Genomic DNA, 288,358 nt, shown 5'->3' on the forward strand with positions numbered 1-288,358 from the left:
ACCAAAAGAGGGCATCCGGAGTGGCAGAAGTCTTCATCCTATCCGGGCCGAAGAGGACATCCGGACCGGTATACATCTTCATCCAAGCGGCATCTTCCATCTTCAAGACCTCCGGCACGGAACATCCTTTTCCTACCAACGCGATGACTACCGACGAATGAAGGTTCCTTTAAGTGACATCATCCAAGATGGTGTTTCCATCGGAACAGCCAATCCGATTGAACTTGAATCTGATTGGCTGATTCAATTAGCCAATCAGATTTTTCCTAACTTAATTCCGATTGGCTGATAGAATCCTATCAGCCAATCGGAATTCGAGGGATGCCATCTTGGATGATGTCACTTAAAGGAACCTTCATTTGTCGGTAGTCGTCGCGTTGGTAGGAAAAGGATGTTCCGCGCCAGAGGTCTTGAAGATGGAGCCGCTCCTCATCGGATGGATGAAGATAGAAGATGCCGCTTGGATGAAGATGTCTGCCGGTCCGGATGTCCTCTTCTGCCCGGATAGGATGAAGACTTCTGCTGCTCCGGATGTCCTCTTTTGGTCCATCGGTGCTCGGCTGAGTGAAGACGACTCAAGGTAGGGAGATCTTCAGGGGGTAGTGTTAGGTTTATTTAAGGGGGGTTTGGGTTAGAGTAGGGGTATGTGGGTTGTAATGTTGGGGGGTGGTATTGTGTTTTTTTTACAGTCAAAATAGCTGATTTCTTTGGGGCATGCCCCGCAAAAAGCCCTTTTGAGGGCTGGTAAGGTAATAGAGCTGTTAACTATTTTAATTTAGATTAGGGTAGGGAATTTTTTTATTTTGGGGGGCTTTGTTATTTTATTAGGGGGCTTAGAGTAGGTGTAATTAGCTTAAAATTCTTGTAATCTATTTTTATTTTTTGTAATTTAGTGTTTTTTTTGTAATTTAGTTTAGTTTATTTAATTGTAGTTAATTGATTTAATTTATTTATTGATAGTGTAGTGTTAGGTTTAATTGTAACTTAGGTTAGGAATTATTTTACAGGTAATTTTGAAATTATTTTAACTAGGTAACTATTAAATAGTTAATAACTATTTAATAGCTATTGTACCTAGTTAAAATAAATACAAAGTTGCCTGTAAAATAAATATAAATCCTAAAATAGCTACAATATAATTATTTGTTATATTGTAGCTATATTAGGGTTTATTTTACAGGTAAGTATTTAGCTTTAAATAGGAAGACTTTATTTAATAAGAGTTCATTTATTTCATTAGAATAAAAGTATATTTAACTTAGGGGGGTGTTAGGGTTAGGGTTAGACTTAGCTTTAGGGGTTAATACATTTATTAGAGTAGCAGCGAGGTCCGGTCAGCAGATTAGGGGTTAATACTTGAAGTTAGGTGGTGGCGATGTTAGGGAGGGCAGATTAGGGGTTAATACTATTTATTATAGGGTTTTTGAGGCGTGAGTGAGGCAGTTTGGGGGTTAATACATTTATTAGAGAAGCGGCAAGCTCTGGTCGGCAGATTAGGTGTTTAATAAGTGTAGTTAGGTAGCGGCGACATTGGGGGTGGCAGATTAGGGGTTAATAAATATTATGTAGGTGTCGGCGATGTTAGGGGCAGCATATTAGGGGTACATAGGTATAATGTAGGTGGCGGCAGTGTGCGGTCGGCAGATTAGGGGTTAAAAAAATGTATTATAGTGGCGGTGATGTGGGGGGGCCTCGCTTTAGGGGTACATAGGTAGTTTATGGGTGTTAGTGTACTTTAGAGCACAGTAGTTAAGAGCTTTATGAACCGGCGTTAGCCCAGAAAGCTCTTAACTACTGACTTTTTTCTGCGGCTGGAGTCTTGTCGGTAGAGGGTCTAATGCTCACTTTAGCCAAGACTCTAAATACCGACGTTAGAAAGATCCATTGAAAAGATAGGATACGCAATTGGCGTAAGGGGATCTGCGGTATGGAAAAGTCGCAGCTTGGAAGTGAACGTTAGACCATTTCCTGGCTGACTCTAAATACCAGCGGGCGGTAAAAAGCAGCGTTATGACCCCTTAATGCTGCTTTTGACGGCTAACGCAGAACTCTAAATCTAGGCGTCAGCTTTTAAAGTTTCAATCTTATGCCTTCAAAATACACAGGTCTTAAAAGTTTGTCTTTGTCTTTCAATAGAGACGTAACGTCTGAATATCTGTGTATTTAGTTGGCTCAGAGAGGTTAAGTGATTAATCATTTGTTTATCAACATGCCTGTGTTACTAACCACATCCTCGAAATTCTGCTTGTGTTTCTCTACTAAAGTACAGAATTGTGTCTCTGTCACCCCAGGGGGCATAATGAACTAGGTAAGTATCAGGGCAATTATTTTAATTGAGCTATTGAGCTATACATCAAAGTGTAATCTGCATAGTGTAAATTAACTGCTTTCTCAAAGATTTTGCTTGCTAGCTTCAAAGGACTAATTACTGTAAAGTGTCTCTACCTGACTACAGGAGGTCTGTGTCATCCTTCTTGGTTATTTACAAATGCTGACAAGACATTTTTATATCATAGGATATATATGAATTAACTATTGATCTGCATATCTTACAAAAGTCACTGAACTTTTACATGACACTATTCAGTTTAAGGAAGTTTACTTTAAAGGGGTAAATTTATCATGGTGCGGACATACATGTTCCGCTATAGCGAATCATGTCCCCTGCACATCGATAAATGGCTGTCTGCATTTATCATTGCACCAGCAATTCTTGTGAACTGCTGGTGCAATACTGCCCCCTGCAGATTCGCGGATGAAAGCTCAATTCTATTGGCTGATTGCAACAGTCGATAGGATTTTTCCCCCTTTAATTCCGATTAGCTGATAGAATTCGATCAGCCAATTGGAATGTAAGGGACGCCATCTTGTATGCTGTCACTTAAAGGGAAACTTCATTTTCCAGTGGATTTCGTAAGAAGAGGATGCTCCGCGCTGGATGTCTTGAAGATGGACCTGCTCCATGCCGGATGGATGAAGATAGAAGATGCCGTCTGGATGAAGACTTCTGCCCGCTTGGATGAAGACTTAGTTATGGGGGCGGCAGATTAGGGGTTAATAAGTGTAATGTAGGTGGCGGCGATGTTAGGGGTGGCAGATTAGGGGTTAATAACATTATGTTGGTATAGGCGATGTCGGGGGCAGCAGATTAGGGGTTAATAACTGTAATGTAGGTGGTGGAGATGTTAGGTGCGGCAGATTAGGGATGTTTAGACGTGGTTTTTATGTTAGGGTGTTAGGTTTAAACATAACTATTTATTTCCCCATAGACATCAATGGGGCTGCGTTACAGAGTTTTTCATTCTGTGATCGCAGGTGTTAGACTTTTTTTTTGCTGACTCTCCCCATTGATGTCTGTGGGGAAATCATGCACGAGCACCTCAAAGCAGTGCATGTATTTCGGTGCAGTATGGAGCTCAATGCAACCATATCGCCCGCACAAGCCTGCTTTTTTAAATCCTGTAATTAGCAGCGCTATAGGGAGGTGAAATAACGATGCTTTTGTGGTGCTTGTTAATTTACCTATAGTGCTCAAAACTCGTAATCTAGCTGTGTGTTTGCTACCTAAGTGCTACAAAAACGAACTTGATTTTCATTATCTGTAAAGTCTAAATCTACTTTAAATAATTTGTTATAGGGTATATAAGAGTTAAGCAGCATGAAGAATTATTTTTTTTAAATATCTAAGTAAAGGTTTGAACAGATTAACATAATTAAAGCACAGAAAGAAACAACAAATATTTGTTATAGAGACTTGGTAATAAGCACTTTTTTCTCTGCTATCGGAAAGGATCGTCCTTAATTGATTGAGTGCTAAAAGAAAAGAACATTTTGGCCTGGAAGTTGCAAAGTTATTCAATAAGACATATTGCACTTAATACCTTTTCTCATTATCTGGGAACTTTTTTAAGTGATTTTGTTTTAGCAAGAAACTTGTCTTTGCAAAAAAACTCCAAAAAGGCTGTTGCAACATCATTAGAGCTGTTTAGTTGATAAAGAAGATGGTATTTAAAACAGGTTTAAGAACTACAGTTTAAATTAGTTACACCATGACCATACATATATAGAACGTGTGCGTATCGCTATTACTATCTGTCACCTAGATTACGAGTTTTGCGGTATGGCTATACCGATGAAACATTGGCCATTGCACGTGGAATGGCCAGGAATGCATATTATGAGTTACGGCGTTATAGCTAGACTGCAAGTATTCTAGCCTTTAACGCAATGTCCATTTCGCACTAAAAAAAAAAGACGTTTGAGTGCAGGATTTATATAGGGCCGGTATTACAGGTTGGGCTTTCCGGCTAAAATACTTGTGTTTTGCTCTATACTAACACAATCCATACCGCGACATGAGAGCAGTAGTTATGGATTTTGTGCAACAAAAATGTTTCACAAAACTCATAACTAAAATGTTACAAAGTACACTAACACCCATAAACTACCTATTAACCCCTAAAGCGCTGCCCTCCCGCATTGCAAACACTATTTAAAACTTATTTACCCCTAATCTTCCGCTCACCCACATCGCGACTATTAAATACATTTATTAACCCCTATTCTGCCGCCCACCCACATCACCAACACTATTTAAATATGTTAACCCCTTACCCGCCACTCCCTGACATCACCGCCACTATAATAAACCTATTAACCCCTAAACCTCCAGCCTCCCACATCGCCGCCACTAAATAAACCTATTAACCCCTAAACCTCTGGCCCCCCACATCGCAAAACACTAAAATAAACTATTAACCCCTAAATCTAACACCCCCTAACTTTAAATTAAAATTACAATATAACTATATTTAACTAAATAAAAACTTACCTGTGAAATTAAAATAAACCTAACATTAAACTATAAATTAACCTAACCTTACTATTCTAATTAAATAAAAAAAACTACCAATTAAAAATCCTAAATTACAAATTAAAAAAAACTAATCCTGCGAAAAAATTAAAAAAAATCTAACATTACAAAAAATAATAAACACTAAAGTTACGAAAAATAAAAAAACACTAAGATTACAAAAAATAATAAACGAAATTATCAAAAATAAAAACAATTACACCTAATCTAATATCCCTAAAAAAATAAAAACTCCCCCCAAAATAAAAACTCCCCCTAGCCTACAATAAACTAGCAATAGCCCTAAAAAGGGCATTTTGTAGGGCATTACCCTAAGTTACACAGCTCTATAACCTGGAAAAAAATGCAAAGTTCCCCCCAACAGTAAAACCTACCACTCAATCAACCCCCCCAAAAAAACTAACTCTAAAAAAAACTTAAGCTACCGATTGCCACTAAAGGGGCATTTGTATGGGCATTGTCCTTAAAAGGGCATTCAGATCTTTTACAATTCGCCCAAAGACCTAATCTGAAAAAAAGACCCCCCCAAAAAAAAATCTAACACTTACCGCAGAATATCTAATCATGGTTCCTGAAGTCTGGACTTCCATCTCCATCCAGGCGGCGAAAAGCCTTCATCCAGGTGGCGACATCAAGAAAACTGCTCCAAATAGATAGCCTATCCAGTGCTGTACGCATGACAGCAGAGGATCCAAGTGTGGAGTATATTGATGAACCAACAGGTGGAGGCTTAATAAAAAGTCGTATACTAACACTAAAACTTACTCCAAAAAATTGCTCTTAGAAAGGCATTTTGTAGGGCCTTGCCCTAAAGTGATATAGCCCTTTTGCTTTTCAAAAAAATATCCCTATTTGAAAATCAAATTAACCCCTATCCCCCCCAAAAACAGCTTATTTTAAAAAACATACACTAAAAATTGTCCTGAGAATGGCATTTTGTAGGGCATTGCCCTAAAGTGATTAATCCTATAAATGCTAAGCACTTTCCCACCTGGGTGCTAAGCTGTTTCAAGGGTTTTTATATTTTTTAGTTTTTTTAAATATTTTTTTTTAACTTTTTTTCAGATTCCCAAGACGTACACTGCTAGAGAGGTTAGGCAATTACCTTTCCAACGGTGAGCCTTGGGGGTCTGTAGCTGCTTAGATGCCTGAGATACAGGCTTCTAAGCAGTATGCCCCCTTCTCCTGTTCTTAACATTGTTATTTTTAAATAAAGTTGCATGGTGACATCATCACGTCATTGCGCGTGATGTCACTGCGCATAATGTGAAGCCCCGGTGATGCCTGTCACTATACAGGCCCGATCACTGGAGTAGGAGTGGGTGGGAGCTCCCAGATCTCCCTCAAGGTGGGAGAGTGCTAGCGACAGCTCTGAGCCGTCATTAGCACCTGAGTGGGAAACTCTGCGACGGCTCAGAGCCGCCGTTAGCACTGAAAGGGTTAAGCTCTTTTACAATAAAAAATCCCTATTCTTAAAAAACCATACCCTAAAAAAAAAGATTGCCCTGATAAGGCATCTGGTTTGGCATTGTCCTTATAAGGGCATGTGGTAGGGCATTGCCCTAATCCGATTGTAGCTCTTTCACCCAGAAAAAAAGCCCTATTCTAAAATACCTAGTTAAGAAAAACCTATCCTAAAAAAAGTTGCCCTGAGAAGGGCATTGCCCTAAAGTGATTAAGCTCTTTTCCATAAAAAAAATAAAAAACACTATCCTAAAAAAACACCAAACCAAAAAAAGCCCAACGCAAAACCCCAAAGATGGTACTCACCCAACTTGAATCTGGCTCAAAGGTGGGCAGCTGCTACTCCAAGGTAGTGCTCCTCTTCTACTGTAGGGAATACTATTCTCCATGCCAGCTCCTGTCACCCCCCACATCTTGTTCGTGCCATACCAAGGGGTCAGTTTATCAGAATATGACGTAATACTAATGATGACTTGGTCTATTAACAGCAGGTAGATTAATTAGTTAATAGATTGATACCTAGAGGATATAATCAAGCCAAATTAGAAGAGACTAAGTTGGAAGTTAGCACAATGGTCATTAAGAACAACAGAGAAAAACGATTTGACAATACTTACAGGGATAACATTGTATTCACTACTGAGTATACAACAAACTTTTTGCAAATAGTGAAGATTTTGAAAAGGAATTTATCGATTTTGGCAGGTGACAGTGTTTTTGCAGTCATATCGAAAAATGTAAAATTATCCCGAAAAAAACCTATGACCTTGGCATCAAAATTGGCACCTAGTTTGGTTCTTAATACATTAAGTAACAGGGGTGATTATTGGCTAAGAAGGAAAGGGAATTTCAGGTGTGGAGCAAGAACCTGCTTTACTTGTAGTATGATGGAAGTAACTAATGTATTCAGGTCATCTGTAGTTGAAATGACTTATGACATAAGCATCGCCATATACAGTACAATATGTTGGTAAGACGATGAGGGAGGTGAATGTGAGGATCAGACAGCATGTAAATTATGCATACAAAGAGAGAAGCGCTCTACCAGGAATGAACAACAGCTCAGTGGCTTGTTCTATGGCGATTTACCACCCGGAAGCAGCCTCTTTTAGACCAGTGTGCTTTTCACAGAAGAAAACTTTCCTGAAGTATATCAGTCTGATCCTGCCAAGTAAGGTCAGTCCAGCCCCGAAATACCAGGCAATTCTCCTCTGAACAAGGAACATGACAACCCCAGACGATCGTTTCGTAATTCTTTTATTAGAAAAATAATCATATATGCATATATACAAAATAAAATCATAATAACAAATGCAAACAAAATATCTCTTGTTACAAAACTGAAATATTGACCCAAATTTTTGTCATCAGAAAAACAAACAAAATGCAAACATTAAACTTAAATAATCACACAAAATAAAATTAAACATATTTCAAATACAGACAAAAACAAACTGGAGGGAAAAAAAAACAAAAAAAAAAACAACTAAATAATCCAATCCTTCCACTTCTTTGTCTTCCAGATGCCTTCAGAATCTAATTCCTCATATCGCCTCCTATCAAAAGAAAAATACAAAAACAACTTCCCACGGATCATACCCACACAATTACCTACAGTAACTACCTCTTTCTTAAAAATTAAAATATTACGGACATCCCACAAAACCTCCTTCACACAACATGCCAACAACCATATCAATCTTGCTTTCTCCTTTTCCACACCACTTCCACACAAACCATACATCATCATATTAAAAGTAAAAAACTGCACTCCAGTCAAACCCTTAATCATCCTTTTCAAACTTCTCCAAACATCCCTAGCATACTCACAATTCCAAAACAAATGAATAACACTCTCGCTTTGAAAACAACCATCTCTAGGACACACTTCTGAAGCCACTAAACGACGCATTCTCTGAAAATCCCTTGTTGGCAAACACTTATGCACACTCATCCAACTAATATCTTTCTGCCTATTCATCAAATACTTATTACACACATTTTTCCATACCAACACACATTCATTTTCATTCAAACCCCCAATCAACTCAAGACCTTCCTTCTTCTCCAACATTTTCAACACCATTCTGTTTGCACACCACATCTCCCTACTAACATTCTCCAAACCATATTTTTTAATCCAACATTCCACCCTTACATAAAACCACGGAACAGCAAAACATACCGGTTTCTTTCTATCAATCTCAAATAAACCATATCGTCTTAAAACATTTCCACAAGCATACTTTACCATACAACCAGCCATGCTATCCTTACCACTCAGAACCACACACCTACTAACATATTTCACAGCCAAAAATCTCTCCACATTTGGAAAACCCTTACCACCAACATTCTTACTCTTAACAACAACATCTCTTTTCAAACGCTCCATACCAGAACTCCAGAAAAAAGAAAACAACACTCTCAAAATTCTCCGAAAAATCCTCTCAGGTGGCGGAAAAACTAACGCCAAATATAACATAATAGGGATCAAAACCGATTTAATAACTAACATTTTTCCTTCCAAAGATAAAGTCCTTAAAGACCAAAACTGAAGTTTTCTACTCACTTTATCAAAAACATTCTCCCAACTTTCCAAGCCTTTCAAATCCACATCAAATTTCACACCCAACACCTCAATTGCACCTTCAGTCACAGGCCATCCACAGGAATCAATCTCCCTATCATTACCAAAAACTTTAACTTTACACTTATTCCAATTAACTCTGAAACCACTTGCCATACAAAAACATTCAACTAAAGTTTTCACCCTCCTCAAACCAGCCTGAGTCTCACATACCACACTCACATAATCCATATACCCAATCACTTTTAAACACCTTCCATTACTACCAGGAACACTCACACCTCTAACTAATTTATCCTTCCTCAAACTAGTTAATAATGGCTCAATGACACATACAAATAACACAGGAGACAAAGGACATCCTTGACGCACTCCAGATTTTACACAAAATTCCTCAGTCAAAAAACCATTAACCTGGACTTGACTCACAATATTACTATACAAACATTTAAACCATCCAATAATCTTACCAGAAAAACCTAAACGTTCTAAAACATGAAACATAAAATCATGCACTACCCTATCATACGCTTTTTCAAAATCCACAATAGCAACAGCAACAGACCTCATCCTCTCCCTCACATACCACAGTACATCACGTAGTAACAACAAACTTTCAGAAATCTGATGCCCAGGAACAGCACACACTTGCTCTTCACCCACAACCTTACCAATCACTCCACGCATTCTATTTGCCAACACCTTTGCAATAACCTTATAGTCAACATTCAACAACGTAATCGGCCTCCAATTCCTCAAATCTCTCTTATCACCCTTTTTAAATAACAAAACAATCAAACCTTTCCTCATTGAAACAGGCAAAACATTCAAACATCCGACATATCCATAAATAAAAAGAGAGAAGCGCTCAACCTGGGAACGAACAATAGCATAATAGCTTGTTCTATGGCTGGTTACCACCCTAGAAGCAGCCTCTTTTTGCTCAATATGTGCCTTTCACAGAAAAGAACTTTCCTGTAGCATATCAGTCTGATCCTGACTTCACAGTACAGTCCAGCCCCGAAAAACCAGGCAAACCCCTTCTGAACAAGAGAAACAGCATAACCCCAGACGTACGTTTCGGCCTATTGTGGGCCTCGTCAGTGAGGTGCAGCCATATCCCTCTAGGCACACTGAGCAACGGGTCCACGTCTGGATTCCCGCATCACACTTAGGGAGACTTCCCTAAGTGTCAAAATTTGCATAAATAAAAAGAGAGAAGCGCTCAACCTGGGAACGAACAATAGCATAATAGCTTGTTCTATGGCTGGTTACCACCCTAGAAGCAGCCTCTTTTTGCTCAATATGTGCCTTTCACAGAAAAGAACTTTCCTGTAGCATATCAGTCTGATCCTGACTTCACAGTACAGTCCAGCCCCGAAATACCAGGCAATCCCCTTCTGAACAAGAGAAACAGCATAACCCCAGACGTACGTTTCGGCCTATTGTGGGCCTCGTCAGTGAGGTGCAGCCATATCCCTCTAGGCACACTGAGCAACGGGTCCACGTCTGGATTCCCGCATCACACTTAGGGAGACTTCCCTAAGTGTCATAATTTGCATAAATAAAAAGAGAGAAGCGCTCAACCTGGGAACGAACAATAGCATAATAGCTTGTTCTATGGCTGGTTACCACCCTAGAAGCAGCCTCTTTTTGCTCAATATGTGCCTTTCACAGAAAAGAACTTTCCTGTAGCATATCAGTCTGATCCTGACTTCACAGTACAGTCCAGCCCCGAAAATACCAGGCAATCCCCTTCTGAACAAGAGAAACAGCATAACCCCAGACGTACGTTTCGGCCTATTGTGGGCCTCGTCAGTGAGGTGCAGCCATATCCCTCTAGGCACACTGAGCAACGGGTCCACGTCTGGATTCCCGCATCACACTTAGGGAGACTTCCCTAAGTGTCATAATTTGCATAAATAAAAAGAGAGAAGCGCTCAACCTGGGAACGAACAATAGCATAATAGCTTGTTCTATGGCTGGTTACCACCCTAGAAGCAGCCTCTTTTTGCTCAATATGTGCCTTTCACAGAAAAGAACTTTCCTGTAGCATATCAGTCTGATCCTGACTTCACAGTACAGTCCAGCCCCGAAATACCAGGCAATCCCCTTCTGAACAAGAGAAACAGCATAACCCCAGACGTACGTTTCGGCCTATTGTGGGCCTCGTCAGTGAGGTGCAGCCATATCCCTCTAGGCACACTGAGCAACGGGTCCACGTCTGGATTCCCGCATCACACTTAGGGAGACTTCCCTAAGTGTCAAAATTTGCATAAATAAAAAGAGAGAAGCGCTCAACCTGGGAACGAACAATAGCATAATAGCTTGTTCTATGGCTGGTTACCACCCTAGAAGCAGCCTCTTTTTGCTCAATATGTGCCTTTCACAGAAAAGAACTTTCCTGTAGCATATCAGTCTGATCCTGACTTCACAGTACAGTCCAGCCCCGAAATACCAGGCAAACCCCTTCTGAACAAGAGAAACAGCATAACCCCAGACGTACGTTTCGGCCTATTGTGGGCCTCGTCAGTGAGGTGCAGCCATATCCCTCTAGGCACACTGAGCAACGGGTCCACGTCTGGATTCCCGCATCACACTTAGGGAGACTTCCCTAAGTGTCAAAATTTGCATAAATAAAAAGAGAGAAGCGCTCAACCTGGGAACGAACAATAGCATAATAGCTTGTTCTATGGCTGGTTACCACCCTAGAAGCAGCCTCTTTTTGCTCAATATGTGCCTTTCACAGAAAAGAACTTTCCTGTAGCATATCAGTCTGATCCTGACTTCACAGTACAGTCCAGCCCCGAAATACCAGGCAATCCCCTTCTGAACAAGAGAAACAGCATAACCCCAGACGTACGTTTCGGCCTATTGTGGGCCTCGTCAGTGAGGTGCAGCCATATCCCTCTAGGCACACTGAGCAACGGGTCCACGTCTGGATTCCCGCATCACACTTAGGGAGACTTCCCTAAGTGTCATAATTTGCATAAATAAAAAGAGAGAAGCGCTCAACCTGGGAACGAACAATAGCATAATAGCTTGTTCTATGGCTGGTTACCACCCTAGAAGCAGCCTCTTTTTGCTCAATATGTGCCTTTCACAGAAAAGAACTTTCCTGTAGCATATCAGTCTGATCCTGACTTCACAGTACAGTCCAGCCCCGAAATACCAGGAATCCCCTTCTGAACAAGAGAAACAGCATAACCCCAGACGTACGTTTTGGCCTATTGTGGGCCTCGTCAGTGAGGTGCAGCCATATCCCTCTAGGCACACTGAGCAACGGGTCCACGTCTGGATTCCCGCATCACACTTAGGGAGACTTCCCTAAGTGTCATAATTTGCATAAATAAAAAGAGAGAAGCGCTCAACCTGGGAACGAACAATAGCATAATAGCTTGTTCTATGGCTGGTTACCACCCTAGAAGCAGCCTCTTTTTGCTCAATATGTGCCTTTCACAGAAAAGAACTTTCCTGTAGCATATCAGTCTGATCCTGACTTCACAGTACAGTCCAGCCCCGAAATACCAGGCAATCCCCTTCTGAACAAGAGAAACAGCATAACCCCAGACGTACGTTTCGGCCTATTGTGGGCCTCGTCAGTGAGGTGCAGCCATATCCCTCTAGGCACACTGAGCAACGGGTCCACGTCTGGATTCCCGCATCACACTTAGGGAGACTTCCCTAAGTGTCATAATTTGCATAAATAAAAAGAGAGAAGCGCTCAACCTGGGAACGAACAATAGCATAATAACTTGTTCTATGGCTGGTTACCACCCTAGAAGCAGCCTCTTTTTGCTCAATATGTGCCTTTCACAGAAAAGAACTTTCCTGTAGCATATCAGTCTGATCCTGACTTCACAGTACAGTCCAGCCCCGAAATACCAGGCAATCCCCTTCTGAACAAGAGAAACAGCATAACCCCAGACGTACGTTTCGGCCTATTGTGGGCCTCGTCAGTGAGGTGCAGCCATATCCCTCTAGGCACACTGAGCAACGGGTCCACGTCTGGATTCCCGCATCACACTTAGGGAGACTTCCCTAAGTGTCATAATTTGCATAAATAAAAAGAGAGAAGCGCTCAACCTGGGAACGAACAATAGCATAATAGCTTGTTCTATGGCTGGTTACCACCCTAGAAGCAGCCTCTTTTTGCTCAATATGTGCCTTTCACAGAAAAGAACTTTCCTGTAGCATATCAGTCTGATCCTGACTTCACTGTACAGTCCAGCCCCGAAATACCAGGCAATCCCCTTCTGAACAAGAGAAACAGCATAACCCCAGACGTACGTTTCGGCCTATTGTGGGCCTCGTCAGTGAGGTGCAGCCATATCCCTCTAGGCACACTGAGCAACGGGTCCACGTCTGGATTCCCGCATCACACTTAGGGAGACTTCCCTAAGTGTCATAATTTGCATAAATAAAAAGAGAGAAGCGCTCAACCTGGGAACGAACAATAGCATAATAGCTTGTTCTATGGCTGGTTACCACCCTCGAAGCAGCCTCTTTTTGCTCAATATGTGCCTTTCACAGAAAAGAACTTTCCTGTAGCATATCAGTCTGATCCTGACTTCACAGTACAGTCCAGCCCCGAAATACCAGGCAATCCCCTTCTGAACAAGAGAAACAGCATAACCCCAGACGTACGTTTCGGCCTATTGTGGGCCTCGTCAGTGAGGTGCAGCCATATCCCTCTAGGCACACTGAGCAACGGGTCCACGTCTGGATTCCCGCATCACACTTAGGGAGACTTCCCTAAGTGTCATAATTTGCATAAATAAAAAGAGAGAAGCGCTCAACCTGGGAACGAACAATAGCATAATAGCTTGTTCTATGGCTGGTTACCACCCTAGAAGCAGCCTCTTTTTGCTCAATATGTGCCTTTCACAGAAAAGAACTTTCATGTAGCATATCAGTCTGATCCTGACTTCACAGTACAGTCCAGCCCCGAAATACCAGGCAATCCCCTTCTGAACAAGAGAAACAGCATAACCCCAGACGTACGTTTCGGCCTATTGTGGGCCTCGTCAGTGAGGTGCAGCCATATCCCTCTAGGCACACTGAGCAACGGGTCCACGTCTGGATTCCCGCATCACACTTAGGGAGACTTCCCTAAGTGTCATAATTTGCATAAATAAAAAGAGAGAAGCGCTCAACCTGGGAACGAACAATAGCATAATAGCTTGTTCTATGGCTGGTTACCACCCTAGAAGCAGCCTCTTTTTGCTCAATATGTGCCTTTCACAGAAAAGAACTTTCCTGTAGCATATCAGTCTGATCCTGACTTCACAGTACAGTACAGTCCAGCCCCGAAATACCAGGCAATCCCCTTCTGAACAAGAGAAACAGCATAACCCCAGACGTACGTTTCGGCCTATTGTGGGCCTCGTCAGTGAGGTGCAGCCATATCCCTCTAGGTACACTGAGCAACGGGTCCACGTCTGGATTCACGCATCACACTTAGGGAGACTTCCCTAAGTGTCATAATTTGCATAAATAAAAAGAGAGAAGCGCTCAACCTGGGAACGAACAATAGCATAATAGCTTGTTCTATGGCTGGTTACCACCCTAGAAGCAGCCTCTTTTTGCTCAATATGTGCCTTTCACAGAAATGAACTTTCCTGTAGCATATCAGTCTGATCCTGACTTCACAGTACAGTCCAGCCCCGAAATACCAGGCAATCCCCTTCTGAACAAGAGAAACAGCATAACCCCAGACGTACGTTTCGGCCTATTGTGGGCCTCGTCAGTGAGGTGCAGCCATATCCCTCTAGGCACACTGAGCAACGGGTCCACGTCTGGATTCCCGCATCACACTTAGGGAGACTTCCCTAAGTGTCATAATTTGCATAAATAAAAAGAGAGAAGCGCTCAACCTGGGAACGAACAATAGCATAATAGCTTTTTCAATGGCTGGTTACCACCCTAGAAGCAGCCTCTTTTTGCTCAATATGTGCCTTTCACAGAAAAGAACTTTCCTGTAGCATATCAGTCTGATCCTGACTTCACAGTACAGTCCAGCCCCGAAATACCAGGCAATCCCCTTCTGAACAAGAGAAACAGCATAACCCCAGACGTACGTTTCGGCCTATTGTGGGCCTCGTCAGTGAGGTGCAGCCATATCCCTCTAGGCACACTGAGCAACGGGTCCACGTCTGGATTCACGCATCACACTTAGGGAGACTTCCCTAAGTGTCATAATTTGCATAAATAAAAAGAGAGAAGCGCTCAACCTGGGAACGAACAATAGCATAATAGCTTGTTCTATGGCTGGTTACCACCCTAGAAGCAGCCTCTTTTTGCTCAATATGTGCCTTTCACAGAAAAGAACTTTCCTGTAGCATATCAGTCTGATCCTGACTTCACAGTACAGTCCAGCCCCGAAATACCAGGCAATCCCCTTCTGAACAAGAGAAACAGCATAACCCCAGACGTACGTTTCGGCCTGTTCAGTTTCTCTTGTTCAGAGAATTGCCTGGTATTTCGGCGCTGGACTGTCATTGGGCAGGGTCAGACTGATATACTACAGGATATTTTTTCTCTGTGAAGGGGCATAGTGTGCTAAAAGAGTATGCACCCTGAGTGACACACTATAATAAAATGAACAGGCACGGAAGTTTTTCCAGCTTTTGTTCTGTCTCAGCTGAGTGCATCTCTCTCTCTCTTTTTATTTATGCGAATTGCTCTTGGGTCTCCCTAAGAGTAAAAGGGGAAACCAGACGTGGACTCCTTGCACACATGCCCTTAGAGAGATGCGACTGCACCTCACTGACGAGGCCCACAGAAGGCCGAAACGATCGTCTGGGGTTGTTGTTTCTCTTGTTCAGAGAAGAATTGCCTGGTATTTCGGCGCTGGACTGTCATTGGGCAGGGTCAGACTGATATACTACAGGATATTTTTTCTCTGTGAAGGGGCATAGTGTGCTAAAAGAGTATGCACCCTGAGTGACACACTATAATAAAATGAACAGGCACGGAAGTTTTTCCAGCTTTTGTTCTGTCTCAGCTGAGTGCATCTCTCTCTCTCTTTTTATTTATCCAACATATCCACCCCAATCAAATTCCAAAAACAAGTATAAAATTCAACAGGCAAACCATCACAACCAGGTACCTTCCCATTCTTAAAACTCCTAACAACCTCTGCAATCTCATCCAAACTTAGATCCCTTTCTAACAAATCATTATCATATTTTTCCAACTTAACCTCAATGTTTTCCAACAACTCATTTTCCAATAAAACATCTCTTGTTTTTTCTTTATACAGCTCACTGTAAAACTCATGAACTTCACGCAAAACACCATCTGTACCATTAACTTCACACTCAACCTTATCAAAAACACTAACAAAACCATTCTTTCCTTCAAAAGCTTTCTTAAAAAAATATTTACTACAGGACTCATCCTTTTCCATTTTCTCCAATCTTGCCATAAAAACAATTTTCTTTCCTTTTTCATGCATACACTTTTTAATTATCTTTCTTGCTTCAGCAATTTCCTCATGCACATCAATACCACAATTTCTCAATTCATACAAATACAACAACCTCAGATACCATTTATCATACAACTCCCTTTCTATTCTAGCTTTCTCACAGCCTTTCTTAATAAAAAACCTCTTTATTTCCACCTTCAACCATTCCCACCACATAAGCACATTACTAAAATCACATTTTCTTTCACGCCACCTTTCATACATCCAAACAAACTGACGCTTAAACTTCTCATCTTTTAACAAATCCACATTCAGTTTCCAAACACCCTTACCATACTTAATCTTCAAATCACAATTCACCTTACACATCAAAAGGGCATGATCCGTAAAGGGCATCCGCTTTAAAGAAAAATCATCGACACATAAAAATTTAGATAAAAAACAAAAATCAATTCGAGATTTTATCCCACCACTTTCACTAAAGAAAGTAAAACCCTCCCCTGAAAAAGAAACAGACCCGAAGGCATCCTTCAAACCGAAAGATTTAAGCAAATCAAGTAAAAACTTCCCTGAGCTATCCACCCTACAATCACTCCCACCCTCTCTGTCCCCATTCTTAATAATACAATTAAAATCCCCAACCAAAAAAGTTGGCTATTTACCTGGCAGAAAAAACTTTAAAGTTTCAAAATTAAGCAAACGTTCTACCCTATTTGGAGAAGCATATACATTAAACAAACGAAAAACAGTCCCACAAAAACTAAAACTAACCAAAAGTACCCGACCTGGGACAATATGAACTACATTAAGGATAGAAAAACTAAACCCCTTAAACAAAACTCCCACCCCCCCATTCCTATCAGAAGAACAAGACCATACTTTAGGACCATATTCCCAGTCAGCACATTTAGGATGTTCAGAGAGACCACATTCCTGCAAACAAAAAATATTAGCAGAACATACAGATAATAATTTAAAAATTTCAGCTCTCCTTGCTATAGTTGTCATACACCTGACATTAAGGGAAGAAATGGTCAGAAACATCACAAAAATAAATTAAAGAAAAACAAAAAAAGAAATAACATCAGGACTTCTTCTTTCCTTTCTTTTTCTTAGGACTCAAAGGAGATCCTTTAAATCTGCCTCTGTGACGTTCCGACCTCCTAGGCTCCCCCTTGCCAGCCTCATAACCAGTAACTTCAGCAAGTTGGTTCACATCTCTTTTATCTAGATAACCAACAGAAGAGGCATCAGAAAAGTCACCTATACACTGGCTTGAGTCAGAAGGAACGTCTTTAGTAGAGACAGAAGGAAACTCTGAAATTAAAGAGTCCGCATCACTTGTAGTATCTGGATCTGCACCCTTAACTACTGGAAGATTCAAATCAGGACTCTCCCATCCATCAGAATCCGGATCTATTTTTCGCTTGGAGGCAGATTTTTTCCCTTCAGTGTCCATATCCTCCTCAGAACTAGAGGACACAACAGCAGACCAATCAATGTTCTCCCCTTCACCAAGAACAGCATCAGTAGCAGCATCACAAGATGACTCAGTGAAGTAAACATTCTCTGTCCCAGGAACAGCAACAGTATCATCCACAGAATTGGGCAACAGGGCTTCAAGAACATCTGAAGCAGCTATCACATTAGATGTAGCAAGATCCACTTCCTGAAGATGAGATTGGGCTTCCTCCACCTTCTCAGCCACAGGAACCACCAGAGGAGCATCAGACACCTCTCCGACAGGGACCCCAAATGCAGATTTCTTGCACAAAAGAGGTAATATAGAGTTCAATGCCTCATCAGAGACCTCCTCCTCATTCACAGATGGCTCAACTGCAACTGAAGATGGTTTTTTTGCAACATCAGCATAGGAAGGCTTCACTCTATCAAGCCCCTGCAACATCATCAAAGGACACATCCTGCACAGATGACTTGAAGAATCACACAGGTCACAGGTCCGGCATTTACTACAGTGGGCAACAAGATGATCCTCCTCACCGCAATTTCGACATCTGGCACCTGGGCAATTTTCAGCAATGTGACCAAACAGGTTGCAACTACGGCAAAAAAGAGGCATGTCATCATAGTATAGGAAACCTCTATTTCCACCAATGGCGAAAGTCTGTGGAGGGTGTTTCTTTCCACCAATACCTAATTCATCAGGCACAAACCGCACCCAGAACCTGCGCTTTCCATTGAAAGTCCCAAACTGATTCTTCAGCTTGCTACCTCCTTGAACATCATCAAAGTAGCGACAAAGAAACAGACGAATTTCCACATCAGTGACCCAAGGGTTGTACATATGTACTGTCACCGGGATTCTTCTCCCCCTCTGCACACAGGCAACAAATTTCATGCCAACCAACTCTGGAGCAGCAGCCATATCAATAGTCCGTTGATATCAGGTCTGTAAATAATGCTCATCGGTGAAAGTCACATCAAAAATTCCTCTTGAAGGGAATGACTGAACACAATGCAAACTTGCTCTTGGCATCTTCAAAACACCCTCCAAAACCACCTGCTGGACATGAGCCAAACCAATCTTCTCTCGATAGTCCTCAGAAATCAACACCCGAAGTGTATGGGGAACATTTGGCACATTGGTAGCCATATTTGCCCTATTGCCTCTTTAGGCTGGATTTCAGAGCGCCTCCCCAAAAGCAGCATGTGGCTGAAGTCCAGGGACGATGCCACAAGGCCAAGGGGACGGCCCTACTACCCAGTTGCTCTATGCCTAAGGAGTAGCCACCCCCCCAATAGCAGCAGGAGCCCAAACCCCAAAGGGAAAGGACCCCAGGCCGAAGGAGCAGGTCTCCAGGCAGCAAAACAAGACCAAGACCAAGACCAAGACCAAGCACAGAAAACTGCACTTGATCCAAGCCAAAGGCCCGAGAAGCAACCTCAGCTGATCGTTTCGGCCTATTGTGGGCCTCGTCAATGAGGTGCAGCCACATTCCTCTAAGCACACTGGGCAAGGAGTCCACGTCTGGTTTCCCCCATCACCCATAGGGAGACTTCCCCAGGGTCATAATAATTTGCATACAAAGAGAGAAGCGCTCTACCAGGAACGAACAACAGCTCAGTGGCTTGTTCTATGGCGATTTACCACCCAGAAGCAGCCTCTTTTAGACCAGTGTGCTTTTCACAGAAGAAAACTTTCCTGAAGTATATCAGTCTGATCCTGCCAAGTAAGGTCAGTCCAGCCCCAAAATACCAGGCAATTCTCCTCTGAACAAGGAACATGACAACCCCAGATGATCGTTTCGGCCTCCTATGGGCCTGGTCAGTGAGGTGCAGACAGATTCCTCTAAGCACACTGGGCAAGGAATCCACGTCTGGTTTCCCCCATCACCCATAGGGAGACTTCCCCAGGGTCATAATAATTTGCTTACAAAGAGAGAAGCGCTCTACCAGGAACGAACAACAGCTCAGTGGCTTGTTCTATGGCGATTTACCACCCGGAAGCAGCCTCTTTTAGACCAGTGTGCTTTTCACAGAAGAAAACTTTCCTGAAGTATATCAGTCTGATCCTGCCAAGTAAGGTCAGTCAAGCCCCAAAATACCAGGCAATTCTCCTCTGAACAAGGAACATGACAACCCCAGACAATCGTTTCGGCCTCCTATGGGCCTCGTCAGTGAGGTGCAGCCACATTCCTCTAAGCACACTGGGCAAGGAGTCCACGTCTGGTTTCCCCCATAGGGAGACTTCACCAGGGTCATAATAATTTGCATACAAAGAGAGAAGCGCTCTACCAGGAACGAACAACAGCTCAGTGGCTTGTTCTATGGCGATTTACCACCCGGAAGCAGCCTCTTTTAGACCAGTGTGCTTTTCACAGAAGAAAACTTTCCTGAAGTATATCAGTCTGATCCTGCCACGTAAGGTCAGTCCAGCCCCGAAATAACAGGCAATTCTCCTCTGAACAAGGAACATGACAACCCCAGACGATCGTTTCGGCCTCCTATGGGCCTCGTCAGTGAGGTGCAGCCACATTCCTCTAAGCACACTGGGCAAGGAGTCCACGTCTGGTTTCCCCCATCACCCATAGGGAGACTTCCCCAGGGTCATAATAATTTGCATACAAAGAGAGAAGCGCTCTACCAGGAACGAACAACAGCTCAGTGGCTTGTTCTATGGTGATTTACCACCCGGAAGCAGCCTCTTTTAGACCAGTGTGCTTTTCACAGAAGAAAACTTTCCTGAAGTATATCAGTCTGATCCTGCCACGTAAGGTCAGTCCAGCCCCAAAATAACAGGCAATTCTCCTCTGAACAAGGAACATGACAACCCCAGACGATCGTTTCGGCCTCCTATGGGCCTTGTCAGTGAGGTGCAGCCACATTCCTCTAAGCACACTGGGCAAGGAGTCCACATCTGGTTTCCCCCATCACCCATAGGGAGACTTCCCCAGGGACATAATAATTTGCATACAAAGAGAGAAGCGCTCTACCAGGAACAAACAACAGCTCAGTGGCTTGTTCTATGGCGATTTACCACCCGGAAGCAGCCTCTTTTAGACCAGTGTGCTTTTCACAGAAGAAAACTTTCCTGAAGTATATCAGTCTGATCCTGCCAAGTAAGGTCAGTCCAGCCCCGAAATACCAGGCAATTCTCCTCTGAACAAGGAACATGACAACCCCAGATGATCGTTTCGGCCTCCTATGGGCCTCGTACAGCCACATTCCTCTAAGCACACTGGGCAAGGAATCCACATCTGGTTTCCCCCATCACCCATAGGGAGACTTCCCCAGGGTCATTATGTAAACATTTTTAATACGTACTCTACGATGGCCAGACACTTTAATCTCTTTCATTTTACAAATTGTGGGGATTTCACAGTGAGAATTATTGATGTGTCAAAGACTAAGGAGAGGAAGCAGATACAAGATACTCGATAAAAAGGAGCTATATTGGATATATAAGCTCAAGTCCAGGGTTCCTACTGGGTTGAACCTGGAATAGGACATTAGTTATTTTGTATAGGTTTCTTCCACTATGAGCTATCCCCAAACTTTTGATTTGATATGTTTATTAGTTCCTCATGTCTTCTAGTAGTAGTCTCTTCATATATCTAAGTAGTCAATCTTTGAGATGTACACAGTCTATTATTTGTTTATGACCATTATTGGTGATGAAGATTTTGGAGAAACATGGTTGTCTTATGATATAGGATTTCTTTTTTGTATTAATATATTCATCCCAATCTTGGTGAAAAACAAAGACAAAAAATAACAACAAAAATATAAATACAAATAACAACAATAGTATAAATAATAACATTAAATAACATTAAATAAAATAAAATAGACATAATAACAGTAACAAAGACAGGAATAGATATTGGCAAAAGTAAATATTGCAGCATATGTTTATGTTTGTTTTCATATTAATATGAATGGTGAGATACTGTTATGCATTATGACATTGGCAGGTATGGTTTAATTGGTGATAGCTGGGTCTATACTTGGATAGCTGGGTTAATACTTGGATAGTAACACACTCCATGTGTTTCCTATAAATAGGGACAGTTAACCAAAAATACACCTAGATTACGAGTTTTGTCGGTAATGGTGTGCGGTGCTAACGAGCAGTTTTCCCTCACCGCTCACCTACAGACAACGCTGGTATTACAGGATTTTTAAGAAACCCGGCGTTAGCCGCAGAAAAGTGGGCGGAGAACAAAATTTAGCTCCACATCTAAGCTCAATACCAGCACTGCTTACGGTAGCGGTGAGCTGGCAAAACATGCTTGTGCACAATTTCCCCATAGGAATCAATGGAGCAGAGCCTGCAAAAAAGCAGCGTAAAGCTCCTAACGCAGCCCCATTGATTCCTATGGGGAAATACTTTTAATTCATTTAATTATTATTAACCCCTAATCTGCCGCTCCGGACACCGCCGCCACCTACATTATACTTATTAACCCCTAATCTGCTGCCCCCAACATCGCCGACACCTACATTTTATTTATTAACCCCTAATCTGCTGCCCCCAATGTCGCCGCCACCTACCTACACTTATTGACCCCTAATCTGCCGCCCCCAACGTCGCCACCACTATAATAAAGTTATTAACCCCTAAACCCCCCCTAACTTGAATATAATTTAAATATATCTAAATAAATATTACTATCATTAACTCCTTAACGACCACAGCACTTTTCCATTTTCTGTCCGTTTGGGACCAAGGCTATTTTTACATTTTTGCGGTGTTTGTGTTTAGCTGTAATTTTCATCTTACTCATTTACTGTACCCACACATATTATATACCGTTTTTCTCGCCATTAAATGGACTTTCTAAAGATACCATTATTTTCATCATATCTTATAATTTACTATAAAAAAAATTATAAAATATGAGGAAAAAATTGAAAAAAACACACTTTTTCTAACTATGACCCCCAAAATCTGTTACACATCTACAACCACCAAAAAACACCCATGCTAAATAGTTTCTAAATTTTGTCCTGAGTTTAGAAATACCCAATGTTTACATGTTCCTTGCTTTTTTTGTAAGTTATAGGGCCATAAATACAAGTAGCACTTTGCTATTTCCAAACCATTATTTTTCAAAATTAGCGCTAGTTACATTAGAACACTAATATCTTTCAGGAATCTCTGAATATCCATTGACATTTTGGTATATTTCATGCCACCATTTCACCGCCAAATGCGATTAAATACAAAAAATCGTTCACTTTTTTACAAATTTTTTCACAAACTTTTGGTTTCTCACTGAAATTATTTACAAACAGCTTCTGCAATTATGGCTTAAATGGTTGTAAATTCTTCTCTGGGATCCCCTTTGTTCAGAAATAGCAGACATATATGGCTTTGGCGTTGCTTTTTAGTAATTAGAAGGCTGCTAAATGCCACTGCGCACTACACGTGTATTATGCCCAGCAGTGAAGGGGTTAATTATGGAGCATGTAGGGAGCTTTTAGGGATAATTTTAGCTTTAGTGTAGTGTAGTAGACAACCCCAAGTATTGATCTAGGCCAATTTTGGTATATTTCATGCCACCATTTCACCGCCAAATGCGATCAAATTAAAAAAAACGTTAAATTTTTCACAATTTTAGGTTTCTCACTGAAATCATTTACAAACAGCTTGTGCAATTATGGCACAAATGGTTTTAAATGCTTCTCTGGGATCCCCTTTGTTCAGAAATAGCAGACATATATGGCTTTGGCGTTGCTTTTTGGTAATTAGAAGGCCGCCAAATGCCGCTGCATTTCACACGTGTATTATGGCTAGCAGTGAAGGGGTTAATTATGTAGCTTGTAGGGAGCTTGCAGGGTTAATTTTAGCTTTAGTGTAGAGCTCAGCCTCCCACCTGAAACATGAGACCCCCTGATCCCTCCCAAACAGCTCTCTTCCCTCCCTCACCCCACAATTGTCCCCGCCATCTTAAGTACTGGCAGAAACTCTGCCAGTACTAAAATAAAAGCTATATTTGGGCTTTTTTTGTGTTTTTTTTTTTAGCATATTTACATATGCTGCTGTGTAGGATCCCCCCTTAGCCCCCAGCCTCACTGATCCCCCACCAAAGAGCTCTCTAACCCTCCCCCTCTGCCTTAATGGGCGCCATCTTGGGTACTGGCAGCTGTCTGCCAGTACCCAGTTTAGTGAAAAAATGTGACTTTTTTAAAAAAAAAACCCTTTTCTGTAGTGTAGCTTCCCCCCCCCCCCCAAGATCAACCCCCCACCCCTTCCAGATCTCTTAGCTGTTTATTTACAGCTTTCAAAAATCTTTTATTTTTTTACTTTTTCAAGTTTATTTTTCTGTAGTGTAGCGGTTCCCTCCCGCTCCCGCCCCGTGCACGCGCCCACCCGCCGCCCCCCGTGCACGCGCACGCTCCCGTGCGCACTCCCGCCCCCGATCCCGCCCCCCTCCAGTCCACTCGGCACATCGATGGCCGCCCACCCGCCTCCCAGACTTGCTCCCACCCACCAACGATACCGGCCACCGATGTCCGGTGCAGAGAGGGCCACAGAGTGGCTCTCTCTGCATCGGATGGCCAAGGGGGGTTATTGCAGGATGCCTCGATATCGAGGCATCACTGCAATAACCGGAAAGCAGCTGGAAGCGAGCAGGATCGCTTCCAGCTGCTTTCCAGACCAAGGACGTACGCCACACGTCCTCGGTCATTAACTGTCTTTTTTTTGAGGACGTGTGGCGTACGTCCTTGGTCGTTAAGGGGTTAAAGGGACACTGAACCCAAATTTTTTATTTCATGATTCAGATAGAGCATGCAATTTTAAGTAACTTTCTAATTTACTCCTATTATCAATTTTTCTTTGTTCTCTTGCTATCTTTATTTGAAAAAGAAGGCATCTAAGCTAAGGAGCCAGCAAATGTTTAGTTCAGTACCATGGACAGCACTTGTTTATTGGTGCTGTTCAATCAGCAAGGACAACCCAGGTTGTTCACCAAAAATGGGCCGGCATCTAAACTTACATTTTTGCTTTTCAAATAAAGATACCAAGAGAATAAAGAGCATTTGATAATAGGAGTAAATTAGAAAGTTGCTTAAAATTCCATGCTCTATCTGAATCACGAAATAAATTTTTTGAGTTCAGTGTCCCTTTAACTAAATAATTCCTATTTAAAACTAAATACTTACCTATAAAATAAACCCTAAGATAGCTACAATATAACTAATAGTTACATTGTAGCTAGCTTAGGTTTTATTTTTATTTTTCAGGCAACTTTGTATTTATTTTAACTAGGTACAATAGTTATTAAATAGTTATTAACTATTTAATAACTACCTAGTTAAAATAAAGACAAATTTACCTGTAAAATAAATCCTAACCTGTTACAATTACACTTTACACTACACTATAATTAAATTAATTACCTAAACTAAATACAATTAAATACAATTTAAATAAATTATCTAAAGTACGAGAAAACCCCCCACTAAATTACAGAAAATAATTAATGTAGAAAAAAACCTATTGGCTGATGCAATCAGCCAATAGAATTGAGCTGGCATTCTATTGGCTGATCCAATCAGCCAATAGAATGCCAGCTCAATCCTATTGGCTGATTGGATACTAAATTACACTAAATTACAGAAAATAATTACAAGTTTTTTAAACTAATTACACCTAATCTAATCCCCCTAATAAAATAAAAAAGCCCCCCAGAATAATAAAAAGCCCTACCCTATATTAAATTACAAATAGCCCTTAAAAGGGCCTTTTGCGGGGCATTGCCCCAAAGTAATCAGCTCTTTTACCTGTAAAAAAAAGTACAATATCCCCCCAACATTAAAACCCACCACCCACACACCCAACCCTACTCTAAAACCCACCCAATACCCCCTTAATAAAACCTAACACTAACCCCTTGAAGATCACCCTACCTTGAGAAGTCTTCACCCAACTGGGCCGAAGTCCTCAGCAAAGCCTCCAGACGGGCAGAAGTCTTCATCTAAGCCGGGAAGAAGAGGTCCTCCAGGCGGCATCTTCTATCTTCATTCATCCAAGGCAGAGCGGCTCCATCTTCAAGACATCCGACACGGAGCATCCTCTTCAAACGAAGTCCAACTGAAGAATGAAGGTTCCTTTAAATGATGTCATCCAAGATGGCGTCCCTTGAATTCCGATTGGCTGATAGAATTCTATCAGCCAATCGGAATTAAGGTAGAAAAAATCCTATTGGCTGATGCAATCAGCCAATAGGATTGAAGTTTAATCCTATTGGCTGATCCAATCAACCAATAGGATTGAGCTGGCATTCTATTGGCTGACTGGATCAGCCAATAGAATGCCAACTCAATTCTATTGTCTGATTGCATCAGCCAATAGGATTTTTTCTACCTTAATTATTTTCCGTAATTTAGTGGGGGGGTTCGTACTTTAGATAATTTATTTAAATTTTATATAATTGTATTTAGTTTAGGTAATTAATTTAATTATAGTGTAGTGTTAGGTGTAATTGTAACAGGTTAGGATTTATTTTACAGGTAAATTTGTCTTTATTTTAACTAGGTAGTTATTAAATAGTTAATAACTATTTAATAACTATTGTACCTAGTTAAAATAAATACAAAGTAAAATAAAAATAAACCCTAAGCTAGCTACAATATAACTATTAGTTATATTGTAGCTAGCTTATGGTTTATTTTATCGGTAAGTATTTCGTTTTAAATAGGAATAATTTAGTGAATTGTAGTAATTTTATTTAGATTGATTTAAATTATATTTAAATTAGGGGGGGTTAGGGTTAGGATTAGACTTAGATTAAGGGGTTAATACATTTAATATAGTTGTGGCGACATTGTGGGTGGTAGATTAGGGGTTAATAAATGTAGGTAGGTGTTGGCGATGTTAGGGACGGCAGATTAGGGGTTAATAAAATTTAACTAGTGTTTGCGATGCGGGAGGGCGGTGGTTTAGGGGTTAATATATTTATTATAGTGGCGGCGAAGTCCGGTTCAGCAGATTAGGGGTTAAAAAATGTATTTTAGTGTTTGCGATGTGGGGGGGCCTCGGTTTAGGGGTTAATAGGTAGTTTATGGGTGTTAGTGTACTTTTTAGTACTTTAGTTAAGAGTTTTATACTACGGTGTTAGCCCACAAAACTCTTAACTACTGACTTTTAAATGAGGTATCAGTCTTGACAGGAGAGGGTCTACCGCTCACTTTTTGGAAGACTCATAATACCGGGTTATGCAAGATTTGTGGTATTTTCGAGTCTGACCAAAAAAGTGAGTGGTACACCTGTACCTGCAAGACTCGTAATACCAGCGGTAGGAAAAAAGCAGCGTTGGGACCTCTCAACGCTGCTTTTTAAGACTAACGCACAACTCGTAATCTAGCCGATAGTTTGTCTTTAAATGCATTCATGCTATCATGCATATATGAAAATAAATATATAATTAATATTTTTGCCATAAATTTGTTTGCCACATTACTAGATATGAGATGGGCATGTAAAATATTGAGTTAATATATTGAGCACATATTTTCATGTTATTATTTAATATTTCATGCAAGTAGTGATTATGATATTGATTTGAAAAGTAATAATGGCATCTTTGGTAATTCTATGAAAATACCTATATATCTATGCACTTTAGGTGTATATACATAACCATATTATTGCCAGTGTTATTCCTGTATCTGAATACCATCTCAATGTTTTGAAGGGGGCATACAATTTAAATTTTAATTTAAATTAGATGGTTATTGTGCTATTATTTTTGTTGTTATAAACATCTGGGTGACACACTTGCATATATATATATATGTACATTTATTTTTCCCTTTAATTTTCTCTTAATTCAGCAAAAATAGGACTTGAATAATCTGTGACATTTACTGTTTTTAATGGTGTGTGAGTTATAATGATGTATCACATTATAGAGTTAATATGGTAATTAACTGTGACCATTATATAAGATAGTCACTGGTGTAATATCCTTAGTCTATGATGAAGCGCCACTAGGGGGCACGAAACGTGTCAGACGTTTATTCCATGTGCTGTACCTGTTTGATGTGAAGAAATAAACTTCTTGTTTAAATATTTGCTGCTGTGCTGCTGGAATTTATACTTAAGTGCTCCTCTTCTATCTTCATCCATGGATGCGATCCTTCTTCCTTCTTCAGCCATGATTAAGGGGTGAATCCCCGAAACGTTTTTGGGTTTTTGTGCTAATAAAACATTGTGACAATTTATGCTGCTGCTTCCTTTGGTTTTCCTTCTTCAGCCATGCCAGTGCTCCGCTGGGGATGCCCTCTTCCACACAACTGTTTTTCATCCATCTTCTTATCTTCTGATCTTCTCATCTTTAGATCTTCTGTCACCAATGTCCTCTTCATGTGGTTACCGCTGTACACTGAAGTTTGAATGCGAGGTAACCCCTTTTATAGGGGTGACCTTGCACTTCTATTAGCTGATTTTTAAAACCAAATCAAATCAGCCAATAGAATGAAAGCTTTATCTATTGGTTTATTTGAATTTAAAAATCACCCTTCAGGGACGCAAGGGAACTACTATATAAGGGGATACCTCACATTTAAGCTTCAGTGAGCAGCAGGGATCTTATGAAGAGGGTGACTAAGATCCGAAGATGAGTCGATTAGAAGATAAGAAGATCAGAAGATGGATGAAGACCAATTAGGTGGAAGAGGACATTCCCTGTGAAGCGTCACCTTGGCTGAAGAGGGAAGAAGGACCATCGCCATGGATGAAGATAGAAGAGGAGCACCTCCTTGTAGTAGTACAAGGAAACAACAAGAGGTCAAGAGGGGGTGCTCTTGCAAACATATACTGTATATGCTTCTATGTATTATTATGTATGTATATCCCAAATTAATAAATCCTTATCAATTTGCAAGATCAATTCAAAATAAATGGTAAAAAGTAGATAGTTTGTTAAGTATACAGATATACAGAAAATTGCTGGTACACAAACAATAATATAGTCCAAAGTGTGAGAGGAATCCTCTAAAGTGTGATTCTTTAGGTATGACTGCTCTCCTACTCCCAAACAGGAATGTTATGGTTCTGAAATGGCAAGCAAATAGAGGGGCGCCTCATGTGTGTATCAGTATGTTCTGAAAGCGGCACATGACAGATCTTGAAATGGTACTCGCATTTGCGTAGAGCACCCATGTGTGCTGGTTGTAGCAGGATGATAGATTAGAATTTATCAGCTCAACCTCTCTCAGAAACCGTCTGCAGGATGTTTGATTTAGTTCAAAACCTAGGAAAGTTAGGACAAGATGGGTTATCCAAAAACAAAAGGCTAGTAACACCAAGGTTACTGCTAGCTGTATATGAAGTAAGTTAACCGAACTGCTAAAAGTTAAAAAGGTATTTACTTAAAAAAACAAAAATCAGCAGGTGTATAAGGGGGTATTGTGCAGTCCCTAAACATATGCAATGCTTTTCTAAGCTCTCATACTTGGCCGTTTCATCAGGCATACTTGTTACAACTATAGTTAGGCAAACAGAGCCAAATATTTTGGCGCTTACGGTCCTGGAACTTCTGTGGGGATGAAAAAGCCGGTGTTTCTCCTTTGAGCTGGAGGAGAGATGATTCAGGCTGTTAGCTCAGCGTTGCGAGTTTCTCCTTCCGGGTTCAAGGGTAATCAGTTGCTGCCTGTGACAGGTAATGGATGTCCGTGGATCGCATCAAAGAGGAACTGAAAGTAGAAAGAATGGGACAGGCGCAGCGCCTGTCCCATTCGTTCTACTTTTTGTTACAACTATACATCTCTTATTTAAAAGACATATTGGGGCTCATGTGTGTGCAGACACATTGCCACTCGTCGACAAACTGACAGACTGCAAGCCTGGCAAACCCAAAATGTTCGGTCTGTTGATGTTTTGAATATCAGGGCCTGAGAGTGATTTTGTCACTACCCAATATTCCAATTACCCCTCTGTTCCAAACTGCAGCTCTCTAATGTAGAAAATGGGCCTCAAAATCAGTCTGAGGACCCCTCCTAATGGAGAATCTGAAGCACCTAAATCATTCACCTTCCTCCTGTGGAAGCTAAGATAAGAATGGTTTACCAGTGAGGTGGGAGGGTTTATCTGCTCTTGGAGTTTTGAGAATCTTTTCCTCCTCCTAGTAGCCAGGAGTGGAATTCCCAGGAGTAATGACATAGGGGGGCCGAATTATCAAAGGTCTTGCGGACCTGATCCGGCAGTGCGGATCAGGTCCGCAAGACCTCGCTGAATGTGGAGAGCAATACGCTCTCCGTATTCAGCATTGCACCAGCAGCTTACAAGAGCTGCTGGTGCAACGCCGCCCCCTGCTGACTCACAGCCACCAGCAGGGATGTGTCAATCAACCCGATCAGATTTGAATCCTGTCCGCCTCATCAGAGCAGGCAGACAAGGTTATGGAGCAGCGGTCTTTAGACAGCTGCTCCATAACTTGTGTTTCTGGTGAGTCTGAAAAATCACCAGAAACACAGCCCTTCAAGCTCCACGGCCCTTCAAGCATATACTTATATATTTACAGGGAACACACAGTTCCCATAGACCACTATGTAAGGTACTTTTCATTGCGTTTTTTGTTTCATAAAACCCCGCACACCCCAACTTTAACCCCTCATAACTGCTGCATTAATTTTTTAATAAAAAAAGAATATTATTTATTTTGGGACTAACTGGATGTTATTTTGAAAATGAACCAGAGGTCTAACCTCTGGTTAATTTTCTGAGCACTGATTGCTACCACAAGCTTGCAGTTATTAATCGCGTGCCTGTAAACGATAAATTAGCACTCCAGGCCTTAGTCAACTACTGAGGTGTATGTGAGATTAAGATTAGTTAGCTATTAGAAGAAATTCTAAACTCTAATGATAAAATTCAAGAACTAGATACACTAGATAGTTTAAAGAATAGTTAAATTGTTTTGTCAACCTAAGTTAAAAAGGTGTATGCAATTGTCTCCATATATCTGCATAAAATATATTTTCTCTGTTTCTATCAATTAAAAGGAGATTTCTATTACTTCCATAAGACCACAGTGTCATTTAGCAAATGTTACAATGTTTTCTTTGGCCATACTAGTCTGATAATGCAAATGCAAATGTAATAGTTGTTTTTTTAGTTGTACTATGACTGCATATTAAACACAAGTTCCAAGAAATGAAACTCTCCAGAAAAATAACTTCTTTTAATAAACGTCAGCATTTTTTTTTCTGGAGAGTATACACAATCTGTAGAGAAATATGAATGTACACATATTCTCAAATCCCACAGTTTTTGCCAACATATTGCCTAATCAATTTGAACATTTCTATTTTCCAGAGATGATGGGGGATGTGGGAACATTGCAAATTGCTTAAGTTTGTCCTTGCAGTTTGTCTATATTTGTAAGGTATCTTTTTTTACTTACAATATCCTATTTTATCATTTATCATTACAAAAACAAAAACAAAAAACTGCCACTGTAGTAATGTAGAGAATGAAAGTGCAACTTGACAAAAAATAAATAAGTTAACATATTTCAAATAGGTCAACTTAATTTGTATTGTTTAAAAAGATGGATAATCCATTTATTACCCATTCCACAGTTTTGCCTAACCAACACTGTTATTTCAATATACTTTCTACTTCTGTGATTGCCTTGTATCTAAGCTGCTGCTGACTGCCCCCTTATCTCAATGCTTTTGACAAACTTACATTTCAGCTAATTAGTGCTGACTCATGCATAACTCCACGGAAGTAAGCAAAATCAATATGGCACACATGAACTAGTACTACATAGCTGTGAAAAGCTGATAAAATACGCTGAGATAAGAGGCGGCCTTCAAGGGCTTAGAAATTAGTCTACCTAGGTTTAGCCTTCAACAAAGAATACAAAGAGAACAAAGCAAATTTCATGATTAAAGTAAATAGGAAAGTTGTTTAAAATTGCATACCCTATCTAAATCATGAAAGCTTACATTTTTACTTTACTGCCACTTTAAGCATAAAGACATATCAAATTCAGTAGAGGAAGATTCCTCATCTGTTTGAAATAAAATCCTGTTTTTTCTAACATATTTGCTTATTAAGGGCTAGATTACGAGTGGAGCTGTTAGGTGTTATCTTAAGAGGGGGGTGTCAGCTAGCACTTAGCAGTATTCTACAACTTCACCTGGAACTGAATGGGTTACCTGATGAGATATCTCGGGAACAGAAATCAGACATGCAGCCAGTAAAAGTCTAATCACTGTTCTATTTATTAAAAAGCGCACCATACTTTTATCGACAATGGTTACAGCATATAGGGTTCAACAATGACGTACTCATAGTGACATCATCTTACACAGTATTGCTTAGAACAAAAGAACCTTATTAAAATTATTAAAATATAATTGAATAAAAAGGAGTATTAAGGAGCATTTTTAATAAGCTAAGAGTGTTAGCTAAAAATTATATCTGGGTGCATCGCCCAGCACATATCAAGGCAATTGGACCAATTATTGAGATAACGTGCTCAGCTTAGAACATTAACACATTATTTTCTAACAGCATAATAAGCTGTTATAATAATATTATAATAAACCAAAATGGATGACAAAATGGTGTCAGTATTGTTATATATATTCTAACATTCCACTCTTTTATTCTAACAGAATAACATACTATAAAAATTAAACAACCATATAAAAGGCACAGAAAATTAGTAAATCTATTAACAACAATATAAACCTAATACTTCGGTATAACATGAATCTATGTGAGAATACTGTAGAGAAATGTATTCACATTTCCTGCTATAATATATAGACAAAATTTAAAAACTGAATAGGCCAATAGGGCACAATTTGTCACTGCACATAGGTACAGTCTCTCCAATACTCTCTGTCTACCTCCCAGCATCCCCAAACTACTGGTCTATCTGCACAAAAAAGACCCAACCAGCCCCCTATCTACCCCCCCAAACAACGCTGCATCTTTATTTCTCAACCTGCATAGCTAGCATCCCCAAATAGCATTGACAGTTTCCTGCTTTGTACACTCTCCACAATGAAGCATGACATGGGAACAGCACAAGTATCTCTGGGTGGCCTCTGATCACTTTTAGAACAGTCTTTGTCCTCTTAGAGCTCCACCTCCCTCAGACACTCTGCTTCAATACCATAGTCCATTTGCAGTAGGGGTGCTCTGCCAGTGTTCATCTGCAGGTACATGCTGGATGTCCGAAGGTTTGTTCATGGGGTAGACAAGGAAAGCAGGTGTATCCTCATAGCAAGCAGACACTCGAGTCTAAGAAGGAAACAAAACAACACAAGATGAGCACACACCCTGATACAATCACAATTATGTGCAACAAAAACTTCTTTCACCTTTTTGTAAGCATCACCATTCCCTTAATAGCTTAACTTATCCTATGTCATTTAAAACCTGGAAGACATTGTGGATATATAATACAAATTAAATACATTGATTATACATTTACAGAGAATGACTCACAGCTTCTCTATACAATTTAAATGATACTTTAAATATGAATACTAAGCAAGTATTGCTAGAGTTCCTCAAGAGGCAGTATGGCTATGCTAAGTAACTTGTGCTAAGGCCTGCCCTGCAACAGAAATGAAAAATAAAACAGTCAATAAAATATTTTCTTTAAAATTAATTTCTTCATACTTTCTATTTGAACCACTAAAATAACCTAGTGTTGCTTTATTCTCCAAAGGAATATATGTAATGTTTATAATTCTCCAAATATGATCTTAATAGAATCAGCTGTCTCATCTGATATAAACACTACTAATTTTATAATTATTTTATGCAACCTAAATTCTCTCGCTCTCTTGTATGAGGAAAGAATACAATCATTATTAAAACTACAAAATCTTTTGAAAGGTAAACACTTCATAATGGTAAGATAATTCCTTTCACTGACAAACACCTGGAATTACAAAACTCAAATTGCAGATACCATACCAGTTAATAAAGGGAAAAACACATTTGCTTTCATAACACAGATCCAATAAGTGCCATTGTAGGTAGAAAATATACCATCAATACCATTATAATTATACTACTCCCAAAACTCATATTTCTCTGTATAATTGATATAAATTTCGAGCTGAGACGTGTCCTCACTCTCTTTATTCAAATTTTGAGTATTTTGATAATATACTAAGGAATGATTACAATGGGAAATTCCTACAAAAACTTCCTATTCTCATACCTTTCTCCACTGCAAGACACATATATGCCTTATTCGTTTAAATATTAAGGGCGTTATAGAAACATGGGTGAACCTTCTGTGTTCTACAATGGTGAAGGGTCTAGAATATTCTGAGATATTGCAGCATTTTCTTTAAACTATAAAGGTGCAAACATATTCTCTATACTTAGTTGGCCATTCAAAATGTTACAATATTGCAAGGTTTAGAGTTACACTTATCTAGAGGGTTACTTTGTTTAAGTACATAAACTATAATGTGTACTAATACAAATACGACATACTTTTCTGCAGACAAAGCTATATGACTTCTTAAAACTAATATCAATAGAAATAACACAATTACAAGAGAATACAAAACAAGCAATATAAGTAAACAAGTTAAAACAATACTCCCTTAATTTAGCTGTGGATGAATCTGTAACAGCGTAACAAGTCCTCAATTCCAACAGACAAGGCACAGTCAAGAAAAGGATAGTCTTTATGTTCTGAAGACATCATAGAAAACAGTAATAGATTACCCAGAGTCTAGTTCCGGGGCTGGTACCAGCTTGCAATGCAAAGAATGGATCCAAAAGATAGTTCAGCAACTTTTACTGCAGTATGGTGGTTAAAACAAACTTGACAAAAGATATTTTATCTTCTTTTTTTTATTTCCTTCACCTAGGCACCAGGCATGTCTTTATTTAAAAGGTTTACTTGCATTCAATCTTCAATCATTTGGAGAGTGCACTATGGAATTTTATCTGTACAGATTTTCCTAAATATGAAAAAAATCAAAAATAATTTAGTTAGTGTTTTTACTTTCTGGATACAGCTTCTTGATCTCATCCTGCAAATACAAATATTGTGTTAAAAACAAACAAAAAAACATATTAGGTTAATTTTCTTACTTAAAACAATCACCTATATCACATAAAGATACTCATCAATACTCCCCCTTTGTTCACGTGAAACACCCTATGTGTAATGCAAACACAATATGACAGCAAACTAAAAGACAATCCATGCACTCCTAAAAGAAGTAGTATCCTTAAAATCAGGCAAAATCAAATACACCTAAATATTCAATATTCCATTCATACAGCACCCTTCCACACACATTCATTAAAAATAAAAACATAGCATTCTCTTAGAAACCACTTAAAACCAACTGTCCATTCCACAAAACAAAACATTAACAGCCGGCACAAACTTTTAACAACCACAATCAAATTCAACACATACACTTACATTCACTGAAACACAGCACTGAAAAATACTACATTCTAGCAAAACACTACACATAATTAAAATCCTATAACAACCTTCTATTCCCTGGTTTTGCAAATTCTACCATGCACAATACTATGAGATCAAGCTAATAATGCAATCACTTCAGAAGATCAATAAACTCTAGTTGCACATTTACAAATGAAATGGTGCAGCCACTGTTCTATATGGCCCCTGCTTGCATGCACAGTGCAAACCCACTGTTAAATAAATCATGTTTGGCACAAATAATTTTTGAAAAGAAGCTTGGTCCTGGGAATGACAAAAGAGGGAAGAGGCGCTCTGGTGCAGATAAACCCAATAATGAGTGAGATTTCCAATAAAAGAGAAGTACTAATACTCACAAAGGTAATTGCACTTCCAGTGCAATAATCCACAAGCCGAAACTTCTGAGCCGTTCGGCTGACTCTTTCTCTCCCGGTATGCTCCCGGCAACAATCAGGCCCCGGTATGCTCCCGGCGACAATCTGGCCCCTAAGAGAAATGAAGCATAGAACACCTTTGGTGCAGATAACCCTGACCAATATGGAACTACTATCAGTGGGTAGGTGTAAATACTCACAAACGTGTGTGCACAATCAGTGCAATATCGAGCGGACCGAAACTTTATAAAGCCGTTCGGCTGACTTCCGAAAAATGTGGCTATTGCTCTCACAAGTCCAGTGGAAAAGAACAGTTCAAAGCAAGGTAGAACAATATAAAAACTTTTATTAAAATACTTAAAACTTCGCTACGCGTTTCTCGGCTGCTCGCCGTTTCATCAGGCTCATAAATTTAGTGAACTACCTTGCTGTCTTAAAAAGGCTGAGTTAACCAATGGGGATAGTTTACATATTACACACCCACCGTAACTCCCCCACCAATGGAGATGGTTTAAATATTGCACACCCACCATAACATGTGTATTGATTGATTAGGTGCTACACCTCTTGCAAAAACTTTATAACTAACAAAGTTATATCTCAGCTATCGATAACATACTATTACAGATATCAATATATACATATTCGTGACAACATCGAACAACATATTGCTGGTAAACATAAAGACTCAACTTATATCTGATACACGACATATGCGCAATGATCTAAATTTTATACATGATATGTACAAATAAATGTCCTATAAATTCTAAGTTTCAGGGGATTAACCCTGCCTTATATAAGTATATGATCTGTGTACATAATACCCTCGCTGTGTTATTGATATGACACTTACATACATGATGCCGTGCTTCATGCATCATACATGTATAGTTACTGCTTGTTAACATAATACATAATACATAAATCTCAATGTGTTTCTAAGTATTTTGGATATTGTCCAATTTGGTTTAGGGGATAATATCATTCTATTATTTGAATCTAAACATTCTATATAATCCCAAATTACGGTTTCATGCCCTTTGTGTTTTTAAATAAATTTATAATAGCATTAGTAACCTTATAATAAAAATTGAAATTCTGTGATACTGTAGTTCCTATAGTACCTATACCATATGTGTGTCCTCTACGTGATGATATGTCGAGGAGGATATATCCTAGATGTAGTGCTAATGTGAATCTAGGTTATAGGGATATTAGTGTATGTGCCCTTAATGTGGTGAATCTATAAGTAGCATTTATCTAAGGGGAATACTAATTAATTCTAAATATAAAAATGCTACTGGTGATAATTATGACTAGAAATGGGTAGTGTTAAGAAACTATAAATTGTAATGCAACAATTAATTAGTGTAGCTGTGCTTGTAAATGTCTAAAATTTTAGAGTGAAGGGTGAAATGTCTATATGGTCTAATGTTGTGTTAAATAGAAAAAATTGGTAGAACACGGTTTGTATAAACACCTATTCTAGAATGTGAGAAAGTGTGTGTACGAAGATTGTGAAATCTAAAGTGGAATCTTGTATATACCTTTATTTTATTACTGTTGTAGATAGATCCCATTATGATTGGGATAGTTCCTATTTCTATAACTTGAGTATTGGAATTCAAATTCCTTGGTCTTAACCCAAATCGTGTGTAGTGATGTTTTTATATCTATATTTATATTAACTCTTCTGAACCATATTGGCTTTGGAAAGGACTCCATATATTTGGTATATATATATGTTATTCTGAATATATATGTGTATTTGAGGATACCAATTCCGAGCATTCTAAACAAACATCTGGGATAGAAGACAGAGTATAATAGATATATGATAATACTACCTGCAGGATAAGGCAGAGAGAGACACACTCCTTGGATTATGGATAAATGGATCTTAAAAAGCTGCTAGATCCACATTAAGATTGAGACCCAGAGGATGCATGGTCTTCAGTTTATGAATCCAGTATGTCTCTCTCTGCCTTAGCCTCAGGAATCTGCTGTATAAGTTGGAGGGTTCAATCTCCTCTATCGGCACTATCGTGTAACAGTTGGGGTTTCCTCCATGTTTTTTATGGCAGTGTTTAATAACACTATGGGATTTCTTATTTCTAATGATACTACAGTAGTGTTCGGACCAGCGATGACTCAGACGTCTGATTGTGCGACCAATATATTGAACCCCACATTCACAGGATATTAAATATATAACATAATTGGAAGCACAGGTCATCCTACTTTTAATTCTATAAGTTTTAGTATCTACATGAGAACGAAAATAGAGTGTGCCATGACCGATGTGGTCACACATTTTACATCTAGGGATCCTACATTTGTAAGCACCCCTATTCATAATTGAACAACTATTGTTTTGGCTCTTGTTCCATTTGTGCGTGATTTTGCAAGCCTTATTGGTTTGATGTCTAACAACCTTACTAGGTGCTAAAATATTTTTCAGGGTAGGTGCCCTTTTATATACTATAGATGGGCTATCTCCAATCAAATCATTAAGAACGGGGTCTCTCTTTAAAATTCTCCAGTGCTTCTGGAATATGTTTTTAATCTCCTTATGATTACTATTAAATTGTGTAATGAATCTAATTTCCATTGGTTTGTCAGCTCCTAATTTTGTTTGTTTATTGTCTTTTACCTGGACAAAATAATTTTCCCTTCTTTCATTTCTTGCTCTTTGATAACTGGACTCAATAAGTTCCATCGGATAGTGTTTTTCCTTGAATCTCTCTTTAAGAATAAGGCTTTGTTTATCGTAATCTGTTAGTAAACTACAATTTCTCCTTATTCTTTTAAATTGCCCATATGGGACATTCCTTTTCCAAGGGTGGTAATGATTACTGGAATAATCTAAGTAACTGTTACTGTCCACAGTTTTGAAGTGGGTAGAACTATTGATTCCACCGTTGCCATTAAAACACAAACTCAAGTCCAAAAAGACTACACTCTCTGAATGTATGCAGCTTGTAAATCTAAGTCCCCTATCATTGTTATTTAGATGGTTAATAAATTCTACTGCTTTGTCTTTAGAGCCATTCCACAAAAATATAAGGTCGTCTATGAACCTACCATAGAACACCAGGTTCGCCCCGAATTCAGATTGGTAAATAAATTGATTCTCGAAACTACCCATATACAAATTTGCAAAACTAGGGGCGAACCTGGTGCCCATGGCGGTTCCTTTGATCTGTAAAAAATATTTATCTTGGAACAGAAAATAATTGTGTTGTAAAACAAATAAAATTAATTGTAAAATAAATTGTTTTTGCAATGGTGGAATATATAGATCTTCTTCCAAATAGCTGGAGATTGCTATTACACCTTGATTATGAGGGATGTTAGAATAGAGCGCTTCTACATCACAGGTTATCCATAATAGATCATCTGTGATGGAAATATGTGTAAGTTTCTCCAGAAGGTCAGATGAATCTCTAATGTATGATTCGAGGTTAGTGACATATTTCTGGAGGAAGAAGTCTATGTATGCTGAAACGTTTTCTGTGAGGCTGCCTATGCCCGCTATTATAGGTCTTCCCGGGGGGTTCGCCGTATCCTTATGGATTTTCGGCAAATGGTAATAGAATGCACAGGCAGGCTCCTTTGGGATCAAGAATTCCCTTTCTCTTTTGGATACAATACCCTCCTGATGGGCGAAATTAATTAGGCCCGTAAGGGTCTGTAAATACCTAGGTGTAGGGTCTTCTTTAAGGAGTGAATAGTAGGTCTTATCCTCCAAAATACGGTTGGCTTCTTTTATGTAATCACTACGATTCTGTAGGACTATACCGCCCCCTTTGTCGGCCTGGCGGATTATTAGTTCAGTATTATTTTTTAATGTATCTAAGGCTTTTAATTCATTTGGAAATAAATTTCGATTAGAAATATTTTTGGGAAGCTGTTCTAACTCTTCTAGGACCAGTTCTTTAAAAATTTCAATATAAGAGTCGTTAGAAATCTGTGGATTAAAGTTTGACTTGTTTCTAAAACCTGTCTGTATAAAACCCTCATTTAGTTGTTCCAGAAGAGTGTCAGGTTCATAAGTTGGAAAACCAGAAGTAATTCTGGCTTCCATAGTATCTGTCAGGATAGGTAAAGCATTAGATTCTTTCAGACTCTTCTCAGCAAAATACTTTTGCAATGTGAGTTTCTGTATGTATCTATTTAAGTCCACAAACAAATTAAAAGGGTTATGCAAATTTGAAGGACTGTAAGATAATCCCTTTCCCAATACTCGAATCTCATCGTCAGTCAAGTTATGAGTTGATAAATTGTATATACCCTTACTTAATTTTTGTAGTCTTGTTTTTTTGTGGGTGGTCCCACGCCCTCTGCACCCCCGTCTGTGTAAGGTCGCTTTCCTTTTTGGAATTGAGTCTGTGTAGTAATTGGCTCTAAATAGCTTGCAATTTTTCTCTGGGACCAAGATTGTGGTCTCTGTCTTTGTTCTAAAAAAACAGTATTCTCTACTTCAGTTTGGTGGGTCCTCTCATTAGAAATCTCATTATTCGCTGGTATAGTTTGTCTTCCCATATCAGCCCTTAAAGGGGCCATGGGCTCACTTAATATTTCAAATCTATTAGATATTGGAATATTAGGGCATGTGGGGTGGTCATATGATTCTCTTCTATTAAACTCTCGTCTGTTATCAGTGTCGCTCCTGAAATTTGAGTTGTGCCAGACAGGTCTATTATAACTATCATTATTTGTTCTCGTAGAATGCATAGAATGTTGTGGAGAGTAATAGGAAGATGTGTTTCCTTGATGGTGCAGATTTGTAGGGTTAGCATAAGAGTTGGAATATTGATGTGTCCGATTATGTTGTACTGTATGTTTGATCCTATTGTGATTGTTATTATTTCTATAATGGTTTCCTCTGTCTACAACAGTCCATTCACTGTTACCAAAGTTGTTACCACTATTAGGCTGAATATTCGGCTGAATATTCGACTGTTGTATATCAGACAGATTCACTAAGGGTTGGGTACTTACTCCAATTTCTTGATTAATTCTATTAGAAGATTGAGTATTATATCTGTTATGTTGTCTGTTTCTATTTCTAGATCTTCCATGATTGTAAGTGTGAATTTCGCCTCTATTATAATCGCCCTCATCTCGTAATAGTTTCCTATTTTTATTTTCTAGAAGTTCTTTTTGATAGTTATCTATTTTCTGTAGTGTTAATTTATTAAGTTCTTCATATTCAGTGGATGTTTTGAATTGTTCTAAGTGTAGTTGTAATTTCTCAATTTCTAATGTAACTTTGGCGACTAAGGATTCTCTATGTGATATTAAGATTTTCATTAGACGTATGGAGCAATCCCCTAGGGCCTCTTCCCATTTAGATAATAATTCAGTGTCATCTTTGAAGGAACAATTTTTAAAAATTCTCAACCCCCTAGGGATTTGTTTCTTTTCTATATATTTCCTCAGCATCTCGGCATCCCACCAATGTCTGCACTCAGTATTTATAAGTTCCTCAAGTTTGGAAAAGGATGAATGTATTGATAAATTATCAGTATCAGTATTTTCACAGAGTGCAGGATTGGTGGGAGACACTGACGAAACTAATGTAAGCCTTTTGTTAATACGTTCATTAACCGATAGCATGATGGCTGCCCTGAGACCTCTAACAACCGTGTGTGGTGATGGTAATAAAATATAGAAAAAACAACACTAGCAAAAGTGTGTTTTAGGAAAAAAGAGGTGCGCCTATTCAATGCTATTCCTAAGGTGAAAGTTATAATTATGATATTTTCTATTATTTTCTGTAAAGAATATATAATAAACAATAATACAACACTAAAATTATATATATATATATATAAATGATCAACAAATGAAATATAATAAATACTTATTGGATTCCTCGGTATTGATATACAGAAAAAGAAATGTCCATGTATATTCAGTATACTGAAAAGTCCCACAATTCTTGAGAAATTAAATAGTGTAGATAGCCCCAGGAATCAGCAGCTCTCTCCAAAATATACGTAGAAATGAAGCTTGGTCCTGGGAATGACAAAAGAGGGAAGAGGCGCTCTGGTGCAGATAAACCCAATAATGAGTGAGATTTCCAATAAAAGAGAAGTACTAATACTCACAAAGGTAATTGCACTTCCAGTGCAATAATCCACAAGCCGAAACTTCTGAGCCGTTCGGCTGACTCTTTCTCTCCCGGTATGCTCCCGGCAACAATCAGGCCCCGGTATGCTCCCGGCGACAATCTGGCCCCTAAGAGAAATGAAGCATAGAACACCTTTGGTGCAGATAACCCTGACCAATATGGAACTACTATCAGTGGGTAGGTGTAAATACTCACAAACGTGTGTGCACAATCAGTGCAATATCGAGCGGACCGAAACTTTATAAAGCCGTTCGGCTGACTTCCGAAAAATGTGGCTATTGCTCTCACAAGTCCAGTGGAAAAGAACAGTTCAAAGCAAGGTAGAACAATATAAAAACTTTTATTAAAATACTTAAAACTTCGCTACGCGTTTCTCGGCTGCTCGCCGTTTCATCAGGCTCATAAATTTAGTGAACTACCTTGCTGTCTTAAAAAGGCTGAGTTAACCAATGGGGATAGTTTACATATTACACACCCACCGTAACTCCCCCACCAATGGAGATGGTTTAAATGTTGCACACCCACCATAACATGTGTATTGATTGATTAGGTGCTACACCTCTTGCAAAAACTTTATAACTAACAAAGTTATATCTCAGCTATCGATAACATACTATTACAGATATCAATATATACATATTCGTGACAACATCGAACAACATATTGCTGGTAAACATAAAGACTCAACTTATATCTGATACACGACATATGCGCAATGATCTAAATTTTATACATGATATGTACAAATAAATGTCCTATAAATTCTAAGTTTCAGGGGATTAACCCTGCCTTATATAAGTATATGATCTGTGTACATAATACCCTCGCTGTGTTATTGATATGACACTTACATACATGATGCCGTGCTTCATGCATCATACATGTATAGTTACTGCTTGTTAACATAATACATAATACATAAATCTCAATGTGTTTCTAAGTATTTTGGATATTGTCCAATTTGGTTTAGGGGATAATATCATTCTATTATTTGAATCTAAACATTCTATATAATCCCAAATTACGGTTTCATGCCCTTTGTGTTTTTAAATAAATTTATAATAGCATTAGTAACCTTATAATAAAAATTGAAATTCTGTGATACTGTAGTTCCTATAGTACCTATACCATATGTGTGTCCTCTACGTGATGATATGTCGAGGAGGATATATCCTAGATGTAGTGCTAATGTGAATCTAGGTTATAGGGATATTAGTGTATGTGCCCTTAATGTGGTGAATCTATAAGTAGCATTTATCTAAGGGGAATACTAATTAATTCTAAATATAAAAATGCTACTGGTGATAATTATGACTAGAAATGGGTAGTGTTAAGAAACTATAAATTGTAATGCAACAATTAATTAGTGTAGCTGTGCTTGTAAATGTCTAAAATTTTAGAGTGAAGGGTGAAATGTCTATATGGTCTAATGTTGTGTTAAATAGAAAAAATTGGTAGAACACGGTTTGTATAAACACCTATTCTAGAATGTGAGAAAGTGTGTGTACGAAGATTGTGAAATCTAAAGTGGAATCTTGTATATACCTTTATTTTATTACTGTTGTAGATAGATCCCATTATGATTGGGATAGTTCCTATTTCTATAACTTGAGTATTGGAATTCAAATTCCTTGGTCTTAACCCAAATCGTGTGTAGTGATGTTTTTATATCTATATTTATATTAACTCTTCTGAACCATATTGGCTTTGGAAAGGACTCCATATATTTGGTATATATATATGTTATTCTGAATATATATGTGTATTTGAGGATACCAATTCCGAGCATTCTAAACAAACATCTGGGATAGAAGACAGAGTATAATAGATATATGATAATACTACCTGCAGGATAAGGCAGAGAGAGACACACTCCTTGGATTATGGATAAATGGATCTTAAAAAGCTGCTAGATCCACATTAAGATTGAGACCCAGAGGATGCATGGTCTTCAGTTTATGAATCCAGTATGTCTCTCTCTGCCTTAGCCTCAGGAATCTGCTGTATAAGTTGGAGGGTTCAATCTCCTCTATCGGCACTATCGTGTAACAGTTGGGGTTTCCTCCATGTTTTTTATGGCAGTGTTTAATAACACTATGGGATTTCTTATTTCTAATGATACTACAGTAGTGTTCGGACCAGCGATGACTCAGACGTCTGATTGTGCGACCAATATATTGAACCCCACATTCACAGGATATTAAATATATAACATAATTGGAAGCACAGGTCATCCTACTTTTAATTCTATAAGTTTTAGTATCTACATGAGAACGAAAATAGAGTGTGCCATGACCGATGTGGTCACACATTTTACATCTAGGGATCCTACATTTGTAAGCACCCCTATTCATAATTGAACAACTATTGTTTTGGCTCTTGTTCCATTTGTGCGTGATTTTGCAAGCCTTATTGGTTTGATGTCTAACAACCTTACTAGGTGCTAAAATATTTTTCAGGGTAGGTGCCCTTTTATATACTATAGATGGGCTATCTCCAATCAAATCATTAAGAACGGGGTCTCTCTTTAAAATTCTCCAGTGCTTCTGGAATATGTTTTTAATCTCCTTATGATTACTATTAAATTGTGTAATGAATCTAATTTCCATTGGTTTGTCAGCTCCTAATTTTGTTTGTTTATTGTCTTTTACCTGGACAAAATAATTTTCCCTTCTTTCATTTCTTGCTCTTTGATAACTGGACTCAATAAGTTCCATCGGATAGTGTTTTTCCTTGAATCTCTCTTTAAGAATAAGGCTTTGTTTATCGTAATCTGTTAGTAAACTACAATTTCTCCTTATTCTTTTAAATTGCCCATATGGGACATTCCTTTTCCAAGGGTGGTAATGATTACTGGAATAATCTAAGTAACTGTTACTGTCCACAGTTTTGAAGTGGGTAGAACTATTGATTCCACCGTTGCCATTAAAACACAAACTCAAGTCCAAAAAGACTACACTCTCTGAATGTATGCAGCTTGTAAATCTAAGTCCCCTATCATTGTTATTTAGATGGTTAATAAATTCTACTGCTTTGTCTTTAGAGCCATTCCACAAAAATATAAGGTCGTCTATGAACCTACCATAGAACACCAGGTTCGCCCCGAATTCAGATTGGTAAATAAATTGATTCTCGAAACTACCCATATACAAATTTGCAAAACTAGGGGCGAACCTGGTGCCCATGGCGGTTCCTTTGATCTGTAAAAAATATTTATCTTGGAACAGAAAATAATTGTGTTGTAAAACAAATAAAATTAATTGTAAAATAAATTGTTTTTGCAATGGTGGAATATATAGATCTTCTTCCAAATAGCTGGAGATTGCTATTACACCTTGATTATGAGGGATGTTAGAATAGAGCGCTTCTACATCACAGGTTATCCATAATAGATCATCTGTGATGGAAATATGTGTAAGTTTCTCCAGAAGGTCAGATGAATCTCTAATGTATGATTCGAGGTTAGTGACATATTTCTGGAGGAAGAAGTCTATGTATGCTGAAACGTTTTCTGTGAGGCTGCCTATGCCCGCTATTATAGGTCTTCCCGGGGGGTTCGCCGTATCCTTATGGATTTTCGGCAAATGGTAATAGAATGCACAGGCAGGCTCCTTTGGGATCAAGAATTCCCTTTCTCTTTTGGATACAATACCCTCCTGATGGGCGAAATTAATTAGGCCCGTAAGGGTCTGTAAATACCTAGGTGTAGGGTCTTCTTTAAGGAGTGAATAGTAGGTCTTATCCTCCAAAATACGGTTGGCTTCTTTTATGTAATCACTACGATTCTGTAGGACTATACCGCCCCCTTTGTCGGCCTGGCGGATTATTAGTTCAGTATTATTTTTTAATGTATCTAAGGCTTTTAATTCATTTGGAAATAAATTTCGATTAGAAATATTTTTGGGAAGCTGTTCTAACTCTTCTAGGACCAGTTCTTTAAAAATTTCAATATAAGAGTCGTTAGAAATCTGTGGATTAAAGTTTGACTTGTTTCTAAAACCTGTCTGTATAAAACCCTCATTTAGTTGTTCCAGAAGAGTGTCAGGTTCATAAGTTGGAAAACCAGAAGTAATTCTGGCTTCCATAGTATCTGTCAGGATAGGTAAAGCATTAGATTCTTTCAGACTCTTCTCAGCAAAATACTTTTGCAATGTGAGTTTCTGTATGTATCTATTTAAGTCCACAAACAAATTAAAAGGGTTATGCAAATTTGAAGGACTGTAAGATAATCCCTTTCCCAATACTCGAATCTCATCGTCAGTCAAGTTATGAGTTGATAAATTGTATATACCCTTACTTAATTTTTGTAGTCTTGTTTTTTTGTGGGTGGTCCCACGCCCTCTGCACCCCCGTCTGTGTAAGGTCGCTTTCCTTTTTGGAATTGAGTCTGTGTAGTAATTGGCTCTAAATAGCTTGCAATTTTTCTCTGGGACCAAGATTGTGGTCTCTGTCTTTGTTCTAAAAAAACAGTATTCTCTACTTCAGTTTGGTGGGTCCTCTCATTAGAAATCTCATTATTCGCTGGTATAGTTTGTCTTCCCATATCAGCCCTTAAAGGGGCCATGGGCTCACTTAATATTTCAAATCTATTAGATATTGGAATATTAGGGCATGTGGGGTGGTCATATGATTCTCTTCTATTAAACTCTCGTCTGTTATCAGTGTCGCTCCTGAAATTTGAGTTGTGCCAGACAGGTCTATTATAACTATCATTATTTGTTCTCGTAGAATGCATAGAATGTTGTGGAGAGTAATAGGAAGATGTGTTTCCTTGATGGTGCAGATTTGTAGGGTTAGCATAAGAGTTGGAATATTGATGTGTCCGATTATGTTGTACTGTATGTTTGATCCTATTGTGATTGTTATTATTTCTATAATGGTTTCCTCTGTCTACAACAGTCCATTCACTGTTACCAAAGTTGTTACCACTATTAGGCTGAATATTCGGCTGAATATTCGACTGTTGTATATCAGACAGATTCACTAAGGGTTGGGTACTTACTCCAATTTCTTGATTAATTCTATTAGAAGATTGAGTATTATATCTGTTATGTTGTCTGTTTCTATTTCTAGATCTTCCATGATTGTAAGTGTGAATTTCGCCTCTATTATAATCGCCCTCATCTCGTAATAGTTTCCTATTTTTATTTTCTAGAAGTTCTTTTTGATAGTTATCTATTTTCTGTAGTGTTAATTTATTAAGTTCTTCATATTCAGTGGATGTTTTGAATTGTTCTAAGTGTAGTTGTAATTTCTCAATTTCTAATGTAACTTTGGCGACTAAGGATTCTCTATGTGATATTAAGATTTTCATTAGACGTATGGAGCAATCCCCTAGGGCCTCTTCCCATTTAGATAATAATTCAGTGTCATCTTTGAAGGAACAATTTTTAAAAATTCTCAACCCCCTAGGGATTTGTTTCTTTTCTATATATTTCCTCAGCATCTCGGCATCCCACCAATGTCTGCACTCAGTATTTATAAGTTCCTCAAGTTTGGAAAAGGATGAATGTATTGATAAATTATCAGTATCAGTATTTTCACAGAGTGCAGGATTGGTGGGAGACACTGACGAAACTAATGTAAGCCTTTTGTTAATACGTTCATTAACCGATAGCATGATGGCTGCCCTGAGACCTCTAACAACCGTGTGTGGTGATGGTAATAAAATATAGAAAAAACAACACTAGCAAAAGTGTGTTTTAGGAAAAAAGAGGTGCGCCTATTCAATGCTATTCCTAAGGTGAAAGTTATAATTATGATATTTTCTATTATTTTCTGTAAAGAATATATAATAAACAATAATACAACACTAAAATTATATATATATATATATATAAATGATCAACAAATGAAATATAATAAATACTTATTGGATTCCTCGGTATTGATATACAGAAAAAGAAATGTCCATGTATATTCAGTATACTGAAAAGTCCCACAATTCTTGAGAAATTAAATAGTGTAGATAGCCCCAGGAATCAGCAGCTCTCTCCAAAATATACGTAGAAATGAAGCTTGGTCCTGGGAATGACAAAAGAGGGAAGAGGCGCTCTGGTGCAGATAAACCCAATAATGAGTGAGATTTCCAATAAAAGAGAAGTACTAATACTCACAAAGGTAATTGCACTTCCAGTGCAATAATCCACAAGCCGAAACTTCTGAGCCGTTCGGCTGACTCTTTCTCTCCCGGTATGCTCCCGGCAACAATCAGGCCCCGGTATGCTCCCGGCGACAATCTGGCCCCTAAGAGAAATGAAGCATAGAACACCTTTGGTGCAGATAACCCTGACCAATATGGAACTACTATCAGTGGGTAGGTGTAAATACTCACAAACGTGTGTGCACAATCAGTGCAATATCGAGCGGACCGAAACTTTATAAAGCCGTTCGGCTGACTTCCGAAAAATGTGGCTATTGCTCTCACAAGTCCAGTGGAAAAGAACAGTTCAAAGCAAGGTAGAACAATATAAAAACTTTTATTAAAATACTTAAAACTTCGCTACGCGTTTCTCGGCTGCTCGCCGTTTCATCAGGCTCATAAATTTAGTGAACTACCTTGCTGTCTTAAAAAGGCTGAGTTAACCAATGGGGATAGTTTACATATTACACACCCACCGTAACTCCCCCACCAATGGAGATGGTTTAAATGTGGGGTTCAATATATTGGTCGCACAATCAGACGTCTGAGTCATCGCTGGTCCGAACACTACTGTAGTATCATTAGAAATAAGAAATCCCATAGTGTTATTAAACACTGCCATAAAAAACATGGAGGAAACCCCAACTGTTACACGATAGTGCCGATAGAGGAGATTGAACCCTCCAACTTATACAGCAGATTCCTGAGGCTAAGGCAGAGAGAGACATACTGGATTCATAAACTGAAGACCATGCATCCTCTGGGTCTCAATCTTAATGTGGATCTAGCAGCTTTTTAAGATCCATTTATCCATAATCCAAGGAGTGTGTCTCTCTCTGCCTTATCCTGCAGGTAGTATTATCATATATCTATTATACTCTGTCTTCTATCCCAGATGTTTGTTTAGAATGCTCGGAATTGGTATCCTCAAATACACATATATATTCAGAATAACATATATATATACCAAATATATGGAGTCCTTTCCAAAGCCAATATGGTTCAGAAGAGTTAATATAAATATAGATATAAAAACATCACTACACACGATTTGGGTTAAGACCAAGGAATTTGAATTCCAATACTCAAGTTATAGAAATAGGAACTATCCCAATCATAATGGGATCTATCTACAACAGTAATAAAATAAAGGTATATACAAGATTCCACTTTAGATTTCACAATCTTCGTACACACACTTTCTCACATTCTAGAATAGGTGTTTATACAAACCGTGTTCTACCAATTTTTTCTATTTAACACAACATTAGACCATATAGACATTTCACCCTTCACTCTAAAATTTTAGACATTTACAAGCACAGCTACACTAATTAATTGTTGCATTACAATTTATAGTTTCTTAACACTACCCATTTCTAGTCATAATTATCACCAGTAGCATTTTTATATTTAGAATTAATTAGTATTCCCCTTAGATAAATGCTACTTATAGATTCACCACATTAAGGGCACATACACTAATATCCCTATAACCTAGATTCACATTAGCACTACATCTAGGATATATCCTCCTCGACATATCATCACGTAGAGGACACACATATGGTATAGGTACTATAGGAACTACAGTATCACAGAATTTCAATTTTTATTATAAGGTTACTAATGCTATTATAAATTTATTTAAAAACACAAAGGGCATGAAACCGTAATTTGGGATTATATAGAATGTTTAGATTCAAATAATAGAATGATATTATCCCCTAAACCAAATTGGACAATATCCAAAATACTTAGAAACACATTGAGATTTATGTATTATGTATTATGTTAACAAGCAGTAACTATACATGTATGATGCATGAAGCACGGCATCATGTATGTAAGTGTCATATCAATAACACAGCGAGGGTATTATGTACACAGATCATATACTTATATAAGGCAGGGTTAATCCCCTGAAACTTAGAATTTATAGGACATTTATTTGTACATATCATGTATAAAATTTAGATCATTGCGCATATGTCGTGTATCAGATATAAGTTGAGTCTTTATGTTTACCAGCAATATGTTGTTCGATGTTGTCACGAATATGTATATATTGATATCTGTAATAGTATGTTATCGATAGCTGAGATATAACTTTGTTAGTTATAAAGTTTTTGCAAGAGGTGTAGCACCTAATCAATCAATACACATGTTATGGTGGGTGTGCAACATTTAAACCATCTCCATTGGTGGGGGAGTTACGGTGGGTGTGTAATATGTAAACTATCCCCATTGGTTAACTCAGCCTTTTTAAGACAGCAAGGTAGTTCACTAAATTTATGAGCCTGATGAAACGGCGAGCAGCCGAGAAACGCGTAGCGAAGTTTTAAGTATTTTAATAAAAGTTTTTATATTGTTCTACCTTGCTTTGAACTGTTCTTTTCCACTGGACTTGTGAGAGCAATAGCCACATTTTTCGGAAGTCAGCCGAACGGCTTTATAAAGTTTCGGTCCGCTCGATATTGCACTGATTGTGCACACACGTTTGTGAGTATTTACACCTACCCACTGATAGTAGTTCCATATTGGTCAGGGTTATCTGCACCAAAGGTGTTCTATGCTTCATTTCTCTTAGGGGCCAGATTGTCGCCGGGAGCATACCGGGGCCTGATTGTTGCCGGGAGCATACCGGGAGAGAAAGAGTCAGCCGAACGGCTCAGAAGTTTCGGCTTGTGGATTATTGCACTGGAAGTGCAATTACCTTTGTGAGTATTAGTACTTCTCTTTTATTGGAAATCTCACTCATTATTGGGTTTATCTGCACCAGAGCGCCTCTTCCCTCTTTTGTCATTCCCAGGACCAAGCTTCATTTCTACGTATATTTTGGAGAGAGCTGCTGATTCCTGGGGCTATCTACACTATTTAATTTCTCAAGAATTGTGGGACTTTTCAGTATACTGAATATACATGGACATTTCTTTTTCTGTATATCAATACCGAGGAATCCAATAAGTATTTATTATATTTCATTTGTTGATCATTTATATATATATATATATATAATTTTAGTGTTGTATTATTGTTTATTATATATTCTTTACAGAAAATAATAGAAAATATCATAATTATAACTTTCACCTTAGGAATAGCATTGAATAGGCGCACCTCTTTTTTCCTAAAACACACTTTTGCTAGTGTTGTTTTTTCTATATTTTATTACCATCACCACACACGGTTGTTAGAGGTCTCAGGGCAGCCATCATGCTATCGGTTAATGAACGTATTAACAAAAGGCTTACATTAGTTTCGTCAGTGTCTCCCACCAATCCTGCACTCTGTGAAAATACTGATACTGATAATTTATCAATACATTCATCCTTTTCCAAACTTGAGGAACTTATAAATACTGAGTGCAGACATTGGTGGGATGCCGAGATGCTGAGGAAATATATAGAAAAGAAACAAATCCCTAGGGGGTTGAGAATTTTTAAAAATTGTTCCTTCAAAGATGACACTGAATTATTATCTAAATGGGAAGAGGCCCTAGGGGATTGCTCCATACGTCTAATGAAAATCTTAATATCACATAGAGAATCCTTAGTCGCCAAAGTTACATTAGAAATTGAGAAATTACAACTACACTTAGAACAATTCAAAACATCCACTGAATATGAAGAACTTAATAAATTAACACTACAGAAAATAGATAACTATCAAAAAGAACTTCTAGAAAATAAAAATAGGAAACTATTACGAGATGAGGGCGATTATAATAGAGGCGAAATTCACACTTACAATCATGGAAGATCTAGAAATAGAAACAGACAACATAACAGATATAATACTCAATCTTCTAATAGAATTAATCAAGAAATTGGAGTAAGTACCCAACCCTTAGTGAATCTGTCTGATATACAACAGTCGAATATTCAGCCGAATATTCAGCCTAATAGTGGTAACAACTTTGGTAACAGTGAATGGACTGTTGTAGACAGAGGAAACCATTATAGAAATAATAACAATCACAATAGGATCAAACATACAGTACAACATAATCGGACACATCAATATTCCAACTCTTATGCTAACCCTACAAATCTGCACCATCAAGGAAACACATCTTCCTATTACTCTCCACAACATTCTATGCATTCTACGAGAACAAATAATGATAGTTATAATAGACCTGTCTGGCACAACTCAAATTTCAGGAGCGACACTGATAACAGACGAGAGTTTAATAGAAGAGAATCATATGACCACCCCACATGCCCTAATATTCCAATATCTAATAGATTTGAAATATTAAGTGAGCCCATGGCCCCTTTAAGGGCTGATATGGGAAGACAAACTATACCAGCGAATAATGAGATTTCTAATGAGAGGACCCACCAAACTGAAGTAGAGAATACTGTTTTTTTAGAACAAAGACAGAGACCACAATCTTGGTCCCAGAGAAAAATTGCAAGCTATTTAGAGCCAATTACTACACAGACTCAATTCCAAAAAGGAAAGCGACCTTACACAGACGGGGGTGCAGAGGGCGTGGGACCACCCACAAAAAAACAAGACTACAAAAATTAAGTAAGGGTATATACAATTTATCAACTCATAACTTGACTGACGATGAGATTCGAGTATTGGGAAAGGGATTATCTTACAGTCCTTCAAATTTGCATAACCCTTTTAATTTGTTTGTGGACTTAAATAGATACATACAGAAACTCACATTGCAAAAGTATTTTGCTGAGAAGAGTCTGAAAGAATCTAATGCTTTACCTATCCTGACAGATACTATGGAAGCCAGAATTACTTCTGGTTTTCCAACTTATGAACCTGACACTCTTCTGGAACAACTAAATGAGGGTTTTATACAGACAGGTTTTAGAAACAAGTCAAACTTTAATCCACAGATTTCTAACGACTCTTATATTGAAATTTTTAAAGAACTGGTCCTAGAAGAGTTAGAACAGCTTCCCAAAAATATTTCTAATCGAAATTTATTTCCAAATGAATTAAAAGCCTTAGATACATTAAAAAATAATACTGAACTAATAATCCGCCAGGCCGACAAAGGGGGCGGTATAGTCCTACAGAATCGTAGTGATTACATAAAAGAAGCCAACCGTATTTTGGAGGATAAGACCTACTATTCACTCCTTAAAGAAGACCCTACACCTAGGTATTTACAGACCCTTACGGGCCTAATTAATTTCGCCCATCAGGAGGGTATTGTATCCAAAAGAGAAAGGGAATTCTTGATCCCAAAGGAGCCTGCCTGTGCATTCTATTACCATTTGCCGAAAATCCATAAGGATACGGCGAACCCCCCGGGAAGACCTATAATAGCGGGCATAGGCAGCCTCACAGAAAACGTTTCAGCATACATAGACTTCTTCCTCCAGAAATATGTCACTAACCTCGAATCATACATTAGAGATTCATCTGACCTTCTGGAGAAACTTACACATATTTCCATCACAGATGATCTATTATGGATAACCTGTGATGTAGAAGCGCTCTATTCTAACATCCCTCATAATCAAGGTGTAATAGCAATCTCCAGCTATTTGGAAGAAGATCTATATATTCCACCATTGCAAAAACAATTTATTTTACAATTAATTTTATTTGTTTTACAACACAATTATTTTCTGTTCCAAGATAAATATTTTTTACAGATCAAAGGAACCGCCATGGGCACCAGGTTCGCCCCTAGTTTTGCAAATTTGTATATGGGTAGTTTCGAGAATCAATTTATTTACCAATCTGAATTCGGGGCGAACCTGGTGTTCTATGGTAGGTTCATAGACGACCTTATATTTTTGTGGAATGGCTCTAAAGACAAAGCAGTAGAATTTATTAACCATCTAAATAACAATGATAGGGGACTTAGATTTACAAGCTGCATACATTCAGAGAGTGTAGTCTTTTTGGACTTGAGTTTGTGTTTTAATGGCAACGGTGGAATCAATAGTTCTACCCACTTCAAAACTGTGGACAGTAACAGTTACTTAGATTATTCCAGTAATCATTACCACCCTTGGAAAAGGAATGTCCCATATGGGCAATTTAAAAGAATAAGGAGAAATTGTAGTTTACTAACAGATTACGATAAACAAAGCCTTATTCTTAAAGAGAGATTCAAGGAAAAACACTATCCGATGGAACTTATTGAGTCCAGTTATCAAAGAGCAAGAAATGAAAGAAGGGAAAATTATTTTGTCCAGGTAAAAGACAATAAACAAACAAAATTAGGAGCTGACAAACCAATGGAAATTAGATTCATTACACAATTTAATAGTAATCATAAGGAGATTAAAAACATATTCCAGAAGCACTGGAGAATTTTAAAGAGAGACCCCGTTCTTAATGATTTGATTGGAGATAGCCCATCTATAGTATATAAAAGGGCACCTACCCTGAAAAATATTTTAGCACCTAGTAAGGTTGTTAGACATCAAACCAATAAGGCTTGCAAAATCACGCACAAATGGAACAAGAGCCAAAACAATAGTTGTTCAATTATGAATAGGGGTGCTTACAAATGTAGGATCCCTAGATGTAAAATGTGTGACCACATCGGTCATGGCACACTCTATTTTCGTTCTCATGTAGATACTAAAACTTATAGAATTAAAAGTAGGATGACCTGTGCTTCCAATTATGTTATATATTTAATATCCTGTGAATGTGGGGTTCAATATATTGGTCGCACAATCAGACGTCTGAGTCATCGCTGGTCCGAACACTACTGTAGTATCATTAGAAATAAGAAATCCCATAGTGTTATTAAACACTGCCATAAAAAACATGGAGGAAACCCCAACTGTTACACGATAGTGCCGATAGAGGAGATTGAACCCTCCAACTTATACAGCAGATTCCTGAGGCTAAGGCAGAGAGAGACATACTGGATTCATAAACTGAAGACCATGCATCCTCTGGGTCTCAATCTTAATGTGGATCTAGCAGCTTTTTAAGATCCATTTATCCATAATCCAAGGAGTGTGTCTCTCTCTGCCTTATCCTGCAGGTAGTATTATCATATATCTATTATACTCTGTCTTCTATCCCAGATGTTTGTTTAGAATGCTCGGAATTGGTATCCTCAAATACACATATATATTCAGAATAACATATATATATACCAAATATATGGAGTCCTTTCCAAAGCCAATATGGTTCAGAAGAGTTAATATAAATATAGATATAAAAACATCACTACACACGATTTGGGTTAAGACCAAGGAATTTGAATTCCAATACTCAAGTTATAGAAATAGGAACTATCCCAATCATAATGGGATCTATCTACAACAGTAATAAAATAAAGGTATATACAAGATTCCACTTTAGATTTCACAATCTTCGTACACACACTTTCTCACATTCTAGAATAGGTGTTTATACAAACCGTGTTCTACCAATTTTTTCTATTTAACACAACATTAGACCATATAGACATTTCACCCTTCACTCTAAAATTTTAGACATTTACAAGCACAGCTACACTAATTAATTGTTGCATTACAATTTATAGTTTCTTAACACTACCCATTTCTAGTCATAATTATCACCAGTAGCATTTTTATATTTAGAATTAATTAGTATTCCCCTTAGATAAATGCTACTTATAGATTCACCACATTAAGGGCACATACACTAATATCCCTATAACCTAGATTCACATTAGCACTACATCTAGGATATATCCTCCTCGACATATCATCACGTAGAGGACACACATATGGTATAGGTACTATAGGAACTACAGTATCACAGAATTTCAATTTTTATTATAAGGTTACTAATGCTATTATAAATTTATTTAAAAACACAAAGGGCATGAAACCGTAATTTGGGATTATATAGAATGTTTAGATTCAAATAATAGAATGATATTATCCCCTAAACCAAATTGGACAATATCCAAAATACTTAGAAACACATTGAGATTTATGTATTATGTATTATGTTAACAAGCAGTAACTATACATGTATGATGCATGAAGCACGGCATCATGTATGTAAGTGTCATATCAATAACACAGCGAGGGTATTATGTACACAGATCATATACTTATATAAGGCAGGGTTAATCCCCTGAAACTTAGAATTTATAGGACATTTATTTGTACATATCATGTATAAAATTTAGATCATTGCGCATATGTCGTGTATCAGATATAAGTTGAGTCTTTATGTTTACCAGCAATATGTTGTTCGATGTTGTCACGAATATGTATATATTGATATCTGTAATAGTATGTTATCGATAGCTGAGATATAACTTTGTTAGTTATAAAGTTTTTGCAAGAGGTGTAGCACCTAATCAATCAATACACATGTTATGGTGGGTGTGCAACATTTAAACCATCTCCATTGGTGGGGGAGTTACGGTGGGTGTGTAATATGTAAACTATCCCCATTGGTTAACTCAGCCTTTTTAAGACAGCAAGGTAGTTCACTAAATTTATGAGCCTGATGAAACGGCGAGCAGCCGAGAAACGCGTAGCGAAGTTTTAAGTATTTTAATAAAAGTTTTTATATTGTTCTACCTTGCTTTGAACTGTTCTTTTCCACTGGACTTGTGAGAGCAATAGCCACATTTTTCGGAAGTCAGCCGAACGGCTTTATAAAGTTTCGGTCCGCTCGATATTGCACTGATTGTGCACACACGTTTGTGAGTATTTACACCTACCCACTGATAGTAGTTCCATATTGGTCAGGGTTATCTGCACCAAAGGTGTTCTATGCTTCATTTCTCTTAGGGGCCAGATTGTCGCCGGGAGCATACCGGGGCCTGATTGTTGCCGGGAGCATACCGGGAGAGAAAGAGTCAGCCGAACGGCTCAGAAGTTTCGGCTTGTGGATTATTGCACTGGAAGTGCAATTACCTTTGTGAGTATTAGTACTTCTCTTTTATTGGAAATCTCACTCATTATTGGGTTTATCTGCACCAGAGCGCCTCTTCCCTCTTTTGTCATTCCCAGGACCAAGCTTCATTTCTACGTATATTTTGGAGAGAGCTGCTGATTCCTGGGGCTATCTACACTATTTAATTTCTCAAGAATTGTGGGACTTTTCAGTATACTGAATATACATGGACATTTCTTTTTCTGTATATCAATACCGAGGAATCCAATAAGTATTTATTATATTTCATTTGTTGATCATTTATATATATATATATATAATTTTAGTGTTGTATTATTGTTTATTATATATTCTTTACAGAAAATAATAGAAAATATCATAATTATAACTTTCACCTTAGGAATAGCATTGAATAGGCGCACCTCTTTTTTCCTAAAACACACTTTTGCTAGTGTTGTTTTTTCTATATTTAATTTTTGAAAAGCCTATGCTATACTTTTACATAACCATGATTTTAATAATTACACAATTATTTGATTTAATTTTTATATACAATTTGGTATTCAACATTTTGCAGCTCTCTGATTAAATATAACACTTGTATACTACAAAATGAGCTTTCTAAAAAGAATAATAATTTACACTTATAGATTAATAGGACAGTTTGTCCAAAAATGTCCCCCTTAAATGGTTCCCAATGATCCATCTCACCTGATGGAGTGCCTTTAATTGTTTACAAATAGCTCCTTCACCCTTATTTTGGCATTTGATTCAGCCTGTGGTATACCCACTTATAGTGAAAATGTTATATACTGGAGTCTCATCTATTGAATAGCCTAACACAGTCAGAAGAAGAAATCACACTCTCCATAGGACACAGGTGAGTAAAGTAATAACATGACATTTTCCATTGCTCTGTCTAAGCACTGAGCTCCGGTTTTCCAGACAAATATCAGATAAGGACAATGAGATATGATATTACCTGAAACTTAACCCATTGTAATAGGCTGTGATTTAAAAGCACAAAAGCAACTACTTCATATATACAAATAATCCTGAAAATACAAATTCTACTACTTTTTTATACTACACAGCTGGAATAACAAATCATTGAAAACACATCAACATAAAAACAATTTTACAGTGTACTGTCCCTTTAAGGACTTACCATTTATAACATGTATATTACATATATAACCTAGCCATGATTAGGAACTTGTATTATTTACCATTAAAATTCTGCTTATTTACTGTATCATAACCTGCATATTTAAATAAGAGCCATCACAGCATAAATAATATTACACAGTAATATGTTACCATTTTATATTGAAACTCTACTGAATTACTCTACTTGCAACAGAAACAGACCCAAATACTTTAGACACATTTAATAACATATAGCGTATAGTCTTTTCTTTTCTCCTTTTTTTTAAACTCCTTGCATGAATCTTACATTATGCACATAACATACTTAAATCAACCTATTAATCACTTGGCAGAAAAACTCTTTTATTTACCAGAACATGACCGAAAGTCACACACATCATTGCACTTACAAATTCCTTAATTAGTTAACTTGCAAAAACAATATATGTATATGCCTCAACAGGTGGAAACACATTAAATCTCTCTTCAGTCTTTATTTGTATGAAACAAATATCACTTAAAACTAAAATTGCAATTAATAACACACATAATTAAGAACATACACATGACTTTAAAATCAAGTTACAGCAACAACAAACAAGTCATTAAAGCGTCAGATTTCTTAGCTAAGACTGTAGCCTGAATAATTACCATTCAGAAAGAAAAAATGCACCAAGGTCAGCTTTTACAGTGATACACAAACAAGCTTATATCAACTTGCATACCGTAAATTCACTCCCAACATTGAGCAATTTTAACATAGCAAACTTTTTCTTAAGACACTGAAAACATATTTTATTAACGTTCTCTCTCTTTCAATAAAACATATATTTCAAACATACCAAAGACATAAATACTCCACCAAATTTAAAATGTATCTGAAAGTGAAGGAATGGCCATTTTCCCATGTGAGACATAAACAAATTATTATTTGTAGATAGGATAATACATCCTCAGATATTTAGTGTGGAGTAAACCTTTTACACGGAACACAGTGAAACATCTGACAGACAAACACTTATTACACAACACTGGCCCCCCTTCTCTGCCCGTAACTTTTCTGAATGCAGGAGAAAACTTTTTAGCTGAATTTACAGGGCTGTGATTACTGACAGCTTGGAATCCCCCGTCTCCCTCCCTTGCACAGCTCCTTCCTTGAAATTAAACTGTTAACCCATTCGTAGACATTAAAGATGCAATAACATTCTCCTCTTCTCTATGCCTTATTTAAAGCAGCTAGTGAAGGATACATTACAGGCGGAGGAGCTGATGGGGAATTTTAATATGGAGGGGGCAGGGTGTTACAATCACACAGAGAGCCTGCATAAAGGAACGGATTTGTTTCCTGAGGATATCTCTGTATCTCAGCATTATTATCAATATTTTTGCTGTGAGCAGACCCCATTTTAACAACACAATAAAAGCAGCAATAAAATAATAGCAGCAATTACTTTAATATTCTTAAGCACAGCTCAGCACAGCACAAATGAAAAAGTTTTGAAGCACAAGCAATTAAGCGATAAGCGTCAACAAGTACACATACCAGTTCCAGTGATATTTAAACTAAACTATACTATATGCTTATATAAGTAAATTTAACCCTTTAAGGTGAGGACTCAAACCTCTGCAAATGTACGCTCAAACCTCCCCACGCTTCCACCGCAGGACTCAAACCTGTTCATGGGAGATTAACCCCTTATAAAAGGACTTTAACCCTTTATATATCACTAACACCATCCAGACTTTGGGTTTAGACTCACAGAGGGAAAAGCAGAGTAAAAAAACACTTATCTACTTACCCAGTGCAAATCCCATGCTCTGACACCAGAATTGTTAGGCGTTATCTTAAAAGGGGGGTGTCAGTTAGCACTTAGCAGTATTCTACAACTTCACCTAGAACTGAATGGGTTACCTGACAAGATATCTTGGGAACAGAAATAAGACATGCAGCCAGTAAAAGTCTAATCACTGTTCTGTTTATTAAAAAGCTGCACCATACTTTTATAGACAATGGTTACAGCATATAGGGTTAAACAATGACATACTCATAGTTACATGTGATAGTGAAAGACAACACCTATTTACCTTCTGGGGCACAGGAAAAGGGTTAGCCAGACCCCAATATGTATCCAAAAGAAGTATTTTTCCAGCCACCAGTTAAACTTTAAAAAGACCTTTATTCATTTCTTACAGGGTCCATCATATCAACAACGTTTCAAACCTATGCCATTGCTTAGAACAAAGGAACCTTATTAAAATGTAATTTAGTAAAAAGGAGTATTAAGGAGCATTTTAAATTAGCTAAGAGTGTTAGATAAAAAGTATATCTGGGTGCATCACCCAGCACATAGCAAGGCAATTGGACCAATTACTGAGATAACGTGTTCAGCTTAGAACATCAACACATTATTTTCTCACAGCATAATAAGCTGTTATAATAATCTTATAATAAACCAAAATAGATGACTAAAGACAAAATTGCGTCAGTATTGCTATATATATTCTAACAGGAGCGATATTTATTGCTCCCACTCAAGCATTAACTTCACAAGATGGAGGCTTTTTGTGCTCATCGGGTAGCGCACGTAATACGATTTTAAAGTTAAAAGCTTTTGTGCGAGTGCTAACCAGACGCTCGCAAAAAGATGATGTCCGAATATCATGACTGCGTTAACAAATTTCTTCATAGACTCCAATGGGGCGCGAAAAGTGGAAAAAAAATAACACTCTTACTCACGCACAAACCTGATTGCATTTTCTCAAGTGCGCTAACCCGACATATCCTATATTTTAAAAAGCCAGGTATGTTTGTCTGCTGTAGTCATGCGCAGTAGAGACTGCAGCGTAAGACTAACATACCTGGCCGTAAAGGAAGGATTTGTCAGTGACCGCCAACTGGCACGAGACAATTGTGCAAGACTGTACGAGACAGGCCTCCTCTGCCGCAATCTCACTTAAAGTAGCGAGATCACGTTATTTCTGCATGCCCCACAAGTGGGGCAGTGCAGAAATAGTCTTGCAGAGCTACCAAAACAGAGAGGGACACTCTGTTTCCCTCTCTGCATCTGGCAGTGGTAGTGCCGATGGAGGGTTAGGAGGGAGGCAGGTGGGCGGCCCATCGTTGGAGGGGGCGGGAGCAGCTGGGACCGCTTCACTACAAAAAAAAAAGTTTAGAGCAACAGGGAAGGAGAAGGAGGGAGGGAGAGGGGATCCAAGTGGATGGGAATTTCGACCCGTGTACACAGGCTTTAGGACTAGTAATATAAATATTTTACATTACAATGTCCTTCACAAAGAAGAATATGTTCTATTTTTTCTTAAATACACTCACTGGGCTTTGGACATCAGTGTCAATCCTTTATTGTGATGTTTCGGGACCACAAACGTCCCTTCTTCTGACAACCATCTGTGCTGCCACTGGAGGCTATAATGGATGCTCCTGTGGCCTCAGTGCCTAGTTCAGCCATTGTTGTTCTCAATGGAGTGAGTGTAGGAAAAAGGGAGAATGTAGAACAGGCAAGGACAGCCTCTGTGTGGGTTCACTGCACTGTAAGGTAATAGATCCAGGAGGTATAGTATATGCACTTTTACCACCGCACTTCAATTGCCAGGGTGCTATAGCAAGGAGTATAAAAGAACAGTAGATAAGCACTCACTGGACTTTGGACATCAGTGTCAATCCTTTATTGTGACGTTTCGGGACCACCAACGTCCCTTCTTCTGACAACCATCAAGTTAAAAAATACAAACATTTAGAGGCCTGTGTGACCCTCCCCCTCAGGGCTACCAATCAGAGATAGCTGTGTGCAAAAGAAACGGCTGTGTGCAAAAATTGATACTATATAAGATATATGTGATACATTGAATAAAAACAGATGAAAAAAACAAAAATGTGAGCAATGTTGAACTTAAAAGGGTATATATCCCATCCGTTATGATGAACAGGGCCTGTATATACATATTCGCCATTACAGTATCAGCCAGCATGGCAATCAACACAATCAACACAATACCACTGATAGGTTCACTTGTAATCTGACCCTTAACTAAATATGAATATCACATAAATATAACTGCAAAGGGGTCCAATGCACTTATATATCTATATATGTATACTTACAGTATGTATTTATTTGGTTATATGTGTATTTTTGTCTGTAAATACATATATATATAATTACATCTGTACACATATAAATACATATAAATATACATACATATACATATTTAGACATGTATGTATTCCCAATGATTTCTGGTTAAATGATTGTGCAATGATGAATGCAGACAGCATATGCTGTCCACCTGCAGCGATATCTACAGCGAATCATGTCTGTGTGACATTTGATAAATGGAGCCCATAGTATTAAATTGAAATGGCATAACATCATGATATAATTAAGCATTAAAGGGAGATGAGACCCAGATTTTTTTCTTTCATGATTCATGTAGATCATATAATTTTAAACAACTTTCCAATTTTAAAAATTTGCATCATTTTCTTGGTACCCTTTGTTGAATAAGCAGCTTTGCAATACTGAGAGCTAGATGTAAATGGGGAGTCAATCAAAAGAAGCATATATAAGCAGCTCCCAATTAAAAGCTTACTCCCAGTAGTGCATTTCTGCTCCTGAGCCTACCTAGGTGTGCTTTCTAAAAAAGGATACCAAGAGTACAAACCAAATTAGATTATTTATAGAAAATTAGAAAGTTAATTAAAATTGCATGCTCTATCTAAATCATAAAAAGTTTTGGTTTTATGTCCATTTAAGACATATTTTCTGGTATGACTATTTACATGCTATAATACATATTTATCAAAATCTATTAAAGGGACAGTCAACACCCAAATTTTTGTTGTATAAAAAGATAAATAATCCCTTTATTACACATTCCCCAGTTTTGCATAACCAACACAGTTATAATAATACATGAATTACCTCTGTGAATACAATGTATCTAAACCTCTGCAATCTGCCCCCTTATTTCAGTTTTTTTGACAGTGTTTCATTTTAGTCAATCAGTGCTTACTCCTATGTAACTTCACGTGCGTGAACTCAATGTTATCTATATGGCACATATGAACTAATTCCCTCTAGTGGTGAAAACTGTCACAATGCATTCACATTATAGGCAGCCTTCAAGGTCTAAGAAATTAGCATATGAACCTACCTAGGTTTAGTTTTCAACTAAGAATACCAAAAGAACAAAGCAAACTTGGTGATAAAAGGAAATTGAAAAGTTGTTTGAAATAACATGCCCTATTTAAATCATCAAAGTTTATTTTAGACATGACTGCCCCTTTAATTAGGAAACAAACTCCTGTGAAAGCCAGTGATACTACTCTTGCTCACGATTTTACACATCAGCTGGGACATTCTGAGAATTACATTTAAACTTCTGTGTTTTCTCATGATTCCGAGCAGGGTCAAGAGGATGATTGAGAAGCGTGGGAAATGCCCAGATAATATACCTTATACAAACAACACCATAAAGCTTCTTGAAATCTTACAAAATTATTTTATCTTTATTTCTTTTATGCCAGCTTCTTTTCTTTTCTATTATTGCTTGTTTCTAATATATATATATATATATATATATATATATATATATATATATATATATATATATATATATATATAAATACCTATATACTGTATATATATATATATACAGTATATATAACACAAATAAGTGCACTCTCATCAGCAGGAATCCTAAGAACCAGAGTGCAGAAGTAGTCAACTATTCCTCAAAAAAGCACAGCAAGGGTTTATTCTTCACATTTTCCTCAACTTTGCTTTTCTTTTATATTATTGCAATATAGCAATAAAAACCAGGCAATTAAATGTTGAAAAATACTCTCCCAATCAAAAGTTAAAAGGCAAATGTTAAGGATTCCAAAATGAAATGCTTATATCCCCCAGAATTTACAGAATTTAGTGATATAATAATATAATAGGGATGGGAGCTAATCATAATTACAGGACTCTTCACATTGTAAAAAAGAAATATTATGATAAACATAATCCTAACAATAATAATATCATTAATAATGCTGTATAGCCTCACTATACATTTGATTTCCTTGCTCCTTTAACAATGAAAATTATTGAGTTGACCACTGCATGATCCTCTGAAACATTAGCTTGAAGGAGTGTTGCTCACATTTGTTTGTGTAGTGTGGTAAGTCAACCAGCCAAGAGGTTAACTCAACAACTCACTGCAAAGAAAGAAAATGGAAACAGAGACATTGGCCAGTAACTGTAAATAGTTTAATTATCTCCCAAAGTGATCTCTGAAAAACTCTGGCAGTGTTTTCTTGTGTGTTTAAGCTACTGGATACAGGTCTGACTCTGAACTAATTAAAAAATGTTTATATTATTAACAGTTTAAGAATGAGCCAAGATATGGGAGAGTTACAATTTCAACATTACCCAGTCCCAAGTAGATAGAAATAATATTATGATGTACCATACCCTTTAATAAACTATAACTGCTATTCAAAAAAGGTGGAAGGTGTGGAGACATATAATCTCTTCTCTTAATCTATAAAGAGAAGGGGAATTCCTTTTTTTCAATTTGAATACATATTTCCAATTCAAGTTCATGTATGACCATGGACGGACTGCGTATCTTACACAAATATTATTTGTTTAATTATATTAAACTCAAATTAGTCCATGGATTCTAGTATAACTAACACATAGCACACACCCTACAGCATATCATTAAAATCTGCACAATAGGCTTTTTTGGGGGCGACTTGAACGTCCTTAACTCCTTTATCGATTAACTATTGAGTGACCATGTGCAGTTTCTGTTTGTTTTTGTAAAATTATTACATTTTATTAAAAATGTTTACAGAGGAGCACACAATAAAAAACATAAGAAAGTTAATCATAGAACACATATGACCTGGCTTAAGATACTTTGATTTCTAATGAGTATGTAAAAACATATTTAAGTCCTATAGACATAGTTATTTACAAGTACCTACAACACCTCAACTACAATAATAAACCCCACAAGAATACAAGTGGGTAGTGTCGGAAGAATGATCTATGCAGTACTTCTCACAATTAGTGATATTGTGAACAGTTCTGCTGCGAATAGTTCACAGCGAACATAGCATGTTCGCGTTCGCAGCGGACGGCGAACATATGCGATGTTCGATCCTCCCCCGATTCGTCATCATTGAGTAAACTTTGACCCTGTAGCTCACAGTCACAAGACACATTCCAGCCAATCAGCAGCAGACACTCTCTCCCAGACCCTCCCACCTCCTGGACAGCATCCATTTTAGATTCATTCGGAGCCTGCATTCTTAGTGAGAGGAGGGACAGTGTAGCTGCTGCTGATTTAATAGGGAAATCGATAGCTAGGCTAGTGTATTCAGTGTCCACTACAGTCCTGAAGGACTCATCTGATCTCTGCTGTAAGGACAGAACCCCAAAAAGCCCTTTTTAGGGCTAGAACATCAGTCTGCTTTTTTTCCCCCTGTGTAATCTAATTGCAGCCTGCCTGCCAGCTCAGGCTCACAGCGTATACTGTGCCCACTTGCCCAGTGCCACCACTCATATCTGGTGTAACAGTAGTGTACATTTAAAAAAAAAAAAAAAAAACTTTTTTTAATTTGAAATAATAGCAGTCATTTTCCTTCACACGTTTGCGTTTGAGGTCCTGCCAGGGCACAGTGTGACACCAGTGCAAGTCATATCTGCTAAAAAAAAGTAGTGTACATTTAAAATAAAAATAACTTTTTTTTTAATTGAAATAATAGCAGTCATTTTCCTTCACACGTGTGCGTTTGAGGTCCTGCCAGGGCACAGTGTGACGCCAGTGCAAGTCATATCTGCTAAAACAGTAGTGTACATTTAAAAAAAACAAACAATCTTTTTTTAATTTGAAATAATAGCAGTCAGTTTCCTTCACACGTGTGCGTTTCAGGTCCTGCCAGGGCACAGTGTGACACCAGTGCAAGTCATATCTGCTAAAACAGTAGTGTACATTTAAAAAAAAAAAAAAACTTTTTTTTACTGTGAAATAATAGCAGTCAGTTTCCTTCACACGTGTGCGCTCCAGGTCCTGCCAGGGCACAGTGTCACACCAGTGCAAGTCATATCTGCTAAAACAGTAGTGTACATACATTTAAAAAAAAAAACAACAACCTTTTTTTAATGTGAAATAATAGCAGTCAGTTTCCCTCACACGTGTGCGTTCCAGGTCCTGCCAGGGCACAGTGTCACACCAGTGCAAGTCATATCTGCAAAAACAGTAGCGTACATTTAAAAAAAAAAAAAAACCCTTACACTACCTGAACGATACAACATCATACCTGATGTTTTAAAGCAAGTTATTCCAAACAATTTAGGAATGTTAGGTGATTTATGCCCTTTATGGATTAAAACCAGACTCTGCATCAACTATGTAATTTTCCATGGGAGTTTGCCATGGATCCCCCTCCGGCATACCACAGTCCAGGTGTTAGTCCCCTTGAAACAACTTTTCCATCACTTTTGTGGCCAGAAAGAGTCTCTGCGAGTTTTAAAATTCGCCTGCCTATTGAAGTCTATGGCGGTTCGCCCGGTTCGCCGGTTCGCAAACTTTTGCGTAAGTTCGCGAACGCAAAATTTTAGGTTCGCGACATCACTACTCACAATTAGCAAGTGCAGTTTTTGTATTCAGGCAAAGTACATTTATATTAAGAAAACAACTAGATACACTAATTGTATAAAGGATACAAAAAGGTTTGTAGCAAGGAACTCCACAATTTGTGCAGTGAATCTTAACTCAGAGAATATGGGGTAATTCTGATAATTCTTATAGTATTAAAAGTTCCATTTCAATCATACATTTTAATCTTTAATATAAAAACTAGGAACACATATTCATACCGTAGCGAAGGCTAGTGAATTAAAAACACTTAAACCTGGTTAATAGAAAATATAGGTTAGCTAAATATCCATAATAATAATTTCTAACAGCCCACTGTTGGTAGTATGCTAAAGTGAACTAAGCCCTTACAATCCGAGGGCTGAAAATCTTTTACCTAATTGTAAATAATACCATGGGCTGCATCAGAACATGCTGAGAAGTTTAATTAACCTGGTAAGCAAATTAAAAAAGGACAAGCAGGAGAGACACGGCTGCTCCTGTTGTACCCCTGACACGCGTTTCACAGAACGCTTCCTCAGAGGGGGTCTACAGTATGAATGTGTGTTCCTAGTTTTTTTTAATAAAGATTAAAATGTATGATTGAAATGGAACTTTTAATACTATAAGAATTATCAGAATTACCCCATATTCTCTGAATTAAGATTCACTGCACAAATTGTGGAGTTCTTTGCTACAAACCTTTTTGTATCCTTTATACAATTAGTGTATCTAGTTGTTTTGTTCTGTTCTAACTTAGATTCCACATCAGATGTTGGCTCTAGTGATCATTATTAATTAATGTAACATTTAAATCAGAATGTACATATATTAGGATACCTATATATGAGCAGCATCTGCTATTTACTTAACTCTGACATCCCCAAACCCTTTATGTTCTAACATTTATATTAAGATTAGACAGCTGGTGCTGAGAGGAAAATTTGCAGGTAGCCAGTTTGAGATTAACTCTGAGGCAGGAGAGACAACACTAAAAGCAGGCAGTCATTACAGGAGTCACCATTATAGATGGAACAAATACTACTATATGAACTTACTTGCCATTTGCTGGCACTTTAATAAGAAACTTGTAGGAGCTGGGGGATTGTGAGTATATTGTACACGTGTATGTAAAGGGTTATATGTATGTATTATACTGAAAAATAATATGTGGTGTATTTTAAGGGAGGGATGTCCCAGTTGTGTCTGAAGTTCACTTACATCTCTCATTATATTCTCTGAACATCTCACACCTGCAGGTGCAGGTAAAGATTGCTTAAAATTCAAAATACGCTTATTTGTCTGACATAAATAATGTGCAGTAAACTAGAATCAAATACAAGTTAAACTTTAGGGAAAACATTTAGGTTTAATTTGTATTTGCTTCAGTGGTAGGTGCTCCCTGTTAACTTCAATCTCCCCTGCAGGTTTCTATATTTGAGAGAATTTCATTACTTTCTATGTGAGACAGCGCTCATCTGTATTGAACTTCTAGGTCCTACAAAGGCTAAAACATTAAAATTGTATATGTTGTACAGTATAACTTCTTAACGACCATGTACATCGCCGGTCATTAAGGGTTTCCTTGCCAACAATAGGGTACATGTTGCTTTGAACAGCTAATAGGATTTCAATAGCGCTCATCCTGTTGGCTGGTTTAAAAATGTCAGCCAATAGGAATGCAAGGTACCCCATTTTAAAACAGGTACCTTGCATTTAAGCTTCAGTGTACAGCGGTGATCATATGAAGAGGACGATCTGCGCTGGATGTCATCGCTGGTCCTGGACAGCTCCGCTTCACCAGGGCCGGACTGGGAAATCAAAGCAGCCCTGGAAAATTTTGAAGACCAGCCCAGAACCCTCCCCCACCCCACCGCCCGCTGATCTGCCCCCACCAGCGGTCAGTTCCAGTTTTGGGGCTTCATAGGCCAGTAGCCGAAGATTTTAGTGGGTCTATTTTTGCAGAAACTCTGACAGACACACTGACACCCTAAACACACATACACAAACACTAAAACAAACACTAACACACACTAATATTCAGACAAACTAATACATTAATAAACACACACTAACACACCCAGAGACACTAACAAGCACAATGATTGAGGGACACACACAGACACTGACACTCTGACACACACAGACACACAGACACACTAACACACACAGATATACTAAACAAACCGCCACACACACTCACATACAGTATATACTGTGTGTATATATATATATATATATATATATATATATATACGCACACAAGCACACGCACAAATACACACACACCACACATGTATACACACATACAAATATACACACACACACACACCACACATGTATACACACATACAAATATAATTAGCAAGAGAAAGTTAGTAAAGTGCACTGTTTTAGAAAGCTCCCAGTGTGGGAATGAATATCAACTCTCACTTGCAAACTTGCAAACTTTGCCCAAATCTAGGGAATAGACAGTCTGTGGAAATAACTTAGCACAAAGTTCAAATGCATGCACACTCTTGCCCCGGACTCCATACCATGTGAGATTTAACTTTGCCACAATAGAATCGTTGGCTATACTCACTGCATCAGATGCGATGCTGCGTTGTCACTAACCGTCCTGCTCCGTGTGCTGCAAATAAATCTTCTTAGCTCACCGCTTATTGTAAAATCCTCTATGATGTGCCGATTCTGTGTGTTTCTCTGTTCACACTGTGAGCGTCCGATGACGTATACACAGCCGGTCACGTGATATGCGGTGTCCAATCAGAGTGTCCCTTGCCTTGTCATCTGGTAGTAATGTGTAGACGTAATCAGGGCTGAAGGGGCAGGCGAATCCAAAATCAGTCTGCTAAGTGAGAGGTTTTCGAGCCTAAGGACCCCAGATACTGGCGTAATGTAGCAATAAGTAGAAAGAAATCCAGGGTCAAAATGAAGTAAAATAAAATCCAAACTTTATTGTAGTCCACATGTGGATAAAAACCAAGGGGGTCAAAAAACAAACAACACTCAGCACTTGTTGCTTCCAGCTGACATGTTTCGGTGTGATACCGTAATCATAGCTGATGGAATGCACAAGTGCTGCTTCATTTAAAAGCAGAATGTGATTCTGATTGGTTAATAACAAAAACAAACCTACGTGTGAGTGTGCAGACTAGTAATTGTGTAAAGAATTAACCATTTACATACCTAAAGTGTTAAAACTTATATGTTATGAATGAAAGAGAACATTATGTCTATTAATTAAAGCATAAAGCTTGAAGCTTAAACTTGCTCTGGGATTTAACCTGCAATAGTGGAAAACACATATTGCATCCATTGCTTATATAATATATTACCAAGAAACAAGGGGTGTGTATCAAACTGTTTAGTGGGACAGACTGGCCTACCTCTAGGTTTGCAAAAAATCTCACAAATTTGCAACCTTGGATGCTAGACAGGACGACAAGAAGAGTTAGAGGTGGCGCCTACGGCTAGCTGTCTTAAAATAAGTTAGAAGGTGATAATTTTATACGATCAAATAATGTGAATCAACGTAATAATATTAAAAAAGTGTTTTGTGGAAATAATTTTACCATACACAAGTATTGGAAGAGTGAAAAAATGAAATATTTTATTGAAAATAAATATAAATATAAATATATTGAAACACAATAATGATAATATATAATGTGTTCAATATAATAAAAAATGTGTTGAAACCCAATAGTTACTGGATACGTGACTTAGTGGCTGGATTCTATAGTATGGATATATATTTACTGGATGCTGGTTGGAAATCCAGTGTGCAATATACTTCAGAAAAATATAATAATAATATCAATAGACACTTAAAAAGGCTCAAAAAAAAAGGAAAAAATCAAAATAGTTCAGAAAAAATGAACAAAAGAAAAAAGTAAGAAAAAATAGAAAAAATAAGAGAAAATATTTGAAAAATGTAAAAAATATATGAAAAAAATAAAAAATATATGCAAAAATAATATTCCTGTTTAAAATTTACGTTTTAAAATTGCTGCAGCAAAAAAAGGAGGGGTAATAAAAGCTGACACTTGAAGCTTTGTGTGCAATCAACTTCTTTGGATAAGACTGTGTTCCTGGATGTATATGTAAAGTCTCTAGGTTCCCACGTGGATCTTTTAATCTTCACAACAATCCTAGGAGTTTTATATCATTTCCTGGAAAAGTTTATAATGTTGCTATTGTTGCACTATAGCCATAAAAACTTGTAATCCGAAAATTCTGATAGTGTGTATCAATTTCAATATTAGTATTGAAAGTAAGGTATATATGAATCTTCTTCTGTAACAATGTTGCAAATTCTTATTAAGGTGCAATTCCTTTAGAAGCGGAGCAACCAATGTTGTTTCACAGGGGCTCACTTGCAGTTTTAAGGTAAATCTCTTGACATATATTTATATGTGTTGCGTGAAATCTTTTCATAAGGGGCAAGAATTCTTTCTACAATCTTGTGTATGTTATATTATCTTCATAGACATACAAATGAAAAGAATTTCTTACCCGATCCTACAGTAGTTCTGTTTGCAGCGACGCTGATAATAGTGTGTGGCGGCGTTTTTCTCTGGACCGGAAGTAGCTGTGTAACGAAGGGTCTGATCCTCACATACCTTCCTTAGTATCGGTAAAAAGGTGAAAGAAATCTTTTTCCGCGATCTGCCACGAAGCTCCTATCGTCCAGTGAGTTGAAGAATTTCCACTTTCAGATGGACGGTTTTGGGAGCAAAAGAAAACTATAACTGGCCAGTTATTTAAAGAGTAAATGCTGGAGCTGGTTATCTTCTACGCGTTTCGGCTTTTAGGACACAAGCCTTTATCAAGTATCACAAGTATTAACAAAGCTTCAAGTGTCAGCTTTTATTACCCCTCCTTTTTTGCTGCAGCAATTTTAAAACGTAAATTTTAAACAGGAATATTATTTTTGCATATATTTTTTATTTTTTTCATATATTTTTTACATTTTTTAAATATTTTCTCTTATTTTTTCTATTTTTTCTTACTTTTTTCTATTTTTTCTTACTTTTTTCTTTTGTTCATTTTTTTCTGAACTATTTTGATTTTTTCCTTTTTTTGAGCCTTTTTAAGTGTCTATTGATATTATTATTATATTTTTCTGAAGTATATTGCGCTCACTGGATTTCCAACCAGCATCCAGTAAATATATATCCATACTATAGAATCCAGCCACTAAGTCACGTATCCAGTAACTATTGGGTTTCAACACATTTTTTATTATATTGAACACATTATATATTATCATTATTGTGTTTCAATATATTTATATTTATATTTATTTTCAATAAAATATTTCATTTTTTCACTCTTCCAATACTTGTGTATGGTAAAATTATTTCCACAAAACACTTTTTTAATATTATTACGTTGATTCACATTATTTGATCGTATAAAATTATCACCTTCTAACTTATTTTAAGACAGCTAGCCGTAGGCGCCACCTCTAACTCTTCTTGTCGTCTTATATAATATATTAGCAGGTGCCTCTAATCCTGTATTACAAAATAAAGGATAAAAGGAGAACAAGAACATTAAAAAACTTTTATGCTTAACATTATTTGAGCAAAATAGCGCTTGATTTAAATAGTATTGGAAAACTATATGAGCAGTGTTAATATCATCAGATAGAGAATTTAGTAAAACATGTTTCACTGGTCAAAAAAACTGTTGCAACACATATAAATACAATAAACCATCTCTGGATGTAGTAAAAATTAGTGTGTAAAGCTAACAGAAGGGATCAATGTTTATGACCAATCTCATATAGAAAATGGCGCTATATAAATAATAAATAAGGTAAAAATTAGATACAACCTAACTAACTAAAGCCTTTTTTAACAGAAAAATGAAGTGCTCAATAGATAGCTGCAATGTATTAGATTCATTGAGATACTCCGTAACCTACTACTTCCAATAATTAATCAGATCATATTCTGAATTGAGTCCCTTAGGGACACGAGTCTGTAACTTAAAAATCCAGAACATCTCCCTTTTACCTAAGATGTGGGATCTGCCACCTCCACGCAAGGGAGTAGTAACCCTTTCAATAGCCTGCCACCTTAGTGTTGCACTGCTCTTGTTATGTACAAGTTTAAAGTGTTTGACTAGTGGGGTACTAGCTTCTCCGATTTTAATGGTAGAAAGGTGATTGCGAATCCTGGTATTGACCTCAGTACTAGTGAGCCCTACGTACTGTAAATGACATTCAATGCATGTGAGTAAGTATATAACATAGGAGGATGTACAGTTGAGGCATGCCTGGATTTTAAACTCTTCACCTGTGACTGTTGAATGAAACTTATCCGAAATAATGGCAAAATCACACGGTTTACACCTGGATTTGCCACATCTGTACATCCCCCTATGTTTCAACCATGATCCTTGTGGTTTCTCGGAGCAGGGTGGTAACTCTGATGGTGAGAGGATATTTCCTAGGGTCTTACTCCTTCTAAATGAACAGCGTAAGCCTTTCTCAACTGTACTCACAAGCTTATCATCGGCTGCCAACATTCTAAAGTGTTTATTGACTATATTGCAAATTTATTTATATTCCATGCTATAGTCAGTAACAAAGGTAACTTTATTGTCTGTCCTTGCAACCTGTGTCTTATTCTGAGTTCTAGATCCTTTGAGAAGGGTCTCCCTATCTACTCTGTCAACTTGTGCATGTGCCTGTTTAATGACATGTTTAGGGTATCCTCTTTCTCCAAGTCTCTTTTCAAGTTCCATTCTCTGTTTTTGAAATGTTAACTCTTCACTGCAATTACGTTTGAGCCTAATCATTTCCCCTTTAGCTACTGCTAATGGTACATGCTTGGGGTGACAACTCCTAGCATGGAGCAGGGTATTCCTTGTGATTGGCTTTCTAAACGTGCTGCTGTGAATTTTACCTGACCTATCAGCTTTCAAGGTGAGATCCAAAAAGTTGATCTCAGTATGATGGTGTTCAAATGTAAATTTTAGGCCTACATCATTGTTATTTAATCTGTTTACAAAGTCCAAAAGGTCTGTGGATGATCCACAGCACACAAAAAGGAGATCATCGATATACCGCCTGTAAAAGGATATCCGATCTCTGTAGGGGTTCAGCTCTCCAAAGATGTGGGACATCTCCCACCAACCCATAAGTAGGTTGGCATATGAGGGCACAAATTTGGCCCCCATAGCTGTCCCACACCTTTGGAGATAAAAAGATTCCCCAAACCGAAAATAATTGTGTGTTAACATAAAATGTGTGGCCCTTAGTATGTATTCAATGAAGGGCCCATCTAGTGATGAAAAATTTTACAGAAAATATCTGATGGCCTGCAAACCCTTTTCATGTGGGATTGAGGAGTATAGGGCGACTACATCCACGGTCAACCAAATGTGCACCCTAGAGTCCCACGAAAAATCTTCAAGTAAATTCAAAAGATCTTTGGTATCTCTCAAATAACTCTGCAAACTTTTTACAAAGGGAAAGAATAAAGCGTCTAGCCATTGAGATAGATATTCAAAGATAGACCCAATTCCACTTATAATTGGTCGACCCTTTACCTCTGTCAATGTTTTGTGGACTTTTGGAAGATGGTGGAAGATGGGCACTACTGGGCATTTGATATACAAATACTCAAAAGTGGCAAAATCAAAGTGCCCATCCTCCAAACCATCATCCAAGAGTCTTCTCAAATCCCTTTGGAAACTTATTGTTGGATCCCTATCTAATTCAAGGTAATTGTCTGTATCATGCAGCTGTCTGTGCACTTCATAGATATAGGCTTCCCTATCTAGAACAACTACCGCACCTCCCTTATCAGCTGTGCGTATCACTATGTTGTTATTCTTCTGTAAATCAGTGATGGCTTTTCTTTCAATGACTGTAAGGTTAGATTTGGTCCTAAATTCCCCACTAATCTCAGTTTTAGAGGCGAGTAGAGTAAGATCATTCTCTACTCTCTTGAAAAAAGTTTCAAGTGTGATACCTCTGGATTGTATCGGGTAAAACTCTGATAGTTTTTTAAAACCACTGAAGCTTGATATCGTATTAGAAGGATCTGAGACTTCTCCTTGTCTTCCCAATTGTTGTAGTGAAATAACATCACATGCCTCAGAAAAGTGAGCAAATTTTAAATTTTCTGAACCTTGTTGTATGTGAACATCAGGATGGTCCTGTGCCATTGTCCTTTCTCCCTGAAAATGTTTTTTAGGGTTAAATTTCTGATAAGCTTGTTCACATCCAACATTGTTCTGAAAAGATCAAAAGTACATGTTTGTGCAAAGGACATTCCATAACTTAAGACTCTAAGTTGTACATCAGAGAGTGGTATAGTGGATAAGTTGATAACATTATATTTATTAGTGTTAGCATTCATCATTGGTATTTGGTTTTCCTGTTGCCCCTTAGGGTGTACCTGTCCTGCTTGACCTGGCCTATCCCAGTTTTGTCCCTGGACTGGTAAAAAACCTGTTCAAAAACTCTCCTATCCTCACCTGAGTTTGAGATCGCTTGGTGGGAAGACTGATGTTCACTAGTCACATATTTAGTGTGTGAATTCTTACCATCTTTAGTGTTCTGGGGTGCAGGCTTAATAGGTTTATTGGGTATACTCTGGATAGTTTTATGTGTGGGTACCGGTGTTTGTATGTTAACTTGTTTACCTGGGGTCTTAAGTATACCTTTTGGTGTAGCCACTACATTCTCTCTTCCTGAAGTGCCTGCTTCTTACCCTGAATCTGGCTCACTATCAGTATACTGAAACTGTCCCACCTGAGAAGAGTCAGTGTTTTTTTGTTGTTGATTACCCCCTCTGCCTCTATTTCTGTTTCTACTTCTAGATCTGCCTCTTCTATTGCTAGACCTCCTGGGATTGGTGTTGGAGTGACTCCAAATATAAACTGATTGATTATCATAGTCTGACTGGTCACAAAGGTACTTAGAGTGCTTCGTATTAAAAATAAGGTTTTTGGACTCAATAAGTGTAGCCTTAAGAATACCATCAAACTTCAAATAATCTAAATCCTGTTTTTTGTCATTCAATACTTGTTGTAGTGTGTCAATTTCTGTTCTAATGTTAGTTAGTAATTTCATTTTATACAAAATCAACAGATTCATCAGCCTAAAGGAGCATTCTGTCAAAACAGCATTCCATGTGTCAATAAATTCACTGTCAGTGACTTCAAAGGTGGGAAATTTAGCAATCCTCAGTCCCCTTGGTACAATATTTAACTTGATATATTTCTCAAATGTCCACACATCGAATTGTAACCTGTGTTCTTTAACTAACAGAATCTCCATTTTATCAAAAAGTTCACTTAGTGAAAAGGTAGTGATATCTGTAGAAAAGATAGAGTCCAGTTCCTGATCTCCATATCCTCTTTCATCCACAGGAAGTAATGAGTAATAATTAACAACAGACCCCTCCATGGTAAAGAAAGCTCAAAAAATGCACTGAACTAATATGCTGCCAGGAAGCATAGAGAGTATTCAATTAGCAAGAGAAAGTTAGTAAAGTGCACTGTTTTAGAAAGCTCCCAGTGTGGGAATGATTATCAACTCTCACTTGCAAACTTGCAAACTTTATCCACATACAAATATACATACATATTTTATACAACACCCAGTGTAAGGACACATTATAATTTTATACAACACCCAATTCAGGGACACAGTATGTATTTTATAACTAATGCAGGGACACAGTATATTTTTTTATAACACACAATTCAGGGACACAGTATATTTTTTATAACTAATGCAGGGACACAGTATATTTTAGCGGTTGTTTTGTTTAGAATAGGAACAGCCACTAAAGTCACATTATAGTTTGTGTTAATCCAAATAAGTGTGACAATCTAACTTAATTACTCTGAATTAATATATATGAAATTAGTGGGGGGTGTTTTATGAAATGGCTGAGTAAACCCAAACTCATACAGCAACTTAGTAGTACTCTATATAGAATGCCAAAACATAATCATTACTTTTGACTTAGTTAATACTATTAATTATTTTTAAACAGGGAATACAATTAATTACATATTTATATGCAGCAGCAGTAGTGCACCGCACAATGAGCTGGTGGAGTACTGGTGGTGTTTAAATCTGACTTACTGTAACCCACAGTTTACCCACTTACTTCTTGAATCTTTGCTTCTGTGTTGCCGGCCAGCCACCTACTGTCCTGCCGTGACCATCATCGTCTTTGATCTGACCCCACATGGCCTCCATCCAATGCAACTGGCTAACTGATGCTCCCAGGCTGAGCAGGCTCCCTCCTCTATGTCATGTGTTGGAGTCAATGACATAACGATGTTCAAGCTGGGCCGGCCCGGTCCACCCCCGCAATATCATCCAGTGACAGTCAGACTTGAGCTGTGAGTAACTCAGACACAGACTCAGTCTGATTGGCTTGCGGAGCCTGAGATAGCCTAGGTTGCGTTATGGCCGGGGGTATTGGACTTAGACGTAAACAGTCAGAGTAACTCAGACACACACAATCTAGTAGCGCAGCACAAAGTGTGCCACTCTTAGCCTATAAACAATAAACAGTCAGACACACAGTCAAGTAGCGCTCTTAGCCCATACTTACACATTTGCAATGATATGTAACGATCACATAAAAAAAATTGGTTGCTAATTAATTGCTGGCACTGCTCTACTGCAGCAGCTGAGCCCAAGCTAGCCCAGCTGAGCTGCTGGCCGGCGGCCCACCGGGATTTTTCCCGGTATCCCGGCTGCCCAATCCGGCCCTGCGCTCCACGCCTCCACAGCTCCGCGCCACCGGGATGAAGATAGAAGATGGTCCTGCGAAGGAGGAAGATATCATCGCCTGGATGAAGACTTCTCACCGCCTGAATGAGGAGGGATGACCGGACTTCAGGAACCATGAGTAGATATTCTGGGGTTAGTGCTAGGATTTTTTTTTCTTCATTTTTTGGGGTGTTTTTTTTTTTTAGATTAGGAGCTTTGGGCAATAAAAGAGCTGAATGCCCTTTTAAGGGCAGTAAAAGAGCCGAGTGTCATTTTAAGGGCAATGCCCATACAAATGCCCCTTTAGGGGCAATGGGTAGCTTAGGATTTTTTTAGACTTAGGTTTTTTATTTTGGGGGGTTGGTTGGGTGGAGGATTTTACTTTTGGGGAGACTGTAATGTTTTGTAGGTAAAAGAGCTGTTTAACTTAGGGCAATGCCCTACAAAAGGCCATTTTAAGGGCTATTGGTAGTTTATTGGTAGGTTATGGCTTTTTTTGGTGGGGGGCTTTTTTATTTTTAAAGGGCTATTAGATCAGGTGTAATTGGTTTTATTTTTGATAATTTTATTATTTTTGTAATCATATTTTTTTATTTTTTATATTTTAGTGTCTATTATTTTTTGTGATGTTATGTTTTTAAAAAGTTTTCGTAGTATTAGGTTTATTTCAATTTGTAATTTAGGTTTTTTATTTTTACCAGTATATACAAATCACTCAAATGTGTGAGTGATTTGTATACACTGGTATAGTTTATTCACTGTTTCTTTCTGTCTTTTTTACCATAAAATTCACTCTTGTCTATTTTTTATTTGTACTAATTTGAAATGAGGGTACACTTGGTAGATATTTTTAAATGTCTCACTTTTTGTTTATTAGTGTGTATAACATTGGTTACCTGGCAACCAGGGTGTTGCCAGGGATACACTGTTTTGGCGCAATTTTCTGTAATTGTTTGATGGGTTTTGAGAGCCCCAAAACGTTACTGCAATAAATTATTAAGTTTTGTGTCTAAATCCAGTGAGTGCAGTCCTTGTTTGAAAAAGACTGTGATTACTAGACTGACTTTGCACCCTGGTTGATGTCCCAACTGAATTGTAAGTGCAGATACACATGGATATATATATATATATATATATATATATATACGTCATGCGGCACGATAAGAAAAGTACTGCACAACATATATATATATATATGTCACATGGGTTTAAGGGGTTAATATCTGTTAAACTGTATTTTTGAACCATGCAGCACTATAAAAAAGTGTTTCTCAAGTACATAGTTATTTATATGGAAAGAAAAAAAACTTTTTGTTAATGCATCAGAAATTATTCATTACAATTTCAAAATATCTACATCTTTTAAAAAAATGTGAAGCTTCCATTTTGTTAGAAAAATATACATTGTTTTGCATGCCCAAGACAAACAGGATTACCTAAGAGACCATCCTGGAGTCATTTAATAATTATTAAACTTTAGAAGTCATTTGCACATCATCAGACATCATCAGGCTTGTAAAGTCATTAGCTAAGGTAAAAATTGTGGGTGATGACTTTGGAATGATTAGCAGATTACCTGATGATTACTTCAAAAGCCTGAACAGCCAGTAAAGGAATCTAGAGTAATCTCATTTAAATATTTTGGCCTGTGGGCATACTTCAAGTTGGCTTCTGATGACTAGTCTAGAGTAATTGATTACTTCAGAATGACTCCAGGAAGATCATCCTTTTTGACAATGGTGCTCAGAACAGAGCCCCTGAAAAGTCTCTTAAATGTGGTTTATCTTTCTTCCTTTGTTGTAGCTAATTAGAAGATATAAACAAGCTCCTGCACATATTACCAATTTCTGTGCAGCATGTAGGATTGTCAGGACTATGCATTCCTCAAAATACACTACAATTAGATGGAAATACTACATTTTTTTTAAAAGTTAGATTACAGTAAAAACAGGCAAAATAAAAAATAAAAGTGCATTGAAAAACAATTTAACTATAGGCATAATTAAAGGTTTTGGGCTACATTGCAAGGCGAGTGGTTTCAATAGCGCAGGGTGCATTATTTTTGTGCAACCTTGGCAAAGAATAATGCGTAATCTGTTAATACAAGTGAGTAGTTAAATATTTTAAGCAAAGCATCTTAACATCACTGAAATGTTTTTTAGTATGCCCTGTACTTTTAATGGATAGCACGGGGAGCGCTATCAGCATGATCATTTTGCTTGTATTACAAATGGTGAGTTAAGTGCTGTGCTCAAAGACAATCTAAAATAGTGAATTAACCCCTTAATGACCAAGGACGTGCAGGGTACGTCCTCAAAAAAAAGGCAGTTAACGCCTGAGGACGTACCCTGCACGTCCTCGGTGTGGAAAGCAGCTGGAAGCGATCCTGCTCGCTTCCAGCTGCTTTCCGGTTATTGCAGTGATGCCTCGATATGGAGGCATCCTGCAATAACCGTTTTAAGCCATCCGGTGCAGAGAGAGCCACTCTGTGGCCCTCTCTGCACCGGAGATCGGTAGCTTACATCGTTGGTGGGTGGGAGCCGGACCGGGAGGCGGGTGGCGGCCATCGATGGCCCTAGTGGTGTGGAGGGGGGCGGGATCGTGGGCGGGGATGCCAGGGGGCGCGCACTGACGCGCGCACGTGCACGGGAGGGTGGGGGCGGGCACGTGCACGGGGAGGGAGCGGGTGGGAACCGCTACACACAGAAAAAAAGTGTAGCAAAATGGAACAAAATTGCATACAAAAATAAACAAATTAGATAAAAAAGAAATCCGTTAGGTGGTGGGGGTTGGTCTGTGGGGAGGGGGAAGCTACACTACAGAAAAAACGGGCAAAAAGTAAAAAAAAAACATATTTTTTTGCAAACTGGGTACTGGCAGACAGCTGCCAGTACCCAAGATGGCCCCCAATAAGGCAGAGGGGAGGGTTAGAGATCGGTTTTGGGGGGGGGATCAGGGAGGTTGGGGGCTAAGGGGGGGATCCTACACAGTAGCATATGTAAATATGCTGACAAAAAAGTTTATTATTTTTAAAAACCCTTTTATTTTAGTACTGGCATACTTTCTGCCAGTACTTAAGATGGCGGGGACAATTGTGGGGTGGGGGAGGGAAGGGAGCTGTTTGGGAGGGATCAGGGGGTGGGATGTGTCAGGTGGGAGGCTGATCTCTACACTAAAGCTAAAATTAACCCTGCAAGCTCCCTACAAACTCCCTAATTAACCCCTTCACTGCTAGCCATAATACACGTGTGAGGCGCAGCAGCATTTAGCGGCCTTCTAATTACCAGAAAGCAACGCCAAAGTCATATATGTCTGCTATTTCTGAACAAAGGGGATCCCAGAGAAGCATTTACAACCATTTGTGCCATAATTGCACAAGCTGTTTGTAAATGATTTCATTGAGAAACCTAAAATTGTGAAACTTTTTAAGTTTTTTTAAATTTGATCGCATTTGGCGGTGAAATGGCGGCATGAAATATACCAAAATGGGCCTAGATCAATACTTGGGGTCGTCTACTACACTACACTAAAGCTAAAATTAACCCTACAAGCTCCCTAAATGCTCCCTTATTAACCCCTTAACTTCTGGGCATAATACACGTGTGGTGCGCAGTGGCATTTAGCGGCCTTCTAATTACCAAAAAGCAACGCCAAAGCCATATATGCCTGCAATTTCTGAACAAAGGGGATCCCAGAGAAGAATTTACAACCATTTATGCCATAATTGCACAAGCTGTTTGTAAATAATTTCAGTGAGAAACTGAAAGTTTGTGAAAAAGTGAACGATTTTTTGTATTTGATCGCATTTGGCGGTGAAATGGTGGTATGAAATATACCAAAATTGACGTAGATCAATACTTTGGGATGTCTACTAAAAAAATATATATACATGTCAAGGGATATTCAGGGATTCCTGAAAGATATTAGTGTTCTAACGTAACTAGCGCTAATTTTGAAAAAAATGGTTTGGAAATAGCAAAGTGCTACTTGTATTTATGGCCCTATAACTTGCAAAAAAAGCAAAGAACATGTAAACATTGGGTATTTCTAAACTCAGGACAAAATTTAGAAACTATTTAGCATGGGTGTTTTTTGGTGGTTGTAGATATGTAACAGATTTTGGGGGTCAAAGTTAGAAAAAGTGTGTTTTTTTCCATTTTTTCCTCATATTTTATAATTTTTTTTATAGTAAATTATAAGATATGATGAAAATAATGGTATCTTTAGAAAGTGCATTTAATGGCGAGAAAAACGGTATACAATATGTGTGGGTACAGTAAATGAGCAAGAGGAAAATTACAGCTAAACACAAACACCGCAAAAATGTAAAAATAGCCTTGGTCCCAAACGGACAGAAAATGGAAAAGTGCTGTGGTCATTAAGGGGTTAAAATTTTACCTGAAGAAAACTTTTATTGCTTGCTAGTTTGCATAACAAAATCCATGCAAATGTTAAAGAAATTATGGTTTAAGTTATATTTAGACAACACTTTTGAAATTAAGATTTATTAATAAACAAAAAGTTTTGTGGCAGAATTAAAGAGTTATAGTATATGACCAGGGGCATTTCTGGGAAGGGATCAAAGCTGTGCATGTATGTGTGTGTATAAGCAGGTTTGTGTATATTTATGTGTATGTATAGGTGTGTATATATATGAGTGTGTACATGCAAGTGTGTGTATATGTGTGTACATGCATGTGTGTACATGTATTTTTGTGTATATGTATGTGTGTGTACATGAATGTGTGTGTGTGTATATGTATGTGTGATTCAAGAAAAGAAAGAGTCCAACTAGACACGGCAAATAACTGCCTGAAGTACTTTCTGGATGTACAAAAATCACAACCTCTGTAATGTTTTTATGCATCAACAATATGATTCTCCATTTGTGTTTAATTCAGATGATACTGACTACTACTGTCCAAGTATGAGCACAATGAGTCAAAAAATGTTTTTATTTTTTTATTTTTGGCTATATGTATGTGTGTACATGCATGTGTGTGTATATGTATGTGAATGCACGTGTTTAAATCTTTATGTGTGTACATGCATGTATGTGTATATATATGATTATGTACATGTGTGTATATCTATGTATGTGTACATCCAAGTTTGTGTATATGTATCTAAACATCGTAATCATGATTATGAAACGCGTAAGTCTAAGAACCAGAGGTTTTTATGTTTTTTGTTTGTTTGCTGGTTTTACTCAACAAGTTTTATACATTGCAAGCTGCTGCTCATTTTGTTGATTGATGGTTTCTTCTGCCTGAGGACAGCAGCTTATCCCAGCATGCCAGCCCCTACCTGAGGCTACAATGAGTAATACAATCCTAGAGTGATGTGACCATGAACAGAAAGCCAGGTGACTGCATCGCTGCACCGTGACAGAGAGTGATTTTCCACATACACCCCGAGTCAGAGAGAGAAGAACTTACCAGGGGTTTGGTCTGAGAAGGACGGCCCTAGGGTAATTAAGGCTTGTTACCCACAGTGTTTCCCATGTGAGATGTATTGGGGTGGATCTTATGTAGAAATTACATGGAAGGTTGCGGGTGCTCACGTTCAGCTCTTCAGTTCCTAAGCTTCAAATACAACTTTTTGAACAATATAACCTTGTTGTGCAAATAAGTGTGCATGTTACAACATACCACACATTGGTTGAGGCACGGGATAAAGTAAAGGATTGGTGCTTGACTTGGGATAAGTGAGCTTGGGCTGCTACGTATATTAAATACAATATTGAAGGGAACAGTTTGCACTTTCTTTGTTGATATATGTATGTACATATGTGTATATCTATGTGTGTGTGCATGCAAGTGTGTGTATATGTATGTCTATGTTTGTATATGTATGTGTGTGTACATGCATGTGTGTGAATGTACATGTTTGTATATCTATGTGTGTGTACATGCATGTATGTATATGTGGGTATATGTATGTGTGTACATGCATGTGCATGTATACAGGGAGTGCAGAATTATTAGGCAAATGAGTATTTTGACCACATCATCCTCTTTATGCATGTTGTCTTACTCCAAGCTGTATAGGCTCGAAAGCCTACTACCAATTAAGCATATTAGGTGATGTGCATCTCTGTAATGAGAAGGGGTGTGGTCTAATGACATCAACACCCTATATCAGGTGTGCATAATTATTAGGCAACTTCCTTTCCTTTGGCAAAATGGGTCAAAAGAAGGACTTGACAGGCTCAGAAAAGTCAAAAATAGTGAGATATCTTGCAGAGGGATGCAGCACTCTTAAAATTGCAAAGCTTCTGAAGCGTGATCATCGAACAATCAAGCGTTTCATTCAAAATAGTCAACAGGGTCGCAAGAAGCGTGTGGAAAAACCAAGGCGCAAAATAACTGCCCATGAACTGAGAAAAGTCAAGCGTGCAGCTGCCAAGATGCCACTTGCCACCAGTTTGGCCATATTTCAGAGCTGCAACATCACTGGAGTGCCCAAAAGCACAAGGTGTGCAATACTCAGAAATATGGCCAAGGTAAGAAAGGCTGAAAGACGACCACCACTGAACAAGACACACAAGCTGAAACGTCAAGACTGGGCCAAGAAATATCTCAAGACTGATTTTTCTAAGGTTTTATGGACTGATGAAATGAGAGTGAGTCTTGATGGGCCAGATGGATGGGCCCGTGGCTGGATTGGTAAAGGTAAGGGCAGAGAGCTCCAGTCCGACTCAGGCGCCAGCAAGGTGGAGGTGGAGTACTGGTTTGGGCTGGTATCATCAAAGATGAGCTTGTGGGGCCTTTTCGGGTTGAGGATGGAGTCAAGCTCAACTCCCAGTCCTACTGCCAATTTCTGGAAGACACCTTCTTCAAGCAGTGGTACAGGAAGGAGTCTGCATCCTTCAAGAAAAACATGATTTTCATGCAGGACAATGCTCCATCACATGCGTCCAAGTACTCCACAGCGTGGCTGGCAAGAAAGGGTATAAAAGAAGAAAATCTAATGACATGGCCTCCTTGTTCACCTGATCTGAACCCCATTGAGAACCTGTAGTCCATCATCAAATGTGAGATTTACAAGGAGGGAAAACAGTACACCTCTCTGAACAGTGTCTGGGAGGCTGTGGTTGCTGCTGCACGCAATGTTGATGGTGAACAGATCAAAACACTGACAGAATCCATGGATGGCAGGCTTTTGAGTGTCCTTGCAAAGAAAGGTGGCTATATTGGTCACTGATTTGTTTTTGTTTTGTTTTTGAATGTCAGAAATGTATATTTGTGACTGTTGAGATGTTATATTGGTTTCACTGGTAAAAATAAATAATTGAAATGGGTATATATTTGTTTTTTGTTAAGTTGCCTAATAATTATACACAGTAATAGTCACCTGCACACACAGATATCCCCCTAAAATAGCTATAACTAAAAACAAACTAAAAACTACTTCGAAAACTATTCAGCTTTGATATTAATGAGTTTTTTGGGTTCATTGAGAACATGGTTGTTGTTCAATAATAAAATTAATCCTCAAAAATACAACTTGCCTAATAATTCTGCACTCCCTGTATGTATATGTATGTGTGTGTGCATGCAGTTGTATGTATATCAGGGGTCATCAACCTGGCCCTCCAGAGGTTTTGGAACTACATTTCCATTACATTTTAAATTGAAATGCTGGATGAGCATCATGGGGTATGTAATTCCAAAATCTCTAGAGGGCCATTGCTGATCACCCATGATGTATATGTAATAATAATAACTAGTATTTATATAGCGCCTTTCTCCCAGTGGGACTCAAAGCGCTTTTTCAGCGCTCACTCTCGGAATTCACTAAATCGGCAGCTGAATAGTAATATTTGTTATTATTACCCAATTTAATGGTATGTGTATGTATCTATGTGTACGTATGTGTGTGTATGTGTGTCTGTATGAAGTGATTTAACCTTCATTAAAATAGTATAATACAGGGCCACATGAAGAATTGCACTGTTTGCGCACCATCAGCTTAGTGCTTGAGTGATCTCCAACATGAATCTTATTTCCTGCACCCAAAGGCGTCTATTATGTGAGGGACTTAGCGCACCCGCGTTGACATGCAGATATTAGTAAGCCCTATAGTTAAAAAACCCAACAACTTTGGACTTGTAAGATGAGTGCAAAAATAAAAGTGCTATCGGTTGCGCTTGAGCAATGATATTACACAATATTGCTAGTATGTTTTCATTCCACTTGCTATATAGCCATTTATGAGAATTTTATTTTGAGTTTACTGTCCCTTTTAAGGGAGAGATTGAAGCTGCTCTGTGTAGAACTTTTCATATGGTTACAGACAAAATCTTATGCCTTGTGACTGATGTTCTGGATGGCCTGATCAATACAAACTCTGACTGGCTTCATCCAGTAAAAAATAAAAATCATGATAGGCAACTCTTGTGCTAGACAAGAGGTACATTTAGATATGTTTTGCTTTGAAAAACACGTTATTCATATTTCTGATGAAATAAATTGATTCCTTAAATATGTCACTTCCATCTCCTGTTAAGGAAAATACAGAATTAATTTATTAATCCACAGTAACTTGATTAAGGGCATGTGGCAACCATTTCCAATAACCATTTAAGATCATTTTTTGAATGCTAACCACAATGTCATAGTTTTGTAGGTTACAAAAACTCTCTGGGAATAAACAACAGATATAAAAGTACAGAGTTAAATATATCACATTTGTACTGTGCTGTAAATCTTTAGCTAAACAGTACAGCTAAGTATTCCCATATGTCTTCTAAAAAAAATACAACTTTTTATGGTTTTAACAATCTTATGAGCTATGGAATACTTCAGTAATGATCCTGCATGGCTGAGGTTATAATTTGTATTTGTATCAAACCTCTCATTAGTTGCTAATTATGATATTCCTTTCAAATAAAAAGGAGAAAGTTATTTGAAAAATCAGGTAAAAAATCTGTGGTGTGAGGGTAGATCAGAAGCAAAGTTATATGAAAACAGAAATAGAGAGTGAATGAAGAAGAAAATGTTATAAAGAGAGACAAATAGAGTAAGCCACAAAGAATGCTAATGTGTGAACACGTAAGGTACAGGGGCAGAACTACCACTGGTGCAGCAGGTGCAGTGGCACCAGGGCCCAAGAGCTGAAAGGGGCCCATATGCAGAATGTGTACAATCCTAATGCAGGGAAGCCTTTTATTACTTCAAGTTGCAGGTCCATCTATCTATCCTCAAAATCATTATATTGAGCAGAATGTATTGTATTACTTTGCTTTTTATTGAGTTACCTTTGGGGGCCCCAAAAAAATCTTGCACCAGGCCCTCATTTGTGTAGGTCCGCTACTGGTAAGGTACATAATTTGTATAAAAGTTTTGTAAGAGGGAGTAAATCAGAAATGTGTAATATACATTTCAATTATTTCAACAACAACAACAAAATACATACAGAAATAAAACATATAAATCCATTAACATTGTGGTGGTGTTACTAAAACCTATTGTTAGTATTACAATCCTGCAAACACAAGTGGTCTCTCTCTCTCAATACTTATTAATTAACAATGACATGTTCAAGACCACTAGCTTTCACGTATTAATTAAAGAGACACTAAAGTAAATAATTGTATTTGTGCATAGCATATATTAATAGTTAAGTCTATGGGAGCCAAAGAATAATAATTTGCACAAGGTTAACATTGAGTTCATTAGCAACTTTCAGCTTAATTTTTACAGATATTAATGGGCACCGTTCTTTAATGGCCTTTGCTAAGTATAAAGGGTCAAAATGCCCTTAACAAGTGGTATTTCAGAATGTGAAACACATTTAAAACATATAAAACATACATCTATTCTATTAAATAGTATGACTAATTAAGAGTTATATTGATTCTAATATTTTATATATGAAATTTAAGTATAAATGTTTATGTTTAATATCTATTATATATTGCAGTACTAATTCATCATGATAAATGTATTGTCTAAAACCATGAAGAAAATATAATAACAAAACAGAGGAGTGTGAAATACATTATATTTAAAGGGCAGTTAAACACCACATGCTTTTGTGTAAACAATTGTGTTTGTACCACAAAAAAACATAGCTGGTTTAGAAAATATGCAGCATTTTGAATATAGAAGTCATAGAACTGAGAGAACTGAGGAATAAGACACCATCTTGAAAAAGCTTACTTACCATACTTGCATCAATTAATTATTATTTTAATTATACTGAAAAATGTAAAGATTTGTCAGAATACCCATAGTTCACTGTTACAATGTTTGCATAATTATTAGACCTCTCAAAAGAAAATGCCAAAGCATTTACAAATAAAATATATGGTAACATTGTCCAAAATAAAAACAATATTAAGTGAATATAATTATATTAACACCTCATGATGAAATAAAATCCTGGTTTAAAAAAACAAACAAACAAACCCCCTAAAGCATTCACTAACAGAATGCGATTTATAGCGACCGCAAGTACTTACTAATTTTTATAGTAGTCTGAAAAGGTCTTTATTGGCTGTATTACAAACCAATCATTATTATTTGTGAGGTATCAGTGAGCATCCATCATCTCTTCTTTCATTGCATTGGCAAAAAAGTTGTTGTATAGCAAATAACCCCAAGCACTACAATGTAAAATTAGTTTGAAAGGGAAATTACTAGCAATATATTGTAATAAGTACATAACATTTTAATTTAAGATTTTTTTGTTTTGTTTTGGCATAGTTGTTATACAGCTACATTTAGATATTCTTGCAATTAGGAAATTAAATATGTAAAAATGTAACTGTATTAAAGACAAAGAAACCTTTTCTTATGTTTATGTTTTACCTTATATTTCAACAACAAAAAATCACATAATTCAACAATCAACACATTTTTCATAAATTTCAAATAGAGAAATAATATGCCTACAATTTCTTCATCTCTATTTAAAGTTAAACAATTCCTTCTACTTTCTATTCTCCAAAATAAATATTTAATAACCACATTCTCTGTTAAGCATGGGATTTAGTGTATAATCTGATTTTCCAAAAGGCAGAAAAGCTTGATATTGTTCAGCACGGGATAAACACTCCCATTTCTGTATCCATAGTGACTGGCATGTCATATTGCTAAATTATTATTTGATTATGAATTTTATTTTTAAAATTCTAAATTAAAGGGAAATTAAACCCAAATAATTTCTTTCATGATTTAGAAAGAGAATGCAATTTTTTTTTTTTTAAATTGTTTATTTATATCCAACAATGCGTACAAACAAATAATTTCAACCTTCTTGTACCACGCAGGGCCAGGTATAACGTTATGTATCAACAATCGAGAAAAAAAAAAAAAAGAGAACATTTCAAAACAGCTTACAAATTCTTTCAAAATTACCCTTCTATAAAAGATTAGCACACAGAGTAGGATTTTTTATATTTTAAGCAACTTAAAACAACATTTAGACTTTTAGAGCCTAAAAATGAACATGAAAATAAAAAGGGGGAGAAAAAAAAAAAAAAGAAAAAAAAAAAAAATAGATTAATTCTCTCTCTCCTCCCCCCCCCCCCGTCTCTCCTCACCATGCTCCCAACAAGACTAAATCAGTATTACGTAGAGAATAAAACAGATATTCCCTTTCAGCTAGAGGAAATGATTTTATAAATGCTGACCACTTACAAAAGAATTTAATAATGTCATTTTCGTTATCAACATTAACATTGTATTGTTCAAGAATACATTGTTTTTTTATGTGATTTTTAATTTCTGGGATACTCGGAACAGTCTGCATTTTCCATTTTTTAAAAATAAGGTATCTAACCGCCAATATAGTTATATTAATAAATTTAGTATTAAGCTGTTTATCTTCTTGCTGAAATAATAGAAAGACTATATTTGAGTCTAGGAGATTTAGTGAAGGGAGATTTAGAACTTTACTTAACCAAAATTGAACTTTACACCAGGTATCTTTTATTTTTGGGCAGGTCCAAAGCATGTGCAGGAGGTCCGCCGAGGCATAGGAGCACTTAGGACAGGCATTGAAACTCGTGTTTCCACATCTTAAACCTTTTTCTGGTGTGAAGTATGTCCTATATAATAATTTCACATGAGATTCCCTCCACGTAGCCGAGAGAGTTGTTCGAGCAACCTCTTGGATTGAGAGATAAGGTGTGTCAGGGACTACTTCTTTCGTTAACAATCTAGCCCAATCAATAGCCATATTATCTAAGTTGATTATACCTCTAACAGAGGCCAGCAGCGAATAACATGGAGAAATTGACATGATTCCGTTCTTTGCCAATATGAGCCATTTCTCCAATTGCCCCAATGACCAATTCCACCCATAATCGTTCAAAAGCTTCATAACGTAGTGTCTGGCTTGAAGATACGCATAAAAGTTTCTCTGGGAAAGCTTGAATTCCAGTCTAAGCGCATCAAAAGATTTAATGCATCTATTTTGTAAATCCAGGAACTGCACAGCCCTAACAACCCCCAGGGTATTCCATTTCAAAAAGATTGAAGATGGTATTCCCGATTGGAACTGTGGGTTCCCCAGGAATGGTAAATAGCTCGATACACGATATTCCATACCTAATAAGTTACAAGTTTTTTTCCATGCCAACATTATATTATATATAGATCGACACCTTTTAATTTGAGGTGGGATGTACTTAGTCTCCATATGGATAAGCGCAGACGGTGAGAAAGGATACATAATGCTAACCTCAAGATTATTATTTGTAACATAGTTACGTTGAAATAGCCAATCCGCCACGACACGTGCCAAGAACACATAGTTATATGCTCTTAGGTCAGGTAGGGCCAGGCCTCCAAATTCTATCGGTAGGGAAAGTTTTACTAGAGAAATTCTAGGCTTCCTATCCTGCCACAGAAAGGAACGAAGTTGTGAGTTGAATGAAGCGATGTCATTCTTTTTTAAAAGTAGTGGAGTGTTCTGAAGAACATAGAGTATTTTAGGCAGTAAAATCATCTTGTATATTGCTACACGACCAGATAATGAAAGAGGCAAATTCTGCCAATTTTTGAACGCATCTTTAACTTTATTTAAAACAGGGAGAATGTTAAGAGAATACCACCGATCAGGCCTACTTGCGACAATAATACCCAGATATTTAAATGAATCAGTTACTATAGAAAAAGGTATATTTATAGGAGAATCTTTTGTCTGCCTAACCCAGAGAAATTCAGATTTATTTATATTCACCTTATATCCTGAGAAGGAACTAAATTGTTGTATAATTGACAATAGACTCGGTAAATTCCTAGATATATTGGAAAGGTAGAGAAGAATGTCATCAGCGTACAGCGCTATTTTCAACTCCTGCCCAGCAATCCCAATCCCCCCCAATTTTTGTCTTATCATTACAGCAAAGGGTTCAATAGAGATATTAAAAAGAAGCGGGGAAAGGGGGCACCCCTGTCTGGTTCCCCTATGCAACACAATCTCCGAAGATAAAAACCCATTAACTATCAATCTTGTAGAGGCCGTGTGATACATTTTTTCAATAAACTTAACAAAATTACCTTTCAACCCGAACTGTCGTGGTGAACCGAGTCAAAGGCTTTTTCGGCGTCTATAGCTAAGATTGCTAGATCTATATTATCATCTTGCGAGGATTGATCTGGGGCCATGTTATTTGAGAAGAAATCTAGCGTGAGCAGGAGTTCCCTTATTTTAGCCGCTGAGTTCCTATTTTTCATGAAGCCAGCCTGATCTGGGTTAATAATAGAGGGTAGGAGGGACTGAAGTCGCTGAGCAAGAATCGAGGCCAACAGTTTGTAGTCTGTATTCATGAGTGCAATGGGTCTATAAGATTCTATCATTTTTGCATCTTTTCCTTTCTTTAAGATCAGTGACGTATATGAGGCTGTAAAGTTAGATGTAGGTTCATTGCCCTGTATATACATATGATTAAACAATGATGTTAAATACGGTGTTATAGCAACTGGTGCTATTTTATAGAACTCGTTGGGTAAGGCATCCGGACCGGGTGCTTTGTTGCATGCCAAGTCCTTAATTGCCTTAGTCACTTCTAAGTCCGTAATGGGAGACCCAAGATCTTCAATAGAGGCCTATAATATCTTTGGAAAAGAGATCTCTGCCCAGAACTTCTGACGCTCCGCAATATTAGATGGTCTAGCAGAATATATATCTTTATAATAGTCGTAGCAGATTTGAACAATATCCTGAGGGGAACTAAATATTTGACCTTTACTGTCTAATGCATCTATTAGTTGGGAGCCTAGATCCTGCTTGACTAGCTTAGCTAAAAGTTTTCCCGTCTTGTTCCCGTATCTGTGCAGCTTCGCGGCAAACCGGATATCTTTTTGAGTAGCTCTATATAGCCAAAATGAATCTCTCGCTTCGAGCGCTTTAATATATTTGGCCCATTTCTGTGGATTTTTTTCCATCAGATATAAGTTGTATGCATTTGTAACTGCCCGAAGAAGTTCATTCTCTCGTTTTTTAAGTTTCTTAGTTTGCCTAATAGAATAAGCCAAGATATCCCCTCTTAATACTGCCTTGGCAGTCTCCCAAAACAAAGACGGACGGTTTTTGGCTTCAGCATTATACACTGCAAAGTCCGCTAGCTTGTTTTCCACATAGTTTTTAAACTTAGAGTCCGAAGCTAGATATTTAGGGAAAACAAAGCGAGAATTAGTATAAGGGGAAATGGACGATACTAACTCGAGACATATTGGCGCATGATCAGAGATCGCAATGGGCAGGATTTGAGTCAATACCTTATTCTTACATAGTTTCTCATCTATCAAAAATAAGTCAATCCGAGATAAGGATTTATGCGCTTTTGACAAACACGTAAACTCACGCTGATCCGGATTCTGGGATCGCCAAATATCTCTTACTTTTAGGTTAGAACATATCCTGGAGAACAATTTTGCCTCAAGATTATCTCTTTTTGTTTTTTTGGCTAACGGCTGTTGTCTCATTCTATCAATTGGGTATTGTGGAGCCATGTTGAAGTCACCAGCCATTATTAACAGACCCTCCGCACATGCCATGAGCCTTGCCTGTAATGCGTCCCAGAATGGTAAATCAAAAACATTTGGGGCGTAAATATTACATAAAGTGTACAAAATTTTAGCAATCTTTATTTTCAGAATAATAAACCTCCCTTCTGTATCCATCTCATTATGCACTATCTCATAATTAAGTTTTTTACCTAGTAGAATGGCAACTCCACCTTTTCGACTACGGCTGGGGGAAGAAAAAACCTCACCCACCCATGAGGATTTAAGTTTAAGAACTTCTTGAGTCTTTAAGTGCGTTTCTTGTAAGAAAGCAATAGAGGTACCTATTTTCTTTAACTGTGCAATTATCATTTTTCTTTTAATAGGTGATGTGAGACCTCCTATATTCCAGGAGGTAAGCTTAATCCCTGTCATATTATGTAATAACTAAATTTCAAGAGGGAGAGCAACGAGAGGGAGAGAGAAAAAGGGGGAAGAGAGAAGAGGGAAAAAAAAAAAAAGGGGGGGGGGAAACACAACAGACAAGACACAATACCCGCGCCAGATGGCAAAATCACCGAGCCATCTGTTACCCTATTCTGAAAGGACCCCATCTTGTGGGCAAATTGTTGTATCTACTTTTACCTATAATACTATTGTCCTAAGGGACCCATCTACTCAGGTGTGCTATTTTTGATAAGAAAAGCTTCTGCCGCAGAGGCAGTATCAAAAAAATGTACAACGTTATCAAGTAATAAGCGGAGTCTAGCGGGGTATACAATTGTTGCTCGCAATCCCTGCTGTATGAATTTAGTGCAAACTGGAGCTAGCTCTCTTCTTTTTGAGGCGGTGTCGTTTGCAAAATCTTGAAATAGTAATATTTTTGTTCCTTCAAGAAATATGGGCTGATTTTTACGGAAAGCTTGTAAGAAAGCAATTTTATCTTGATAGTTCAAAAATTTCGCTATGATTGGTCTTGGCCTCATATTTTGTGAAGGAGATGCAGTTCCTAACCTGTGTACCCTTTCTACAACTATGTCTAAGTGAGTTTCAGGTATCTTAAGTAAAGCTGGGAGTGTCTGTGTAATTAGTTTATTTAAATCCTGATATTGCTGTCCCTCAGGTACCCCTATTACTTTTAAGTTGTTTCTTCTTGCACGATTTTCCAGATCTTCTACCTTGTTTTGTAATTTAAGGAGGGCAGAAGAAGTGGCTTTTAATTTGGTATTGTGGACTAAGGAGAGATCTTCAAGATCAGATACTCTCTGTTCTATTTCCGTGAATCTTTCTGAAAATTGTTTTACTTCCGTGGCTAGTTGTGCAATGTCATGTTTAATCTCTATTCTCAGAGAGTCAAATTTAGGTGCAAGAGCCGCAGAGATGTTTGAAACTAAAGATTGCAGATCAATGGACTCTTGTACATTTAAAGAGTCACGAGCAGCTAGCTGTGTATCGGAAGTAGCCTCTATTGGCCCTTTCTGTTTTCTTTCCCTTTGTCTAGCCGACATGGCTGATGGTGAGTTTTTGGTCTGTGACAGTATAAACTTATCCATATACAGTGATTGTGTGAAAAAAAAAAAAAAAAAAAGGGTGAGAAGAGGAACAAGTGTGTTCCACAAGTGATAGATGGGGGAAGTACCCCAAGAGAGGGGAGGGGGGTATGTGAGGATTGTGAGAGATTTTTTTCCTGTGCTTTTCTTGCCCAAAAAAAAAAAAAAAAAAAAGACCACCCAATGTGCAATAAGTGAAACAAAATCAGTCAGAGCGGTGACAAAAGGAAATATGAGATTGAAAAAAAGAAAAAAGAAAAAGGGAGAGAGCCCCTGTTGTTAAATTAACTTACTTTGACTTTTTAGTATCCCTCGTTATCTTTCCTAAATCATCCTAAACATTTATATCAGGCACCTTTAAATAGCCGTATATAGATGCAAACAGACAGATACAGTATTCAAATCCTGTTTTCTTATAATAGTTTGAAACACATTGTGCCAGAGAAAAAAAAAAAAAAAAAAAGAAAAAGCATGCACCTTAGATCTAATACCCCTTAACCACTGATTTAGCCAATATGTTATGTTTTTAAACTGTTAGTGTGCTATAAAAGAAAAAAAAAAAAAAAAAACCTGTGGCTAGATTGAGATAATTTCAGTTAAGAAGTGAAGTATTATAATATGCTAGTACATACTTTTAAACAAGAAAAAAAAGGCTGGTTCTTTAAAACTAGTAACACTTGATCCATATCTTCTGATCCAGCTTGCTCAGTTAATTTTCTAGCCGGAAGTTAATTACCATAGAATCAACCTTCTGTATCAGAATAAAAAAAAAAAAAAAAAAAAAAAAAAAAAAAGGCACACTGACTTTTAAGCCTGACTTTTAGCTTTCAGTACCTTATAACATGTTATAACAGGTAAATATGATAGGATAAAGTTAGGTAAGATAGTATCTTTCTTCCCTATATAAAAGTTAACAGGGGTAAAGAGATTTTCACAGTTTTTAATAATTATACATTTCTGCCCTTGTTGCCCAGCTTAAATATTCAGGCTAGGCCAGCTTGTTTGAGTCTAGCTGCATATAGGCAGGTGTAGGACCCAACAATAACAATTAATGTGATATAAATATAGGCCCAGTTTTTAAATAACCATATTAAACCGTCCAGGTAGCAGAATGTCCTCAGTATAAACAAAAAAGTCTTAATTGTATCCTCCAGCACTCTTTATGTTCTATTTTAGAAAGTTTGTAACAAGCCGGCATGCGCTTATTCACCCAATATCTTTTGGCCTACTTGAATTGATGTTTTGCAATAATGTTCCTTTTTATTATCACTTTTTCCCTTCCTCCTTTGCCCCCTTCTACTTCAGGTTTCTCCAGCTTTTTTTTTTTTTTTTTTGCAATATACAGTATCTTGGAGCTTATATCGGCTGTAGCCCAGGGCACGTTTTCCAATTTTATTTGTTTAAGTTGCTTTTGCTCGACAAATATATTCCTCATGTAAAGGATGAACCGACTCTCCCAACTCCCCCAGCACTCTCCCTGAGTAGATTTGTGTTCGCCAAATCTCCCTTCAAAGTACGCAGGCAAAAAATGATTAAAGTCTTACCTCCTCACTAGTCACCGGCCTGTAGCGTGCAGAATCCCACTGAGGCTCCACAGCACAAGCGCTTTCACTGAAGAGATGTATGTAGCGAGCTTCTCTCTTGCACAACCACACGCACCGGAGCTCCAGCCACAAGCCAGATCAGTCAATCTCACCTCCTCTCACGCAGCAACGGTGGGAGAGGAGGGAGCAAGATCCGGTCGGCAGCCCTCTCAGGGCAGAGTATAGCGTAGGTCTTGTTCCTCCGATCCGAGGCTAAGCAGGCTCCAGCTTTCGCCCCCTCTCGCGCAGCACCGGTGGGAGAGGAGGAAGAGTTAACAGCTGTGATGCGGAAGGAAGGGCCTCAGGTAGTCTCGAGAGTAATTCTTTCAATTACAGTGCCCAAATAGAACCCTCGTTCAGCCGGTGCAGTGGGGGGACAGATCAAACGGGAGGGCTGGCGATTTCGCTTACAGTATGTCCTACTGGGGTGCAGGGAGAGCCGGAGTGCCCTCAGAGTATAGTGCAGAGTTTGCGTTGCTTCTGGCTCCTCCGCTAAATATCAGTGTAAGCCGGGAAGTAGAAAAAAGTAGACTGTTTGTAGCAGTTTGGCTGAATTTAACACTGTTCAGTTTAAGTGTAACAGTAAGAAGGAGGATATTTTGGGTCTTCCTTCAGGTTTATTTTGTCCTAACAGTGGGATGAATTGCCACTGTGTAGGTTCCAGGAGCGGTGTTTCAGCTATCCAAAAAGCAACCCCATAGATCAGGGAAGGCGCGAAAACCCACCGCCAAACGCTGTGGGACTGGAGAGCCTGTCTCAGCAGCACTTACTGAGCTCCTCCTCCACCGGGAACCTCTCCCAGGACCAAGAGAATGCAATTTTTAAACAACTTTCTAATTTACTTCTATTATCTAATTTGCTTCATTCTCTTAATATCCTTTGATGAAAAGCATACCTAGATAGGCTCAGTAGCTGCTGATTGGTGGCTGCACCATAGATGAGGCATGTGATTGGCTCACCCATGTGCATTGCAATTTTTTAAATAAAGGATATCTAAAGAATGAAGCAAATTGGATATAAGAAGTAAATTGGAATGTTGTTTAAAATTGTATTCTTTATCTAAATCATGAGAGAAACATTTTGGGTTTAGTGTCCCTTTAAGGAGCTCCTCTTATTTCCAAATTTCTTCTGCCTGTTAAGATAGTTGCAATAAAAATGTTGTATTTTGTTTTATTTACTTTATTATATTCTACCATTATATCTCAACTTGTTATAATGACATTTAATATCTGTCTTGTGGTGACTGCTGCTGAGTTGCTAAAAAATTCAGCTGCATCCAGATTACATATTTGGTTCACTCTGAGGGAGTCTATAAATTTAAAATTAACACATTAACATCAATCTGGTTAAAATGCGGCAACTTGATTTAAATATGTTAGATAAAAGCAATTTGGAATTGAAAAACAGGAGGCAGACTTTTTTTTTTTTTAAAATAACAGCTCCTTTCAACTCCTCAGTTTGCAATTTGACCCTATGTGTTTCCAATAAAGCATATGGTTTTTGGTCACAGCAGCTTAAAGTAATTTTTTTGTACTATTTTGTGCTTTCAAACGGCATTACACAGCAGATGTGGAATTATCAAAGTGTATGAAGTAAAGAACTTAACTTTTTCAGCAAAAGAACTAAATACTCCCCTATCTTTTACTTAGTTGTGAAACATTTGCAAAACATATTAAACATATTATTTTATCATTGTCTATTTTTTTTTTTTTTAAATACTAACTTATTATACTGGCATTTACAATACATATTGTATGTATCTGTGTGTATTTAATCTCCTTATGAGAAAAAGGGAAAACCAGACGTGGACTCCTCTCTCAGTGTGCTTAGAGGAATATGGCTACACCTCACTGACGAGGCCCAGTGAAGGCCGAAACGATTGTCTGGGGTTGCTGTGTTCCTTGTTCAGAGAGTAATTGCCTGGTATTTCAGCGCTGGACTGACCGTAATAGGTGGGATCAGACTGATATACTACAGTTAAGTTCTTCTCTCTGAAAAGCATTACTGGGCTAAAAGAAGCTGCTCCAGGTGGTAAATCGCCATAGAACAGGCTAACAATAGTATTGAGCCAGTTGTCCGTTCCTGTGAGTGTGCTTCTCTCTCTGTGTGTGTGTGTGTGTGTGTGTGTATATATATATATATATATAAAGTTTCTCACAAAAGTGAGTACACCCCTCACATTTTTGTAAATATTTTATTATATCTTTTTATGTGACAACACTGAAGAAATTATACTTTGCTACAATGTAAAGTAGTGAGTGTACAGCCTGTATAACAGTGTAAATTTGCTGTCCCCTCAAAATAACTCATCCCACAGCCATTAATGTCTAAACCGTTGGCAACAAAAGTGAGTACACCTTTAAGTGGAAATGTCCAAATTGGGCCCAAAGTGTCAATATTTTGTGTGACCACCATTATTTTCCAGCACTGCCTTAACCCTCTTGGGCATGGAGTTCACCAGAACTTCACAGGTTGCCATTGGAGTCCTCTTCCACTCCTCCATGACAACATCACAGAGCTGGTGGATGTTAGAGACCATGCGCTCCCCCACCTTCCATTTGAGGATGCCCCACAGATGCTTAATAGGGTTTAGGTCTGGAGATATTATTTGCCAGTCCATTACCTTTACCCTCAGCTTCTTTAGTAAGGCAGTGGTCGTCTTAGAGGTGTGCTTGGGGTCGTTATCATGTTGGAATACTGCCCTGCAACCCAGTCTCTAAAGGGAGGGGATCATGCTCTGCTTCAGTATGTCACAGTACATGTTGGCATTCATGGTTCCTTCAATGAACTGTAGCTCCCCAATGACGGCAGCACTCATGCAGACCCAGACCATGACACTCCCACCACCATGCTTGACTGTAGGCAAGACACACTTGTCTTTGTACTCCTCACCTGGTTGCTGCCATATACGCTTGACACCATCTGAACCAAATAAATTTATCTTGGTCTCATCGGACCACAGGACATGGTTCCCGTAATCCATGTCCGTAGTCTGCTTGTCTTCAGCAAACTGTTTGCAGGCTTTCTTGTGCATTATCTTTAGAAGAGGCTTCCTTCTGGGGTGACAGCCATGCAGACCAATTTGATGCAGTGTGCGGCGTATGGTCTGAGCACTGACAGGCTGACCCCCCACCCCTTCAACCTCTGTAGCAATGCTGGCAGCACTCATATATCTATTTCCCAAAGGCAACCTCTTAATATGACGCTGAGCATGTGCACAAAACTTCTTTGGTCAACCATGGTGAGGCCTGTTCTGAGAGGAACCTGGACTGTGAAACCGCTGTATGGTTTTGCCCACTGTGCTACAGCTCAGTTTCAGGGTCTTGGTAATCTTGTTATAGCCTAGGCCATCTTTATGTAGAGCAACAATTCTTTTTTTCAGATCCTCAGAGAGTTCTTTGCCATGAGGTGCCATGTTGAACTTTCAGTGACCAGTATGAGAGAGTGTGAGAGCGATAACACCAAATGTAACACACCTGCTCCTCATTCATCATGAGACCTTGTAACACTAACGAGTCACATGACACCGGGGAAGGAAAATGGCTAATTGGGCCCAATTTGGACATTTTGACATAGGGGTGTACTCACTTTTGTTGCCAACCGTTTAGACATTAATGGCTGTGTGTTGAGTTATTTTGGGGAAAGCAAATTTCCACTGTTATGCAGGCTGTACACTCACTACTTTACATTGTAGCAAAGTTTAATTTCTTCAGTGTTGTCACATGAAAAGTTTATATAAATGTTTACAAAAATGTGAGGGGTGTATATTTCTATATATAAGTGATAGTGCACTCACCGGAACGTGTAAGTAAATTTATTCCATAAATGTGTATATATATATATATATATATATATATATATATATATATAAAACACTATAAAAAAGAAAGAAAAAGAGAGTGTGTTCTCTTTAAACAGACAGAGATATCAGCACTCAATAATAATAATAAAGATGCCACAGAACATCAATTTAATATATTTAATTAGTGTGCCTATACATAACCGGTCCTCGGGGGTGATTCGCTCAGAGCAAACAACATAGCAACAAATTAATTACATACATGGAAAATTTGTGTATATAGATAAAAAGCATGGCAAACTTCCCAAACATGATATGAAAAAACATGTGGACTAAGTATGAAGCAGTAATGTAGACAATTGTGCACAATTAACGCCACTTGTTCACTGTAGATGGACATGGATCCTAAACACAATCTATGATAGTATAGAGCCGTTAAAATAGCGGTGCTCTCCTCTGGTATAGGTGTTGTCCATCTGTGCTTTACTGCCATCACATATATATTTGTATGTGCATGTATATGTGTTCTCTATTGCATAGATCCTCAAGTGGTATCCATGGTGATAGATTCCAGTAATAATTACTGGGTCACCCTCTGGTGGAGGTGATGCAAATATTCAACATTAACAGTTTGTATACTATTCTTTCTATTGCATAGCTCTTCATACGTGTTCCATGGTGACAGATTCCTGTAGTATCACAGGGTCACCCTCTGGAAGAGGTGTTGCAATTGTCTACATTATTGCTTCATACTTAGTCCACACATTTTTTCAAATCATATTTGGGAAGCTGGCCATGCTTTTTATCTGTATATGTATGTAAATAATTTGTTGCTATGTTGTTTGCTCTGGGCGGATCACCCCCGAGGACCGGATGTGTATGTGCACACTAATAAAATATGTTAAATTGATGTTCTGTGGCATCTTAATATTATTATTGAATGCTGATATCCCTGTCTGTTTAAAGAGAACACACTCTGTTTTTCTTTCTATTTCATAGTGTTTTAAACATTTTTACAGGGTCTGCACCATTTACAAGCTATATACTAAATATTATTATTATTTTTTCCTTTCCCCACTATCAAGTATATTTATATATATATATATATATATATATATATATATATACGTTGAGCGGTACTTTGCTTATCATGCCACATGACGTATATATATATATATATATATATATATATATATATATATTAGTAAAGAATGTGGATGCACTCACTAGGATTTCCAAAGTTACCTTTAATGTAATGTTTCGGGGTGTTACCCCCTTCATCAGACAATACAAAATAACAATACACAACCTACTTACACTGTGCCTTTTAAACCAACCTAAGCGATACAGTTCCAGGTCATCACCTGTGATGCCACTCCCACAATCAGCAATCACCAGGTGTAGACTCCCACTGCCCTCCCAGTGTATGTGACTACCTAATCATATAAACATATTAACTAAAAGTGAACAGCAAGTGCCCTATATTAATAAAAGAACCACATAGCAATGCTTTTTGGATGAAGTGTCTTGCCACTGGTTGGTCTGATGTTCCCTTCAGAATAGGTATACGAATAGACGATCTGTGGTTGGCCATTCATGTCCTAAAATCATCAGTCGTTTTCCCAACGTAAAACAGGCCACAGGTAGAGTGGAGTAGGTAGACAATGTACGTGGTTGTGCACATCAGGTGATATCTATGTTTGTAATTCATCTTTTTGGTGGGATGAGTGAAGTAAGGTCCTGTCTGTAAGGCGCTGCAGGTCATGCAACCAAGACATCTGAAACAACATGGTTTCATTTTCTCCAACCAGGACTTCTTCTGATAACAAGGATGGGGGTCCGTCTTTACCAGCATGTCCCTTAGTGATGTGGCTCTTCAAAAGCCCTTGTGTGGTGGTACCATATTTTTGAAAGGCAACGCAGGATCACTCTTCACGATGTCCCAGTGCTTGTTGAAATAATCTCTATAATTTGTCGCTTGTGTATATTGTCACAAAAGTGAGTTGTTCCTGTAGTCCACGATTTTTGGGGGTGTCCAACTCCATCAACTGTTGATCAAGGATCCTCAAAGGGTACCCTCTGTCCTAAAATCTTTTGTGCATTTCTTCCATCTGCTGTTGGACTCTCTACTCATCCGAGTTGTTTCTTTGGACCCTTTTAAAATGGGACTTAGGTGGGGATCTCTTGAGCGATGGTGGGTGGCCACTGATAAATGAGAGCAGGGAGTAGCTATCTGTATCCTTTCTATAGAGTGTACTTTTCAGAAGGCTTCCATCCTTATACAGCTGGAGGTCCAAAAAGTGAATCATTCTATCATCTGTCTCCATTTTGAACTTAAGTTCTGGGTTGGCATTATTCAGTTTCTGAAACCATATGTCCAATGTTGCTCTGTTGCCTCTCCAGATCAACACCAAATCATCGATGTAACGTCTGTAGAATAGTATACGTGCATCTTTGAATAATTCTGTGTCGTTGGTTTCAAATTCCGCCATATACAAGTTGGCATAAGATGGGTCCATATTGAACCCAATCGCTGTCCCCGTTCTCTGTAGGTAAAAGTGGTGTTCAAAGCGGAAGTATTTCATAGTGAGGCAGAATTCCAGAAGGTTAATTAGAATCTCCATAGGGGTCCTATATATGGATACTTGCCAAGCTGTTTGTGTACTGCTTGTAGTCCCTTGTGTGACAAGCAAGTAATCTTCTTCTAAGGGTGGTAGTTCTTTGATTGTTTTCAGTAGTGCCTGTGAATCTAGTAGGAATGATTCCATATTCCTCACCACTGGCTGCAGTAGTCCATCAAGATACATAGCAATAGGCTGTAGTATTGAACCTATTGTTAATACAATAGGTCTGCCAGGGGGGGGAGAAATCAGGCTTTTATGAACCTTCGGTAAGGTATACAGTACCGGGGTTCTAGAAAACTGCGTGATCAAGTAATCCAATGTCATTTTGTCCAAGTAGCCTTCATTGAAGACAGCAGTCAGGTAAGTATCAATCCTTGCCTTGAAGCTTTTGACAGGATCCGCTTTGAGTCGTGTATAGGTTTCAGTATCATTTAACTGTTTCATAATTTCTTCCTTGTAGTCATCATAGTTTTGTAGGACAATCACACACCCCTTGTCCGCCTGGCGGATCACAATGTTGGTTTGCTGGGCAAATTTCTTCAATGTGAGTCTTTCAATGCCACTGAGGTTGTTATGTGTTGTGCTATTCCCTTTGCTGATGGTAGCATCCAATTCGGTCTGCATGAGTCTTGTAAAGGTTTTAATGCTGGCATTGTTGCTGACAGGGTCGAATTTGGATGGTGCCCTCAGTGGTTGTTCCATTACTTGTTTACTGGGAAAGAATTCCCTCAGTCTCATGTTGTGCTGATATTTTTGTAGGTCAACATATAATTTGAAGTCATCTGTCTTCTTTGTTGGTATAAAAGTTCAAAATGTCATTTTCCCTGTCTGAGAGCATGTAAGAGGTTGATCACAATGTTATTCTTCATTACTGCGAGGGTCTGGGCGACATTTGCTTTGTACCCCCCCTCGTCTGGGGTGGGGACTCAGCCTCCCCCTGTTTTTTGACCGTGTAACTACCCCTTGATCCTCAGTTACCGTGTTGTTTCTAGGCTGTGGGGAATTTTCTCCCTCTGAAGCAGATCCAGAACTGTCCACTGTTCGTAGGTTCTTGAGTTTTCTGTAGTAGAATCTTTTCTGCCTTCCACCCTGGTCCCGGCGTCATTCCGGTCTTGGGTTCAGCCATAGGTACACACTTTTGTCCCTGTAGTCATTCGTGACTGCCTCCAGCTTGTTGTTTTTAAAATCAATAAGCTCTTTCTCATATGCTTTCACCTGTTCATTCAGTGTCTTGAGCCAGTCCTCCATAGTACCCAGTTGCAGTTTCTGTAGATTCTGGCCTTCATATTTTTTAAACTCAACTCTGGTTTCCTGCAGTAGTCGAACCACCTCCTGTACCACCAGGAGTATGAGATCTAGTGAACATTTTTTAAAAATGTTACACCAGAGTTCACAGAATGCCTTATTGTTCCGTCCAAATGTGGGTATATTCTTTATACGAAATTCCCTTGGTATATAGTTTTTCCTGTAATATTCAGACAGATATGTACCACGTAGAGTCAAATCTTTCTCCCTTTTCTTCAATTTTAATAAATGTGTGTACACATAGGTCAGGTTGTTAGTTATAGGCCCAATAGTTAGGGCATCAAAGAGAATCTCTTTTGCATCCTCCTCCGTAAATTGAAACACAGTTGCCCCAGGAATCAAGTCCATGGTGTTGTCCATGTTTCCAGCAATGTGGTATTCTTTTAGTGTAGTGTCAATACGTGAAGTCCCAAAGTGCAAACTGTGCAAAAGTGTGTGTCAGTCCTGTAGTCACAGGTGCTGCTCAAACAAGGGCATTTTTAAAAGTCACTTTGTAAGGCCTTACATTTTCTGGGTGCTGTAGCAAAGTAATTCAGACAGCAGGCAGGCCAGCACTCACGGTTAAAATTTAGTCCACCCAGGGTGCTTCAATAGTATTGATATTAGTAAAGAATGTGGATGCACTCGCCAGGATTTCCAAAGATACCTTTAATGTAATGTTTCGGAGAGTTACCCCCTTCGTCAGACAATACAAAATAACAATACACAACCTATTTACCACTGTGCCTTTTAAACTAACCTAAGTGATACAGTTCCAGGTCATTACCTGTAATGCCACTCCCACAATCAGCAATCAACAGTTGTAGACTCCCACTGCCCGCCCAGTGTATGTGACTACCTAATCATATAAACATATTAACTAAAAGTGAACACCAAGTGCCCTATCTTAATAAAAGAACCACATAGCAAAAATGTGTACATAGCAATGCTCACAATAGGTTAAAGGAACAGTGAAAAACCTTTTGGGAAACTGTGATATCAGTCACTGATAAGCCATATGTGCTTTAATCTGATTCCGGCCTGTGGGTGGTTGCCATAGCAACCAAAACTAGCAACAACGGCCCCCAATATTGGGTGAGGCATGATATGGCCAATCAACGGTACTGCAACATGAAGGAGAGCCCAACCCCCAGACTTTAATGCCTTACGCATACTTTCAGCCCTGCTGTTTGTATTTAACATGCCCCTGGGGCTCTACCATTTAGTCTAGCCCCTTGATTGGCTCACAAGGTCACACCTCCAGACCGGACAGTATTAGACATCCACTAGCCCGGCACTTGAGCAGTGCATTGCGTACCAGCTATACGGCTTGTTTACTAATTACTGGCCAATTTTGTAATTATATTATGTATAGCGCTACAAGATATTGTGCAATTTGACTGATTCTGTTCAATTTACATATTATGCTGTATGTTATTTCTGGATGATTGGCTTGACTGTCTGTGGGTTGGGCGCTCCTTCATGTTGCAGTACCGTTGATTGGCCATATCATGCCTTACCCAGTATTGGGGGCCATTGTTGCTAGTTTTGGTTGCTATGGCAACCACCCACAGGCCGTAATCAGATTAAAGCACATATGGCTTATCAGTTTCCCAAAAGGTTTTTCACTGCTCCTTTAACCTAATGTGAGCATTGCTATGTACACATTTTTGCTATGTGGTTCTTTTATTAAGATGACCTGGAACTGTATCACTTAGGTTAGTTTAAAAGGCACGGTGGTAAGTAGGTTGTGTATTGTTATTTTGTATTGTCTGATGAACACCCCGAAACGTTACATTAAAGGTAACTTTGGAAATCCTGGCGAGTGCATCCCCATTCTTTACTACTATCAATACTATGGAAGCACCCTGGGTGGATGAAATGCTGGCCTGCCCTGGGTGGATGAGTGCTGGCCTGCCTGCTGTCTAAATATATAGAACGAAACAAGCTTGTCTAGTGAGTGATTTTTGTGTTGTTGCAATAATCCTGTTAATTGATTGCTGTGTTAAAACAGTATTTGAAGCAAAAAAACTGAGATTTTGTATATCTAATTTGCATATATTACCCAGAATCCTCTGGTGCATTGGTAACAATGTACGTCGAGTTTTACTGGGGAATCGTAAGCGGGGTACTTGCCCAGATGTGCTAATTTTCTATGCAAAAATGTATATTGATTTACTTTTGAGACATGCAGGATTTTAATCTCAGATTTTTTATCTCCCCCATAATTTTAATGAAGCTAACTGTTTTGGAAACAAGGCTCTCATATATTTCAGTCACAATTGTTTCACATGTTTTTTGTATTTTAATGTCTGTATAGAACTACAGAAAATTATGGGGCAATACAATTATTTTATTTTAAGTTAAGCTATTTTAAGTTAAATAAACTGAAATAAGATGATTTGAGCTTTATACATTAGTAAATGCATCTTTATCCAATTTACATTACAGTTTACAAAAGTTCTCAAGACTAAAAAACCGTAACAAAAAAAAAAAAAAGATGGCTATCCACAATGTGATACATAGATGTCTAGGAGGGAAAAATTATAAAGGGAACACCACAAGTAAGAGGAATTTCAGTGGAAATTGTATTTGTGCACAGTGCAGTTTCTAGAGAATTTGGCTTCCATTGTGACATTTTAAATACCCAGTATGTTAAATCTCTTATGTCTCAGTGTCATTTAGTTTTAAATTAAGCACCCATAGAGGCACCTACAAACACAACCACCCTTAGACATCCACTTTCACATCAACCACAGCAACCCATAGACATTCACATGCACACACAGGCACCCAAAGACATCTACATGCACAGACATGCACTGACACCCATAGACATCCACATGCACACATAGGCACCCAAAGATATCCACAAAAGGGGAATCAGTTGATGTGATATACTTAGACTTTGCAAAGGTGTTCGATACAGTGCCACATGAGATATTAATGTACAAAATTAAGGGACTCGGATTAGCTGAAAATGTTAGCTCATGGATAAATAACTGGATAAAAGGGAGCAATGAGTAGTAGTGAATGGATCATACTCAGATTGGACAAAGGCAATCAGTGGAGTCCCCCAGGGATCAGTACTGTGCCCTGTTCTTTTTAATATTTTTATAAATGACTTGGAGCAAGGATTAAATAGCGACATCTCTATTTTTGCAGATTATATTAAGTTAAGTAAGGTCATTATGTCAGAGCAGGATGAACTTTCGTTACAAAGGGATCTGCAAAAATTAGAAGAATGGGCAGGTAAATGGAAAATAAGATTTAATACGGGAAAATGCAAGGTTTCTGCAATTTGAAAGTAACAATAAGCAGGCAATGTATTATTTAAATGGAACAAGACTTAGCCAAACAGAGGAGGAAAGGGATTTGCAAGTAGTAACATATAACAAGCTAAAGATGGATGCACAATGCAGGGCAATGGCTTCAAAGGCAAACAAAATACTTGTATCAACACACCAAATAAAGCAGTGCTTATATTGTCAGACTAGGGTTATAAAAATAGATAATGATAATACTTAGAGACATATACTATGTAATTTATGGTGTAATAATGTATCTAAGTATCGTTAAGTATAATTTGAAATTTGTCAATCAACCATTAAAGGCAGGACTTTACAGATTTAAAAGCCCTTCCGGTGTAATACTAACCATTCAACGCGTCCAGGATAAACAGGAAAGTGATCTTTTAATACCTTGCAACTCCTTTCCAAGACCCCCTTTAATTGTGCAGTAAGATTGGGAAGTAGAACTCTCCAGTAACAATACCAACATAAAGGGAGATACAGCTACTACCACTGCTGTAAGGGACAACTTGTCACAAGCTGGAAACATTTGGATATTTAAGGCGTCATTTTTACTATTGTCTTGTAAGTGCAATCATGTATGTCCTATGTGTATACCTATTAAATTGAAGCTGTGAATCGTGGTTGTGCCTGTTCCCTTTTTTTGTCTTATTAAGATACTAGTAGGTATTAAAAGAGGAATTGATTCAAGGGAGGAAAGCATAATTCTTTCACTATATAAATCCCTGGTAAGACCTCACCTTGAGTATGGAGTGTAGTTCTGGGGACCGATGGCAAAAAAAGATATTGCAGAAATATAAAAAGTTCAGAGGCCACAAAGCTAATAAAGGGAAGGGAGAGTTTAAGCTATGAGGAGAGGCTAGCCAAACTGGGTCTGTTTTCCCTAAAAAAAAGGCGCTTGAGAGGTGACATGATTACTTTATATAAATATATTCAAGCCTCTGAGAAAGCCGTGCTAGCGCGAAATGTACATCAGGCATTGTCTGTGTGCATGAGACTTGCTAATTTGTGTTTACCTGGGACCTTTCTAAGCTCATATTGATGTGGCAATTGCCTTCCTTAATCAGTCATTTACAAACCGTTTCCTCTCCTGCTCTAGATACCAGTATTGCTCAGATTAGGTAATGTTGTTGGGGTCAATCCCCTTTTTAAATTAGCGTTAGAGCAATCCGTGTATTCTCTGAGCCCTGAGGGTTACGGTGTATTTGAACTATTACCCAGGGAAGTAATTCTGTTTTTGAAGTCTCTCACACACACAGTCCTGATCTGTTTCTTAATCTAAGTTTTAAATGTATGTCTCACATATTTATGTGATACATTTGGTACTATTTACCACCCTTTTTATTCTATCATTAGTAAAAGTTACGTTTTAATAACCAGTTCTTGACACAATCTGGTTTTCAATGCATACTCTTACTATATAGTGTTTTGTGAGTGCTGGGTACCGTCAAACTTCTCTCTCTTTTTTGTACCTATATATCTATCAGACAGTCAGCACCCCCCCTTCTCCTACACTTCACAAGTGATACTAACTGGTATATAATGAATACTGAATAGATTATATATCTACTATTATTTCAGCATACTATATTATGAAGGGGTTGATCTTTGCTTAAACTAACACTGTTGCCACTATTTCCATTCATATACAGAGATGGCAGAAGCTCTGCTTATTCAAAGAAAATTGACTGTGACCACAGGTCACAATTTACGGTTGGAGGAAAGGAGATTAAATCTCCAGCAACGGAAACGTTTTTTCACTGTAAGATCAATTAAATTGCGGAACTCATTACCAAAGGAGGAAGTGAATGCCAATACCCTAAATACTTTTAACAATTGTTTATATATATTTCCGGCTAGAAACAAAATTTATGGATATGATTGCTTGTATTAAATGGGTCACTTTTTAGTGGTATTAATTTAAGTTCAACTGGAGATTTTTCTTTTTTTTTTTGAGTATATTAGATTTGTATAGGTTGAACTTGATGGACTTCGGTCTTTTTTTAAACTCATCTACTATGTTGCTATGTTAAATGCACACACACAAACATTCACCTAAACAATCAAGAACAAAAATATGTAGGCAACCACATATGTTTGGATAGAGCTTTGGATTAAAAAGTTTTAGCAGACTTTTAAAAAGGGTGACTGATACCAATATGTCTTGCTATATCTGTATGTGTACAACATGTGTAATTTTAGTGTATACTAAATTTTTTAGTTCATGTTCACTCATCATGAAGGTTTTACTACCAGAATATAGAGTAAGCATTATGAAAATATATCAATAAGGCTCCCAGAAAATTTCTACTTTATTACTTACTGGTCCCTGTTGTGACTTCTAACAATTAGACCTTACTATGAGGCTTTTGGACCTAAAATATATCTGTATGTAAAATAGCTGATCATTATTGTTCTACCTATTCAGTTGAGAATTTACCAATGCCCTTTCCTAATGTTAAACTCGCTATGTTATGATATTGTCATACCAAGCAAATTCTTAAGCTAATGGTACAAAGAACATTTTGTTTTTTTTATATGTTTCTTCCTTGTATCTATGTGATTGTACATTTTGTCAGAAAAGTAAAAATTTTATGTTATAACCTTATTAATTTACACCTTTAGCTGGGTGTTAAACTCTCAGAGCTCAGTATATTATCCTCCCTTTAGATATGGACACTTGTTTATTTATATGGTTCATCTGTTGTTGGATGTAGGGCCCACACCCAGTCAATAAGATTTAACAATACTAATATAAATACATTTATGTTCACGCAGCACTAACGCAGTCCATTCTATATTTTGCTGCTACGGAGACAAGTACATCATTATACTGGGGCTACTTTGATTTAATTTATATTATTCAACCCCTAGTCTTTATTTCCGGCTGTTTACCACCAATGTATTGAATATCTTTACTCTTCACTTAATGATAAGCAAAATGTTATGTTGTCAACTATTTGAACTTCCAGCAGTGGTTTACTAGTGGAAGGCTGATATGTTGTGATGGGCTAAATAATGTCCTTAATGTTACCAGTAAATTCAGGTAAAATCTTGTTATGATATTTGATTAACCCTTTGAGTGCTAAGCACTTTCCCCCTTGGGTGCTAATCTGATTTAATTAATTTTTTTATTTTGTGAAAAAAATGTTTTAACTTTTTTTTATTTTTAGTTTAGGCGATTATCTTTCCAGGTCTTGGGGGTCTGTAGCTGCTTAGATGCCTGAGATACAGGCTTCTAAGCAGCATGCCCCCTTTCCCTATACTTTGTATTGACAAATTGTTAATAAAGTTGCGCGTTGACGTCATCACGTCATTGCGCGTGACGTCACCGTGCAAAACGTGATGCCCCGGTAAAACCTGTCACTCTACAGGCACGATCACCGGGGTAGAAGCGGGTGGGAGCCCCCAGCTCTGAGCCGTCATTTGCACCAGAGTGGGAAACTCTGTGATGGCTCTGCCCCCCTCCCCCCTCATATAGAACTCTGGCACTATTTGATTGTGTTCAGGGTCCTATTGCGCGGTTTCCCTCGAAACATACCGCATTTAGGAATAACATCTCCCTAACTGGATACCCAGATCTAGGTGGCTCAGATGTGCTTTTGCTTACACTTTTTAGTTCTTTTCTAGTCAAATTCTTTTTATTGGCATGGAAAGCATGAACAACACACGTCAAAATCACATTGGGTTCAGAAGGATAAAGTTACAACAGAAAAATCGGTGCATCGACACAGTCTCCACATTTCGTATATAAACAGGTAAAAACTGGATATGTAGGGAAAAGGGAGGGGAAAGGGTCGCATTTAGAGCAGGAAGTGTAGCAGTACGGGGTGTCCAGTCCCGGGGGGGGGGGGGGGGGGAAGCCGCTCGGCCTAGAGCTCTTAAAAAGAAGGAAAAAGGTTTAACCAAGTCTCAACAGTCAGAAATTGTAATGGTATGGTACCTTAGGTCTGGTTGCCCCAAGAACAACATTATGAAGTGTGTATGGATTTCTGATAGTCCTCCCAGATAACCCGAAAAGCTGTAAAGTTGTCTGAGGACCCTTTCTTATATTCGGCGTATTCCTCTAGCTCTAGCAATTCAGATACCTTGAGTCTCCACATTCCCAAAGAAGGGACGTCTGGAGCCCTCCAGTTTCTCGCTATCAATAATTTAGCACTATTTGTGAATATCCTAAACAGCTGGGAGAGGGATTTGAGTGGAAGTTTTAAAGGTCTATTCAATAACCAAATAAGGGGATCTGGTGGAAGCTGGGTATTTAGAATCTTCTCGACCTCTGCCATTACTTCGTACCAAAAGCTATTCAACCTCGAGCACCACCACCACAGCACCACCACCACATGTGGCCCATGCCGCTGCCATGATGTCCACATCTCCAACATTTATTGTTAGTGCTTGGGTATAATTTGTGTATTTTTCGTGGGGTTAAGTACCAACAGTGTAGGATTTTGTAATTGGTTGCAAGGATGGATGCAGAAGTGGAAGATTTCTTAGTATTTAGAAATATGGAGGCCGCCATTTGTGGGAGGATGATCCTACCCAGCTCCCTCTCCCACATCTCCATTGAGTACGGTAAAATGCCTGGTAACGGCTGAGTTATAATTTTATATATGGTAGATAGGGAGTGTCTCGTTGGGGAACTCGATAAAAACAACTTCTCCAGGTTAGTAGGGGGACGAACCATATTACTCTTAAGAGTGTGAGTGTTTATATAGTTATGGAGCCTTCTATAGGAAAACCAATTTCGTGTCCAACCATGGCCCTTTTCAATTAGTTGTTCCTGAGTAAGAATGTGTTCGTTATGGGTGATATTAAATATTTGCACATTATCGTCTGGGCATAGTGGAGGGAGTGGACGCCCTAGAGACCCCAATGAGAACACTGAATTGCGAGTGAGGGATGTCAAAGGACTCGGGTTAGAGGATAGGCAAGGATTTTGCTGTATAGCTCGATCCCACACCCCCACTGTCTCCCTGGTGGTCGGGAAGGAAAGCAGCTTAGTTGTGTCACGGAAAGTGGGGCTCCATAGCATTGTAGCCAGTGACGGATTTAAATTGAGATGTTCCTCTAGGCGGACCCATCTCCTCTGTTTCCCCGCCACCCTCTATTCAAGGATGCTTTGTAGATGTAGTGAGGTCCTGTATTTATCCAGGTCAGGGACACTCAATCCCCCGTGTTCTCTCAAAAGGGACATTGAGGATTTATTAATCCTCGGTGATTTTCTTTTCCAGATGAAAGCACTGAATAGGCCCTGCACCTGAGGAAGGTATTTGGGGGGCAAGGGTATCGGGACCGCCCCCATTATGTATAAGATTCTGGGGAAGATGTTCATCTTTATCGTGTTAATCCGTCCCCACCATGAGAGCTTCTTTGAGCTCCAAGAAGATAGGTCGCACATAATTGCGGTCTTGATAGGAATATAGTTCTCTTGGAACAGTTTATCAAAAGTGTTGGAAAGAGAAATGCCCAAGTATTTGAGTGATCCCTTGCACCATTTTAAGGGGCATGTCTGCTTAATGGATGCTACCGAGCTCTCCGACAAACCGAGGGTGAGAATCTCCGATTTCGAATGGTTAACCAGAAAATCTGTGAGAGACTGGAAAGTATTAAGTTCAGAAATTAATATAGGTAACAAGGATTCAGGCTGAGTGAGGGAAAATAGGATGTTGTCGGCGAAGAGCGACAGCTTGTATTCTTCGCCCCCCACCGAGATCCCCTGGGCCCCTTGGGTACCTCTCATTCTGGAGGCAAAAGTCTCGATAAAAAGGGCGAACAGCAGGGGGGATAGGGGACAACCTTGCCTCATTCCGTTATTAATATCGATTGGAGGGGAGAGGGATCCGTTGACCGAAATACGGGCGCTAGGTGAGTTGTATAGAGTGAATATGCGGTTCATAGTGATATCACCAATTCCGAAAGCCCCCAAGGAGGCCCTAAGATAGGACCAGTTAACCCGGTCGAACGCCTTTTCGGCGTCTGTTGAGACGAAGGCGGTTGGGGTGTTATGGTTGGAGGCGTGCCAGAGGAGCATGATGTTACGAACAGTGTTGTCCCTAGCCTCTCGACCAGGGACAAAGCCCACCTGGTCGTTATGTATGAGAGTAGGGAGAACACGGTTAAGGCGGGTTGCAATAATCTTTGAATATAATTTCAAATCAGTATTGATCAAGGAGATCGGGCGATAGTTAGCAATCAGTTCAGGGGATTTGTGGGGCTTGGGGATAACAGTAATATGTGCTCGTAATGATAATGGCGAAAATCTCTCTCCTTCATCAATGGAGTTGTAATACCTGAGTAGGTAAGGGGAGAGAATTTCTTTAAATTGTTTGTAGTACGAGTTGCTGAACCCGTCAGGGCCCGGGGCTTTCCCGTTTGGGAGAGACGACACAACCAACATTAACTCCTCCTCTGAGAAAGGCAAATCTAGCTCATCCCTCTGTTCTTGGGTTAAACTGGGTAGAGCAATATCTTGAAGGTAAGCGGCTATTTCTTCTGGTAAGGGATCTGCAAGTCCCTTTCTAATGTTATATAGTTTGTCGTAAAAATCCTTAAAAGCCTGTAGGATATCTGTGGTGGTGGAGCTCAAGGTCCCCCCGGTGTCTCTAACTCTCATTATGTAGTGTTTGTTCGTTTTGGACTTGAGTTGTCTAGCTAACATCCTGCCCTGCTTGTTCGCACCCTCATAGTAAATTTTCTTAAGAAATAAGGCTTTATTTTTGGCTTCTGTGCCAAGGAGTAACCTAAGCTGGTCTCTTTTGTGCGTAAGGCTTTCAGAGAGGGATTTATCTGTGGGGAAGGTCTGGTGGAGGGCCTGAAGTTTAGATATATCGCTCAAGAGAGCGTTAGTATAAATGTGCTGTTGTTTACGTTTGGCTGATTTTATTGCAAGAAGTTCCCCTCGGAGAACGCACTTGTGAGCCTCCCAGATGTTATGTATAGAGGTCTCAGGTGTGTCGTTTGTCTGAAAGTAATCAAGTAGAGTCTTCTGTAGTTGTATAATGACTTGGGGATCTCTAAGGAGGGACTCGTCTAAGCGCCATGTAGACTGAGAGGGGTCGAAAGAATGCCAACGAAGCTGGCAGCTAATCATGGCATGGTCAGACCATGTTATGGGGGAGATGTTAGTGGAGGCAATGGAGGATAGAGTGGGAACATCAATGAAGAAATAATCTATGCGTGTGTATAGCTGGTGAGGGTTGGAATAAAAGGTGAATTCCCTTTCATCAGAGTGCTGGAGGCGCCATGAGTCGTGTACCGCCAGAAGTGAGAGAGATTGTTTAACTTGTCTTAACGTCCTATTAGGTGTAGAGGAGATGCCCGTGGAGCAGTCAAGGGCAGGGTGAAGTGCCAAGTTGAAGTCGCCCCCTAGAATCAAACTACCCCTGGCTACTTCTAGGACTTTTTGACTGAGTTGGTGGAAGAATGGGGCAGTGTTTGTGTTCGGGGCATAGAGATTCACAAGCGTAATGGGTCTGTGGAATAGAAATCCTACCAAAATTATATATCGTCCTTCCTTATCTCTATAGGTGGAGGTCAGAGTGAAGGGTAGGTTTCTGTGTATTAGGATACCAACGCCATTACGCTTAGATAAGTGGGAAGAAAAAAAGGCAGACCCGAATTTCCGGAAGCTAGCCCTAGGTTCAAAGCCTCTGCGAAAGTGGGTCTCCTGAATAAAGAGAATCTCGCCTCTCTGTCTCTTGTAATCTCTTAGGGCCATTGATCTCTTTTGGGGGCTATTCAGACCTTTAGTGTTGTGAGATAGGAACTTAACTTGATTCAAAGTGTTAATCTTATGGTATTGTAGGTGAGATGTCATAGAGTCGAGTGTGTCATAGGTCACTATGCTTAGCAGGTAAGGCGAGGGCATGCCCCGGGACTGGACAGGAAGGTTTAAGGAGAGGAAAGGAAATGGGCAAACCTAAAAAAACAAACAATACATTCTGTAAAATAATAAGTAGGAAGAAAACATTTATATAGGAAAGTGGTGTATACATCATGGCTTTGTATACTTTACTCTGGGGGAAGAAAGTCGCTCTTAAATACTCTTAGGTTATGACATAAGCAAACAGCATTAGGAACACCCTTAACAAAAAAAAACAAACATGAGAGATATTAGTGAACAGGAATGAACTAACAGGAGGTCAAAAGAGAAAACGTCCCTAGTTTAGTAAGTCATGCTTATGTAAATGATCAAAAGCATTTTGCCTTCCCAATCTAAATCAAAGTATAATGTCCCAAATGGGGAGGGCACACTGCGGATGAGTTATAAGGGTATTCGGTATTGGATTCTAGGGTCGCAAACTACTGGGGAATAAGGGCTTAGCGTAGGGTCGCCCTCCCACAGTTAATAGTATTAAGGCACTCCATAGGTGAAATAGTTAGGGTGGAGGATAGCTATAACTCACCGTGACTGGCCGGGGGTGTTCAGGTGGACAACTAAATGTCCCTAATGGTTCTACATTCATGTGGGAAGTGATCCTTAATTATGTATATATATATATATAGGGAGGTCGTTATGGGGCTAGGGGCAGATAGTAGGGTATGTCCTGGTGGGGTCAACTGGTTCACCCTAAGGGTGTTAGACCTAAGGGTTCTAAGTGTTATTGGAAAACCCAAGAGAATCCCAGCTACCCGCTGAACCAGGGTGATAAACCTTTTACATTATCATTAGAGAACTATACATTGTTACACAAGTCAATATAGAATTATTAAAATAAACAAGAAAAAATTCACAGTTTGTCATTTCTCTACATATTGATTATATAAATAACTTTAGTGGAGGGTTCGCCCAGGCCAAGTGGGACAGCGCATGGTCTAGCTCGCAATCCTGCGTAGATCTGCTCAGACTTGATGCATGTGACCCCCTAGGTCTGGGACAAAAGCCCGCACATGGGTTGACCACTGAGAGAGTTAACTGGGTTAGTCTAATGAATAGCAAACAGACATTGTATTGCGGATCAAACAAAGATAAACTTAATACGTAAGGGACAATACTGACATAACTTTGGATAAACTTTACAGTCTAGGGGCAACTGATGCCCAATAGTCCGCAAAACATGGATAGTGTGATGGCCACCCCTATGTGGAGTGGAAGGCACAGATCACGGTATAGATGATCCGTTATAACAAGAAATAACAGTTCAAACATAAAATAAAAGTGATTAACGTCATTATACGTTACCAGAACGAAGACAGGATTCGATAGTAGACCTCCATTGTAACGAGGCGGGCCCCAAGGGTACAGGTAAGAGCCTGTACACTACAGGGCAGCTAATGAAGGATGGTTTGGGGACCAACAAGGGGAAAGGGTATGCAGAGAATCCCGGGTGTGAAAAAGACAAAAGGAAAGGATTAAGTCGGACCCAGAATAGGACTTAAGGGTAGGTCACCCCATGGGAGGCAGGCCACTCTTGGGTGGCAAGTTATCCATTTTCTGTCGTTTAGATTGTGCCCTTTGCCATTGCGGTCTCTGTCCCTGTGGACGTAATGTCCCTGGTTCATCAGCTGGAGGAGGGCCAGATGTAGGCAGATCCGCTGGATTGTTGAATTGAATGTTGAGGGAGCTGGACAAGTGGTCAAGGTCATTGTAATCCTTATATATAATTTGAGAACCATTATGGCAAATGATCAGGCTAAAGGGGAAGCCCCATCTGTATTTAATCCGATGTTCTTGTAGAACGCTGGTGATGAATTTAACCTCCTTGCGCCTCTGTATCGTGTAGGGGCTAAGGTCTTGATAGATCTGGAGGGAGTGACCTCTATAAGATATGGACTGTTGGGATCTTGCAGCTTGCCATATGTCCTCTTTGGATGAGAATCTCAAGAATCGGACAATAACATCTCTAGGGGGAAGCGGGGGTTTAGGGAGAGGGCGCAGCGCTCTATGCGCCCTATCTAGATCTTCAGGCAGTAGCGGTGAGGATCCAGGAGAAAGGTGTTGAGCAAGATCGATAATGTATCTTTTGAGGAGGTCAGGAGTCACATCTTCTGGGATACCGCGGAACCTCAGGTTGTTCCTACGCCCGCGGTTATCCAAGTCTTCTATTTTGTCCTGAAGGGATTGAACTTTAGAGTCCTGATTAGAGAGTTGTTGCGTGTTCATACTGACGATATTGTTCAGGGTTTCCTGACCTTCCTCAAGGTAGTCCATACGAGCACCCATTTCGTTGAGGTCTATTTTGAGGTCCCTCATCTCCTCCTTAATGAAAGATTTGAGGGAGTCTAGATCCGACTTGGAGGGAAGCGCAGCCAATTTCTCCTGGATAGCAAGTAATGGGTCTTGTTGGCCGGTTGCATTTGCATTAAGGCTTGGTGAGTGCAGCTGGTCCGATGGAGTATCAGGTGTCATATTATTTGTGTCTGAGGCTTGAAAAAAGGAGGACACCGATGGGGTTTGGGAAATTGGCTTGTTTGGTTTGTCTGACTTCTGACCCTTCTTAGACGCCATCCTAGGTTTAAGCCCTAAGGCAGAGGGAGGAGGGTTGTCTAGGACTAGTTCTTCCAGTTTTACCGGGAGGGCGGATGAGAGAGGCCAGGAGCGTGTGGCAGCAGGGGTCAAGGGAATACACTGAATAGTGAAGAAAAGGACCAATTTGTAGTAGCACACCAGCAGTATCAGAAAGTGGGAGAGTTATTATAACATACACTTTTCTCATAAAAATCCTTATGAGGCCTTAAGGTTGTAGAAGAGGCAAACTTTTAACAACGGCAGCAGAATTCTATTATTGTTCTGTGTCAGCTAGGTGAAAAATGGATACTTAACACAAGTGACTGTGAAGATTCCCTGCGAGGCCGGAAGAATGCATTTGGGTCAGTTTTAAAAGTACAGGCAGTTTTTACTGGTGACTATCTTTCTCCCTTTGGTTATAAGTAGGGCTTGCACTTCTTTTCCCTTTCTTTTGTTGTTTATTTTTTTATTTTTTATTTTTTATTATTTTTTGTTTTTTGTTCCTTTTATTTTTTAAAAAGAAATATGGAGGCTAGGTCCCTGTAGAGCTGCTCAGAAGCCCTGTGGAATCTGGGGACACGTGGGAGAAAAACTAAGGTGCGTTTACTCGCCCACAGCTGGAGCATAAATATAAAACACTGGTATCTTTCAAGTTTCCCCCATAAAGTCTGAAGGCGGTAATTAAGACAGTCTCTAATGAAATGCAGGAGTTATTATTTGCCTATCTTCTCCCCTTATCTGCGAGTGTAGCCTGCGATAGTGTAGAAGTTGTAGCCCTATGTGCACTGTACAGTTGTATTTCAAAATCTGTGGCCACGTGGTATGTGCTGATGGAGGCCACAGAGAACACACCGGATTCACCGGCACGGTATATACCCCCCTTGTCTCCCCACCTCTAGGTACTCGCACTGGGCTGATAACAGGACAAGTCCCAGGAGGAGCACGGGGTACCTTAGTGTGAGGCTGAGGACGGAGAGCGGTAAGTGGATGTTATCCTGAGATTGCGGGAGGCTTAGGTCTCAGCCGTCGTCAGAGACCAAAACCCAGTAGCCCAAAGAGCGCGTCGGCACCTCAGCGCAGTTAGATAGATGATTCACGCTGCAGCTGCAGGGAAGATGGCGCTGCCCTCCTGCGTTAGATGTAGTTTTCAGCTGCAAATCTTGTCCTCAGCTATTCCCAGGATGCTTAGATCCAAAAGCGTGAGACCCTAGACCATCAGCATGGTGTCTGACGCTTAGATGTTAAAGTCCTAAACTAAATATGTTAGCTAAGAGAAAGAGCTAACACGGAGCCTTACAGAATTGCGGCCATGTTCCTGCACGGCTTGGCTCCGCCCCCCTTTTTAGTTCTTTTCTAGTATGAGCCACAGTTTGTTGTTTGTTTTTTGCATTATTTTGGGTTCTTATGAAGCTTCTTATGTTATAATATCAATTTTACATTCACATAGATTTTTCCACAGCAGAACAACAAATGATTGAACTTTTTAAGTCATTATAATACATAGTATTATACTGTCTATTACAAAATTATTTCCCTCCTTGAGGTTTTTACTCTAAGTCTTAGTATTTGGGAAAAGTCTATACTATTTCTACCATATGTTTAATGTACATTACTACATGTCTATATTACTATAATGTATATTGTTTCTGGGTTAAAAAGTAGAAAATGTGAGGTTTATCTTCAACATGTTCAGTATTTTCGCGTTGTAACAGATTTGATTATATGCTGTGGTTAAAGCGACCGATATGTTCTTCTTTCTACATATCTATATGATTTTTGTAACATCATTTGTCTGTTATACTGCATTTTCAACCTCAATAAAAAATATTTAAAAAAAAAATAGTTTTAGCAGTATCATAATGCCAGGAGTTATTAAATTAGAGTGAATGGTGATGGAGATAATATCTGTTTGCAGAATAGAAGTCCTAGTCCCTTTATTCACAATGATTTCCTCTGTGATTTGTCTGTTTGAAATTATGTTGCCTCTGCCAGAAATAAAATTAAAATTATACCAAAATTAAAATGATACCAACCATAATAAATGAGATAAAAGCAACACTGAGGAACAGAAACACAATTTTTATTAGCTGACATTTTCTTTCTTTTAATACTGCAGCATAGACAAAGCTCCCATAAGTTACCGGCAGGGACTCCTCTTGACCAGACTGCCTAAATGCAAAAGCATCATTAGGCTGCCTTCCAATTCAGCTGTATTTGTACTGTTATCACTGTGTGTGGCACATCCCGCTCAATGAAAGAACAGCCCACTGCCAGCTTCTCTTGCAGACCAATGAAAGGTGTGCAATTGGGTGTGGCTAAGAAAGAGAAGCCCCTGAACAAACCTCTGGCCTGAGTCAGACCTTTCCATCAAATTAAGATTGTTTCTTTTATGTCAAAGGAACATAATACCCATATGCTAAATCACTGGAAAGTGATGCAGCATAACGGTAAAAATCTGTCAAGAAAATATCACATTATAATCTCTATCTAAAAAAGGAAGATATTTTTCTTCAAAATTTCTTCATCTAACAATAGTAAATACTCAGTGAACAGTTGTTATCTTAGTTATCATCCAGCTACTGTCCAGCTGCAGGTTGAAAAAATAGCTAATCAGCCTTAACAATGCTGAGGTCAAGCTTTTGCTTTTCTGTGATTTTATGAGATTTTGTTTAAAGATAGCGAGATTTCATAGCAATCTTCCTTAAACTGAGTAGGAAAATAACATGACTACATGCACGCTCCCTTGCATGTCCTGGAACTAGCATCCTGATTGACTGCTTAAAGTCCCTTTACAATAGGCTGTGGTTACTTAGGAAATTTTGAGATAAAATAACTTTCTTATTTACATAAAGATGTACAGGAGATATGTTCTGCCAGCTTTTCACAGCTGTGGTGCATCACTTTCAAGTGCTTCAACAATTGGGTATCATGTACCTTTAAGTTAGTTTACACTCTCCCCTGCAACTAGTAAGTCAGTGACACCATCTCTGCATAAATCAAGTTCGTCTGCTCTCTTGCAGTATTGTGTTAGATCTTCACCCCACCAGGTGACAGCTGCATAATACAGTAGTACGCAAGGTATTATGAAAAAAAGAGAGCTTAAAACCATAGGGGTTCTTGTGGTTATTTCCTTGCGAAAGCAGCCGCTGACTGAAGCTCCAAGGTAATTATATAAAATCCTTTTTTTTTTTAAAGGAACAGTATACACTCTTCTATTAAATTCACTCAACAATAGTAACAACCAAGATAATTTTATACTAAAAGGGATCTATTCAGCGCTGAGTTAGGATCATAAACGGTTAAAAGCACAAATATACATTCCAATTCATAAGAACAAACTTGTACAATATCCTTATGGATATACAATTTAAAGTCCCAAAAATAAACTTTTTATAGATATCATATAAATAATATATAGAGTCCAATAAAATATTGTAATTGATAATATTTATGATACCTTAAGTCCCCAGATTGATAGGAGGAAAAGATCTAATTCAGATCTTTGAAGATCTTTAGAATATTTCCAAATTATGCAATTAATTATTGTCTCCGTCTTTGCTGCTCCCTTAAACCCAGCCTTTCTTGCCAGAAGTTGTGGAATCCATGATCTGAATATACATAAAGAAAAGAAGCGCAAAGAAAAACAATTCAAGTGTGGTATTGGGTAAGTCCTTATATAGGAGTCTCCACTTTTTTACCCCAATCCATTTCCCCCAGTTCTCGCCGGGATTTATCAAGGGGATATTTTCAAACAAATGTGCACATTTGTTTGAAAATATCCCCTTGATAAAGCCTGGCGAGAACCGGGGGAAACACGTTGGGGTAAAAAAGTGGAGACTCCTATATAAGGACTTACCCATATCATCGTGCACACGGCACTGACGATTAGAACTGAACGGCTGAGGGCGGGGAGTACGGAGTACCCGCTGCATTTTGCATCCTGATGATTTTTAACTCCAGCTGACGGTTTCATCTGATGTGGTGCTGGGGACACTGAGACTGCTTTTTTTTTTTTTTTTTTTTTTTTTTTTCAAAATTTTTTTATTGAGACAATTAAATGAGAAACAATACAAAGCCTTCAAATGATATGGAACAAAACCAATTGTACGTGTGAACACAATAGATAGGAGATATAACAATAGTTTGAGTAAATACAAGCATATGCATATACATGGTAAGAGCATATAAAAAAAAGAAGGGGCATGAAAGAGGTCTCTTTTCTGAAAGTGGTCTATATAAGGAAATATCGCATAGAGCTGTGTCTGCTATTAACTGCATTTGGGAGTAGTGTCTTACTGTCTTGGGAACAGTGGGACCTGGGGGGAGTAGCGACCATAAGAGGGAGAAGGGGAGGAAGGGGAAAGAGAACACAGAGGGAAGAAGCATAAGAGAGAAAAAAAAAAAAAAAAAAAAAAGGGGGGGAGGAGGGGAAAGGGAGGGAAGCACTAGGGGAGGGGGGTCTAAAGGTTAGTATCCCAGGCTGGGAATTTGGAAATCCAAGGGAACCAGATCTTGTGGAAAGAGTCCACCCTATCAAGGACTTTATGGGAATATTGTTCCATTTGTCCCACATAGTGGAGAGTGGATATAATCTGGGAGAGAGCCGGTGAGCTTTCCTCTTTCCAGGCTCTGGCTAGGGCGAGTTTCGTGGCCATAAGGACATATATTGTGAGGGCTTCCTCAGGGGGGGTGAGGTTGGGCATCTGCATGTGTAGGAGGGCCACTTCTGGAGTGAATGGGGGAGTGAGACTGCTTTTAAACTTGAGTTTATAATAAAAGGCTAAAACTTTTTGTACTTCTGGTGAGTACATATTTATATTTAGCACATTATATTGTTTTAATAAAACCACACTTGAATCGTTTTTCTTTGCGCTTCTTCTTTTCTTTATGTATAACAACCAAAACAATACATTTCCAGCAGTTACCTCCAAAAACTACTTTGACGATGTTGCTGAATTTGAAAAATTATTACCGTCCCTGGCCATCTGAAAATGATGTGTGCCTTAAGTATGTAAAGCAATAGAAAATCATGAGTGACTCGGGCTTAAGATTTTAGAGTCACACTTGTGAATTAGTGCATGAGCCTTTTAACTACTGCTGGCTGTCCAGCATACAAGTACATATAATGGCTAGGCTGAGCAAGGAAATGCAGAGGGAAAAATAGCAAAATGTACATATACATACACTATGCCACACTATACAGGAATCAGGATACACTTTAGTCACACTAGAAAACATACTGGCACAATAAACATGCACACTAGCTTCCCCACAAATATGCAAAAAGTATGCAGCAAGTATACATACATATATACACACTACACTGCATTTACACTAAATCACACACACACACACGATACAGATATATGTCTATACACACAGCATACAGACATACTTGTACACACACTCACTACATAACATACAGGTATACACATACACACGCTCTCATACATCACACACACACACTCATACATAGACACACACTCATAAGCATATGCCCTTATATACAGACACACATGCATATATAACACATTCACTCACTCATACATACACTCACTCATACACACATAATACAGACCCATACTCATACATAAAGATACACACACTTATAAATGCATGTACACACACACTCATATAGAGTACATAGTCATATACACACAAAACCATAAATGCACTCTGCACAGACACTCATGAATCCTAGGCAATGCAAAGATATGAGGACCCAGTTGAAGCATGGACCTAAATGCACACTTAATGTTAAACCAGCCACATAGGGGCATATTTTGGCCTACTTCTACTAGGTCTGGGAGTAAGAGAGAAGGGACATCATCACTTCAACTTTTCTTTTAGAGTCTATAGAAAAATTAGAAGCAAAGCCGAGTAATATAAACAAAACCGAAAGCAATAAATCAGAGCTTTATCAAATCCAGGTAACCAGGGCTCCTAAAATGTACTGCTGATCAATACTAACTATATATTCCTAAAATATATGGCTTGCTTCTAATAAGTATGTGTGGAGGGTAGCATAATTAACAGTCAGCTAGATTACAAGTTATGTTCGCTTTAGGGAAATTAATGAATGCAACAAAAGTTGCGTTATTTAACCCCCTATAGCGCTGCCATTACAAGTTTTGAAACAGCCGGCTTCTGCGTGCGCTGTTTTGATGTGCTCATGCACGCTTTCCCCATAGACATCAATGGGGAAAGCGCAGAATGAAAAGCTACGTAATGCAGCCCCATTGATGTCTATGGGGAAAAAAGGTAACACCCTAACATAAACCCTAAGGGGCCTATTTATGAAATGTTTGTCTGAAATGATCTGATCAGCGGATCATGTCCGACAGACAATTCGTTCTCCGCATTCAGCATTGTTCTTGTGAACTGCTGGTGCAACGCCCCCCTGCAGATTCACGGCCAATCAGCCACTAGCAGAGGGTGTCAATCAACCCGATCAAATTCGATCAGGTTGATTTCACATGATCTCTGTCCGCCTCCTCAGAGCAGGCGAACAGGTTATGGAGCAGCGGTCTCCATAACTTGTGCAGAGGTCTCCATAACCGCTGCTCCATAATTTGTGTTTCTGGCGAGTCTGAAGGCTCACCAGAAACACGGCCCTTCAAGCTCCATACGGAGCTTGATAAATGGGCCCCATTGTCTAAACACCTCTAATCTGCTGCCCCCGACATCGCCGGCACCAACATAATATTATTAACCCCTAATCTGCCACTCCTGATATCGCCGCCACCTAAATAAATCTATTAACCCCTAATCTGCAACTCCCGATATCGCCACCACTATACTAAAGTTGTTATCCCCTATTCCCCTGAACCCCAATATCGCCCACACTATAATAAATATATTAACCCCTATTCCGCTGCTCCCCAACATTGCCTCCACTAAATAAAGTTATTAACCCCTAAACCTCTGGCCTCCCACATCACTACCACTAAATAAACCATGAGTTTTATGTAACAGTTTTGTAGCTTAAAACTCATAACTACTGCTTTTAGATTAGGAAACGGATCTTGTTGGTATAGGCTGGAACTTAAGCTTTTTAGCCGCACCGCAAAACTCGTAATGGCTTCACTATGGAAGTCCCATGAAAAAAATGTAATTTTTACGTGTGCAGGACTGATGTTGCGTTACAGGCTAAAAGGCTTGCGGTAAAGCTTTACTGACAAGACTTGTAATTGCTGCAGTGCTGTTTTAACGCTGAAATTACATTTTTTTCTGTCTCAGGGCTCCCCTCCAACACAAAGCAGGGCAACCCGGCCAAGGCATCTAGCATTTATTGCCAAGGTTATTTACTCTATCCTGGCAACCTCTATTCTACCTGATGTTTACATTTCGACAGGTAGTTCTCCCAAGGTTCCCAGATGAGACTGAAGGCTGCTGACTGGTTTCTCACTCGATAACCATAGTCTTCCATGGATTTAACAGTTCAGATACTCTTCTACACCCTGCCACCTCGGGGGAGCACTTTTTTCCAGTTCCTGGCAATTAACATTTTAACTGAGGTGAGCTTATACAGAAGGAGGGATCTCTTATGGGTATGTATTTTCTTTAACCCCAAATTCAGGAGGGCCAAGCTAGGGCTAGAAATCTCTGGTAAATCTAGTTTGACACAGACAACCTGAAGTTTAGCCCAGAGCGGTTTTAGTTTGGGGCAAGACCACCATGTGTGGATAGGGGTACCCACCCCACCGCACTGCCTCCAGCAGGCGGGAGGGTGGTCAGGAATGGATATAAAGTCTGAAGCTTGGTCTGGACAAGGTGCCACCTAGAGAGAATTTTAAAATAGAGTTTGTACATCGTAGTGCAGTGTAATGTTGTTTTGGTCGTTGTGATTGCTATAGTCCACACTACCTCTGTGTATGACATCTTCAGTCCTGCCTCCCATGAGGCCATGTGTCTCGTTTTTGTGAGTGTCGAATCTCCTAAGAGACATCTACAGTGTGTCGTGAGGGGTTTATAGAGTTGGAGACCAGCTTTCCATCTGGACTCCCAAATTGTGGGATTCCGAACCTTATCTAACAGAAAACCCCATGCTCTCATCAAAGATCTCAGTCTTAAGAGTTCAAACTCAAGGTGACGCGGCAGGTCATATTTAGTCACCATTTCATGGTGTGAAAGAAGGCGGTCACCTGTGTAGAAATCTCTTACTGTGGATATCTCCAATTGCCTCCACATGCTTATTCTCACATTGGGGAGGCCCTGAAGAAGGGGAACTGTGGGGTGGATAGGAGAGGGATGGGGAGCAATCTGTGTATTATGTCGTAGTTTATACCAGAGCAATTGACATCCTTTAACCAGTCAGTTGGAAATGGTAATCAGTGAAGTAAGGTGTGGGGGGTACCACAGCAAATCAGAAAGGTCCATATACGCCGGGAGAGAAGCTTGTTCCAGCTCCCTCCATCTTGTGGGTGGAAGATCTCTCCCCCATGCTGAAACATGGGAAATCATTGTAGCCTCATAGTATGTGTTGACTTTCGGAAAGCTCAGGCCCCCTCGCTCTAGAGGGGACTGCAGAATAGCCACCACGACTCTAGGCTTCTTGTTATTCCAGACGTAGGCATTGAAGAGAGACTGAAAGCTCCTCAGTAACCTCACTGGGACCGAAAGGGGGATACACCTCATGATATACGTCAATTTGGGGAGAATCATCATCTTTAGGGCAGCAATCCTACACATCCAGGAGATTTCTTCATATTTTTTAGATTTCAAGGATCTGTCTACCTCTTTCAGCAGAACATGGTAGTTCTCCTGGAGGACAGTATCTCTGTTATGGGACAAGAACACACCAAGGTGGCGTATCCCCTTAGTCGACCACTTGAAGGAATATTGTTTCCTCAAAGCCCGCTGTTCCGTTTGATCAACATATATCATGTAGGCTTCTGTTTTGGTAACATTAATTTTGTAATTCAAGATCTCACCAAAGGAGTCAATTAGGGCCATTAGGAATGGAAGTGAAAGAATTGGGTCCATAATGAATAAGGTGAGATCACCTGCGAACAACGCCAACTTCTGGAGCGAGTCATGTATCAAAAGGCCCTAAATCTGGTTATCCTTCCTAATTGCCTCTGCAAGCGGTTCTATAACAATTGCAAAAAGGAGCGGGGACAGGGGGCACCCCTGTCTGGTTCCATTGCGTATTTGAATTCTAGGGGAACAAAAACCAAGTCCTCTAACCACCGCAGTAGGGGAAGTATATAATGCCCCAATGGCTTTAGAGAAGGAGTGCGGGATCCCAAAGATTTTCATGGTTTCAAACATATATTCCCATCTCACCCTGTCAAACACTTTTTCAGCATCCAATGACAGGGTGAGGAAGGGTAGTCCCATATCATGCGCTTCCGCAAATATATTCAGTAATCTATGGGTATTGTCAGTACCATGTCTTCCCTGAACAAATCCCACCTGGTCTAAGTGAATTATGGAGGGTAGATATCGTCCCAGTCTGGTCTTTTACATAGATCTTAACATCAACATTTATTAGGGAGATGGGACGATAGCTCCCACATTCCATCGGATCCTTCCCTTCCTTAGGAATTGTCAAGATACTAGCTTCCAATAATTCTTGGAGAATGTTACCTTCCTTGGCTACTCCACTGTATAATCGGAGAAGCAACGGGGAAAGCAGAGGGGCAAGAGTTTGGAAGAATACTGTTGCACAGCCATCTGGGCCCGGGGCCTTATGAGGCTTTAGGGTCAGAATAGATGTTTTGATTTCCTCAAGAGTAAAGGGGCTCTCCAAATCGTCAACAGAGTCCTTGCTTAAGATCGGCAGCTATAAATTGGTTAGGAACCGCCTCACCTTCTCCCTACTTGGTGTCGGTCTGTTAGGGCTATTGTCTAGGCCATAAAGAGAGGTATAATAGTCTAAGAACACCTTACCTATCTCTTTGGGTGAATGCACTATTCCCTGATTCGACTTAATAGCTGAAATCCTGCTTTGCGCAGCTCAGTTTCTAAGCTTGCAAGCTAAAAGTCTATCAGCCTTATTTCCTTTGTGATAGTAGATCTGCTTAAGTCTAAATAGGTTAGCCTGCACTTTTAGGAGTTTTCGCTTATTGATTTCAGATCTAATGATACCAACCTGAGAAGCAAGGGCGAGATCAGGAGTTCTTTTATTAGCTAGTTCAAGGCGTCTAAGTTCTGCATTTAATTTTGCTAGGGAGACCTTATTATTTGCTTACCATTGGGCACTTTTCTTTAAGAAATGGCCTCTCAGATATGCTTTCAGGGCGGCCCACACAATTTCAAGGCTCGTGTCTTCCATGTCATTGAGTCTCAAAAAATAAAGAATTATTTCAGTCAGTTAGGGAACCTCAATTTCAGCGAGACACTGGTCTGGGAGCCTCCAGGGCGACCTGCAATCAGGAGGTTGCAGAAGTGAGAAGTTAGCAATTACCAGGTCATGATCAGACCAGCGGCAAGGTCTAATTCTTGGAGTACTAAATTTATCAAGTGCCCAGGAGTCACATAACAGATAATCTATCCTTGCATAGGAGTTGTGCGGTTTTGAGTGGTGTGTATAGTCTCGCTCAGTCGGGGCTAAACATCTCCAAATATCAAATAGTCCAAATTGGTACATAAGCTTACGAAACGCATTAGATTGGGTGGTTAAGTTACGGTCAACAGGGTGAGTGTCCATAGTTTTTTTGTCTAGCACTGGGTCCCACACTAGGTTTAGATCCCCTCCTAACAGCACATGACCTCTCTTTAGAACATCTAGTGTATGTAGAATCTTCTGGAGGAAGGTGATTTGTTTTGTGTTCGGGGTATAAATGGAGGCCAGTGTGCAAAGAATCCCATTTAGTGTGCAAATCATGATGAGGTATCTACCCTCTGGGTCCCGCTCCACATGGTCTATCTTGCAGCAAACATCTCTGTGTAGCAATATGGCTAGACCTCTCTTTTTTTGTAAAGGAGGCAGTTTCACAGATCGGGTAGAAAGGCGAGTTTCGGGGTTGTCTAGAGTCTCTCTCCCAATGGGTCTCTTGCAAGAATACCAAGTGTAGTCTGTGTGTGAGCAAATAATTGTATAGGAGACTTCGCTTTGAAGGGGAGTTAAGTCCCTGAACATTCAGGGTGGCTACCGCAATAGGGGCCATACTTCTAGGGAACCACCGTGTCCAGGAGGACACCACTTCCAGAAGGGGAGCTAGGGCGTTGGGGGGAGCAAATCAGGGAAGCTTGGCTAGGGGAACCAGGGAAAAGGAAGGGAAGTGATGCAAGTAAGTACTATAAGTTGGGGTGTGTTTTCCAACCAGGCCCAACTGTCCGTTGTATCTTAAACAATACAAATGTTTCTAGAGCTGTCTGGTGTATGGCATTGTATAATAAACACTATCACAATGAGTGATCTCTCTACAATTGTCGAGAGAACACAACTATATAAGTGTGTGTGTGTGGGGGGGGGGGGGGGGAAGAGGCCGGCATAGAGAGCCTAGCCCCAGTCAGATATTTTGAAACGCGCTATAACTTACCTCTTTATATAAGAGGTCACTAAGCTTTTTGTCTTATCCTAAGAGATAAGTTCACATCTTCCTCTTCAATTCTGTACTGATGTTTAGCAGCTAAAGGTAACCCTCTATTTATAAGACACAAGCTAAGGTAAGATAACGGCCGTCTAAACCAATGACTTAGTATTCTCCCAACTCAGGGGGAGGTGGACATAGATACCTAACACTGCCTATTCTGAATAGGGTATCCACAAGTGTTGTTTTAATCTATGCCTTTCGATGTATAAATTAAGGTGGCGCCAAAAATTGGCCAATTCCTGTTTTATAGTTCCTTAGCAAAAAAACTTTACATCAAAAATGGACTTGTTTTTTGGTCGTTTTAAATCTCTTATTTCCTATTTTTTATGTATAACCCCTCTGATCTTTATATGTTTGGTTTTGATTTATATCTATGTAAACTTTGTGATTTTTTTGTTTTGATATATACCACTGTAAGCTTTTATGAATAAATAATTTTTCTTTTATTAAATCAATATAAATGACATTGCTTAAAATTGTTAAATATAACACATCAATTGGTTAAAAAGCAATAAAATTCTCACAGACACCGGTGTCTAAATTCACTTCCTAAGTGACTTTATAAAATTGGGGTTTTGTAAAATAATCTTTGTGTATAATCTAATCAGGTTGCAATTTATACAGCAATATCTTCAATTTCAGCAAGATATGATATAAAATTAACAGTACTATTCTTATCAATATAAAAGGATAGTTATCTTCCAACACATTTATATAGATGAACCATCTCCATTAAAAGGTTTTAGACAAAGATGATGATTGTTATTTTAAAAGTTCGTCTTTAACTTGAAATGTCTTTTAGATGTGTATATCCCAAGTGTTTTTAATTAAAAACAGGCTTATTGGCCGTATATATACAATCTTTGTCTTTTGTAACAACTTCAGTAACAACTATGTTGCCAGATATTAAGGCAAATTAACGGTCAGACTGTCAAATCTTAGCAATTGCTTATATCATTTTTACATACAATTTTTTAGGCTCTTTTCTCCTCTTTATCCTTAGTTGAACAGTGCACTGTACCAATGTTTTTGGTGTTTAAAATCTCTGTGTGGTTTCGCCTTTTGCCGATCTGTATGTTGGCCTTTACCGATATGGAATACTCCCGGACCTCTTGTCAACAGCCTGATTACTGTCTCCTGACGTGGCTGGCAAGGCAACCGGAGTTTGGTGGCTTCCGTTTCTCAGAAGATGGTGTTCCCGGACCTTTTGTCAGGCAAGGTGACTGGAGTGGTGGCTCTCGTTTCCCAAAAAATAGAGGTGCTCACGGACTTCTTGACAACAGCCCTATTTCAGTCTCCTGACTTGTCGTGGCTGGCAAGGCAACCGGAGTGCTTCAGAATTCGTTCTTTGTTCTTTGTGACTTTGTGATCTTGAAAAAAGCTGACAGCCGAAACGCATAGAAACCTGAAAGGACCGACAAAACACACGCTAAAGACCCTGAACTTGTAAAAAAGGAAAGGTTCTGGCGAGTAAAAGTCGCAAAGAACAAAGAACGAATTCTGAAGCACTCCGGTTGCCTTGCCAGCCACGACAAGTCAGGAGACTGAAATAGGGCTGTTGTCAAGAAGTCCGTGAGCACCTCTATTTTTTGGGAAACGAGAGCCACCACTCCGGTCACCTTGCCTGACAAAAGGTCTGGGAACACATCTTCTGAGAAACGGAAGCCACCAAACTCCGGTTGCCTTGCCAGCCACGTCAGGAGACAGTAATCAGGCTGTTGACAAGAGGTCCGGGAGTATTCCACATCGGTAAAGTCCAACATACAGATCGGCAAAAGGCGGAACCACACAGAGATTTTAAACACCAAAAACATCGGTACAGTGCACTGTTCAACTAAGGATAAAGAGGAGAAAAGAGCCTAAAAAACCGTATGTAAAAATAATATAAGCAATTGCTAAGATTTTACAGTCTGACCGTTAATTTGCCTTAATATCTGGCAACAGAGTTGTTACTGAAGTTGTTACAAAAGACAAAGATTGTATATATACGGCCAATAAGCCTGTTTTTAAATAAAAACACTTGGGATATACACATCTAAAAGACATTTCAAGTTAAAGACAAACTTTTAAAATAACAATCATCATCTTTGTCTAAAACCTTTTAATGGAGATGGCTCATCTATATAAATGTGTTGGAAGATAACTATCCTTTTATAGTGATAAGAATAGTACTGTTAATTTTATATCATATCTTGCTGAAATTGAAGGTATTGCTGTATAAATTGCAATCCGATAAGATTATACACAAAGATTATTTTACAAAACCCCAATTTTATAAAGTCACTTAGGAAGTGAATTTAGACACCGGTGTCTGTGAGAATTTTACTGTTTTTTAATCAATTGATGTGTTATATTTAACAATTTTAAGCAATGTCATTTATATTGATTTAATAAAAGAAAAATGATTTATTCATAAAAGCTAAACAGTGGTATATATCAAAACAAAAAAATCACAACGCTTACATAGATATAAATCAAAACCAAACATATAAAGATCAGAGGGGTTATACATAAAAAATAGGAAATAAGAGATTTAAAACGACCAAAAACCTAGTCCATTTTTGATGTAAAGTTTTTTTGCTAAGGAACTATAAAACAGGAATTGGCCAATTTTTGGCGCCACCTTAATTTATACATCGAATTGCATAAACCTGTGCTATTAGTTTATTTAAAGGTGAGCAAAATTCCATATTGATTAGGACAAGTATTAAAATATTTTCTAGGTATCCTTTAATCTATGCCTTTGCTTGGGGAGTTTGGTTAATTATATATCTTATATATCTGATGGTTCTAACTTTTCAACATGAGCCTATTTTAAACATTCAACACAATAAACAAATATCATCAAAGAGTCTAAGTGAAAATAACAGCAATAATGGATGACCACTCCCTCAGCGGTCCTTTTCAATGAGGATTAGCTATGGCACTCCACGAAGTGTTTTAATAATGGGAACCTAGATGGTTTTATATTGCTGGGGGCCAGTTACTATTGCTGTTACCCTAATTGTAATGATAGCTACAGGGGTCGAAAGAAGAAGGGAAGTTTGTAGTAAACCTCAAATTCATGGGTTTTCTATTTGCCAAGGCACTTTAATCAGAGTAAGGACATATAACCATAAAAATGCTGAGTATGTCGCCTCACTTATACTATTCTCTATGAATCTGTTCCCTGTCTGCTTAAGTTGCTTTTGTTTTATGTATCCGCTATGCCTCAAGGTGGTTTAAACTGTTATGCAAAACCATAGGGAGTGGTCATCTGGCATCAAAGTAATAACAGGAGGATACATGAACATTATCATCACTTTCTATCAAGGTAAGAGCCTAAACTAGGCAATAACATTTATTTATTAAGGTGAAGAAGGGAATTTAGAGATGAAAGAAAAGAGCGAAGAGGAGAAGAAAAGGAGAGAGAGGAATAACAAATAAGCATATGCACGAAAAAACACATTTACTAAATTGAAACAGTCTCACCCATCTTCATGTACACGTGGTACACAAGAGTCAGTCTCTCAAAGTTAGAGTTGTCTCTCTACCCGGAGTCCAAGACAGGGAGAGACAACTTTTAGTTCACTACTCAATATTTCAATTTCTATAGTCTCGTGTAGGAAAGTCCTTATCCTTGGGCACTGAGTTTGTCCTCTGGTTGCTTCTGGATCTCTGTGGAATGGGACCCCACTCAGGGGCCGAGGCCCTCAAACCCCTCTCAGGGTCGACTGTATGTCTGGTCTCAGTTGGATCCTGTGGCAGAAGTCCCCATCTTTGAAGTAACTCTTGTGCTTGTTGTGGGGAAGAAACTATGAACTGTTGTCCTTCTTTGTTGATGTACAGCTTAACGAGAAATCCCCATCTATACTTTATGGCTTTGTCCCTTAGAATTTTGGTGAAGGGCTGGTAATGTCATCTCAGCTGGAGGGTGTGTGGGGAGAGGTTCTGATAAACCTGAATTTCAATATATTGCTCTGGGAGTGCCTTGTCACTTGCTAGAGTCTTCAGCAATTTTTCACGAAAGGTATAATAGTGAAGTCGGGCTATAACATCTTCTGCTGTCTGTGGCCTCAGAGCTCTGTGTGCTCTATCAATTAGCATTTCTTTCTCAATTCCAGTGCCAAGGAAATTAACAAACATTTCTTCTAGGATTTTTTCTAGATCCTGGGGGAGGACAGTTTCAGGGATACCTTTTATTCTGATATTATTGCGGCGGGTTCTGTCCTCCAGATCTGCAAGTTTAACTTCTAGGCCTGTAATTTGTTCGTCAAGCCCTTGCGAATAGCTGAGTAAGTTGGAGTGATCTACCATCAAGTCCTCCTGCTTACGCTCAAGAGCATCAGTCCTCTCACCAATTGAAGCTAGCTATATCCCTCTTCAAATCCGCATGGATGAGGGAGTCATGATGCGTAGCGAGAAGTGAACTGATAGAATCCATCAAGTTATTATCAGAAGCTGTGCCTTTATGTGAAAGACGTCCCATAGATTGGGTTAGTGCCGCTCTAATATGCGTGTCATTAAAGCTACTTGTATCTGAGGCCTCATCTTCTGAGCCAGTTTGTTGTCTGGAAGTAGGTTGGCTGAAATGATCAACCACTGTTCTTTTTGGAGTAGTATGAGGCTTTTGTTTTCTCTTAAATGTTTGGGGCATTTTGTGTTTCGGCATATGCAGTGATAAACAATGGATAGAAATATAGCACTATGAAGAAAACCTTTATTAGGCTGACTGGGGCTGTGGCACTATGCTATTATTCACATATCCATCCTATCTTGAGCCATCAACATGTGCACTGGGTAGATTAGGAAGCTGTACTTTGGGCCTTGCAACAAGTAGATCTTTTTCTCAGTCACTGGGTCTCTCCTCTAGGGAGTTGCCCCCTAAGGGCAATGTGGGAGCAGGAATGGGGATATGACCCGCAGGCAATCAGGGCCGGCGGGAAAGGGAGAGGAGAGACTAGCGTTGCAGTTCAATGTGTAGGGTAAAACAAGAGGCCTAGACTCACACGTAGAGTAAATTCTGTGAACTTCTCAGGAGTTGGCCTCACTCTCTGTATAGTTAGTCCCCTCCAATAGTTTGTGTCTAGCATGTAGTTTGAGGTAGCTCTCACCGGGTGGTAACCTCCGCTATGCAGTCACAATGTGTCTGGGTGCCCTCCCTCTCCCCACTCTATACCTCAGAGGTGCTACTGCAGAGTAGGATCTGCAAGTCAGGGACTGATCTCTCCTATCTCTTCGTCTCTCAGGGGTTATGGATATCCACCAGTGGTACAGGGCCGCAGCCTATTTTTGTTTACTGGAATCCAAGATGGCCCCCGTTCGCACCCTTAGAGGAAGCTTCCGGAGCCTTGCAAATGTGCAATATATGTCGGGAGTAGGTTCAACAGACACGGGGTCACCACAGTTCCCTGGATCTAGTAAGTCCTCAGCGGAGGTATCGCCTCAGGGAGTGCCGGAAGAAAGGTAGGTCACCTCGGCAAGAGGGGAGTCAGGGAATTTAAGGTGGTAAGGTTTCAGCGGTCCACAAACTTATAATCCACTTGCTAGCTCAGCTAGAATTAGACTTGCTATGAAGTTAGAGTGTATTCTCAGCCCTCCAAGGTTAACAGGGCTCAGTTACTCAGTACGGGAGTATAGAGAATGGCATCATTTCAGCTGGCTCCCGGGAACCCCCAAAATGTCACTGCCTGTCGAAATCGCCCAGCAAGCTCCAGTCTGGTCTTTGACTAGAGGGTTAATGTCTCTCTAAATAAGTAGATTTTGCTCATTTTTATGCCAAATGGTGGTATATAAATTGCTTTTTTTCCGCAAAATGAGCCAGGAGCTCTGTACACGCACCTCCGTCTAGCTCAGCGGTTAGCTCCGCCCCAAAACTAATCATGATTTTATGATGAAGTAAGTAAAAATATAGATAAAGGGCAATCAGTTAATGTGACATACTTGGATTTTGCAAAGGTGTTTGATACAGAGCCACATGTGAGATTAATGTACAAAATTAAGGGACTCAGAAAAACTGAAAATGTTAGCTTATGGATAAATAACTGGATAAAAGACAGGGAGCAACGAGTAGTAGTAAACGGATCATACTCAGATTGGACAAAGGTAATCTGTAGAGTCCCCCAGGGATCAGTACTGTGCCCTGTTCTTTTTAATATTTTTATTAATGAATTGGAGCAAAGATTAAATAGCAACATCTCTATTTTTTCAGATGATACAAAGTTGTGCAAGGTCATTAGGGCAGGATGAACTTGGATCTACAAAAATTAAAAGAATGGGCAGGTAAATGGAAAATGATTTAATGCTGAAAAAAATGCAAAGTTCTACACTTTGGAAGCAAAAATAAGCAGATAATCTATTATTTAAATGGAACAAGACTTAGCCAAACAGAGGAGGAAAGGGATTCGGGAGTAGTAATAGATAACAAGCTAAAGATGGGTTCACAATGAGGGCAGCAGTTTCTAACGGTAATAAGATATTCACATGTATTAAAAGAGGCATTAATGCAGGGAAGGAAAGCATAATTCTGTCACGATATAAATCCCTGGTAAGACCTCACCTTGAGTATGGAGTGCAGTTCAGGGGACCAATCTCAAAAAAACACATTGCAGAATTAGAAAAAAAATCAGAAAATGACTATAAAGCTTATAAGGAAAATGGAGAATCTAAGCTATGTTAGCTAAAGCCAGTTTTCTCTAGAAAAAAGGTACTTGATAGGTGACATGATTACTTTATATAAATATATTTAAGGCCCATATACAGAGATGGCAGAAGGTCTGTTTTATCCAGAAAAAAATGTTTGTGACAAAAGGTCACAATTTAAGGCTGGAGAAAAGGAGATTTAATCTCCTGCAACATAAAGGTTTTGTCACTGTAAGAACAATCCAATTCTGGGACTTATTACCTGCGGAGGTAGTAAATGCCAATACCTTAGATACATTTAAATATTGTTTATATACATTTCTGGCTAGAAACATAATTTAGGGATATGATTACTTGTGTTAACTGGGTCACATTTGTTTTAATGGGATTAAAGGGATATTCTAGTAAAAATTAAACTTTCATAATTCGGATAGAGCATGCACTATTATGCAACTTTCTAATTTACTCCAATTATCAATTTTTCTTTGTTCTCTTGGCCCATTTTTGGTTCAGCACCTGGGTAACATTTGCTGATTGATGTCTAAATGTAGCCAAGCACAGGTTCTGAACCAAAAAATGGGCTTGCTCCTAAGCTTACATTCTTGCTTTTTCAAATAAAGATACCAAGAGAACAAATAAAAATTGATAATAGGAGTAAATTAGAAAGTTACTTAAAATTGCATTCTCTATCTGAAGCATTACAGTTTAATTTTGACTAGACTATCCCTTTAATTTAAGCTCAACTGGAGCTTTTTTGTAAGTATATTAACCCCATAATGACGCAAGTCGTACAGGGTACATCTTGCACAAACTGGTCTTTAAAGACCAGCGACGTACCCTGTACGAAGTTGGGGTTGAAAGCAACTGGAAGCAATCCTGATCGCTTCCAGCCGCTTTCCGGTTATCGAGGCATCACTGCAATAACATTTTTCCCCATCCGATGCAGAGAGAGCCACTCTGTGGCCCTCTCTGCACCGGACATCGATGCCGCGATCGTTGGTGGGTGGGAGCAGACGTGGGAGGCGGGTGGGCGGCCATCGATGGCTTACTAATGTGCAGAGGTGGGCGGGATCATGGGCGAGGTTGCTGGGGGGCGCGCACGGACGCGCGCGTGCACAGGGGAGGCGGGCGGGCGCGTGCACGGGGAGGGAGCGGGTGGGAACCATTACACTATGGAACAGTGTGCTTTGTATTTAGAGGGAGAGAGGGGGAATAATATGTTTAAATAAGTTAATCGAAGTGATCTGGGAAGGAGTGGGGGTTTAGTTTTCTACAGAAAAGTTGGGAAAAAATAAAAAATATAAAAAATTTTTTGTAAACTGGGTACTGGCAGACAGCTGCCAGTACCCAAGATGGCTCCCAATAATGTAGAGGGGGAGGGTTGGAGAGCTGTTTGGGGGGGGGGGGATCAGGGAGGTTTGGAGCTAAGAGGGATCCTACACAGAAGCATATGTAAATATGCTCAAAAAAAAAAGATACCTTCTGCCAGTACTTTCTGCCAGTACTTAAGATGGCGGGGACAATTGTGGGGTGGGGGAGGGAAGAGAGCTGTTTGGGAGGGATCAGGGGGTCTAATGTGTAATGTGGGAGGCTGATCTCTACACTAAAGCTAAAATTAACCCTGCAAGCTCCCTACAAGATCCCTAATTAACCCCTTCACTGCTAGACATAATACACGTGTGATGTGCAGCGGAATTTAGCAGCCTTCTAATTACCAAAAAGCATTGCCAAAGCCATATATGTCTGCTATTTCTGAAAAAAGGGGATCCCAGAGAAGCATTTACAACCATTTGCGCCATAATTGCACAAGCTGTTTGTAAATAATTTCAGTGAGAAACCTAAAATTGCGAAAAAGTTTACGTTTTTTTTAAATTTGATCGCATTTGGCGGTGAAATGGTGGCATTAAATATACCAAATATACTTTGGGTTGTCTACTACACTACACTAAAGCTAAAATTAACTCTACAAGTTCCCTACATGCTCCCTAATTAACCCCTTCATTGCTGGGCATAAAACACGTGTGGTGCGCAGTGGCATTTAGCAACCTTCTAATTACCAAAAAGCAACGCCAAAGTCATATAAGTCTGCTATTTCTGAACAAAGGGGAACCCAGAAAAGCATTTACAGCCATTTATGCCATAATTGCACAAGTTGTTTGTAAATAATTTCTGTGAGAAACCTAAAGTTTGTGAAAAAAATTGTGAAAAAGTGAACATTTATTTTTATTTGATCGCATTTGGCGGTGAAATGGTGGCATGAAGTATACCAAAATGGGCCTAGATCAATACTTTGGGATGTCTTCTAAAAAAAAATATATATACATGTCAAGGGATATTTAGATATTCCTGACAGATATCAAGGTTCCAATGTAACTAGCGCTCATTTTGAAAAAAAGTGGTTTTGAAATAACAAAGTGCTACTTGTATTTATTGCCCTATAACTTGCAAATAAAGCAAAGAACATGTTAACATTGGGTATTTCTAAACTCAGGACAAAATTTAGAAACTATTTAGCATGGTTGTTTTTTGGTGGTTGTAGATGTGTAACAGATTTTGGGGGTCAAAGTTAGAAAAAAAACTGTTTTTTCCATTTTTTCCTCATATTTTATATTTTTAATAGTAAATTATAAGATATGATAAAAATAATGGTATCTTTAGAAATTCCATTTAGTGGCGAGAAAAACGGTATATAATATGTGTGGGTACAGTAAATGAGTAAGAGGAAAATTACAGCTAAACACAAACACCGCAGAAATGTAAAAATAGAAATGGCCTTGTCCTTAAGGGGTTAAAGCAATGGTAAATCCTAACGTTTGTGAAGTGATAAAATTTACCATTGGAACAAATAAACAGAACTTTATTCATGAGGTAATACTTCATGCTGAAAGCTCCTTTATTTGTTCCAAGCAATATATATATATATATATATATATATATATATATATACATGTGTGTGTGTGTGTGTATGTATATAAAGATATTAATATATAAGTACATAAATACACATGTACACACACATATATATATATATATATATATATATATATATATATATATATATATATATATATATATATATATATATATATATATACATACACATCTCTAAATAGGGTAAGCACAGTCTTACAAATCTTGCAGCAGCCAGGGTGCGCTTCCACAGCAACATAGAGATCCAATACACAAAAAAGGCACTTGCTGGTCTTTTCATAAAACTTAGCATTTATTCCAATGTTACAAAATAAGAACAAACATAACGTTTCGATGCTCCCTTCGCACCTATATCAAATGTCGTATAGTGGCTCAAATAGAATGAACCTAAAGCTGCTTTTAGATACAATTGAGATGATTGACACCCATGCTAGTGGCCAATTGGCCACAAATGTGCAGGGGGCGGCATTGCACAAGCATTTCCCAAGAAATGCTTGTGCAATGTTAAATGCTGACAGCGTATGCTGACAGCGTATGCTGTCGGCATTTAGCGATGCAGGGTGGACATGATTCGCTATAGCATATCATGTCCGCCCTGGGTTTTATAAATCTACCCCAGAGTGTGTTAATTTATTGTTAGCCTGCACATATCTTGTAACCAAGGCGTTAAGCATATGTGTGTTTACAGCTTAGAACATGGGGACAAGATGTGTAAGTATAAAGGTCATATTCCAGCTGTAAAATTAACAACCTTTAGGAATAAAAAAATATCTCTGTTAAAGTCTATAAAAAAATTATTGTCTGTAAGTTGTCAGGATGTGATTTTAATACATCTCTGAGAAGAGGAGAGAATCAGGTGGATCTGATTAAGGTCTGACACTATTAGAGTCTGTTACAGTAGTACAACCAGCTTTGATAATTGCAATATATTATTGATGTAGGATTATAGTGGTCTATAAACTAAATATATAAGGCATGTGAATGAAGACTGAGTGGGGGTCTTAAAGTATGATGTAGATTTACTTAGGAATCTGTTAATGATTCTGTTTTCAAAAAGGATTTAGCTTTACTTAGGGAATAGCAAATCTTAAGGTTTTCTACAAGGATGGAACAGCAGAACTGCAAGGACAAAATGTGACATATTTATAATCCTATTATGTGGTTTCCTTGAGAACGAAATACTATTTTGTCAAAAAGAGTAGTTTTAAACTAATTGTTTAATATGGTTGTTGTACTTTTTAACATACAATGTAACTCTTCTACTAATGCTATTGCCAGGAGATATGTATTATGATGAAATAAAAAATGTTTCTTTCTTGATTCAGATAAAACATGCAATTTTAAGCAACTTTCTAATTTACTTCTATTATCTAATTTGCTTAAAGGAACAGTCAAGTCAAAATTAAACTTTCAGGATTTATATAGGGCATGCAGTTTTAAATAACTTTTCAATTTACTTTTATCATCAAATTTTCTTTGTTCCCTTGGTATTCTTTGTTGGAAGCTAAACCTAGGTAAGCTCATATGCTAATTTCTAAGCCATTGGAGGCCATCTCTTATCTCAGGGAATTTTGACAGTTTTTCACAGCTAGAGGGTGTTAGTTCAAGTGTGCCATATAGATAACATTGTGCTCACGCATGTGGAATTACCTAGGAGTTAGCACTGATTGGCTAAAATGCATGTATGTCATAAGAACTAAAATAAAGGGGCAGTCTGCAGAAGCTTAGATACAAGGTAATCATAGAGGTAAAACATATATTACTATAACAGTGCTGGTTATGCAAAACTGGGGAATGGGTAATAAAGGGATTATCTATCTTTTTAAACAATAACAATTCTGGAGAAGACTGTCCCTTTAATTCTCTTGGTATTCTTTGTTGAAAAAACAACAATACACTACCGGAAGCTACTTCACACATTTGATGAGCCAATAAAATGAGGCATCTATGAGCAGCCAGCAATCAGCAGCTCCGGGGCCTACTTAGGTATGCTTTTCAACAAGGGATACCATAATAACTAAACAAATTAGATAATAGAAGCAAATTGGAAAGTAGTTTTAACCCCTTAATGACAACTGACGTACCAGCTAATGACAAGCAGCTAATGACAATGGACGTACCTGGTACGTCAGTTGTCAAACAGAGTGCTGGAAGCGATCACAAATGCTTCCAGCAGCTCTGAGGGTATTGCAGTGATGCCTCGATATGGAGGCATCCTGCAATACCACTTTACAAGCCTCCGATGCAGAGAGAGCCACTTTGTGGCCCTCTCTGCACCGGTAGTGATGGTGCAGTTTTCCGGGTAGGAGGGAGCGTGCGCGCGCGTGCACGAGATGCGCGCGCGTGCACATGAACATAGTGCGCGTGCATGGTGCGTGTGCACGAGGTGCGCGTGCACGTGCACGTGCACATAAGCCACACTGACACCAATGAGGGCAAAAAGCCAGGAAAAGGTAAAAAAAAATTTTTACAAATATAAATGGATCTGGGAGGAGGAGGGGGGTGGGGTTATTGTGGGGGTATTGTGGAGGGGCTGCTACACTACAGAAAGAGTTAATTTAAAAATAAAATAAAAATACTTTGTTTTTGGGCCAAAGTGGGTACTGGCAGACAGCTGCCAGTTCCCAAGATGGCGGTAATTAGGTAGGAGAGAGGGTTAGAGAGCTGGAGGGGGGGATCAGGGATGTTGGGGCTAAGGCAGGGGTCCATCCCAGCTAAAATATTTTATTATTTTTATTCAAAAAAAAAAAAAAACCCTCTTATTTAGTACTGGCAGACTTTCTGCCAGTACTTAAGATGGCGGTAACAATTGTGGGGTGGGGGAGGGAAGAGAGCTGTTTGGGAGGGATCAGGGGGTGGGATGTGTAAGGTGGGAGGCTGATCTCTAAAATTAACCATGCAAGCTCCCTAAAAGCTACCTAATTTAACCCCTTCACTGCTGGGCATAATTCACGTGTGGTGCGCAGCAGCATTTAGCGGCCTTCTAATTACCAAAAAGCAACGCCAAAGCCATATAAGTCTGCTATTTCTGAACAAAGGGGATCCCAGAGAAGCTTTTACAACAATTTCTGCCATAATAGCACAAGCTGTTTGTAAATTATTTCAGTGAGATACCTAAAATTGTGAAAAATGTAAAGTTTTTTTTTTATTTGCTCGCATTTGGCGGTGAAATGGTGGCATAAAATATACCAAAATGGGCCTAGATCAATACTTGGGGTTGTCTACTACACTACACTAAAGCTAAAATTAACCCTACAAGCTCCCTAATTAACCCCTTCACTCCTGGGCATAAAACACGTGTGGTGCGCAGCGGCATTTAGCTGCCTTCTAATTACCAAAAAGCAACCCCAAAGCCATATAAGTCTGTTATTTCTGAAAAAAGGGGATCCCAGAGAAGCATTTACAACCATTTGTGCCATAATTGCAGAAGCTGTGTGTAAATGATTTCAGTGGGAAACCTAAAGTTTGTGACAAAATTTATGAAATAGTTAACTTTTTTTTTTTTTTATCGCATTTGGCGGTGAAATGGTGGCATGAAATATACCAAAATGGGCCTAGATCAATACTTTGGGTTGTCTTCTAAAAAAAAATATATACATGTCAATGGATATTCAGGTATTCCTGACAGATATCAGGGTTCCAATGTAACTAGCGCTAATTTTGAAAAAAAGTGGTTTGGAAATAGCAAAGTGCTACTTGTATTTATTGCTCCATAAATTGCAAAAAAAGCAAAGAATGTGTAAACATTGGGTATTTCTAAACTCAGGACAAAATTTAGAAACTATTTAGCATGGGTGTTTTTTGGTGGTTGTAGATATGTAACAGATTTTGGGGGTCAAAGTTAGAAAAAGCGTGTTTTTTTTCCATTTTTTCCTCATATTTTATCTTTTTTTTTTTTAGTAAATTATAAGATATGATGAAAATAATGGTATCTTTAGAAAGTCCATTTTATGGCGAGAAAAACGGTATATAATATGTGTGGGTACAGTAAATGAGTAAGAGGAAAATTACAGCTAAACACAAACACTGCAGAAATGTAAAAATAGCCATTGTCATTAAGGGTAAGAAAATTTAAAAATGGTCCGGTCATTAAGGGGTTAAATCACAAGCTATATCTGAACTATGAATGAAAAAAAAAACTATTTAATGTTCCTTTAAGTGAGTAATAATAGACAAACATTGAAGATAGTTACTAAGGGCTAGATTATATAAACTTCACCAGATCAAACCTATTTTTTTCACCAACTCTTGCAGGGGCTGACCTGGTGGAATGATCCCCCAGGGCAGCCTGTAGCTTGATAAATAGGGGCACTTTGTTTCTTAGAGCAAAGTTAGCAGTGAGAAGATGGAGCACTTTAAAAATTAAATCCTGCAGCCAATATAAATCACATTATTTGTTTTGTATGATGTTTAAAATACAAATTTTATTATGCACTTTTCATATGAAAACGCAGTTTACGCCCCTTAGCGAGACACCCTGATTTCAGAGTTAAAAGTGTCTTTAGATCATTCCCCCGGGGAAATAGGACTGGCGAGCATTCGTAAATAACCTCGCCAGCCCAGAGAACTTTCAATCATCGAGCCCTCAATCACAAATGAAAATAAGACAGTTACATGTATGGTATTTTTACTGCATTCACTTAAAATTTAAAGATGGGTTTGTAAGTGGCTATAAATAGAAATCTGACATGGAAAAAAACTAGTAGATGTCTTCTATACCAACCAATAAATTCAATGAAAATAATCCATTTTATTTTTTTGAGCTATTATATAATAAAGCTGTGCATGGACACATTTACAACCCAAATGGTAGCCTCAATAGGGAATTTATACTAATTGTTTAAAAAAATCCTAAAACTCTTAGGCCTAGATTTGGAGTTTGGCGGTAGCCGTGAAAACCAGCGTTAGAGGCTCCTAACGCTGGTTTTAGGCTACCGCCGGTATTTGGAGTCATTCAAAAAAGGGTCTAACGCTCACTTTTCAGCCGCGACTTTTCCATACCGCAGATCCCCTTACGTCAATTGCGTATCCTATCTTTTCAATGGGATCTTTCTAACTCCGGTATTTAGAGTCGTGGATGAAGTGAGCGTTAGAAATCTAACGACGAAACTCCAGCCGCAGAAAAAAGTCAGTAGTTAAGAGCTTTCTGGGTTAACGCCGGTTTATAAAGCTCTTAACTACTGTGTTCTAAAGTACACTAACACCCATAAACTACCTATGTACCCCTAAACCGAGGCCCCCCCACATCGCCGACACTCAATTAATTTTTTTTAACCCCTAATCTGCCGACCGCCACCTACGTTATACTTATGTACCCCTAATCTGCTGCCCCTAACACCGCCGACCCCTATATTATATTTATTAACCCCTAACCTGCCCCCCACAACGTCGCAGCCAGCTACCTACAATAATTAACCCCTAATCTGCCGACCGCAAAGAGCCGCCACCTACATTATAGCTATGTACCCCTAATCTGCTGCCCCTAACACCGCCGACCCCTATATTATATTGATTAACCCCTAATCTGCCCCCCTCAACGTCGCCTCCACCTGCCTACACTTATTAACCCCTAATCTGGCGAGCGGACCGCACCGCTACTATAATAAAGTTATTAACCCCTAATCCGCCTCACTAAACCTATAATAAATAGTATTAACCCCTAATCTGCCCTCCCTAACATCGCCGACACCTAACTTCAAGTATTAACCCCTAATCTGCCGACTGGAGCTCACCGCTACTCTAATAAATGTATTAACCCCTAAAGCTAAGTCTAACCCTAACACTAACACCCCCCTAAATTAAATATAATTTTAATCTAACGAAATTAATTAACTCTTCTTAAATAAATTATTCCTATTTAAAGCTAAATACTTACCTGTAAAATAAATCCTAATATAGCTACAATATAAATTATATTTATATTATAGCTATTTTAGGATTAATATTTATTTTACAGGTAACTTTGTATTTATTTTAACCAGGTACAATAGCTATTAAATAGTTAAGAACTATTTAATAGCTAAAATAGTTAAAATAATTACAAATTTACCTGTAAAATAAATCCTAACCTAAGTTACAATTAAACCTAACACTACACTATCAATAAATAAATTAAATAAAATACCTATAATTATCTACAATTAAACCTAACACTACACTATCAATAAATAAATTAAATACAATTCCTACAAATAAATACAATGAAATAAACTAACTAAAGTACAAAAAATAAAAAAGAACTGTTACAAAAAATAAAAAAATATTTACAAACATTAGAAATATATTACAGCAATTTTAAACTAATTACACCTACTCTAAGCCCCCTAATAAAATAACAAAGCCCCCCAAAATAAAAAAATGCCCTACCCTATTCTAAATTACTACAGTTCAAAGCTCTTTTACCTTACCAGCCCTGAACAGGGCCCTTTGCGGGGCATGCCCCAAAGAATTCAGCTCTTTTGCCTGTAAAAAAAAACATACAATACCCCCCCCAACATTACAACCCACCACCTACATACCCCCTAATCTAACCCAAACCCCCCTTAAATAAACCTAACACTAAGCCCCTGAAGATCTCCCTACCTTGAGTCGTCTTCACCCAGCCGAGCCAAATTCTTCATCCAAGCGGAGCAAGAAGAGGTCCTCCATCCGGTAGAAGTCTTCATCCAAGCGGGGCAGAAGAGGTCTTCCATCCGATTGAAGTCTTCATCCAAGCGGCATCTTCTATTGTCATCCATCCGGAGCGGAGGGGCAGCATCCTGAAGACCTCCGACGTGGAACATCCATCCTGGCCGACGACTGAACGATGAATGACGGTTCCTTTAAATGACATCATCCAAGATGGCGTCCCTCGAATTCCGATTGGCTGATAGGATTCTATCAGCCAATCGGAATTAAGGTAGGAATATTCTGATTGGCTGATGGAATCAGCCAATCAGAATCAAGTTCAATCCGATTGGCTGATCCAATCAGCCAATCAGATTGAGCTTGCATTCAATTGGCTGTTCCGATCAGCCAATAGAATGCAAGCTCAATCTGATTGGCTGATTGGATCAGCCAATCGGATTGAACTTAATTCTGATTGGCTGACTCCATCAGCCAATCAGAATTTTCCTACCTTAATTTCGATTGGCTGATAGAATCCTATCAGCCAATCGGAATTCGAGGGACGCCATCTTGGATGACGTCATTTAAAGGAACCGTCATTCGTCGTTTAGTCGTTGGCCAGGATGGATGTTCCGCGTCGGAGGTCCTCAGGATGCTGCCGCTCCGGATGGAGGACGATAGAAGATGCCTCTTGGATGAAGACTTCAATCAGATGGAAGACCTCTTCTACCCCGCTTGGATGAAGACTTCTACCGGATGGAGGACCTCTTCTTGCTCCGCTTGGATGAAGAATTTGGCTCGGCTGGGTGAAGACGACTCAAGGTAGGGAGATCTTCAGGGGCTTAGTGTTAGGTTTATTTAAGGGGGGTTTGGGTTAGATTAGGGGTATGTGGGTGGTGGGTTGTAATGTTGGGCGGGGTATTGTATTTTTTTTTTACAGGCAAAAGAGGTGAACTTCTTGGGGCATGCCCCGCAAAGGGCCCTGTTCAGGGCTGGTAAGGTAAAAGAGCTTTGAACTTTAGTAATTTAGAATAGGGTAGGGCATTTTTTTATTTTGGGGGGCTTTGTTATTTTATTAGGGGGCTTAGAGTAGGTGTAATTAGTTTAAAATTGTTGTAATATATTTCTAATGTTTGTAAATATTTTTTTATTTTTTGTAACTTAGTTCTTTTTTATTTTTTGTACTTTAGTTAGTTTATTTCATTGTATTTATTTGTAGGAATTGTATTTAATTTATTTATTGATAGTGTAGTGTTAGGTTTAATTGTAGATAATTATAGGTATTTTATTTAATTTATTTATTGATAGTGTAGTGTTAGGTTTAATTGTAACTTAGGTTAGGATTTATTTTACAGGTAAATTTGTAATTATTTTAACTATTTTAGCTATTAAATAGTTCTTAACTTTTTAATACCTATTGGACCTGGTTAAAATAAATACAAAGTTACCTGTAAAATAAATATTAATCCTAAAATAGCTATAATATAATTATAATTTATATTGTAGCTATATTAGGATTTATTTTACAGGTGTCAGGTTCACTGTCTGTGTATATACCTTTTAATCCTTCTTGACCTATCACGTTACCACACCCCCTTTATAACACCTGCAATTGCCTTCATCCTATGCTTAGTAATTTTTGTTTAACTGCCTATGTAGTTCTGCTTCTGCTAAGCTCCTTGTCTATGAGACTGACTGTCATTTCAACTTTGTATGCTGGACCTCTATGCATAATTCTATACCTGAAGTTCGTCTGAAGCTTTCTCTCTGTCCTTAAAAAATCTAACTAACAGTGCCTCTGCAAGTTCCTCCTAAATCTTCTTGCTACGCAAGCTTACTTTGCCAATTGGACTGCTACCTCCAAGTTCCTGAAGTTCACTTATCAATATACATTGTTTCTTTCAACTGGTACCTTACTTACTGTTTGCTTGTTACATTAATTCATTTTTTCAGTGAAGAGACCTACAATCGGCTCAGTGCCGCACCCGGTGTTCTGACGTCAGACGCCAATCTCCCTGCTGAACAGATACCGGAAGAGAGTTCCACACCTCTATACTCGCCTGCAGCAAAGCCTAAGGCTCCGGTAAGAACTTTATCTACTATCAAAGGTACAACTTACTTTATCTACATTCCCAAATATGTGCAAGTATGAGATTATAAATATCTAAGGAAATTACTTTGAATCTCTCTGACCGTTCTGTGTATTTTCTGCTTTGCTTATAAAATTAACGTCTCTTGCCTCAGGATCACGCTTACTCTTTGCTATATGTGCAACAAGTATTCAACTAATACTATAACCTCTTGCTTCAACGCTCAAGGATTCTATTGCATTACTAATTGCATTGTTATCTAACTGTTGATTTCCTGGCTTTGTTCTTTGAAGATCTTTTCTACCACTTCAGAACTTTTACATTATCTCTTATCCATATTTCATCCTATAGAATTGTGGCATATAGTATCTTTGTTCTGTTATTCCTAAGTTATATGCATTTGTCTTATGAAGTTAATAAGATATATGCTTCTCTGACTTCAAATCTAATTAGTAAAATACTTTGTAAAGCTTTGTCTTACTTAAAGTTATAATAACTACACTTGCTGTTATTGTTACTACTTCCACATAGTAGTGATAAACAAAAGTGTATACAAATCTACATATATATATTAATATAATAGAAAATCATAGGGCAACAGTTACATATTACTAAGCCATAAAAAAAAAAAAAAAAAAAAGAGCATTATGGAACAACCTGACCTTCCACAGGTTGTATATGATATGTCACAAAAAATGGATCAAATGGGGAAAGCCATTCTAGATCTACAAAGAGAGAATCAAATATTGAAAGGATTCATAAAGGATACCAAGGAACAATCCACTAGCTCTCTGGAACCTCAAGTCTCTGTACCAGACTTGTTTGCAGGTGACAGAAGATCATATAGACATTTTAAAAATGCCTGTGGACTTTTATTTAATTTGAAACCAAGAACATATCCTAACGACAGAATAAAGGTGTTAACTACCATATCCTACTTAAGGGCTGAACCAAGGATATGGGCAGATCAGTTGTGTGAAGCTAACTCTCCTATTCTCAACTCCTTAAGTGATTTCTTCCAAGCCATGGATGAGTTGTATTCTGACACTGATGTTCAACTTTCTGCAGAATTCAAAATGAGACAACTCAAACAAGGGAAAAGGCCAGTAGAAGAATATATAACGGAGTTCAAGTTATACGCTACCGATTCTTCCTGGAGTAGAGTTTCGCTAAGAAACCAATTTAGACTTGGACTTTCGGAAAGCCTTAAGGACGAACTTGCACGCACTGAGATGCCGGAGACTCTGGAAGCACTAATGAGGTTGGCAACCCAGATTGACCGCAGACTCCATGAGAGAAAAGCAGAGCGTTACCATACTGAATCCCACTATAAGGCACCACCTATTCCACATCAAAAACCACCTGGGTTTACTACAGAAAAGGTCACTCCCATGGAAATTGGCATGTTGAGAGGACCTCTTACTACTGATGAAAGATCTCGTCGCAGGGCTCTGCGCCTGTGCATGTATTGTGCAGATCCTAATCACACAGTCATTGACTGTCCAACTCTATGCAAGAATAAAAGGCGTAGGTTTACATACATACGTAAATGTGATGTCTATGACACTTCCCAAACTTACTGTGACTTGTCTCTCTCTATACAGTGGGACCATAAGAAGTTAAGCACTAAAGCCATCATAGATTCCGGATCGTCAGGCAACTTCATTGATGATGATTTTGTTCTTCTAAATAAAATACCTGTTGTTGAAAAGAAATCACCTGTATTCCTCAGAGTTATTGATGGGTCCACTCTCTCCACAGGACCTATTACCCAGCACACTGTTCCTCTCCTAATCAGTACTGTGTCAGGGCACACTGAGTTCATTGTTTTTGATATAATTTCATCACCTCACTTTCCTGTAGTATTAGGCTTAAACTGGTTACAGTTACATAATCCAGAAATAAATTGGCAAACCTTACAATTAAATTTCTCTTCACCTTACTGCAAAACAACATGTCACCCACAACACGAGATACTACTTACAAACTACTTGAGTTCTCCTCTACCTTCGTTCTACAGTGATTTTACTGATGTATTTAGTAAGGTAGAAGCAGAGACTCTACCTCCTCATCGCATTTACGATTGTCCCATAGAATTAATCCCAGGTTCTACACTCCCTGTGGGTCATTTGTACCCACTAAGCCAACCTGAGCTTAACCATTTAAAAGAGTATCTCACTGAAAACTTACGAAAAGGCTTTATACGACCTTCCACATCTCCCACAGCAGCCGGAATGTTCTTTGTCACAAACAAGGATAAAACTTTAAGACCGATAATTGATTACCGGGAATTAAATAAGTGCACGGTAAAAAAACGTTATCCATTACCTCTGATTCCGGAACTCATCGAAAGGCTTACCAACGCCACTATATTTTCAAAGCTTGATCTTAGGGGAGCTTATAACCTCATTCGCATACGCCAAGGGGATGAATGGCTCACCGCATTCAGGACCAGATACGGACTTTTTGAGTACGTAGTGATGCCTTTTGGACTCTGTAACGCCCCTGCCACGTTCCAGCATTTCATTAATGATATTTTTAGAGATTTGCTGGACGTGTGTATGGTGGTTTATCTCGACGATATATTAATCTATTCTAAAAATGAAGAAGAACATATTAAACACGTCAGATGGGTTTTGGCAAGACTCAGAGTCCACAAGCTTTATGCCAAACCAGAAAAATGTTCATTCCATGATACCATTGTTTCTTTCTTAGGTTATACTATTTCTCCTGCTGGCATTCAAATGGAATCTGAAAAAATAGAAGCAGTAAAGGATTGGCCACTTCCTACTAACAAAAAAGAATTGCAAAGATTTCTGGGATTTTCAAATTATTATCGGAAATTTATCAAAGGTTTTTCAGAGATTGTTAAACCACTCACTCAATTAACTGGAACCAGTCTACCCTTCAAATGGACTCCTATTCATACTGAAGTTTTCGAGCAATTAAAAACTTCATTCACTACTGCACCTATTTTGAGTTTCCCAGATGTGAACCTACCTTATATTCTTGAGGTGGATTCTTCTGACCATTCTATTGGTGCTGTACTATCTCAACAAAAGACTGAGACTGATCCAATACACCCTGTATCCTTTTATTCTAAAGCAATGAGTCCAGCTGAAAGAAACTACGGAATAGGTGACAAGGAGCTATTAGCCATACGTAGGTCATTGGAGTTCTGGAGACATCTATTGGAGGGAGCGCTGCATCCCATTGTGATTTTAACTGACCACAAAAATTTACAATATCTACAAAGTAATAAAACCCTCTCAAGTAGACAAGTACGCTGGTCACATTATTTTTCTAGATTTGATTTCAAGATAGTATATCGTCCTGCCACAAAAAATGGCAAAGCTGATGCTCTCTCTAGGCTAGACTCAGACTTACCAGAGGTAAAAAATCCCACAAGTATTATTCCTACAGATAAATTCCTAGGATTTACTACTACTTTTCTAAAAGACGTAAGGTCAAAGTCCGTTCTACCTCCAGAAGTTGGAATAAAAAAGTTAAAGAAGAAAGACGGTATATATTACTTCAATGACAAGATGTACATCCCCACTGAGCTGAGGAACCAGATCTTAGAACAACACCATGAATCTCCTTTAGCCGGACATCCAGGGGTAGCTCGTACCTTGGATTTACTCCAGAGAAAATATTGGTGGCCTGACATGTTTCCCTCAGTACTAAATCATGTTAGAACTTGTGCTATCTGTCAAGTATCCAAAACAGAGAAAAAATCTCCTTATGGGTTATTGATGCCACTTCCTATCGCAAAGGCTCCCTGGCAACAAATCAGTATAGACTTTATAGTTGAATTGCCTCCCTCAATGTCCTATACCACCATACTTGTTGTCATTGACACTTTCACCAAGATGGCACACTTCTTGCCGTTTCACAAATTACCATCTTCATCTGAAACAGCAACATTGGTCATAAACAACATCATTAAACTACATGGTATTCCAAAAACCATAATTTCTGATAGAGGTTCTCAGTTTACCTCTCGGTTTTGGAGAAATTTATGTATTGCCCTGAAAATAGACCATCACTATACTACATCCTTTCATCCACAAGCTAATGGACAAGTGGAAAGGTTGAATCAGTGGTTGGATGAATATCTGAGATGCTTCTGTTCTTATCAGCAACATGAGTGGTATAAGTATCTGGCACTTGCAGAATTTGCCTATAACAATTTAACTAATTCCTCAACAAAACTGACACCTTTTTATGCCAATTATGCTTATCATCCAAATTTTGATTTGCTTCCAATCACACCTTCTGCTTCTCCTTCTGTGGAAGAATTGAATAATTCCATTCTTGACAATTTTAGGTTCCTCAAGGATAATATCTTAAAGGCACAAGCAAGACAAAAACATTTCTATGATTTACGACATAGAAAACCTCCGCTTTACAGAATTGGCAACAAGGTTTGGCTATCCACAAAAAATCTCCGCATACAACTCCCTAGTAGAAAATTAACTCAAAAATTCTGTGGGCCGTTTGCTGTGACACGTATCATCAACGAAAATGCAGTTACGTTACAACTTCCTGCAACTTTAAAAGTTCATCCTACTTTCCACGTGTCCTTACTCAAACCTTATCTACCTTCCCGAACCACTCTTCCTCTTGTACCATCAAATTTGGACGCAGAGGCTTCCGCTGAATATGAAGTCCATTCCATAATCGATTCCAGGATTCATCGTGGAGTACTACAATATCTGGTTCGATGGAAACACTTTTCTGCAGAGGAGGACAGCTGGGAACCATCCTCCAATCTCCATGCCCCCCGTTTGGTTGCTCAGTTTCATCAACGTTTTCCTGACCGTCCTTGTCCTCAAGCTGTGGGACAGCTTGCCTGAAGGGGGGGTCCTGTCAGGTTCACTGTCTGTGTATATACCTTTTAATCCTTCTTGACCTATCACGTTACCACACCCCCTTTATAACACCTGCAATTGCCTTCATCCTATGCTTAGTAATTTTTGTTTAACTGCCTATGTAGTTCTGCTTCTGCTAAGCTCCTTGTCTATGAGACTGACTGTCATTTCAACTTTGTATGCTGGACCTCTATGCATAATTCTATACCTGAAGTTCGTCTGAAGCTTTCTCTCTGTCCTTAAAAAATCTAACTAACAGTGCCTCTGCAAGTTCCTCCTAAATCTTCTTGCTACGCAAGCTTACTTTGCCAATTGGACTGCTACCTCCAAGTTCCTGAAGTTCACTTATCAATATACATTGTTTCTTTCAACTGGTACCTTACTTACTGTTTGCTTGTTACATTAATTCATTTTTTCAGTGAAGAGACCTACAATCGGCTCAGTGCCGCACCCGGTGTTCTGACGTCAGACGCCAATCTCCCTGCTGAACAGATACCGGAAGAGAGTTCCACACCTCTATACTCGCCTGCAGCAAAGCCTAAGGCTCCGGTAAGAACTTTATCTACTATCAAAGGTACAACTTACTTTATCTACATTCCCAAATATGTGCAAGTATGAGATTATAAATATCTAAGGAAATTACTTTGAATCTCTCTGACCGTTCTGTGTATTTTCTGCTTTGCTTATAAAATTAACGTCTCTTGCCTCAGGATCACGCTTACTCTTTGCTATATGTGCAACAAGTATTCAACTAATACTATAACCTCTTGCTTCAACGCTCAAGGATTCTATTGCATTACTAATTGCATTGTTATCTAACTGATGATTTTCTGGCTTTGTTCTTTGAAGATCTTTTCTACCACTTCAGAACTTTTACATTATCTCTTATCCATATTTCATCCTATCGAATTGTGGCATATAGTATCTTTGTTCTGTTATTCCTAAGTTATATGCATTTGTCTTATGAAGTTAATAAGATATATGCTTCTCTGACTTCAAATCTAATTAGTAAAATACTTTGTAAAGCTTTGTCTTACTTAAAGTTATAATAACTACACTTGCTGTTATTGTTACTACTTCCACATAGTAGTGATAAACAAAAGTGTATACAAATCTACATATATATATTAATATAATAGAAAATCATAGGGCAACAGTTACAACAGGTAAGTATTTAGCTTTAAATAGGAATAATTGATTTAAGAAGAGTTAATTAATTTCGTTAGATTAAAATTATATTTAACTTAGGGGGGTGTTAGTGTTAGGGTTAGACTTAGCTTTAGGGGTTAATACATTTATTAGAATAGCGGTGAGCTCCAGTCGGCAGATTAGGGGTTAATAATTGAAGTTAGGTGTCGGCGATGTTAGGGAGGGCAGATTAGGGGTTAATACTATTTATTATAGGGTTAGTGAGGCGGATTAGGGGTTAATAACTTTATAATAATAGCGGTGCGGTCCGCTCGGCAGATTAGGGGTTAATAAGTGTAGGCAGGTGGAGGCGACGTTGTGGGGGGCAGATTAGGGGTTAATAAATATAATATAGGGGTCGGCGGTGTTAGGGGCAGCAGATTAGGGGTACATAGGGATAATGTAAGTAGCGGCGGTTTACGGAGCGGCAGATTAGGGGTTAAAAATAATATGCAGGGGTCAGCGATAGCGGGGGCGGCACAATAGGGGTTAATAAGTGTAAGGTTAGGGGTGTTTAGACTCGGGGTACATGTTAGAGTGTTAGGTGCAGACGTAGGAAGTGTTTCCCCATAGGAAACAATGGGGCTGCGTTAGGAGCTGAACGCGGCTTTTTTGCAGGTGTTAGGTTTTTTTTCAGCTCAAACAGCCCCATTGTTTCCTATGGGGGAATCGTGCACAAGCACGTTTTTGAGGCTGGCCGCGTCCGTAAGCAACTCTGGTATCGAGAGTTGAAGTTGCGTTAAATATGCTCTACGCTCCTTTTTTGGAGCCTAACGCAGCCATTCTGTGGACTCTCAATAGCAGAGTTATTTTAAAGGTGCGGCCAGAAAAAAGCCAGCGTTAGCTACGCGGGTCGTTACCGACAAAACTCTAAATCTAGCCGTTAGAATTCACCAAACCACAAATTTTAGTGACTATAAGGCTGTTTCAAATTGACAATATATTTTTCTAAATAAAAAAAATATGTAGAAAAAACATTTTAATTTTTAAAATTACATTCCTCTTTCAAAATAAGTGATTAAAATAACAGCTAGATTACAAGTTTGTGCGCTCGTATTTTAATGCTGAAAATATGGTATTTTCAGCGTTAAAACAGCACCACATCCATTACAAGTCTTGTCGGTATAGCTGTACCGCAAGCCTTTCGGTCTGTAACACAACATCAGTACCGCACTCTTAAAAATTATGTTTTTTAATGGGATTCCCATAGCGCTGGTATTACGAGTTTTGCGGTCAGTCTAAAAAGCGAGTGTTACAGCCTAAAACGACAAGATATGTACTGCCATCTAAAGTCAGTAGTTATGAGTTTTACAAAGCTGTAACATAAAACTCATAACTAATGTATTATAAAGTACACTAACACTCATAAACTACCTATTAACCCCTAAACCGAGGCCCTCCCGCATCGCAAACACTATATTAAACTTATTAACCCATAATCTGCCACTCCCGACATCGCCGCCACTAATAAAATTTATTAACCCCTATTCTGCCGCTCCCCGACATCGTCATCGTCAACACTATACTAAAGTTATTAACCCCTAAACCGCCGCCCTCCCACATCGCAAACACTATTTAAATATTATTAACCCCTAATCTGCCGTCCGTCCACATCGCCCCACTATACTAAAGTTATTAAGCCCTACACCGCCGCACTATACTAAACCTATTAAACCCTAAACCAAAAGCCCCCACAACGAAATATAATAAATTAAACTATTAACCCCTAAACTGAAAGCTCCCCACATCGCAATCAACTAATTTAAACTAGTAACCCCTAAACCTAACGCCCCCTAACTATAATAAAATTACAATTTCCCTATCTTAAATTAAATTTAAACTTACCTGTCAAATTAAAAAAGCTAAGTATAAACTAACAATTAAACTAATATAATTATTAAACTAAAATTAAACTAACTACCAATTAAATAAACTACACATTAAAAAAAATCCTAACACTACTCCAAAAATTAAAAAGTATCTAATTACAAAAAAAACTTAATTACAAAAAATAGCAAACACTGAAAAGGGCATTTGGATGGGCATTGCCCTTAAAAGGGCATTTAGCTATTTTACTGCCCAAACCCCAATAGAATGAGAGCTGCTTAAATCCTTTTGGCTGTTTAAATCAGACAATAGTATTTAAGCAGCTCTCATTCTATTGGCTGATTCATCATCCAATAGAATTAGAGCTGCTTAAATCCTGTTGGCCGATTCAAATTTTTCAGGCCAATAGGAATGGAAAGGATGCCATCTTGGATCGCGTACCTTGCATTGAAGATTCAGTGCACAGCGGAGACCGTATGAAGAGGATGCTCCGCGCCGGATGTCTTCAGGAAGGACCCGCTCCGTGCCGCCGGGATCAAGATAGAAGATGCCGCCTGGATGAAAATTGAAGAGGTCGCCTGGATGAAGGCTTCTCACTGCTTGGATGAGGACTTCACCGCCAGGATGAAGATTGAAGAGGCCATCTGGATGAAGACTTCTTGCCGCCTGGATGAGGACTTCTCCGCCGGGATGAAGATCGTTCAAGCGGGACTTTAAAACCTGTAAGTGGATCGTCTTGGAGTTAGTGTTAGTTTTTTTAACGTTTTTTTAGGTGGGTTTTATTTTTAGATTAGGGTTTGGGCAGTAAAAGAGCTAAATGCCCTTTTAAGGGCAATGCCCATCCAAATGCCCTTTTCAGGGCAATGGGTAGCTTAGGTTTTTTAGATAGTTTTTTTTATTTTGTGGGCTGGGGGGTGGGGGTTTGTAATGTTAGTGGGTGTTTGCAATTTTTTTTTCATAAACAGACCTTTTTAAGGGCCATTGGTAATTTATTCTAGATTCGTTTTTTTATTTTGTGGTGTTTTTTTTTAATGGGTATTAGAATAGGAATCATTTTTATTATTTTTTATAATTTGTTATTTTATGTAATGTATTTTTTTTAGGGGGTGATTGTTTTTATTTTGTAGGAAAATAACTATTATCCTTAGGGCAATGCCCTACAAAAGGCCCTTTTAAGGGCCCCCAAAAGGCCCTTTTAAGGGCCCTTGGTAGTTTTGGGGTTTGTATACTGTTAGGGGATGTTTGTGTTTTGAAGAAAAAGAGCTGTTTAACTTAGGGCAATGCCCTACAAAGGGCCCTTTTAAGGCCCCCAAAGGCCCTTTCAATGGCCCTTGGTAGTTTATTTTAGATTAAGCTTTTATATTTTGGCGTGTTTTTTTAAAGGGTATTAGAATAGGAATAATTTTTATTTTTTTGGATATTTTTTTTTTTTGTAATGGTAGATTTTTTTTATTTTTTGTAATGGTAGTTTTTTTTATTTTTGTAATTTTAGGTTTTAGTGTAAGGTAGCTTAGGTTTTATTTGACAGGTAATTTTGTATTTATTTTAACTAGGTAGTTATTAAATAAATACAAACTTACCTGTGAAATAAAAATAAAACCTATGTGGGGGGCTGGCGGTTTAGGGGTTAATAGGTTTATTTAGTTAAAGGGACAGTCTACACCAGAATTGTTATTGTTTTAAAAGATAGATAATCCCTTTATTGCCCATTCCCCAATTTTGCATAACCAACACAGTTATAATAATATACCTTTTGCCTCTGTGATTAACTTGTATCTAAACCTCTGCAGACTGCCCCTTTATTTCAGTTCTTTTGACAGACTTGCAGTTTAACCAATCAGTGCCTGCTCCCAGATTACCTCACGTGCACGAGCACAGTGTTATCTATATGAAATACGTGAACTAACACCCTCTAGTGGTGAAAAACTGTTAAAATACATTCTGAAAAGAGGTGGTCTTCAAGGTCTAAGAATTTAGCATATGAACCTCCCAGGTTTAGCTTTCAACTAAGAATACCAAGAGAACAAAGCAAAATTGGTGATAAAAGTAAATTGGAAAATTGTTTAAAATGACATGCTCTATCTGAATCATAAAAGTTTATTTTGGCCTAGACTATCCCTTTAATAATTGTAAGTTTTATTTAGCTCTATTTTAATTATGTTAAAGTTAGTGGGTGTTAGGGTTACGTTAGGGTTAGAAGTTAATAGTCTAATTTAGGTTGTTGTGATGTGGGGGCTGGCGGTTTAGGGGTTAATAGGTTTATTTAGTGGTAGTGATGTGGGAGGCCAGAGGTTTAGGGGTTAATAGCTTTATTTAGTTGCGGCAAAGTCGGGGAGCGGCAAAATAGGGGTTAATATATTTATTATAGTGTGAGCGATGTTGGGGTGTGGCAGATTAGAGGTTAATAACTGTAGGCAGGCGTTGGCGATGTCGGGGGCAGAAGATTAGGGGTGTTTAGACGTGGGTTTTATGTTAGCGTGTTAGGTTTAAACCATATTTTCTTTTTCCTCATAGACATCAATGGGGTTGCGTTACGGAGCTTTTCTTTCTTTGATCGCTTGGTCTGAACATTTCTGAAGTAGTAGCTGCAATTTCTGTGACTAAAAGTGTACTTTATTCCTGATTGTAGTCAAACTTGAACATGTTGTAAAATGGGATAACACATATACACACACTCATACAACACACACACCACACACACTCTTATACAACAAACACACTTTCATACAACACACACACCACACACTCTCATACAACACACATACCACACACTCTCATACAACACACCATACAACACTCACACCACACACACTCTCATACAACACACACACCACACACTCTCATACACCACACACACCACACACACTCTCTTATAACACACATACACCCTTTCCTACAACACACACACACACACTTACAACACACACACCACAAACTCATATACAACACACACACTCACTTAGAAAACACATACACACACTCTCCTACAATACACACAACACACACACTCTCCTACAACACACACACAAGTCGCGACCTAGTAAACATGGTGTTGCAACCCAGTAACGGGTCCCGACCCATGGTTTGAACAACCCTAGCCTAGATTACAAGTAGTGAAATAGTTTTTTATTGCTTGTGAGCGCTAACTGCGCTCATAATAAAATATTATTGCTCCCATGTTAGTGCTGGTATTACAAATTGAAAGTTAAAAGTTATCAAGCAAAGACTCAGACATGCTAACTTCTAAAATTCGGAATATCACAACCTCGCTAATTCCATTTACCCATAGACTTCTGTGGGTTGCGTTACAGAAAGCCTTTACACTTAAATGCTTGTGTGCTAACCTGAAACTGCCCTAGATGAACTGCGCTAAAGCTGAACATGCGCTAACTCAATCTTCTATGGTAAATTTCTTTTACCATGCACGCTAATTTTACTGTGGTCCAGTGATATTGATATTGCACCTGTGCAAAACACAGGGAGATTTTGCAGTAGAGCAATCAAGTAAACTGGTTATGGCAGCATTGACTACACCCCATCCCAAAACAACAAATATAAATTGGACTCACTATACAAAATATTACATAATATTCAATCTAGTCTACAAACTGCAAGAGATTCACAGGTACTAATTAATCAAATTTGATCAATTATTTTAATATTCTGCTGTCCTAATGTAAAGTACAAGAGACCCAGATGCCACATTACACAAATAAATACATACGTAAGAGAAGCTGAGACTTCATGCATAAGAGGAACTGAGACTTCATGCCGGTATAATGGCATTTAACATTGCACAAGCATTTACTTGTGAAGCAACCCCCCCCCCGCTCTACTACAACCAATTGTGCTAGAACAGGGTTTGTCAATCATCCTGATCGTATTGGAATGATTAAACTTTGCGAGCTTTGAGGTGACATAGAGACTAAGTAGCTGCGTTATTAAGACTGCAGTTTCTTAACTAGCATTGCACAAGCCTGAAATGTTTAGGCCCCTTAGCTGCCTCCGCAGATTCATAATTTTGGCCTTTAGAGTAAAGAATGCATGCCAAACTCACACTGCAGGACAAGGTCACAGGACAATTATACCATGGAACAGAAAGCCAAAGGTTGGAATTATCGCATGAAAATTGGGTCGTTTGGAAAACATGGTACTGTATACCAGTTTAAAAGGACAGTAGTCAAAAGTAATATTTATCAGATGGGTGATGTAAACCAAGCGCTAGTATTAGTGGCTAAAGTTCACTTCCAAAAAGTCCCTTAGCAGACTTTAAGTATCAGATATAGAATAGGTGTGGAAAGGAGCGCTAAAAGCTTAAAAGGCTAAATATGGTCTGAATGGATCCTTGATATATAAATTAACATTTTATTACAAGTATTTAACGATAAAAGCATACAATAAAAAATTGCTAAAAACTGCATGGATCCATGATATGTTCTAAAATAGGCGATCAAAGGGTTAGTCAATATGGTAAACCAAATGGGGATTACAGTGGTGAGATGTGTGTAACAAACACAATTCAATAAAAATACAATTCAATAAAAGTTCAATAAAAGTTCAAAATCTCCAAAAATTGTGTCCAAAAATAATTTGCAAAGGTGCATAAGTGTCTAAAAACGTGTATATTCAAATAATGTCCAATACAATTCAATAAGTCCAAATAATGTTGTGTCAATGCAGATTTACATGTGTCTCCAACAAGTGAAAAAATAAAAAATGAAGAAAAAAGAGAAAAAATAAATAATGTGATGAAGTGAATCTACCAGTTGAATTCCAAATGATAAACTTGATTGTTGTGTCTTATCAATGTGTGTAGAAAAAAAGTACCAGAGGTGAAAAAATCAAAAGAAAAATAAAAAAATAAAAAAATAAAAAGATAAGGATGAAAACAAACAAACTTTCCTGAACCTGTGAATAAACAAGAAAAAACAATGGTGCAATAAAGTTTTTTACACTTTAGAGATAAGTAGAAATAAGCTCACCAGTATGTCAATGTGTTTCGGCCTTACCAAGGCCTTTCTCAAGACTATAATGCTATGAGTCTGCTGGGAGTTTATATAGGGTGACAAATAAGGTTATTGGTTACTATTTTGGTGCCAAAAACTGTTGAAACACCCCTTCCTGTTAGTCCCATTGCATTCTGGGAGTTGGTTTCGTTTCTTGATTTTAAACTCTGTTCTTAGCTAATAAATTATATATATGATGTATCTGAGGTGAGGTGTTTAACATGTATCAGTATTGTCATTTAAAAAGATAATTGTCCCAAGAAATTGTTCACACGTTTATCTATAAGCTATTATCAATGTTTGACCTTACATCCGGTACTTCCGGTATAGCGCATCACTTCCGGGAAAAATGCTTGCTACGTCACTTCCGGTTCCGGTTTGTGTACTCGTTTCATCACTTCTAATTTGAGTATCACCGGATGTTTACCTTATGTCAAATTTTCGTTTATATATGGGATATAGAGGATAGTGATTAAGGTCAAATCAGATAAGTTGTAATAGTACATGAGTGATGAAACTATATATAGGGCATAATGACGTTAACGATAATTAGACCAAGGTAGTTCTAACGATGAATAAATATGATTACCAAGAGAGCATAGATGTCATAGGGTAAATATATGTCAGATAGATGTTTGTCACACAGTGTGTATGTCTAATACATCAAGGTGGAGGAATAAAACGAATAGATGCAATCAGTTTGCATAGAGGAATATAACAAATAAATAAAGTCAGTTTGCATACAGTTAATCATAATTTTAATCAAAAAATCTCATATGTCATATGAGTTATAACAAACATGTTATGTAGTGTGTAAAAAAACAGTGGTTACTCCTAGTCTAAAATATTTTGTAGATATGAGTGTATGGTTTAAAATCAGGAATATATGGATAAAATCAATCTAAAAACCGGGGGGCGGAGCTTGGCAAAGTTAGAGCTCCGAGCTACACAACCTCTTCTCCCTAATTAGTAGTCGGATTTTTGACCTACAGAGAGCTCTGAAATATAGCAGCAAGACAGGGGTAATAGCGAGTCATTTTGGCTGCAGAGATGGACTGATCTACGACTTACATCGGAAGTTAAGCCTAACTACACTCTTAGCACAGTGGCATCAGGCGCCATATTGCTTGTCTCACGGTGTGAATGGGAAGGGAGTGACGTCGCATGTGGAAAGAAAGAACAGCAGGTGAGACCTAAAAACAAAAAAAAAATGCTGTGGTTCAAACATTTCAGCTTAGATTCCTCTCCGATGCACATATAGAGACCCTTAGCTGTCAGGGAGGTCTGACTAACGCACTCTGATCTGATCGGAGGAACAGCTACGCAGAAAATATCTATAACCGGTGGCACTATGGAGTTGGCGGCAAATAACACATTAACATGAAGCAATCATTTTGTCCAAACAACCTGCCCTGAGCCCATCACACCATATAACACGATACCACCATAGCCAACGGATGTGGGTATACTAATCACCATAATATTAATAACAGCTGGCATCTTGAAGAACAGCCTCACCTAACCCCTACGCTTCTTCACTCAGTATGGGGGCTGCAGATACAATGCTCCAGCTCTCTGCCCTCTGCCTCACAGCAGCATAAAACCTTAATTATAACCGCTGTCTTTTTACACCTTTTATTAACCACCAGAAGGGGATAAGAGACATAACCATGGCATCTAAGAAAGGCGCGAAGACGGACAAGAACACCAAACAAACACCTACTTTACCTATGTCTGTAAGCAGTTTCTTCAGTCCAACTGAAACTCCTATCTTGGAGCAAAAAGAAACAGGGGGTCTCACTCTGTCCCCACAAAACACAGCGCAGCAACAACCAGCACCTTTAAACTATATGACACAAATTAAAGCAGATATAGCCAACCTACCCTCTAAGTCGGATTTAGACTCCCTGAAAAACCTAATCAAATCAGAACTCACTACTGTCAGGAAAGACATTTCGGACATTGGGTACAGAGTAGAAGACGTGGAGGACACGCAGGAAACACTGATCAATATGACAGACTCCCTCACAACACAATCTAACATACACAAGGCTAAAATTTCAGCTCTCCAGGATAAACTGGACGATATAGACAACAGAAACCACAGGAATAACCTGAGGATTAGAGGGATCCCGGAGAAAATTGCGGCAGTAGATCTAGAAAATTATGTTCAACACCTCTTTTGCCACCTTAAAAAAGATCAGCAAGCACCAGATTTGGAACTCGATAGGGTTCATAGAGCCCTCAGACCTCCTCCATCAGACACTGCTCCACCAAGAGACGTGATATTAAGATTCCTTAGGTATAAGGACAAAGAGGAAATATGGATGATGGGCTGTCAACTGAGAGATATACCATATCTTGATCATAATCTTCAGGTTTTTCTCAACTTGTGCCCTAACACGCTGCAGAGGAGAAGGGAAGTTGCCTTCATAACTAAAGTTCTCAGGGACAGAAAGATCAAATATAGATGGGGATACCCCTTCAGCTTGACCATCTCATATGAAGGCAACATCTACACCTACAAAGAACCCCAGGACTTGGTCTACCTCTCCAAGGGTCTCAACATTACTTTTAACGTTCCAGCAGACTTTGATTCTCAAGGAGGCAAAGAAGATAACAGTGAGTCGGGGAGTCCAGACAACTGCGGGGAAAGCAACGCTGGCAGACGTATCCAACAGCAAACGCAGAAGGGACAAACAAAAATCTGCCTCCCCTGAGGCAATAGTTTCTACTGCACAGGAGACATGAAGCTGTTCCATGATGGGTGAGATTGTTTCATTTGTTAAAAATATATATGTTCACTGAAATATGTTGGGTGATGATGGGCATAGTTAGTTAGTTAACTGGTTTGCATATATACAGATTCAGGACTTATAGAGACTATGAGTTTCTGTAAAGGTTAAACTTAAAATAGTCATTGAGGGAGGGCATGTTGTCCTGCATTCCCCCTAACCTTATGGTAAAAAGTTGTATTTTTATTTTTGTTTTTATGTTATATTGTAATGTTATTTGGTTTTTATTTGTTTGGAGTTATGTTGAAGTTCTGCAAGAGCTGATGTACTTCATTCCCACTGAGCATGTTAGAAATAGGTACACGTTGAGTCAAGTGTTATATACCAAGCATACATCCTCTGAATCGGAAAATTATATACAATGGGGTCCCCAGGAAAGACTCTAAGCTCTACAGACACACATAGGGGGATCAACTTCCTACCAGTAAACGCAAAGGGCCTTAACAGTCCATTTAAGAGAAATCTAGCTATGAGAGACTTTAAAGAAAGAAAGGGTGACGTGATCTTCTTACAGGAGACTCACTTCTTAATAAGTAGAGAACCTGGAGCATTTAAACATAAGTTCGGTGAGTCTTTCTATGCATCTAACATTACCAAAAAGGGCTGTGTAGGCATTCTGTTTAAAAGAGGCATACCATTTCAAGTTTATAAACAAGTAAAAGATAAGCAGGGTAGATTCCTCATACTTGTGGGGACACTATTCCATAAGCAGGTAACCCTAGTTAATGCATATGCTCCGAACACAGCCCAGGGCGCCTTTTTCAGAACTTTGGCCAATGCAATTCTTGAGGTGGTTAAGGGCTCATTAATTTTGTGTGGAGACCTCAACTGCACATTAGACCCCACGTTAGATAACTCCACAGGGACGTCATCCACTGCACATGCATTCATAAACAAACTTAAAGTATGTCTTAGAGAACTTGCTCTACACGACGTCTGGAGGGTACTACATGGTAACGAGAGGGACTACACCTTTTTCTCTCACCCACATGCTAGACACTCCAGGATTGATTATATCCTCGCTGATGTCTCTAGTATAGCGCTAGCTAGTAGCTGTTGGATACTCCCAATGTCATAGACAGATCATTCTATGGTAAACTGCCACATGAGATGGGATACTAGGGATAACACTAACTATTTGTGGAAACTAGATGATAGATTACTAGATGACCCATATACACGATAAGGATAGAGAAAGCATTAGGAAGTTTCTTTCAGCTAAATTCAGATGAGGGGGTAGATGCCAAATACCGTTGGGGAGCACATAAAGCGGTCATGAGAAGAGAGTTGATGAGTGCGAGGGCACACCAGTTAAAACAGCAGAGGGCATACTACGAGATGGTACTAAATAAATTGGAAGACCTGGATAGAGAGCTTAAAAAGAACCCTGAGGACACACAGACATTAACTCTTATAACGTAATATAAAGGTAAACTCAACAAAATAATAGATAAGGATTGTAAAAACATGGCACTCAAACTCAAACAACAACACTATGAGGGTAATAATAAAAGCAGTAGGTTATTTGCTAGGAAACTAAAACGTAAAATAAATAAAGCACATATTCTCAGAATTAAGGATTCAAATGGGAGGGAGCAGGTGTCGTCCAAAAATATAGCTGAGGTATTCCTCACATACTATGAGAACCTATATAGTCTGCAAGAACCACCGTTGGATCACATAGATACATTTTTAGATAATCTGGTTTACCCTGAGTTAAAAGAGGAGGATAGGGCTTCTCTAAATGAACCCTTTACAATAAATGAAATTAAAAAGATAATTAAGGATCTCCCAAATGAAAAAGCACCGGGGCCTGATGGCTACATGACATATTATTATAAAAATATATTGACATACTTACACCACATTTATTAGACTTATTCCAGACATTATCAGAAACAAAACCATTTCTACAAGATTTCTTAACAGCGCACATTGTGGTACTTCCTAAGCCAGGCAAAACTACTGACAGAGTGGAAAACTTCTGGCCTATATCATTACTTAATAATGATATTAAGATTTATGCCAAGTTGCTGTCCACTAGATTAAACTCCATCATACCTCAAATAATTGCTAGGGACCAGGTGGGATTTGTGGTTAATAGAGAGACAAGGGACAATACTGTGAGAGCAGTGGATTTGACAGATTACGCAGTGTCAAAGGATATACCACTAGTTCTGATCTCCACGGACGCGGAAAAAGCTTTTGACCGCATCCGGTGGAGATTTATGGAGGCGACACTACAAAAATTTGGCTTGGGGAACTCATTTATAACTAAGATTATGACGCTATATAGATCCCCCTTGGCACAGGTACGGGTAAATGGCACACTGTCCCAGCCCTTCTTAATATGCAACGGCACGAGGCAGGGATACCCCCTGTCACCCCTGTTGTTTGCGTGTGTGGTGGAGGCCCTAGCTATATCAATAAGAAAGGATAGTAACATAGAGGGAATCAAAATCAGAGAAAGCAACTATAAAATCATGTTATACGCAGACGGAAATACTTAATATATCCCTTCCACAAGCGCAACTATCTCAGTTAAAACAAATTTGCCCTTTTAAATGGCAAAAAAATTCACTGAAGTACCTGGGAATTCATCTAACAAATAACATAAAAGACTTGTTTCAAGTCAACTATATACCACTACAAAGAAGAATTATAGCTGATCTCTCCTCATGGAGATCATTACACACTTCATGGATAGGGAGAATAAACATTTTTAAAATGAACGCCCTTCCACGTATACTGTACGTACTGCAGGCCCTGCCCATACCTCTGCCGAGCGCCTTCCTTCCATCTTTACAAACCAAAATACTAGAATTTGTTTGGAACAAAAAACATGCAAGAATAAATAAACATATCATGTGCTCCCCCTTACATAGCGGAGGATTGGGAGCTCCTGACCTACTGAAATATAGTCTTGCTATATATTTACAAAGGATCCTCGATTGGTAACATAACTTTCACAACAAAATTTGGGTTCAAATAGAACATGAGGTAGCGGGCATTAATCATTTGGGTTCACAGTGCTGGACCACTCAGGGAGGTCTACCTGGGGACAATGGCTTAAACTCATTATGTGGAGAGACATTTAGAGCTTGGGACAAAGCGTTACTAAAATTCCCACACATATAATCTAGGTATTCACCGCTGACACCACTGCTTGAAAATAGAGAGTTCTTACTGGGGCTAAGTTTACCTCCTCTTAGTTTAGACACGACACATAGAACCCTACAAGTGTTCCAGCTGGGAAATGAAAATAAATTATACACGAGAGGTGAGCTGATAGAGCAGGGCCTTTCAATCTTTAAAAATTGGTTGTTCCACCACCAATACACCTCGTACATTTTCAGGCACGGCGATAGGAAAAATCTGATATGACCCATGACACAGTTTGAAACATTGTGCACAGCCTCGGAGCCTGTAAATCACTTGCTTTCACTGCTGTATAAAATCCTACAACTACAACCCCTGGGCCACGTCCCTTATTATGTGGGAAAATGGAGTGAGGAGTAAGGCATTGATATTGACCATAGGGAAGCAAAAAGTATTTTCCATAATGTTTCAAAATCCTCCATATCAGCTAACACAATTGAGCTAAACCTTAAGATTCTACACAGGTGGTATATGACCCCTGTTAGGATACATAAGCTATTCAATACACAAAATGATGCATGCTGGAGATGTGGCGCAGAGAAAGGGACGATGTCCCATATTTGGTGGTCCTGTGCTACCATAGCACCAATATGGGAAAGCATAGCTAAAGAATCCTCTAAGGTAGTAGGCAAAATATTACCATTCGATCCCAAGCCGTGGCTGCTCTTGTATAGTCCCAGAAAGCTATCAACAGTACAAAAAAAATGTTCCACATATTGAGTAATGGTTTGAAAATATTATTGGTCCAAAGGTGGAAGACACAAAATGTGCCTAGTATAGCTCAGTTGGTTCAAAAAATGTAATGAGCTATTAAAACTAGAGGAGTACCACTATATGAAAGCCAAGTGCATAGACCTACACACACAGATGCAGGCGATCTGGGAGGTCTACGTGGCACAGAGATTTGAGCCCCAGGGAGAAGATGGATAAGGGTAGATCTCTTTCAGATAATATAAGATGGGGACCAGGTGGGGATGTGATGTGTTATAATAAAAATCTCATTAAGTACTGCTCTTGTGGGATAATAGACCATGACGTGTGTATCGGCTCTTGGACAGAGATTCTTGTCTAAATAGCAGTTATGTAGTTTAATTTTTTTATATTGTAAAATTTACATGAAAATTGTTCCCAACACCATGTTTCCGATGGACTGTGCAAGTATAGCTTCTGATTATTTTGTTTCTTCCTTTTTTCCGCTTTTACAAAAATCGTCATTATTGTATTTGCATTTGTCCCTTGGATGTTACTGTATTGCTTTTCATATTTGTTGGAGACACAATAAAAATATTTATATAAAAAAAAAAAAAATCAATCTAAAAACCATTAAAATATCAAATAACATAGCAGTATAGTCTTGAGAAAGGCCTTGGTAAAGCCGAAACGCGTTGACATACTGGTGAGCTTATTTCTACTTATATCTAAAGTGTAAAAAACTTTCTTGCACCATTGTTTTTTCTTGTTTATTCACAGGTTCAGGAAAGTTTGTTTTTTTTCATCGCTATCTTTTTATTTTTTTATTTTTTTATTTTTCTTTTGCTTTTTTCACCTCTAGTACTTTTTTTCTGCACACATTGATAAGACACAACAATCAAGTTTATCATTTGGAATTCAACTGGTAGATTCACTTCATCACATTATTTATTTTTTCTCTTTTTTCATCACTTTTATATTTTATTTTTTCATTTTTTGGAAACACATTTAAATCTGCATTGACACAACATTATTTGGACTTATTGGATTGTATTGGATATTATTTGAATATACACATTTTTAGACACTTATGCACCTTTGCAAATTATTTTTGGACACAATTTTTGGAGATTTTGAACTTTTATTGAACTTTTATTGAATTGTATTTTTATTGAATTGTGTTTGTTACACACATCTCACCACTGTAATCCCCATTTGGTTTACCATATTGTCTAACCCTTTGATCGCCTATTTTAGAACATATCATGGATCCATGCAGTTTTTAGGAATTTTTTATTGTATGTTTTATTGTTGAATACTTGTAATAAATTGTTAATTTATATAGCAAGGATCCATTCAGACCATATTTAGCCTTTTTAAGCTTTTAGCGCTACCTTCCACACCTATTCTATATCTAATACTAAAAGTCATATTTACATTCATGATTCAGACTTTCCAATTTACTTCTATTATTTAATATGATTCCTTCTCTTGTTATCCTTTGTTGAAAGGTTTATCTAGGTAAGCTCAGGAACGGCAAAGAACCTAGGTTCTAGCTGATGATTGGTGGTTGCATATGTATATCGATTGTCATTGGCTCACCCATGTGTTCAGTTAGAAACCAGTAGTGCATTGCTGCTCCTTCAACAAATGATACCAAGAGAATGAATCAAATTTTATAATAGAAGTAAACTGGAAAGTTGTTTAAAATTGTATGTTCTACCTAAATCATGAAAGAAAAAAAATGGGTTTCTTGTCCCTTTAGGTTGGTAATTATCTTAACATTACATAAAAAAATTCTCGAAAAATGTACATTTCAGCTGACCTCTCTTCCAGAAATAGTGTAACCGTTTGTGGAGAACTGGATCCGGGAAGCAGGGAGATTTGGATGTCATACTTTAATCAGATAATTCTTCTTGGTCTGTGCCACACACTTCTGTATTACCCAAAGGACTTTCATGGGGATGGTGTATCTCACTGCTGCTTGGTGACTTTCATATAATCTGAATATGCAAGCATGCTTAATGAGTACAGGAGATGTTATGGCTTATACAGGGGTCAAGTCGGGCAGGAACGCATGGCAACGGAGTTCCTGCACTAAGTTCCCTCTGGACAAAGAACAGAAATGCTTCAGAAAACACTGCTGCGGCTGGTGGGAGGAGCTGGAGCACATTCTGGTTAGAGGGATAGTAAGATCCTTTAGTAATAGGCAGTAACACTTCCTAGAATACATTAAATGTAGGCTTGTCAGTGGTCCTGCTATGTGATCACCCTGCACTGTGTGTAACACATGGTGCTTACATTTCTGTGTGGCTTGCTCTGGGGTTATTTGGCTCCCCTCAGCAGAAATAGGACTATTGCACTTTAAGTGGGTGAGACTCTGTAACAGATGAGGATTCTCAGGCCCAAAGGCAACTATTCAATCCATCATTGCATTTAATTTGCTTTCATTAAACAAAGTGTATAGATTATATACATATAAATACAGTGTGTGTGTATATGTATATGGGTGTATGTGTGTATGTATGTGTGTATATATATATATATATATATATATATATATATATATATATATATACAGTTGTGCTCATAAGTTTACATACCCTGCAGAATTTATGATTTGTTGGCCATTTTTCAGAGAATATGAATGATAGCACAAAAACTTTTCTTTCACTCATGGTTAGTGTTTGGCTGAAGTCATTTATTATCAATCAACTGTGTTTACTCTTTTTAAATCATAATGACAACAGAAACTACCCAAATGACCCGGATCAAAAGTTTACATACCCTGGTGATTTTGGCCTGATAACATGCACACAAGTTGACACAAAGGGGTTTGAATCGCTATTAAAGGTAACCATCCTCACCTGTGATCTGTTTGCTTGTAATTCGTTTGTGTGTATAAAATGTCAATGAGTTTTTGGACTCCTGACAGACCCTTGCATCTTTCATCCAGTGCTGCATGTAAGAAAAAGAATTGTCAAAGGATCTGTGGGAAAAAGGTAGTTTAACTGTATAAAACAGGAAAGAGATATAAAAAGATATCCAAGGAATTGAGAATGCAAATCAGCAGTGTTCAAACTCTAATCAAGAAGTGGAAAATGAGACATTTTGTTTGATAACATACTGGATTCATCTTGCCATCAATACTGAACAAATTTCCTGTGCCTTTGTAGCTCACACATCCCCAAAACATCAGCGATCCACCTCCATGTTTCACAGTAGGAATGGTGTACCTTTCATCATAGGCCTTGTTGACTCCTCTCCAAATGTAGCATTTATGGTTGTGGACAAAAAGCTCAATTTTGGTCTCATCACTCCAAATGACTTTGTGCCAGAAGGTTTGAGGCTTGTCTCTGTGCTGTTTGGAGTATTGTAAGCAGGATACTTTGTGGCATAGTAACGACTTTCTTCTGGTGACTCGATAAAGCAGCCCATCTTTCTTCAAGTGCCTCCTTATTGTGCATCTTGAAACAGCCACACCACATGTCCTGTATTTCACCTGAAGTTATTTGTGGGTTTGTCTTTGCATCCTGAACAATTTTCCTGGCAGTTGTGGCTGAAATTTTAGTTGGTCTACCTGACCATGGTTTGGTTTCAACAGAACCCCTTATTCTCCACTTCTTTATTAGAGTTTGAACACTGCTGATTTTTATTCTCAATTCCTTGGATATATTTTTATATCCCTTTCCTGTTTTATACTGTTCAAATACCTTTTCCTGCAGATCCTTTGACACTTATTTTGCTTTCCCAATGACTAAGAATCCAGAATCATCAGTGCAGCACTAGATGAAAGATGCAAGGGTCTGTCAGGAGTCCAGAAACTCATTGACCTTTGTACACGCACACTAATTACAAGAAAACAGATCACAGGTGAGGATGGTTACCTTTAATAGCCATTCAAACCCCTTTGTGTCAACTTGTGTGCATGTTATCAGGCCAACATCACCATGGTATGTAAACTTTTGATCAGGGTCATTTGGGTAGTTTCTGTTGTCATTATGATTTAAAGAGAGTAAACACATATGATTGATAATAAAAGGCTTCAGCCAAACACTAACCATGAGTGAAAGAAAAGGTTTTGTGTTATCATTCATATTCTCTGAAAAATGGCCAAGAAATCATAAATTCTGCCCGGGTATACCCCTGGGCAGATTAATTTATAATTAACTCGGAAGTATGCTACGGTTTTCTATAAAAGCTTATAGTAAGGGAACTTGAAACATACAGTGTGCATAGATATCTGAGTAATGTCATGGTTCTAAAGACTATGGAGTCGATTACAATTTATTGGCAATTTTCTCCCTAAATTAATTTTTGCTTTCAGCCTAATTGGTTTTTGAGTTTCTTGAGTGATCACAATGTAAAATGGATTAGTGAATACATTAAAAGTCTACAGCTGTGAATGCTTTGTCAACAGAAAAGCTACTGAAAAGGCCTTTTCACTTGGTAAGTACCTGTTTTTGGGTAGATAGAAACTGGGATGTCACTTGAAACTGACAAATATAATAGCCCTTTCACACCTTTAAAGGTTACAGTATAGGGCTTCTGAATTAACCCCTATGTTCACTGTGAAAGGGAAATACTCATTTACTTGTATACCATTACCTATTGCAATCCAAATACATCATTGTAACTGCTTAAACACCTGAATGCCATTTATATCTTGCCATGATCTGCATATGGAAAAGTCACATTAGGATGACTGTTGGGGACATAAACAAATGGTGTGTAGTAATCTCTTTCTGTGAATGTTTGATTCTAAGGGGCCGATTTACTAAGCAGCGTATGCTGCTCATTCCGTGTGAGCCTTCCGGGTCCTCAGAATCAGGTGTTAAGACGAATAAGACACGATCAAGATGATTGACACCCCCTGCTAGCGCAAATGTGCAGGGGGCAGCATTGCACAAGCATTTCACAAGAAATGATTGTGCAATGATGCTGTCGGCATTTATCAATTTTGGGCGGACATGATTCGCTACAGCGAATCATGTCCGTCTGCTATATAATAAATCAGCCCCTAAGTCACACTTGTGTCAGGGTGCCAGGAATCAGACTGAGACGAGAAGTGCAAAAATAATCACACCTTTATTAATAGCAAAAAATAATAAAAAGTCCACAAGTCAAATAACAAGCCAGGAGTCAAAACCAGAGCTGGTAGTCAGACGAGCCGAGTCAGGAGCCAAAGCGAATAGTCAGACAAGCTGGAATCGGGAACAAGGAAAACAGCAGAGTCAGGAACAAGCCAGGGATCAGGAACCAGGAAGGACGTCAGGCAGCCAGGTAATACACAGGAACTCTCACAAACAGGTCTGAGCTAACGCAAAGGCAAAGCATCACAACATCACAATTCTGAGACTGCATCCTGTCTCACATGGATGATGCACACCAGTCTGGCCATAAAAGGAAGTGCAGCAAATGAGCAGCATCCCCCACAATGCACCATAGTAAGGTAGAGAGGTGAGTAAAAAGGCTGCCAGCAGCACATGGCAAACACAACAGGGAAAAAACCCTGACAGTACCCTCCACTCAATGACCCCTTCCCCGCGGGAGGACAAAAGGCTTATTGGGGAAACAGGAATGGAAGGCACGGAGGAGGGCGGGAGCATGAACATCAGAGGAGGGAACCCAAGAACGCTCCTCCAGACTGTAGCCCCTCCAGTGAACCAAATACTGTACACGGCCCCTGGACATATGAGAGTCAATAATGCTGCTGACCTCATACTCCTCATGGTTGTCAACAAAGATAGGACGGGGACGAGGCAACACAGTGGTAAACCAATTACAAACCAATGGTTTCAAGAGGGAGACATGAAAAACATTGGAGATGCGCATAGCAGAAGGAAGGTCAAGAGCGTAGGCCACAGGATTAACCCGTTGGAGTATTCTAAAAGGACCAACATAACGGGGAGCCAATTTATTGGAAGGCACACAAAGGTTCAAGTTGTGGGAGGACAGCCAAACTCTCTCACCAACCTGGTAGGAAGGTGCAGGCAGATGCCTACGATCATCCTGGAACTTTTGGCGCTGCATAGAATGATGAAGGCAATCCTGTATCTGCACCCACGTGGAACTGAGTTGCTGGTGATGCTCCTCCAAAGCCGGAATACCCTGAGACATGAATGAATCGGGCAACAAGGATGGTTGAAACCCATAATTCGCCATGAACGGGGATAACTTGGAGGAAGCATTAATAGCACTATTACGAGCAAACTCTGCCCAAGGTAACAGTTCAGAACAATTATTGTGGTGATCTGAGACATAGCAATGGAGGAACTGTTCCAGAGCTTGAATAGACCGTTCCTCAGCCCCATTGGATTGAGGGTGATATGCCGAGGAGAAGGAAAGCTGGGTCCCCATTTGAGCACAAAATGAACGCCAAAATATGGAGACAAACTTGCTACTCCGGTCCGACACTATCTCCTTGGGTAACCCATGTAAACGGGAGACCTCCCGGGCAAAAATTGAAGCAAGCTCCTGAGCGGTAGGCAGCTTCATCAAGGGAATTCAATGTGACATTTTAGAAAAACGGTCAACCACCATAAGGATAACAGTATTGCCATATGAAACAGGGAGCTCAACAATGAAGTCCATGGAAAGATGTGTCCAAGGACGCTCACCATTAGCAATATGTTGAAGAATACCCACAGGAAGATGTCGAGGAAGCTTATTCTGTGCACAAACTGAGCAGGAGGCAACATACGCAGCAACATCAGAACGAAGACCTGGCCACCAGAATTGTCGAGTGATAGACCAAATCATTTGGTTCTTGCCTGGGTGACCTGCAGCTTTAGGATAATGGTAAGTGTGCAAAAGTTTAGTTTGAAGATTCTCAGGAACAAAACACTTACCACTAGGTTTTTCAGGAGGTGCATTGGTTTGTGCAGCCAGGATCTCCTCCCCCAAGGGAGAAGTCAAATTAGTATGTATGGTAGCCAAAATATGGTCAGGAGGTATAACAGGAGTAGGTATAGACTCCTCCTTGGACAGAGGCGAAAATTGTCGAGAGAGGGCATCAGCCCTAACATTCTTACTACCAGGCAGGTAGGAGACCACATAATTAAACCGAGACCAAAATAGCGCCCATCTGGCCTGTCGGGGCGACAAACGTTTTGCTTCAGATAGATAAGTTAAATTCTTGTGGTCAGTATGAATGAGCACTGGCACGCTAGTACCCTTGAGAAGATGCCTCCATTCCTTAAGTGCCAAAATTATGGCTAGTAATTCCCTGTCACCAATTTCATAATTGCACTCAGCTGGAGACAATTTCTTAGAGAAGAAACCACACGGATGCAAGGAACCATCAGGCATAGGACGTTGAGACAAGAGGGCACCTACTCCAGTCTCAGACACATTTACCTCAAGAACGAAAGGCAGGACAGGATTAGGATGAGCCAGAACTGGAGCAGCAGCAAAGGCAGTCTTAAGACTATCAAAGGCCTTAATGGCAGTAGGTGACCAATGGAATGGATCATTCTCTTTATTGGTCATGTCTATGATAGATTTGACCAAGGAAGAAAAGTTTTTAATAAACTTTCTATAGTAATTGGTGAACCCCAAAAAACCTTGAATAGACCGAAGACCAACTGGGCGAGGCCACTGCAGAACTGCAGATAACTTGTCAGGATCCATGGAGAACCCTGCAATGGAGATAACATAACCTAGGAAGGTTACTTGAGTCTGATGGAACTCACATTTCTCGAGTTAACAAAACAGGCCGTTCTCATGTAGTATCTGAAGAACCCGTGTAACATCAGAATGATGAGCCTCAAGTGTGGGTGAGTGTATGAGGATGTCGTCTAAGTACACCACAACACACTGTTGCAACATATCTCGTAGGACATCATTAATAAATTCCTGAAAAACAGCAGGAGCATTACATAGACCAAAGAGCATTACAAGATACTCATAATGCCCGCTCCTGGTGTTAAATGCTGTTTTCCATTTGTGGCCCTCCTTAATCCTAACGAGATTGTACGCTCCTCTCAAATCAAGTTTAGTAAAGACCGTAGCTCCCTTGAGGCGGTCAAAGAGTTCCGCAATAAGCGGAATAGGGTAAGCATTCTTAATGGTAAGACGATTAAGACCCCTATAATCAATACATGGTCTTAACTCGTCACCCTTTTGCTTCACAAAGAAGAAGCCAGCCCTTGCAGGAGAGCAGGATTTGAGGATGATCCCCCGCGACAGAGCATCGGCAACATACTCCTCATAGCACAATTCTCTGCAACAGACAGAGGGTACACCCGGCCCCGAGGAGGAATGGCTCCTGGTTGCAGGTCTATGGCACAATCGTAAGACCAGTGAGTAGGTAATGTACTGGCACGCACCTTGTCAAACTCGTCTAGGAACTCTCTGTACTTCTCTGGCAATTGAGATACCGAAGAAGTGCACAAGAATTTATCTGGTTTCCAAAGACAAGTGGAAATACATTGCGGGGACCACGACAACATTTCGGACCTGCGCCAGTGGAGACTGGGATTGTGCTTTTAGAGCCAGGGATAACCCAGAACAACCGGAAAATGTGGAGCGTTTATCACCTGGAACTGGAGGGTTTCAAAATGGAGAGCCCGACAGCCATGGACAACGGAGCAGTTTTGTGAGTAACAAGTGCGGGCTGAAGGGGCCTGCCATCAATGGCCTCAATAGCAAGCGGAACGGACCGAGGCAAAACAGGAATGGAGTGCTTTGATACAAAAGCACTGTCAATGAAATAGCACGCAGCACCGGAGTCAACAAGAGCCTGAGTGACTATGGAGGAGTCCACCCAGGAAAGGACAACCGTGACCAAAGGTTTCTCCTTAAGCGGTTCCGGGGACGAGGATAAACCACCCAAGGTCTGCCCCCAACAGGTCCTTAGGTGTGAGCGTTTCCCGGCCGTGTAGGACAAGACTTCAAAAGGTGGCCCTGTAACCCACAATAGAAGCAGAGCCCCTCCCTCCTCCTAAAGGCCCTCTCCACCGCAGAGAGATGCGTGAATCCCAGCTGCATCGACTCAGCAGTACCTGTTGACTTGGGACCAGGAGGCATGGGAGGAGAGGGAGGCATGGGTGGGAATGAACACGTAGGAGACAACGGAACAGGAGGCTTCCACAAGCACTCCTTGAAAGAGGGCCTCTCTCTGAGTCTGGTGTCAATTAGGATAAAAAAAGACACCAATGCCTCAAGATCCTCTGGTAAATCTCTGGCAGCAACTTCGTCTTTAATCACATCAAAGAGCCCATGAAAGAAGGCGGTAACAAGGGCTTCATTGTTCCAACCTATCTCTGCAGCAAGCGAACGAAACTCAATAGCATACTGAGCAACAGATCTTGTACCTTGCTGAATGGACATGAGTCATTTAGCAGCAGAGGAGGAGCGAGACAGAACATCAAATACCCTTTGAAAGGAGGCCACAAATTCAGGGTAATTTGAAATCACAGGTTTATTAGTCTCCCACAAGGGATTAGCCCAGGCAAGAGCTGTTTCAGAGAGTAACAAGATGAGAAATCCCACCTTAGCTCTGTCAGAGGGAAACGCCTGAGGTAACATCTCAAAGTAAATGCCCACCTGGTTCAAAAACTCTCTGCACTGAAAAGATCGCCTCCATATCGCTGAGGTAGAGGTGCAGAACTGGACATGCTCCTGGTAGGCATAGGTGCAGCAGCAGAAACAGGAGCAGCCATAACTTGCGGGACACTTTGGTCCAAATGTGCTGTGCGAGTCAGCAGGGCTTGCAGGGCTAGTGCAAATTGATCCAAGCGGTGATCCTGTTCATCCATCCTGGAAATGATGGCAGGTAAAGGTGGATTATTAGCACCATCAGGATTCAAGTCCTTTGCGTAATATCAGGGTGCCAGGAATCAGACTGAGAGGAGAAGTGCAAAAATAATCACACCTTTATTAATAGCAAAAAATAATAAAAAGTCCACAAGTCATACAACAAGCCAGGAGTCAAAACCCGAGCTGGTAGTCAGACGAGCCGAGTCAGGGTCCAAAGCGAATAGTCAGACAAGCCGGAATCGGGAACAAGGAAAACAGCAGAGTCAGGAACAAGCCAGGGATCAGGAACCAGGAAGGACGTCAGGCAGCCAGGTAATACACAGGAACTCTCACAAACAGGTCTGAGACAACGCAAAGGCAAAGCATACTGAACAGAGGCCCTTTAAATAATAAGTGATGACATCACAATTCTGAGACTGCACCCTGTCTCGCATGGATGATGCACACCAGTCTGGCCATAAAAGGAAGTGCAGCAAATGAGCAGCATCCCCACAATGCACCATAGTCAAGAAGAGAGGTGAGTAAAATGGCTGCCAGCAGCACATGGCAAACACAACAGGGAAAAAACCCTGCCAACTTGCACTGTTGTGATTGTTACTAACATAACAGGCGTCTTTTTAACCAGGCTTTAAAATGGGAGTGTGCAATTGTGAACTCCAAAGGAACCTATGACAATCCTTACCACTGCTAAATCATCTGAATGCCATTTGTATGTTTGGAATGATGGGCATACTAGGCACACTTGCTCAATTAATATATTGTAATTTGTAATCTTTGGAAAGTATTGTTTATGTTTTTTAAAAAAAGTTATTTTTATTGTTTGTTAAAGCACTATTTCTGGTTTGGAGCGATCTTAGAACAAGAGACTTCAGGTTTATATTTAGGGACTTTTTCTTATACTGGATTTTAAATATAATAAAACTGAAAAGCATGTACCCGCTCCCTCGCAAATTTATATCTGCTTAGAAGATATTCAATTGAGAGTGCAGCTTTGTGACCGAGTTTTTATATGGGATGCTCCTTCAAGTCCAAACAAAGTCAAGTAAAAAACACAATCCAGCCACAAAGTGGTAGACCAGGCACACTCGCAGAGTGGGTCCACTGAGTGCTGAATCGCGTAGCTCATAAAAATCACCTACCACATGTTGCATTACTCTACATACAAAGATATTTTAGATAATTAGGTGCTGCTAATTTTTTGGCATCAGTTTGGAGAAGGCCCTTTTCTGTTCCCATATGACTTTGCCCATGAAGAGAGGGTTTAACGAGTTTGGTGTGGAGGAACTCAAGTGGCCTGTACAGAGCCTTGACTTCAACCCCACCGAATACCTTTGGGATGAATTGGAACACCTAGACCTACTCCAACATCAGTGTTTGCCTTCACAAATGCTCTTTTAGCTGAATGTGCCCAAATTCTCACAGAAACACTCTAATCTCTTGTAGAAAGCCTTCCCAGAAGAGTAGTGTCTGTTATAGCTACAAAGGGGGTGGGGTTGGCTACTGAATACTTTAAACAATTCCTGTTTGACAAGAAAGTTGGATTATGGACAATAATATTTTTTTATCAGTGATGCACCAGATTATCTTGATAAAACATTTTTTTATTTACTAGTTTTTTTTAAACACTTAAAAAAATATATATTTTGTGTCTTAGCTCTCAAAAATATATTTTGTGTCTTAGCTCTCAACGTCAAAAATGCTATATTATTGTAGCTTTCATTCTTTTTGAAACACAGAACTTGCTTAATGTCCTTAAATATATAAATACAAAGTTCAAGAGTAGTATTGTATATTTAAATTTTACATTTAAAATATATTTGATGACAGGAGAATAAGCACAGACATTTATTTTTAGCCAGGAAATTAGTCAATGTCTTTCAGTGGTTGGGAAAATCTGTTTATGGGCATTTTGTGTTATAACGGTTGGCAGTATTAAAATAGAGCTAAATTAGATAAAGAAAAAGTTGATGTAAGCCAAATTTCTAAGATCCAAATAAACAGAGCACATGGTACTTATTGTAATGCAGATTAGGTTTAATGAGAAAGTACCTTCAGTGACTAAAATAATTTGTTATAGACTTACAGAGTAGTTCTGTATAATAATATTATGTTATGTTACCCAAATAAATGACTTACGTTTTAAAATTTGGGAATGGTTTATGTTTTTTTCTTTGTGATTTTTCATTAAAATGTTACAGATTTCTTTTTTTTTAATTACAAGAAATCCCTGAAATATGTCAGACAATCTAAAATAAATAATAATAATAATAGAAACAAATATTTACAAAATGCATTTGTAGTTACGTAAGGAATTGATACTGTTAATTGATACTGTTAATTGATACTGTTAATTGATACTGTTAATTGATACTGTTAATTGATACTGTTAATTGATACTGTTTTTTTTTTTGAGAGGTTGTCATTTTCTAAGCCTTTTTAATCCAGAGGTTAAACAAAGATCATTTTATTATTTCTCAGTTGCTTGCATATAATACACTAAAGCATTTTCTTTTTTTTTCCACTGTATGTTCTTTTATCCATCAATTAAATCAATCATTTCAGATTGTTTTAATTGAATTTATATTTAACATCTTTAGACATCCAAATTTGTAAGAAACAGTAAAAGGAATCAGAAGAAAACAGTACAACAATTTTATATGAATTGCTTACAAAACAGTTACCAGTTTGATTCAGTAAAATGATTTCCATGTTGTAACATCCTCTCCAATAGTAATTTAGCTATATACATTGTAATACAACAATATGAATTATCATGCACATATCTAAGGATTCAAAATACACTTAAAGGGACACTGTAACCAAAACATTTCTTTCGTGATTCAGATTGAGCATGAAATTTTAAGCAACTTTCTAATTTACTCCTATTTTCAATTTTTCTTCGTTCTCTTGCTATCATTATTTGAAAAAGAAGGCATCTAAGCTTTTTTTTGGTTTCAGTACTCTGGACAGCACATTTTTATTGGTGGATGAATTTATCCACCAATCAGCAAGGACAACCCAGGTTGTTCACCAAAAATGGGCCGGCATCTAAACTTACATTCTTGCATTTCAAATAAAGATACCAAGAGAATGAAGAAAATTTGATAATAGGAGTAAATTAGAAAGTTGCTTAAAATTTCATGCTCAATCTGAATCACGAAAGAAAATTTTTGGTTACAGTGTCCCTTTAAGCAGGGAGTCCAAGGTACTATATATTTTTTAATACTACAATATATTATTGATATAACCATCTAATCATTGGCTAATAAACCTTTTACATAAATCAAATGAAGATGACCCTCAAGGGTCAATTTATTATTGGCCGAATTGGGCCAATTCACCGTTTCCATGCAAGCCTTTAGACTCACCGGAAACAGGAGTTAATAAGCAGCAGTCTATAGACAGCTGCTCCCTAACTCATACGCCACCGCTGAGGCTGAGTACAGCAATTCACCAGATCCTATATGATCGAGCTGATTGACACCCCCTGCTAGCGGCCTATTGGCCGCGAATCTGCAGGGGCCGGTATTGCACAAAAAGTTCACTAGAACTTCTTGAGCAATGCTGAATACGGACAGTGTATGCTTTCCACATTCAGCGATGTTTGGCGGACATAATACGGTACAACGTATCATGTCCGCCAGACTTTAATAAATAACCCCTCAAAGTTTTTTAGATCAGTTGTGCTAGTAAGGAAATAAATATATTGCAAAAAACAAACTAAAAAAACAAATAAATACATAATCATTTAAGCTGTGCTCAGTCCCAGCATAACCTAAAAATCATAAACACTGTCCTTCAATGGGTAACAGCTCCTCTTAATTCTGAACAGCACTAGTCTAAAAATAAGGGCACCTCATACAGCAGAAAGTCTAAAGGCTGTGACACACTGCAAGCGATGTGGAGCGAGGCAAAGCAGCTGCTTTGCTCCGCGTCGCATCGCTTCTGAAGTTCAAATATTTCATCTCTGAGCGCTTAGCTACGCAACCTGACGCAACAGAGTGCTCAGAGATGAAAAGGCAAGACACACTGAGCGCGCACAGCTGCATCTACACGCTGCGCGTCGCTCTGCTTGCAGTGTGTCACATTCTTAATTCCTTTCAAGAAAAACACCACACCAAATGATACTCACAAATAAAAAGCACCACCAGGTGGAATATAATCAGCCTGTGTTCATTAGCAGCCAGGTCCCTATGTACAGCTGGTCACAGAAACAAATCAAATCTTCACATAATACTTCAGTGCCACTTTTGTAAAAGAAAAAAAAATCCTTTATTTCATAAACAAAATACCATACAATGGGCTAGATTACAAGTGGAGTGCTAAATTTGACTGTTTGCGGGCTGGTTATTGCTACTGCGAGCTTGCGGTAGCCATTAGCACTCAGAGAATTAACCAGAGATAAGATATCTGGTTAATTCTCTAAAAGTGCCCTTAATGCCCACAAAATAGACGGCATTAAAGTTTTTTATTAAAAAATAAAAAAACAACTGCATTAGGCGGTTTTGGGGCTTTAAAGTTGGCGGGTGTGGGGTGTTAGAAAAAAATGGCACTGAAAAGTGCCTTTACATTGCAGTCCATGGGAACTGTGTGTTCCCAGTAAATATATATTTATTTGCTTATATATATATATATATATATATTTATGTGCTTATATGTGTATATACACTTACTAACACAGAAATATATATGTATATAAGCATATACATATATATATATATATATATATATATATATAATACTGCAATCGCTGTGCAACTTACCCCCTTCACTGTGCTATATTTGTATTTAGTGCTCCACTTGTAATCTAGCTCAATATTGGCATTTAACATACATAATCACAATGCATTTCTGTGTTCCATAGTGGGCTGTTAACCCAGTTCCAACAAACCCAGCCTGATTATATTACACCTATAGGTGCTCTTCATTTTTTAGTATATCTGTTGAGAAGGAAAGAAATGTGACAGAAAAGTGCAAAGGAAAACAGAAATAAGCTTTGTTTTATTCTTACCGAGAGGGAGATTAGAGAGGAAATGGTGCATGAAATGTAGATATTTATCATGAAAATGTTTTATTATACATCACCATTAAATTGTTTCCTTATTATAGAGATGTATGCAAAGTAATCCACCATTTTTGTGGATTGTGTATTCATTTTAAAATAAATCTCTGGCTGGAAATGACCATTATGTAGATTAGAGTGAACAGACGTCAATGATAATTGATATAATATACATAATCATAATAAAAGTAAGGTTATTAATGTGACACAGAAGAAAATCTAACTATACTAGACTTTATATCACCATTCAAAATATTTAGAATTTGTGACAGCCTGAATTCACACTCTATGTTTAAAGTTCTTAACTGCTTATATTTTCCATTTGCTTGTCATTATTTTATTATAAAGCACAGGTAATGCAACACCATTTCACAAATATTAAACGTATGTCCTTACATATCTTTTTATGTGAGCTTTTATTAAAGAGATATTAAACCCCAAAACTTTATTTTATGATTCAGATAGAACATACAATTTTAACCTCTTAAGGACATATGACGGACTTTTTCAGTCATAAAACAATTGAGCAAACTGAAAGCTGTGTCCTTAAAGGGTTAAACAACCTTCCAATTTAAGTCTATGATCACATTTTCTTCATTCTCTCGTTATCCATTGCTGAAGGGACAGCATTGCACTACTGACAGGAAGCTGAAAATATCTAGTTAGCCAATCACAAGAGACAAATGTGTGCAGGCACCAATTAGCAGCAGCTCCCACTAGTGTATGATATGTGCATATTCATTTTTTAACAAGGGATACTAAGAGAACGAAGCACATTTGAAAATAGAAGTGGATTTAAAAGTGTCTTAAAATGACATGCTCTATCTGAATCATGCAAGTTTAATTTTGACTATCCTATCCCTTTAAGGATGCAACTTATGGGCACAGAAATACTTAAAGCTATGTGAACATACAACGTAAGGTTTATAGGATATGGTTAATTAATGGAAAAGTATACTGAAGTCCAATTGTTAAGCTGTATACCTAATATCATAAAAATGGAGCCAGTGTGTTTGACAGTATATTGACCTTTATCGTCTTCACCAAGTAAAATTTTCACTATGCAAATGCAGGTGGTGTACAGCCCTTTCCTTCACTATTTTAAAAATAACATCTCTGTTTAGAGATATCTGGGCACAGCATTCTCTCACAGTTTGAGCTGCTGTCTTCTGTAAATGTTTAAAGGCCCTCATCAATCTACTTCTAAAGGAGACTTAAATGTATATAAAACCCAAAGCACTACATGCAAAAAAATAGTGCTGACATCTTGCAAATGGATAACATTCTTGTAAAACTGCTGCCAAATAGGGCTCTATTTACCAAAAAGTGATAGCTGTTTCAGAGCACCAGCGTTTCAGGCTTGGCTTGAGGCAAGTTTATCAGAGTCCTGTATAAAATATGTGTGACAAATATTAGCTATAGCTCTTACATATATATGTCAATGTCACTTACAATAAAGCACAGCTTTTCTAATGGATTGGAATGATTTAAACAAGAAAAACATTTTATTTACATTTTTGCACAGAAAACTGTAAGCACTGTAATGTAATAGGGCCCCTATTGTCATAAAATATAGCAATTTCAAATTGCCAGGGCTAAAGATTATAGAAAATTGTCAATTCTATTGAAAAAAAACACACCACTATCATTATCACAAATTAATAACTCATTTTCAGTCAGCTTTTTTAAGCGAGATTAAGTTTGTGGCATAACTCTAGATGTAATGAACAGATATGCATGATTTAAAGTATGCATCTGGGATACTATATTTGTCATCATGGTAAACTGCAAAAGGACATGAAACCCCAAACTTGTATTTCATGATTCAGATAGAACGTGCAATTTTAAACAATTTTTTAAATGTACTTCTATTATTAATATTTCTTCATTCTCTTGGTATGTTTTGTTGAAAAGTAGGGACGTACACTATATGGCAGCAATTTTGCAAGAATGTTATCCATTTACAAGAGCGCTAGATGGCAGAGCACTATTTCCTGCAATATAGTGCTTCAATATATCCAGGGTTTTAGACTCCCTGAAGAGGTGCGCTCACGGAAGGAGATGAGGATAAATAAAGTCAGAAGTCGTGGCAGCTCTTCGGAGGATTTCAGATGAGGCGAGGAGATCTACAGTGGAGATAAGAAGGCGCCAAACATAGAGTGATATTGTCACTAACCAGCACACGATATGGTTGCAGGCAGATAGAATACTTACAAACAGAGCGGCACCACAATGTGCCTAGTTGCACAGACCGGGACCTCAACTGTCGCCCGGAAGACCAAACAATGGCGTACAGCAAGCCTCCAACAGTCACGTGGTTCGTCTGGCCAATCACGGTCCGTTAGATGCACACACCTTCTTCCAAACTTCCGAAGGAGTGTATACAGGCAGTGTAGACAGGCAGGATGTCCCATACACTACGGACACTATGAATTACTGATTGATATAGGAGGGTAAAAAGGAGACCCACTCCAGCGAGGTACTATAAAAACTAATTTATTAAAATGTCCTTAAAATCAGCAATGCGTTTCTCGGCTACACAGAGCCGTTTCATCAGGCTGTAATACATTGTTTGACAATACCGCTGCTTAAGTACCTCTTCTAACCAATCACAACAATTCTTACTTGACACACCTTTCTGGGGGAAGGTTATATACAATCGGGGTTAATGCTTATGTTTAACTAATGTCTTTGCAATTGATGTTAATGCTTATGTTTGACCAATGACATTGTATATTCACCGCATCAATACCACTACCCAAATGGATTCTTTGCTTTATTATAAGCTCCCCTCTAATACGTAATTAGTAACTGATGCACTATTCTATACTGTTTCTTTCATTATGGACTCTATTACCAAGATACCAATATTGTTTTTAGTACGCCTATTCATAAGTTTGAAGAGTTTGATATATATTTAAATTGATACGTATACCCAATGAACTCAATTCATGTACAATATATTAATAATCCTATATATCAAAATACCGTATTTTTGTAATATGAACATCCTAAGCCAAAATCGATGACATTCGATTTACTCATCAAAAATTCTCATTTAAACATCCACATATGATGCACAAGCTATACCATGACATCACATCACATTTCATTACTTACAAAATCATGTGAAATTCAAAATAGTCCTATGTATTTCATATGTATCCAAAAGATCACTTATTGTGGTTTTTAAGATATTTAAATTATTAATATTAAAACAAACTTATAATAAACAAGCTCTCAAAAATACACAAACTATATCAATTTTCAATATATAATTTTACAGTTTGCTTATGTTATATATATTTTCCAGTAAATTGTTATAGAACCTATATATTTCAAATGAATTCCTAAAGAGGACCTATTAAGTTCTTAGTGGTGTAGATGTTCATCTTAAACTGGCTATGGTCTTTATAAACAGACATCAGATTTTATTATACTGTGTCTCATTCTTAATACTACTAGGTTATACTTATAATCACCTTGTTAATCAAAAGATTAAAAATATATTGAGAATACCAGCAAATCATTGAATAAAAATATATCAAAATGTAACTTATAATGTTACATTAAAATAAATAAACCAAATTGTGATCATGTGATGTCCCATTTATATTTCAAAAATATTATTCACCTATTAATTATTAGACCCTATATAATATATAATTATTTTATTTGCTTGATTTATTATTAATTAATTTTATTTAAAGGCTGCAAGGTCGATATTCACATTGAGACCTAGTGGATGTAAAGTTTGTAATCTGTATATCCAAAAGGTCTCTCTCTGCCTGAGTCTGAAAAAGCAGTTGTAGAAATCTGATTTAGGGATATGTTCTATTGGTGTAATTTTTAGACAACATGGGTTCCTATTATGGTTTACATTACAGTGTCTAGATACACTGTGTAATTTATAATTGTTTTTAATATTTCGGAAATGTTCCGACCATCTCACACTTAGGCGTCTGCAGGTACGTCCTATATATTGATATCCACAGGCACAGGATAGCATATATATTATGTAATTAGATGCACAGGTCATTCGACTACTCATTCTAAATGTTTTAAAGGTGATGTTAGATTGAAATGTGTTGACATTATTGGTTATATGGTCACACATCTTACATTTCTTGTTATTACATTTAAAACTACCTTTTCTTAATGGTTTACTAATAGTGTTTTTATTTCCAAGATGATTTGAACTTTCTCCATTGGTTTTATTTTTATTTATCGTAAGGTTAACCTTATTTTTAACTATTTTACTAGGTGCTAAGATCCTTTTTAGATTTGGTGCCTTTTTAAAAACAACTGTAGGTTTTGTATCTAATAATTGACCCAATATAGGATCCTTCATAAGAATTTTCCAATGTTTGTTAATACTCGTTTTAATCATATCATGATTACAGTTGTATTCTGTAATAAACATGACTTGATTCTTTTGATTCTCCTGAGATGAATTATGGTTTTTAAGAAAATATAAGTTTCTATCATCATTTTTGGCTCTCTCATACCCACTATTAATAATATGTTCTGGATACCTTTTCTCTTTGAATCTTTTCTTGAGAATTTTGCTCTGGGACTCATAATCTATTAAGCTACTACAGTTTCTACGGAGGCGCTTAAATTGCCCATAGGGCACATTAGTCTTCCATGGAAGATGATGATTACTCCTATAGTCAAGGTAACTATTACAGTCAACTTGCTTAAAATGGGTACTAGTAAAAATTCTGTCATTGTCAAAACGTAAAAATAGATCCAAAAATACCACATTACTACCATCTATTGTACTAGTGAATTTCAAACCTCTATTGTTATTGTTAAGGTGTTTAACAAAATTGACAGCTGATAGTTTGTCACCTTTCCAGACGACGATCAAATCGTCTATGAACCGGCCATAGTATACCAGGTTCGCCCCAAAGTTTGAGTCGTAGATATATTGCTGTTCAAATGACCCCATAAATAAATCTGCATAACTTATTTAAAATAGTATCTCTGTATATCCCTTTAATGCATACTTTGCTTTTGTAATAATTCACAACTTCATAACAAATTTGCTTCATACTTTCAAAATGTTCAGAACATTCTGAAATACCAGATATTTTCTCATTTTGTTTTTAAGTACTGCATAAAACTGCCAATTAAATTTAGGTGATGGCTCCATTTAAAACATAACTTTACATCTTAGCACACGTCAACCTCAAAAAAGTATGACACATGTTTAATATATGTATTTTTAAGTATTTAAAAAAATGCCCCAAATGAATGAATCCTAAGAATTATTGAAAGGTCTTTAAACCAAGTGTCAGATCCGGATTTTTTTTAATCTTGGTGGTAACATGGGCCAAAATATACATGTTCTTGTTCCCAAGATAAAGAGACAGCATAAATAAATGTTTGTTTACATAGCTTTTTCACAGCGGGAAAAAAAAACATGACCTTGATACTCTGTAAGTATATATCAATTTAATGTGCAGCAAATCTGCTGAAATTATTGCTGATCTGTTTGACACTGAGAAAAGTCATAGTATCACAATTGTAACCTATCCTTCAACAGAGTGAGTCAAACTCTACCATACTTTAGTATGGTACATATACTTTTTTTTAACTGGGAAGAACAGAAAAGGGAAATTGTCACAGGAAGAACCAGCAAACTAAAAAATAAATGTATGTTGTGTTACCTTTACTAATAAATGAATTATGTGGAATTTAATTTGGAGATTAATAACCTTTTAAATAGATGAACTTGTGTTGCATGAAGATGATTTTTGTGAGAAAAAAACCTATATAAAGAAAAGATACAGTAATACAGATGAGGGGAAAAGGGATTGAAAAAGAGGAGAGAGAAAAGGGGGAGAAATGGAGATGGATGCCCACAGTGCATGAAGTGCGTTATGGGCATCTTGGTGCCTGAAGAGGTTCTGGAGGGGCGCAGAAGCTGTAGGCTTCTTCCATTTACTTTTCTCTTACTCTGTTAGTGACAATGGCTAGTCACAACCTAAGGGGGTGCAAAAGATGTGAACAAAAATTAAAATAGAAAAAAAATATATAAAAAATGAAAAATAAAAATAAAGAATTATATCAACAAATGATAATCAAGGGGTACAGGCAATAAATCCAACCTCAAATGAGGTATATCTGATTCTATGCCTTATCTGTGATAACCATCAGTCAATCAGTCCATATGGATGGTTCAGGTCATACAATCAGTCATGATGTGGTTCTGTGGAGGGTGTCCTTCCAGAACTGGCAGCTCCTTTCAGCAACTCCTTTCAAAACAAGTCTCCCAATTCCAAATGAATTTACCTGAGGAAACAGCGAGGTAGCTGAGAAATGCGTTGCAACTGGGTGTGACACCCTGTGTTTTAATTTTTATCTTGTATTTTAATAAACAACACTTTTATACTATACTAAGAGCCGGGGGTTTGCCTTACACTTAAAGTAAGTGGGAGAGAAGCACGAGTACCGAGGATCAGTGAGCTGGGAAACTGAGAGATCCCAGTCTGTCATACTAAGCAGAATTGGGTGCTGCCACACTTGTGAGTACAAGTCCACTAATACACATTATCATTGTGGTGTATCAATATCACACTAGCAGGCACCCTTTTTTGTGTGTTTATTCACAGAAATAATTTACATTCACCTTTCTGTCTAGGATATGTGTGCTAAAGGTAGCACTATTTGTTACCTGGATGTCACAAGTGACTCTGCAGTGCTTTTGGTGTGAAGACCTATGTGTGATGAATTAAAAGGGCCCTGTTTTCTGCCAGTCTGGTGCTAGATTATTCTCATGGAAGTCCTTGCTTTATTGCCTCTGTATTGCTTGCTTTGTTGTCCTTGCTTTGTTGACCCCTGCTGACATCCTGGCTTATGTATAAAGCCTCATCCCTGCCTGTACCCTGATCTAAGGACTGATTTCCAATTTACTTTAATTATCAGATCAGGCACAGTGTTTTTATGTACACTCCACATACTTTCTGAGACACTAGCAAAATTTCACAATGTATACATACAGTATATGAGTTTATGAATGGCTGATGATTTTCACGTGATACAAAGGGGGGAAGAAATTTAAAGGGACAGTCTACACCAGAATCTTTATTTTTTTTAAAAGATAGATAATCTCTATATTACCCATTCCCCAGTTTTGCATAACCAACACAGTTATATTAATACAGTATATGTTTTACCTATGTGATTACCTTGTATCTAAGCCTCTGCAGACTGCCCCCCTTATTTGAGTGCTTTTGACAGACATGCAGTTTAGCCAATCAGTGTAGACTCCTAAATAACTCCACGGGAGTGATCACAATGTTATCAATATGACACACATGAACTAGTACTTTCTAACTGTGACAAACTTTCAAAATCCTCTGAGCTAAGAGGCAGTTTTCAACAGTTTAGAAATCAGTTTGAGTCTACCTAGGTTTAGCTTTTCAAAAATACCACCAAGGGAACAAAACAAATTTGATAATAAAATTAAATTAGAAAGTTGTTTAAAATTGCATGCCCTATCTGAATCATAAAAGTTTAATTTTGACTAGACTGTCCCTTGAAGCACATTTTTAAATTTGTTGAGAAAAAATCTACTCCTGATTTAAAAACAGCTATTGCATTGTCTTTTTACTATGTACTTGTTGATTTTGCAACCTTACTGTATTTAATTAAAAGGGTTTAATATTGAAAGCACAATTTAGCCATCATATCCTATAAAGTTGAGGGAATGTGCACAACTATATTAACAAAGAAACTAACGCCTAGATTTAGAGTTTTGTCGGCAAAGACCCGCGTAGCTAAAGCTGCTTTTTTTTCCAACGCACCCTTAAGACAACGCTGGTATTTAGAGTTGTCTGAGTGGCTGCGTTAGCCTCAGAAAAGGGAGCGTTGAGCATAATTTAGCTCCACTTCAACCCTCAATACCAGCGTTGCCTACGGTAGCGGTAAGCTGGAAAAACGTGCTCGTGCACGATATCCCCATAGGAAACAATGGGGCTGAGCTGGCTGCAAAAAAACCCAACACCTGCAAAAAAGCAGCGTTCAGCTCCTAACGCAGCCCCATTGATTCCTATGGGGAAATTAATTTTATGTCTGCACCTAACACCCTAACATGAACCCCGAGTCTAAACACCCCTAACCTTACACTTATTAACCCCTAATCTGCCGCCCCCGCTATCGCTGACACCAGCATTATATTATTAACCCCTAATCTGCCGAACGGACATCGCCGCCACCTACATTACCCCTAGGAACCCCTAATCTGTTGCCCCTAACATCGCCGACACCTATATTATATTTAATACCCCCTAATCTGCCCCCCCAATGTCGCCGCTACCTTACCTACACTTATTAACCCCTAATCTGCCGACCGGACCTCGCTGCCACTATAATAAATGAATTAACCCCTAAACCGCCGCACTCCCGCCTCGCAAACACTATAATAAATTTTATTAACCCCTAATCTGCCCTCCCTAACATCGCCGCCACCTACCTACAATTATTAACCCCTAATCTCCCGCCCGCAACGTCGCCGCTACTATAATAAATGTATTAACCCCTAAAGTCTAACCCTAACCCTAACACCCCCCTAACATAAATATCATTTAAATTAAACTAAATAATATTCCTATAATTAACTAAATTATTCCAATTTAAATACTAAATACTTACCTATAAAATAAACCATAAGATAGCTACAATATAACTAAAAGTTACATTGTAGCTATTTTAGGATTTATATTTATTTTACAGGCAACTTTGTATTTATTTTAACTAGGTAGAATAGCTATTAAATAGTTAATAACTATTTAATAGCTACCTAGTTAGAATAATTACAAAATTACCTGTAAAATAAATTCTAACCTAAGTTACAAATACACCTACACTATCAATAAATTAATTAAATAAACTACCATTATCTAAACTAAAATATAATTAAATACACTAAACTAAATTACAAAAAAAACAAACACTAAATTACAAAAAATATAAAAAGATTATAAGAATTAGATATGTGCATGCATTTGGTTCCGTTTCGGTTCGGATTGATTCAGACTTTTTGAATTTCAGTTCGGATCGATTCGAATTCGGCAAAATTCGTTTCGGATTTATTTGGATTTGAATGAATTTGTTTCGGATTTATTCGGATTCAAATAAATTAGGCTGAATTCGGTTCGATTCGGTTCCGAAATTCGGAAATTCGGTATGTTTTAGGTGGGATATGCTGTGTATTAGACTAGTATTATATGTACTGTAAATTAGGTGTAAGTACTAGTGTAATACACGGCCATCCGAATCTATCGAATAAAGTCAGTAGTTAAGAGCTTTATGGGCTAACACCGGAACATAAAGCTCTTAACTACAGTGCTAAAGTACACTAACACCCATAAACTACCTATGAACCACTAAACCGAGGCCCCCCCACATCGCAAGCACTATCATAAAATTATTTAACCCCTAATCTGCCGACCGGACACCGCCGCCACCTACATTATAGCTATTAACCCCTAATCTGCTGTCCCTAACATCGCCGACCCCTACATTATAGTTATTAACCCCTAATCTGCCCCCCCAACGTCGCCGCAACCTAAATAAAAGTATTAGCCCCTAATCTACCGACCGTTAATCGCCGCCACCTACATTATAGCTATTAACCCTAATCTGCTGTCCCTAATATCGCCGACCCCTACATTATAGTTATTAACCCCTAATCTGCCCCCCCCAACGTCGCCGCAACCTAACTACAAGTATTAACCCTTAATCTGCCGACCGGACACCGCCGCCACTTACATTATAGCTATTAACCCTTAATCTGCTGTCCCTAACATCGCCGACCCCTACATTATAGTTATTAACCCCTAATCTGCCCCCCCCAACGTCGCCGCAACCTAACTACAAGTATTAACCCCTAATCTGCCGACCGGACATCGCCGCCACCTACATTATAGCTATTAACCCCTAATCTGCTGTACCTAACATCGCCGACCCCTACATTATAGTTATTAACCCCTAATCTGCCCCCCCCAATGTTGCCGCAACCTAACTACAAGTATTAACCCCTAATCTGCCGACCGGACATCGCCGCCACTATAATAAATGTATTAACCCCTAAACCGACGCACTCCCGCCTCGCAAACACTATAATAAATTTTATTAACCCCTAATCTGCTCTCCCTAACATCGCCGCCACCTACCTACAATTATTAACCCATAATCTCCCATCCCCAACGTCGCCGCTACTATAATAAAGTTATTAACCCCTAAACCTAAGTCTAACCCAAACCCTAACACCCCCCTAACTTAAATATAATTTAAATAAAACAAAATAAATTTACTATAATTAAATAAATTAATCCTATTTAAAACTAAATACTTACCTGTAAAATAAACCCTAATATAGCTACAATATAACTAATAGTTACATTGTAGCTATTTTAGGATTTATATTTATTTTACAGGCAACTTTGTATTTATTTTAACTAGGTACAATAGTTATTAAATAGTTTTTGACTATTTAATAGCTACCTAGTTAAAATAATTACAAAATTACCTGTAAAATAAATCCTAACCTAAGTTACAATTAAACCTAACACTACACTATCATTAAATAAATTAAATAAATTAACTACAAGTACCTACAATTAAATACAATTAAATAAACTAAACTAAAGTACAAAAAACCCCCACTAAATTACAAAAAAATAAAAAAAATTACAAGAATTTTAAACTAATTACACCTAATCTAAGCCCCCTACTAAAATAACAAAGACCCCCAAAATAAAAAAAATGCCCTACCCTATACTAAATTACAAAAGTTAACAGCTCTATTACCTTACCAGCCCTTAAAATTGCCTTTTGCGGGGCATGCCCCAAAGAAAACAGCTCTTTTGCCTGTAATAAAACAACACAATACCACCCCCCAACATTACAACCCACCACCCACATACCCCTACTCTAACCCAAACCACCTTAAATAAACCTAACACTAAGCCCCTGAAGATCTCCCTACCTTGAGTCGTGTTCACCCAGCTGGGCCAAAGTCTTCATCCGATGGGGCAGAAGAGGACATCCAGACCGGCAGAAGTCTTCATCCAAGTGGGGCAAGAAGAGGTCTTCCATCCATCAGAAGTCTTCATCCAGGCGGCATCTTCTATCTTCATCCATCCGGAGTGGAGCGGCAGCATCCTGAAGACATCCGACGCAGAGCATCCTCTTCTTTCTTGATCCGACGACTAAATGACGGTACCTTTAAGTGACGTCATCCAAGATGGCGTCCCTTGAATTATTAAGGTAGGAAAAATCTGATTGGCTGATTGAATCAGCCAATCAGATTCAAGTTCAATCTGATTGGCTGATCCAATCAGCCAATCAGATTGACCTCACATTCTATTGGCTGTTCCGATCAGCCAATAGAATGCGGGCTCAATCTGATTGGCTGATTGGATCAGCCAATCGGATTGAACTTGAATCTGATTGGCTGATTGAATCAGCCAATCAGATGTTTCCTACCTTAATTCCGATTGGCTGATAGAATCCTATCAGCCAATCAGAATTCAAGGGACGCCATCTTGGATGACGTCACTTAAAGGTACTGTCATTTAGTCATCGGATCAAGAAAGAAGAGGATGCTCCGCGTCGGATGTCTTCAGGATGCTGCCGCTCCTCTCCGGATGGATGAAGATAGAAGATGCCGCCTGGATGAAGACTTCTAATGGATGAAAGACCTCTTCTTGCCCCGCTTGGATGAAGACTTCTGCCGGTCTGGATGTCCTCTTCTGCCCCATCGGATGAAGACTTCGGCCCGGCTGGGTGAACACGACTCAAGGTAGGGAGATCTTCAGGGGCTTAGAGTTAGGTTTATTTAAGGGGGTTTGGGTTAGAGTAGGGGTATGTGGGTGGTGGGTTGTAATGTTGGGGGGTGGTATTGTATTTTTTTTACAGGCAAAAGAGCTGTTTTCTTTGGGGCATGCCCCGCAAAAGGCCCTTTTAAGGGCTGGTAAGGTAATAGAGCTGTTAACTTTTGTAATTTAGTATAGGGTAGGGCATTTTTTTATTTTGGGGGTCTTTGTTATTTTAGTAGGGGGCTTAGATTAGGTGTAATTAGTTTAAAATTTGTGTAATATTTTTATATTTTTTGTAATTTAGTGTTTGTTTTTTTGTACTTTAGTTTAGTTTATTTAATTGTATTTAATTGTAGGTACTTGTAGTTAATTTATTTAATTTATTTAATGATAGTGTAGTGTTAGGTTTAATTGTAACTTAGGTTAGGATCTATTTTACAGGTAATTTTGTAATTATTTTAACTAGGTAGCTATTAAATAGTAAATAACTATTTAATAGCTATTGTACCTAGTTAAAATAAATACAAAGTTGCCTGTAAAATAAATATAAATCCTAAAATAGCTACAATGTAACTATTAGTTATATTGTAGCTATATTAGGGTTTATTTTACAGGTAAGTATTTAGTTTTAAATAGGATTAATTTATTTAATTAATTTAATGATAGTGTAGTGTTAGGTGTAATTGTAACTTAGGTTAGGATTTATTTTACAGGTAAATTTGTATTTATTTTAGCTAGGTAGTTATTAAATAGTTATTAACTATTTAATAACTATTGTACCTAGTTAAAATAAATACAAAGTTGTCTGTAAAATAAATATAAATCCTAAAATAGCTACAATGTAACTATTAGTTATATTGTAGCTATATTAGGGTTTATTTTACAGGTAAGTATTTAGTTTTAAATAGGATTCATTTATTTAATTATAGTAAATTTATTTCATTTTATTTAAATTATATTTAAGTTAGGGGGGTGTTAGGGTTAGGGTTAGACTTAGGTTTAGGGGTTAATAACTTTATTATAGTAGCGGTGACGTTGGGGGCGGGAGATTAGGGGTTAATAATTGTAGGTAGGTGGCGGCGATGTTAGGGAGGACAGAGTAGGTGTTAATAAAATTTATTATAGTGTTTGCAAGGCGGGAGTGCGGCGGTTTAGGGGTTAATACATTTATTATAGTGGCGGTGATGTCCGGTCAGCAGATTAGGGGTTAATACTTGTAGTTAGGTTGCGGCGATGTTGGGGGGGCAGATTAGGGGTTAATGAAATTTATTATAGTGTTGGTGAGGCGGGAGTGCGGTGGTTTAGGGGTTAATACATTTATTATTGTAGCGGCGAGATCCGGCCGGCAGATTAGGGGTTAATAAATGTAGTTAGGTTGCGGCAACGTTGGGGGGGGCAGATTAGGGGTTAATAACTATAATATAGGGGTCGGCGATGTTAGGGACAGCAGATTAGGGGTTAATAGCTATAATGTAGGTGGCGGCGGTGTCCGGTCGACAGATTAGGGGTTAATACTTGTAGTTAGGTTGCGGCGACATTGGGGGGGGGCAGATTCGGGGTTAATAAAATTTATTATAGGGTTTGCAAGGCGGGAGTGTGGCGGTTTAGGGGTTAATACATTTATTATATTAGCGGCGAGGTCTGGTCGGCAGATTAGGGGTTAATAAATGTAGTTAGTTTGCGGCGACGTTGGGGGGCAGATTAGGGGTTAATAAATATAATATAGGGGTTGGCGGTGATAGGGGCAGCAGATTAGGGGTACATAGGTATAATGTAGGTGGTGGCGGTGTCCGGAGCGGCAGATTAGGGGTTAATAAGATAATGCAGGTGTCAGCGATAGCGGGGGCGGCAGATTAGGGGTTAATAAGTGTTAGATTAGGGGTGTTTAGACTCGGGGGTTCATGTTAGGGTGTTAGGTGAAGACTTACGGCTAGATTTAGAGTTTTATCGGTAACGACCCGTGTAGCTAACGCTGGCTTTTTTCCCCCCGCACCTTTTTAAATATCGCTGGTATTTAGAGTTCACAGAAGGGCTGCGTTAGGCTCCAAAAAGGGAGCGTAGAGCATAATTTACCACCACTGCAACTCTCAATACCAGCGGTGCTTACGGACGCGGCCAGCTTCAAAAACGTGCTTGTGCACGATTCCCCCATAGGAAACAATGGGGCAGTTTGAGCTGAAAAAAAACCTAACACCTGCAAAAAAGCAGCGTTCAGCTCCTAACGCAGCCCCATTGTTTTCTATGGGGAAACAGTTTCTAAGTTTGCACCTAACACCCTAACATGTACCCCGAGTCTAAACACCCCTAACCTTACACTTATTAACCCCTAATCTGCCGCCCCCGCTATCGCTGACCCCTGCATATTTTTTAACCCCTAATCTGCCGCTCCATACACCGCCGCAAGCTACATTATACCTATGTACCCCTAATCTGCTGCCCCTAACACCGCCGACCCCTATATTATATTTATTAACCCTTAATCTGCCCCCCACAACGTCGCCGCCAGCTACCTACAATAATTAACCCCTAATCTGCCGACCGGACCTCACCGCTACTATAATTAATGTATTTACAAATAAATAAACTAACTAAAGTACAAAAAATAATAAAAGCTAAGTTACAAAAAATAAAAAAATTAATTACAAACATAATAAAAATATTACAATAATTTTAAGCTAATTACACCTACTCTAAGCCCCCTAATAAAATAACAAAGCCCCCCAAAATAAGAAAAATGCCCTACCCTATTTTAAAATTAAAATAGAAAAGCTCTTTTACCTTACCAGCCCTTAAAAGGGCCTTTTGCGGGGCATGCCCCAAAGAATTCAGCTCTTTTGCCTGTAAAAAAACATACAATACCCCCCCCAACATTACAACCCACCACCCACATACCCCTAATCTAACCCAAACCCCCCTTAAATAAACCTAACACTAAGCCCCTGAAGATCTTCCTACCTTGTCTTCACCTTGCCAGGTATCACCGATCGGTCCACAAGAGGCTCCTCCGAAGATTAGGAGTTAATAAGTGTTAGATTAGGGGTGTTTAGACTCAGGGTTCATGTTAGGGTGTTAGGTGAAGACTTACGGCTAGATTTAGAGTTTTGTCGGTAATGACCCGCGTAGCTAACGCTGGCTTTTTTTCCCCCGCACCTTTTTAAATACCGCTGGTATTTAGAGTTCACAGAAGGGCTGCGTTAGGCTTCAAAAAGGGAGCGTAAAGCATAATTTACCGCCACTGCAACTCTCAATACCAGCGGTGCTTACGGACGCGGCCAGCTTAAAAAACGTGCTCGTGCACAATTCCCCCATAGGAAACAATGGGACAGTTTGAGCTGAAAAAAAAACTAACACCTGCAAAAAAGCAGCGTTCAGCTCTTAACGCAGCCCCATTGTTTCCTATGGGGAAACAGTTTCTAAGTTTGCACCTAACACCCTAACATGTACCCCGAGTCTAAACACCCCTAACCTTACACTCATTAACCCCTAATCTGCCGCCCCCGCTATCGCTGACCCCTGCACATTTTTTTTAACCCCTAATCTGCCGCTCCGTACACCGCCGCGAGCTACATTATACCTATGTACCCCTAATCTGCTGCCCCTAACACCGCCGACCCCTATATTATATTTATTAACCCCTAATCTGCCCCCACAACGTCGCCGCCAGCTACCTACAATAATTAACCCCTAATCTACCGACCGGACCTCACCGCTACTATAATAAATGTATTAACCCCTAAAGCTAAGTCTAACCCTAACACTAACACCCTCCTAAGTTAAATATAATTTAAATCTAACAAAATAAATTAACTCTTATTAAATAACTTATTCCTATTTAAAGCTAAATACTTACCTGTAAAATAAACCCTAATATAGCTACAATATAAATTATAATTATATTGTAGCTATTTTAGGAATAATATTTATCTTACAGGCAACTTTGTAATTATTTTAACCAGGTACAATAGCTATTAAATAGTTAATAACTATTTAATAGCTACCTAGTTAAAATAATTACAAAATTACCTGTAAAATAAATCCTAACCTAAGTTACAATTAAACCTAACACTACACTATCAATAAATTAATTAAATAAAATACCTACAATTATCTACAATTAAATCTAACACTACACTATGAATAAATTAATTAAATAAAATACCTACAAATAAATACTAATAAATAAACTAACTAAAGTACAAAAAATTAAAAAATTAATTACAATAAAAATATTACAACAATTTTAAGCTAATTACACCTACTCTCAGCCCCCTAATAAAATAACAAAGCCCCCAAAATAAAAAAAATGTCCTATCCTATTCTAAAATTAAAATAGAAAAGCTCTTTTACCTTACCAGCACTTAAAAGGGCCTTTTGCGGGGCATGCCCCAAAGAATTCAGCTCTTTTGCCTGTAAAAAAAACATACAATACCCCCCAACATTACAAACCACCACCCACATACCCCTAATCTAACCCAAACCCCCCTTAAATAAACCTAACACTAAGCCCCTGAAGATCTTCCTACCTTGTCTTCACCATGCCAGGTATCACCGATCGGTCCTCAAGAGACTCCTCCGAAATCTTCATCCAAGCCCAAGCGGGGGCTGGAGATCCATCATCCGGCTGAAGTCTTCTATCAAGCGGCAAGAAGTCCAGAAGAGGCTCCAAAGTCTTCATCCTATCCGGGCAGAAGAGGAGATCCGGACCGGCAACCATCTTCATCCAAGCGGCATCTTCTATCTTCATCCGATGACAAGCGGCTCCATCTTGAAGACCTCCGGCGCGGATCCATCCTCTTCTTCCGACGTCCTAAGTCCGAATGAAGGTTCCTTTAAATGACGTCATCCAAGATGGCGTCCCTCGAATTCCGATTGGCTGATAGGATTCTATCAGCCAATCGGAATAAAGGTAGGAAAAATCTGATTGGCTGATGGAATCAGCCAATCAGATTCAAGTTCAATACGATTGGCTGATCTAATCAGCCAATCTGATTGAGCTCGCATTCTATTGGCTGATCGGAAGGGTTTTTTTCAGCCGAAACTGCCCCATTGTTTCTTATGTGGGAATGCCGAATTTTACCGAGCTAATTCGGATTTATTCAGAGATACGGCAGCTAATTCGGTTTCATTCAGTAGATTCGGAAGTATTTTAATTCGGAAATTCAAATCGATCCGAATCTCCGAATTTACTGAATTTTCTGAATTTCCGAATAAATCTGAAACGAATCGCACATGTCTAGCAAGAATTTTAAGCTAATTACACCTAATCTAAGCCCCCTAATAAAATAAAAAAGCCCCCCAAAATAATAAAATTTCCCTACCCTAAACTAAATTAAAAAAGTAATCAGCTCTATTACCAGCCCTTAAAAGGGCCTTTTGCGGGGCATTGCCCCAAAGTAATCAGTTCTTTTATCTGAAAATAAATATACAATACCCCCCCCAACATTACAACCCACCACCCACATACCCCTACTCTAAACCACCCAACCCCCCCTTAAAAAACCCCCTGAAGATCATCCTACCTTGAGTCATCTTTAAACAGCCGAGCCGAATTCTTCATCCAAGGTGCGCAGAGGAGGTCCGGTAGAATTCTTCTTCCTAGCGGGACAAGAAGAGGTCCTTCATCCGGTAGAAGTCTTCATCCAGGCGACGTCTTCAATCTTCATCCATCCGGAGCGGAGCCATCTTCAAAGGAGCCGACGTGGAGCCATCCTCTTCAACCGACGACTTCCCGACAAATAAAGGTTCCTTTAAGGGACGTCATCCAAGATGGCATCCCTTCAATTCCGATTGGCTGATAGGATTCTATCAGCCAATCGGAATTAAAGGGACATGCCACCCACATTTTTTCTTTTATGATTTAAAAAGAGAATGCAATTTTAAACATCTTTCTAATTTACTTATATTATCTAATTTGTTTTATTCTCTTGATATTCTTTGATGAAAAGCATATCTAGATATGCTCACTAGCTGCTTATTGGTTGCTGCACATAGAAGCCTCGTGTGATTGGCTCACCATGTGCATTGCTTTTTCTTCAACTAAGGATATCTAAAAAATGAAGCAAAATAAATAATGGAAGTAAATTGTAATGTTGTTTAAATTTATATTCTCTATCTGAATCATGAAAGAAAGATTTTGGGTTTAGTGGCCCTTTAAGGTAGGAAAAATCTGATTGGCTGATCCAATCAGCCAATCAGATTGAAGTTCAATCCGATTGGCTGATCCAATCAGCCAATCGTATTGAGCTTGCATTCTTTTGGCTGATTGGAACAGCCAATAGAATGTGAGCTCAATACGATTGGCTGATTGGATCAGCCAATCGGATTGAACTTCAATCTGATTGGCTGATTGCATCAGCCAATCAGATTTGTTGTACCTTAATTCTGATTGGCTGATAGAATCCTATCAGCCAATCAGAATTGAAAGGACACCATCTTGGATGATGTCCCTTAAAGGAACCTTCATTCGTCGGGAAGTCGTCGGTTGAAGAGGATGGCTCCGCATCGGCTCCATTGAAGATGGCTCCACTCCACTCCGGATGGATGAAGATTGAAGACGCCGCCTGGATGAAGACTTCTACCGGATGGAGGACCTCTTCTTGCCCCGCTTGGATGAAGACTTCTACTGGACCTCCTCTGCGCACCTTGGATGAAGAATTCGGCTTGGCTGGGTGAAGACTACTCAAGGTAGGATGATCTTCAGGGGGTTAGCGATAGTTTTTTTTAAGGGGGGTTTGGGTGGGTTAGAGTAGGGGTATGTGGGTGGTGGGTTGTAATGTTGGGGGGAGTATTGTATTTTTATTTTCAGATAAAAGAGCTGATTACTTTGGGGCAATGCCCCGCAAAAGGCCCTTTTAAGGGCTGGTAATAGAGCTGATTACTTTTCAATTTATTTTAGGGTAGGGAAATTTTATTATTTTGGGGGGCTTTTTATTTTATTAGGGGGCTTAGATTAGGTGTAATTAGCTTAAAATTCTTGTAATCTTTTTTTATTTTTTGTAATTTAGTGTTTGTTTTATTTTGTAATTTAGTTTAGTGTATTTAATTATATTTTAGTTTAGATAATTGTAGTTTATTTAATTAATTTATTGATAGTGTAGGTGTATTTGTAACTTAGGTTAGGATTAATTTTACAGGTAATTTTGTAATTATTCTAACTAGGTAGCTATTAAATAGTTATTAACTATTTAATAGCTATTGTACCTAGTTAAAATAAATACAAAGTTGCCTGTAAAATAAACATAAATCCTAAAATAGCTACAATGTAATTATTATTTATATTGTAGCTATATTAGGGTTTATTTTCTAGGTAAGTATTTAGTTTTAAATAGGATTAATTTATTTAATTATAGGAATATTATTTAGTTTAATTTAAATTATATTTATGTTAGGGGGTGTTAGGGTTAGGGTTAGACTTAGGTTTAGGAATTAATAACTTTATTATAGTAGCGGCGACGTTGCGGGCGGGAGATTAGGGGTTAATAATTTTTTGTAGGTAGGTGGCGGCGATGTTAGGGAGGGCAGAATAGGGGTTAATGAAATTTATTATAGTGTTTGCGAGGTGGGAGTGCGGCGGTTTAGGGGTTAATACATTTATTATAGTGGCGGCAAGATCTGGTCGGCAGATTAGGGGTTAATAAGTGTAGTTAGGTAGCGGCGACGTTGGGGGGGGCAGATTAGGGGGTAATAAATATAATGTAGGTGTCTGCGATGTTAGGGGCAGCAGATTAGGGGTTCATAGGAATAATGTAGGTGGCGGCGGTGTCTGGTCGGCAGATTATGGGTTAAAAAAATTTATTAGAGGGTTTGCGATGTGGGGGGGGCCTCGGTTTAGGGGTACATAGGTAGTTTATGGGTTTTAGTGTACTTTATAGCACAGTAGTTAGGAGCTTTATATTCCGGCATTAGCCCATAAGTTCTTAAAAGATAGGATACGCAATTGACATAAGGGGATCTGCGGTAAGGAAGTGAGCGTTAGACCCTTTCCTGCCTGACTCTAAATACCAGCGGGCGGTAAAAAGCAGCGTTAGGACTCCTTAACGCTGCTTTTGACGGCTAACGCCAAACTCTAAATCTAGCTGTTAGTTTTCCTTGAAGGTTAATCAGTAAAAGTACCCAGCTCCTCTTAACTAACACTCAGCTAGATTACGAGTTTTGAGCACTATAGAGACATTAACGAATGCAACATAAGTTACATTATTTAATTTTCCATAGCGCTGCTATTACAAGTTCTCAAACATGCGCCTTTTGCGTGCGATATGGTTGCATTGAGCTCCATACCGCACACAATCAGAGTGCTGCTGAGACATGCTCGTGCACGATTCCCGCCTAGATATCAATGGGGAGAGCCAGCAACAAAAAAAACAACTAACACCTGCGATTGCGGAAACAAAATTTCCGTAACGCAGCCCAATTGATGTCTATGGGGAAAATAAAAATACTGTTTAAAACTAACACCCTAACATAAACCCTACGTCTAAACACCCCTAATCTACTGCCCCTGACATCACTGACACCTGCCTACAGTTATAAACCCCTAATCTGCCTCTCCCGATATCGCCGCTACCAAAAATAAAATTATTAACCCCTAATCTGCCGCTCCCAATATCGCCGCCACTATACATTCATTAACCCCTAAACCACCAGCCCCCCGCATCGCAACAAGCTAAATTAAACTATATTAACCTCTAAACCTAACCCTAACGTAACCCTAACCCTAATGTAACCCTAACCCTAACACCCTCTAAATTTAACATAATACAAATATAGCTAAATTAAATTTACAATTATTAATTAAATAAGCCTATTAACCCCTAAACCACCAGCACCCCGCATCGCAACAAGCTAAATTAAACTATATTAACCTCTAAACCTAACCCTAACTTTAACATAATTAAATTAGATCTAAATTAAATTTACAATTATTAACTAAATAATTCCTATTTAAAACTAAATACATACTTACCTGTGAAATAAAACCTAAGCTAGCTGCAATATAACTAATAGTTACATTTTAGCTAGCTTAGGTTTTAATTTTATTTCACAGGTAAGTTTGTATTTAGTTTTAACTAAGTTTATTTTAACTAGGTAGACTAGTTAGTAAATAGTTATTAACTATTTACTAACTACCAGGTTAAAATAAATATAAACTCACCTGTGAAATAAAACCTAACCTGCCTTACACTAAAACCTAACATTACCAAAAATAAAAAACCTACCATTACAAAAAATAAAAAAAATATCATTACAAAAAAATTAAATTATCAAAAAAAAAATGAATCCTATTCTAATACCCTTAAAAAAAACACAACAAAATAAAAAACCTACTCTAGAATAAACTACCAAGGGCCCTCACAAGGGCCTTTTTTAGGGCATTGCCCTGAGATAACCAGCCCTTTTACTTTAAAAAGAATACAAACACCCCCTAACACTATACAAACCCCCACCCCCAAACTACTAAGGGCCCTTAAAAGGGCCTTTTGGGGGATCCTTAAAAAATTCGAATTAGCCAATAGATTGAGAGTTGCTTAAATTATATTGGCTGATTTGAATAGCCAAAAGGATTTTAGCAGCCCTAATTCCTATTGGCTGGTTCAAATCTTTCAGCCAATAGGAATGCAAGAAGAAGAGGAGCTCCGTGTCGGATGTCTTCAGGATGGACCCGCTCCGTGCTAGCTGGATGAAGATCGAAGAGGCCGTCTGGATGAAGACTTCTTGCCGCATGGATGAGGACTTCGCTGGCTGGATGAAGATAGAAGAGACTATCTGGATGAAGACTTCTTGCAACATGAATGAGGACTTCGCCAACTAGATTGATCCTTCAAGCGGGACTTCAACAACTGTAAGTGGATCATCTTGGGATTAGTGTTAGGTTTTTATAAGGGTTTTTTGTGTATTTTTTTTTTAGTTTAGGGTCTGGGCAGTAAAACAGCTAAATGTCCTTTTAAGGGCAATCCCCATACAAATGCCCTTTTCAGGGTAATGGTTAGCTTAGGTTATATTAGAGTTAGGGTTTTTATTCGGGGGGGTTGGTTGTGGGGGTGGTGGGTTTTACTGTTGGGGGGTATTTTTTTACTGGTAAAAGAGCTGATATCTTTGGGCCAATGCCCCACAAAAAGGACCTTTTAAGGGCCATTGGTAGTTTATTGTAGGCTAGTTTTTTTATTTTGAGTGGTCTTTTTTATTTTGATAGGGCTATTAGATTAGGTGTAATTCTTTTTTATTTTTGATCATTCGTTTGTTATTTTGTGTAATGTATATTTTTAGGGGGTGTTTTTATTTTAAAGTAAAATAGCTGTTTATCTCAGGGCAATGCTCTACAAAAGGCCCTTTTAAAAAAAGATTTGAATCAGCCAATAGGAATTAGGGTTGCTAAAATCCTTTTGGCTATTCAAATCAGTCAATAGGATTTAAGCAGCTCTCATTCTATTGGCTAATTCGAATTAGCCAATAGAATGAGAGCTGCTTAAATCCTATTGGCTGATTTGAATAGCCAATAGGATTTTAGCAGCCCTAATTCCTATTGGAGAATTCAAATCTTTCAGCCAATAGGAATGTATGGGACGCCATCTTGGATGATGTTACTTGCATTGAAGTTCCAGCTTAAGGCAGAGACCGTATGAAGGGGATCTTCCACGCCGGATGTCTTCAGGGTGGACCCGCTGCGCTGGGTGGATGAAGATAGAAGAGGCCATCTGGATGAAGACTTCTTGCCGCATGGATGAGGACTTCGCCGGCTGGATGGATCCTTCAAGCGGGACTTTAACAACTGTAAGTGGATCATTTTGGGGTTAGTGTTAGGATTTTTTAATGTTTTTTTGGGTGGGTTATTTTTTTAGTTTAGGGTCTGGGCAGTAAAAGAGCTAAAAGAGTAGTGTTAGGATTTTTTATTGGTAGTTTAGTTTTATTTAATTGGTACTTAGTTTAATAATTATAATAGTTTAATTGTTAGTTTAAATTTTTTTTTTTAATTTGACAGGTAAATTTTAATTTAATTTAAGCTAGGGAAATTGTAATTTTAATATAAAGTTAGGGGGTCGTTAGGTTTAGGGGTTACTAGTTTAAATTAGTTTATTTTGTTGTGGTGGGGTAGCATTGGAACCCTCATCAAGTTCGTCAATGAGTTAAACTCAATGGCAAGAGGTCTACAATTCACGATAACTTACAGTGAGGAATCAGTCGCATTCTTGGATACAAAGGTCTCCAAAGGATTTAATGTATTAAACATAGACCTGTATTCCAAGGAGACTGATAGAAACACTCTATTGCAATATAATAGTTTCCACCCTAAACGACTCATAGAATCTTTACCAAAAAGTCAACTCATTAGAGTGAAAAGAATAGTCAATGATGAGGAATTATGTAAAACAAGATTACAAGAAATGGCCAAAAAAATTGAAAAAAGAGGTTATCCGCAAAGTTTATAAAAAGAAAAAATCAAAGAGATACAAAGTCCAACAACCAGGGTACACAAGGACAAGGTTAAAAATAGATTGGTATTTGTTTCACAACATAATACATACAGCAATATTATCAGTAAAGCCATTAGAAAAAATTGGCATGTACTTAAAGATTGAAATAACAATATAGATCTATTTAAAGAACCCTCATTAATGGCCTACAGAAGGGTAAAAAATATTCAATATCACTTAGTGAGATCAGATATAGGACCTAATAATGTGGAAAGCAATCCTATATAGGAATCAAAAGAAATGGCAATTACCCTTGTTTAAATTGCGCTAGCTGTAATTCTATTATAAAGGGACCAAATTTTTTTCATCCCCATAATGGAAGAAGATATAACGTTGAGGGATATCATACAGATGGGCAGAAGTCTTCATCCAGACGGCATCTTCTATCTTCATCCATCCGGCGCGGAGCGGCTTCATCTTCAAGACATCCTCCTCTTTCAACGTCTTCTTCCCGAATGAATGTTCCTTTAAATGACGCCATCCAAGATGGCATCCCTTGAATTCCAATAGGCTGATAGAATTCTATTAGCCAATCGGAATTAAAGGTGAAAAAAATCCTATTGGCTGATGCAATCAGCCAATAGGATTGAGCTTGCATTCTATTGGCTGATTGGAACAGCCAATAGAATGAGAGCTCAATCCTATTGGCTGATTGGATCAGCCAATAGGATTGAAGCTCAATCCTATTGGCTGATTGCATCAGTCAATAGGGTTTTTTCACCTTTAATTCCGATTGGCTGATATAATTCTATCAGCCAATCGGAATTCAAGGGACGCCATCTTGGATGGCATCATTTAAAGGAACATTCATTCGGGAAGAAGACGTCAAAAGAAGAGGATGCTCTGCGCCGGATGGCTTGAAGATGGAGCCACTCCGCGTCAGATGGATGAAGATAGAAGATGCCATCTGGATGAAGACTTCTGCCCATCTGGAGGACCACTTCTGTCGGCTTGTATGAAGACTTCTCCCGGCTTTGTTGAGGACTTTTTTAAGGACTTCTCCCAGCTTTGTTGAGGATGGATGTCGGGTCTTCAAAACTGTAAGTGGATCTTCAGGGGTTAGTGTTAGGTTTTTTAAGGGTTTATTGGGTGGGTTTTAGTTTTAGATTAGGGTTTGGGCAATTGAAAAAGTGCTAAATTCTGTTTTAAGGGCAATGCCCATCCAAATGCCCTTTTCAGGGCAATGGGGAGCTTAGGTTTTTTTAGTTAGGTTTCTATTTGGGGGGTTTGGTTGTGTGGGTGGTGGGTTTTACTGTTGGGGGGTGTTTGTATTTTTTTATAGGTAAAAGAGCTGATTTCTTTGGGGCAATGCCCCGCAAAAGGCCCTTTTAAAGGCTATTGGTAGTTTAGTTTAGGCTAGGTTTTTTTTTTTATTTTGGGGGGCTTTTTTTATTTTGATAGGGCTATTAGATTAGGTGTAATTAGTTTAAATATCTGATAATTTATTTTGTATTTTGTGTAATTTCGTGTGTTTTTTTTTGTAATTTAGGTAATTGTATTTAATTAATGTAATTTATTTAATTGTAGTGTAAGGTTAGGTGTTAGTTTAAGACAGGTAAGGTTTTATTTTACAGGTAAATTTGTATTTATTTTAGCTAGGTAGTTAGTAAATAGTTAATAACTATTTACTAACTAGTCTACCTAGTTAAAATAAATACAAACTTGTCTGTAAAATAAAAATGAACCCTAAGCTAGATACAATGTAATTATTAGTTATATTGTAGCTAGCTTAGGGTTTATTTTATAGGTAAGTATTTAGTTTTAAATAGGAATTATTTATGTAATGATAGTAATTTTTATTTAGATTTCTTTTAATTATATTTAAGTTAGGGGGTTTTAGGGTTAGGGTTAGACATAGGTTTAGGGGTTAATAAATTTGGTATACTGGTGGCGACGTTGGGGGCGGCAGATTAGGGGTTAATAAATGTAGGTAGGTGGCGATGATGTTAGGGGCGGAAGATTAGGGGTTAATAATATTTAACTAGTTTTTGCGATGTGGAAGTGCAGCGGTTAGGGGTTAATATGTTTATTATAGTGGCAGCGATGTCCGGAGCGGAAGATTTAGGGGTTAATAAGTATAATGTAAGTGTCAGCGATGTCGGGGGCAGCAGATTAGGGGTTAATAAGTGTAAGATTAGGGGTGTTTAGACTCAGGGTTCATGTTTGGGTGTTAGGTGTAAACATAAATGTAGTTTCCCCATAGGAATCAATGGGGCTGCGTTACGGAGCTTTACGATGCTTTTTTGCAGGTGTTAGGCTTTTTTTCAGCCGGCTCTACCCATTGATGTCTATGGGGAAATTGTGCACGAGCACATAAAACCAGCTCACCGCTGACTTAAGTAGCGCTGGTATTGGAGCGCGGTATGGAGCACAATTTTGCTCTACGCTCAATACTTGCCTAATAACGCTGGGTTTATGAAAACCTGTAATACCATCGCAGTAGGAAAGTGAGCGGTGACAATAACGTGCAAGTTAGCACCGCACCCCTCTTACCGCAAAACTCGTAATCTAGCCGTATGTTAGGATCGGATGCCAATGACTGTTTGGCCAGTCGCTCATCCTTACTCAAATTTCCATGAAACTTTGTATGTTTACCATCACAGATATCCTGTGTTAGTAAGTGCATGCAGGTTTTTATGTTTGGATTGATATTCACAGGATCAAATTTGCTTGCTGGTTTAAAAGGAAAGATGGGTTCATCTGTATCAACTCCACTAAAGTGATCTTTCAATTTAAATTTTGACTGAAACTTTTGCAAGTCGACATAAGTCATATATTCATCAGATTTATTAGTAGGGATGACTGATCGTCTTTTATTTAGTATGTTGGTTTCCACTTCTGTTAATTGTGTATCACTCAAATTTATGATATCATTAGTAGGAGTTATATGGGAGGTAGTCGAGGTTTGGCTATAGTACCCACCAGCCCGCCTCGGGAGGGGCCTCCTCCTCTTCTCTGTCCTGATCGAGTGGTAACCCCGGAAAAAAACTGTTGTTGATCCATGTTGCCCCTGATAAGACTATCTTATCCTTATAGCCATCTTGTAACGTATGTAGCTTTCTGTTTTTACAGTTGACCAATGCTTGTTTGTATTCATTTACTTGTGTTTGGATCTTGTCAAGCCATTTCTCACTCTGGTCAGATACCAGAATATTTAGTTTTGTCATCACTGTGCATACTGAAAAGTACAAGTTGAGAAATAAGTCTCATTCACTATAAGGCACCTCATATGTTATGGGCAGGAAAGCTGTCATGACGAAATGGCAAAGTAAACGCTCTAGATTATATTTATTTTTTAGAGATCATCAATGGGACAAAAGATAATCTAATAACTACTAAACCAATATGTGACAATCTTAACATAGTTATATACTCATCTCTTCATATAATGAGACGTAAATGCCATTGACTAAAAGGCATGTGATATATGTAGTGTAGTTACTCCACTGTTCTAATACTTTGGCATGACATATTATCTGAAAGTTGAATAGGAAATATATTTGGTGTAGCATATTATCTTGAAAAAGATCAGGGCATGCAGCTAAATGTTTAAAAAACTTTAAATGAAAAGTTTATGAGTGCTTTTGATACAGGGACTGGTTAGTGGGGTAAATATATGATCATACTATTACCAATGGATACCTACACTTTCACTTTTGGTATCTCCTACTATAGAATCCCAAACAGAATTAATTAGAACCATCTATACAGGTCTTCATAATCTGATTGAGGGCCATATCCAATGAAATGGGAAATTTTCTTTTGGCATACTCAATAAGTGTTCTATTATATAGGAATCAGCTTAAGAAATATACCCCACTAACCAATCCTTATTTCAAAAGCACTCATAAACTTTACATTTAAAAAAAAGAAACATTTAGTTGCATGCCCTGATAGATTTCCTTTTCAATTTTCAGATAATATATCATGCCAAAGTATTAGAACAGTGGAGTAACCAAAGAAATAACACATTAAATGCACTTTATACCTGAAGTGAGTGTAATCTATAAATAGTGTATGAAATTTGCCTACACTGGCATTACACTTGAAACCCAATTAATATACTGTAAATAAGGCAAACTCTATACAATTTCATAATAAGAAATGCCATACAGCATTAACTGTTTTCTTAAATAACATGCACGAATGACACATGCGCTACTGCATTAAGGCATGTTTGTTTACCTACATGATGTCAGCACTCAATTATGGCATTGGCAGTGCTGGGAGGTGTCGCAATCGCCTCCATTTTTTAAACCCGACATGCTCAGTTAATTGGTAACCTCTGATGAAGAAGGAGAAAATTAATTTAGCATTTGAAACGCGTCAGGTAAAAACTAAATGTTTGACTTTTGTGATCTCTTAAATTTAATGAGACTAAACGGCATTGGACTAACCGAACTGTGCAAAACCTACCATACAAACTAAACGGTTTTATTACCATCACCAAAACTATACTTACCCCAGACAGACGTCTAACACCTATTACTTATGCTATCTAACACATTTGCTGAAGCAACCTGCTATTAATCTTGATATTGTTGCTTTTAAAATACCTCATTGTGTGTTGAGGTTGTTAAATATGACTATATACACATAAGGGTTATTGGCTTGTTATATGATTTTGGCCTATGATTAAATAACTGTATTGCACTGTATTGTCTGTTATTTATTTCTGCTTATATCCACATGCTCGTGAGACTGAGGCAAAACGGGTTTCCTCTACCATACTACAAGATACACTGAAGCAGACTGAACCACCCTCCAAATACACACACAATCGAGCCACCAGGGGCTCTCCCTGGATACATTCTACTTACCTCATACAGATGGTAGTTTCCTGTAAGTACCCATTTTCATTCACAGTTTTTACAACTTGCAGGACCATATGAAATATTGAGAACAATGCCATTAATTGGAGCAATATTAACATCTGAGACTTATATTACTTTGACTTATGTGTATTGTTGATCCCTTTCTTGTAAACAAAAGAACATATTTAATTCTTTGTTTTGGACTACAAAGCACCTAGGCAGTGTCAATCCACACCTTCCATTTCCATGTTCTAACACAGTGTGATGAATTCAGGGAATCCATTGCCTTTGTAATAGGATTAAGGCTGCTACTAAAGGCTGACTAGAAGATTGTGTACATCGAGAGATACATATATTTATATATGCTCTTATTTTTTTTGTTTTAGTTTTTCTACCAGTTATTTGGAGCTCTACACATTTACTGTGCCAAATAGCTCTTCTATGAGTATATATTTATATATATATATATATATATATATATATATATATATATATATATATATATATATATTTATATGTATATATATTTATACTGTATATATATATATATATATATATATATATATATATATATATACAGTATCCCACAAAAGTGACGACACTGGGATACTGGGACACAAAAGTGACGACACTGAAGAAATGACACTTTCCTACAATGTAAAGTAGTGAATGTACAGCCTGTATAACAGTGTAAATTTGCTGTCCCCTCAAAATAATAACTCAACACACAGCCATTAATGTCTAAAACATTGGCAACAAAAGTGAGTACACTCCTAAGTGGAAATGTCCAAATTGGGTCCAAAGTGTCAATATTTTGTATGGGCAAGATTATTTTCCAGCACTGCTTTAACCCTCTTGGGAATGGAGTTCACCAGACCTTCACAGGTTGCCACTAAAGTCCTCGTCCACTCCTCCATGTCAACATCACAGAGCTGGTAGATGTTAGAGACCTTGCACTCCCCCACCTTCTGTTTGATGATGCCCCACAGATGCTCAATAGGGTTTAGGTCTGGAGACATGCTTGGCCAGTCCATCACCTTTACCCTCAGCTTCTTTAGCAAGGCAGTGGTCGTCTTGGAGGTGTGTTTGGGGTCGTTATCATGTTGGGATACTGCCCTGCGGCCTAGTCTCTGAAGGGAGGGGATCATGCTCTGCTTCAGTATGTCACAGTACATGTTGGCATTCATGGATCCCTCAATGAACTGTAGCTCCCCAGTGCCGGCAGCACTAATGCAGACTCAGACCATGACACTCCCACCACCATGCTTGACTGTAGGCAAGACACACGTCTCTTTGTACTCCTCACCTGGTTGCCACCAAACACGCTTGACAGCATCTGAACCAAATAATTTTATCTTGGTCTCATCGGACCACAGGACATGTCCTTAGTCTGCTTGTCTTCAGCAGACTGTTTGTGGGCTGTCTTATGCATCATCTTTAGAAGAGGCTTCCTTCTGGGACAATAGCCATGCAGACCAATTTGATGCAGTGTACGGCATATGGTACTGACAGGCTGACCCCCAACCCCTTCAACCTCTGCAGCAATGCTGGCAGCACTCATATGTCTATTTCCCAAAGACAACCTCTGGATATGACGCTGAGCACATGCACTCAACTTCTTTGGTCGACCACGGAAAGACCTGTTCTGAGTGTAACCTGTTCTGTGAAACCGCAGTATGGTCTTGCCCACCATGCTAGAGCTCAGTTTTAGGGTCTTGGCCATCTTCTTATAGCCTAGACCAATTTTATGTAGAGCAACAATTCTTTTTTTCAGATCCTCAGAGAGTTCTTTGCCATGAGGTGCCATGTTGAACTTCCAATGACCAGTATTAGAGAGTGTGAGAGCGATAACACCAAATTTAACACACCTGCTCCCCATTCACACCTGTTACCTTGTAACACTAATGAGTCACATGACACCGGGGAGGAAAAATGGCTAATTGGGCCCAATTTGGACATTTCCACTTAGGAGTGTACTCACTTTTGTTGCCAACGGTTTAGACATTAATGGCTGTTTGTTGAGTTATTTTGAGGGGAACAGCAAATTTACATTGTTATACAGGCTGTACACTCACTACCTTACACTGTAGCAAAGTGTAATTTCTTCAGTGTTGTCACATGAAAAGATATAATGAAATATTTAAAAAAATGTGAGGGATATACTCACTTTTGTGGGATACTGTGTGTGTGTATATATATATATATACACATACAGTTTATGTATATATATTATAATTTTTTTTTTCTTTGACCCACCCTCACTAAAGATGCCAAAAAGCAGAATATGTCACTTAGGATGTTTAAAGGCTGCAAATTGCCTAAACCAGAACTTCACTCATGGCATTTGCAGGTTACCGAATTTGCTTTTTGGTCTAACTAAGACAGAGGGGACAAGTGCATTTTTTAAAACAAAAGTAATAGGCGTTTAATTTTATATGGCTACACATCTATTGTAGACTGCTGATATTTATATAATATTATACTAATATTATACCCCAAAAACATATACTAAGGAGGTAAAAAGGTGTGGGAAACAAAATGTATTTAGCACCATCCAAATAAAGTATCTTTTGTTGATTACTAATTTATCTTTTCATTATTTTTATTTTATTGTTTTACAAGCATTTTGGTCATTATGGTTGTAGCAGCAAAAAGTAGATTTATATTAAAACTATATATATATACACAACTGATAGCTTTGTATGTTTAATGTAAATATATAAAGCTTTAAAGGGAAAATGAACAGTAAAGTCAACATTAAACTTTTATAATTTATATAGAGCATGCAATTTTAAACAAATTTCAAATGTACTTCTATCATCTGATTTGCTTCTCTCTTTGTATCCTTTGTTGAATAGCATACCTAGATAAGCTAACGAGCAGGAGCTGCTCACAAGTGTCTGCACATATATGCCTGTTTGCATTGGCTTATCCAATATGTTAAGCTAGCTACGAGTGGTGCGTTGCTGATCCTTCAACAAAGGATACAAAAAGAATTAAGCAAGTTTGGTAACAGAAGTAAACTGGAATGTTTTTTTAACATTGTATGTTCTATCTGAATCATTAACTAAATATTTTGTTTTCATGCCCCTTTAATTCCGCTTGTTTCAAGACTTCTTGGCAGGTAAACATGTTTTGTATTACATTATTCTTTCAAGTTAGTTAAGAATACATATGAATGCGGTAATCTGATTTCTACACATGTCTTTTCAAAGAGACTAAGTTCACAATGTTTAATTAAAAAAAAAAAATCACCAATGGCATTTCCTCCTGTATGTAGCCATCTCCTATGTAAGCTGAATAGTTATTTAAATCCTGATGCTAACAAAAGGCTGTAAGATAACAAATATATAACTATACAACTATATAACTTTATTATTACATTCATTACATTCTATAAAAAACGTAAATAGTCTGAATGTATTAACGTACTACAGAGATCTAGTAATTAAAGAAATGTTGTTATTGACAGGAACTTTGTTTTATAATGTTTAGCTCATGTAAGCCTATGAGCCGAGCTAACAGCTGATTTACAACAGTTCAACTCCTAGCAGGGCCCTCTACCCATTTGTATTCCATAAATGCTACGTTGCATAGCATACCTATGTTTATAGAGCTGCAGAATCTCTTGGTACTCTACAAATAACTGGTAAAATAATAATGTTCATTCAACTAATAAAGTGTACAAACTCACACGTTACTATTACATTTCTTTTAAAGGGGCTTTCAGGTCAAATTTATTTATATCTATATATTTATAGACAGCCTACAAGATTCTTAATTATGAATTCCACACTCCAACCTTTCTATGGAACCAAATTTGCAGAGTTAAAGGGACAGTCTACACCTTAGTCATACCTTAGATTTAGCTGCAAATAGCCTCCTGTACCTTTCCTATATCATGCAGCAGGAACAGTAAAAAAGTTATTTTAAAATGAACATTTTTTTTGGCCACTTTGAAATGGCTGCCAAGCTCCACTCCCTGATGACATCACTATCTGGGATACATCTAGGCACTCTACTGAATAGCTTTGACAGTCTGTTTAATCCAACTAGTAAACCTTTTGTGATTGGATGCCATATGCAGCCCAGATCGTGATGTCATCAGTGGGCAGAGCTTGGCTGCCATTTCAAAGTGGCCAGAAAAAAATATTCATTTTAAAATAACTTTTTTGCTATTCCTGCTTCATGATATAGAAAAGGTGCAGCTCAATCTAAGGTAAGACTTTACAGATGACTAAGGTGTACACTGTCCCTTTAGATGACAGGAAAAAGCCAGCAAAATTATAAATTTAATTTACGTATATTTTACATACCTTGCATCTTGCATTTCTTTATAGTAATTTGGGTGTAATAATACCATCAATATTTAAATGTTTTATATCTATTCTTGGCATATATAAATTATTCAAACAATAATGATTAAAATAATAAGCAGAATATTAAAAAGAGTAAAGTTATATTATAGAAACACTCAGATATATTAAAGGATTAAATAAAGTGAAAAAATGGGAAAACAAGTTACAAGAAAATAGGGGGTCATTAATATGTCTAAATAAATCTGTGACTGCATGATTTTGCTGCAAGAAGGACCAATACACAGCAAAATACACAATACATTAAAAATGAAATAATGATGTATACATAGGGCTTGGACTTCATTATTTCTAGTTTTTGTTTACTATGATTAATTGTAGGCTAGATTTAAGTACTTAATTGCTGTCAAATTGTATGCTTTTGTTTTTATGTTAATTGGCTATATCCTTTATTAAGAACACTGATAATTTTATCAAGTGAATTAAGTTATGTACTTGCAGTTTTAGCTTTAATCAAAGCTGTACTTTTATAAACAATATTTATGTTTTCACAAGCACAATAACTTATTTTCTTGTTTCCCCATACCATTGTTATTCATTAAGCCTTTAATTAAATGCAAATTTCAATTCATTAATCCATAAATTAATTGTATCTTTTATCTATTAACCCTTTGGCTGCTAAGCCATTTCCCACCTGGGTGCTAATATTTTCTTTTAATTTTTTTATTTTTGAAAAACTTTTTTTTTACTTTTTTATTTTTTTTTACAGACTCCCAAGACTTACACTGTTGGAAAGGTTAGGCGATTACCTTTCCAACAGTGGGTCTTGGGGGTTTGTAGCTGCTTAGATGCCTGAGATACAGGCTTCTAAGCAGCATGCCCCCTCCTCCTATACTTAACATTGTTAAGTATAAATAAAGTTGCGCAGTGACCTCATCACGTAATCGCCGGGTAGGAGCAGTAAGGAGCCCCCAGATCTCCCTCAAGGTGGGAGAGTGCTCATGACGGCTCAGAGCCATCATTAGCACTGAAAGGGTTAAGCATATTTTTTTGCATTCATAGTTTTATATTTATTGGTAGATTACAATACCTGCAAGGCAAGCAAAACCTTATATCGATCAAACTTAAACAGACATGAAGCCCAAAATGTTACTTTAATGATTCTGATAGAAGTAAATTAGAAAGCTATTTAAAATACTATGCTCTATTATCTAATTTACTTATTTCTCTTGATATCCTAGGTAGGCTCAGGAGCTGGGAGCTAGCTGCTAAGTGGTGGCTGCACAAATATGCCTCTTTTCATTGGCTTACCGAGGTCAAAAGAATGAAGCAAAACTGATAATAGAAGCGAATTGGAAAGTTGTTTAAAAATTTATTATCTGTCTGAATCATACAATAATTTTTTTTGGCTTCATGTCCCTTTAAATTATCTATTTTTAAAAAAAAAAAAATCAAGTAACTGGGTATTGATGTTATTTGTATCTTCTACAAATATAATGCTTTAAAAATTGCGGGCTAGATCACAAGTGAATCACTATTGTTAGCGCTAGGAGCGTAAACGCGATTGTGAGGTTGCAGTGTTCTTTACGCTCAAATCCATATTAGAAATGACGCTATCAAAATTACCTCAAATTTGTTTGCACAAACTCGCGGTAATTTACACTCCACATATTTTCTATGGGAAGTGTAAAGCGCTAATCTGCTCTTGTATTACAAGTTGAAAGTAAATGCGACCGTGCAAACACAATCAAATTTACCTCTCAAACTCTTTACGTGACCTGATAGTTTGCGTAAAGAGTTTGTCCAGATGAAACTGTTACACTAAACACACTATTAACCCATAAAACACCATCCCCCCCATCGCAAACTACATAAATATACTATTAACCCATAAATCTCCATCCCCTGACATTGCAATATATAAACTATACTATTAACCCCTTAACCATCACCCTCCACATTGCAATATCTAAACTATACTAGTAACCTCTAAACCACCATCCACCCACATCGCAAAGTGATATACTAACATCTAAACCCCCTAACCTAACACTTAACCTAAGTTAATCCAAAATACCCCAAACTTTACAACAAAAAAACTACATTAAAAAAAACAAAAAAACCTAACATCACTAAAAAAACGGTCAAATTAAATAAAAACCTAATCTTACCTTTAAAAATTAAAAAAACTAACATTGCTAAAAATAAAAAACCTAAAATCTCTAAAAAACTAACATTTCAAAAAAAAAACTTACATAAAAAAAAAAAATTAACATTACAAAAAAATAAAGTAATTACCAAAAATAAAAAAATATTTACTCCTATTCTAATTCCCAAAATAAAGAAATCCCACTCCAAAATAAAAAAAAACTATTCTAAAACTAAAATACAAACAGCCCTTAAAAGGGCCTTTTGTAGGGTGTTGGGGGCCTAAAGCGAATCAGCTCTTTTTCAAAGATAAAAACATAAACCACTCTAACATTAATCCCCCAAAAAAACAAAAACTATCTTAAAAAACTCTAATCTACAAAGTGCCCTGAAAAGGGCAGTTGGCTGGGCATTGTCCTTAAATATGTACTTTAATAACAATGTGTGCTTTAAACTGTCAGTTTGACAGATAGATAGATAGATAGATAGATAGATAGATAGATAGATAGATAGACAGATAGATATGCTAAGTTGCAGACTATTATTTTTTAATTAGGTTTTATTTGCAGGTTGTAACTGAGTCAGAACAAGTAGCACCCATGCATCCTGAAACAAAGTAGTCATACAAACACACACATAAACACATTATGCATCACTATATAATACTATCCAAACTCATAGGCACCATCAAGACATATATAGGGTGCCATATAAAAAGCACCAGGTGGACAAGGTTCCCAACTTGGGAACCTGCCTGCCTGGCATGTGCTTGTGCAGGGCCAATTGTGCAGGAGCAGGGACTGTCAGTCTCCCTGAACAAACATGAGTTTGTCTAAGTTGGTGGAGATGTTAAGAACTAGTGGCTGTATGACCTCTGTTTCTTACATTGCATAAAGAAGGCTTGTATAAGTGAGTCTGCCCCCGCAAGGGCTTGAAAGCAGCATTTATTGCTTTGTACATGGAGCCCATATACATGTGTAACACCAAAACAGGCTTACAGCTCCCATACAAACAACACTAACACAAGCACACAGCATTCATGTTTACTGTACACACAACACCCATATAGATACTTTGCACCAACACACACATGGTAGTGGCACACATAGTACAAACAAACATATCCATACAAACAGCACATATAATGACACAGCAAACATAAAGACACACAGCACACAAACACATCAGGCTCAATTTATCAAGCAGTGGTTGCTGCTTCGGAGGCCCATCATTTGAGGCTCACCTTAAAAGAAAGTTAAGAAGCAGCAGTCACCTAAAGGGCAGCGGAGTGAAATCATCCCGATCCGATCGAGATGATTGACAGCCCCTGCTAGTGGCTGATTGGCTGCTAGTGAGCGGAGGCCCATCATATGTACGGCTTTCAAAGACAAAGCACCAATATTTACATACAAGCCTCATGCAGATATAACAGCCATACATACCAACAGAATCTATAGAGATTATCCCATGAATGTCTACATAGCCACTTGCATCACTTTTTGCCCATTGCTCATCTTTCACACATACTCTGAGTAGTGACTACAAACACCACATTGAATAAATGAATGAATGATAAAAACTAAACGGTTCATTTTAAAAAAGTTACACAAATGTCACTTAGCTGAGATACTTTCAAGTATTACTACCCTAGGTTGTTTTCAAAGCACTCTTTCTTTATGTTTTTGTGTTGACCTCAGGGGCTCGATCCGATATAAATCGTCGCCCGCAAAAGCCGGCGACACCAAAATCTGCGCGGGTTTGGTATCCTATATACAGCGTAACCTAGAAGTTACGCACGTATATTTCTGCCGTCGCCCGTAGTTTTTTGGGCCATAGGCAGGTATACCAAACCCGCGCAGTTTGGTATCAAATATACAGCGTAAGGACTTACGTGGCGAAAATGGAGAAATCTTACTCCATTTTCACCTCGCCACAAAAAGCAGCCGTAAGAAGCCTTACGCTGACTATTGGAGCCCTGTAACTACCTAAACTACCTGCAAAATAAAACCTAACACCTAACGCATGCGCAATGTCTATCTACCTGCCAACCGCAATCCCTAATAAAGTATTTAACCCCTAAACCGCCGCTCCCGGACCCCGCCCCCATCTACATAAACTAACCCCCTACTGTGAGCCCCTAAAACCGCCACCATTTAACTGATCTATCCCCTAATGTGAACCCCTAAAACCGCCACCATCTAACTGATCTATCCCCTAATGTGAACCCCTAAAACCGCCGCCATCTACCTTATCTATCCCCTAATCTGACCCCTTACACCGACGCCATCTACCTTATCTATCCCCTAATGTGAACCCCTTACACTGCCGCCATCTACCTGATATATCCCCTAATCTGACCCCTTACACCGCCACCATCTACCTTATCTATCCCCTAATGTGAACCCCTTACACCGCCGCCATCTACCTGATCTATCCCCTAATCTGACCCCTTACACCGCCGCCACCTATAAAAAAATTATTAACCCCTAATCTAATCCCCCTATACCACCGCCAGCTATATTAAAATTATTAACCCCTAATCTAATATCCCTAAAGTAATAAGCTCTATTACCAGCCCTTAAAAGGACGTTTTGCGTAAACAGCTCTTTTGCCCTATAACCTGCCCTCCCTACACCGCCGCCACCTATATTAATAGTATTAACCCCTAATGTAAGCCCCTTAAACTGCCGCCATCTATATTAAAATTATTACCCCTAATTTTAATCTACCTACCCGCCGCCAGCTATAATATCTATATTAACCCTAAGTATATTATAGTTACTATAGTTATTACATTATATATATTAACTATATTAACCCTAATTATATTAGGGTTAATATAGTTAATATAGTTACTATAGTATTTATATTAACTATATTAACTCTATCTAACCCTAACACCCCTAACTAAATTCTTATTAAATAAATCTAACTCATATTATAAACTAAAATATTCTATTTAAATCTAAATACTTACCTATAAAATAAACCCTAAGATAGCTACAATATAATTAATAATTACATTATAGCTATGTTAGGGTTTATATTTATTTTACAGGTAAATTGTTAATTATTTTAACTAGGTATAATAGCTATTAAATAGTTATTAACTATTTAATAGCTACCTAGTTAAAATAATTACCCAATTACCTGTAAAATAAATCCTAACCTAAGTTACAAATACACCTACACTATCAATAAATTAAATAAACTACAAATATCTATCTAAAAATACAATTAAATAAACTAAACTAAATTACAAAAACAAACAAACACTAAATTACAAAAAAAAGATTACAGCAATTTTAAGCTAATTACACCTATTCTAAGCCCCCTAATAAAATAATAAAGCCCCCCAAAATAAAAAATTCCCTACCCTATTCTAAATTATAAAATACCCAGCTCTGTACCAGCCCTTAAAAGGGCTTTTTGCGGGCTATTTACCCCAAGTTAACAGCTCTTTTGCCTGTAAAAAAAAAGAACACAACACCCCCCCCCAACATTACAACCCACCACCCACATACCCCTATTCTAAACCCACGCAAACCCCCCTTAAAAAACCTAACACTACCCCCCTGAAGATCTCCCTACCTTGTCTTCAACCAACCGGGCCAAACTCCTTATCCGATCCGGGCGATGTCTTTATCCAAGCGGCAAAGAAGAAGTCTTCATCCCGGCGATGTCTTTATCCAAGCGGCAGCAAAGTCTTCTTAAATCGGGCAGCATCTTCCATCAAGCGACATCTTCAATCTTCTTTCTTCGCTCCTCCGACGTGGAGCATCCATATCGGCCATCGACTGAACGACGAATGAGGTACCTTTAAATGACGTCATCCAAGATGGTGTCCGTCGAATTCCGATTGACTGATAGGATTCTATCAGCCAATCGGAATTAAGGTAGGAAAAATCTGATTGGCTGATTGAATCAGCCAATTCAGATTCAAGTTCAATCTGATTGGCTGAACCAATCAGCCAATCAGATTGAACTTGAATCTGATTGGCTGATTCAATCAGCCAATCAGATTTTCGACCTTAATTCCGATTGGCTGATAGAATCCTATCAGCCAAGCAGAATTCGATGGACGCCATCTTGGATGATGTCATTTAAAGGTACCTCATTCGTCGTTCAGTCGTCGGCCGGATGGATGCTCCGCGTCGGAGGAGCGAAGAAAGAAGATTGAAGATGCCGCTTGATGGAAGATGCCGCCGGATGGAAGAAGACTTTGCTGCCGCTTGCACATAAGACATCGCCCGGATCGATGAGGAGTTCGGCCCGGTTGGGTGAAGACAAGGTAGGGAGATCTTCAGGGGGGTAGTGTTAGGTTTATTTAAGGGGGGTTTGGGTTAGATTAGGGGTATGTGGGTGGTGGGTTGTAATGTTTTTTTTTCAGGCAAAAGAGCAGTTTTCTTTGGGGCATGCCCCGCAAAAGGCCCTTTTAAGGGCTGGTAAGGTAAAAGAGCTTTGAACTTTTTTAATTTAGAATAGGGTAGGGAATTTTTTTTATTTTGGGGGGCTTTATTATTTTATTAGAGGGCTTAGAATAGGTGTAATTAGCTTAAAAATCTTGTAATCTTTTTTTATTTTTTGTAATGTAGTGTTTGTTTTTGTAATTTAGTTTAGTTTATTTAATTGTATTTTAGTTTAGATATTTGTAGTTTATTTAATTTATTGATAGTGTAGGTGTATTTGTAACTTAGGTTAGGATTTATTTTACAGGTAAATTGGTAATTATTTTAACTAGGTAGCCATTAAATAGTTATTAACTATTTAATAGCTATTGTACCTAGTTAAAATAAATACCAAGTTACCTGTAAAATAAATATAAACCCTAAAATAGCTACAATGTAATTATTAATTACATTGTAGCTATCTTAGGCCTAGATTTAGAGTTTGGCGGTAGCCGTGAAAACCAGCATTAGAGGCTCCTAACGCTGGTTTTAGGCTACCTCCGGTATTTGGAGTCACTCAAAAAAGGGTCTAATGCTCACTTTTCAGCCGCGACTTTTCCATACCGCAGATCCCCTTACGTAAATTGCGTATCCTATCTTTTCAATGGGATTTTTCTAACTCTGGTATTTAGAGTCGTGTCTGAAGTGAGCGTTAGAAATCTAACGACAAAACTCCAGCCGCAGAAAAAAAGTCAGTAGTTAAGAGCTTTCTGGGCTAACGCCGGTTTATAAAGCTCTTAACTACTATGCTCTAAAGTACACTAACACCCATAAACTACCTATGTACCCCTAAACCGAGGTCCCCCCACATCGCCGCAACTTGATTAAAAAATTTTTTAACCCCTAATCTGCCGACCGCCACCTACGTTATCCTTATGTACCCCTAATCTGCTGCCCCTAACACCGCCAACCCCTATATTATATTTATTAACCCCTAATCTGCCCCCCACAACGTCGCCGCCAGCTACATACACTTATTTACCCCTAATCTGCCTTCCGCATGCCCGCCGCCAGCTACATTATCCCTATGTACCCCATAATCTGCTGCCCTAACATCGCGCGACCCCTATATTATATTTATTAACCCCTTATCTGCCCCCCACAACGTCGCCTCCACCTGCCTACAACTTATTAACCCCTAATCTGCCGAGTGGAACCTGAGCGCTACTATAATAAAGTTATTAACCCCTAATCCGCCTCACTAACCCTATAATAAATAGTATTAACCCCTAATCTGCCCTCCCTAACATCGCCGACACCTAACTTCAATTATTAACCCCTAATCTGCCGTACTGGAGCTCACCGCTATTCTAATAAATGTATTAACCCAAAAGCTAAGTCTAACCCCAACACTAACCACCCCCCTAAGTTAATATAATTTACATCTAACGAAACTTAATATCTCTTATTAAATAAATTATTCCTATTTACAAAGCTAAATACTTACCTGTAAAATAAATCCTAATATAGCTACACTATAAATTATAATTATATTATAGCTATTTTAGGATTAAAAATTTATTTTACAGGTAACTTTGTAATTATTTAAACCAGGTACAATAGCTATTAAATAGTTAAGAACTATTTAATAGTTTACCTAGTTAAAATAATAACAAATTACCTGTAAAATAAATCCTAACCTAAGTTACATTTAAACCTAACACTACACTATCAATAAATTAATTAAATAAAATACCTACAATTAAACCTAACACTACACTATCAATAAATTAATTAAATACAATACCTACAAATAACTACAATGAAATAAACTAACTAAAGTATAAAAAATAAAAAAGAACTAAGTTACAAAAAATAAAAAAATATTTACAAACATCAGAAAAATCTTACAACAATTTTAAACTAATTACACCTACTCTAAGCGCCCTAAATAAAATAACAAAGCCCCCAAAATAAAAAAATGACCCTACCTATTCTAAATTACTAAAGTTCAAAGCTCTTTTACCTTACCAGCCCTGAACAGGGCCCTTTGCGGGGCATGCCCCAAGAAGTTCAGCTCTTTTGCCTGTAAAAAAAAACATACAATACCCCCCCCAACATTACAACCCACCACCCACATACCCCTAATCTAACCCAAACCCCCCTTAAATAAACCTAACACTAAGCCCCTGAAGATCATCCTACCTTGTCTTCACCTCACCGGGTATCACCGATCCGTCCTGGCTCCGATATCTTCATCCAACCCAAGCGGGGGCTAGACATCCACTGAAGAAGTCCAGAAGAGGGTCCAAAGTCTTCATCCTATCCGGGAAGAAGAGTAGATCCGGACCGGCAACCATCATCTTCCAAGCGGCATCTTCTATCTTCATCCGATGAGGACCGGCTCCATCCTGAAGACCTCCACCGCGGACCCATCTTCATCCGGTGACGTCCAACTGAAGAATGACGGTTCCTTTAAGGGACGTCATCCAAGATGGCGTCCCTCGAATTACCGATTGGCTGATATGGATTCAGCAATAATAATAATATGCAGGGTGTCAGCGCTAGCGGGGGAGCGGCAGATTACGGGTTAACTAAGTGTAAGGGCTAGGGGTGTTTAGACTCGGTGGTACATGTCTAGGGTGTTAGCGTTGACAGAGTAGGAAGTGTTTCCGCCATAGCAAACACATGGTGCTGCGTTAGGAGCTGAAACGCAGCTTTTTTTGCTAGGTGTTAGGTTTTTTTCAGCCTCAACAGCCCCACATTGTTTTCTAAGGGGGAATCGTGCACGAGCTCGTTTTTGAGGCTGGCCGCCGTCCGTAAGCAACTCTGGAATCGAGAGTTGAAGCTGCGTTAAATATGCTCTACGCTCCTTTTTTTGGAGCCTAACGCAAGGCCTTTATGTGGACTCTCAATACAGAGTTATTTATTTATGGGTCGCGGCCAGAAAAAAGCTGGCGTTAGCTTTTCGGGGTCGTTACCGACAAAACACTAGATCTAGCCGTTAGGGTTTATTTTATAGGTAAGTATTTAGATTTAAATAGGAATATTTTCATTAATAATATTAATAATAGATTTATTTTAATAAGAGTTTAGTTAGGGATGTTAGAGTTAGATAGGGTTATTATACTTACTATATATATATAAAATAATAACAATATTAACTATATTAACCCTAATATAATTAGGGTTAATATAGTTAATATATATAATATAATAATGATATTAACTATATTAACCCTAATATAATTAGGGTTAATAAAAGTTAATATAGCTGGCAGCGGTGTAGGGGATTAGATTAGGGGTTAATGTGTTTAATATAGGTGGTGGCGGTGTAGGGGATTAGATTAGGGGTTAATACATTTATTATAGGTGGCAGCGGTGTAGGGGGATTTAGATTGTAGGCAAAAGAGCTGATTACTTTGTGACAAAGCCCCGCCAAAAAGCCCTTTTAAGGGCTGGTAAAAGAGCAGTTTTCTTTGGGGCATGCCCTTAGGGGTTAATACATGTTTTATTGTTAGGATAGTGAGGGGGGGGTAGCGGATAGAGAGTTAGACGTGCCGGGCTATGTTTGGGAGGCGTGTTAGACAGTGCGGGTGATTTCATAACTTAGTCAGGTTTTGTAGGCGCCGGCAGTTTCTATCGTGCCGTAAGTCACTGGCGACTCCAGAAATTTGTACTTACGCAGATTTCTGGACATCGCTGGTTTATCCGACTTACGGCACTTTAGCATCTGACGGCGCCGTATATTGGATAGCTTGAGTTGCGAACTGAAACTGCGGGCGACGCGGGTTCCCTCGCTTGCGCCGCAAACTACTTATATCGGATCACGCCCCCCAGGTTTCCAAGCTGAAGGCTTATATTTTTTACGGTCATCAAATGTTGTCTTTATATGTGTGATTACCTGATTTGTTCTGTTTGTCATCTTTGTAAAATATTAATAAAGATTGATTTATTAGACCAAAGCAATTGAAGTGCTCACTGGGATCTGTCATGGTATTTTGGAAGTTAAACAGGCTCCTGATTAGCATACCAAACAATGCTTTCTCCTTATGTTAAATTGAAAACAGTGTATAATTTCTGATAAATGTAGCATTCCATAAAAAGTCAAAGTACTTAAAGGGACATGAAGCCCAAAAATTTTCTTTCATGATTCAGATAGAGAATACAATTTTAAACAACTTTCTATTTACTTCTATTATCAAATCTGTTTTATTCTCTTGTTATCATTTTTTTGAAGGAGCAGCAATGCCACTACAGGTTTCTAAATGAACACATGAGTGAGCCAATGACAATCAGTTTATATATTGCAGCCACCAATCAACAGCTAAGACCTAGGTTCTCTGCTGCACATGAACTTGCCTAGATAAACATTTCAGCAAAAGATAACAAGAGGAAGAAGCAAATTAAATAATAGAAGTAAATTGGAAAGTTGTTTGAAATTGTATTCTCTATCTGAATCATGAAAGAAAATGTTGGGGTTTCATGTCCCTTTAAGTATACAAATAAAACATATTAACTGTTGCTTCCTGAAATGACAAGGGCATTTTAACAAGAGGTACAATATTTTTTATCTTAATGGAAATAATTATAAATATGTGTTGTATTTTTAGTTAGCTGCTCATTTGAATAACAAATCAGATGAAATACCTCAATTAAATTTTAAATTTCAGATGCATGCACTATATTAACTAAACAGTGGAATTTAATGATTTAGCCAATATGTGCATTTAAATTGAATTGTATTTCCTGTGTAGCTATTAATAAAGCTGAGTGAAATACATAATATTTATAGTCAGAAAAACATCCCATAGGGATTTTATATTATAACTTATTTGTTGAGTGCTTGTTGCCAAATGAGATCAGATCAGAAACAGCATGTTGGTAAATAACCCCTCATGTTGATCAGGAATGTGCACAATTCAGATTGTTTATTTTCACAGTATCTGTATATTTTGACCTTACTGTTAACTCAAGGGAGTTTTTTGCTATTTTACACTTTTGTGTGCTTATTTTCAAAATAAAAACAGCAGAGAATAGATATGCTAAAACAACATAACATGATGCATTTTCACAAGGTTTCAATGACCTAAGTTAACTTAGTAATAAAAAAATAAGGCCTAGATTTAGAGTTCGGCGGTAAAAGGGCCTGTTAACGCTCCGCGGGTTTTTTTCTGGCCGCACCATAATTTAACTCTGGTATCGAGAGTTTCAAACAAATGCTGCGTTAGGCTCCAAAAAAGGAGCGTAGAGCATTTTTACCGCAAATGCAACTCTCGATACCAGAGTTGCTTACGGACGCGGCCGGCATCAAAAACGTGCTCGTGCACGATTCTCCCATAGGAAACAATGGGGCTGTTTGAGCTGAAAAAAAACCTAACACCTGCAAAAAAGCAGCGTTCAGCTCCTAACGCAGCCCCATGTTTCCTATGGGGAAACACCTTCCTTCGTCTGCCACCTAACATCCTAACATGTACCCCGAGTCCTAAACACCCCTAACCTTACACTTATTAACTCCTAATCTGCCGCCCCCAGCTATCGCTGACCCCTGCATTACACTTTTAACCCCTAATCTGCCGCTCCGTAAACCGCCGCCACCTACGTTATCCCTATGTACCCCTAATCTGCTGCCCTAACATCGCCGACCCCTATGTTATATTTATTAACCCCTAATCTGCCCCCCACAACGTCGCCGACACCTGCCTACACTTATTAACCCCTAATCTGCCGAGCGGACCTGAGCGCTACTATAATAAAGTTATTAACCCCTAATCCGCCTCACTAAGCCTATCATAAATAGTATTAACCCCTAATCTGCCCTCCCTAACATCGCCGACACCTACCTTCAATTATTAACCCCTAATCTGCCGACCGGAGCTCACCGCTATTCTAATAAATGTATTAACCCCTAAAGCTAAGTCTAACCCTAACACTAACACCCCCCTAAGTTAAATATAATTTTTATCTAACGAAATAAATTAACTCTTATTAAATAAATGATTCCTATTTAAAGCTAAATACTTACCTGTAAAATAAATCCTAATATAGCTACAATATAAATTATAATTATATTATAGCTATTTTAGGATTAATATTTATTTTACAGGCAACCTTTGTAATTATTTTAACCAGGTCAATAGCAATTAAATAGTTAAGAACTATTTAATAGTTACCCTAGTTAAAATAATAACAAATTACCTGTAAAATAATCCTAACCTAAGATATAATAAACCTAACACTACCCTATCAATAAAATAATTAAATAAACTACCTACAATTACCTACAATTAACCTAACACTACACTATCAATAAATTAATTAAACACAATTGCTACAAATAAATACAATTAAATAAACTATCTAAAGTACAAAAAATAAAAAAGAACTAAGTTACAGAAAATATTAAAATATTTACAAACATAAGAAAAATATTACAACAATTTTAAACTAATTACACCTACTCTAAGCCCCCTAATAAAATAACAAAGCCCCCCAAAATAAAAAATTCACTACCCTATTCTTAAAATACAATATTACAAGCTCTTTTACCTTACCAGCCCTGGAACAGGGCCCTTTGCGGGGCATGCCCCAAGAATTTCAGCTCTTTTGCCTGTAAAAAAAAACATACAATACCCCCCCCCCCAACATTACAACCCACCACCCACATACCCCTAATCTAACCCAAACCCCCCCTTAAATAAACCTACACTACCCCCCTGATGATCTTCCTACCTTGTCTTCACCATGCCAGGTTCACCGATCCGTCCTGGCTCCAAGATCTTCATCCAACCCAAGCGGGGGCTAGACATCCACTGAAGAAGTCCAGAAAGGGTCCAAGTCTTCCTCCTATCCGGCAAGAAGAGGACATCCGGACCGGCAAACTTCTTCTCCAAGCGGCATCTTCTATCTTCTTCCATCTCGATCGACGACCGGGCTCCATCTTGAAGACCTCCAGCGCGGATCCATCCTCTTTCTTCCGACGGACTAGACGACGAATGACGGTTCCTTTAAGGACGTCATCCAAGATGGCGTCCCTCGAATTCCGATTGCTGATAGGATTCTATCAGCCAATCGGAGATTAAGGTAGGAATTTTTCTGATTGGCTGATGGAATCAGCCAATCAGAATCAAGTTCAATCCGATTGGGCTGATCCAATCAGCCAATCAGATTGAGCTCGCATTCTATTGGCTGATCGGAACAGCCAATAGAATGCGAGCTCAATCTGATTGGCTGATTGGAATCAGCCAATCGGATTGAACTATATTCTGATTGGCTGATTCCATCAGCCAATCAGAAAATTCCTACCTTAATTCCGATTGGCTGATAGAATCCTATCAGCCAATCGGAATTCGAGGGACGCCATCTTGGATGACGTCCCTTAAAGGAACCGTCATTCGTCGTCTAGTCGTCGGAAGAAGAGGATGGATCCGCGCTGGAGGTCTTCAAGATGGAGCCGGTCGTCATCGGATGGAAGAAGATAGAAGATGCCGCTTGGAGAAGATGTTTGCCGGTCCGGATGTCCTCTTCTTGCCGGATAGGAAGGAAGACTTTGACCCTCTTCTGGACTTCTTCAGTGGATGTCTAGCCCCCGCTTGGGTTGGATGAAGATCTTGGAGCCAGGACGGATCGGTGAACCTGGCATGGTGAAGACAAGGTAGGAAGATCATCAGGGGGGTAGTGTTAGGTTTATTTAAGGGGGGTTTGGGTTAGATTAGGGGTATGTGGGTGGTGGGTTGTATGTTGGGGGGGGTATTGTATGTTTTTTTTTACAGGCAAAAGAGCTGAAATTCTTGGGGCATGCCCCGCAAAGGGCCCTGTTCAGGGCTGGTAAGGTAAAAGAGCTTGTAATATTTGTATTTTAGAATAGGGTAGGGAATTTTTTATTTTGGGGGGCTTTGTTATTTTATTAGGGGGCTTAGAGTAGGTGTAATAGTTTAAAATTGTTGTAATATTTTTCTTATCTTTGTAAATATTTATTATTGTCTGTAACTTAGTTCTTTTTTATTTTTTGTACTTTAGATAGTTTATTTAATTTTATTGATTTGTAGCAATTGTGTTTAATTAATTTATTGATAGTGTAGTGTTAGGTTAATTGTAGGTAATTGTAGGGAGTTTATTTAATTATTTTATTGATAGGGTAGTGTTAGGTTTAATTATATCTTAGGTTAGGATTTATTTTACAGGTAAATTTGTTATTATTTTAACTAGGTACAATAGCTATTAAATAGTTATTAACTATTTAATAGCTATTGTACCTGGTTAAAATAATTACAAAGTTGCCTGTAAAATAAATATTAATCCTAAAATAGCTATAATATAATTATAAATTATATTGTAGCTATATTAGGATTTATTTTACAGGTAAGTATTTAGCTTTAAATAGGAATTATTTATTTAATAAGAGTTAATTTATTTCGTTAGATAAAAATTATATTTAACTTAGGGGGGTGTTAGTGTTAGGGTTAGACTTAGCTTTAGGGGTTAATACATTTATTAGAATAGCGGTGAGCTCCGGTCGGCAGATTAGGGGTTAATAATTGAAGGTGGTGTCGGCGATGTTAGGGAGGGCAGATTAGGGGTTAATACTATTTATGATAGGGTTAGTGAGGCGGATTAGGGGTTAATAACTTTATTATAGTAGCGCTCAGGTCCCGCTCGGCAGATTAGGGTTAATAAGTGTAGGTAGGTGTCGGCGACCGTTGTGGGGGCAGATTAGGGTTAATAAATATAACATAGGGGTCGGCGATGTTAGGGGTAGCAGATTAGGGGTACATAGGGATAACGTAGGTGCGGCGATTTGCGGTCGAAGATTAGGGGGTTACTTATTTTAAGTAGCTTGCGGCGACGTTGTGGGGGGCAAGTTAGGGGTTAATAGATATAATACAGGGGTCGGCGGTGTTAGGGGCAGCAGATTAGGGGTACATAAGTATAACGTAGGTGGCGGTCGGCAGATTAGGGGTTAAAATTTTAATCGAGTGGCGGCGATGTGGGGGACCCTCGGTTTAGGGGTACATAGGTAGTTTATGGGTGTTAGTGTACTTTAGGGTACAGTAGTTAAGAGCTTTTATAAACCCGGCGTTAGCCAGAAAGCTCTTAACTCCTGCTATTTTCAGGCGGCTGGAATCTTGTCGTTAGAGCTCTAACGCTCACTGCAGAAACGACTCTAAATACCGGCGTTAGGAAGATCCCATTTGAAAAGATAGGCTACGCAAATGGCGTAGGGGGATCTGCGGTATGGAAAAGTCGCGGCTGAAAGTGAGCGTTAGACCCTTTAATCACTGACTCCCAAATACCAGCGGGCGCCCAAAACCAGCGTTAGGAGCCTCTAACGCTGGTTTTGACGCTACCGCCGAACTCTAAATCTAGCCGTCAGTGTTTTATCTGAGGTCAGCGAGGATAAGAGAAAATACATTTCTTATATCATAGATCTTCAAGCTCATGCATGGAATTTTCTCTCAGCATTTTCTATCATTTGTCTGTTAAAGGGACTTTGAACATTAAATAAATGCTAGACATGATGATGAACTCAAAGCAAGATAAGCCTGAAAAAAATATGCAGGTATAAATGATATTACCTGTTAACATACAATGTAATGTAAAATTTTTGTCTGCATTAAATGAATGGGTGCTGCCCATTTTGTAACATCCTAGGGGCAGATTACATATGCGGCGTTACCCGCAAAAGCCGGTGATGCCGTTTTTACGTGGTTTTAGTTGCACCTATACGGCGCCGCATATACATTCTGCGTGTATATTTCATTCGTCGGCCGCAATTTTTACTCCCATAAGCTAACATAGAACCTCGTCGCAAATCGGTATCACTTATTCAGCGCAAGGACTTTTACTCCATTTTCACCTTGTCACACATAGGCAGGCGCAATAAGCCTTAGGCTGAAAATGTGAGCACCGTAACTCCCGTAACTGCCTGAAAATATTAACTAACACCTAACGCATGCGCAATATCTATCTACCTGTAAACCACCAACACCAGCACAATAACTAATCAAGTATATTAACCCCTAATCCACCATTAACCCACATCACAATAAACCTAATAAATGTATTAACCCCTAATCCGCCATTAACCCACATCGCAATGAACCTAATAAAACTATTAACCCCTAAATCCGCCATTAACCCACATCGCAATAAACCTAATAAAACTATTAACCCCTAATCCACCATTAACCCACAACACAATAAACCTAATAAAACTATTAACCCCTAAATCCGCCAAACCCACACAACGCAATAAATCCTAATAAATCTATTAACTCCTAATCTGGCCAAACCCCACAACGCAAATAACTAATCTGAATTACTAAACTAACCCTAACCTAACACCCCCTAAATTAACCCCAATTACCTAAATTAAAAAATACTAAGTTACAATTAAAATAAAAAAGCTAACATTACTTAAAAATAAAAAAAACTAACATTAAATTAATCTAAGATTACAAAAAATAAAAAAGTCTAACATACATAAAATAATAAACCAAATTATCAAAAATAAAAAATTAAACCTAATCCCTATGAAAATAAAAAAGCCACCCCAAAATAAAAACACCCCCTAATCTAATACTGAACTACCAATAGCCCTTAAAAGGTCATTTTGTAGGGCATTGCCCTAAGTTAAACAGCTCTTTTACCTTAAAAAAATACTAAGTCCCCTCTCTAACAGAAAAACCCACCACCCAACAAACCCCCCCCCAAAATTAAAAAAACCTAACACTAAAAAAATCCTAAACTACCCATTGCCCCTAAAGGGGCATTTGTATGGGCATTGCCCTTAAAAGGGCATTCAGTTCCCCCAAAAATAAAAATAAAGCCTAAGTCTAACCCCCAAATAGGTAACTCACCGTTCCTGAAGTCAGGCGGAGAAGGTCCTGTTCCATGTGGTGAAGTCTTCTTCCAAGCTGCCGACATCTTCTTTCCAAGCGGGGACCACTTCCTTCTTCATCCAGGACCTATTAGCTGATTTGAACAACCAATAGGATTTCAGTAGCTCTCATCCTATTGTGCTGATTTGAATTTGAAGAATCAAATCAGCCAATAGAAATGCAAGGACGCCATATTGAAACACGTACCTTGAATTCACTATTCAGTGTACGGTGGCAATCATACGAAGAGGATCCTACACGCTCCATTGCTCTGCGGTCGCCGGTCCTGCTCCTCGCTGATCTCTGCTCCATGCCGGCTTGGTCCTGGATGAAGAAGGAAGTGGGTCCCCGCTTGGAAGATGTCGGCTGCTTGGAAGACTTCACCGCCTGGAACAGGACCATCTCCGCCAGACTTCAGGAACGGTGAGTACCTATTTGGAGGTTAAAGTTGGGATATTTTTTTTTTTTTTTAAGATTAGGGTTTTATTGGCAATCGTAAAAGAGCTGAATGCCATTTTAAGGGCAATGCCCATTACAAATGCCCTTTAGGGGCAATGGTAGTTTAGTTTTTTTTAGTGTTAGGTTTATTTATTTTGGGGGTTTGGTGAATGGTGGGTTTTACTGTTAGGCGGGAATTTTTTTTTAAATGCAAAAAGAGCTGTTTAAACTTAGGGCAATGCCCTACAAAAAGCCCTTTTAAATGCTATTGGTAGTTTAGCATTAGATTAGGGGGTGTTTTTATTGGGGGGGGGGCTTTTTTATTTTCATACTGCTAGATTACGATTCTTGCGTTAGCCTTAAAAAGCAGCGCTGAGAGGTCCCAACGCTGATTTTTAACGCCCGCTGGTATTACGAGTCAGGCAGGTACAGGTGTACCGCTCACTCTTTCTTCCACGACTCGAGCATACCGCAAATCCCCTTACGTCAATTGCATATCCTATCTTTTTAATGGGATTTGCCTAACGCCAGTATTATGAGTCTTGAAAGAAGTGAGCGGTAGACCCTCTCCTGTCCAGACTCCTACGCATTTAAAAGTCAGTAGTTAAGAGTTTTATGGGCTAATGCCGTAACATAAAACTCTTAACTAAAGTGCTAAAAAGTACACTAACACCCATAAACTACCGATTAACCCCTAAACTGAGCCCCCCCCCCCCACATCGGAAACACTTAAATAAACATTTTTAACCCATAATCTGCCGGACCGGGACATTGCCGCCACTTTAATAAATATATTAACCCCTAAAACCGTCGCACTCCAGCCTCGCAAACACTAGTTAAATTTATTAACCCCTAATCTGCCATCCCTAACATCGCCGATACCTACCTACATTTATTAACACCTAATCCTCCACACCTAACGTCGCCGCTACTATATTAAATTTATTAACCCCTAAACCTAAGTCTAACCCTAAGTCTAACCCCCCTAACTTAAATATAATTTAAATAAAACGAAATAAAATAACTACAATTAAATAAATTAATCCTATTTAAAACTAAATACTTACCTATAAATAAACCATAAGATAGCTACAATATAACTAATAGTTACATTTGTATCTATCTTAGGGTTTATATTTATTTTACAGGCAAGTTGTATTATTTTAATTAGGTACAATAGTTATAAAATAGTTAATAACTATTTAATAATTATTTACCTAGTTAAATAAGTACAAATTTACCTGTAAAATAAATCCTAACCTAAATTACAATTACACCTAACACTACACTATCATTAAATTAATTACCTAAAACTAACTACAATTAACTACAATTAAATTAAATAAACTAAATTACAAAAAACAACAAACACTAAATACAGAAAATAAAAAATAATTAATTTTTTTTAAACTAATTACACCTACTCTAATCCCCCTAATAAAATAAAAAAGCCCCCCAAAATAAAAAAAATTCCCTACCCTATACTAAATTACTAATAGTCCATTAAAAGGGCCTTTTGCAGGGCATTGCACCAAAGTAATCAGCTCTATTACCTGTAAAAACAAACAATACCCCCCCAACATTAAAACCCACCACCACACACCCAACCCTACTCTAAAACCCACCCAATCCTCCCTTAAAAAAACCTAACACTACCCCCTTGAAGATCACCCTACCTTGAGACGTCTTCAACCCAGCAGGCACAAGTGGACCTCCAGAGGGGCAGAAGTCCTTCATCCGATCTGGGCAGAAGAGGTCCTCCAAGCGGCAGAAGTCTTCATCCAGGTGGCATCTTCTATCTCATCCATCCGGGAGCGGGTCCATCTTCAATCCAGCTGACGCGGGAGCATCCTCTTCAAACGAAGTCCAAGCGAAGAATAAAGGTTCCTTTAAATGACGTCATCCAAGATGGCGTCCCTTGAATTCCGATTAGCTGATAGGATTCTATCAGCGACAGCCAATCGGAATTAAGATCAGCCAATAGGATTGAGGTCGCATTCTATTGGCTGATTGAACAGCCAATAGGATTTTTCCTACCTTACTTCCGATTGGCTGATAGAATCCTATCAGCAAATCGAGAATTCAAGGGACGCCATCTTGGATGACGTCATTTAAAGGAACCTTCATTCTTCGCTTGGACTTCGTTTGAAGAGGATGCTCCGCGTCGGTTTTTTCAAGGGGGGATTGGGTGGGTTTTAGTGTAGGGTTGGGTGTGTGGGTGGTGAGTTTTTAATGTTGGGGGGGTATTGTTTTTTTTTACAGGTAATAGAGCTGATTACTTTGGGGCAATGCCCCGCAAAACGCCCTTTAAGGGCTATTTGTAGTTAAAGTATAGGGTAGGGAATTTTTTTATTTTGGGGGGCTTTTTTATTTTATTAGGAGGATTAGAGTAGGTGTAATTAGTTTAAAAAATTGTAATTATTTTTTTTATTTTCTGTAATTTAGTGTTTGTTGTTTTCGTAATTTAGTTTATTTAATTTAATTGTAGTTAATTGTAGTTAGTTTAGGTAATTAATTTAATGATAGTGTAGTGTTAGGTGTAATTGTAATTTAGGTTAGGATTTATTTTACAGGTAAATTTGAACTTATTTTAACTAGGTAGTTATTAAATAGTTAATAACTATTGAATAACTATTGTACCTAGTTAAAATAAATACAAACTTGCCTGTAAAATAAATATAAACCCTAAGATAGTTACAATGTAACTATTAGTTATATTGTAGCTAGCTTAGGGTTTATTTTATAGGTAAGTATTTAGTTTTAAATAGGATAATTTATTAATTGTAGTTATTTTATTTAGATTTATTTAAATTATATTTAAGTTTAGGGCGGGTTAGACTTAGGTTAAAAAAAGGCTCGTTAGCACCGCACCCCTGTTACCTGCAAAAACTCGTAATCTCGGCGATAGGGATTAGGTTTAAAACATTTTATTTTGGATTTTGTGGTGGTTTGGGCGGATTAGAGGTTAAAAGGTTAATTAGGGTACTTGCGTTGTGGGGGTTTGGCAGATTAGGGGTTAATAGTTTTATTAGGATTATTGCGTTGTGTGGGTTTGGCGGATTAGGGGTAAATAGATTTATAAGGTTTGTTGCGATGTGGATTAATGGTGGATTAGGGGTTAATAGTTTGAATAGGTACTCTTGCGAAGTGGTTAATGTCGGATTAGGGGTTAATACATTTATTAGGTAGGTTGCGATGTTGGGGTTGGCAGATTTAGGGGTTAATACTTTTACTAGGTAGATCGAGATGTGGGTGAATGGTGGATTTGGGATTAATAGTTTAATTATTATTATTACGTGTTGGGTTTATTTTTGGGAGGCGGGTTAGACTTTTACAGGAGATTTGATATTTTTTTTTTACTTTCCTAGGCGCCGGCAGTTTCTAAAGTGTCGTAGGTCACTGGCAACTCCAGAAATTTGTATTTACGCACATTTCTGGACATTGCTAGTTTATCCCGACTTATGGCACTTATAAACTGCCGGCGCCGTATATGTGATACTCCGATGTGCGAGGTGAAATTACGAGTGGCGCGGGTTTCAGCAGTTAAGCTGAAGCTTGCGCCGCATATGTAATCTCGCCCTAGGTTTAAAATTTTGTTATGTTATTTCCACTTTGAAGGCCAGATAGCTACAGTTCTAAATTAGTTACTGAAGCAACAATCAAGAAACAAAGACAAGCTGCTACAACTGCTGTTGAATCAACCTCTAATAACCTCTAATAATATATATATATAATATATATTATATATATATATATATATACTATATATATATATATATAATATGATACTTGCCATTTCATACATAAACTGAAATTCCAGACTACCTAAAATTACAATGATCTATTATATCACCTAGGTGGAGACAGGATGTTTCAAAGGGTATTCAAGTTCCAAATTCCAATGTCTCTCTAAACCCTCCATATAATAACACATCAGCAGAGTCATAAGTTCAAAAGGTTATTATATATTTCATTTGTGAAACAAGGGTCAAAGTGAAGTCCCTTTAAACAAGGTATATACACAAACAGAAAATCCACTTGAATACTTTGCCTTGGTGGAGCCTTACCATCTGAGATGTATAGCACTCTGTGCTTATTCCGAGAGCACCCATACAAACTATGACTCCCTCAAGGTGAAAGATAAAGTTCTCACCACCTTCCACAGCGGTTGCAGTCACTGCCTGTATTGGGGTATTGTCTGTTGTGAATTGTATTATGATGTATTCTAAATTACCTTGTTTTGAAGTAATGAAACCTTTAAAATACCACTGTTCCCCATCTCAATCTCTCCTGCTGGGATAATTATAGTACCGGTCTTGATTAAACAGGGGTCCCTGCTGTGTGTCCACCATGTTTTCAGCTCAATTGCTGAGTAGGGGTCAGCTGTATCCCCACTTGTCCAGCAAACAACAGCTATCGCATTTCACCAATATTTCCTCGGACTTCTTCCGGCTTTATATGTATGTTTATATATATATATATATATATATATATATATTATATATATATTCTTATTTCTGTAAAGGTAAGACATAAATGTGTACAAATGCATACACTGGTAGCACACAAATGCACTAATAAGAATACAAATGCTTATTATATATAAATTCGAGAGTGTAATGTTTATTTAGCAACCAATTACGGAGACATTTTCCAGACATATGCCTAACTGAGCATTTAGATGAGATGGTGCCCATTAGCTACACTATGCCAGTTGTACAGATAAATGAAACCTGCAATTACATTTATTCATCTGCATGACAACTTTGCCATCTAGAAGCCTATGTGAAGCTTAGATCTGATGCATGTCCCATTTAGCCCTGTTTATTATAGTGATGTCGTGAACCAGTTCGCTGTGAGAACAATTCCCCGGCGATCATAGCTTGTTCTCGTTCGCCGCGGCGGGTGAACAATTATGCGATGTCGATCCGCCCCCTATTCATCATCATTGAGTATACTGTGACCCTGTATCTCACAGTCTGCAGACACATTTTCAGCCAATCAGCAGCAGACACTCCCTTCCAGACCCTCCCAGCTCCTGGGCAGCAGCCATTTTAGACTTCAATTCTGATCCTGCATTCTTAGTGAGAGGAGGGATAGTGCTGCTGCTGATGATTTTATAGGGAAATTGATAGCTAGGCTAGTGTATTCAGTGTCCACTACAGTCCTGAAGGACTCATCTGATCTCTACTGTAAGGACAGCACCCAAAAAGCCCTTTTCAGGGCTAGAACATCAGTCGTTTTTTTTTTTCTTTTTGTAATCTAATAGCAGTTGCCTGCCTGACACTGCCAGCCTGTGGTGTCAGACTCACAGCATATACTGTGACTACTTGTTCACGTGCCACCAGTCATATCTGGTGTAACATTAGTGTAAATTTAAAAAAAAAAAAAACTTTTACATCAGTCTGCTAGTGTAATCTAAGTTCAGTTGCCAGGCCAGCCTGCCACTGCCAGCCAGCCTGTGTGTCAGGCCTCACAGCATATACTGTGCCTACTTACTCAGTGCACGAGTCATATCTGGTGTAACATTAGTGTAATTTTTTTAAAAAAAAAATGTTTACATCAGTCTGCTAGTGTAATCTAATTGCAGTTGCCTGCCTGCAGCGTGTGTGCCAGGCCCACTTGCCAACAAGTGCCACCAATCATATTTGTTGTAACAGTAGTGTAAATATTTAAGAAAAAAACTTTTTTGACTGTGAAACATCAGTCTGCTAGTGTAATCTAATTGCAGTTGCCTGCCTGCCAGCGTGTGTGCCAGGCCCACCTTCCAACTAGTGCACCAATCATATTTGTTATAAACAGTAGTGTAAATATTTTTTAAAAAACTTTTTTGACTGTGAAACATCAGTCTGCTAGTGTAATCTAATTGCAGTTGCCTGCCTGCTAGCGTGTGTGCCAGGCCCACTTGCCAACTAGTGCCACCAATCATATTTTGTTATAACAGTAGTGTAAATATTTAAAAGAAAAACTTTTTTGACTGTGAAACATCAGTCTGCTAGTATGAATCTAATTGCAGTTGGCCTGCCTGCAACCGGGTGGTGCCAGGCCCACTTGCCAACTAGTGCCACCAATCATATTTGTTATAACAGTAGTGTAAAATATTTTAAAAAAACTTTTTTTGACCTGTGAAAACATCAGTCTGCTAGTGTGCCTGCCTGCCTGCCAGCGTGTGTGCCAGGCCCCACTTGCCAACTAGTGCCACCAATCATATTTGTTATAACAGTAGTGTAATATTTTAAAAAACTTTTTTTGACTGTGAAAACATCAGTCTGCTAGTGTAATCTAATTGCAGTTTCCTGCCTGCCAGCGGTGTGTGCCAGGCCCACTTGCTAAGTGCCACCAATCATATTTGTTATAACAGTAGTGTAATATTTAAAAAAAAAAAAATTTTGACCGTGAACATCAATCTGCTAGTGTAATCTAATTTCAGTTGCCTGCCTGCCAGCGTGTGTGCCAGACCCACTTGCCAACTAGTGCCACCAGTCATATTTGTTATAACTAGTGTAAATACTTTTTAAAAAACTTTTTTGACTGTGAAACATCAGTCTGCTACTGTAATCGAATTGCAGTTGCCTGCCTCCCAGCGTGTGTGCCTGGCCCCACTTGCCACTAGTGCCACCAATCATATTTGTTATAACAGTAGTGTAAATATTTAAAAAAAACTATTTTTGACTGTGAAACATCAGTCTGCTAGTGTAATCTAATTGCAGTTGCCCTGCCTCTGCCAGAGTGTGTGCCAGGTCAACTTGCTAAGGGCCACACAATCATATTTGTTTAACAGAAGTGTAAATATTTAAAAAAAATATATTTTTTGACCGTGATGATACATCAGTCTGCTAGTGTAATCTAATTGCAGTTGCCTGCCTGCCAGAGTGTGTGCCAGGCCCACTTGCTAAGTGCCACCAATCATATTTGTTATAACAGTAGTGTAAATATTTAAAGAAAAAAAAACTTTTTTGACCGTGAAACATCAGTCTGCTAGCGTAATCTAATTGCAGTTGACTGCCTGCCAGCGGTGTGTACCAGGCCCACTTGCCAACTAGTGGCACCACTCATTTTGTGTATAACAGTAGTGTAAATATTTTTTTAAAAAACTTTTTTTACTGTGAAACATCAGTCTGCTAGTGTAATCTAATTTCAGTTGCCCTGCCTGCCAGCATGTGTGCCAGGCCCACTGCCCAACTAGTGCCACCAATCATATTTGTTATAACAGTAGTGTAAATATTAAAAAAAAAAACTTTTTTTGACTGTGAAACATCAGTCTGCTAGTGTATCTAATTGCTGTTGCCTGCCTGCCAGCGTGTGTGCCAGGGCCCCACTTGCCAACTAGTGCCACCAATCAATTTGTTATAACAGTAGTGTAAATATTTAAAAGAAAAACCTTTTTGACTGTGAAACATCAGTCTGCTAGTGTAATCTAATTGCAGTTGCCTGCCTGCCAGCGTGTGTGCCAGGCCCACTTGCCAACTAGTGCCACCAATCATATTTGTTATAACAGTAGTGTAAATATTTTTAAAAAAACTTTTTTGACTGTTGAAACATCAGTCTGCTAGTGTAATCTAATTGCAGTTGCCCTGCCTGCCAGCGTGTGTGCCAGGCCCACTTGCCACTAGTGCCACCAATCATATTTGTTATAACAGTAGAGTTAAATATTTAAAAAAAAAACTTTTTTGACTGTGAAACATCAGTCTGCTAGTGTAATCTAATTGCAGTTTCCTGCCTGACCAGCGTGTGTGCCAGGCCCCACATGCCAAGTTTGTGGCACAACTCATATTTGTTGTAACAGTAGTGTAAATATTTTAAAAAAACTTTTTTGACTGTGAAACATCAGTCTGCTAGTGTAATCATATTGCAGTTGCCTGTCTGCCAGCGTGTGTGCCAGGCCCACTTGCCAAGTTAGTGGCACCACTCATATTTGTTGTAACAGTAGTGTAAATATTTTAAAAAAAAACTTTTTTGACTGTGAAATCATCATTTCTGCTAGTGTAATATTAATGCAGTTGCCTGCCTGCCAGTGTGTGTGCCAGGCCCCACTTGCCAAGTTAGTGGCACCACTCATATTTGTTGTAACAGTAGTGTAAAATATTTTTAAAAAAAATTTTGACTGTGAAACATCAGTCTGCTAGTGTATTTCAGTTGCCCTGCTTGCCAGCGTGTGTGCCAGGCCCACTGCCCAACTAGTGCCACCAATCATATTTGTTATAAAGTAGTGTAAATATTCTTTAAAAAAAACTTTTTTGACTGTGATACATCAGTCTGCTAGTGTAATCTTATTGCAGGTGCCTGCCTGCCTGCCAGCGTGTGTGCCAGGCCCACTGCCAAGTTAGTGGCACCACTCATAATTTGTTATAACTAGTGTAATTATTTTTTAAAAAAACTTTTTTGACTGTGAAACATCAGTCGGCTACTGTAATCTAATTGCAGGTTGCCTGCCTCCCAGCGTGTGTGCCAGCCCACTTGCAACTAGTGCCACCAATCATATTTTTTTATAACAGTAGTGTAAATATTTAAAAAAAACTTTTTGACTGTGAACATCAGTCTGCTAGTGTAATCTAATTGCTGTTGCCTGCCTGCCAGCGTGTGTGCCAGGCCCACTTGCCAACTAGTGCCACCAATCATATTTGTTATAACAGTAGTGTAAATATTTAAAAGAAAAACTTTTTTGACTGTGAAACATCAGTCTGCTAGTGTAATCTAATTGCAGTTGCCTGCCTGCCACCGTGTGTGCCAGGCCCACTTGCCCAACTAGTGCCACCAATCATATTTGTTATAACAGTAGTGTAAATATTTAAAAAAAAACTTTTTTTGACTGTGAAACATCAGTCTGCTAGTGTAATTTAATTGCCAGTTGCCTGCCTGCCTGCCAGCGTGTGTGCCAGGCCCACTTGCCAACTAGTGCCACCAATCATATTTGTTATAACAGTAGTGTAAATATTTAAAAAAAAAACTTTTTTGACTGTGAAACATCAGTCTGCTAGTGTAATCTAATTGCAGTTTCCTGCCTGCCAGCGTGTGTGCCAGGCCCACATGCCAAGTTAGTGGCACCACTCATATTTGTTGTAACAGTAGTGTAAATATTTTAAAAAAACTTTTTTGACTGTGAAACATCAGTCTGCTAGTGTAATCATATTGCAGTTGCCTGTCTGCCAGCGTGTGTGCCAGGCCCACTTGCCAAGTTAGTGGCACCACTCATATTTGTTGTAACAGTAGTGTAAATATTTTAAAAAAAACTTTTTTGACTGTGAAACATCATTCTGCTAGTGTAATCTTATTGCAGTTGCCTGCCTGCAGGTGTGTGCCAGGCCCACTTGCCAAGTTAGTGGCACCACTCATATTTGTTGTAACAGTAGTGTAAATATTTAAAAAAAAAATTTGACTGTGAAACATCAGTCTGCTAGTGTATTTCAGTTGCCTGCCTGCCAGCTTGTGTGCCAGGCCCACTTGCCAACTAGTGCCACCAATCATATTTTTTATAACAGTAGTGTAAATATTTAAAAAAAAACTTTTTTGACTGTGAAACATCAGTCTGCTAGTGTAATCTAATTGCAGTTGCCTGCCTGCCAGAGTGTGTGCCAGGCCCACTTTCTAAGTGCCACCAATCATATTTGTTATAACAGTAGTGTAAATATTTTTAAAAAAAATATTTTTTGACTGTGAAACATCAGTCTGCTAGTGTAATCTAATTGCAGTTGCCTGCCTGCCAGCGTGTGTGCCAGGCCCACTTGCCAAGTTAGTGGCACCACTCATATTTGTTGTAACAGTAGTGTAAATATTTAATAAAAAAACTTTTTTGACCGTGAAACATCAGTCTGCTAGCGTAATCTAATTGCAGTTGACTGCCTGCCAGCGTGTGTACCATGCCCACTTGCCAACTAGTGGCACCACTCATTATTGTTATAACAGTAGTGTAAATATTTTTTTAAAAAAACTTTTTTGACTGTGAAACATCAGTCTGCTAGTGTAATCTAATTGCAGTTGACTGCCTGCCAGCGTGTGTGCCAGGCCCACTTGCCAACTAGTGCCACCAATCATATTTGTTATAACAGTAGTGTAAATATTTAAAAAAAAAACTTTTTTGACTGTGAAACATCAGTCTGCTAGTGTAATCTAATTGCTGTTGCCTGCCTGCCAGCGTGTGTGCCAGGCCCACTTGCCAACTAGTGCCACCAATCATATTTGTTATAACAGTAGTGTAAATATTTAAAAGAAAAACTTTTTTGACTGTGAAACATCAGTCTGCTAGTGTAATCTAATTGCAGTTGCCTGCCTGCCACCGTGTGTGCCAGGCCCACTTGCCAACTAGTGCCACCAATCATATTTGTTATAACAGTAGTGTAAATATTTTTAAAAAAAACTTTTTGGACTGTGAAACATCAGTCTGCTAGTGTAATCTAATTGCAGTTGCCTGCCTGCCAGCGTGTGTGCCAGGCCCACTTGCCAACTAGTGCCACCAATCATATTTGTTATAACAGTAGTGTAAATATTTAAAAAAAAAACTTTTTTGACTGTGAAACATCAGTCTGCTAGTGTAATCTAATTGCAGTTTCCTGCCTGCCAGCGTGTGTGCCAGGCCCACATGCCAAGTTAGTGGCACCACTCATATTTGTTGTAACAGTAGTGTAAATATTTTAAAAAAACTTTTTTGACTGTGAAAAATCAGTCTGCTATTGTAATCTTATTGCAGTTGCCTGCCTGCCAGCGTGTGTGCCAGGCCCACTTGCCAAGTTAGTGGCACCACTCATATTTGTTGTAACAGAAGTGTAAATATTTAAAAAAAAAAAATTTGACTGTGAAACATCAGTCTGCTAGTGTATTTCAGTTGCCTGCCTGCCAGCGTTTGTGCCAGGCCCACTTGCCAACTAGTGCCACCAATCATATTTGTTATAATAGTAGTGTAAATATTCTATAAAAAAATCTTTTTTGACTGTGAAACATCAGTCTGCTAGTGTAATCTTATTGCAGTTGCCTGCCTGCCTGCCAGCGTGTGTGCCAGGCCCACTTGCCAAGTTAGTGGCACCACTCATATTTGTTGTAACAGTAGTGTAAATATTTAAAAAAAAACTTTTTTGACTGTGAAACATCAGTCTGCTATTGTAATCTAATTGCAGTTGCCTGCCTGCCACCGTGTGTGCCAGGCCCACTTGCCAACTAGTGCCACCAATCATATTTGTTATAACAGTAGTGTAAATATTTTTTAAAAAAACTTTTTTGACTGTGAAACATCAGTCTGCTAGTGTAATCTAATTGCAGTTGCCTGCCTGCCAGCGTGTGTGCCAGGCCCACTTGCCAACTAGTGCCACCAATCATATTTGTTATAACAGTAGTGTAAATATTTTAAAAAAAAACTTTTTTGACTGTGAAACATCAGTCTGCTAGTGTAATCTAATTGCAGTTTCCTGCCTGCCAGCGTGTGTGCCAGGCCCACATGCCAAGTTAGTGGCACCACTCATATTTGTTGTAACAGTAGTGTAAATATTTTAAAAAAACTTTTTTGACTGTGAAACATCAGTCTGCTAGTGTAATCATATTGCAGTTGCCTGTCTGCCAGCGTGTGTGCCAGGCCCACTTGCCAAGTTAGTGGCACCACTCATATTTGTTGTAACAGTAGTGTAAATATTTTAAAAAAAAACTTTTTTGACTGTGAAACATCATTCTGCTAGTGTAATCTTAATGCAGTTGCCTGCCTGCCAGTGTGTGTGCCAGGCCCACTTGCCAAGTTAGTGGCACCACTCATATTTGTTGTAACAGTAGTGTAAATATTTTTAAAAAATTTTTTTGACTGTGAAACATCAGTCTGCTAGTGTATTTCAGTTGCCTGCTTGCCAGCGTGTGTGCCAGGCCCACTTGCCAACTAGTGCCACCAATCATATTTGTTATAATAGTAGTGTAAATATTCTTTAAAAAAAACTTTTTTGACTGTGATACATCAGTCTGCTAGTGTAATCTTATTGCAGTTGCCTGCCTGCCTGCCAGCGTGTGTGCCAGGCCCACTTGCCAAGTTAGTGGCACCACTCATATTTGTTATAACTAGTGTAAATATTTTTAAAAAAAACTTTTTTGACTGTGAAACATCAGTCTGCTACTGTAATCTAATTGCAGTTGCCTGCCTCCCAGCGTGTGTGCCAGGCCCACTTGCCAACTAGTGCCACCAATCATATTTTTTATAACAGTAGTGTAAATATTTAAAAAAAACTTTTTTGACTGTGAAACATCAGTCTGCTAATGTAATCTAATTGCTGTTGCCTGCCTGCCAGCGTGTGTGCCAGGCCCACTTGCCAACTAGTGCCACCAATCATATTTGTTATAACAGTAGTGTAAATATTTAAAAGAAAAACTTTTTTGACTGTGAAACATCAGTCTGCTAGTGTAATCTAATTGCAGTTGCCTGCCTGCCACCGTGTGTGCCAGGCCCACTTGCCAACTAGTGCCACCAATCATATTTGTTATAACAGTAGTGTAAATATTTAAAAAAAACTTTTTTGACTGTGAAACATCAGTCTGCTAGTGTAATCTAATTGCAGTTGCCTGCCTGCCTGCCAGCATGTGTGCCAGGCCCACTTGCCAACTAGTGCCACCAATCATATTTGTTATAACAGTAGTGTAAATATTTAAAAAAAAAACTTTTTTGACTGTGAAACATCAGTCTGCTAGTGTAATCTAATTGCAGTTTCCTGCCTGCCAGCGTGTGTGCCAGGCCCACATGCCAAGTTAGTGGCACCACTCATATTTGTTGTAACAGTAGTGTAAATATTTTAAAAAAACTTTTTTGACTGTGAAACATCAGTCTGCTAGTGTAATCATATTGCAGTTGCCTGTCTGCCAGCGTGTGTGCCAGGCCCACTTGCCAAGTTAGTGGCACCACTCATATTTGTTGTAACAGTAGTGTAAATATTTTAAAAAAAACTTTTTTGACTGTGAAACATCATTCTGCTAGTGTAATCTTATTGCAGTTGCCTGCCTGCAGGTGTGTGCCAGGCCCACTTGCCAAGTTAGTGGCACCACTCATATTTGTTGTAACAGTAGTGTAAATATTTAAAAAAAAAATTTGACTGTGAAACATCAGTCTGCTAGTGTATTTCAGTTGCCTGCCTGCCAGCTTGTGTGCCAGGCCCACTTGCCAACTAGTGCCACCAATCATATTTTTTATAACAGTAGTGTAAATATTTAAAAAAAAACTTTTTTGACTGTGAAACATCAGTCTGCTAGTGTAATCTAATTGCAGTTGCCTGCCTGCCAGAGTGTGTGCCAGGCCCACTTGCTAAGTGCCACCAATCATATTTGTTATAACAGTATTGTAAATATTTTTTAAAAAAATATTTTTTGACTGTGAAACATCAGTCTGCTAGTGTAATCTAATTGCAGTTGCCTGCCTGCCAGCGTGTGTGCCAGGCCCACTTGCCAAGTTAGTGGCACCACTCATATTTGTTGTAACAGTAGTGTAAATATTTAATAAAAAAACTTTTTTGACCATGAAACATCAGTCTGCTAGCGTAATCTAATTGCAGTTGACTGCCTGCCAGCGTGTGTACCAGGCCCACTTGCCAACTAGTGGCACCACTCATTATTGTTATAACAGTAGTGTAAATATTTTTTTAAAAAAACTTTTTTGACTGTGAAACATCAGTCTGCTAGTGTAATCTAATTGCAGTTGACTGCCTGCCAGCGTGTGTGCCAGGCCCACTTGCCAACTAGTGCCACCAATCATATTTGTTATAACAGTAGTGTAAATATTTAAAAAAAAAACTTTTTTGACTGTGAAACATCAGTCTGCTAGTGTAATCTAATTGCTGTTGCCTGCCTGCCAGCGTGTGTGCCAGGCCCACTTGCCAACTAGTGCCACCAATCATATTTGTTATAACAGTAGTGTAAATATTTAAAATAAAAACTTTTTTGACTGTGAAACATCAGTCTGCTAGTGTAATCTAATTGCAGTTGCCTGCCTGCCACCGTGTGTGCCAGGCCCACTTGCCAACTAGTGCCACCAATCATATTTGTTATAACAGTAGTGTAAATATTTTTAAAAAAAACTTTTTGGACTGTGAAACATCAGTCTGCTAGTGTAATCTAATTGCAGTTGCCTGCCTGCCAGCGTGTGTGCCAGGCCCACTTGCCAACTAGTGCCACCAATCATATTTGTTATAACAGTAGTGTAAATATTTAAAAAAAAAACTTTTTTGACTGTGATACATCAGTCTGCTAGTGTAATCTAATTGCAGTTTCCTGCCTGCCAGCGTGTGTGCCAGGCCCACATGCCAAGTTAGTGGCACCACTCATATTTGTTGTAACAGTAGTGTAAATATTTTAAAAAAACTTTTTTGACTGTGAAAAATCAGTCTGCTATTGTAATCTTATTGCAGTTGCCTGCCTGCCAGCGTGTGTGCCAGGCCCACTTGCCAAGTTAGTGGCACCACTCAAATTTGTTGTAACAGAAGTGTAAATATTTAAAAAAAAAAAATTTGACTGTGAAACATCAGTCTGCTAGTGTATTTCAGTTGCCTGCCTGCCAGCGTTTGTGCCAGGCCCACTTGCCAACTAGTGCCACCAATCATATTTGTTATAATAGTAGTGTAAATATTCTATAAAAAAATCTTTTTTGACTGTGAAACATCAGTCTGCTAGTGTAATCTTATTGCAGTTGCCTGCCTGCCTGCCAGCGTGTGTGCCAGGCCCACTTGCCAAGTTAGTGGCACCACTCATATTTGTTGTAACAGTAGTGTAAATATTTAAAAAAAAACTTTTTTGACTGTGAAACATCAGTCTGCTATTGTAATCTAATTTCAGTTGCCTGCCTGCCAGCGTGTGTGCCAGACCCACTTGCCAACTAGTGCCACCAGTCTTATTTGTTATAACTAGTGAAAATATTTTTTAAAAAAACTTTTTTGACTGTGAAACATCAGTCTGCTACTGTAATCTAATTGCAGTTGCCTGCCTCCCAGCGTGTGTGCCAGGCCCACTTGCCAACTAGTGCCACCAATCATATTTTTTATAACAGTAGTGTAAATATTTTAAAAAAAACTTTTTTGACTGTGAAAACATCAGTCTGCTAGTGTAATCTAATTGCAGTTGCCTGCCTGCCAGAGTGTGTGCCAGGCCCACTTGCTAAGTGCCACCAATCATATTTGTTATAATAGTAGTGTAATATTTAAAAAAAAATATTTTTATGACTGTGAAACATCAGTCTGCTAGTGTAATCTAATTGCAGTTGCCTGCCTTGCCAGCGTGTGTGCCAGGCCCCACTTGCCAAGTTAGTGGCACACTCATATTTGTTGTAACAGTAGTGTAAATATTAATAAAAAAACTTTTTTGACTGTGAAACATCAGTCTGCTATTGTAATCTTATTGCAGTTGCCTGCTGCCAGCGTGTGTGCCCAGGCCCACCTTGCCAAGTTAGTGGCACCACTCATATTTGTTGTAACAGTAGTGTAAATATTTAATAAAAAAACTTTTTTGACTGTGAAACATCAGTCTGCTAGTGTAATCTAATTGCAGTTGCCTGCCTCGCCAGCATGGTGTGCCAGACCCACTTGCCAAGTTAGTGGCACCACTCATATTTGTTGTTACAGTAGTGTAAATATTTAATAAAAAAACTTTTTTGACTGTGAAAATCAGTCTGCTATTGTATAATCTTATTGCAGTGTGCTGCCTGCCAGCGTGTGTGCCAGGCCCACTTGCCAAGTTAGTGGCAAACTCATATTTGGTTGTAACAGTAGTGTAAATATTTAAAAAAAAAACTTTTTTGACCGTGAAACATCAGTCTGCTAGCGTAATCTATTGCAGTTGACTGCCTGCCAGCGTGTGTACCAGGCCCACTTGCCAACTAGTGGCACCACTCATTTTTGTTATAGTCAGTAGTGTAAATATTTTTTTAAAAAAACTTTTTTTGACTGTGAAACATCAGTCTGCTAGTGTAATCTAATTGCAGTTGACTGCCTGCCAGCATGTGTGCAGGCCCACTTGCCCACTAGTGCCACCAATCATATTTTGTTATAACAGTAGTGTAAATATTTAAAAAAAAAAACTTTTTTTGACTGTGAAACATCAGTCTGCTAGTGTAATCTAATTGCTGTTGCCTGCCTGCCAGCGTGTTGTGCCAGGCCCACTTGCCAACTAGTGCCACCAATCATATTTGTTATAACAGTAGTGTAAATATTTAAAAGAAAAACTTTTTTGACTGTGAAACATCAGTCTGCTAGTGTAATCTAATTGCAGTTGCCTGCTGCCACCAAGTGTGCCAGGCCCACTTGCCAAACTAGTGCCACCAATCATATTTTGTTATAACAGTAGTGTAATATTTAAAAGAAAAACTTTTTGACTGTGAAACATCAGTCTGCTAGTGTAATCTAATTGCAGTTGCCCTGCCTGCCACCGTGTGTGCAGGCCCACTTGCACTAGTGCCACCAATCATATTTGTTATAACAGTAGTGTAAATATTTAAAAAAAAACTTTGTTGACTGTGAAACATCAGTCTGCTAGTGTAATCTAATTGCAGATTCCTGCCTGCCAGCGTGTGTGCCAGGCCCACTTGCCAAGTTAGTGGCACCACTCATATTTGTTGTAACAGTAGTGTAAATATTTTTAAAAAAAACTTTTTTGACTGTGAAACATCATTCTGCTAGGTGTATCTTATTGCAGTTGCCTGCCAGTGTGTGTGCCAGGCCCACTTGCCAAGTTAGTGGCACCACTCATATTTGTTGTAACAGTAGTTGTAAATATTTTTTTAAAATTTTTTTTGACTGTGGAAACATCAGTCTGCTAGTGTATTTCAGTTGCCTGCCTGCCAGCTTGTATGCCAGGCCCACTTGCCAACTAGTGCCACCAATCATATTTGTTATAATAGTAGTGTAAATATTCTTTAAAAAAAACTTTTTTGACTGTGAAACATCAGTCTGTTAGTGTAATCTTATTGCAGTTGCCTGCCTGCCTGCCAGCGTGTGTGCCAGGGCCCACTTGCCAAGTTAGTGGCACCACTCATATTTGTTGTAACAGTAGTGTAAATATTTAAAAAAAACTTTTTTGACTGTGAAACATCAGTCTGCTAGTGTAATCTAATTTCAGTTGCCCTGCCTGCCAGCGTGTGTGCCAGACCCACTTGCCAACTAGTGCCACCAGTCATATTTGTTATAACTAGTGGTAAATATTTTTTTAAAAAACTTTTTTTGACTGTTGAAACATCAGTCTGCTAGTGTAATCTAATTGCAGTTGACTGCCTGCCAGCATGTGTGCCAGGCCCACTTCCCAACTAGTGCCACCCAATCATATTTGTTATAACAGTAGTGTAATATTTTAAAAAAAAAACTTTTTTGACTGGTGAAACATCAGTCTGCTAGTGTAATATAATTGCTGTTGCCCTGCCCTGCCCAGCGTGTGTGCCAGGCCCACTTGCCAACTAGTGCCACCAATCATATTTGTTATAACAGTAGTGTAAATATTTAAAAGAAAAACTTTTTTGACTGTGAAACATCAGTCTGCTAGTGTAATCTAATTGCAGTTGCCTGCCTGCCACCGTGTGTGCCAGGCCCACTTGCCAACTAGTGCCAACAATCATATTTGTTATAACAGTAGTGTAAATATTTAAAAAAAAACTTTTTTGACTGTGATACATCAGTCTGCTAGTGTAATCTAATTGCAGTTTCCTGCCTGCAGCGTGTGTGCCAGGCCACATGCCAAGTTAGTGGCACCACTCATATTTGTTGTAACAGTAGTGTAAATATTTAAAAAAACTTTTTTGACTGTGAAACATAATTCTGCTAGTGTAATCTTATTGCAGTTGCCTGCCTGCCTGCCAGTGTGTGTGCCAGGCCCACTTGCCAAGTTAGTGGCACCACTCATATTTGTTGTAACAGTAGTGTAAATATTTGTTAAAATTTTTTTTGACTGTGAAACATCAGTCTGCTAGTGTATTTCAGTTGCCTGCCTGCCAGCTTGTGTGCCAGGCCCACTTGCCAACTAGTGCCACCAATCATATTTGTTATAATAGTAGTGTAAATATTCTTTAAAAAAAACTTTTTTTGACTGTGAAACATCCAGTCTGCTAGTGTAATCTTATTGCAGTTGCCTGCCTGCCTGCCAGCGTGTGTGCCTGGCCCACTTGCCAAGTAGTGGCACCACTCATATTTGTTGTAACAGTAGTGTAAATATTTAAAAAAAACTTTTTTGACTGTGAAACATCAGTCTGCTAGTGTAATCTAATTTCAGTTGCCTGCCTGCCAGCGTGTGTGCCAGACCCACTTGCCAACTAGTGCCACCAGTCATATTTGTTATAACTAGTGTAAATATTTTTTAAAAAAACTTTTTTGACTGTGAAACATCAGTCTGCTACTGTAATCTAATTGCAGTTGCCTGCCTCCCAGCGTGTGTGTGCCAGGCCCACTTGCCAACCTAGTGCCACCAATCATATTTTTTATAACAGTAGTGTAAATATTTAAAAAAAAAAACTTTTTTGACTGTGAAACATCAGTCTGCTAGTGTAATCTAATTGCAGTTGCCTGCCTGCCAGAGTGTGTGCCAGGCCCACTTGCTAAGTGCCACCAATCATATTTGTTATAACAGTAGTGTAAATATTTTTTAAAAAATATTTTTTGACTGTGAAACATCAGTCTGCTAGTGTAATCTAATTGCAGTTGCCTGCCTGCCAGCGTGTGTGCCAGGCCCACTTGCCAAGTTAGTGGCACCACTCATATTTGTTGTAACAGTAGTGTAAATATTTAATAAAAAAACTTCTTTGACTGTGAAACATCAGTCTGCTATTGTAATCTTATTGCAGTTGCCTGCCTGCCAGGCTTGTGTGCCAGGCCCACTCACCAAGTTAGTGGCACCACTCATATTTGTTGTAACAGTAGTGTAAATATTTAATAAAAAAACTTTTTTGACTGTGAAACATCAGTCTGCTAGTGTAATCTAATTACAGTTGCCTGCCTGCCAGCATGTGTGCCAGGCCCACTTGCCAAGTTAGTGGCACCACTCATATTTGTTGTAACAGTAGTGTAAATATTTAATAAAAAAAACTTTTTTGAATGTGAAAAAATCAGTTTGCTATTGTAATCTTATTGCAGTTGCCTGCCTGCCTGCCAGCGTGTGTGCCAGGCCCACTTGCCAAGTTAGTGGCACCACTCATATTTGTTGTAACAGTAGTGTAAATATTTTTTAAAAAAACTTTTTTGACCGTGAAACATCAGTCTGCTAGCGTAATCTAATTGCAGTTGACTGCCTGCCAGCGTGTGTACCAGGCCCACTTGCCAACTAGTGGCACCACTCATTTTTTGTTATAACAGTAGTGTAATATTTTTTTTTAAAAACTTTTTTGACTGTGAAACATCAGTCTGCTAGTGTAATCTAATTGCAGTTGACTGCCTGCCAGCGTGTGTGCCAGGCCCACTTGCCAACTAGTGCCACCAATCATATTTGTTATAACAGTAGTGTAAATATTTAAAAAAAACTTTTTGACTGTGAAACATCAGTCTGCTAGTGTATCTAATTGCAGTTGCCTGCCTGCCAGCGTGTGTGCCAGGCCCACTTGCCAACTAGTGCCACCAATCATATTGTGTATAACAGTAGTGTAAATATTTTTTAAAAAAACTTTTTTGACTGTGAAACATCAATTTGCTAGTGTAATCTAATTGCAGTTGCCTGCCTGCCAGCGTGTGTGCCAGGCCCACTTGCTAAGTGCCACCAATCATATTTGTTATAACAGTAGTGTAAATATTTAAAAAAATATATTTTTTGACTGTGAAACATCAGTCTGCTAGTGTAATCTAATTGCAGTTGCCTGCCTGCCAGCGTGGTGTGCCAGGCCCACTTGCCAACTAGTGCCACCAATCATATTTGTTATAACAGTAGTGTAAAATATTTTTTAAAAAAACGTTTTTGACTGTGAAACATCAATTTGCTAGTGTAATCTAATTGCAGTTGCCTGCCTGCCAGCGTGTGTGCCAGGCCCACTTGCTAAGTGCCACCAATCATATTTGTTATAACAGTAGTGTAAATATTAAAAAAATATATTTTTTGACTGTGAAACATCAGTCTGCTAGTGTAATCTAATTGCCGTTGCTGCCTGCCAGCGTGTGTGCCAGGCCCACTTGCCAAGTTAGTGGCACCATCATATTTGTTGTAACAGTAGTGTAAATATTTAATAAAAAAATCTTTTTTTGACTGTGAAACATCAGTCTGCTATTGTAATCTTATTGCAGTTGCCTGCCTGCCAGCGTGTGTGCCAAGCCCACTTGCCAAGTTAGTGGCACCACTCATATTTGTTGTAACAGTAGTGTAAATATTAATAAAAAAACGTTTTTGACTGTGAAACATCAGTCTGCTAGTGTAATCTAATTGCAGTTGCCTGCCTGCCAGCATGTGTGCCAGGCCCACTTGCCAATTTAGTGGCACCACTCATATTTGTTGTAACAATAGTGTAAATATTTAATAAAAAAACTTTTTTGACTGTGAAACATCAGTCTGCTATTGTAATCTTATTGCAAGTTGCCTGCCTGCCAGCGTGGTGTGCAGGCCCACTTGCCAACTAGTGCCACCAATCATATTTGTTATAACAGTAGTGTAAATATTAAAAAAAAAAACTTTTTGACTGTGAACATCAATTTGGTAGTGTAATCTAATTGCCAGTTGCCTGCCTGCCAGCGTGTGTGCCAGGCCCATTTGCCAAGTTAGTGGCACCACTCATATTTGTTGTAACAGTAGTGTAAATATTTAAAAAAAAAACTTTTTTGACTGTGAAACATCAGTCTGCTAGTGTAATCTAATTGCAGTTGCCAGGCCAGCCTGCCACTGCCAGCCTGTGTGTCAGGCTCCCAGCATATACTGTGCCTTCTTCCTCAGTGCCACCACTCATATCTGGTGTAACATTAGTGTAAAGTTTTTTAAAAAAAAAACTTTTACATCAGTCTGCCTAGTGTAATCTAATTGCAGTTGCCTGCCTGCCAGCTTGTGTGCCAGGCCCACTTGCCAACTAGTGCCACCACTCATATTTGTTATAACAGTAGTGTAAATATTTTTTTTAAAAAACTTTTTTGACTGTGAAACATCAGTCTGCTAGTGTAATCTAATTGCAGTTGCCTGCCTGCCAGCGTGTGTGCCAGGCCCACTTGCCAACTAGTGCCACCAATCATATTTTTTATAACAGTAGTGTAAATTTAAAAAAAAAAAACTTTTTTGACTGTGAAACATCAGTCTGCTTTTTTGTGTCAGGCTCACAGCGTATACTGTGCCCACTTGCCCAGTGCCACCACTCATATCTTGTTTAATAGTAGTGTAAGTGTACATTTAAAAAAAAATAAACTTTTTGGATTGTGAAAACATCAGTCTGCTTTTTTGTGTCAGGCTCACAGCGTATACTGTCACTGTGCCCACTTGCCCAGTGGCACCACTCATATTTTGTTCAATAGTAGTGTGGTCTACATTAAAAAAAAAAATGACAGGCAGAGGCAGGCCACCCCGCAGGTGCCGTCGTGGTCGTGGTGCTGTGATTCCCTTTGGCCATAGAATAATGCCCAGTGTTAGGCCACATACCATGGACACGAAAAGTTCTGATGAAATAGTTGACTTTATAACACAGGACACCCAATCTTCTACAGCTTCCGCTCGTAACCTTTGACGCACCATCCACCTCCAGCTTGCTTCGGGCACTCTGAAGTGACCAGTTGCCACTCGCCCGCCTGCCGCCACCACCAACACTAGCACCACAGTCGCTTCACTTGATCTGTCAGAGGAGTTATTGACACATCAGTGGAAAAATGAGTGATGCAACACCCACCTAGGTACAACTGCTTTGTGAAGGCACATGATCTCCTCATATCACAAACGCCTATGGGATGAACACATGAGTAGAAAAGCACACAAACTCAAAGCCGCCATCCTCCTCCTGGTCCAGCATCTTCAGCCACGTCAACCACTGCTGTACTCCTTGCCCCCTCTCAACCATCCTCCACTCAGTCTCTCTTACGTAGCAGTTCCTGGTCATCTGCCCACAGTCAGGTGTCTGTCAAGGACATGTATGAGGGTAAGAAGCCAATGTCCCAAAGTCACCCCCTTGCCCGGCGTCTGACAGCTGGCTTGTCTGAACTCTTAGCCTGCCAGCTTTACCATACAAGCTGGTGGAGTCTGAGGCATTCAATTTTTTTTTATCTATTTGGACACCGCAGTGGAAGGTACCCGCCCGAAATTTATTTTCACAAAAGGCAATCCCCAACCTGTACTCGATTTTGCGAATGAAGTAATGGCATGTCTGGCACACAGCGTTGGGGCAAGGGTCCATCTGACCACTGATAGCTGGTCTGCAAAGCATGGTCCAGGGCAGGTATATCACCTACACTGCGCATTGGGTAAACCTGCTGACGTCTGACAAGCATGGAATGTGTGGCTCTGCAGAGGAGTTGGTGACACCGCCATGACTTGTAAGCAGGCCTGCTGCTAGCCTCCTCTACTCCTCCTACTCCATCCTCTTCCATAACCTCTTCCTTGGCTGAGTCCTCTTCTGCTGCTGCTTCTTGCTTCACATCAACGGCACCCCCCATCTCCCCAGGTACTATTCAACATCCTGGATACGGCAGTGTCACGCCGTCTTGGGGTTGACTTGCCTGAAAGCAGAGAGTCACACCGCAACCAGCACTCCTGTCCGCCCTGAACGCACAGGTGGATCAGTGGCTCACTCCGCACCAACTGGAGATTGGCAAAGTTTGTTCTGACAATGGAAGTAATTTGGTGGCGGCATTGAAATTGGGCAAGTTGACACATGTACCGTGCATGGCCACATGTGTGTAATCTGATTGTAAAACGCTTTGTGCATAAGTACCCAGGCTTACAGGACATTCCTGAAGCAGGCCAGGAAGGTGTGTGGCCATTTCAGGCATTCCTACACGGCCATGGCACACTTGTCAGATTTCCAGCGGCGAAACAACCTGCCAGTGAGGCGCTTGATTTGTGACAGCCCAACACGTTGGAATTCAAACACTCCTAATGTTTGACCGCCTGATCCAGCAAGAAAAAGCTGTTAACGAGTATTTGTATGACTGGGGTGCTAGGACAGCCTCTGGGGAGCTGGGGATTTTTTTTGCCACGTTACTGGACGCTCATGGCGCAATGCCTGTAGGCTCATGCGTCATTTGAGGAGGTGACAAACCTTGTCAGTCGCACCGAAGGCATCATCAGCGACATCATACCATTTGTTTTCTTCCTGGAGCGTGCCCTGCGAAGAGTGCTTGATCAGGCCGTAGATGAAGCATGAAGAGGAAGGACTTGTGGTCTCCATCACCACCAGAAACAGCCTCATCAGCATCGCTTGCTGGACAGCGGCAACACAGGAAGAGGATTGTGAGGAAGAGGAGTCAGAGGAGGAATGTGGCTTTAAGGAAGAGGAGGAAGACCAAGCACAACAGGCATCCCAGGGTGCTCGGTTGTTGTCCACCTATCTGGTACCCGTGGTGTTGTACGTGGCTGGGGGGAAGAAGATACCTCAGTGAGATCACTGAGGACGAGGAACTGGACATGAGTAGCTCGGCATAAAACCTTGTGCAAATGGGGTCTTTCATGCTGTCGTGCCTGTTGAGGGGCACTCGTATAAAATAGCTGAAGGAGAATGAACTGTACAGGGTGTCCACGCTACTAGACCCTGGTATAAGCATAAAGTGACTGAATGTTACTGAATTCCCACCAGTCGGAAAGGATGGAGCAGTTCAAAATAAATTAAAAAGTATGCTTTACACAGCGTATAAGGGTGATCTCACAGCACCAACGGGAATCTAACAGGGGAAGAGATGAAAGTAATACTCCTCCTCCCACGACCACGCCGGCAAGGACAGGACGCTTTCCAGACGTGGTTGTTGATGGAGGACATGTGGACCTTTTTTAACTCCTATGCATCGCCACAGCCCTTCGGTATCCAGCCTCAGAGAATGACTCAACCGACAGGTAGCAGGACTACCTCGCATTAACTGCAGATCTCGACACTCTGAGGAGCGATGAACCCCTTGACTACTGGGTGTGCAGGCTTTACCCTGTGGCCTGAGCTATCCCAATTTGCAATCAAACTTCTGGCCTGCCCCGCTTCAAGTGTCCTGTCAGAAAGGACCTTCAGTGCAGCAGGAGGTATTGTCACTGAGAAGAGAAGTTGCCTAGGTCAAAAAAGTCTTGATTATCTCACCTTTATTAAAATGAATGAGGGATGGATCCCGAAGGGACTGACATTGGGCGATACATTTGAGTAAAAAAGGCCTGATGAGATGAGCTGCTTCTGGTTTCATGAATTCCTGTTTTGTTGTTGGATCCCTGGCATCTGAACTCAGCTTGCTGATTGACCATTCTTCTGGATTCCCCTTTTTGCTTTATGAAAGATTGGACTGCTTTCCTGGCTACTGACCCTTGGCTTGTATTCTGACAATTCATTTGTATCATGTATGCTTACTTGGCTACTGTGTCTATCACCATGCTGGTGAGAACTGTAAGCTTAACTGGCTGCTGAGTCTAAGCAACTATACTGTGACATCCCACAAGAAAGAATGCACGTCTAGCACTCTACGCCCAGACTCAAGGGAAGTACTAGTTATGAAAGAATTAAAATATAACTTTTATTAGATATTATAAATAAAATACAAATGAACAAACAACACAAAGATAAAAGGACTCAAAGTGAAGCAATCACGTGGGAAGTAGTAGACACAAGTACTATGTAAATGCCATCATGTAAGTATCATAGTGTGTCACTACTATGGTAATGGAAATGGATGAAGGCTCCTATGACAGTGCTACTAGCGTATTGCTCTAATGTGATAGAGACAATTAAATGGGTAACTACCACAGTAAAAATTACTTCTGTTAAAAGCAACGTAAGTAAGTGTAGTAACGCTCTGAACTGTATCAATAAGATGATTCTAGTGTGATACCAAATAAGATAAAATATAATCAACCAATAGTAGTTAAGCTTAATTGTGTCTTGGCTGATACAGTGTTGGTATTAAGACTCATGTAATATATGAAGTCACACCAGTTTAATGATATAGGGAATCGAGTATAATGTATCCTATTATATCCAGGCAGTAGTGTCAGATTGTTCACATATAGAATGACAGGTCAGTTGATATAGTGCTAGTGATGAGATAAGGATACTAATATTCCTTATGTATCAGTATTATTATCAGATGAAAACGAAGCAGTTTTTATGTCAATGTATGTCTCTTTAATGATAGAGTATATATGCAAAGATCGTTAAGAAATAATTTCTTGTAGAATTTATCAACTGGTACTGTGTGTTGTTATTAAATTCGTTATATATCTAAACAGTTACGATTCACTGCCAGTATATGCTGTGTTCACATTAAGGTTATATATTGGGCACTAAGGTCCCTATGAATCACGTTTACTATTATCTATATAAGCACACAGTAGAGTATTGGCTTATTATATGCATCTGTTTGCTACCCTAATATCACTGACAGAATGCGCGGTTGTCCCCTCTGATCGTGTGTAAAGTACACGAATATGTGATATAATCGATGTTGTCAAACACTACATCAGCTTGAATTTGTATTATTGTACACCTAGATTGACCACAGCTTATATAAAATCAGCAGTGTGTTCATTGACTTATACATATATGTTCAAATTGCTAATCCTCTTGACCACAAACTACCAATGTTACATTTTATTATTATTGTTGATAAAGCCTTTTAATTCAAATGGGTCTTGGAATGCCCAAGAGTTTATTAAACAGTATTTATCCCACTTATAAATAGTTTGTAAAGGATTTCTATTGTAACATAATTCTCATATCATATGAGTAAGAAATAAAAAGGGGGCCGTTTTAGCCTAGTTCTTTACTGTGTAAGTTTTTGAACGTATTTGTAACCGGTTATTTGTACCCGGATGAGGGTTCTATATTAACCGTAAGGATATGATATGGAGGTTATTTCACTATTATTGTGTTACAAGCGTTTGTCAACATCTCCTATGTGTTAAAGTCACACTTAATAATTGTAATATCCTTATTATGTACCGGAGTGTTATTACTTTTTTTCACATAGGTTGGTTATTATCATGTCATTATACTGGCAGGGCATTAGCATACTCTTGCGCCCTTAACTCTGTGGTATGTGTTAGAATTAGGATTGGTTAAATTTTGTAACATAAAGTTACCCCCATCACTGAAGGGTGAATATAGAACACAATTACCACCCGCCGTTAGTACTTTGAGGTCTCCGTTACAACGGCTACTGTATCACTACCGTGTGAAAGTATCTAACAATGTTTGTTGTCATTCAGTAGTACCCGGATGTCAACAACCCAAGGGCCATATATCCTTAATGTTAGTCCGTTATTACTTGTTATAATCTAGCGGTCAGGTGTGAGCCCACCTATCTAATATATTGTGGTTACACCTAGATTGAACTAGGATTCTAGTCTATATATAAATAATGACCAACTTAAAGGACTAGAAGTAAATAGCGTTATGTAGTCCCCGTATATATTACTGGATTGGCATAATGGTACTGCTCTACGAGCAACTAGCTGTTTTTTATATTAAGACTTCTATTAAGTAACTTTTTCCGATTAGTAACAGAGCGATACCCACTTAGTGAAAGAACGGATGTTACCCCCTTATGCTATACCGCTAGTGCTAGGTCATTTTTACATATAATAACTAATGTAAATATAGGCTGCATAGGAGCATGTAAATAAATAGCTTCACTTTGACAAATTAAAAGGCGTCTATCACTACTGACGCGTTTCGCCCATACTGGGCTTTCTCAAAGGCAGCGAGCCGCCAAATTTTCAAATATTTATGTGCTGTATTCTCAAGTAGTACCACCCCCCTTTTGGATTTCAATTGGTTCAGCATTCAGAGGGTGTGTACCTTGGATTGGTTAAGGTGGTATATACCTAATCTGAGGATCTGCAACATGGATTCTACGATTTTCCATTTACATTAATAATACTGAGGAGATTATTTTTCGAGATTGTTGAGGCAAACGGGTCTAGACACAGGGATGTTAGTAGTAACATCTGGTTGGATGATTTCATTTCTAATTTTTATTTTATATTTTTGTATTCTGGGGAAGTATTGTTTGCAGAGTTTTATTGAATGGAATTATGAACATAATATTTATTATCGTTTCTGTTTGTGTATACTGTACCCCATTATGTCTAACTTAGGGTTTGAGAATTTTCTTACATTGTTATATTATATGTTGGAATTGTACTGCCATTACAAGATAGATAAAAGGGTGCCAGAAAAACTATCGGTTACAGAAATAACATAAAATCTCGTAATTATATATAACTTAAATAAATATAGGAGTAAAGTATTCAGGTGAAGTCCTATATTAATAGGGATATTATTTTGCTTGAATCTGATCTGTTTATAATTATTAGTAAAGTACTGCTCATTTGAGAGTTACAGAGTCATAACTATTACTAATAGAATGTGGATGTATATTAGATTATCTATCTAAATTTAATCATATATTATAAATCTATTTACATAGTGTAGTGTTTGACAAGTGCCTAATTGTGCATTATTATTAAAGGAGTATATAACTAAATATTCAACACTCCCTGTGTGTTGCGTGATGTGTTGCTTAAGGTATCTGTGTGAAGTAATGAAAACTATGAATAAATAAATATTACTTAGAACGTGGAGTGGGATGTACTGGAGTCAAGGAAAAAGTGAGGGGGAGAGGTGTGGGAAAATAGGGTGAATAAGGTGATGATCAGATTCTCAGACCCTGATCAAGTATTAATAGCTCCTAATTGGGTTGAGATGAGGAAATATCCTTGTTGAAGGATATGTTTGTACAATGATGTACACTTATTACTGATATATTATAGATTCCTTACGTATATCAGGTTTTGAATTTAGTTATCTTGGAGAGGTTAATTTTTTTTATAAGAATATGTAATAATTATTCTGCTCATTCATTCCCTTTGGAACCACTGTGTTGAGCCTGTAGATCCATTTAGTTTCAGCCTTCAGGAGTGCCGTTTCAAGGTCACCCCCTCTGATTCCTAGGCTTATCTTCTCAATTCCCCAACACCTAAGATCTTGTTTATTGGATTCATGGTGGTTTAAAAAATGGGCTGCTACACTCGTAAGTGTTTTTTCCTTTTTCACGGTCACTTGCCGCATTTTTTTATATTCCTTAGATGTTCCATTAATCGCGTATGGAGTTTCCTTGTCGTCATACCCACATATAACAAATTGCAGCTACATCTTAGGGCATAGATTACTCCCTCCGTGTTACAACTGATGTATCTCTTGATTTTATATCTTGTTCCAAATCTATCAATGAATTCAGTAGTAGGGATCATATATGTGCAGGTACTGCAGTTCTCACATTTGTAAGAGCCTGGTCTGAAAGCTGTTGAAGTTTTTTTAGGTTGGAAGTGGCTACTGCTGACCAGATCTCTTATGTTTTGCTCCTTCTATAATCCAATCAAGGGCCTCTCTCCTATTTGAGATTTTAAATTTGCGTCTGACATCAGTATGTTCCAATGTTTGTTGATGATTTTGACTACTTGCGATGTTTGGTGGTTGTACGTGAGGATAAGTCTTGGAGCTTGTATACCTTTTTTGGGTTTTTTATGCAATAATTCTCTTCTGTTGGTATGTAGGGCTTTATATCTCGCTTTTTTGATACTCGTTTTGCTATAACCCCGTTGCACTAGTCTCTCAGTTAGCTCTTTGGCTCTAATCTTGAAAATCTCATCGTTCGAGCAGTTACGTCTAATTCTTAAGAATTCACCAATTGGCAGGCTTTTGATGGTTCCTGGCGCATGTGAACTCGTACTATAGAGTAAGCTGTTTGTGGCAGTTTTCTTTCTGTAAGATCCGTTTCTATATTGCCATGTAGGTCCTTATAGATGGTCACATCCAGGAAATTAATTTTGCTCTGATTTGCCTCATGAGTTAGCTTGATGTTTAGATTATTTGTGTTCAATATTTTCAGGAATTTGAGTAAATCTTCATAGTTTCCTTCCCAGATGAAAAATATGTCATCTATGAAGTGGAGCCACAGGGGGATTTTATCAGTATATTCTGTATTCGTATCAGTAAATACATGCTTGGCCTCCCACCACCCTAAAAAGAGGTTCGCATACGTGGGGGCACAAGCTGTCCCCATGGCTGTACCCCGGGTTTGAAGATAGAATTTACCGTCAAATATGAAGAAATTGTAATTCAGTATATATTTTAACAGCTTAATAATCAGCTCATTATGTTCTTCATCTTCCTCTGATTTTTGATCCAGAAAATATTGTACTGCTGTCACTCCATCTTTATGGTTTATTGATGTATATAGTGATTCCACATCTGTGGTTACCAGCCATGTGTTTTCATTGAGATTGATGTTTTCCAGCTTTTGAAGTAATTGCATCGTGTCTTGTATGTATGACGGTAATTCCCATACGTATTCTCTTAGGCGAAAGTCAACATACTGACTTGCTTTTTCTGTGAGACATCTGATGCCGGCTACAATGGGCCTTCCGGGAGGATTTTTGGGGTTTTTGTGAATCTTGGGTATCAGATAAAATGTTGGTGTTTTTGGATCTGATACTGTTAGAAATTTCTTCTCTTTATCTGTAATAATTCCATGGCCAAATGCTTGATTGATTGTGTAATCATAGATTTTTTTGTATCCCGTCATTGGGTTATATAGTAGTTTCGTATAACATGTAGTATCTTTAAGTTGTTTGTTAACTTCTTTCAAGTACATGTCTACTGGCCAAATCACTATATTTCCTCCCTTGTCCGCATTGCGTATAATAATCTCTTCCTGTTGTTGGAGTTCTTCTAGTGCTTTTCGTTCATTGAAAGTTAGGTTGCTTTGAGTCCCTATTATCTGTAGATCCGTGATTTCCTCACACACCAGTTTGTTGAAAACTTCCAATTGAGGTAAATTGATATTATTCGGGATAAAAGTTGATTTATTTTTTATGTTATTTCTCCAATTATAAATTGTTTTCTGATTGGATTCTTCCAATAAGGCCTCCAAAGTTTGTATACTTTCTATTTCCTCCATACTCCATTCTTCATTTTGCTTTTTGGTTGCATAAAAGTGTTTGAGAGCTAGTTTCCTTAAATATAATTGAATATCTTTTACCGTTCAAATTTGTCGATTTTATTTGTTGGACAGAAAGATAAGCCTTTTGAGAGAACTGAAATATGGTCTTTAGTTAGTGATATTTTTTCTGATAGATTAATTACATTTAGTTGTTCAATCTTATCTGTGAGAATGGACTCGGGGGTCTCCTCGTAGGTCTCCAATTCCCTTGTTGGCCTACTTGTGTTCGTCCTCGGCCTCTCGCCGGTTTTTTGTTTCTTCCCCTTTCCTCTCCTGGTTCTTCTTCCTTGTCGCCTGAATCTAAAAAATCCTTCCTTTTATTGCGACTGGAGGATCTTGGTACTAGAGATACTGGGTTTCTGACAGAACAGGATGCTTCATTACTGCTGCTTTCTTCGCCATCTGTGTCAGAGACATCACTCTGAACCAAAGTAACTTTGGGATTCTTAGTTGGATTTCTGAAGAAACCTCTGTTTCTCCATTTATAGACTTTGTTGTCCCTAAAGTCTTGGATGTCTCTGCTAAGCTTATTTTGTTTAGTTGTTTTTAATTCAGCTTCGTATTTGTCCAATTCTTTTTGAAATGTTTTGTAAAGTTGTTCAAATTCACTGTTATTTTCAAATTTCTTCAGGGCTTCATTTTGTTCTTTAATCTTGTTTTCTAATAGATCGTATTCTGCCTGATCATGTTTCATTAATATTTTCATTAATTTGTTTGAACATTCTGTTAAGGCATCTTCCCATTCTATAGTCAGTAGCTGATCTTTAAATTCGAATGCCGGGAAGAGTTGAATACGTAGACCTCTCGGTATTAACTTTTTTTTCGATATACTTTTCAAAAAAGTGGCGATTCCACCAGCTTTTATCCTGTTTAAACATAGTTTTGTGAGCATCCCTTAATAATCCTTCCAAGGAGGTAGGAAGGACATTAGTAGTTGCAGTGTGATTACCCTCAAATATTTCATTAAGGTCAGCTGTTCTTCTGAGTTGTCTAGCTTGCCTTTCCTTATCCCATACTGAATCCATGATTGTTGTAGAGTCTGTGTGCTCAATTGTTTGGAAATTCTGGTTAACCAGACAAACTTGAAGATGCAGGGGAACAATTGTAAACCTATAGTATTGCTCTAAAGTGTATGTCTAAATCTTCTACACTATTATAATAGGAAGTAATGCAGGTGAGTTGGTGCTGTGCACAAATCGAATCTAGTTCAAAACGTGGAAGTATAGACACTTACCACAAGAAAGAATGCACGTCTAGCACTCTACGCCCAGACTCAAGGGAAGTACTAGTTATGAAAGAATTAAAATATAACTTTTATTAGATATTATAAATAAAATACAAATGAACAAACAACACAAAGATAAAAGGACTCAAAGTGAAGCAATCACGTGGAAAGTAGTAGACACAAGTACTATGTAAATGCCATCATGTAAGTATCATAGTGTGTCACTACTATGGTAATGGAAATGGATGAAGGCTCCTATGACAGTGCTACTAGCGTATTGCTCTAATGTGATAGAGACAATTAAATGGGTAACTACCACAGTAAAAATTACTTCTGTTAAAGCAATGTAAGTAAGTGTAGTAACGCTCTGAACTGTATCAATAAGATGATTCTAGTGTGATACCAAATAAGATAAAATAAAATCAACCAATAGTAGTTAAGCTTAATTGTGTCTTGGCTGATACAGTGTTGGTATTAAGACTCATGTAATATATGAAGTCACACCAGTTTAATGATATAGGGAATCGAGTATAATGTATCCTATTATATCCAGGCAGTAGTGTCAGATTGTTCACATATAGAATGACAGGTCAGTTGATATAGTGCTAGTGATGAGATAAGGATACTAATATTCCTTATGTATCCAGTATTATTATCAGATGAAAACGAAGCAGTTTTTATGTCAATGTATGTCTCTTTAATGATAGCGTATATATGCAAAGATCGTTAAGAAATAATTTCTTGTAGAATTTATCAACTGGTACTGTGTGTTGTTATTAAATTCGTTATATATCTAAACAGTTACGATTCACTGCCAGTATATGCTGTGTTCACATTAAGGTTATATATTGGGCACTAAGGTCCCTATGAATCACGTTTACTATTATCTATATAAGCACACAGTAGAGTATTGGCTTATTATATGCATCTGTTTGCTACCCTAAATCACTGACAGAATGCGCAGTTTGTCCCCTCTGATCGTGTGTAAAGTACACGAATATGCGATATAATCGATGTTGTCAAACACTACATCAGCTTGAATTTGTATTATTGTACACCTAGATTGACCACAGCTTATATAAAATCAGCAGTGTGTTCATTGACTTATACATATATGTTCAAATTGCTAATCCTCTTGACCACAAACTACCAATGTTACATTTTATTATTATTGTTGATAAAGCCTTTTAATTCAAATGGGTCTTGGAATGCCCAAGAGTTTATTAAACAGTATTTATCCCACTTATAAATAGTTTGTAAAGGATTTCTATTGTAACATAATTCTCATATCATATGAGTAAGAAATAAAAAGGGGGCCGTTTTAGCCTAGTTCTTTACTGTGTAAGTTTTTGAACGTATTTGTAACCGGTTATTTGTACCCGGATGAGGGTTCTATATTAACCGTAAGGATATGATATGGAGGTTATTTCACTATTATTGTGTTACCAAGCGTTTGTCAACATCTCCTATCTGTTAAAGTCACACTTAATAAATGTAATATCCTTATTATGTACCGGAGTGTTATTACTTTTTTTCACATAGGTTGGTTATTATCATGTCATTATACTGGCAGGGCATTAGCATACTCTTGCGCCCTTAACGCTGTGGTATGTGTTAGAATTAGGATTGGTTAAATTTTGTAACATAAAGTTACCCCCATCACTGAAGGGTGAATATAGAACACAATTACCCCGCCGTTAGTACTTTGAGGTCTCCGTTACAACGGCTACTGTATCACTACCGTGTGAAAGTATCTAACAATGTTTGTTGTCATTCAGTAGTACCCGGATGTCAACAACCCAAGGGCCGTATATCCTTAATGTTAGTCTGTTATTACTTGTTATAATCTAGCGGTAACGTGTGAGCCCACCTATCTAATATATTGTGGTTACACTAGATTGAACTAGGATTCTAGTCTATATATAAATAATGACCAACTTAAAGGACTAGAAGTAAATAGCGTTATGTAGTCCCCGTATATATTACTGGATTGGCATAATGGTACTGCTCTACGAGCAACTAGCTGTTTTTTATATTAAGACTTCTATTAAGTAACTTTTTCCGATTAGTAACAGAGCGATACCCACTTAGTGAAAGAACGGATGTTACCCCTTATGCTATACCGCTAGTGCTAGGTCATTTTTACATATAATAACTAATGTAAATATAGGCTGCATAGGAGCATGTAAATAAATAGCTTCACTTTGACAAATTAAAAGGCGTCTATCACTACTGATGCGTTTCGCCCGTACTGGGCTTTCTCAAAGGCAGCGAGCCACCAAATTTTCAAATATTTATGTGCTGTATTCTCAAGTAGTACCACCCCTTTTGGATTTCAATTGGTTCAGCATTCAGAGGGTGTGTACCTTGGATTGGTTAAGGTGGTATATACGTAATCTGAGGATCTGCAACATGGATTCTACGAATTTCCATTTACATTAATAATACTGAGGAGATTATTTTTCGAGATTGTTGAGGCAAACGGGTCTAGACACAGGGATGTTAGTAGTAACATCTGGTTGGATGATTTCATTTCTAATTTTTATTTTATATTTTTGTATTCTGGGAAGTATTGTTTGCAGAGTTTTATTGAATGGAATTATGAACATAATATTTATTATCGTTTCTGTTTGTGAATACTGTACCCCATTATGTCTAACTTAGGGTTTGAGAATTTTCTTAAATTGTTATATTATATGTTGGAATTGTACTGCCATTACAAGATAGATAAAAGGGTGCCAGAAAAACTATCGGTTACAGAAATAACATAAAATCTCGTAATTATATATAACTTAAATAAATATAGGAGTAAAGTATTCAGGTGAAGTCCTATATTAATAGGGCTATTATTTTGCTTGAATCTGATCTGTTTATAATTATTAGTAAAGTACTGCTCATTTGAGAGTTACAGAGTCATAACTATTACTAATAGAATGTGGATGTATATTAGATTATCTATCTAAATTTAATCATATATTATAAATCTATTTACATAGTGTAGTGTTTGACAAAGTGCCTAATTGTGCATTATTATTAAAGGAGTATATAACTAAATATTCAACACTCCCTGTGTGTTGCGTGATGTGTTGCTTAAGGTATCTGTGTGAAGTAATGAAAACTATGAATAAATAAATATTACTTAGAACGTGGAGTGGGATGTACTGGAGTCAAGGAAAAAGTGAGGGGGAGAGGTGTGAGTTTGGTGATAACAGTGACAAAAGTGACCAAAACAAATATCAAAGTGAGGTGAGTGTTGTGGGAGGAGAGGGTAGGGAAAATAGGGTGAATAAGGTGATGATCAGATTCTCAGACCCTGATCAAGTATTAATAGCTCCTAATTGGGTTGAGATGAGGAAATATCCTTGTTGAAGGATATGTTTGTACAATGATGTACACTTATTACTGATATATTATAGATTCCTTATGTATATCAGGTTTTGAATTTAGTTATCTTGGAGAGGTTAATTTTTTTTATAAGAATATGTAATAATTATTCTGCTCATTCATTCCCTTTGGAACCACTGTGTTGAGCCTGTAGATCCATTTAGTTTCGGCCTTCAGGAGTGCCGTTTCAAGGTCACCCCCTCTGATTCCTAGGCTTATCTTCTCAATTCCCCAACACCTAAGATCTTGTTTATTGGATTCATGGTGGTTTAAAAAATGGGCTGCTACACTCGTAAGTGTTTTTCCTTTTTCACGGTCACTTGCCGCATTTTTTATATTCCTTAGATGTTCCATTAATCGCGTATGGAGTTTCCTTGTCGTCATACCCACATATAACAAATTGCAGCTACATCTTAGGGCATAGATTACTCCCTCCGTGTTACAACTGATGTATCTCTTGATTTTATATCTTGTTCCAAATCTATCAATGAATTCAGTAGTAGGGATCATATATGTGCAGGTACTGCAGTTCTCACATTTGTAAGAGCCTGGTCTGAAAGCTGTTGAAGTTTTTTTAGGTTGGAAGTGGCTACTGCTGACCAGATCTCTTATGTTTTTGCTCCTTCTATATCCAATCAAGGGCCTCTCTCCTATTTGAGATTTTAAATTTGCGTCTGACATCAGTATGTTCCAATGTTTGTTGATGATTTTGACTACTACATCCGTTCTTTCACTAAGTGGGTATCGCTCTGTTACTAATCGGAAAAAGTTACTTAATAGAAGTCTTAATATAAAAAACAGCTAGTTGCTCGTAGAGCAGTACCATTATGCCAATCCAGTAATATATACGGGGACTACATAACGCTATTTACTTCTAGTCCTTTAAGTTGGTCATTATTTATATATAGACTAGAATCCTAGTTCAATCTAGTGTAACCACAATATATTATATAGGTGGGCTCACACCTGACCGCTAGATTATAACAAGTAATAACGGACTAACATTAAGGATATACGGCCCTTGGGTTGTTGACATCCGGGTACTACTGAATGACAACAAACATTGTTAGATACTTTCACACGGTAGTGATACAGTAGCCGTTGTAACGGAGACCTCAAAGTACTAACGGCGGGGTAATTGTGTTCTATATTCACCCTTCAGTGATGGGGGTAACTTTATGTTACAAAATTTAACCAATCCTAATTCTAACACATACCACAGAGTTAAGGGCGCAAGAGTATGCTAATGCCCTGCCAGTATAATGACATGATAATAACCAACCTATGTGAAAAAAAGTAATAACACTCCGGTACATAATAAGGATATTACATTTATTAAGTGTGACTTTTAACACATAGGAGATGTTGACAAACGCTTGGTAACACAATAATAGTGAAATAACCTCCATATCATATCCTTACGGTTAATATAGAACCCTCATCCGGGTACAAATAACCGGTTACAAATACGTTCAAAAACTTACACAGTAAAGAACTAGGCTAAAACGGCCCCCTTTTTATTTCTTACTCATATGATATGAGAATTATGTTACAATAGAAATCCTTTACAAACTATTTATAAGTGGGATAAATACTGTTTAATAAACTCTTGGGCATTCCAAGACCCATTTGAATTAAAAGGCTTTATCAACAATAATAATAAAATGTAACATTGGTAGTTTGTGGTCAAGAGGATTAGCAATTTGAACATATATGTATAAGTCAATGAACACACTGCTGATTTTATATAAGCTGTGGTCAATCTAGGTGTACAATAATACAAATTCAAGCTGATGTAGTGTTTGACAACATCGATTATATCGCATATTCGTGTACTTTACACACGATCAGAGGGGACAAACCGCGCATTCTGTCAGTGATTTAGGGTAGCAAACAGATGCATATAATAAGCCAATACTCTACTGTGTGCTTATATAGATAATAGTAAACGTGATTCATAGGGACCTTAGTGCCCAATATATAACCTTAATGTGAACACAGCATATACTGGCAGTGAATCGTAACTGTTTAGATATATAATGAATTTAATAACAACACACAGTACCAGTTGATAAATTCTACAAGAAATTATTTCTTAACGATCTTTGCATATATACTCTATCATTAAAGAGACATACATTGACATAAAAACTGCTTCGTTTTCATCTGATAATAATACTGGATACATAAGGAATATTAGTATCCTTATCTCATCACTAGCACTATATCAACTGACCTGTCATTCTATATGTGAACAATCTGACACTACTGCCTGGATATAATAGGATACATTATACTCGATTCCCTATATCATTAAACTGGTGTGACTTCATATATTACATGAGTCTTAAAACCAACACTGTATCAGCCAAGACACGATTAAGCTTAACTACTATTGGTTGATTATATTTTATCTTATTTGGTATCACACTAGAATCATCTTATTGATACAGTTCAGAGCGTTACTACACTTACCTACGTTGCTTTAACAGAAGTAATTTTTACTGTGGTAGTTACCCATTTAATTGTCTCTATCACATTAGAGCAATACACTAGTAGCACTGTCATAGGAGCCTTCATCCATTTCCATTACCATAGTAGTGACACACTATGATACTTACATGATGGCATTTACATAGTACTTGTGTCTACTACTTCCCACGTGATTGCTTCACATTGAGTCCTTTTATCTTTGTGTTGTTTGTTCATTTGTATTTTATTTATAATATCTAATAAAAGTTATATTTTAATTCTTTCATAACTAGTACTTCCCTTGAGTCTGGGCGTAGAGTGCTAGACGTGCATTCTTTCTTGTGGTAAGTGTCTATACTTCCACGTTTTGAACTAGATTCGATTTGTGCACAGCACCAACTCACCTGCATTACTTCCTATTATAATAGTGTAGAAGATTTAGACATACACTTTAGAGCAATACTATAGGTGGGGATCGCCTCAATAGTGCCATTGTTTACAATTGTTCCCCTGCATACTGTGACATCTGTTTATCCTGAAGCCAAGTACCTTTGCTGTGAGTACCGGTATACTTCCTTGGCTGTTGGTACTAAACTCCACTGCTGTAAGAACTGTATGTTAATCTGCCTGCTGAGTCTAAACAACTGTGTGTCAGATAGCTTGCTTATTACAAGTTAAAAGTAAAAAGTTTGCTTGCGAGTAAAGCCCGATGCGTGCTAACAAAATATTTGGATGCAATAACTTCTTGTCCCTATAGAAGTCAATGTTGAGCACAAAAGACAAGAAATTAACACCTATCGCTTGTGCGCTAACCTGGCAGGGTTGTAAATTCATATTCCTATAGATATATAGGTATAGATATCTATTTTACATTAGCATTATCAGATATGCAATATATATTTTTAATAATAAAAAATACATTATTTTCTTTCACCAAGATTAAGAGTTTTGAGCGCGATAGGGAAAGTAAAGACCGCCACAAAAGTGGCGTTATTTAACCCCCTATAGCGCTGCCATTACAAGTTTAAAAAAACTGCTTAAGCGGACGATATGGCTGTGTTGAGTTCCATACCGCACACAAAAGAAGCGGTGTTTTGACGTGCTCGTGCAAGCTTTCCCTATAGACATCAATGGGCAGAGCCGGCAAAAAAAAGTCTAACACCTGTGATTGTGAAAACAAAAGCTCTGTAACACAGCCCCATTGATGTCTATGGGGAAAAAGAAAATACAGTTTAAACCTAACACCCTTACATAAACCCCAAATCTAAACACCTCTGACATCACAGACGCTTGTCTACAGTTATTAAGCCCTAATCTGCTGCTCCTGATATCACTGCCACCTAAATAAAATTATTAACCCCTAATGTGCCGCTCCCGATATCACCGCAACTATACTAAAGTTATTAACCCCTATTCCGCCGCACCCCAACATTGCTGCAACTAAATAAAGTTATTAACCCCTAAACCTCTGGCCTCCCACATCACTACCACTAAATAAACCTATTAACCCCTAAACCACCAGCCCCCCACATCTCAACAACCTAAATTAAACTATATTAACCCCTAATACTAATCCTAACCCTAAAGTAACACCCAATAACTTTAACATAATTAAAATATAGCTAAATTAAAATTACAATGATTAACTAAATAAACCTATTAACCCCTAAACTGCCAGCCTCCCACATTGCAACAACCTAAATTAAACTATTAACCCCTACACCTACCCCTAAACCTAACCCTAACACCACTTAGATAAGGACTTCGCTACCGGGATGAAGATTAAAAAGGCCACCTGGATGAAGACTTCTCAAAGCCTGGATCAGGACTTCAACTCCAGGATGAAAATCGTTCAAGCGGGACTTCAAAAACTGGATCATCAGGGGGTTAGTGTTAGGCTTTTTTTAAGGGTTTATTGGGTGGGTTTTATTTTTTAGTTTAGGATCTGGGCAGTAAAATAGCTAAATGCTCTTTTAAGGGCTTAGGTTTTTTAGATTTAGTTTTTTTTTATTTTGGGGGGTTTGTTGGGTGGTGGGTTTTACTGTTGGGGGGGTCTTTGTATTTTATTTTACAGGTACAATAACTGATATCTTTGGGGCAATGCCCTACAAAAGAACATTTTAAGGGCAATTGGTAGTTTATTGTAGGCTAGAGTTTTTTTGGTTTTTTTTGGGTGTTTTTTTTATTTTTGATAGGGCTATTAGATTAGGTGTAACTCTTTTTTATTTTGGATAATTTTGTTTTTTTATTTTTTGTAATTTAGTGTTTGTTATTTTTTGTAACTTAGTATTTTTTTTTTGTTATTAGATTGTTTGTAAATTTTAGAGTAGTATTAGGATTTTTTTTAATTTGTAGTTTAGTTTAATTTAATTGGTAGTTAGTTTAATTTTAGTTTAATTATTATATTAGTTTAATTGTTAGTTTAAACTTAGTTATTTTAATTTGACAGGTAAGTTTTAATTTAATTTAAGATAGGGAAATTGTAATTGTAATATAAAGTTAGGGTTATGGTTAGGTTCAGGGGTTACTAGTTTAAATTAGTTTATTGCAATGTGGGGGGCTTTTGGTTTAGGGGATTATAGGTTTATTATAGTGACGGCGGTGTAGGGCTTAATAACTTTAGTATAGTGGGGGCGATGTGGGTGGACAACATATTAGGGGTTAATAATATTTAATAAGTGTTTGCGATGTGGGAGGGCGGTGGTTTAGGGGTTAATAAGTTTATTATAGTAGTGACGATGTCGGGGAGCGGCAGAATAGGGGTTAATAATTTTTAAAGTGGCGGCGATGTCGGGAGCGGCAGATTAGGGGTTAAAAACTGTATTATAGTGTTTACGATGCGGGAGGGTCTCGGTTTAGGGATTAATAGGTAGTTTATGGGTGTTAGTGTACTTTTTAACAGTTTAGTTATGAGTTTTATGTTACAGCTTTGTAGCGTAACACTCATAACTACTGACTTTAGATGGCAGTACAGATCTTGTCATTTTATGCTGTAACGCTCGCTTTTTAGCCTCACCACAAAACTCGCAATACCAGCATTATGGGAATCCCATGAAAAAACGTCATTTTTAGTAGTGCGTGACTGACGTTGCGGTACAGGCTAAAAGGCTTGCGGTACACCTATACCGACAACACTTGTAATTGCTGCGTTAGAGAAAATGATGCATTCTGGGCCACAACGCTGCTATTTGACTCATAACGCAAAACTCATAATTTAGGTGTTTGTGAAGAACATAGGAATGTAAAATATGTATAATGCGCATTGGGGTTCGTGATTTAGGTCTAACACGGTTGGGTGCACATGAACACTTGCTAACTGCATTGCACATTATTGAAATATTAAATATTTAAAAATACCAATAAAAAATGTTAAAAATTATTATACATACTGTAAAATATTCTAAATTATATTTTTAATATAATTTAATAATATTTAATAATGTGTATTAAAGTTAAAGTCTGATAATGTTAATGTAAAATAGATATCTATGCAAATATATATATATATATATATATATATATATATATATATATATATATATATATATATATATATATATATATATATATGTTACAGTTAAAGTCCAGAAACAGTTAATGTGCACATTACCTAGCTAATCTGCAGATTAACTGATTTGCTCAGTTAAAGTGAAGAATCTGCACTTTACCTAGGTAATGTGCACATTAACTGCTTCCGTATAGTTAAAGTTGGAAAAGTTTGTTTCTCCCATGTAAACTGTTTATTGAAAAAGAAGCAGAAGAATGTTCTGATTTCGGCCGAGGGCAGATACGCTCCAGAGTGCTCTGTTCTCATCACCTAGGTAATGTGCACATTAACGGCTTCCGTGTAGTTAAAGTTGGAAAAGTTTGTTTCTCTCATGTAAACTGTTTATTGAAAAAGAAGCCAAAGAATGTTCCGATTTCGGCCGAGGGCAGATATGCTCCAGGGTTCTCTGTTCTAATCAGAGTCTCGGGCGCCGCAACTTCCTCTGGGAACCTTACCATGGGTCTCAGCCTGCACGTTTTGAAATTCTCTGTCTGGGAAATTATCTATTGAATCTATCTATTTATTATAGATTTGATAGATAGATAGATAGATAGATAGATAGATAGATGGATAGATAATTTCCCAGACAGAGGATTTCAAGACGTGCGGGCTGAGACCCATGGTAAGGTTCCCAGAGGCAGATGCGGCGCCCGAGGCTCTGATTAGAACAGAGCACTTTGGAGCGCATCTGCCCTCGGCCCAAATCTGAACATTCTTCGGCTTCTTTTTCAATAAACAGTTTACATGAGAGAAACAAACTTTTCTAAAAAGCTAAAGTGCTTGAAAGTGTATGTGTTTTTCAACTGTATTATCACAGCTACATTACAGCTAGAATGGCAGATATTTCACATTCTCAGTACGATGGTCTTACATTTATTTGTGCTTATTGCATAATTCCACAATGGGTTGCAGGGAAGTCGATTCTGTAACAGTTCAGAATGCAGAATGGGAAATATACAATGCTTAGAAGTGTAGAGGCCAAGATGCTAATAAATGCAAAAACAGAATGAGAGCAGTTGTTATACCCTTGGGAAAACTACTATAAACTTGTTAAGAAGTTGAAGTTTGTCTGGGCAATGAATGATGCATAAAGTGCGCCGCACTGCCCTTTAAGATTTTGTTTTTACCTCGATTTCTAAGAAGAAAGTGCCCCAGGCTCTCTAAAAAAAAGTGATATTAACTGATTATCATAGGAAAAACCATGGGACTCCCTTTAGTTTATATATATGTTACCGCTAAAGTGCATTTTTTGCACTTTAACTAGTGCCTAGTAGTTAATGTGCAGATTACCTAGGTAATTTGAGAAATGAAACAATTTTTCTGCACTTTAACTGATCACCCTGGTTAATCTGCAGATTAGCTAGGTAATGTGCACATTAACTGATTTCTGCACTTTAACTGTAACATATATATATATATATATATATATATATATATATATATTTATGTATTTACAATAAAAGTGTATTGTTCTGTAAGTTAAAAACATTGGAATGTTAAATATGTACAGTAAATATACAGTAAAACACATAAATACTTAAATACATATGTGTACACATCCATACATATATATGCATACATACACATATTTAGATATGTCTTTGTATGCATATATATGTTAAAGCCCTTTGCAGCCCTTCTTGTCAAACACCTTATACCATACAGTATATTTTTGAGCCCTTATAACTTTAATATTTTTTGAATTAATAATATAAGACAGTGCTTATATTAGTGTAACTGTATTTCTATGTCTTTTTTTTACGAGATTCCGTCGCGCTAACCCAACAGGTGTCAATATAGATTGTGCTCAAGCGAACGCATTTACTTTGAACTCATAATACACGTGCTATTTCCTAAGCAGCTGATAAAAACCTGATATCGATCGTGCACAACAGTTAGCATGCAACTCATAATCTAGCCCTAAATCGTAAAATAAAACATATAGATAAATAAATATATTAAGTTTATGATTTCTTGTTCTGGCATATCACTTTCACATTATGGTTTTGAAGTCTGTACAAAAGCTGTATTTTTAGACCAGACCCACTTTTAGCAGCCAAACTTTGAATTATATCTAATTTCTTTATGTTCTGGAGAGAACATCCTTGACCTTTACTTCATGTTCTTGGTTAGATTTGACTAATAAAAATGGAATTGGTGCCTCTCTGTTCCTCCCCGTATGTCTGTAATGTACTAAACTGGCAAAGAAAGTTTCCTTTTTCTTATTGCCAATGTTACAATTGTATATCTCAGCTCCACTTGTCCTTGAATAATCATTATGTCTGATGATGATTTTGGCTCCTGTATTATCTATACATTTAATGCAGAAGTATTTTGATTGACATTGCTATTATCTGAGGACTGAAAAATTGTGTCTCTCTTTTGTTGATTTAAAAATATATGTAGATTTAACACATAGGTGAAATGAAGGTTTTACATGAGGGTATAAGGGTGTATACTCTATATTGATTGGTAACTAAGTATCTCTACGGGAGCTGGGCTATTCAGATTACTAGTTATAAAGAAGTTAATAGCAACTGTGTATATTATTAGGTTGGAGGCTTCTTCTACAGTCACAAATGCAAAGTTGGGTGTTTGACCACTCTTATGGGTAGCAGAGGGGATATTTTGGATAAAACACAATGCATGTACCATGAAAAGAAGATATTATCCAAACTGAAACTGCAGACACCATCTCTATGAATTTGTGCAGGAATTTCTTTCCATCTTAAGGTGGTCAATGGATCTGGAGAATTTTAAAGCCTAGTGCATGTTGCCTTCCTAGCAGCTACACATTCAAATGATTTTGTACGAAGGAATTTGATTTGAGCCTTTAAGTGTGGTGTAAAAAAGTTAGCTAGACTGAGGTGAGTAAATTATTTGAGCTGTAAATTTCATAGCTCCCGTCTGATTAGGCCACATGGTAGTCGTGTTAGGGAAGATATTCAGTGAAATGGTCTGTTGAATTATAACATTGCTTTTTCCATAATAAATAAAGGAAAAAAAAAATAAAAAATTGTAATGCTGGATATGTTACTTTACCAGAGTTTAATAATTTGCTTTGAATTTGCTTTACAATGCATATGTAAATGAAGCTGTGTTGCAGGGGTACTATCTCAAAACATTTTAATTTTTTTGTAGTATCCCTGCTGTAATAAGGGTTTATCCAATGGATCGACTTATGTTTCATAGCTTCCCTTTTAGTTAGGCTATGTCCAGCTGTATCCAATGAGGTCTTGTAGTAAATAAACTATAGAAAGGAGGTTCCAATTATCCACTGCTTATGTCAGCCATGTTTGTATGTATGTATGTATTGGGTACTTGTAAAGCGCGGCTAATCACCCGTAAGGGTCTCAAGCCGCTGCTCATTTTATCGACCTCGGAAGGATGAAAGGCTGAGTGGACCTCGACAGCAGATCGAACCTGCAACCCTTGAGTTGCTACAGAGCTCAGCCACAGTGCCTTAGCATGCTGAGCTATAATAAGGTGAGATAATCCAGTACATATCTCAGAAAAAGAATGCAGTGTATTTACTATAGAAAGAGATTTGTAACACAATATTTTGTGAAAAATAAAATCATGTAGCATTTTGCAGGATAATGCTTTGGTTAACATTATTTTATGGAGAGGTTCAGGATCAGTGAAAGCATGAGGAAGCGATCTTAGGCATCTCCAAAAATAATATAGTCAGTGGTGGGTATATAGGGGTGCAAAACCACTCCATTATTTTAGTTTGTACCTTGTTGTGCTGAGAAGGGGGGGGAGAAATAACGCATTCATGCTGCTGTTCTTTTCCACCTAGTCAAATCCTAATCACATAGTTATGCCACCTACTTCTGGATTCACTCTATAGAATATTTTTTTTTATCATGGAATCCCATCATGAGAGTGATAAAAAAAAATATTGTTTAACAATTGAGATTTGCATTTCAACCCAATTATGTTTTTTTTTTTTTTTTTTACAAACAGAAACGAGAATGCAGTCATCTTGTGCCCCTATGCATGCACATACAGGGCTAGATTATAAATTGAGCGCAAAATATTGCAAAAACGATATTTGCGCTCAACCCTCAACTTAGTAATACCAGCGCATGCAAATGTGTGCTGGTATTACAAGTTAGGTGCAATTCGAAGTGTGTAAATTATGATGCAATGTGCAGCAGATTGTATATATATATATACTGTATATATATGTATATAAATATACAAATATATGTTTATATGTGTATATACACATATTAACACATACATATATATGTATATAAGCATGTACATACTGTATATATTTACAGGGAGAACAGAGTTCCCCATAGACTGCAATGTAAAGGCACATTTTACACCCGCCTTAAGCCGCAAATTTTTTTTAAAATAAAAAGCTAAAATATACTTTATTTTGGGGCAAGGGGGCACTTTTAGAAAATTAACCAGAGATATGATCTCTAGTTAATTTTCTGAGCGCTAATTCCTACTGCGAGCTTGTGGTAGCAATAACAAGTAGTAATGGCTGGTTATTTATGCATGCCCGTAAACAGGCGAATTTGCCCCCTTGCGGGTGTGCTATATATTAATATTCCACTTTTAATCTAGCCCACAGTGTCTACCTTGGGTGGCTAAAAAGAATTGAGTCATTATACAGAACATATGTATATTGTTATGCTAAGGTATATTGATGACCTGTTGATTTTGTGCAATACTACAAAGGATAAATGTGAAGAATTTATTGCCATTCTTATTGAACTTTACATAATTTGATATTTACATATACTATTGATGAAAACATAGTTTAAAATTTGGTTCTTAAAAGTAGGAACAACTCAAGCCGTCTTACAATGATATTATCTACAATTAGTCACTAAATAAATATCTGCCTTGCTTATTAAAATCAGCTGCTTTTATTGTACACACATAAAGATAGAAATATTATAACAGAAATATACTTGAATTCTTGCTAAATATGGTTATTGGAACTGACAAAACACACAGATAGAGTATAATAGAGACTAAATATACTAAATTACTACGTGAGTTCAATCTGCAAAAGAGGATTTTTTCTGACTTTCCAAGTATTCTCTAGATAACCTTCCTAAAACATAGAGCACTATTATCTCAATCTTTATTTAGTAACAGAACTGGACAGATATATCAAGGGAAATTATGGTCTCAGATAAATGTTAAACAATAAGCATGCCAAAATATTTAAGCAGTAACTCTTGGATTGGCAGCTCTTGTTCTATAACAAAAAAATGACAAACTCCATGAACAAGAAAGACATAAAATAATAGAAGTGAGTATATGAACACTTGCATTTGCTAAATTCCAAAACACTATTCCACCGGTTCCCAGCAACGGGTAACAAAACATACTTCAATGTGACAATTCCATGATACACACATTTTCAGTTTATCAATTACTTATTAACTTTATATTTACATATATATATATATATATATATATATATATATATATATATATATATATATATAAATAAGAGCTACATGATTACAGTAAAATATAATATAACTACACAGATAAAGGGCTAGATTTTAAGTAGAGTACAATTGATAGCACGGGGTGCGTTATATTTTGTGCGACCATTTGCAAGTAATATTGCGCAATCTGATATTACAAGTGGAAGGCTAAATATTTTAACCAAAGCACCTTAACAAAGACAGAGCTATTTTACCTTACTTTTAATGGATAGTGCAGGGTATCGCTATAAGGCTGCTCATTATATTACAAGCAGTGACACACTCAAGTGAAATCCAAAATACCTCTGTAATGTTTATAACTTTTAAGACCTGAAGTAAACCATTATTATTAATGGCTGAGAACTGAACTACTTGCGTATCAGTGGCTTAGCGCACCCATTGCTTTGTGCTCAATTGATATCCTACATTATTTTACTATGCACTTATGAGAAAGTTAACATACCAGCAGAACCCGAAATGCAGATGTTGGCATGCCCTAGACTTTCGCTTAAGCAATAAAAAATAATTTGGGACTTGGTAATATGAGCGCAAAAGCAGAAGCTTTATTTATTTTCTTCTAGAAATGTCAACACACATTACCACTAATAGCTTTGCACTCCACGTTTCTAGAATTAATGGAAAAGTTGTGTCTAAGCCTTTTATATGCTGCTGTTGTCAGGGCATAGTATACTGGATAGGAGTATAGGACACTCTCTGTAAGCAGTTACAAAAATAACTTTTGAGTAAGAATAATATTCTAACAGTAGATCATTTTGGTTCAAATCAGATGCAAAGGTCCCTATTTATTAAAGTTGTGGTAAACTTCAGACTTTAAGACGTTGCAATGAAAAATATATTTGTGTACAAGCAGTCAGAAGATCTGTGAATGCTATTAAATAATATATATATATATATATATATATATATATATATATATATATATATATATATTATTTAATAAATATATATGGTTGTATACGCCAAATAATTCATTTTATTTGTAACACCCCAGATGAAACTGGTTACAGCAGTTGTATGTACTCTACCAAATAATTATTGGCTGTGTAAACCAGCCCCCCTCTCTCATTCATCAAAAGAATTGTTGTCATAGTTATCTTAAGAAAGAACAAAAGGTTTAAAGCTTTGTATAACATAAGACCAGTGAACCACTTCAAGGTAAATATTAGCATTTTTGGAACCCTCAGATTTGCATACCCAGGATGAGTAATAAACTTATCAGACCCCTGTAAATAAACAGACATGGCCTAGGTGTATGCAAGATGTCTAAGATTTTTCCTTTGAGGCCTAATGAAATTCGTAGAACCAGTTTTTAGCTGAAGAAATTACTAGATGTCACCTATGTGTTAAATTGTCCCTGCTGTATTGAATCCACAAATTCAAGACGTTATGTCTAGAGGAAGATCAGCTAAACAGAGACCCATGTTTTGCATTTGTAACTCTTAAGTTCAGTTTAACATTAAGCCTGTATAATTTTAAATACTGCATAGAAATGTATATTTGTGGACCTAAGAAGCAGTTACATATTAGATAAATATTTGCTAAGCTTGAATAATATCTGCATTAATAGATGTATAAATATTTGACATTTTTAACAACACTATTTCTCTCATTTCAGACCAATATCTGATGTTTCTTGCATTCAAAAATTATTAGGAATTTGAAATATGCTGTGTTTGTATGAATATATTCTTGTTAAATGCTATGATTCTGGGGGAGAGCAAATAATTGACAGTATAATTGTTTATTAATGTACACGGAAGGGTGAGAGTTAAGGTTATAGAGCGGTTTGGTCAGGATGGGAGCGTAAAGGGAAGCTGTGTCGGCGCCTCTCCCGGCACAAACCTAAGCTTGCAGACCAGGCTGCTAGTTCTCAGGTATACATATCAACAAGAGGAAATTCCCCTATATACGGTTCCCAGACCAAGTTAGATGTCCACTGAATTAGGCACAACACAAGCACATAAGTCGAAGTAAAGTAAATCAATTCATACCTTTATTGTGGCATGTCGGACAAACACTCTGCATGCAATAGCGGTGTGACTACCAGGAGACACAGGTGTGTGGAGTGTGACGTCATCTGACGCGTTTCACGCCCTTCTGGCGCTTTGTCAAAGATGTGGAGGTGTGTGTTGTTAGCATACTTTTAAATGGTTACCAAAGAACCTAAAAAACTAAAAAAACTCCTCCCTTAATGTGATGTCACAATAGTAAACTGTGTTTCAAAATTGACTAGATACATTTTGTGTGATAAAAAAGTGCTAAAAAATATATTGATAGACGTGAAAGTTACGTGTATTCATTCAAATAGATGAATATTAAGTTAAAAACTAAAAAGACTATGGTACTGTACGGCTCTTAGATACTCGTATCTTGGCAGGATAGTGATAGATTATTATTTTTTATTTTTTATTAGTTTATAGTACATGACTTGTGTTGAGTTCTCGCTTCAATGATACTATTTTATCAATTATTTTGTTGGAATTACATAGATGTATGATATTGTTTCTTCATATCTATATAATGTTTGCTCTTTCTCTATAGGCATTTAGATCATTTTGAGCTTCTTATCTATCTGTGGTCTTGCCTTTAATATGATTAACCCTTTCATCACTATTTCAAAACTATTGCGTTATAGTTCTTGGTTCGAAAGTAGCTTGTATTATAGAGCGACCGGGTTAACTTAGAGTTTAAGAGCCGTAGATTCATGTCAGCACTAAAATGTTACAATATTAAAAATATTTAATATGAGAAACAGGTGTTGAACTTTATACCTGATTAGTTAATTATTTGATTTACAACTTTATTCATTTTTACTTATGTATTAAGTGTAAATATTTATTCTATTGTAGATGTTTACTAAACTACGTTATGTTTCTAGAACTATTATTTTTACTTAAGGAACTTTATTAACTCAGTTTATTGAGCTTGCAAACCAGGAATATGTTCGTTGCTATTAGTAATGATATTTTCATATCTTTATGGCGATTTAGAGGGTATTGGAATAGAGAATAAGAAGGAATATATAATTTCTTCAAGGAATTTGTTGTTGTTTTTGGTTTTTATTTTTTATTTTAATTCCCTTGATATAGGTCTAAATCCCATCTAGAATTTATTCCCTTTGGTTCTTTTGTTTCTAATTTAAATATCCACTTACCCTCTCTATCAAGCAATTTTCTAAATCTATCCCCTCCTCTCTTATTGGCTGGTATAAAGTCAATAGCTTGAAATTTGAATGCTTTTTTACTTTCTTCAATGGATACTCGATGGTTGGCATAATGTTTAGCTACTGGTGTTTTGGGTGGGTCCTTCTCTAGTGATGTCAGATGTTCACGTATTCTATCTTTCAAAAACCGACTAGTACATCCTGTATATTGTTGTCTACAAATTTGACAGGTTATTAGGTACACTACATATTTAGAACAACAGTCTAGCCTATACTTAATGTTATGGGTTGTATTGTTTGTTGAGGATGTAAATGTGTTTGCAAGGTGACAATGTTGACATACATTACAAGGGTGCTTTCCACACTTGAAAAAACCTTTCTTAGAAAGCCATGTTTCTTTTGATCTTAGAGTAGAGTTATTGTATACATATTGGATAACTTTACTTACAATTGTTGGAGCTTTCCTTAAAACAAATTTAATGCCATTAGATAGCCATTTGTCTAGTTTTTTGTCTAATTTAAGAATTTTTAAATTGTTGTTTACTATGTTTTTAATCTGATTAAATTGTTTACTGTATTGTGTAACACAAACTATGTTGTCACTTTTCCAATTTATCAGTTCTTTGGAAGCTTTTTAGTCAGTTTTGTTAATTAGATCTTGTCTCTTTATTTTTGCTATTTCAGCTCTAGCTGTCATAAGTTTATTTCTATCATATCCTCTGCTAGTGAGCCTTTCAACTAAATTTAATGAATGATTTAAATAATCACTGTCATTAGTACATATTCTCCTAATTCTCTTTAGTTGTCCTTTGGGTATGGATTTTGTGGTATGTGCTAGGTGGCATGAATCAGCCCTTAGAATAGTATTTCCAGAAATGTCTTTTCTATATAATTCAGTGACTATTTTTCCCTCACATACCTTTAGAAAGATATCTAAATAGTTTACTTTATATTTGTCAGCCTCAAAAGTAAAATTAAGATTTAAATCATTATTGTTTAGATATTCCACAAATTCTTTACATTGTTCATGGCTCCCACGCCAGATAAATAGAAGGTCATCTATAAATCTGGCGTAGAATTCAATGTGACACCCATATACATTAGTTTGTCCAAAGATATATGTGGCTTCAAACCAGCATAGAAGCAAGTTAGCATACGAGGGGGCAAATTTTGCCCCCATCGCAGTGCCACAGGTTTGCAAGTATAGCTTGGAGTCAAAGATAAAAAAATTGTGTGTTAACTTGTTTATTAATATGAATTGTTTATTAATTAATATTAATTGTTTATTAATACGAATACTAGGAACATACTTGCATTTAGTATTGGAGTAATCATAAAAATAACATTATATCACCCCATCTATAATTAAAATTGTAAATGATTAATACAAGGAAGTAAAGTAGTTTAAATAATCACTTTATAAGGATATATTTAATTGTTAGCAATATTGATGGTGAGGATATTTGCGGTTGTCTGCTGCCCCCTAGGGGATTAAAACTGGTATGACAACCAAATGAATTATCTATTAGAACACATGTAAATCCAAATAGCCAATCAAATATTTTCAACTCTAAGGGCAGACCAGGGAAAAGCTCCGTTAGGCCCAATCCAAGACCAGCACCGTGTGCGTAACCACAAATAGATCAACAATGATTAGATATAGAAAAGCTAAATGCAAGGAGGAGACTGTCTTTTAGTCTTTTTGTCTGCTGAAACTGGTCTGATTGAATAACTGGCTGCCATACTTGAGACAGAATCAACTTTAAGCAAAAAGCTGAGACTAACTTCTTGCAGTAACTTTTCTTCATATGAGGTGATCTGAAAATACTTGGAAAAGTTTGGAATGCTAAACTGGTTCATGTTGGTGATGTATGACCGTTCTATATTTTAATATTTAAATCAAAGGTATTTGGTAACTAACTATAACTAAATTACAGTTAGTAATTTTAAAAGGACAATTTGTATTTTAAACGTGTGTTTCATAGCCCTGTGTATTTTAAAACTAATAATTAACGCTAAGTAATTTATCTCTGCAAATATACATATACATTTTAGAATTGGTCTTAATTGTAGATAATTAAGAATTAATTTCAGCTTAGATAAATTGGCATACAGATGAAACTCGAAAAATTAAAATATTGTGCAAAAGTTCATTTATTTCATTAATGCAACTTAAAAGGTGAAACTAATATATGAGATAGACTCATTACATGCAAAGCAAGATAGTTCAAGCCGTGATTTGTCATAATTGTGATGATTATGGCTTACAGCTCATGAAAACCCCAAATCCACAATCTCAGAAAATTAGAATATTACATGCAATCAATAAAACAAGGATTGTACATAGAACAATATCGGACCTCTGAAAAGTATAAGCATGCATACTGTATGTACTCAGTACTTGGTTTGGGCCCCTTTTGCAGCAATTACTGCCTCAATGCGGCATGGCATGGAAGCTATCAGCCTGTGGCACTGCTGAGCTGTTATGGAAGACCAGGATGCTTCAATAGCGGCCTTCAGCTCTTCTGCATTGTTCGGTCTCATGTCTCTCATCTTTCTCTTGGCAATACCCCATAGATTCTCTATGTGGTTCAGGTAAGACGAGTTTGCTGGCCAATCAAGCACAGTAATCCCACAGTCATTGAACCAGGCTTTGGTGCTTTTGGAAGTGTGGGTAGGTGCCAAGTCCTGCTGGAAAATGAAGTCAGCATCCCCATAGAGCTCGTCTGCGGAAGGAAGCATGAAGTGCTCCAAAATCTCCTGGTAGACGGCTGCATTGACCCTGGACTTAATGAAGCACAGTGGACCAACACCAGCAGATGACATGGCTCCCCACATCAACACAGGCTGTGGAAACTTCACACTGGACTTCAAGCATCTTGCAGTGTGTGCCTTTCCATTCTTCCTCCATACTCTGGGTCCTTGGTTTCCAAATGAGATGCAAAATTTGCTCTCTACAGAAAAGAGGACTTTGGACCACTGAGCAACAGACTAGGTCTGTTTTTCTTTAGCCCAGTTAAGACGCTTCTGACGTTGTTTGTTGTTCAGGAGTGGCTTGACAAGAGGAATACAACATTTGAAGCCCATGTCCAGGATCCGTCTGTGTGTGGTGGCTTTTGATGCACTGACTCCAGCCTCAGTCAACTCCTTGTGAAAGTACTCAAAACATTTGAATGGCCTTTTCCTGACAATCCTCTCCAGGCTGCGGTAATCCCTGCTGCTTGAGCACCTTTTTATTCCACACTTTTCCCTTCCACATAACTTTCTACTAATGTGCTTTGATACAGCACTTTGGGAACATCCAACTTATTTTGCAATTACCTTTTGATGCTTTCCCTCCTTATGGAGGGTGTCAATGATGATTTTCTGCACAACTGTCAGGTCAGCAGTCTTTCCCATGATTGTGATTCCTACTGAACCAGACTGAGAGACCATTTAAGGGCTCAGGAACCCTTTGCAGGTGTTATGGCTTAATTAGCTGATTAGAGTGGGGCACTTTGAGCCTAGAATATTGTACCTTTTCACAATATTCTAATTTTCTGAGATAGTGGATTTGGGGTTTTCATGAGCTGTAAGCCATAATCATCACAATTATGACAAATCACGACTTGAACTATCTTGCTTTGAACCATCTTGCTTTTAAGTTGCATTAGTGAAATAAATGAACTTTTGCATGATATTCTAATTTTTCGAGTTTCACCTGTATAAACTGGCTGTTTACATTTAGGATATATATAACTTCTGGTGTTTTAATTAGAGTTGTATAGAATCATTTGTGGGCTAAATAGTTTAAGTATAGTTGTCTGGAAGTTAGTAACCCATACTGTGATATTTCATTGTGATATTTAAATACAACTCTGATTTGGGAGATTATTGTAAATAAAGTAATATTTATGATTTTTGTATAGCATATAATAACATATATATAATAAATTTAATTCAATATATAAATATATAAATATAATTCAATATGTCTATAAATTTTAACTAATATAAAGAATTTAGGAATTTACATTAATTTTATTGTTTTGTATATGCATTTTATTGGGGGTTTGTTTTTAAAGAATAATTATTCTTTAGTAAAACTGAGGCTGTGGGTATTTTACATAAAATGGAAAATTCAAGAACAAGGGGTCATGAGCTCAAGCTAAAGGGTAGTAGATTCAGAAGTAATTTGAGGAAGCACTTCTTTACAGAAAGAGTGATTGATTTATGGAATAAACTTCCTCAAGAGGTAGTAGCAACAAACACTGTGGGGGACTTTAAAAATGCATGGGACAAGCATAGGGCTATCCTACGAACTAGATAAGTTTATACTGTTAGGTAAGGTCGGGCAGACTTGCTGGGCCTATGGCTCTTATCTGCCGTCAATATCTATGTTTCTATGTTTCTATGTTTCTATTAAATATATTGTATTATAACCCAGCCATATACCGACAAAGCAAATTGCATAACTATTGTTATTTTTTTAAAGTGTGTATATATTTTATAATACTAGTCTTAAAATCCTACTTGGTATCTTTGGTTCCTCCCATTCATTTCCTCTTTTGGCTGGGCTGTGACATAGAGAGCAGTCCCACTTACTCTCTACATAGGCTTCCTAAAGGCTTTCAAAGGGCTGGACTTCAAGAGTGCCATATGACACACATACTATTGTTATTTTTTTTAAGTGTGTATATATTTTATAATACAAGTCTTAAAATCCTACTTGGTATCTTTGGTTCCTCCCATTCATTTCCTCTTTTGGCTGGGCTGTGACATAGAGAGCAGTCCCACTTACTCTCTACATAGGCTTCCTAAAGTCTTTCAAAGGGTTGGACTTCAAGAGTGCCATATGACACACATACCGATTGGATGTTCATTGGAATTGCCATAAAAAAAAAGTTCATCCCAGTGGGTCGGCATAGCATTGTAATAGAAACATTACTACAGGTAAGGATTTATTCATTTTCACTAATAGATACAAAAATATTAAACAAATAAAAAATAAATAAATATACTTTTATGAGGAAATTATACCAGCTGTTGCAGAGGGATTAGTATGTAAGGTTGGGTGTCAGAGAGCTAAAAAATACTGTAAGTCCTCTGGTGCACAGGGGTAAAATACATTTGTATGAAGAAAACAAGAAAAAAAAAAGAAAGCATTACCCTTTATCCCGCACAAACCCATAGACCATAATCAAAAGCAACAATAGGGAGGCAGATTTATGGAAGGCACAACACAACAGTCAACTAATTTCTTTCATACATTTTATTCTACCACAGACAATTCAACATGTGGATAGATGGTTGTTAGTGCGAAATTCACCACAAAAATTGTAATAGCAATAGACACCTATACAAAAAATACTAAATTGCAACCCAATTCTCCGTAGAAACTAATAGTACTTAAACAAATGTTCATGTTTTAGAAGGTTTTTCTTCACATGCAATAGGAAGGAATAGTTCACAAAGTTCAGCATCCGTAATAAACATTGATTAGTGTTATATTAATCAGGCAAAATAAAGGAGACGATAATTTGAAGCTGAAGCATATAGTGTTAGAAAGTTAGTCAGCACTGTTGTAAGCACAATACAGCACAATTGCTAGCAGATAATTAGTGTTGGTTCATAGGTTCAACCCGCTTAAATGCCAATGGCGGCAATACATCTTCCCAGAAAGGAAATCTTATCCCCAGCTCACCAGACCTTATCCAGGTTATACTTGTCCTGAGTAATCATGCGGCTTCATCCGTTACAGAGGTAGTTCTCACATACTTGCTCTGTTTAATCGGATTGACTAGTGGGACCTCCTCAGCTGGTAGGGGCTTTGTCCATTCAGTGGGCCATCTGCCAAGCCATTCTGTTTAGTACGGCATCCAAAGAAAATACGGGGAGAACCTTATCGAACCAAACCAAACAAACACCATGCTCACGGAGCTCCTGTGGGCGTGGTCAACTTGCTACACGTGTTTCACCCATTTAATCTTTCTATCTTTCTATACTATTGTTATTTTTTTTAAGTGTGTATATATTTTATAATACAAGTCTTAAAATCCTACTTGGTATCTTTGGTTCCTCCCATTCATTTCCTCTTTTGGCTGGGCTGTGACATAGAGAGCAGTCCCACTTACTCTCTACATAGGCTTCCTAAAGTCTTTCAAAGGGTTGGACTTCAAGAGTGCCATATGACACACATACCGATTGGATGTTCATTGGAATTGCCATAAAAAAAAAGTTCATCCCAGTGGGTCGGCATAGCATTGTAATAGAAACATTACTACAGGTAAGGATTTATTCATTTTCACTAATAGATACAAAAATATTAAACAAATAAAAAATAAATAAATATACTTTTATGAGGAAATTATACCAGCTGTTGCAGAGGGATTAGTATGTAAGGTTGGGTGTCAGAGAGCTAAAAAATACTGTAAGTCCTCTGGTGCACAGGGGTAAAATACATTTGTATGAAGAAAACAAGAAAAAAAAAAGAAAGCATTACCCTTTATCCCGCACAAACCCATAGACCATAATCAAAAGCAACAATAGGGAGGCAGATTTATGGAAGGCACAACACAACAGTCAACTAATTTCTTTCATACATTTTATTCTACCACAGACAATTCAACATGTGGATAGATGGTTGTTAGTGCGAAATTCACCACAAAAATTGTAATAGCAATAGACACCTATACAAAAAATACTAAATTGCAACCCAATTCTCCGTAGAAACTAATAGTACTTAAACAAATGTTCATGTTTTAGAAGGTTTTTCTTCACATGCAATAGGAAGGAATAGTTCACAAAGTTCAGCATCCGTAATAAACATTGATTAGTGTTATATTAATCAGGCAAAATAAAGGAGACGATAATTTGAAGCTGAAGCATATAGTGTTAGAAAGTTAGTCAGCACTGTTGTAAGCACAATACAGCACAATTGCTAGCAGATAATTAGTGTTGGTTCATAGGTTCAACCCGCTTAAATGCCAATGGCGGCAATACATCTTCCCAGAAAGGAAATCTTATCCCCAGCTCACCAGACCTTATCCAGGTTATACTTGTCCTGAGTAATCATGCGGCTTCATCCGTTACAGAGGTAGTTCTCACATACTTGCTCTGTTTAATCGGATTGACTAGTGGGACCTCCTCAGCTGGTAGGGGCTTTGTCCATTCAGTGGGCCATCTGCCAAGCCATTCTGTTTAGTACGGCATCCAAAGAAAATACGGGGAGAACCTTATCGAACCAAACCAAACAAACACCATGCTCACGGAGCTCCTGTGGGCGTGGTCAACTTGCTACACGTGTTTCACCCATTTAATCTTTCTATCTTTCTATACTATTGTTATTTTTTTTAAGTGTGTATATATTTTATAATACAAGTCTTAAAATCCTACTTGGTATCTTTGGTTCCTCCCATTCATTTCCTCTTTTGGCTGGGCTGTGACATAGAGAGCAGTCCCACTTACTCTCTACATAGGCTTCCTAAAGTCTTTCAAAGGGTTGGACTTCAAGAGTGCCATATGACACACATACCGATTGGATGTTCATTGGAATTGCCATAAAAAAAAAGTTCATCCCAGTGGGTCGGCATAGCATTGTAATAGAAACATTACTACAGGTAAGGATTTATTCATTTTCACTAATAGATACAAAAATATTAAACAAATAAAAAATAAATAAATATACTTTTATGAGGAAATTAT

Source organism: Bombina bombina, chromosome 6, assembly GCF_027579735.1.
Source record: "Bombina bombina isolate aBomBom1 chromosome 6, aBomBom1.pri, whole genome shotgun sequence".
Lineage (NCBI taxonomy): Eukaryota > Metazoa > Chordata > Amphibia > Anura > Bombinatoridae > Bombina > Bombina bombina.